A 288,358-nucleotide genomic window follows, 5' to 3' on the forward strand; every position below is an offset into this window, starting at 1 on the left:
GCTCGGATAATGAGTCAAGAATGTATTCCCTGTCACAGGCGCAGCAGATGTCAGGGGCAGAAGGGCTCAGGGATGCCAGAAACAATATACAGTTTCTTCCTAGTCCCCTGACAGGCCAATATGCTGCACAAGGTCTAATTTATGTAGACAAAATGCAGGCGGGGCTGCGGCAACTGGAAAACTGCCCCAGAAAACCCCAGCTACAATGCAGCTTGCAAGCGGGGTCTGTGGGCTGGGGCAGCCAGCAGCAGACTGGTAATGAACATCAGCGGCAGACTCAATAGGGCTGCCTCCAAAGGCCTGGACACACTGAGAGGCCCAGGACCTCTTTGACTTCATTAAACTGTTCTTTATATCATTATGGGAAGAAATCAAACAGGGCAGAGGGCTTCTGTTTCCTTTAATGGCTTGATTAGGTTATTCACTGCTGGGCTCAGCCATTATCATACTGGGGCTGCTGAAAGCTGCTGAGAATTGTCAGCCTACACAGTTGCTCCAGCCAGACGGACGCCCTCTTTGCTTTGACTGGACTAATTTGATCTCAGAAGTTTGTGTATGGACAGGGACTGTCAGAACTCCCCATCATTCCACCAGCGCTCCAGGAAACAGAGCTGTTCCTTGGCCAAAACACAGATGCCCGGTCTCAGCCCAAAGGTGGACGTGCTTGTGTATAGTCAACCTGTTCACATAGATCTTGCACATATGCATGTATTTCTTTTTTGAGAAAAATCTCTCAGGCTGTTTTGGGAGTTACGACATTAAAGCAATCTATATTTCCCTTAGGAATTAAAATGGGACGACATTCCCTTGACAACTCAAGCAGTTAAATGGTAAGGACACACTGGAATCAGATAAATCAAAATCAGGCAGCGGGGACTGTCAAATCACTCAGACTGGGAAGATAAAATTCCTGTGTTTACCAGCCTGCATTTTAATCTTAACCATGTCATAAGAATCTTCCACTAAAGGAAAAAAAAAAAAAACTTCAAAGAGATGCTAAAATTCATTTTAAAAGTCTCTCTGCTTGCCTTCTACACCTCATTTCTGTGAGTACAGTGGATTATTGGGATAAGGTCTCTGGCTTCAGGTCTTAGGTTGTGGGTCCCATTAAAAGGCGGCAAGCAGCATGATTGAGCTTCAAAGCCTAGTCAAAATGTTATAGGCTTAGTTGACTTCTCTTTCTTATAGTTTTTTCCTATTTTATTAACATGCTTTTCTCCTTTGCTATTTTTTTAAATTTAAAAAGGATGTTGCCATATGTGAGCCAATGTGATGTTGTGGAAAGAATATGGACTCTAGAGATGGGCAGGTTGGTATCTGAGTGAGGCTCTGCCTGGCACTAGGGTTGAGGCTTTGGGCAAATACTTACCCTCTGAGCCTCATTTCTTTTAACTGTAAAATGTGGCTAACACAATCTACCAGGAAGCATCTGAGGTCATGCATACACAATGCAAAGTTATGTGTTAGGCTTTGTTTGAGCATTTTCTAAAAGCCAGCTGGCAAAAATATGGTAGCAATTATTATTATGTATTTTGTCCCACTGCCTGACATTGGATGATGCAGAAACTACTACAATGCCACTGATTACATAGAAACAGAAATTAAAATGTCTCAGAAATTAAATGTCCCTGTAGTCATTACCCACTTAATCGAGTTCACATACAACAATCTTGAGCATATGTGTACCAGTCTCATCCTTACCTGGACCTCTCAAAGCCCATCTCAGTGGCAAGCACATTCCCCAACTTCTGCCTCTTAGTCTACCCATTTAACCCTGTTCCTTACAAATCCTGAGTGTTTATTGGGTCTCGCATCCACACACATTTCTCCACTAAGTAGCCTCTTGAGATTTTCACAAGTGGCAGCAATGGGAAAAGAAAACAAACAACCTCCTCAAGTAGTTTGCCTCCTCAAAGGTGAAAAAATGTACTGTTTAATGATAAAAATAAGTTGCAAAGAGTAAGTGTAATAAAATCCAACTTACATTAAATAGGTGTGTTTTTAAAATTCATGTATTTAATGTTTGGAAAGATACATAAGAGATTTAGCAGAGATACCGCTGAGTGGTTACCTCCAAGGGGTTGGATTTTTTATCATAATGATGTGTTACTTTTATATTAAAAACCAATTTTTAAATAAAATAAAGAAACAGAACTGGAGAGGCCAACTTATGCAACCTACTTCCTGAACTATCCCTGACTTAAAACAGTGACCTTTCTAATGGTCTAGAATTTACTGGAGAATCATCAAGCCAAAGCAAATTTTGCAATATAAATGAGCCCTACTTTCTGAAAATTCAGTGGGCAAAAACCCAAACATCAGAAGAAACTGCAGCATAGAACCTGGCTCAGCTACAGCAATAAAGGAAGGTCAGATGGTGGGAAACAGGGTTGACAGTGGGCAAAGGCAGTCATTGGCCCACAGTGCTGAGTGCTAAGGAGAGGTCACAAAACAGAGGAGAGTGTGGGATGTTTTGCAACTATAAGAAGATTTTCATGTTACAAGTGATTCATTGGTAATCCCCTGAAATTTGTTTAGACATTTGTATGTGAAACCAAAGGGCTGGAGCAGGGCAGGAACATTAACATTTGCAACTTTTAGGGGCCGTCTGACCAAATGGTGAACAATTGGATAGGGAGGTTAGGCAGCGAATGCTCGCTTCCTCCAAAATAATAAGCCAAGAAAAGCAATCTATACACAACTTGTGGGAAACAACTTATTGTGTAAAATGAGCTACATTTGCACCAACTTGACCTTGGAGCATGCCTGTTTTGATTTGTCTGAATGGAGGTCATTCATCACAGACTACAAAATCCCACAGCTGAGGCACTAAGCAAGGTCACCTGAAAGACTCCAGGGTGAGCACATTGGAATAAATACTGAGAAGAACAGTGGAATGGAAAATTAATTTTAAATCCTAGTTACTGAACTGTTTCCAAAGGCCTGGCTGTTCCAGGGTGTGGAGAAGTGTGGTGTGGAAAATGGCCCTGCCTGATTTTATGCCCCTGTCTAGAGTAGGATGAATGCTCTGGCCTTGCTAATGTTGCTGGAATTGTATCATCATTGGAAACAGTGACTTCATTGGCTGCGAAGGGTTAAGAACTGCAGAGATGAAGGGTATTTCTGTTAGTAAGCCATTTTTTTGTAGGCATTCCCTGAAATGTTCCTATAGAGTCCTAATGAGGGAAAGAACCAGAAACAAGAGCTGGTTTCACTTCTGGCCTCACACCTATCCGGGATTTCCTGCCTCTGTTCCTCTTTAGCACTTAGGTTTTCCCACTTGCATGAGGTCGACTTTCCCTATCATCTTAGTCAATCACGCAATCTGCCTTCCAGGCCAGATCTGATGCATCCTTCTCTGACTTTCTTGTTGTAAGCTGCCTTAAATCCTTTTTGGGAGGCAGGTTCCTGGATGTGAAATATAAAGTCATGTCAGGAGCCTTTCCTTGCTATCCCTGCTGTCCCTGGGGATACTATGTCTAGGGACATGTGGTGCAGGGGAAAGTTGAATGATTGGCCTTACTCCTGCTCCAGTCAAAGATGCACAGGTCCTGTTTAGCAGGTGCCTAAGTCCTCAGCAAGGCTGCTCTCCACTGATGATACTGGTGTTCGGTAGGGGAGGTCAGGGTTGTGAACCCAAATCTGGAAGTTACTGTCATAATTACCTCCCCATACCAAAAACACATGGGGCCCTGATGACAGTTGAAGCAGGTTTTTGTTGGAGAGGCTAGTGATCACCCCAGTGCATGTATCTTCTCCTAGGAGAAGCCTCTCTAGTCAAAGTCATTCCCTCCCACATACTACTCACTATATTGCTTTCCCTGTATTTTTGTTTTTGTTTTTGTTTTTGTCTTCATTAAGCTTGTCTTAAAATTTGGGTTCCCTCAAAAGCAGAACCTGAGGCAAGGACTTGGGTGTAGAAAGTTTTTTTGGCAGGTGATCCCAGGAAGCAGAAGTGAGGGAGGAAGCGGAAAAAGAGGAAAAGCTAGTATTCACATGTATATCACAGTTCCTGCTGTAGGCAAAGGGGCTTGGCTCCATTCAGGCTCCTGAGAAGACGAGAAGAGCTCAGAACACAGTCCAGCACTGTTCACCTAAAAGATTAGGAGACTGGAGCATCTATATGCCAATTCCCAGCTATCCCTGCTAGTGGAGAGTTTCTCTGGGAAGCATATTCACTCCTCACTGCTGGCCTGCTACTGGCCAAAGGGCTTCTGGGCCAAAGGGACTGACAAGGGCACCAGAGTTGTCTCTACAACGCTAACTGTGAAATTCCTTATTTATAAGATGTTCACTTGTTTAATGTCTCTCTCACCCCCACTTGAGAGCAGAGATTCTTCCAGGAGAGGAAAATCTTCCATCTGCACGACCTCCAGGGAATCATAAGAAATATTTGTAAGAATCAGAAAATGGCACCACTCCTACCTCACCTAGGTGGTCACTGCCCTCAGGTCCAGGACTCAGCAAGTGGAGCTCAGGTTAAATGTAGTTCCCCACTGAGCCCCTCAGCTGGGTGCTCCTATGCAAGGGAAAACCCCTGCAGCCATAAGGAAAGCCTTGAACATTCCTTCTGTCTGGTTTGATGGAGTATCCCCTACACCTAGAATAAGAACTGCCACTAGTGCATGCTCAACTGATTTTGTTGGATTAAAGAGTTCAAGTCACCTTGGTCAATCCCTTTATGTGAATCATAAGCTCCATAACCTTTTGCATCCTTTGAACACCAGAAGTAGTTCTCTCTTCTGGTCTTGAGTAGCCATGTGGAAAGGAGCACTGCTTTATAATCTCAGTGTCTGCTGCCTCTCTGCTAGGGCTCAGGAGGAGGATGAGGTCTGCCCGTGAATGGCTCATGCATCCATAAGCTTCCACTTCAGGCTGCAGTTGTTTCTTGCCTAAAAAATCTGAATGTAAATACGTTTCAAATATACCCTCTCTCTCTCTCTCTCTCTCACACACACACACACTCCCATCTTTATTCTCTTTGAGTTCTATTTTAGAAATCTATGCCCCTTCCACATTTACCTAACTTTCATAATATAATTTACCATATGTTACAGCAATTTTGACTATTATTTAAAAACTTTTTTGTTTTTCTGACACAGGGTCTTACTGCATTGCCCATGCTGGAGTGCAGTGATGCAGTCATAACTCACTGTGTCTCCATTTCCTGGGCTCAAGCAATCCTCCCACCTCAGCCTTCCAAGTAAATGGGACAACAGGCATGCGCCACCACACCCAACTAGTTTTCTTTCCTTCCTTCCTTCCTTTCTTTCCTTCTTTTTTTCTTTCTTTCTTTCTTTCTTTCTCTCTTTTTCTTTCTTTCCTTCTTTCTCTTTTTTTCTTAGAGACAGGGTCTCACTATGTTGTGCAGGCTGGTCTTGAACTCCTGCCCTCAAACAATCCTACTGCCTTGGCCTCCCAAAGTGCTGGGATTACAGGCATGGACCACTGTGCCCAGCTAATTTTTTTGTTTTCTATTTTTGTAAAGATGGAGTCTTGCTATATTGACCAGGCTTATTATAACTTTTAATCCCCTCTGTAATTTACCTCTACATAGCTCCTAGGGTGATTGTGTCACTTTCCAGCTTACAGCTCTTCCTAGCTTCCTATTACCCATGGGTAGGATCAAGACTGTACTTCTCAACATAGTGCACTAGGACTTCCAAGATCCTACTTCAATCCACCCTCCCTGTATTACCTTGTACCCTCACTATATGGAATCCTATAAAATTCAATCCAACGGAATTATATATGTTGGTTTTTCCTAAGGGTCTAACATTTTCCCCTGCTTAAAATGTCCTTCTTCCTCTTCACTATGAACTTGTGCTCATTCTTTGAGGTCCAGCACAAATATTACCTCCTTTGTAAAGACTTCCTTTGCCTGGTCCTCACCTCAGCTGTGGCAGAATGAAGTTTATCCTCTCCTGTATTTCCATAAAACTTCAAAAGCAGCACCTACCACACCATGTTGTAGTTATCTAGCTATAAGACAGTCTACCCGAACAGACTCTATGTCCCATTGAGGTAGGAGGTGGCACCTGACTCAGGAGGTGGAATTCAACTCTGGAGGTGTAGCTTGGACACCAGACCTAATTGAATACTAGCTAAAACAGGGACAGGGTGAAAGCACCTCCCCATAGACATGCCCACCAATGTGCCATGTCAGTTTACCATTGCCATGGCAACGCCTGAAAGTTAATACCCTTTATCTAGAAATTTCTGCATAATCCAACCCTTAATTTGCATATAACTAAAACTGGGTATGAATATGACTACAGAACTGCCTCTGAGCTGCTATTCTGGGCTCACTGCCTATGGCTTAGCCCTGCTTTACAAGGAGCAGTACCTCTGCTGCTGCTGTGCATGGTTGCTTTAATAAAAGTTGCTGTCTAACACCACCACTCACACTTGAATTCTTTCCTGGGTGAAGCCAAGAACCCTCTTGGACTAAGTTCCAATTTGGGGGCTCACCTGCCTGCATTACCATGAAGGCCTTACTCAACCGCAGTATCCCAGCCTCTGTCATCGAGTCTAAAATAGGAAAGATTCTCAATAAATGTTGAAGAAAATGATGGATGCATGAATGAGAATAATGTACTCCAGGCACTGCGTTTTCCCCCATGATCCCCACAAGCTGGCCAAGTCCTCCATTAGGCATCATTTCCCAAACCGACAAGATAAATTCAACTAATTCTTGGATACCCCTGCCTTCTCCTTCTCTATGCCTCTGAACAAGGCTCTCATCAAGTTCTGGATTGGCTTCAGTCTAGGAAAATAAATAGGTCTCTCCATAGACACAATACAGCCAGCTAATTTATATGAGGAGGTGACTTCAGGCCCCCTGCTTCTTGGACTAAGCAGAGAGAACAAGATGAGGAGCTCCAACATGAGTTATGGCCTCATTCAGCCCAGGCTCTCTCTAGCATCAGGGCCTTCTGCTCTTTTGACAGAAGTTTATGTTCTAAGTCATTAAGGTTTTCTGCCAAAACACAACGTGTTTCTCTTTAAAGGCCCTTGTTCCCACTCAGAAGTTTCTTAATCAGAAACAGTGACCAGCTGTTAAACTCAAAATAAAGGAAATAAAATTAAATATCCCAATTGCTTTTTGCTGGTTTGGGCTTTAGTTTCATTTTATTATTTTCTTTACAAGCCTTAGGCTTATAAGGGAACTCCCCAGTGCCCACCTTCCCATTCTGTTGTGGAAGGAGAAAGGTGTGATGCCCAACATGACGTTTGAGTTATAGTTTCTCTAAGCCATTTGCAAATATTGATGAATTTGGGATGGTAAGCGCCAGTGTTTCAAACTAGCATGTCTGGACTGTGGTTAAGAGACCACTATGGACTCCTAGCTGCATAGGTGCTGGGCATTTTCAGAGCTGAAGAGACAATGGCTTAGGAGGGAAGAAGAGGATTCTGCCAGCTTATATTTTTGAATGGATTCCAGCTGCTCTTCCTATTCAAGAAAGGCCATTGTAGCAGCCTGCCTCTTTGATCCAACCATGGAAACACCTGGTATAAAGCCATTCAGGTACAGCTTAGAGAAAAGTCCAGAAAAGAGAGTGAAAAGTACAAAGAGAAGGAAATGATAAGAACTAGAAGAACTGGGTAGAGAGACTTAGAATCATTGAGTTAGAACTAGAAATCATCTGGTTCATCATATAGATTGTACAAATCAGAAGAGTGGGACCCAGAGAGACTTTGACTCACAAAGGGGGTGAAAAATTGTTCAGTGCCCTCTTCCCCTTACTGGATGAGAGAAAGCATGAAGGAACAGGCAAAGCCTAAAACTTGGCACATTTCCTGGCACAAAGTAGACAATAAACACCTGGTAAAATAACGTTAAATAAGAGTTCACAGAGGGAATAATATAACCCCATATTTTCTCTGCCCCTCAGGCAACTTCACACAAAAAAGTTTGGATGTATTAATATTTTTAACTTTATTTTGAAATAATTCCAATTTTGCAAAAGGAGTAAGAATAGTACAAAAAGTCTCCATATACCCTTTACCCAGATTCATCAATTTGTAATTGTTTGCCACATTTCTGCTCTATATCTGCCCATATGCACACACACGTATTCTTCCTGAACCATTTGTGAGTAGGTTTTTCTGTGTTTGTTTCCCCTTATTCCATCAATGTGTATTCACTAAGAACAAGGACATTCTTTCATAGTTATCAAATCCAGGAATTTTAACATTTACACAATACTTTTATCTAATCAATTTTCAACTTTCACCAATTGTCTTAATGATGTGCTTTATGGCATCTTCCCCATAGAGCAAGGGTCCCCAATCCCTGGGCCATGGCCTGTTAGAAAACAGGCTGCACAGCAGGAGGTGAGTGGCTGACCAGTGAGCGTTACCACCTGAGTTCCACCTCCTGTCAGATCAGTGGCAGCATCAGATTCTCACAGAAGCATGAACCCTGTTGTGAACTGCACATGCAAGAGATCTAGGCTGCGTACTCCTTATGAGAATCTAATGCCTGATGATCTGAGGTAGAGCAGTTTCATTCCAAAACCGTCAACTCCCTTCCATGGAAAAATTGTCTTCCACGAAACCGGTCCCTGGTGCCAAAAAGTTTGGGGACCACTGTCATAGAGGACCCAATATAGGATCACATCTTTGCACTTAATCGTCACATCTCGTTAGTTTACCTTGATCTGCACAGTTCTCAGCCTGTCTTTGTCTTTTCTGAAATTGACATTGCTGAAGAGTGCAGGCCATTTCTCTCACAGAAAGACCCTCATTTTGGATTTGCCTGATGGTTCCACAGTATTAGATTCAGATAGTGCCCTTTTGGCTGAATCACAACATGAGCGGTGCTGTGTTTTTCTCAGGGTATAGGAGACACAACTACAAAAAGCCCTAGCGTACTCCTTAATTAGCCTACTCCTAGCCTACTCCTTAACCAGACACAACTAGGAAAATTCCTAGCCTACTCCTCAATTGCTGACGTAGACTGAGTAATCACAGTATTAGCATATAATCCAAACATTCTGGAGGCAAACATTCTGGAGGCACATCTGGATGCACGCTAAGTTTGTTTGCCTCTTATCCATGATGCTAATTGTGATCAGTGGCTTCTCTGCTGTACAGTTACTATTTTCCTATTGTAATTAATAAGCAATTTGCAAGGAATGTTTTGAGGCCATGTCAATGGCCTGTTCTTCATCAACCCCCACAACAAACTAAGCAACCAGTGAACTTTTTGTCTTTTATCCATTGGGTTGTAGAGTTGTCTCACACTGAACATTCCTTTGTCCTTTTGGCGTGTTCTCTTTCTGTTTTTTTAATTTTTTTTTTTGAGATTTTCTTGCTTTTTGACAATACCAGATGTTGCAGGCTCCTTTGTGTTTCCCTGCCCTATCCATGACATCAGCCTTTCTCCAAGGATTCCTGATTCCTCTAAGTGAAAAATAGCATTTAGGAACCAATATCAAGTGACTTATTTTGCCATTGGGATATCACCGTTTTAAGGGGCAATTGACAGAATTGGTGAATATACGTTTTTAACTTATCTGCTTATATTGATATATCCAATACAAACAAACTCTTCAGTGATATTTCTTGTCTTTCTCTATTTTATATTTTTATATACTTACTTCACAGTGAGAATCCTGGCTCATGAAACAAACAAAAAGAATATTTATTTATTTCCTGAATCCTACAAGACTCAAAAGCAAAATAGTTTTAAAATGGTTGCATCCATACCATTACAAAAAATGACTAAGAAAAGTTCAAGCTATGTTTGTATCCTTTTCTTCAGAGGAAGACATATATAGTCAAGGCACTGTGTTGAAAAGTTACTTGGAATAATTTGTATTCCTCTCTTTGGTGTGATTATATAATTTCATTGAAATGTAGTTATGTCTATTTATTTCTGTTTCCAAGCAGTTTTAAGGCTTTCTCCCCATCCACATTTAATGTTTAAGTTTATAGAAAAATAATATGATTTCACAAATCAAAACTATATGGAAAGGTATATCCAAAGAAGTGTTCCTCCTCGTCCTGTCCAGCCACTCTGTTTTCCCTCTGCTTGCACTTCTGGTAGATTACCAATTCCATTAGTCTCTGGTTTATGCTTTCTGAATATCCTTTCTCCCAAACAAACAGGAAAAGTATAAGTTACTTCCAAAAAAAGTTAAAAAAAACAGATATTTTTAATTTCCTTATTTCCCTTATTATCCCAAAGTAGCATACAATCTATGCATTATTTTGAGTTTTCTTTTTTCATTTAACATATCTTGAAATTCATGTCACAATAAATCATAGACATCTTTTTTTTTTTTTTTTTTTTTTTGAGACAGAGGTTTGCTCTTGTTGCCCAGGCTGGAGTACAATGGCGCGATTTTGGCTCACTGCAACCTCTGCCTCCCAGGTTCAAGTGATTCTCCTGTCTCAGCCTCCCAAGTATCTAGGATTACAGGCATGTGTTACTACGACTGGCTAATTTTGTATTTTTAGTAGAGACAGGGCTTCTCCATGTTGGTCAGGCTGGTCTCAAACTCCCGACCTGAAGTGAGGCCTCAGCCTCCCAAAGTGCAGGGATTACAGACTCAAGCCACCACGCCCGGCCAGAAATCTTCTTAATTCTTCTTTTTCTTAGTCTTCCATCATGTGGATATACAAGTTTATTCAATCAATTTCCTGTGTTTGAGCATTTATGTAATTTCTAATATTGTGCAATTATGAATAATGCTGCCATAAATAAGCTTGTGGTGGTGTATTCTTATGTTATTGGAGCTGTATCTTCAGGACAAATTGTCAGGTCAAAGGGCAAGTGCATATGTAGTTTTGTTAGATAATTCTATAGGGTAACACTCTTTGCATTCTCAAAAGCAATCTGTGTGTATTTCCCCACAGTCTTGCCAACAGAGTCCATCAGTGTACTTCACTATACTTTTGTAAGTGAAGTTGAATATATTTTCATATGTTTAATCTGTGTGCGGGGTGGCGGTGTATATGTGTGTATATTGTGTTCTTTTTTAATTTTTAGTTTTTGGTCACATGGAATAGTTCTTTAGTGGTGATTTCTGAGATTTTGATGCACGCATCACCCAAGCAGTGTACACTGTACCCAATGTATAGTCTTTTATTCCTCACCCCACTCCCAACAGTTCCACCAAAGAATCCCCAAAGTCCATTATATCATTCTTATGACTTTGCATCCTCATAGTTTAGCTCCCACTTATAAGTGAGAACATAGGATATTTGGTTTTCTATTCCTGAGTTACTTCACTTAAAATAATGGTCTCCAACTCCATCCAAGTTGCTGCAAATGCCATTGTTTGCTTTCTTTTTATGGCTGAGTAGTAGTCCATGGTGTATATATACCACATTTTCTTCATCCACTCATTGGTTGGTGGGCATTTAGATTGATTCCCTATTTTTGCAATTGCAAATTGTGCTTCCATAAACATGTGTGCAAATGTCTTTTTCATATAACTTCTTTTCCTTAGGGTAGATACCCAGTAGTGGGATTGCTGGATGGAATGGTAGTTCTACTTTTAGTTCTTTAAGGAATCTCCATACTGTTTCCCATATTGGTTGTACTAGTTTACATTCCCACCAACAGTGTAAAAGTGTTCCCTTTTTCACCACAACTATGCCAACATCAATTGTTTTTCATTTTTAAATTATGGCCATTCTTGCAGGAGTAAGGTGATATGGCACTGTGGTTTAAATTTGCATTTCTCTGACAGTGATGTTGAGCATTTTTCATATATTTTTTGGCCATTTGTATGTCTTCTTTTGATAATTGTCTATTCATGTTGTTTGTTCACCTTTTGATGGGGTTGTTTTTTCTTGCTAATTAGTTTGAGTTCCTTGTAGAATCTGGATGTCAATCCTTTGTCGTATGCAGTTTGTGAATATTCTCTCCTACTCTGTGGGTTGTCTATTTACTCTGCTGATTATTTCTTTTGCTGCACAGAAGCTTTTTAGTTTAATTAGGTCACATTTATTTATTTGTTTGTTTATTTTTGTTGCATTTGCTTTTGGGTTCTTGGTCATGAACACTTTGCCTAAGCCAATGTCTAGAAGAGTTTTTCCAATCTTATCTTCCACAGGTTTTTGGTTTGGGGTCTTAGATTTAAGTCTTTGATTCATCTTGAGTGTTTTTTTTTTTTTAGTAAGGTAAGAGATGAGGACCTAGTTTCATTCTTCTACATGTGGCTTGCAAATTATCCCAGCACCATTTGTTGAATAGGGTGTTCTTTCTTCACTTTAGGGTTTTTGTAGATTGTCAAAGAACAGTTGGCTGTAAGTATTTGGCTTTATTTATGGGTTCTTTATTCTATCCCATTGGTCTACTTGCCTATTTTTATATCAGTACCATGCCATTTTTGTAACTATCGCCTTGTAGTATACAGCTTGAAGTCAAGTAATGTGATGCCTCCAGATTTGTCCTTTTTGCTTAGTCTTGCTTTGTGTATGTGGGTTCTTTTTTGGTTCCATATGAAATTTAGGATGGCTTTCTCTAGTTCTATGAAGAATAATAATGGTATTTTGTGTGTATTTTATTCGTATGCCTTGCTTTTTTTTCTATATAACTTTGGTCTTTTTTTCAATTTTAGAGTTCCTTGTTTATTAGTCCATTATTTGTTGTATATGTTCCAAATATTTTCTGCCAATTCACTTATTTTTGACTTTGCTCACATTGTTTTCTGCCGTGCATTGTTTTAATGTAGGCAATTTTATTAAACTTTTTTTGCATCTTGATTTTGAATTATGGTATAAAGCCTTTCCCTAAAACCAGGTAAAAGAGAAATTGACCCATTAAAAATACCTATATAATTAAACGTTTACATTTATATTTCTAAAATGGATTCATTTTATCTTTGTCTAAATGGCTATTCAGTTATCCTAACATCAATTGTAGAAAAGTTCATATTAGCTCTAATGATTTGATATGCCACCTTTATCATATTCTAAATTTCCAGATGTACTCAGATTTGTTTTTTTTTTTTACTTTCTTTTGCATTCTACTTTTCTTTTTGCTTTTTTCTTTTCCATACTAGTTCTACAATATATTAATTACAGAGATTTTATAGTATCTTTCAACATCTGGAGTCAACCTCTGAGATCTTCCTTCTATTGTTTTGCTAAATATTGTGGCATGCTTTTTTCCATAAAACTTTAGTATTAACCTCTCTAGCTCCAGAATAACAATGGCAATGTTTTAATTAGGAGAACTACTATCTTGATGATTTTGAACTATTCTATCCAAAAACAATGAATATCTTTTCGTATACTTAATTTTTTAAAGTGTGAATTCAGTACGTGTGTGTGTACATTTTTTCCTCTTTTTTAAAACTATTTCATGTTAAAATTAAACCATACTAAACAAATGTAACACTAAAAGAATGATAAGACAAATAGTCTTGTATCCAAGTCAAGAAATGGAACTTGGTCAGCCACACCAAAAACCCGTCTATGAGCTCCATTCCAATCACAGCTCCCTCCCTTATTCCAAAAGTAGCCAGTATCTTGAAATCCATGGTAATCAGCTCTTTGCCTTTCTTTATATTCAAACACTATATGTCCATTCTTTGAGGCTAAAGTTTAATCTTGCCAATGAAAACAATTTTTTATATGTCCGTTAAATCTCACTTAATCTACAGACTTCTTCTCCATCCTTTTGTTTTCTATATAGTTATCTATTGAAGAACCTGGGCCTATTAGACCTCTAGAGTTTTTAAAGTTTGAATTTTGCAAACTCAGGATGCAGTTCGTTATGTTTCTTCTGGAAATTTGTATTCCCTATAAATTGGGAATACAAATATAAATTGGACCAAAAGGATTGATCAGACTCTTGTTCGATCCTTTTGGCAAGCTTATAGTGCTGTTGTTGCATTATTTCATCAGGGAACACAGAATATTAGGCATTCACTCTTTTTTGATATTAATAATTATTGTTGCTAAATGCCTCCAGTCTCTTTCTTTTCAATATCTCCCTAATCATTTTGTGTGTCTGAAACTCACTGATATGCCACAGATATCTATATTCCTTTGGAAAATAGAAAGCCTGGATTTTTACATGCAGTTTTCACATCCTTTGTATGAATAAGAAGTCAGTTCTGCACCCTCCCCTTCATACTTACCCCCTTCTCCTCCTATCCACACATAATAACAAGGAGGTGCCTTTTACTATCTTGGTGGTAGGAAATAAGCACTGTGTATAAGAGCTCTTGGGAGGGGAAAGTGTAATATAGCCAACGTCCCCAAAGAGCACCATCCTTGCCTAATAAGCTCTAAAGGTTAAAGAACCTTACGTGTCTGGAGTAGATAAATAGTTTGTGTTCATTTACATTTATTAACATGTATTAAAAGACACAGGAATGCTTAGCCCTGAGGGAAAAGTCATCCCTAGGTGTGTTTATTGCTCCAAAGGGCATGGTAGTGCTGAAGAATTCCTTTCATATAAGCTACTCCTAACCCTTCCTTGACCCAGAGAGAAACTTATCCAGAGGTGAGTTCTCTAAGGATGCTTGGCTGGTTAATGGGGCAAGCAGGGCTGAAACCCAAGTCTCCGACTGCCTAGCTCATCCTGCTGCAGAGGAGCACAGTCTCTACTTGGATCCCTCCCTTCTTTCCCTCCTCTCTCACCAAGAGTAGAAAACCAGGCTACACTAGGTCTCATAGTCACTAGAAAATGCTTAGATCAGCATTTTAAACAGGTGCTTTGTTTACTTATTAGTTATTTTTATTAAGTGCCTACTATGTGCCAGGCAACTGCTTGGTATGGCTATCCAGTGATGAACAAAACAGATAAGGTTTTGCCCTCATGGAGTTTACTATAGTCCACAGAGGAAGATGAGCAATAAGTTAAGAGGCAGCTACATAAACACAATTACAGATGATGCTAAATGCCATATAGAAAAAAGAAAAAGACAGAGAGAGCAAGAGAGAGAGAGAGTGATATGGACAAAAAAATACAGGAGTGGGGTTCTTTAGAATATGCTACCCAATGTCACTTCCTTCTATCCTAAATAAACTTATGTTAAATATTTCTTATGTGCAAATCACTGTGCTAGCTGCTAAGAGCATACCAAGTTGAAATGACGTGCCTTTGTCCTAAGCAAAGTTTGTAGACTGGTGGAGGAAATACATAAATACAGAGATAACAAAAGAGAATAAACATAAAGCAAAGAGGGAGAGGACTGAGTTCTGGCTGAGGCTGGAGATGACTGTTCTCAAGTTACTAGATTAACGCTGCAGAGGCAGAGATGTTTAAAATTCAATTCCAGTAACATCATTGATGTTGGCACTCAGAGAGTGATATCCCAAAGAATGGAGCTTGGTCATGCTGAGCACTTTTGAATTAAAGAAACTGGAAGGCTTAAGAAGATACCTCTGAATCAAGGACTTTCTCACCTTCTCCAGCTCCTACACAACCACCTCCAAAGCACAGGAAGGGGTTCTCTCTGGAAGTTCTTTTATCTAACTGAGAAAAACTTCTTTGCAGTTATCTTGAAACCCCCTCCCTATAAATTTCATCAAACAACCAGGAAAAATTAACCACTGAAGAAAAAAAGAGACTAAAAATCATCAGCAACCATGCCCAGACTGACTTTTTATCTATTCTTCCAAAGGCAGCTCCAAGAGATTCCCTGGGAGGCTTTATCTACGTAATAAGACAACCCTTTTCACAGTGAAGTTCCACCGCTCAACTTCCCATAACTTGTCATTACTGCTCCCAGAGCTCAGAGGAACTTTGCCTCAAACTCTTGTCTGCTCTTTGGGCCCATTCAATTCTCCCAAAAGTCACTTACTATCCTCAAGAGTGCCTACATTCCCCCATATCCCTCTCCCATACATAGAACAGCATAGAAGATTCTGAGTTTCAGCCTGGCACAGTGGCTCAAGCCTGTAATCCCAGCACTTTGGGAGGCCAAGGTGGGTGGATCACTGGAGATCAGGAGTTCCAGACCAGCCTGGCCAATGTGGTGAAACCCCTCTCTACTAAAAATACAAAAATTAGCTGGGCGTGGTGGTGCACACCTGTAATCCCAGCTACTCAGGAGGCTGAGGCAGGAGAATCACTTGAACCTGGGAGGTGGAAATTGCAATGAGTCAAGATTGCACCACTGCACTCCAGCCTGGGTGACAGAGCTAGACTCTGTCTCAAAAAAAAAAAAAAAAAAAAAAAGATTCTGAGTCTCTGATCTGTGGAGTATTCACTCACTTGTGATTTTCCCCTGTGCATGTTAATAAATGTGTATGCCTTTTCTTCCATGAATCTATTTTTATCTTATTTTAGCAAATCTCTAGCAGGTAGAAGGAAGCTTTTCTTTCACCCCTATATTGATAAGCAAACAACAAAACAAAACAAAAACCATTAAGCTCTAGGATCAGCAAATGGTCCCATCAGAAATCTCATCTCAGCAGCATAATTGGTAACAGAAGATCCAAATGCTATACCTTTGTTCACTTTAGATAGAATAAGAGGCATTCATTCCATCCTCAAAGAAACAGCAGGTGGAATGGAGATATGGTGAAGAGTTTTCTGGTCTAACAAGCCAGTTCTCATGCTGCAAATAAAATCTGGTGTGTGCTAGTCTACAGTCTTTCTTTTGTTATCCATCTTTGGGTTCAGAATGATTTGGAAAACATCTTACTGCATATTCAAAAGAACTGAAGTTACCTAAAAACAGCAAGAATGGACCCTAGCAATGTGCATATCCCCCACTGTGCAGCATGAAGTTGCCAATAGAGAAAGAGAGAGAGAGGTTCCACCTACATAGGCTTACCTCCTCACTGTAAGACACACCTCGTTTGGATGCGGCCTGACAGTCCTTACCCACCTTCATCTTCTTCCCTATGGCCTCACCAAGTAGCCCGGGTTGTTCATTGGTCATGGGGAGTATGAACGCATTCTCTTGTCTTCTACTCCGTGGGCTGTTGAACCCACACCTCTGGGAAAGACGGAGCTGACCTTGCCAAAATCCACAAACCATCCAGAATTGCTTGGATCCTTTTAATTACTAGATTCGCTGCCCAGGGTATTCCTGGTAGAACTGCAGAAGCAGCATGGGTTAAAAAAAAAGTTTTTCTCCTTCCTTCCTCCCCACCTATGTCTACCTTTCTTGGCTACTAGAAAGACAGAGTAGATGAAGAATAAAAAGCAAAATGAACAATTCAGTGTTGAAGGGGGGCAGAATTTTATTTACCAAGGCCTGTGCTCAGTGTTTGCTATTTATAATTTCCTGTAATTTTCAAAACAAATGAAGTTGACATTTTATTTTTATTTCATAGATGAAGAAATGGAGGCTGAAAGGGTTCAAGTGAATGCCTAGATTTGAATGGTCTCAGGTCTTCTAAATAAATAGTATATGCTCTTTTAATGGAACCAGGCTGTCTGCAGGCAACACACTCAGGATGGTCTCCTGTAGTCATTGTTCTTTTGAAATCATAACACTAACTTAGGAGGTTCATTGAAAGCACATTGTCTTGTCCAGTTGCCGTTAGATCCATTGTGAGATTCCCTGAAGTTCTGAACTTAAGGCCAGAGCTCATCTTCACTGCCAAAAGATGTATCTGAGACTGATGAAAAAATTAGGTTTGACTCACCCCAGCCCAGGCTCCTAGGAAACCATGCCTGTGTGTATGAGGCTGAGTGAGCACTTTAGTCAAGCACATGACTAATGTGAGCTGGAATAGCATATTGTCAAGATCAACCCCATCCCAGCTTGTGTGCAAATCAGAAATGCCAGAGAATTTTTCCATAGTCTTCCATAATGTTCATTATAAAAGAGTCCCCAGATGGCAGATGGCTATTAGCTCACCATGACCTATATAAATGTCAAACGTAAAACTATTGCCCCAGCAAAAATCTCAAAATAAATAACAACAGGAGGGATGAGATTCTGTTGTCATCAGTATTTACAGTTGATGCATTTGGGCTCTTCTGTTCTCAAGCCAGCACAGAAATGCTTTCATCCTACTAGGGAATTCAATTAACAAGAGCAATACAGGAAGAGGAGTCCCACAGAAGTAACTCATACAGATGAAGAATGGCTACCCTTACAAGGCTGGGAAGCAGAGGGTGGCTTTGGGGTATTGCTTAGCCCACATTTTAAAGGTTTATCTCCAGATCTTTATCCTCTTGACCAGATTTACTAAGCGAAAAGAAAAGTCGGCTTGTTTAGTTTCACACCTGGACAACCTAAAACAGGAGCATTCTTTACCATCAAAGGGAAACCCCAGATCTCTAGAAATAGAGAATAAGTTATTTTTGTATAGGGCTTAGAGAACAACTTATACCTTATTTGAAATTCACAGGGTCTCTGCCTGACAACTGTCAGCCCTACAGAGAACTGCTTTCCACCATGATATGTGTGTGTATATGTCTGGTGTGTATACATACAATTTTTATACACACACACACACACATATACACGCACACACACATATATATACACTTAAAAAGATGTGTGTATATATCTTTTTTAACATATCAATGTTTCTAACACAACACAATTTAAATCTGGTTCTCCAGATGAACAACTGGAAAAATCTTCAGTCAATCTGTTCAGTGAACTAAAATCAGCTTACATTGTCATGTTGACTTTATGGTAAAATGATTCTGTTTGGAATTTTCTCCTACATTTCTAAAGATCTATTGATTCTAGGAGCTGAGAAGTAAAGGAGGAAAAAATTACCCCTAGAGCTTGGGCAAAGGATTCACCATGAAGCAATTGAGTAAGTGGTATGATCTGCAAGTTCAAAGAGAGGATGACCATCTAATTTACCTTCCAGACTGGGAAATTCTGAGTGGAAGGCGGTGCTATTAATAATTTCACCAAGGCAACAGGCATAAACCAGTGGTATCCAGGCCAAACATAGACATCAGGTCACCTTACTCAAAGATGATTTATAGACACCACCAAAAGAGCTTATTTATACAGTGCATGTGTCTGTGGAACAAAAGGTTTCATTATGAGAAATAACCAAAGCAGGAAGGCAGCAGTGTGTAATAGAAAGAACTTTGTAATTTGACAGCACTTTGTTTGAAAACCGGCTCTCTTTCCCAACTAGCTATGTGACCTTAAACCTCTACTTTCTCATTGGAAAAGTGAGAATAAAATACCTTGAAAAGCTATTGTCAGAATTAAATGAGATAAAACATGTGAAGTGTCAGACACATTGCCTGGGAAGAATAGGGATGTCGGAATTTTTCTTTCCCATTCTCAGGAACATGCAGATGCCCCAGCTCATATCCGTGATATGACATTACTCCTTGGTTTTAAATAAACAACTACTACAAATGCACTTGAAAATTAATTTGCAACCAAGCTTTTGCTAACAATGGACAGTTGGCTCTACTAAAAATACAAAAACTAGGAGGGCGTGGTGGCGCATGCCTGCAATCTCAGCTAGTCTGGGGAGGTTGAGGCAGGAGAATCGCTTGAACCCGGGAGGTGGAGGTTGCAGTGAGCCAAGATCATGCCATTGCACTCCAGCCTGGGCAACAACAGTGAAACACAATCTCAAAAAAATAAAAAAGAAAATAGAAAAAAAAAGCAGTATTTGATCCTAGTGTTGTTTTTGTTTTCACCTTTGAGAAGACAAGTGATTATACAAATCACACCTCAGCTATGGGGTCAAGCCAAGGTTTGCCCTGGAAGTATAGTTCTCCATTCCTAAAGAAACCTCCCAGTTTAGGAAAAGTGTCCCGTGTGTAAATCATAGACCATGAGTCTCATCATACATCTATTAATACAAGATAATTTCTGGTATGCTGAAACTGGCCGGTGTCCTATGTATACTTTTCATATGCTGTAAAATTTAAAGGTTTTGTAGCAAAAAGTCAATTTATACTATTTCATTTAACTTCAAGAAAGCTCCCCAAGTGGCCCATGGGTCCCAAATAAGAGATGGCCCATCTTTCATTCCATGTGATGCTTCTTCTGGCTCCTGTTCTCCCAACTCAGGGTACTCACTGGTGGATACTTTATTTGTAACACTCTTATAAAAGCAAAGTTGAAATTATTCCATTGGAGTCACATTCCAAAATTTCACTCTCACTATGGAAAAACTTAGAGAAAAATTTAGCCCTGAGGGTCTTATTACTGAAATTGAACTCACATTCTAAAGTACCACTAATATTCTGAAGTGGGTTTTGAAGTTAGAATGCATTTATCTACTGTTCAATAGGTGTTTGTAAAGCACTCATTACATACCAGCATCATAGTAACAAGCTGAAACGACTCAGGGTTGGCATTCAAGAAGCTCAACGCTTGGTGTATAGATACTATACACCAAGTACATATTTTAATGGAGTTAAGAACAAGTTAAATTGAAGCATAAAGAAGCATCTAGACAGACTTGGGGAAGAAGAAAAGAAGGAGAGGCATTTGAGCTGGGATTTAAAGGTGGAGTTTGCAAAGGGTTCAAGATCTAGGAAGGCGGAACAGCCCACAGAAAGGCTGGGAAGAGGGGCCTGGCCTTCGCATGTCACAAGCACAAGGGCGGCATATGATGTGCAGAGGCTAGGAAAGGCCATAGGATGGACATGTGCGGAGGACTTGGTCATGAGGGACGCTCTTCACTTTGTAAAGGTGTGCAGAGGTTTATCTCACATGCCCTCAAGTCTTCAACCTATGCTTTGGATCTGCTCCACAACTCCATCAGAAAACCCTGTCTGCTGTATGCTGAGAGTCTGTCCTCCATTTGACTCCTCCTGGTCAGGCCAACATCTCTCTCCTGCTGGTCGGGAATAACCTGTCCTAAATGATTTTGTGTGTCTGTTAAATTTTGTTTAATTTACTCTTAACTGTTCCTTCTATGTCTACCATGGCTAGAATGCAAGCTCTGTGAAGGATTTGCTTAGGTTTATCTCAACTCACTGGTTTATTCCCAGTTCCTTGAACAGTGCTTACGCAGACTTGGCACTCAGTAAACACATACAAAGCATGATTGAATGAAGTCCATCAGAGAAGAAGGGGAAGGCCAAAGAGAAAGCCTTCTGTTCCTCCTTCTATGGTCTTTGCCTGTCTTAAACATCAGGGTTCCTTATAAGTTTTCAATGCAAATCAGATTCCACTGCTTAAACAAACAAGCATAGAAGGAAACAATTATGACGGCCTCTAAGAATTCTAAGCACTGTGATGTGACCCGACTTGACGTTGAGGAGATCCTAAGGTGCAGATGAGACAGAGGCCCTAAGGCTAGAAGGAGGAAAGGCAGGTAAGGAGGGTCCTCCTAGGCTACAGGAGAGGAGCTGAGAGCCTGCATTCAAGGGGAAGCAGGAGAACTTAGGAATGGATGAGATAAGTGAGAGGGATTTTTAGAAGGAAGAATCCTTAGGTTTGGATGTGGAGCAGGTCAAGAGAAGAAGGACTCTAAGAACTCCTCTCAGTTTCTGGCTTAGACAAATTGCACAGAAGGTGACAGCATCAGGTGACACAGTGAAGATGAACGGGGCAGTCTGGAGCTTGTGTGAAGGCCTTAGGGGACACCTGGGTGACAATGCCCGTGTAGGCATTTGAATATAGATGGTCCCTGAATTACAATGGTTTGACTTACATCTTTTTTTTTTTTAACTTTATGATGGTGGGAAAGTGATATGTATTCAGTAGCCACCATACTTCAAATTTTGAATTTTAGTCTTTTCCTGGCTAGTAATATCTAGTATGATACTCTTTCAAGACGCTGGGCCAAGTCATCTAACACAAAGCCTGTCTATAATAAAGGATTGAATAGCCCATGTAACTTATTGAATACTGTGCTGAAAGTGTTTTGATCACTTTTAAGGTAAGTCCGACTAAGCTATGATGTTCATTAGGTTAGGTATATTAAATTCATTTTCAACTTATTATATTTTCAACTTATAATGATTTTATGGGGACATAGCCCAGTCATAAGTCAAGGAGCATCTGTACAAGGCCCTAGAGCTCAAGAGAGATACAGAAGTCATCGGCATTTGGGAGGTGGATGGAAGCATGACCTAGAGTGAGGTTATTCAAGGAAAGTGTGTAGAGTGGAAAAAAAAAAAAAAGAGCACAAAAAACACTCATTGAGAGGCACAAGCATCCAGCCATCAGGTGCTTAGAACATGATGATCTTTGGTTTTTATTCTGGCACCACAATATGGTGTCCAATACACTGTATCCAATGTAGTGAACTCTTCAGAGCCTCAGCATTCTCATCCACCAAATAGTGGGAAAGATAATTCCCACCATTGAGATACTTCCCATTTGAATGATACAAATCCAACTAGGAGACAGTGTAAAGGACTTAGAACATACGAAGCATTTAATAAATATGAGCTGTGGGCATTACTAACTGTTATAATTATATCAGGTAAAATAATGCAAAGTAAATTGACACTTAATAGGAAGAACAGAGTCACCAACCTAAGGAAAAAAAGCATTTCAGAAAAAGAGTGAGTGGTCAACAGTGTGAAATACTGCTGACAAAACAAGCAACATTTCAGAAATGCTACTCAAGTCTGGCAGCTGATTTTTTTGATGACTCTGCTAAAAGCAGAGCAGAGGGAGTGGTGAGTACAGAAGCCAGATGGACTTGGATAGGATGAGAACTCAAGAAAATAAGTTTTAAATCAAGCTCAACCTCTCTCTAGCTCTGTGATCTTGGAACAATTACTTAGCCTCACTGTGAGCTGTGGTTTAAATATTTGTCCCTTCCAAAACTCATGTTGAAATGGAATCCCCAATGTGGCAGTATTGAGAGGTGGATACTTTACGAGGTGATTGTGTTAGGAAGCCTCTGATGTTATGACTGTATTAATCCATTCATGGGTTAATGGATTAATGCATTAATTAGTGGGTTATCATGGCAGTGGAACTGGTGGTTTTATAAGAAGAGGAAGAGAGACCTGAACTTGCACACTCAGCCCTCTCACCATGTGATGCCCCATGCCACCTTGGGACTTTGTAGAGAGTCCTCACCAAGAAGAAGGCTCTTGCCAGATGTGCCCCTCTACCTTAGACTTCTTAGCCTCCAGAACTGTAAGAATTAAATTCCTTTTCTTTGTAAATTACCCAGTTTTACATAGTCTGTTCTAAGCAACAGAAAACAGAATAAGACATTGTGTCTCAATGCCCTCATTATAAAATGGAAATAATAAAATGCTTATGACAGTATCTGGCCAATGATAGGTGATATTCCATTGCTTCTTCTCTTTGTTCCAATAGCAAAAAGGAAAAACAAATGGAAAAGAACCAGCCATTGTATTTGATGCCGCTTCAAACACTTCAGCACAGAAGTACATTGATAGTTTAAAAAATAGCTATGCAGGAAGAGAACATCAGATGATGAGAATAAAATTTGCATAAGGTATCCAAATAATTATGTAAAAATTAAATCACTCTAGCCAGTCAATGTTTTATTTTTCTCTTTTCTTAGATCAGGTTTCCTTACCCAATAGTTACTCTCACCGTAATTAAATGTAATTACACAATGACTGGACAAACCCCCAAAATGTATTTTCTTTACATTGGCCATCAGTGAAACTGACTAACATGCTCACAGCCCTAATTCAATTTTAACTCCCTTTGACTTCAAAGGACCCTGTTTTGAGTTTGGCAGTAAATTGCTATGTTGCCCTGATGAGGAAGTATTTATAAGGTTTCTGGGCCCTGCTATTATATGACCAGTCTGCTATTTTTCTTGCTCAAATGACCTCATTTTCTTAGAGCCAAAAAAGGGCTCAGCAGCCTCCTTTTCCTTCTTAGGCATCCTACTCCTGGGAGCTGAAAGAAAAAAAAGTGAGAAGCTACATTCCCCCAAGCCCAGAGCAGAATCTCAATATATTCATTTCCTGCCCAGCCTCCCTTTGGGGAGAGGAGAGACTTTTGTTCCTCTGCTGGTGAGGACAGAGTTAACATGACCCAGAAGAGACACAATAAAGTCTTTCCCCTCTTCTTATTCTGGCATGCCTACTCTTCACTTCAATGTCTATTTGCACAATCATAAATTCTGAACTCAGGAGGATAATCCCAGCCAAAGTCTACATGTGCCGGATACCATAATGTAAACTGCATATGTTGCAAGAAGCTGTTAAATGGAACCAGTGAATGAAATCATGGCCAGCTCAATATTTGTGTCTCTGGATTTCCTCTCCTCTGTAAACCAAGGCCTCTCCACTCAATTCTAACTTTCTGACATGCCTATAAACAAAGGTATTTTTGGCTACCAGATCCCCTTGAGATATTCAGGAATAGCCTCAATTCCAGAGCTGTTCAGGCTTTGCTCAAGGGTACCAAGGGCCAGCCCTGAAGCTCCTTTCCCTCCATATAGTCAGCAGACAATGATGTGCACAGAGTACCCAAAAAAGCTTCACTTCTATTCTTCACGGGCCCATCCCCACTGCCTTCCACTGGAAAGTTGACCCAGCAGACTGGTTCAGCAGGGATGAATCCAGTCCACAAAATTAGGTTAGTAGTAGTTTGAGCTTCCATTCGGCTAGGGAGATAGAAACTTATTTGAGCCATTTTAGCTCTCCTGCCTCCCACCTCCCTGGGGTGGCACCCAAGTTTGAGGTGATTAAGGGTTTTATTTCATTTCTGTTGCTATAAAGGAATACCGGAGGCTGGGCAATTTATAAAGAAAAGAGGTTCATTTGGCTCACGGTTCTGCAGGCTGTATGAGAAGCATGGCACCAGCGTTTGCTTCTGGTGTGGGACTCAGGCTGTTTCCACTCATGGCAGAAGGGGAAGGGGAGCTGGTGTATGCAGAGATCACATGACAGGAAAGGAAACAAGAAAGAGTGGGTGGGGAGGTGCTAGGCTCTTTTTAAAACCAGCTCTTGGGGGAACTAATAGAGTGAGAACTGACATGTTATCTTGAGGATGGCACCAAGACATTCATGAGGGCTCTGCCCCCGTGACCTAAACACCTCCTATTAGGCCCCACCTCCAACATTGCAGATCACATTTCAACAGGAGGTTTGGGGAAATCAAAGATACAAACTATAGCATTAAGCAATGCCCAGGCGTGAGAGGCAGACTTCTGGCCCTTGATGTCCTCTACACAGAACAGCATCCACTGAAGCACACATCTCCCTCCCTGGTCCCTGGCTATTGGTCTATGCAAGGTTATGCTAAGGCATCTGTTCATCTTCATATGGCCCCTTCTGCTCCAGCCCCATTCTTTTAACTTTATTGAAGGTATGATGTTTGGGGTTCCTTCTGCTATTTTCAAGCCCTTCTTCTGGGTTCTAAGAATTTCTGTAAAAATTACCTTTCTGAACTTGTCTTGTTTCCTCAGGCCTCTGCCTAGGAAGCAGGGCCCAGGCACTCTGTGATCTGCTAGCTTCTATATTCTTGTTACTTCCCCCTGAGAGCCCAGAATCCAACTCTGAAGCTATTGCAAAACACCACTCTGTAGTTCAGTAAGAGTTTCACTCAAAGAAGGAAAGATTACACTCCTGGAGGCTAAAGGTAAACTTCTCATAGAGCTAGGAGTCTATGGTTCTATAATTCACTGTCCTCAAAAATCATATTTCCTCCCACTTTCTCTTTTGCAACACAGGGTCTAAAACTGATTCACTGGTATATTTTTACATATATATTTATAACATATACGCACATACAAAACATATATAACTATATATATACATATATCTCTATATATGTATATATATAGATGTGGATCTCTTCAGGCAGAAAGAACTGAGATATGTCTAATGCTCTGGGTACAGGATTTGAATTTTTATTATTTAGGGACAGGCAACCTTGAAAAGTTGCACCCATTGGACATTCCACATAAAAAGGATAAAATGGAAATACAATCATAATGATAATTTTAAATATTTCATTCAATATGAAATATAGATCTTCATGTATGAATATTTTATCTGAGAAATGAGTAATCTCAGGTCAGGCAGCCACTACACATGCACATACATTCAGGGAGAGGGAAGTAGAAAGACTTCTGGGTTCTGAATATGGGGGCTCCATAGGAACAAATACCGGAGTAAATTTCTGTAGCGTGAGAAAACTCACAAAACTCCTCTACGGCTTCTCCATGCACATTTAGCCCCGCCCTATCATCAACAGCCCAGAGCTCATATACAAGCTATATCTATATGTCCCATTAGCACAGTAGCATAAAAATTTAAAATCACCATCATCCTCTCTCCTCTCAGCACTGCCCACTCAGTTCATTCTCCTTTGGTCAAGTGATTAAGTGGTTATAAGATTAGTATCTCAGTATAACAGGGATAGGAGAATTAAAGAAAGACAAGTTCATGGCAAAAATAAAATAAAATTTTATATATAGAGAGAGAGAGAACAGAAAAATATAAAAAGAAAATTCATTTATCATCTCACAACTCAGAAATCCAGGAATATCTACTCCTAATATTATAAAGTGTGTTCTTCCAGTTGTGTGTGTGCATTTATTTATTTTCAAATATACTTAACAAGATTGGGATAAAACAGTTTGGCCTTTTATGCTTTGCATGCTTAGCATTTTGTCACACGTACGTTGCACAAGAAATGAATTTTAATGTATGCTTGGCATATTGTACCTTTATGAAAAATTTTGAACATTCAGGTTACTTTCAATGTCTGACTATTATAAATAGTACTATAATAATACTCTAATGATCATCTTTGTGCACAGATTTAATAGCCTTCATTTGAGAAATATCTAAACAAAAAAGATTAAATTCTTTTAAGTAGTTTGATATATGTTGCCAAATTACCCTCTAAAAACAATTTATCAATATTCTATCATCCAGCTCCCTTACAAACATGGGTTTTATTGTCTTTGACTTTTAAATAAATTAAAATAAATATATATATATATTTGCATATATCTAAATTTTTTTATAGATATCTTCAAGCAGAGTTAACTGACATATGGCTAATGCTCTGAGCGTAGGGTTTTCATTTCATTGTTTAGAGACAGGCAACCTTGAAATGTTTCACCCAGTGAACATTTTACAAAAAAAAAGGAAAATATAATCATAATGATAATTTTAAATATTTCATTCAGTATGAAATGTAGATCTTAATGTATTAACACTTTATCAATAGGTTTAAATTTATTTGATTATTAGTTATGTGTAGTCGGCTATACATACCTCCAAAAGTATCAGGTCTTAATCCCTGAAATATGCAAATGTTACCTTATTCGAAAAATTGATTTTTGCAGATGTGATTAAATTAAGGATCTTGAGATTAGGGGTTGTCCTGGATTATCTGAGTGGGTCTGACATGCAATCACAAATATTCTTAAAAGAGAAAGGAAGCAGAAAATTAGACACACTGAATAGAAAGCAGAGATTGAAGTGATATGAACACAAGCTACAGAATGCCTGTGGTCACTAGAAGCTGCAAAAGGGATTGTTCTCTAGATCCTGCAGGGGAAGCATGGCCTTGTTGTTGACCCAGTGAAACTTCTGAACTATAGCATGGATGAAATTGGAAATCATCATTCTCAGTAAACTATCACAAGAACAAAAAACCAAACACCGCATATTCTCACTCATAGGTGGGAATTGAACAATGAGAACACATGGACACAGGAAGGGGAACATCACACTTTGGGGACTGTTGTGGGGTGGGGGGGAGGGGGGAGGGATAGCATTGAGAGATATACCTAATGCTAGATGACGAGTTAGTGGGTGCAGCACACCAGCATGGCACATGTATACATATGTAACTTACCTGCTCATTGAGCACATGTACCATAAAACCTAAAGTATAATAATAATAATAATAAAATTAAAAAAAGAAAAAAAAAAGAAAATATGGGCTTGTTGTTTTAAGCTACCAAGTTTGTGAAATTTGTTACAGCATCTATAGCAAACTAGTACAGGTTTAACTTATCTTCACATATGTATTGACTACTGTATTTCTTCCTGTGTTTAAAATGTCTATTCATTATATTTCTTGCTAATTTTTCTATTATGAAATTTGTTTTTTCTTCTTGATTTTTCAAATGTATTGATAGCTTTGTATTTATACATTTATAGCTCTATCTTGGTGGTGCATATAATCCCCAAATACACAATAATAAATCTTTTAAGTTTGCTTACGGTTTTTGGATGAATATGGGTTTTGAGTTTTTTATGTTTTAAAATCTTTCAATGTGTTCCTCTATAATTTCTTATTTTGCTTTAATGTGATGTCAGATGGATACCTACCTACATTTTCTTATAGATCATTAGTAATTTCATATTTTATGGTTATCTTTTTCTTTCATCTAGAATTTCCTTTGGTGGGTGATATGACGCAGGTATCTAGCTGTTTTCTTTAATAGTTATCCAATTGTTACAGAACCATTTATTCAATAATCATCTTTGTTCATTGATTTAAAGTACTATCTTTATCCTTTGATTAATTACAAACTATAGTCTATTTCAGAATCTTTTTATTCTATTCTATTATCATCCATACTTAATTATAGTGGTTTTATAAAAATCCTTTAAAGTCTAGAAATACATGTCTCCATATGCATTGTTCTTTTTTTAAATGTTTCAGAAACCTTCCAGATGAACTTTACGATTCCTTCGTAAAGTTAAAGAAATCATTTTAGAATTTGTATTGGAATTGCATTAAACTTATCAACTGATTTCCAAACCTAAGTCATTGGGATGCAGTTACACATTTAAAATGTTGGCATTTTTAAACAGGAACATAGGGTGGCTGGATGCTAGTAGGGAGGTAGACTTAGACGTAGACAGGGAAAGTTGTTCTAAATACTAGATTTAATCAGGTATGTCTAGGTATGATTTTCATTTATTGCTCTTAGTAGTCTACGAACTCTCTCAAAAAATTTCTAGCATTTCTGTTGGCTTTACTCTTCCGGGCAATCCTTGCTATGAATATTTTGGATTTCCTAAGTCAGGCTTTTTCACAGTTCTCTTACTACTTCAATTTATTTTTTTCCTTTGAGTTCTGGGAGAATTTCTAGGATTTTCCTTCATTTTCACTGATTCAGTTTATCAGCAGTCTCCATTTAGTCTCTCACTGCTACCTTGTGGTTTTAAAGTCTATACTTGCATTGAAAGTCTATACTTGCATTTTTAAAGCCTATACTTGCATTTTTTTTTCACTTGGTCTTTTATGATTTCATATTGTTACCTCCCTATGACATTTTAAAAATTCACAAATGAAATACCTGCTTGAGTACTGTAGAACATATACATTAGAAATGTTCAGCAATTTCCCAATTTTTTTTTTTTTTGAGACAGAGTCTTGCTCTGTTGCCCAGGCTGGAGTGCAGTGGCACCATCTCAGCTCACTGCAACCTCTGCCTCCCTGGTTCAAAAAATTCTCCTGCCTCAGCTTCCTGAGTAGTTGGGATTACAGGTGCCTACCATCACACCTGGCTAATTTTTGTATTTTCGTATTTTGTATTTTTGTATTTTTAGCAGAGGCAGGATTTCGCCATGTTAGCCATGGGTGGTCTAAAACTCCTGACCTCAGGTGATCAGCCTGCCTCAGCATCCCAAAGTGCTGGGATTACGGGTGTGAGTCACCATGCCTGGCCCATTTGTGCATTTTTTAAATGACTTGTATATGCTTGTTAAGAGCTGAAAATAATAAAGTATTAAGAACTGACATGGTTTCTCTCATAGATTTTGTGAGTCCCTACAAGAAAAAAAAAAAAAAACCTTTTAAGTTTCAAGAAGAAAAGAGAAAGGTACAGATTTACACTGGTTTTATACTTTACCAATGCAGAAATTATTCAGCATTAGGAGAATATGGACATGCCAGGCTGGAAGGTAGTAAGTTCAGAGTGACTTGGTATTTTCACTGATGAACTTCTCTTAGGTGAGGTGAGACAGTCAGAAATTGTTAGGGACCATTCTCCATATTCTGTTGTCTATGCCAGGATTATGAATTGTCATCAGCCAATTGCTTGGTGCAGTCTCTAGAACCAGACTGGTACCACGGACAAACCGATGGGACACAGATGTCTTCTCAGGCCATCCCACAGTATGTCCAAACAAAAAGCTCCCCTGCTCAGAGCCTTGGGTGGGTTGGGGGATTGAAGAGATTTGATTGGGTCTCTTTGGTTCACTTATCTAGCAAACTTCTCTTTCATACACAGGAAAATGCATAGGTTGTTGGTCAGATAAGGTAGATTTTGACCTACATTTTATTAAAATGTTCCCCAAGTTTCTGGAACTTGCCTTGCACCCTTCACTAGTTTCCAATGCAAAATAAACCCCATTATTACCAACAGGTAATTTTTGTGGGACTCTAGAAGCAAGAAGTTACTGGCATATGTTTAAGTTCCCATCTTTCTTGAAAGTTTGGAAACACATTTTAGAAATTGGAAATCATTATACAACTTATTTCTGTCAATGTTGACATCATTCTAACTGTCATCTAGGTTTTAAATTGGTAATGTTATTTTGACTACTTTTCCCTCCCAGTCTTAAAGCAGTTCCCAAGTTTTTGAAACTCTACTTGCAGTTCCATCTTTCCTTTTGCTTCCACAGTAACTAACATAGACTACGTCCCTCCTATTGTGGAACCTCATGTTCCAAGTTATCCCCAGTTCTGCTCCTCACTCCAATCTATCCTACACACTCGTCTTAGTCCATTTTGTGCTGTTGTAATGAATACTACAGACTGAGTAGTTTATAATGAATGCCATTATATGAATGGGGATAGGAATGTGTATGACTTGTGGTTCTGAAGGCTGGGAAACCCAAGATCAAAGGGCTGCATCTGGTGAGGATCTTCTTGCAATATCATAGCAGAAGGCATCACCTGGGTGAGAAAGAGCAACAAGGGGCCAAATTCACTTTTATAACAAATCCACTCTCATGACAATGAACCCACTCCCAAGATAACAACATTAACCTATTAATGAAGGCAGAGCCTTCATAGCCTAATCACCTCTCAAAGGCCCCTCTCAACACAGTTGCATTGGGGATTAAGTTTCTAGCTCATGAACTTTGAGATACCCATTCAAATCACAGCAATGTCCCTGAAGTTACTCTTCTCAAAAGCCACCAGTGGCTTCCACTGTCAACTGAATGCAATTCAAGTGTTTTCAGGTTTCCCACTATTTGGTTTCTTCATAAATAAAAAAATCTTATTTCAATCACTCCTTGACACAAATTCTCACCTTTAAGTACGGTACCTGGGATAAGCAATGCTTGATTTCAATTCCAAGTATGGTCCATCCTCTGTAGCCTACTTAGAATTCCCCTTTGGGCCCCTGTGTCAGACTGTCAGCACCAGGAATATATAGTCACGTCCTATGTATCTTCACAAATCCTCAGCACCTAGCACAGTACCTGGGCCATAGTATTAAACAGATACTTATTGAGTCATACTGACTTCTATCTTTTATATCTTTTCTAGTCCCACATGATACCATAATCTTTGACATCTGTGATAAATACTCAAGGCTTATACATTGATCCAAGTTCTTGCTTTTTATAATTATTTTTTAAGTTTTTCTTTGGGACATAATGTAGGTCAATATTTCATAAATGTTTTATTGATGATGAAAATAAAGAATATTCTCATTTTTGTGTAGGACACAAAAATCAATATATGCACATTTACACATATAGCCATATTAATTATGTTATTCAGGACTTACATAACTAGTTTAATTTTTTTCTATTTGATCTATAATAGTTGTAGATATGTGTGCTACAGTCTTCTACTACCATTGTAATTCTGTCAATTCCTCCATTTTCTAAAATTATTTTATCTATTCCAATGAAATCTGTGTCTATCAACTTTCAAACAGATAAGCAGAATAACTACAAATTGTAGACAAGGGATTTATTGTAGCCATTAGACAGTATATAATTGTGGGAGGAACTAGGGAGGAGGGCATGTCTGATAAGGGGATTTGGAGGAACAGAGAAGTCATTAACAAGCTACTTTGAGAAACCTAGTGCATCCATCATTAGAGTGAAGACATGGAGAGGAGAAATACATGGAAGAAATCTACAGATCCACAGCCAAGTGTGTAGGTATGCACCAGCTGGAAAGAACAATTGAATATAGAGTCTAAATATTCAAAGACAAGGGGAACTCTCTGACCCCTCTAAGTCTGTTACCACAACTAACCACCATAAACTTCCGTCTCCCAAATCTCATGCAGGTACTCCTTTATTCATCACCAAATTGGAAGAGGATTCCAGGAAAGGTTAACCAACTTGATGATAATAAAATCCAGCACAGCTCAATCTTTGTCAACGTGCCATCCACACACACATTTTTAAACTATGTTTAACTTTTAAATAAAGATAATGCAAAACCATGCTCCACGTAGTATGATGCAAATAGCCCTCACACAACCTAAAGCAACCCTCTTCCCAGAAAGAGGACACCAAGGTCCCCAAAGGCCCATGTCATTTTATCTACTTGGGGCCAATATTTGTAAAATACAAGGTTAAGGATATGTAAGGAGATAAAAGGTATTAGCACATCTTATGTTAATTGATATGGAAATTGAAGAGTGAAAAACAAATAAAACTATTTATCTATGAACTATATATATCTAATGATGTATATCTCTATATAAATACATATTGATATAAATAATTATGTATATATAGATATATAGCTATACATACATCTATAGTTACATATCAAAATAGACACATAGATATATAACTGTATTTATGTACTTATATATAGATATATATCAAAATTCACCTCTAAGAAAAAAATGATCTTCTCGATTATGTTACTATTGCTAGTGTTTATAACTTCTTTCTTTCTCTATCTATTCCATATTCCCTTCCCTTCTGTTGGTCATGATTCCCTAGCTGGACTGAAATCCTTACTTCTGGGGCATCTGTACACTACCTGCCCTATTTATCTTAACTATTTGCCACCATGTTATCTGTCAGTATCAAGTGTTGGTATTTTTGAAAAATCTTATTTTAATACCTTAATCAGTATTTTAGTAAGAATTATTTTAGTAAGCGACTACACAAGGAGCCTTAAGCCAACTACCAGTTTGAGTTAGAATTTATATTAACTGATATGTAAACAGACATATACCCCCACAAAAAGCATTTATTTAATGGTCACTATCTTCCAAGAATTTAAGCTGGGTTCTGGAAACACCAAAATGTTCCCCAAGGAGCTCAGATTAAGTAGGAGGCATGTGCAGTATAAAGCTGTGATTTCAGTAGAGCAGAATCTATTATAATCTGTGGAAGCTGAAATAATAGGCTTTGCTGGAATACTGAATGGAAACATAACAAAGGAACAGGCATTTTCCTAGGTCTTGAAGAATGAGGAGAGTCCCAAAGGGACATGTTAGGAAAAAGCAATCAAGGACAAACAGCACCATATGCACAGGCAAAATCAGTAAATATCAAGTTGAAAAATCATGTCTGATGATATAAAAGCAAAGTTATACCAAGCAATAGTTAAGAGACAGAAGCAAGTATAGAAATGGAGGGGTGGGATATTAATGTTATCATCATTAAAATGGGGAGTCAAGAGAACTAGCCTTTACAGAATATGATATGAACATTTAAGTATGGTGTTTGAAGTTGCAGGTGGAGACAAAAGTGGAAACTTAGAATTCTTACTTAACTATGTTAGGAGGAAGTGGGAGAAGGCAGGGGAAGTATGAGCTATGCCAGTCTCCAGAAAGGTAGGGAGACTGCGGACTGCTATAACAATGACAAAGAAAATAAAGATGTGACATATTTAGATATTTGGCAATAACAAAAAAGAAAAAAGAAATAGTTAAAGTTAGGTTGACCAAAAATGTATTATGCAAACCATGACACTTTGGGGAGTAAAAGCAGATATTATTAAAAATTATCAGGGAAAAAAATAAACAGGCATAAATCTGTGCTGAATTGGGCAAACTGAGAAGTTTGGGTGTTGCCTTAGTCCATTTTACGCTGCTATAACAAAATACCACTGATTGGGTAATTTATAATAAACAGAAATGTTTTGACTCACAGATCTGCATGTGGGAAGTCCAAGACCAAAGTGCTGGCATCTGGTGAGGGCCTTCTTACTGCTTCATATGGCAGAAGGCGGAAGGACAAGAGAGAGCTGGAGTGAGCAAAAAGACACAAAACTCATTCCTTTACAATGGTATTAATTTGACCAATGACAGCAGAGCTGTCATGATCTAATCACCTCTCAAACATCCCTCCTCTTAATACTGTTACAATGGCAATTAAATTTCAACATGCGTTTTAGAGGGGACAAGCATTCAAACCATACCAGTCACCACATAGGAAAGGGAGCAGTTGAGCTTTTCTCTATCATTTCATTTTTCTATGTGCATACTTTTGATTGGGGAAAAAAATAACCCTCATTGCTTTGCCTTTTGTTTTCTTCTTTGAAACAGGATCTCACTCTGTTACCCAGGCTGGAGTGCAATGGAATGATCATGGCTCACTTCCATCTCTGCTTTCTGGGCTCAAGCGATCCTCCCACTTCAGCCTCCCAAGTAGCTAGGACTATAGGCAGGCACCACCACACCTGGCTAATTTTCGTGTTTTTTGCAGACATGAAGTGTTTTTGCCTTTTTACTTTTTGATATGCACAAATGATGGGGGTCTCTTGTCTGTCTACCCAATACGGTTGTTAATTCCTGGAGGGCAAAAGTCATGTTACTCATCTTTCTATACCGGTGGAGCTAAAGATAGAAACTGCCATATTTGTTGAATTAGCAAATATATTATAACTTTTCCTTCTGAGTTCCTTATTTGGCTTTCACATTCTATTGTATATCTTTTTTTAAAAAATGGTCAAAAATACCTAATGGGTATAGAGCCTAGCAATAGAAAAGAAACATTTCATACAACAATTATAAGGATTATATGAAAGGACTCTGCTTTCTAATTGTCCAAAACAGGAAGACATGTTTTTTCATTTGATCTTCACAGCAACTTTACTTTGAGAGATTGTATTATATTCATCTTGCATATGAAGGAAATGAAATTCTGGGAAGTTGAGCAACTTGTTAGGCATCACACAGATTTTTAGTGGAAGAGGTAAATCCATATCCCAAGAATTTTAATTGCCATCCTTGCTTTCAGCCCACTAACACCCACTGCCTTTCTAATAAATCATTTTTCCTCTTCACTGAAGAGTACTGGCAAGATTTGGATTATTAAAGGCAGACAACAATTTCTGCATGCTTCCTTCATATTCTCCTCCTGCACTGGGCTCCTTATTCTACACTGCCAGTTTCCTATGATTGAAATTTGAAAGCACGTAACTGTTAATCTAGGAGTGATTAAAGAGTTTCATTTCTCGGAAGAGTCAGTACTCATCATCAGTTATGATGAATGAGCCCCTAACATCCCCTGATCCCATTATATTGTGATTAATTGTGCCAGTTTAAGTCAATAATTCATTTGTTAAAAATAGGCCTGCAAAGTATCATTTGTCTCATGGGAGATATCAGAATAAAAAAAATTCATTTGATATTTCTCATTAAATTAGTGTTGGAAGTTATATTGAAGAGCCCTGTTCATCAAACACTTATTGCAGGCTTATTTGATAAGAAGTTGTATTTCTCTAAAATTATGTCTGCTAACTGTCATAACAGTCTTCATTTTCTCTGTGTTAATAAAAGAATAAAAAGTCTAAATACGTGCATGACTGGAGAAAAGGGTGGGACTTGAAAATGGGATTAGACTAATTCCTAAGTATGTGCTTTTTAGAAAATAGGCATAAATAATGTTCTTGGTTTTATGGCATTACAATGTCTTTCTAAAAAAATAAGAGAAATATTGAATAGGGTGTCTTCTTCCTGGACTCAGATACTGTTCCTGGAGATGCTGTGCTGAACTCCTATGAGACGGAGCTTCTCCACTGTCTCTTATATATAAATTATTATAAATGTCGTATTCAGTCTCCTTGGGCCATGAAGGTATTTTCAGCTGTGATTCTAAAAGAAGATAGAAGTAAAGAATAGCTCGACTGCAAATGGTAATGGTCATTATCACATGAGACACAGGATTAATATCTTAATATTTCCAAAGCAACATCACAGTCACCTTGGAGTGACTCCCAAAGTGCTCCTAAACATTTAGATATGAGAGAGGAGATAGTGATTCATGAAATGCTAGATGCCTGTGAGAAAGGGTTGTTTCCTCGCAATTTGGTGTGTTTGGAGCAAAGGAGAACTGAACTGGGGTGATTCTCTCACAACTGGTCAGGGTAATGGGGGTATGAGGCCAGGTGCTGGGCACATATTGAAAACTTAGTATTTGATGAAGGAAAAGAGCAAGAGAGAAAAAAGCTGATGGCAGAGAAGGAGGCAAGATATAGGTGGGAGAAAGGAAAAAAGAAATCAAAGGACAGAGAAAACTGTGCTGGCCATAGCAAGAGATTGAACTTCACAGCAGTGGGTTCTAATGACTAATTCTAAGACCAGCTACCTAATCACAACATGTGAAGAGTTTTAAACATTCAGAATCATAAGCCCTGCAGCCACCTTCCTCCCCAAATTCTTATTAGGCTTGATAGGACACCCAAGAGAGTATTTTTAAAAATGTTCCTAAGGTGACGCTGGTATACAGTGTCTCTGCAAAATAGAGACAAGGAGACTATTTAGATGACTGAAACAGTGCTCAGAGCTGCCTGGGTAAGAGGTGCTAGTGTCTGGTGCTAACATATGACCCAAGCCTCTTAGGATGATAGATAAAGAAATCATTATGCAAAGGATAAAATGTTGTACAAATATAAGGGATTACATATAAATAGGTCATGCAAAAGAAAAATGCAATTTTATAAAATAAATTATTGAGGGAGTGATAAACAAATCTTGGTTAATGGATATGAATATAGAGTTGGAAGAAATAAGATCTAGTGTTCTGTAGCTCAATGTGGTGACTATAGTTGACAGTAATATATTGTGTATTTCAAAATATAAGAGTAGAATTGGAATGTTCCTAACACAAATGATCAATGTTTAATGATAACACAGTGACCCTGATTTAATCATTACATATTGTATGCTTGTATTGAAATAGCCCATTACCCCATAAATACGTGCAACTCCTATATAGCCATGAAAATTAAAAATAAAAAAATTAAAAGAATAAATTGTGGAAACCCTTTCTCATGATAGAGGAGGTGCTAAGTTCCCCTTCAGCTCTCTGGATAGTTCTCTGGTTTTGCAAAAGTAATAGCAGCATCATTATGAAGCCAAATCGAACCCCCCCCAAAAAATGTTGGTGATATTTTCTGTGATGATTCAGAAGAGAACAAAGATCCTGAAAGAGAGAATAAAAGAGGAAATTAGAGACATTTTTAGAATGATGGTGAATGTAGCCCCCACTACTGGCAGTAAGCCATAGGTGACCAAAGAACCATGGCATTTTCTGAAAACTTTCCTATGGCAAGAAGGCTGAAAGCATGGTTTCAGGCTATACGTTATTTTGTGCTGTACTGTAGTACATTTTACTTTCATGGTACTTCATTTTACCTCCAGATATCACTAAGTCTGTTGCACATGACATGGTTTGGCTCTGTGTCCCCATCCAAATCTCATCTAGAATTGTAATCCCCATGTGTCAAGGGAGGGACCCGGTGGGAGGTGACTGGATCAAGGGGGTGGTTTCCTCCATGCTGTTCTCATGATAGTGAGAGAGTTCTCAAGAAACCTGATAGTTTTAAAAGTGGCAGTTTCCCCTGTGTGCTCTTTCTCTCCTGCCTTCTTATGAAGAAGGTGCCTGCTTCTCCTTCTCCTTCCACCATGATTGTAAGTTTCCTGAGGTCTCTCCAGCCATGTGGAACCCTGAGTCAATTAAACCTCTTTTATTTATAAGTTACCCAATTTCAGGTAGTATCTTTATAGCAGTGTGAAAATGGACTAATATACACACAATAGCACTGACTAATAAAGAAGGAAGGATAAGCCCTTCCAGGGAGAAGGTACTATGGGGAAGGGACCACAGCTGCAGGAATTTAAAGAGAAAGTAGGGACCACTGACTGACTTTGAAGCAGGAACTTGGTGTAAAAGGTGACAGGACAAATCAAGTCCATACTACTTCCTTTCTATTCCTAGACACTTTTGGATTCTTTAAAAATATCTGGGTAGTAGGCCGGGCATGGTGGTTCACATCTATAATTCTAGCACTTTGAGAGGCTGAAGCAGGAAGATCACTGGAGGCCAGAAATTGAAGACCAGCCTGAGCAACATAGCAAGAACCCATCTCCACATTTAAAAAAAATTACATGGGTCTGGAAGCATGTTCCTATAGTATCAGCTATTCAGAAGGCTGAAGTGGGAGTATCGCCTCAGCCAAAGAGGTTGAGGCTGCAGTGAGCTGTGATTGTGCCATTGCACTCCAGCCTGGGTGACAGAGTAAGACCCTGTCTCAAAAAAAAAAAAAAAAAAAAAAAAAAAGGAGGGGACTGGAATTCTCACAGCCAACTCCTAGTTAGGCTTCTGTTACCTTCAGTGAAGGGATTTATACAAGAAAAGCATTTCACTTCTTTTACTCTAAATTCTTTCCAAGTGTTGGCAGCAATAAGATAAAGATCTCATCTAAGGAACCCTGAGTCTGTCTTTCCTATGCTTCATCTCTTTCTGATGCATTTCAGCAGCCATCTCTTCTTTCCTTATAATTGGCTTAAAATCTCTTCTTGATTCAAAGAAGGCAAGTTAGAAAAAAAAAGTGATACATTTATCCAATATTTCCCTTTAAAGACTACCATTTATAGTTATCTGAATCACATTTCATCCGCTTTTAAATGTTTGACAGAGATGGGGAACACTGCCAGTATCTGCACTCTCCTTCTCCAATTTAGGCCCCAGGCGTAGATCCATTAATGCATGAATTAACAATGCTATTGGCACTACTCGCCATGGAGAAAGATGCTATAATTCTTAATGCACCTTAGAAATGCCATTGACCCAACTTATTGTTAATATTTCTTGAGACAAGTCTTATCTCCAGTTTTACTGTTTCCCTTGTATAGTAATCAAATCTGGGTAAAACCTAACCTCAGACATCTCTAAATAAGCAAAAGGATTTTTAAATGTTGAAGCTAGAAGAAATTTCAAAAATCATTTAGGGGAAGCTCTTTTATTTTTGAGATCAGAAGTGGAATCAGAAGCTCATAAATATGAAGCGATTTGACTAAGGTTGTATATTTCTTGATGCCATGTCTATGATCAGAATACACTAATACTACTCATTCATCAGTCAATATATGTTAAGGAAATTCCATGTGCCAAGCACTTTTTGAACACTGATTTGAGAAACAAAAATGTAAAGATATAGTCCTTTGACTCAAGCTGATTATAGATCTGAGACAAATATATAAATGATTACATTTTCTTAAATATAGTTTTCAATAGTATACATTTCAGTAATTTAATCTGCCAGGGGATTGATGGGGAGGAGGGCAGAGAGGAGAACATTGCGGCACTTAGATCTCAGTAGTCATGCCTCCTGACCCCTAAATCACATTAAAGATGGTGTGTTTTTGATAGCAACAGTAGTTGGTGGCTTACTCACACTCCAAACTTCTTTGGGGTGCTTATGTTAGCAACTTGTAAATAAATACTTCTGTTTTAAGTATAATACCACACACTAGAGGGCTATCCTAATGGTGTCTTTGGTGACTCCATGACTCACTGCAAAGGCAGAAAGGGAGTTGGAAATTATTGCATTCAAGGCCATGAAGTTGTCTGTTTGACCACAGTCCCAGAGCAAAGAGCTCAAAGAATGCATGGGTCAATGAAGTCCTGAGTTCAGGAATTTCTGTAGTTTGGTAAAGATGGAATGGGAGGATCAGAAGTTAGAGAACTATGTTTTTTTTCAGGCCGTGCAGGTCAATACTACACTGAAAACACCATAGAGTTACTAAAGAATATATAAGAATATATATATATTCTTATATATATATATCTCCTCACATCAGGGAGAGAAATTAGAAACCCAGCCATGCCCCCTACAGAGCAAGTCTGAAAATCTAGGTGCTTACCTCGCTCTCTGAATCCTAGATTCCTCTGGCACATAATTGGCACCACAATGGTTCTGCGGTGCCTGGAAGATATTTCACACCTCCTAAATCAGACTACCTGGGATCTGCCCAAGCAGGCACACTCATCCTGCACAATGGCTTCATTGTCTGGAAAGAACCTGCCGGTGTTATTGACAGAAGGCTCTGAATGCATATTGCCTCCTTCTCCACCCCCACCAAGAAACCATAGTGCAGCAAACTTCAAGTCAAAAATATATTGCCCAGGAGAGGTTACAGGACAGCGTTTTAGAATGGAAAGGCAAGCTGCATTTGTCAGGAGTGTAGCTATGCAAATGTATTAGCCCAAAGGCATGGAAAGGCCACTGAGGTACATAGTCATTCACCCACTGAGGAGACAAGTACCTTGATAGTGGCTGTCTGGTTGACTTCTGGGGGCATTCAGCCAAATATCTTAGCTCCTTGCTCCTATGCTAGAGAAGAGATGGTCCAAAGTTTCTAGATGTTTCTTGAGCTTATAAATCATATTATCCCAGAGGTCATTTCCAACAAATATCATGTGCAAAGGAATGTTCGGATTATTGCCATGTTTAGAGGAAGAAATAGGTATGGGGATGAAGTGATTCAGTTCTGTCTTCTCCTAAAAACAACCATTTCATGAATAGCAAAGTTCTGTAGAAGCAATAGTAAATGCATGTCATCAAGTGTTTATTTTCTTATATGTAAAACCAGCTATGCACTGCCCTTTTAAAATCAGGGATAGATGAGTCTATAATTATACTTTCAGAATCGTTAAAGGTTAACTTTGCACATTTCATGAGGATGCTTTTTAGGAGATCTGAAACTCTCGATTGTGACACCTGTCAGTCTATCTCTTGGACTAAGGAATGTTTCCTCATAGAATTATGTCTATTTTCAGTGTGGAAAAGTCCACACATCTGAAACTATTTGAAGGGTTTCTGCATGGCCATGGCCTTAGACTAAGATACATGGTGTGTTGCTGTCTTTCCTTTGATAGCATCTTGCCCTACACTGTCATTTTACAAACAAGAAACTGAAGCTGCGAGGTGTGGCCTGACTTCAAAGGTGACAGAGGCAGAGCTAAAACTGTAATCCAGCCCTCCAGTCCAAAGCTTTTCATCTATGACAGTGATTCATTTCGGGTCATAATTGGATCAATAGCCATTCCACATTCCACAGCATTAGCAGAAAGTTTCACAAAGAGGGAAATGAACAATACAGAACAAATGATAATACTATTCCACGAACAGCTTCATTTAGAACAAATGTATTGTAGTCTTGCAGAACTTCCATAGGATCAGCTTATGACATATGCAGGAGAGGGAGTGGGGAAGTCAGGTTATGTGTGCACACGTGTGTGTGCACATGCCAAGATGTGCTGGGGGAAGAGGGGCAGAATTGGAGGTGAGCCAAAATCATAAGAGAAGCCTTCCTCATAGATTCTGCTTTTCTTAGCTTCCCATGGAGCCTCATATGAAGAAAGAAGGCTCGTGTCTTTGCTGTGTGTTTACCTTCCAGTGGGCTATTTTACTGCTTTCCTGTTTTTCTCCTGCTCTATTTATTCAGGTTGGGTCCACGCTTGGGAGATGAGGGTGGGAGGAAATTCAGAGCTATGTGGTGGGGCCTCAGTGACTCCTGTGAGATTTCCATGGCTGGGTTAGACACCTTCCTGTTTGCCAAGTTTCCCACCAAGGCCATTGAGTAAGGAGTTAACTACAGATCCATACATGTCTCGCAATGGTCATCCTCCAGTGCCTGTTAGCTATGAGCTGAGGGGAGCATAGTCCCTTTAACAAGGATGGTACAAGAAGAAAAACATTTAAGAACCTAGCCTGGAAAGAATACTAAAATTGGTCTTTTAATATGTCTTGACCACTGTTGGGGCAAAAAACTTTTCTATTAATATATGAACCTGCATTTATGTTTTTCACTTATGGACCGGATGTCTCTAGCTCTCCATGACACTCTAGTGCCTTGGTTTTACGGCATCCATGAGAAGAACTAGGGGATCTTCTTATAAGCCATGGAATATGGAAGGGAAGTAATAAGTACCTTTCATGAATTGAGTACCTTTCATGTGGCAAGCTCTGTTCTTAATACATTATGTGCGTTACTTTGTTTTATTCTCAAGGAAATTGTATGAGATCTTAACTCCTTTGAGGCTCAGGGTCAATGTTTGATACATGTTTATTTATCTGTGTGCTCTGTGCCAATATAATGCCATCCTTCCAGCTTGAGTGACACAGCTAGAAAGTGTGCTTGAGGAGAGAGTCCAGTGTCACCATGTCCTAGAGATGAGACCTCTAACAAGTCACCTTGATCTCTATCTACATCAATTCCTCAGCAAATAATGAGGATAATAGCAACGACCAGTACCTACTTCATGAGATGGCTTTGAGAATCAAATGAAATACTTTAAATAAAATGTTCAGTGTGTCATAAAATATTATGCGAATATTAATCACTAGTAGAATGGAATTTTGGCTTCTGTTTTAATTTATGTGAAGACACAAGGAATTATGAACTATGTATAAGTTAAGCATTTGCAAGTCTACAGAATAGAATCAAAGACTAACTCAGTCCTGATCACAGTGCAAATACAATAGATTCCATGTCTGGGTAATCTAATGTTCTTTTTATGTTTAACTCTTTTAAACTGTTTCTTATCATCTTGAATAAATTTATTAAAAATATAAACGCTGACCAGGCACAATTGGCTCATGCCTGTAATCCCAGCACTTTGGGAGGCTGAGGCAGGAGGATCACTTAAAGTCAAGTATTTGAGATCAGCCTGGGTAACATAGCAAGACCCTGTCTCTACCAAAAAAAAAATCTTTTTTAATTAGCCAAGCATGGTGGCATATGCCTGTAGTCCCAGCTACTCGAGAGGCTGAGGGAGGAGGATCACTTGAGGCCAGGAGGTCAAGGCTGCAGTGAGCTATAATCATGCCACTGCACTCCAGCCTGGGTGACAGAGCAAGACCCTGTCTCTAAAAACAAAACAAAAAAACCCCGCAAAGTTGTAATCTACCTAAACACATAATTTTAAAAGTCATGTAGCACTCTATTTTTAATCATATAATGGGGAAATTCAAGGAAAGGGTTGCAATATGTCGATACTCAAGCATGACTTCCCTGGGAGGCAGCAGTACCCAAATATCTTCTCCTCTGTATGCAGCCATCAGGAATGTACCAGCCACAATTGAACATTGATGCTGATATATTTATTGTGATTTAAAATAACACAGTGGCATCTCTGTTAGTGATATATTTTCTAAAATAATGAACAACTCTTGGAGAAGTGCCATATGATGCCATCCTTCCAGCTTGAGTGACACAGCAAGAATGTGTGATTGAGCAGAGAGTCCAGTGTCACCGCGTCCTAGAGATGAGATCTCTAGCAAGTCACTTTGATATCTATTTATATCCATTCCTCAGCATCTGTGTGCTTTGTACCAATATAATGCCATCCTATTTTCTGTCAATTTACAGAATTGACGCTTTACTGAATGGTTCAGGGAGTATTCAAACAGTGCAAAAATGTTTTTGAATTTATACACAATATAGATTTAGGCTTAGATTATTCAAAATAGGTCTTTCACCCAACTGTATGTCCAGTGAAACATTTGAAAATTACATGTGAAATGGGATAACTTTTTGATGTATGGAACTGACCAGTGTATTGCAAGATGTCTGCTCCCCTTGGCCCCACCTACTAAATGCCAATTACAATGATGGGTGAAATCCCACCTCCCCTAGGAGTGGCAGCTCTTCTCCATCCTGTCCCACATTGAGAACCACTGCTTTATCAGCTTTCTTGTGCTTCAAGTTCTCACCCTTCTGTCTGAGCTCACCTTCTCTCCCCAGTATCCAGGATCTCTCTCTCCTTTTTCTTTTTTATTCTCTATCTCTTATAATTCAGCATTTCAACATAACAAAACATATCTTTCTCTCTTAACTTCTTTATGCTATCCTGGCACACTTGGTCCTCTGAATTATTTTGCTTCCAACTCAGCCTGGGTTGAATCCTGAAGGAGTCAGCAAGGCTTAGTAAAATTTCTTGGAACCAGAAACTCATGTGGAAGTCATTTAGTTTAACCCTCCTTTTCTACATGATCAAACTGAAGCTTAAATATGTGCAGTGACTTGCCTGGGGTCCCACAACAAGTAAGTGGTAGCTTCAAAACAGGAACCTGAGTGTCTTCCACTATCCTTATACCTAGCTCTCTCTTGCTCAATAAGCCAATAAACCAAGCAACAAACCCTTATTAATGTCAAATGTAAGGCACTTTGTTAGGAATGCCTTACACTTCCTGAATTTAAGTACAATTGGAAAGATAAGATAAGAAATGGCAATAAAACAATAATTCCATTTAACAAAGTATATGTCTTGTATTCCAGTTTTGCACAAGACTTTGTGCTACATGTTTCAGGAGATACAATGAACGGCAGCAGCTTCAGCCTACTCTTCCTCTAAAGCATATGGTCTGGTAATGAGATAAGACTTTACTATAATGCAAGGCAGAACCAAACACAGCCAACACTTGAGCAACATGGGTTTGAACTGTGCAAGTTCACTTATACAGAGATTTCTTTCTACTTCTGCCCTGCCCCCAGATGACAAGACCAACCCCTCCACTTCATCCTCCTCCTCAGCCTACTCAATGTGAAGACTATGAGGATTTTTTGTGTATGGTGTGAGATAGGGGTTCAATTTCATTCTTTTGTATATAGGTATCTAGTTTTCTTAACAACATTTGTTGAAGAGACTATCCTCTCCCCATTATGTATTTTTTGGCATCTTTGGATGCATGGGTTTATTTCTGGGTTGACTATTCTGTTCCAATGGTATATACATCTGTCTTTATGCCAGTATTGTACTTTTTATTATGTCTTTGTAATATAATTTGAAGTCAGGAAGTGTGATGCTTTCAGCTTTGTTCTTCTTTTTCAAGATTGATTATTTAGGGTCCTTTTGATTCCATAGGAATTTAAGACTATTTTTTCTATTTCTATAAAAAGTGGCTTTGGGATTTTAATAGAGATTGTGTTGAATATGTACATCATTTTGGGTAGTATGGACATTTTTACAATATTAATTCCTCCAATCTGGGCACATAGGATTTGTATCTTCCCATTTATTTGTATCTTTTTAAATTTCTTTCATGAATGCTTTGTAAGCTTCAGTGTATAAGTCCTTTACTTCTTTGGTTAAGTTAATTTCTAAGTATTTTGTTGTTGTTGTTGTTGTTGTTGCTAATGTAAATGGGACTGTTTTCCTGTGGAGAAAAGAGAATGCTTATACACTGCTGGTGAGAATGTAAATTAGTAAACCCATTATGGAAAATGGTATGAAGGTTCCCCAAAAACTTAAAAATAGAACTAACATGATCCAGCAATCCTAGTTCTTGGTATCTAAAGCAATCGAAATCAGGATTGTAAAGAGTTCTCTGCACTACCATGTTCATTACAGGATTATTCACAAAGCTAAGCTATGGAAATAGCCTAAATGTTTCTCAGCAGATGAATGGATAAAGAAAATGTGGTGTGTGTGTGTGTGTGTATAACAGAATACTATTAAAAAAGAAGGAAATCCTGCTATTAGCCACAACATGATGAAGCTGGAAGACATTATGCTAGGTGAAACAAACAAGACACAGAGACAGAAATCCTGCATGATCTCATTTATATGTGAAATTGAAAATAGTCAAATTTATAGAAGCAGATAGCAGGATAGTGGTTTCCAGGGCCTGGTCGAGGAAGAAATAGGGTGATACTGGCCAAAAGATACAAAGATTCAGTTATGAAATATGAATAATTTCTAGAGACCTAATGTACAGCACGGTCATGTTAATTAACAAAACTGTATTGTATACTAGTAATTTGCTGAGAGGACAGATCTTAAATCTTCTCACTACACAACACACACACACACACACACACACGCCATAAACAATTGCAACTATGCAGAGGTAATGGATATGTTTAATTAGCTTGATTGTGATAATTTAATAACGTATACTAAAACATCAAGTTGCACATCGTAAATGTATACATTTTTATATGTCGATGATGTCTTAATAAAGCTGTTTAAAAATGAGACAGCCAGGTGGACAGCTCCATGGAAGCAAGACAGAACTCCTCGGGAAGTGGAACTTGAACTCTGCCTGAGTACACAGTTGGGAAGATGATCAATTTTGATGTCGGAGTCGCTCGGACTTTAGCAAGGACAGGGAAGGCTGTGAGCCAGATGCTGAGGTCACTCAGGAAAGCAAGAAAGTGTTAGAAACAGTGCTACATGGAGTCCAACACCAGCAAAGCTCTTGGATAATAATCATAAAACAGTGGTCGAGAGAAGTACTGGAGAGAACGGAAAAGCCGATCCCACTTCCGTTCAGATAAGGGACAGGAATAAGAGAAAGATACGTTGAGAAGATTACAAGAGAAATGGTGTCTTCAGAGAAAAGGCAACGGTCACCTAATGGTAGAAGCAGAAAGAGGTACAAATAATTTTTTGACAAGATCTGTGCAGGTTTTTAAAATATAGAGTCTCAAGGAATAGGTCGTACAGGTTCAAGTCAGACAAACGTAAGACAAGAGGTTAAGACTCTCTGGATAGGGATGAAAATAAGGGCCCAGGTGCAGGGAGAGTGGTATCCGAGATTTAAGACTTTGACTTTAATGACCAGGGCTTGGGAAGAAGAGGATGGAGGAGGGACTTGTGAGCAACTAACAAAAGAGGAATGTAAATTAGGCAGAAATCAATGAATGTAGGAAGCGTTGGGTTTACATGATGACCACTCGGGGGAGCTCCAGCCCATTCCTCCCTTAGAAGCACAGGTTCCGGAGCTCGGCAGAGGAGTTCAAATTTTCAATCTCTTCACTAGTTGTGGGACAAGCCACTTAATTGTGTTGTAGGATTAGCCACTTAATCTTTCCGTCAAATGGAAGTCATGAAATGGGGATAATTACAGTTGCGAGAATTAAATGAGCTACTACATGTCACGTGTTTTTGCGTCATCAGCCCAGAAGTTGTGTAGTCACACCAGGCAACAATACCAAGACCGTGAGTGCAGCTGAGCAATGGTGCTCAGGGCTTGAGGCTTAGTATGACAGGATAAACTGTTAGCAGGTGTTGACTCTTCCTTTAGGACGATGTGCTCTTTGGGGATTGTCCTTTTCTCCAGCACTGCCACGCGACCCACATAGTAAAAACAAGGTGAAGGTGCCTCCAATTGTCTTTTAGGAAGAACCAATTGACATGGAGTCCGGGACCAGGAGCCCTGGCCTCCCTCGGACTTTGAATGAAATCTGCTCCTTCTTTGAGGTATGCATCTCCTCCCTTGTCTCTTCTCGCAGTAGAGTGGTGGGATGCTGGGATTGTGGTGAGGATCTGGGCAACAAAGCCAGGGGCGCACATCAGCCCGCTTCAGACCTAGCCTTGGGGCTTGGGAGGGCTCATGGCTCACTCGTGGTCCAAGACCTCCATGGGCGCACAGGCCTGGAGCGCAGTAGGCTATGAAGACAGTGCGATGACACCAAAGGGACCGCCCACTCTAGCGGGAGACGGGAGGAGAGAAGGAAACCCACCTCCACTCCCTGTTTCCATTCCTGGAACATGTCTCTGGGCACACAATCTCTCAGCTTTTGCAGGGCTGTCTCCACACACATTGCTTTGAGATAAGAATACGGGCTGCTGGGCACCACCACCAAGGGCTGGACAAGCATCAGGAAGTTTCCTCGAAGTACCTACTTGCAGTGGTGCCCTTGTGTGGGTCCTGGGCCTCCTCGTTATTATTTTATTGCATTTCTCTTCTTTGCACCCTGAGGGCTTTTTCTAGAATAAACATAAAACTAATTACTTTAGAAATAAAATGTGTTTTTCATTAAAACCCCATTCTGGCTCCTCCAGTCCCAACAAGGCATTTCCTGTTTGAACTAATTGGCTTTCAAGTTATCAATGATACTGTTTCTTTACAAGGAGGTAAAAGTATAGGACATCCCTGTGTCCAACTAAAAGCCCTCCTACCACCTATATGAAATGAAACTTTCCTTTGGGAAGCTTTAAGGAAAATGCAAATATAAGAGGGAAAGTTGTTCAGAACTTGAAGAGAAAGCCTCTCATCCTCCGTGTGGACCACATTCCTTCCACTTACCCTCATCCAAACTGTCACCCTCCCCACTAAGGTGTCCTCCCTCATCCTATCAGCCAAGGGAAATACACATCTAAGACTAAGAAAAACATGATCTCTTAGCCTGCCCAACTTGAAGGCACCCAGAATTTGTCCCAAGAACAAACTTCCTAGAATTCTCAACAGAGAAAACCCAAGCAGAGATCTTCCAGAGGAAGCCATTCTCCATCACACCCCTGTCCAGCAAGAAGAGAGCCATGGTTAACACAAGCACCTGCTGCACCACAGTTCTCAATCCTGGCTGCACATTACACTCACACACAAGGAACTTTGACAACTTCTGATGCAAGGGTCCCACACCAGAGACTCAGATTTAAGTGGCGTGGTGTGAAACTAAGTCACCAGTACCTTTGAAATATCTTCAGAAGCTCTGGGTGCAGTGGCTTATACCTGTAATCCCAACACTTTGAGAGGCAGAGGCAGAAGGACTGCTGGAGCCCAAAAGTTTGAGACCAGCCTGGGCAAAAATAGTGAGACCATGTTTCTGTGAATTTTTTTTTTAATTAGCTGGGCATGGTAGCATGTGCCTATAGTTCCAGCTACTCCAGAGGCTGAAGTGGGAGAATCACTTGAGCCAGGAAGGTCAAAGTTGCAGTGAGCCATAATTGCACCACTGCACTCCAGCCTGGGCAACAGAGTGGTGAGACTCTTATCTCAAAAAAAAGAAAAAATTCAGATGTGCAGCCTGATTTAAGAACTTCTGTGGTAGCATAGTGCTGTCCAATACAGTAGCTACTAGCCATATAGCCATTCATGGCTCCTTAAAGTTAAATCAGCTAAAATGAAATAAAGTTAAAAATTCAGTTCCCAAGTTGTACTGGCCACGTTCAAGGGCTCAATAACTACAGGTAACCAGTGGCTACTATGTTGAGGAATGGTGGATATAGAACATTTCCATCATCACAGAAAGTTCTACTGGATGGAGATGTTCTAGAAAATCAAAATGTCAGAGTCAAAACTCAGTTTTTCTACTAACCGAGGAAGATTGTTCTTTCCAAGTCCACTTGTCTCATCTTCTCCCTGAGCTACAGACCTCACAGCAGAATTCAGTCGTCTAGGACTCCTTGGCTCCCAAGAGCAATGCCAGTATTAAACTACACGATGACAGAGGCTTTCATTCATCACTGCAATAGGAAAGATGACATTCAGTGATTCCCTGATTTGCCCTAAATCTCACAGCAAGGAGCAGAGTCATGATTTTAAACCAGGCTTGTTTCTATCAAAACACAAGCTCGCTTATTCAGCCCAACCACTCCTCCACTGGGACTCCTGGCCACATCAGAGCTTTCTCCTCCAAGAGTAAAGGCCCTGAGATGCGCTCTGCTGACCACAGGGTTTCCATGTCAGCCACTCCTCTTACCTACCGCATTCTGACCCCTTAACTGCTACCATCTTCAATGTCAGCTACTGCAAACAAAACAAAACAAAACAAAACAAAACTGCATGGATGCATTTCAGTAAACTTGCCTTGTGGTGGCCAAGAAACAAAGGGAAGTTCCATCCTCTGCTTGGCTGGTAAGACTTGCTGGCAGGGGCACTTCCGATCAAAACACTGCCTGGACCTTAGGAGTAAGGTGACTTACAGGAATGCAAAGAAAGGAATCAGCTCGTGCAGTGGACAGGAGCTCAGGCAGCTTCTAAGACAGGAGTTTCCAAGGGAAAGGCCACAGGTTTGGGGCTCCTGTGGTGTCCTGTTGCCTGAGGCAAATTAGCTTATTTTGTATCATTTTAGTACCTGAGAGAAAACACCTGGCCTCCGTTTGACTGCCATTGGCTTGATTTAACTTAAAATTGTATGCAAGTATGAGCAGGTTTCTCTCTCCTGCTCTGTGTGTGTGTGTGTGTGTGTGTGTGTGTGTGCGCGCGCACATGCTAGCAGGAGGGAAAGGACTGAGGAAGGAGGAAATGGGAACTAAGAATATTCCTAAACACAATGAATGTTTACATTTTAATTATTTTCAATTATGTTTTCACAAGCCATCAAAAATCGTACAAGAAGATGTTTAAGGGGTAAATTTGGAGTACATTCATCCCAGTCTAGAACATAAATAACTCATATCACGATGCCACTGGCTATCAAGTGTAGACTTTCCCCAATATCTTCCACATTGTCTTATGTACCTTCTTTTTTAAAATTTATTTTTCATACAGATGGGGTATTGCTAAGTAGTCCAGACCCGTCTTGAATTCCTGGCCTCCAGCAATCCTCCCTCCTGGACCTCCCAAAGCACTTGGATTACAGACCTAAGCCACCATGTCTGGTCTTATTTACCTTCTTACGTGTATTCATAGTCACTCAGTGTCACTACTCTCCTTTTGTTTTGTCACCCTTTCCTGTCTGATGAGTTGCTGCAACTGTGAATCCCAGGCCAGTGACCTGAAGACAAAGCAAATGGCTTTGAGCCTCTGGATCCTGGACAGGCCAGGGCTTCCTCTATAAACACACAGAAATCTAACTGCACCCCAGTACATCATCTCACAGACAATGCAGAATGGTTTTCTGTTTTAATGTCAAAATTATAATTAATATTACTATCTAATAATTTCGGACTTTCTTTCCTAATAATGCTATTATCCAGTCCATGTTTTGGTAGTGGCAATTTTATTCTCATGGAATAATATGGCCACAACCATGATATAAATAGATAAAAGCACTTGGTTAATTTCCTCAGTTCTGCAAAAATCCAGGACACCAGCAAGAACAATTTTTTGATGGAGAAACACTGACTGTATCCACTTAGGCCACAAGCCAGGGTCTTTTAAAAACTATGAATCAGAACCTAAAGCCCAAGTTGGAGACTCCTCTTGTTAATGGTATGATCACTTGGCTCCTCTTGGTCATGACCCCTTTGATCATGACTGTCAGCCAATGAGGAAGCTAGATGCAGACTTTCTTTTGACTGAGGCCCTGGAGAACCCAGGAAGTAGTGATGAGGCCCACTCTGCACGGGGGTCTGCTTGCAAATCCAGCTCCCCATTTTGGGGGTGAAATGAGAAGCAACAGCTCACTCCTTTCCACTCCCTAATGGCTTTATACCTGCTTTGTCTTGATTGCTGCTGCCTCAGACTGCTCCTTAATCCCGTAAAACAAAAGACTCTACTACCTGTTGAAAGGCACGAACATGCCCAGAGTCCACTGCCATTTCCAACCCAATGGTGTGCATGGGGTGCCACTCAGATTGTGCATGCAACTGGTCAAACATGGAGATGTTTCTTGTCCCTTACCTGTAAGGATGGGGCTAGCTCGGGCCAGAACTACATGAAGAATTTGGCTGAGTTTATTTGGGCTTGATTTCTGATTACCACGCCAGTTGCCCAGGGGACAGGCAAATCACACACAGATGATCTGATCTGATTTTTAAGAAGTGGCCTGATTAGTTCACTTGTTTTAACAACCCCATCAGATCGACTAGGTGGCAATGCATTGATTTTATGGCCCTGCCTGAATCAATATGAATAAAACCATTTAGTGGCACATATAAACACAGCTGAATGTAGACAAGTAGGATGAAATCTTTCCTTTAAGCTCTTGAGGAATAGAAAATAAAACTACTTAGATAGTGTCTCTACCGAGGAGATTATGTATATAAGGCTAACGCGACCCTGGTTTCCTTGGTTTCTATTATATCCTAACTCCCTAAACAGAATTCAACTTCTTTTCCGAGTTTCATTCCACAGACATCCCTTCTTTGCATACATTAAGCTCCCAACTATGTGATTGTGATAGATAAGGACAGAGGACAAAAGGCACACGTGTAAACTGTCAAAAAGTTTATTTCCACAGGGATTATGAAATCCCTGGCCTCTGACCCAGGGCCCAAAGACAGATTGATTATTTTCTGAAATAAAATTTATCCAACAGAGTATATGCAAAACAGGGATTCTAAAAGATTCTTGGCCAACACCATTTGACTAGCAACTTACTCCTGCGCCTTATTAACAGTCACACTCCTTTCTAGTTGGACAAAAGAGTGATGTTTCAGGGCTTTTCTTTTGACTGCCCCCTGTGGAATGGCCAGGTCTCTGCTTCATGACTCCTCATGCTCCTTAGACATCACTCAAATCAAAAGTGCCAGTTGATTACAGTTCTGGAATTAGAGTGCAGCACATATTCCTAATGACTCTTCTTTCCTGTTGGCTGTGCCCTCCCTACGACTCAGTTTTCTCATCTGTAAAATGAGATGGTTGACGTGAGTCATCTCTAAGATTCCTTCCAGCACTTGCATTGTATGATTTTATTTTATTTATTTATTTATTTGAGATGGAGTCTTGCTCTGTCACCCAGACCGGGGTGCAGTGGCGCAATCTCGGCTCACTGCAGCCTCCACCTCCTGGGTTCAAGTGATTATCCTGCCTCAGCCTCCCAAGTAGCTGAGACCACAGGCACATGCCATCACGCCCGGCTAATTTTTGTAGTTTTAGTAGAGATGGGTTTTACCACGTTGGCCAGGCTGGCCTCAAACTCCTGACCGCAAGTGATCCACCCAGCTCGGCCTCCCAAACTGCTAGGATTACAGGCGTGAGCCAGCGAGCCCGGCCCCATTGTGTGATTTTAATAATACATTATGCTGGTATTTGTACAGACATTTCTATCCTGTACAGCAATTTTGTATCTATAACCTGCAATGCTCCTATTCTGTTGTCCTAGGAAAACAGACCCTTCAATTTCTTCAGAAATATTGGCGTGTCAGATCAGATCAGATCCCCAAGGGGCCCTCAGACTTAATACGGTAATATGCTAAGTTCCTAGGGCTGCCATCACGCTGACCATTGGATTTGCAGCTGATTCTGGATTCCTTAGGCACGATAATGCCTTGTTTGTTTGAGAGTTAATGCCACCTGCCAGTGTTTGATGTGGCAAGGACTGTGGCATGAGGCAATGAGCTCTAACCATCTTGTGTTGAAAGACAGAACTTTTCTTCCTTATAACTCAGCTTTTATCAAGACTTTAAAATGCAGCCAAGGCATTAAAGAGAGAGAAAAAAAACTTTGGAAGGTTTTTATACTTTTTGTTAAAAAAAAAAAAAAATTCTTTCTTTCATTTTTTTTAACCACTACCAAAATCTCCTCCAAACACACAGACCCTACAGTATCCCTATTAAATTATATAGAGCGAGTCCAGCCCTTGACTGTCAGTGGGGCCCATCAGTCCTAATTTATCGCCCCAGGAAACACAGTACAATTATGGTAATAAATAATAATAGGATTCAGTACATGACAACATGAATGATGGAGCCTCTCAGAATTCATTTACATTGCTTTGTGTTGCAATCATCATGCCTCTAATGTAATGCCAAGCAAATGAGCCCCTTTGAATATTGTGCAATCTATTGCAAGTCAACTGGCACAAAACTCACTCAATAAATCATGTTCAAACACATGCCTGTAATGACAGGTAAATCAACAATGAAGTAATTGCATTTAATGTATTGAAATACTGGACAAAAAAAAAGTGACCTCAAAGTGACTTTTTGTAAAAGGTATGATACAGTTACAACAGGGAGTGAGATCCTTCCTGAGAGGCACGCCTTGCTTAGATGCACATGCCAGAACTGATGATGATGCTGTTCCCCAAACAGTTCTTGATTTACCTCTTTTCTCTACAGTAATCATGGGATCAGGATGCCAGAGGCTTCAAGCGTTCACTACCTTGAATGTAATAGCCACAGGTAGAATGGAAGTCAGCCTCAAGTACAGCCAGCTCTTTTGTGCCTGAGCCATCACCAAGCTCTAAGTTTTGTAGCCAACTCTAAAGGCAACCTGATGAGGAAGAGAGAGAAAGGGTCAGGAGTCACAAGGGCTGCATCCTTGCCCCAGCTCTGGTATCCACTAAATCGTTGCATGACTCTGGCCAAGTCACACTACCTCCCGGTCCTTTGTCTGTGAAATAAAGTTGTTGGACTGTCGTGGCCAAAATTCATTGCAATTCTAACATTCAATGAAGCTCTGATTCTGATCAGAGGCCTTCACTTTTAAGCAGGCAGAAAAGAGTTCCCTGCGCTTCCTGGAGCTATGCTATTCCTGAGTGTTGAAGGTACTGGTTTAAACCGGCATGCATCTCTCTTCATCATTGCTGTTGGCCAGGCCAAGTGTATGTGCTTCTAATTTCTGTGAATCCTGGGCCTGCCCCTTTCTGGGCAAGCAGACAAGTCTGAAAATAGGGCCCCAGGGGCTGTGTGGATAAATAACAGACAACATTGAAATGACAACCTTCCCTTCCTTCCCCATCGCATCCACCCCAGCTCCCCTCTTCCCAGGGACAATGTCAAGAAGAGATGAAGCAGAGCCTCTGCAAAGCCAAAGGCCACTTAAGGAACTTTCCTGCTCTTGTGAAAAACTCATTCTTGGCTAAAGTGCTCCCCAGGCCTCCCCACTAACCCACCTTCCTCTCTCTGCTCAATCATCAGTCCCTGACTGTTATCAAAGTAGCTCTCACGAACCCCATAATCTTGGAGATGTGGAGACATGAAAAAGTAGGAAAAAAAGAGCACTAAATTTAGAGTGAGAAGATCTGGCTTTAAGTACTGGGTCCATAGTTTATTCGACATGTGACATTGTGCAAGTCCCTTAACCTCTCTGTGCTTCCATTGCTTCATCTGTAAAGTGATAATAATACTCACTGTGTCTCCAATGAGGCTGTTATGAGGACAGGATGATATAGATGAAAAGGCTTTTCTAGTTGTAAAGCACAATACAGAAGTCTCATTTTTGTCATAATTTGGGAGAAAAGAACACTCTGACATGAGTTTACTGTGTTCTGCACTCAAACAGTGCTTCTTATCATAAAAGCAATCATCTTGTTTATTTTTCTGGGTATTTTTATTGTCTAACTCTCCTGAGAGTCTGAAAGAACTTGGAGAGTTTGTTCATATTGTTCATATGTTACTAGCACCTAGGACAATGTTAATAAGCATGTATTGAATATATGAATGAATGAATGATAGCTTTTCTTTCCTTTAGGAAATTACAACAAAACACTGAACTTCATGGTATTTTTCAAAAATATATTTGATGCGAACCTGCCGCAACCTGTAAACACAGCCTCCTGCTTCATTTACTTTTGGTGCTGAAATGGAGCTGTTTAGAGGGAGATGGCTTTGTGAGCAATGACCCCTACTGGAAGGGTAGCAATTGGAAAGTCTTTCAAGCCCACTAAAATGCCTTCTGAGGCCAAAACTGGGCCACAGTTTCCCAGGCAACAACAGTCTAGAAAATGACAGCTCACTTCAAAGCAGGAAGGGATCTGGGAAGCTGGAAAAACCCACAAACATTTCCATATTAGAGAGATGTAGGAAGTCATGGTTAATATAACCACTGAAAACCCTTAAGTGAGAGCTAACAGGTTTCTATTCTTAGTGTCGTCCATCCATAGACCCCATCCACCCTCTTTAGGATGTCATTCTGTCACCGAACCACAAAGGCTTACTCATAGATTACCTGTGTTCCTTCGTGAAGCAGGCCCTGCTCTCCTGATAGCTCCCATATGATACACCCTGATTAGCAAGGCAGCATCAGGCAGAACAAAAGCTCCATTAACCAGGGCTGGTGGGCGGGAAGGCAAAACCAGGGGCCCTGAGAGGGGAGAGAATGAAACAGAAAAACTCTAATTTTAGAAAATTGTTACCAGTTGCAGGATGATGAGAATGTTCCCTAAAGATGGGAACATCAGGAATGGAGGGACCCGGCTTTTCTACCTGACCTGTTGGCTCTCTGATGGGAAATGCTGGCCATGTAGCTCTTGGGTTTTCTCAGCACTGCTGGATTCAGATTGCTCCTGGAAGCAAGACAGGTGTTTGACAGCAAATTACTACCAAGTAACAAGTTGTTACTTGGTAGTTACAACTCAAAGGCCACACCCTCCACCCTTGGGATTCAAAGGTCCCCTTCAGAAAACAGCCAAGGGCAAGCTGCCTCTAGGGTTAAGGAGGAGGAAGATGGCACCCTATGTCACAAGGCAGCCTCAGGCTGAAGGTACAGGTCTTCTGATAAGTCCTTTTCAACTGAACATGGTATTGAAGCCAGTGGATTGTAGTCTGACCAGTCAGTATGAATGATTAATGGGTACCCCAAAACTCCCACAATTCAAAGGACCACCCTATCTCCCCAACTCAGCTTCCCCCAAGTCCCTTTTCTTTACTCTCGTTTCTACCATCAGCTCCCTTCCATCCCTGTCATCTCATTCCTCTCAAGAACTCAGGGACAGGACATAAGCTCCTGCCTTTCGCCATTTGATTCAGCAGCTCCCAAGAGCCGATAAGCTGCAGCCCAGCCTAGGAAATGGTTCTGCTCAGGCAGCTTGATTAATGACTGAGGGTCAGCAGATGTCACCTCTTCCACTGAATCCCCAGGGTGCGTGCACAGCCCAGCTGGAAACGGGACACCAGAGGGCTCTGAGTGAACACAAGAGCCAAGGGCAAATCCACATGATGCCCAACAGGCAGGCCTTGCACTGGCTTTCTCCATCTTCCTTTTAGAGTGGATGCTTGATGCTCATTCTTTAAAAGGACCTCTCTTCTTGGAGAATACCTAAATGAAACATGCAAACTGGTGAGGAGAAATTATGATCTATGATTACTGGGATGCCCCAGGACCTCAGGCAGGTACCTGAGGAATCTTAGTACCTGAGAGGAATGCCTATAAGTTTTAATGGGAATTTTCCATAGATGAGCGTTCGATTTTGTTCTTGTTGTTGTTGTTTTCTATAAATACCCCTTTCTTACTTACAGGAAGCAATCATATATTCTGCTAAAATGGACTGAGATTATAATTTATATTTTTCAGCCACTCAAGAATTTCAGGCTGGGCACGGTGGCTCATACCTGTAGTCCCAACACTTTGGGAGGCCAAGGTGGGAGGATCTCTTGAGGTCAGGAGTTCGAGACCAGCCTGGCCAACATGATGAAACCCCATCTCTACTAAAATACAAAACTTAGCCAGCCATGGTGGCATGTGCCTGTAATTTCAGCTACTTGGGAGGCTGAGGCAAGAGAATTGCTTGGACCCAGAAGATGGAGGTTGCAGTGAGCATAGATTATGCCACTGCACTGCAGTCTGGGTGACAGAGCAAGGCTCTGTCTCAAAAAAAAAAAAAAATTTCAGTCCAGGTACCAAGAGCAGACTGCGTGTGCAGATTAGAACCAGCAACAGAGGGAACTGCAGTGGTGAAGGGAAGCTCCAACATAGACTTCGGTCCAGAATTCAAAGTGCCTTTGCTGTCTCTGAAATACAAATACTTAGGATATACCTTTTCTTTCTAATAAATGTTTTAGAAATTTTTACCTGAAACTGAATTTTAGGATTCCAGGCTATCCATTATAAATTATTCTCATACTTGTATTAGGATACTTTTTCTGGGCTGTTTATTCCTGCTGAGAACAATCTTTCCATACAAAAATCCCTTAGAACCTGACAGCTTAAGCTCAACCTCCTGAGTGGGAGACTGGGCATATCTCCTCTCCCCTCATGTTTCCTCCAGGCTCAGACAGAAAACAACCACATTTCAAACTCAGAAATAGTAAATTAGTCAAAGGGACCTTATGGATCATGGAGTCCAAATCATCATCTTCTTCATGAAACAACTAAGGCCTAGAGAGGTTAATTGTTGATGTAGGGAGGTACGAATAGATGTGCCAGGACTGAGGTTGGAAGCAGGGTTCATGTTCATTCCAAAACAAAACATTTTTCCTGGTGGTTGACAAATGAAAAGTTATAGGCAAAGATGAGTGAAAGCACACAAACTCACTAACTCAACCAGTCAGAAAATGGGCTGAGCTGAATGCCAGGAAATATTACCCTAAGTGCGTTCTACAGAAGTAGTAATTTTTGAGATGCTGCAACCAAAAGAGTTATCAAATTATAAGAGAGAAATATCACTGTAAACAAACCTGTTTAACTTAGCATAATCCAACATTTTCTAAAGTTCTTTAATCGAGATTCTCAAAGATCGCTCTTTCTCTTTCTCTCTCCTCTCTACCCACAGCTGCTTTGTACAAAATGTATTAACATACTATATAGAATTGGCGTTCTTCCACAGTGCACACTTCAAGAAATGTTGGTAAAGGGGAAGGAACTCTGCAAGGAATAAAGAGGATTATCCTCTGGTCACGGAATTTAATTATGCTACTAATCACCTGCGAACCTTCAGCCAGTCATGTAATTCCTCTGGGTCTCCGTTTCCTAATCCCTTAAATGGTGGTGGTTAGGAGTGTGATGGTGGAAAAGATAAACCCTGCAGTCCTTCCAGTTCAAAATTTCTATGATGACCTGACGTTCAGCCTTCTCAGCAAGGCTAGGAGATTGTGCCAATCAGAAAAGCCAGAGGTTTGCCCTGTACGGACATCTTAGGCAAGGCACTTGTGTTTGATATACTCTTCTGTTCCAGCTTGAGGTAAGGAAAGGAAGACTTTAAAACACAGGATTCTCCAGTAGACAACAGTCAGTTCCTCAGAGGCACTAGTTTGAGCCTGGCTGTTACCAAGGTAAAACCATTTTCTTGTAAACTTATTAAGTCTGCTAAGCATTCAAATGAACCTGTTTTTTTTTTTAATCTTTTTTCTCATGAAGAAGTCAACAAAACATCCAGCCCTTTGATTAAACCTCCTCCCCAATTTCCCAATGCTTAAATAACCCATCCATGCATCGCCCAGGGGAGATGTCACCTGGCTTCATAGGAAGCTCAGAAACAGCCTCTCCTATCAAATCACATAAATCCCTGAAACTTTCCATCTTCTTTTTACAATAATTATTAACCTTTCTTTTTTCTTTCCTTTTTCTTTCAGGATCTACTTTGTGCTGCAGGCCAACAGCCCAGCTAAGCATCTGGGTCCCCAGCAAGCGCTCTGTGCTTTTTTTTAAAACACGCACACATGTTCTGCCTCTTATTTCCTGAGCAGTCCCAACACCTGGAGTGGTCAGAGTCCAAAAAAGTCAGGTCAGGAAATTGAGTTCTTCTTGACTCCTGGCTGGGACATTCAGCCAGGGACATTATGAATGTGTTTTGTAACTAACCCTCTACAAGAGAAGACCAGGCCCCTGCCAAGGAATTCATGAGACCCTGGAGTTTGCAAAGAGGGAAGAGAAGAGAAACCTCACTGATCCATCCGACAAGGAGCTGGACAATTTGTGATTTCATCTCAAATATTCCCTTATCTCCTACCAAGCAAAAGAAAACTAAATATCACTCTCCCTCCTACAGGCACACATACATAAAAGAAGAAATTTTTTAAAAGAAAGAGGAGAAGAAAAAAAAACCTGGAAGCATTTTTGAAGGCAAAAGGCTGTTTATTGCTGCCAAAGTGCTGATTTTTTTTTTCTGCCTCTGGCAACTGTATGAGAATTGGAGACTTCAGCAGAGAAGAAATCCATTCACTTGTCATCGCATAAAACCTCTGTGTTCCACAGAGGAAATGGCAAAATTTCACCCTTAACTGGATTTGTAAATTCTTACAGGGGGCTGGGAGAGGGGGTGGAGGAGAGGTCAGGCTGTTCTACATCCTGGGGCGTTCGGTAACCTCACTCTGCCATGTGAGGGAACGGCTTGTCCACCACAGCAGCTTTACGTCAGCAGGAGAAAAGGTAGAGGCTGAAGAGTCAGAATGGGGCGGGCACCAGTCCCCAGCCCAGGCCACAAAAGAGCAATTCCAGCCTACGCCACTGCAGAGGGTTCCATCTAAACGTCTTTTAAATGACTCAAGCACTGGGGATGTTTTCTTTTCCCTGGAGTATATCTCACAGCCTTTTTAATAATGATTGTTCGAAACAATTGCTTGTTATTAAGCTTAGCACTGCCACATTCGGTTATTGTGCTAAGCCCAGTATTCATTTCCTCTTCCCCTTTCCTGCGTGTGATTTTTCTTACTATCCATCTACTACCTGTCCTGCTGGATTTACCCCCATTCACAGAGACAAAGTAAAAACAGCAGAAGAGAGCCAAAGGTCATCTAGTCCATCCAGCCATTCTTATCAGGTCAGCAACCCCATTCTGACCCTCTAGGTGTGATGTTTCCATCTCTTTTGTCAAATTCTCTTTGTTCTGCTGTTTTCCATTTTGATGTAAAAGTCAAAGTGTGGTGATGGCAATATTCCTAAGTGTCCCTGTATCAAATTTTCCTGACTTTCGAAGTGCTGAGGTCAAGATCCAGAAAACTCGAAACCAGAGGAAATCAGGTTACTAGGATGCCGGGACCGTTATGATGCTCTCAGCCTTAATTAGGTGTAAGTAACATCTTGTCAGTGTTCTGCCACATATGCTAAAGCTGCCGGGGCAATTTTACTGAGTCTGACAGCTGAAATCAGAAACCAGAGAGTCAACATGTCAATGATGCGGCTGGACATGATGGATATATTAAGAGGAGTCTGGAAAATTCTGGACTTCATTACATCGACTCCACTTCTCAAAAGTTCCTGTCAAAAGAATCTCAGCCTCATCAGAAAAGCTCCTCTGGGATCTGATTACACCCAATTACAGGGCCTCCCACAGCCACCTGGACACAGGGGTACTCCTGCCCAAACTCATTGGAGAAGTGATTGAGGGAAGATGAGAACAAGGAAATTGCTGATTTTGGTATAATTTCTACAAATAGATCTATTGAGATTTAAAAGGTGCAATAACTTGACATTTTTGGTAAGTTAAAAACTGCTTAAAAATTGGTTTGCTGGTTGTTTCTTTTTCCACCTTGGCCCCGGGCTATTTTCAAAATGAAAAGAATGGGATCAAGTCCTGAAAACTGAGGTGGAGTTGAAGGCAATAATAAAATTTTAAAGATGACAAAGAGGAAAGTGATAATCTCCTGAAAGTGCTAGAGGCACACTTGACTTTGGATGGCAAGTTTCTCAGAAGGAAAGAATGAGGGCAAGAAAAAGGAACTTCCTCTGCTAAGGGGCTGGCGCATTAGCAGGTTGGCCTGAACATGGCTCTTTCTTGTCCAGTCCTTGGGGTGCTGTCCTCTGGAAGGCGTCTGTAGCCAAGATCCCAAGTACTGGCACATCGTGAACTGCCATTGACACGTCATTTTAAGTATGGGAGAATGCTTGCTACCCCAGCCAGGGAGAGAGAAGATGTAGTAACCAGGGGCAGAGCCGGTCATGCTGATATGGCATCATGTTCCTGGAAGATTCCATATCTGTCGATCATTAAATAAGAGGGCTGAGCCCAGGCTAAAAATACAGCATCACGAGTGCCTTGCAAAGGAACTCATGAATAACTTTTTGCCTCCCCCATTCCCTTTAAAAGTAAGAATTGTCAATCAAAAGTGTGTGTTTACATTGCTGAACGACGAGGTTTTAAACCTCAGACTTGCTGCAAAGACTCATGTCTATGTAGTACCGAGAGTGGAAGGCTCACAAAGGGGGAGAGTCTCCATGGATTTCAACAGAAGGGAACGCCTAGCTTTATAATGGGCCTTTCTGTATCACCGTTTTGGCTAGGGGTCCATATGAATTTGTTGTGATATTAGGCAGAGGCTCTGTGGCCTGGCAATGTTGACACTGCTTCAGAAGTTTAAACAAATGTTGCATGAGTTTTGAAGCAATGAATAAACGTCAATGAAATGGTTTGGAAGCAACAGTGGGGAGGGGAAAGTAGTTGGACATTACCTAGTAAGGAAATCATCTTGCCTTTCTATTTTTCCCCCCGCAAGAAAAAAGCAGAAAGATTCCACACCCTTTACTCTGTTAACAAGTAATGGATCACTTTTCTTTCTTTTCCTTTTCTCAGTAGTGTGAATGCTAATTGTTTCCCCCTCTGTCTTATGTTGGTTTGGATTGAAAACCTCTTTCCCAAATCACTCTGCAGGCAATGAATCATCAGCCCTGGGGGCTAACAGCTCTTTTGTGAACCCAGCAGGTGTGTAACAGGCTTCCTCTAAGTGGCCTGTCCTGTGTCTCTCGCCTCTTAGACTCCCAAGAAAGGAGTCAGGGACACGTGAGAGCTCAGAGGGTCTCAGTCCTGATCCCGTACCAAAGAATCTTTTTCCACTAAAGAAAACACGAGGCTCTGTGGCCACGAGGACCTACATTTCGATTTCTCAGTGATTAATGCTGCAGACAAAAATTAGGCCGATTACAATCTCCAGCACTCGCCTGGTATGTGCCCCCCCCCACATCACTTGGCCAAGTGTAATAATTTCACTCAAAACAACACGATTTTTCTTATTGTTCAAGAAATATCTATTGAGTTCATAATGCATAATGTGGCCCATGATAGGTTGTGGGAAATATGAAAACTAATATAATAGCTAATATTGATGGGATATTTACTTTGTCCCCAGCAGTATTCTAATTTCCTGATATAAAATAACTCACTTGATGCATAGATCAAGAAATTAGTACTATTATGATATGATCGTCTTCATTTAATAGATGAGGAAATGGAGGCGTAAGTTAAGGAACTGGAAGAGCTAGGATTCATAACCATGCAGGGTGATTCCAGAGCCACAGTGCTCTACAACCCTGCCTGCCAACAGCAAGACATGATCCCAGCCCTCAAGGACATCACAGTCTATTGGTTGGACATTACCTAGTCATATAATTGAGTAATTGGACATCTAAATATAAGTGAATCATGCTGTGAAACACCAAGGCATAAAACCTCATCAGACATTTGCTGAAGCCTCATCTTAATCAAATCAGATCTATGTTGGTCAGTCTATGAAATGCTGTGCTCCTGCAATATGCACCACCTCCTCAGAAAAGCTGACTTTGGCTGTTCCTTCTTCAGGAATTGGCATGGTCTGGATGATGTGAACTTCCACCCTGGCCACAAAGAACAAGACCAGGAAGGATACCTGTATTCATTTCCTAGATTTGCCATAACAAAGTACCACAAAGTTGGTGGCTGAGAACAACAGAAATATGTTGTTCCACAGTTGAGGAGGCTAGAAGTCCAAAATCAAGGTGTTGGCAAGGCCTTGCTCCCTTATAAATCTGTAGAGCGAGGATCCCTTCTTCCAGCTTCTGGTAGCCCCAGATGTTCATTGGTTTATGGAAGCATAATTCAGTCTCTGCCTCTATCCTTACAGGGCATTCTCCCTGTGTATCTTCCTATTGTCTTCCCTCTATGTATGTCTGTCTCTGTATCCAAATTTTTCATGTTTGTAAAGGCACTAGCCATATTGGATTAGAGCTCACACTTACAACCTCATTTTAACTTGATTACCTCTGTTAAGACACTATTTCCAAATCTGGTCACATTCTGAGGCACAGGGGCATTAGAATTTCAACACATCTCTTTTGGGCAAACACAGTTCAACCCCTAACAATACTCTAGCCAAATGTGAACTGAGAAACTCCACAGCCTCAGAGCTGTCCTGGCCTAAGAACTCTGCCCAATAAGAGTGTGCCATATTGACTGGTAACTGATCCACCCTATTAGATTCTGCCTTGGGAGTTTTGGATTCTAGCTGGAGTTTAACAGACAAGTCCATGAGGGTGGTGATGTCACTGGAGCTACTTCTGATAGACTTTGAAGACACCCCCATCACTAAAATGTCTCCAAAGCCTGAAGAGGAGAGTCAAGTACCGGTTCTCTACCAGGCCAAGGCAGTTGCTGAGGCCCCTTCCTGGGCTTCCTTGCTTGCTTTTACTAAATATATCAATTAAACAAACTAGCCAACTGTATTTTTTGGTCTTTTTATGCAAACTAACAACACTCCTGCCTAACCAATTCTGACTTTTTTCATCCTGTCAAAACTACACTTAAAATTCATATACTATGGAAAACCATTCAAAGTTCCTCATCTATATCTTTGGTCACTAATCATTCCAACATCTCCTTATCACATATGTACACATATATTTCATATACATGTGTGCACAGTGTATATGATTAACAATACACACACGTATGTACATACATTATTGGTATACACACACATATATATGCATATGATGATATCTGCTTCCACATTCCAAACAAGATTTGTAATAATTGCATTTATGAATATATGTCTGCACAGAAATGATTATAAATTTCTTGAGATGTTCCTTTGGTATAAAAAATAATTATGATGATAATAATAATAGCGGTTGCCCAGTGTTTAATACGCCAGACATTTTGCTAAGGATTTTACATATATTATCTAATTTGGTCTTCACAAGAATCTGGAAAGGTAGGAATTATTATCCCCCTTTTACAGATGGGCAAACTGAGGCTTAGAGACTTCAAGTGATCTGTCCAGCAAGACATAGCTAGAATGTAAAATATATGGGATTTGAAACCATGTGGCCTACTGTAGAATGATGCGGTTAATCACTTTATGCTGCCTGTGACTTAACCAATGTGGCGTCATAGACACCTACAACTAAAGAGGACTCAGCAAGTCATTAGATCTTGCAGCTCCATTTTATTTATGAGAATTCTGAGCCACCAGTAAACTGTGGGGCCCAGTGGCTCAGTGGTTGGCAAAGCTGGAAATGAAATCTGATCATCAACCTCCAAAGCTGATGCTTTTGTACTTCAACTGTGGCCCTTCTGGGCTTGTATCCAGTAGAAATGTCTTCAAATTTTTTTCCCCGTGGATGACTTCCTTCCTCTGTTTCCTGTACTGACACAGGATTTCTCCTATTTTTAGAGCATGTTGATCATTTCAATTAGAACCAGAGAAGAGATGCCGTGCTAGAGTCTCTGTCTTTCCAGAAAGTTTGACCAAGATTTATTTAAAACTTGAAACAAAAATTATGATGCTTCATAAAGGGTTCAGCAGGAGCTCACCTGAAAATCTAATTAAGCAGAACACGCATGCCTCAAGCATTGGTAGTAATAAAGAGTTTCCTGGGCTTTCTCTGTATTGCTATCCCCTGCTCAAATGCAGCATTCAGCTTCAAGTGGGGGCTCAGCAGATAGTTTTGACTGACAAAAGCAATTAAAAACATAATATAAATTCCCAGCAAACCTTGTTATTATTGTGAAGGTGTCTCACATATGTAAGGCAGTTTTAACAATCCTTTTGATTAGTCATTCATGTAAGTATTTGAATAAACATTTCAAATCAAGTCAAAATAATCACAGAGGATAATAGCACTTACGGTGTTGCTTAGATAAATTGTGATCACAGTGTGTCTTTCTTTTTTCTTTTCTTTTCCTTTTTTTGGAACTGAGTAAATCCATGTAACCTCATTTGCCTACTTTTCAGTTTCAAAATGCAAAGTAACTTGATGTTTTTCCTCTTGGTAATGATGCTCTCTAGTTGGCTCTAAGAGGAAGGCTGAATGCAACTCTTTTAACATATGTGGCTTCACAAAGAGAAGACGGAATTTCTGCAACAACCATTTTCCAAGAATTTCCTTATCACTAACAGCAAACCCACGAGAAGAGGGTAAAAGGAGAGTAGAAATGTAGGTGTGTCAGTAGGGGAGTCACCAGATGCTGCCTTTGCTCTCAATCCCAGTTATGCCTGCCTTCTCTGGAATACTTTTATTGGTAATTATCATCAATGTCCTCATACTTAGCAGATGGTCTCTTACAATTAACCCATTTTGACCCCCCAGAAGTATTGGACACCACTGCTAACCCTGCCCTCTCTAAACCCCCTTCTTTGCCCTCTCCCAGTCTTTCCTCCTTCCTCCCTGCCTGCCCCTGCCTGCCTTTTCTATCTATATTCCTTCCTCCACCATGCCTTAAGCCCTGATAAACCTCAGGCCTGCCCTCATGTGTCTATTTTTCTCATTCCATTCTCACCCTAGAAGAGGGCATTAGCGCCTAGATATTCTGCAAAAAAGGCTGACAACAAGCCCAACGTTCCTCTCACCAGTCTAAGATTCTTGCTCCCACAAGCCTTCGAAGGTGTGGACTTCCCCATTCCAGGCAGGCTTTCATGCCACCATCATAATGGTCTTTCTGTGCTGAAAACCCGAGGCCATCAATCTACTTCTTAAGATGAGTCAAGTGTCTCCCTCACCTTAAGAAGAGAACTGAAAATCCTTGGCATGTTATTCAAGGACTTCCATACTCTAGCCTTTGCTCATGTCCCTAGCACCTTCTCTCGCCATCACCACACCACAGCTTTACCCACCTTCCCATGTACAGGTCTACCTGCAGCTTCTCGTCTCCATGACCTTCACGTGCTCTTCAATATATTTGATTCATGCCTCCCTTTCTAGACACACCAGCTTGCTAACTTCTACTGACCTTTCAAGGATGCAGTTCAAACAACCTCTAAGAAACCTTCTCTGACCACTCCCACCCCAGCTAAACTCAGGGGTCTCTGAGCATAGCTCTGCTTGTTCTTCTGTGCTTCCTATGAGACACCATGGCTACACATGACTAGGTACACAGTGTTAAATTAAGCTTAACCTAAAACTGCCTCCTTACATATTATCAGTTTGGCCCAAAAGTTTCTCCATACGTAGTAAACTATAACCTAACTGGATGTGTAAACAGACTATAACCTACTCTTACACCAATCACTGAGTTTCAGCCAATTGAAGGCAGCCAACTGTTCAAACCATGTTCAAATAGGGGAAACACCAAGCTGTAACCTATCTGAAACCACCTTGGCAAAATGTATGACAGTGAGAGAAATCTGACATAACTGACTTCGTCTTGCTTCTAACCTCAAAATCTGTTTATGTACATTCTTGAGCATTGGCCATGTTAACTATAGGCTAAATTTAGTTAGAGTTTAATGTTAAATCAAAGATGATAACAGTATTTTCTGAAACTAACCCCCTCCTTGTTCAGGGACCAAACCACCTTTGTAAAACTAACAAATTAGCCACAAGGTCAGAATTATTGTTCAAGAGTCATGTAGCTGGAGGTCACAAGATATGTGACCTCCCCAATTGTGCCTAGAAATAACATCACTCTTATAAAACCTAAGATTGTTGTTTAAAGTATTTTTTAGACCCTTCATTCTGATAGACCAGCTGGCACCAACAAGATTACTAACCCATACCAAGAAATTGACATAAGTGGTCTTGTCATCCCCACCCAGGGAACTAACTGCACAACAAGACAGCTTCAACCCCCTATGATTCCATCCCCAACTCAACCAGTCAACATTCTCCATCCCCCACTCCCCTGCCGACCAAATTATCCTTGAAAAACCCTATCCTCTGAATTCTTGGGGAGACAGATTTGAGAATTATCTACCGTCCTTCTACTTGGCTGACCCTCCAATTACTAAGTGCTTTCTTTGCTGCAAAATGTGCTGTTCTCGGTGCATTGGCTTTTCTTGGAAGCAGGCAAGAAGAAGCCGGTTGGTCAATTGCAAATCCAGCTGTTTTGTACCTCACTTCTGCTTTCTGTGTGCCATTTTCCTTTTTCTGTCCATAAATAATCTTCAACCACACAGCAGCACCAGAGTCTCTTGGAACCTACCATGGTTTGGGAGGCTGCCTGACTTATGAATCATTCTTTGCTCAATTAAGCTCTGTTTAGACAACTTTAATTTGTCTAAAGTTTTCCTCTTAATAACATTTTACTTATTTCTGTGCCTCCCCCTACCATGCCACCAACACACACTTGCCACAGGAAATATTCCACAGCAGATATTTATAAGTATTGGTGCATTAGTCCATTCTCATGCTGCTATGAATAAATACCCCAAACTGGGTATTTCTGAAGAAAAGAAGTTTAATTGACTCACAGTTCCATATGGCTGGGGAGTCCTCAGGAAACTTACAATCATGGTGGAAGGCACCTCTTCCCAGGGTGGTGGGAGAAAGAATGAGTGCAAGCATGGGAAATGCCAGATGCTTATAAAACCATCAGATCTTGTGAGACTCATTCACTATCACAAGAACAGCATGGGGGAAACCACCCCCATGATTTAATTACCTCCATCTGGTCTTGCCCTTGACACATGGGGATTATTACAATTCAAGGTGAGATTTGGGTGGGAATACAGAGCCACACCACATCAACTGGATAAATAAATGATGGTCATAGTCACACCATAAATTGTGAAGTAGGAATTGAAATGCAAGTAAGTCCAAATTCATGATTTTTTTAATTACAATATATGGATCCCAACAAAAATAGGGATGCCATATCCACCAAGAGAGTGACTTTGGCCGATAGTTCCATAAATAATAACAGGAGACTCCGTTTTCTACTGTTAACTTGATTGATATTTTCTGTGCATAATTATAACAATGCAATCCTATTGGTCTACCCACAAATAACAAATTCTTTCAACGTACAAACAAAATGTTTAAAATAACTTATTTTCCCTCTGTGTGCCACTGGTTAGAACCAGTATAGTATAAAACCCCTTTTGGGAGAATTTTCCCTGCATTCTTCATCCCAGTGGGTTTGTGAAGATTGAGACGTGTTGAAGTAAGTGTGACTGTGGACTCAGGCAAATGGTTCTAAGACTTCCTTCTACCTACTTCTTCATTTTATTTCCATTTCTCTGGTAAAAGATGTTGAAAGTTCAAAGAACTCTAGTGTTGGTAAGATGAGGAAGAAATAGTCCAGACTAGAACCCTGTTTTAGGCACAAGCATCTCAAATCACCCAGGCTGGGGAAGTTCTTGAGATTTCAGACTGAAAACTCCACAGCTTCCTTTGGAAGAACTTCACAGTGTTCCATCTACAAAGAAGTGCCATCCCTACTTAGGGATCAAGAGGTTTCCATAGAGGATGTGCTTTGTTCTCCAAGAAGCATCTTCAGAAGGCAGTCATGGGTAGTCCAACTGCTTTATATGCTTGCTGGGAACCATCCTGTTTTCCAGTCAACTGACTCTCAGGTTAAATGGGGAAAACGGTGATTTCTTTTTTTTTAACGGAGTCTTCTTCTGTCACCCAGGCTGGAACGCAGTGACACGATCTCAGCTCACTGCAACCTCCGCCTCCTGGGTTCAAGCGATTCTCCTCCCTCAGCCTCCTGAGTAGCTGGGATTACAGGCATGGGCCACCACGGCCAGCTAACTTTTGTATTTTTAGTAGAGATGGGGTTTCACCATATTGGGCAGGCTGGTCTCGAACTCCTGACCTCAGGTGATGCACTCCCCTTTGCCTCCCAAAAGTGCTGGGATTACAGGTGTGAGCCACTGCACCTGGCCGAAAATGGTGATTTTTAAGCTAAACTACTTTTCTTGGAAGTTGCTTCTGAATTTTTAGGGCCATAGGAAATAAAAGCACAAACACTGAATGTTATGACAAATCAGTGGAATTAAGTAAGCATTGTTGATTTCCCATGTTTAAATGCTATTCAAGAATAAGTTGGTATAATATTTATAAATTTTGAATCCTAGAATACTTCTCTTCTAGATGAATGGCTTTTATCTGCTTTTGGGTAGATGTATCATATCTTATTTAAGCCCAAGTTACATCTTTTTTAGTGAAGGACAAAACATTTTGGAGTGATCTACAAGCCATATGTTCTGGTTCTCATTTGCAGCATCAACAACTACCAAAATAATAACAGGTGTAATTGAAAGTGTTTCGGCAGCCATTTCTCTCATCGTCTTCTCTCTCCTTTTTCTCTCTCTTTTCCTCTTTCCTACTACCCAAAAGCCAGGATAATATCATATTAAAGAAAAAAGATACAGATGACTAGGAAATCCTTTATATGAACTAAGAAATAAAGATATGTTTTGAGTTTGGAATTAGAATCAAACATGAAGGAAAAATGAAAAAAAATATGTACTTGGTGCTTACAATATACCAGAACCTTTAATAAGAATTTTGTTTACATATTCTTATTTAATCTTCAAATTAACCCTGTGGAGTAGGTGATATTTTTCTACAGATAGGGAAAATGAAACTAACATGATTATTGCCTAATATTACACAGTTAGTAAAAGGGAAAAACCTAGATTTTTTAACCCAGCTCCAATGTCCAAAGTCTAAACAACTACATCTTTCTCCCTCTTGAGATAAAAATCATGTTTTAGGATAGGTGTGGTGGCTCACGCCTGTAATCCCAGCACTTTGGGAGGTTGAAGTAGACAAATTACCTGAGGTCAGGAGTTCAAGACCAGCCTGGCCAACATGGAGAAACCCCATCTCTACTAACAATATAAAAATTAGCTGGGCTTGGTGGCACATGCCTGTAATCCCAGCTACTCAGGAGGCTGAGGCAGGAGAATTGCTTGAACTCGGGACGTGGAGGTTGCAATGAGCTGAGATCGTGCCACTGCACTCCAGCTTTGGTGACAGAACAAGACTCTGTCTCAAATAATAATAATAATAATAATAATTTTAATAGCAATTATCAAAAAATAAATGTTTTCATAAATGTGGTTAATTTGGAGGAAAGCCCTAACATATAAGACTGGAGATTTATCTACGGGACAGTCAGGATTGAAGGGGACTTTCCAGAGCTATGTTTATTCAGAACTAAAGTACTAACTGAACTTTGAGTTACTCCTTTATAAATTGTGACACACCTGCCTGGAGTTCACTCCATCTATCCTTGGGCTAGGCATCTAGGAAGGTAGGAACCGAGAATAGAGGATAAATTTTTGCAGGTTAACCCTTCCTTGTTAATATCTTTTTCTAAACAGGTGGGATGGTGAATGACAGCCACTTACCAGCAACCTAATAGGATTCAGAATTGTAATGGGTGCCAGTTCATACTAGCAGTAAAATCAGCTGAAGGAAAAACTAATCATTGTGTGATATAAATAGGCTAGGCGGTTAACCCAAGCATTAGCAGGCTCCTTCCAGACAGCAGAGGGCACTGAACAGCAAAAGGAGAAGCCAGAGGAGGTAAACTGCATTCACAGGCTGCACTCGGTAGTTCTGACATTCACGACTGCTGTTCTAGTTATGTGTACTGCCCTTAAAAAGAAGGAATATGCCAGGCGTGGTGGCTCAAGCCTGTAATCCCAGCACTTTGGGAGGCCGAGGCAAGCAGATCACGAGGTCAGGAGTTTGAGACCAGCATGGGCAACTAAAAATACAAAATTAGACAGGTGTGGTGGTGGGTGCCTGTAATCCCAGCTACTCAGGAGGCTGAGGCAGGAGAATCACTTGTACCTGGAAGGTGGAGGCTGCAGTGAGCCGAGATCACGCCACTGCACTCCAGCCTGGGCAACAAGCAAGACTCCATCAAAAAAAAAAAAAAAAGGAATATCACAAAGTTTAATTCTCAATATCCCCTACACAACACAGAACACTTGAAATATGAAACAAAAAAAAGTATTAAGGTTTGACATAATTAAATACACAGCCATTTGTTCTGAGCAATACATTTTTATTCCCTGTGAGAAGAACCACTGTTTAAAAAAGAGAGAGAGAAAAATTCTGAAGACACTTTTATGGCTCAGTTATTTGCACAGCCAACCACCCTCAGTCCAATCCCGAAATTTTATCGTGGATCTGTTTACTGTGTAGGAAAAAAAAAAAGAAGATAGCACCTGTGCTAAAATTTAGAAGGTAGGAACAGTTGATAAGAAAGAAAATTGCATCATAGTTTTGTAGGCTGTTCTATTAAATTTCTCAGGCAAAAAAATTGCTCTGAGACTGGCTATGATTCAGTTCAGCTATTTCCTGATACACTTCTGGGTTTAGTTTATGTAATAACATTCCATTTCCATGGCATGTCTTTTGTTTAAGGACCTCAGAGCACTTTAAAATGCATCATGTCCTTCATCCTCCCAATATCCCTGTGAAGTGGGTTGTAGGCAGCAGGTGGTTTCATCTGTCTTTCACAGATGAGACCCTCAAGGCCTAAGCTCAAGGCCTCTGCCACTGGCCTGCACAGCCTCTCATTTCTTTCTTTCTTTTTTTTGAGACAGAGTCTTGCTCTGTCACCCAGGCTGGAGCATGGAGGGCAGTGGCAGCACAATCTCGGCTCACTGCAATTTCCACATCCCAGGTTCACGCCATTAGCCTGCCTCAGCCTCCCAAGTAGTTGGGACTACAGGCGCCCACCACCCCGCCTGGCTAATTTTTTATATTTTCAGTAGAGACGGGGTTTCACCATGTTAGCCAGGATGGTCTCGATCTCCTGACCTTGTGATCTGCCCGCCTCAGCCTCCCAAAGTGCCGGGATTACAGGCATGAGCCACTGGGCCCGGCTGCTTCTTCATTTCTTAAACCTATATCTCCTCCATATAAGTCTAAACATTAAATCTTCAGGGATCTCCTTCTTCCCAGAGGGTAACATTGTTGAAAGTCAGATACACAGGAGACTAAGTTTCCATTCATTCAGAAACATGTATTGAACACCAAATGTATTCCAGACACTGTTCTAGGAACAGGGCATAGAAAACAGGAAAAAAATATCCATGTTCTTTTGGAGCTAACATTCTCATGGGGAGGTATACAATCTATATAATCAGTCAGTTAACTATATGGTATGTCAAAAGGCGATAAGTTCTCTGGAAAAAAAAAAAATTAAAGCAAAGTCAGGGAAAATGAGGAGGAGTGACTTTTAGGAATTGCTGGTCTCACCAACCAGGTGACATTTGAGCAAAGGTTTAAAGCAATGAGCCAGGGTGCTGACTGGGTCCCAACCTTCCAGTCAGGGAAGCCCTGAGGAGGGGGCTTGCCTGGAGAGTCTGAGAAAAGGGAGGCGGTCTGTGTGGCTGGAGTGGAGCCAGGACCCAAGGCCAGAGAGGAGCCGGGGCAGAGGAACAGGTTTTGGAGGCTGCCATGACACGACAGCCACTTCTTACCCCAGGCCAGGTGACATGCAGACACAAGGGAGGGTCTGAGCAGAGAGCTGTCGCCTTCCACTTGTATGCAGAAGCCTAGAAGAATGTGAGCGCTTTATTTGTGATGTTCGTTTTTTTCAGAACAAGAGGATTTTGTTTTGATTTTCCACATAGAAAACTCTGGTAAAATATTAAATGCATCTTTTTTTTCCTTCAAATTATGCACGTGTACTAGTTTCCTGGGGCTGCCTTCACTAAGCACCATAAACTGGGCAGCTTACAACCACAGTTAAACACTGGAGGCTAAGACTCCAAAGTGCAGGTGTCGGCAAGACCATGAACCCTCCGAGCCCTTCCTTGGCTCTTCCTAGCTTATGGCGGGGTGCGGACAATCAGTGGCCTTGCGTGGCTGGCAGCTAAGTCAATCTCTGCCTCTGTCACCATGTGGCCTCTCCCTGAGTGTCTCTCTTCTCTTATAAACACACCAGTTATATTCGATTAGGAGCCCAACCTACTCCAGCACAACCTCATCTTAATGTAACTAGGGGCACACCTTGTCTTATTACGCTTCACTATCTTGCCCTTCGCAGAAATTGCATTTTTTACAAATTGAAGGTTGGTGGCAACCCCGCAACAAGGAAGTCTATTGGTGCCATTTTTCCAGCAGCATGGGCTCACTTCATGTGTTTGTGTCCCATTTTGGTAATCTCCCAATATTTCGCCCCTTATCATTACTATTATTTTATCTGTCTTGGCAGTCTGTGGTCCGTGATCTTTGATGTTACTATTGTAATTGTTTCAGGGCATCATGAACCACACCCAAATAAGACAGTGAACTTAATAAATGTTGTATGTGTTCTAAAAGTATATAAACTGCACCATGGACCATTAGTTTCTCCATTTCTCTCCCTCTCCTGGGGTTTTCTTATTGCCTGAGACACAACATATTAAAATTTTGCCAATTACTAACCCTACAATGGCTTGTAAGTGTTCAGGTGAAAGGAATAATCACACATCTCTCGCTTTAAATGAAAAGCTGGAAATGATTAAGCTTAGTGAGGAAGGCAGGTCAAAAACTGAGACAAGCTGCAAGCTAGGACTCTTGCACCAAACAGCCAAGTTATGAATGCAAAGGAAAAGTTCTTGAAGGAAATTAAAAGTGCTACTCCATTGAACACACAAATGATAAGACAGTGAAACAGCCTTGTTGCTGACATGGAGAAGGCTTTAGTGTTCTAGACAGAAGATCAAACTAGTCACAGTACTCCCTTAAGCCAAAACCTAATCCAGAGCAAGGCCCTAACTCTCTTCAATTATGTGAAGACTGAGAGAGGTTAGGAAGCTGCAGAAGAAAAGCTGGAAGCTAGCAGAGCTTGGTTCATGAGGTTTAAAGAAAAAAGCCAGCTCTGTAAAATGAAAGTGCAAAGTGAAGTAGTAAGTGCTGATGTAGAAGCTGCAGCAAGTCATTCAGAAGATCTAGTGAAGATCATTGATGAAGGTGGCTACACTAAATAACACATTTTTAATGTAGATGAAAGAGCCTTCTATTGGAAGAAAATATCTTCTAGGACATTCACAGCTAAAGAGGAGCAGTCAATGTCTGGTTTCAAGTTTCAAAGGGCAGCCTGACTCTCTTGTTAGGAGAATATGCAGCTGGGGACTTTAAGTTGAAGCCAATGCTTATTTTCCATTATGAAAACCCTAGGGCCCTTAAAAATTATGCTAAATCTACTCTGCCTGTGCTCCAGTAATGGAACGACAAAGCCTGGATGACAGCACATCTGTTTATCACATGTTTTACTGAATATTTTAAGCCAACTGTTGAGAGCTACTTCTCAAAAAAAAAATTCTTTTCAAAATTACTGCCCATTAACAATGCAGCTGGTCACCTAAGAGCTCTGGTAAAGATGTACAAAGAGATGAATGTTGTTTTCCTGCCTGCTAATGAAGAATCCATTCAACAGCTCCTAGATCAAGGAGTAATTTTGACTTTTGAGTCTTATTATTTAATAAATATATTTTGTAAGTCTATAGGTGCCCTAGGAATTGATTCCTCTGATGGGCCTGGGCAAAGTGAATTGAAAATTTTGTGGAAAGGATTCACAATTCTAGATGCCACTAAGAACACTCATGGCACGGGACAAAGGGAAGTGAAGCCAGAACTGCAGCCACTTTTTCTGCTCGTGGAAAGACCATCTTATGCTCCACCTCCCACCCCAGCTCCTGCAACACAAATGCCCAGCACACCAGGGTTTGTGAGATACAATCCATACAGTCATCTCACCTACAACAACTACAGGCTTGGGGGGAATCCGGGCACCAACAGCCAGGTCACAGCATCGTCTGCTATTATGATACCAAAACCCCCAAAGCCACCAGATAAGCCACTGATGCCCTACATGAGGTACAGGCAGAAAGGTTTCGGACCAAGTAAAGGCTTCCAACCCTGACTTAAAGTTGTGGGAGATTGGCAAGATTATTGGTGGCATGTGGTGAGAGCTCACTGGTGAAGAAAAGCAAGAATATTTAAATGAATACGAAGAAGAAAAGATAGAGTACAATGAATCTATGAAGGCCTATCATAAATCCCCCATATACCTTGCTTACATAAATGCAAAAAGTCATGCAGAAGCTGCTTTAGAGGAAGAAAGTTGACAGAGACAGTCTTGCGTGGAGAAAGGAGAACTGTACATGAACATTTAGACTCCTGAAGATCCAGATGATTATGATGATGGCTTTTCAATGAAGCATACAGCCACCACCCATTTCCAGAGAAACCACCGCCTCATCAGTGAAATCCTTAGTGAGAGTGTGGTGCCAGACGTTTGGTCAGTTGTCACAACAACTAGAATGCAGATCCTCAAATGACAGGTCCAATCCTTAATCATTCATCAGAGAAAACTAGAAGCTGAACTTCTTCAAATAGAGGAAATGACACTAGGAGAAGAGGAAGAAATACCTGGAAAGCACAGATTCATTTAATGATGAACTTAAAAGGTTGTGTGGTCTGAAAGTAGAAGTGGATATGAAGAAAATTGCAGCTGAGATTGCACAGGCAGAGGAACAGGCCCGCAAAAGGCAGGAGAAAAGGGAGAAGGAGGCGGCAGAGCAAGCTGAGCACAGAGCAGCATTGTTCCTAAGGAAAAACAAGCAGCCAGCAAAGGCGAGGAGAAGAAAGATGACAAGAACATTCCAATGGAGACGGAGGAGGCACGCCTTGAAGAAATGACAGAGAGCCAACAGAACAGTGAAGAAGGCACGTCTACTCCTGAGGACAAGGAGAGTGGGCAGGAGGGGGTAGACAGTATGGCAGAGGAAGGAACCAGTGATAGTAACATTGGCTCGGAGAGCAACAGCACAATAGTGGAAGAGCCACCAAAAGATCCCATACCAGAAGATGACAAAAAAAGAGTAAATCTTGCCTTGTTTTATGTGTTGTAAATACTTTTTTAAATGAAAAAATGTTTTTGGTTAAAAAAAAAAAAAGAACATTCATGATTAATGGGAGGAGGTCAAAATATTCTCATTAACAGGAATCTGGAAGAAGTTGATTCCAGTCCTCATGGATGACATTGAGGGTTCAAGGCTTCAACGGAAGAAGTCACTACCGATGTGGTGGAAACAGCAAGAGAACTAGAAGTGGAGCCTAATTCAGTGAGACATGATGGAATTGTTGCAATCTCATGATAAAACTTGAACAGATGATTAATTTATGGATGAGCAAAGAAAGCGGTTTCTTGAGATGAAATCTACTCCTGGTGAAGATGCTGTGAACATTACTGAAAAGACAACAAAAAATTCAGAATATTATATACACTTAGTTGATAAAACAGCAGCAGGGTTTGAGAAAATTGACTCCAATTTATAAGGAAGTTATACTGTGGGTTAAATGCTATCAAACAGCATGACAGACTACAGAGAAATCTTTCTGGAAAACAAGAGTCAATTGGTGTGGCAAGCTTCATTGTTGTCTTATTTTAAGAAACTTAAAAATTGTAAGAAATTGTCACAGCCACCCCAACCTTCAGCAATCACCACACTAAACAATTTGTGTGACTCAATTTATTGCAACATTTGCTTTATTATGGTGGTCTGGAACTGAAGCCACAATATCTCTGAGGTATGCCTGTAATTCCACCTGCAATGACCCTATTTCTAAATAAAGTAACCTCTGACGTACTGAGGATTAGAATTTTAACATATCTTTCGCAGGAGGAGGAACCAATTCAACTCATAACACTATGTCTCCCAACAATTTCGACTCTGGCCCCTGGGTTGAACACCTGCCTCCTGAGGATCAGGGTAGTCAGCAAACATCCAGAGTGTAGACTAGCTCTGGCACTAGGAATCTCGGCAAAAGATTTGGGATGGTACCCAGCACCTGCTCTCAAAAGCTCATCCCTCCATGATGCGCTGGGGAGGAGACTCTTTCCCAAGACCCAGCTGGGTATGCAATGCTACAAACGTCTCTGCTGCATTTCTTTTCTGGGTTGGTACTTTGTCTAAGAGAGAGACAGAGTGTGTGTGTGTGTGTGTGTGTGTGTGTGTTTGTAAAACAGAGAGAGAGAGAGAGAAAGGAAAGAGAGAGAATCAGTGTGCCTTTGTGTTTGTATATGTGACTGTGTGTGGATGTATGCGTGCCTGGGCCTGTGTGCCTCTGTGTATGACTCTATGGGTGTGACAGTATGCAACTGTGTGATAACACTGTGTATTTACGTCTGTGAGTATATGTGTCTGTGAGTATGTGATAGAATCTGTGACTATGGATACAGGTTTGTGCAGGCATGTGTATGTCTGTCAGTATTTATACACATTTATAGTACAGGCACAGAATCTGTTGAAACGCTCAATGCTATATTGAGCAAATTGAAGAAAGAACAGGTATGGATTGTCTGAGACTGTCAGCCCCAAAGAGAAGCTTCGTCTCTCCAGAATCCATTGGTGTTCACACTCACTTCTCATTAGGAGAGAGCAACCCCAATGGCCTTGCCCTTACCCAGAAGCTGAAAAGAGAACGGCAGGACTTCTGCAAAAGGCCAGATCTTCTAAACTCACAGCCAGCACAATCATTTGGAACAATCTGGTAGCAGGAAAAATAAGTCATAGATAAGTTAGGCAGATGCCTCCAACTTACCAAGATAATCCAGAAACTCCCTCATTAAATCTGGCTCACAGGAAAGTGAAAGAGAAGAATGACTGTCCTACATTCATCAAAGTGCACATGAAACAAAAAGATAATGTATGAGAAGGTGCTTGAAAAAGGTGGAAGTACTACACAGAAGCAGAATATTGTTTGAAGGCTGAACACCCAACCTTTAGTGAGATGGCCTGTAGAGGGGAAAAAGGGTGATCTGCTGAGGCTACTCTGGAAAAGAGGATGACATTCTGGGACCTTGCCCTATAGCACCAGCCAGAGTGTGGAGGCAAGGTGGCCTGGGTGGCCTGGGCCAGCACCCCTAGCCTTCTCACCAGTTTCCTAGAGACCTCCTCCTATCAGCTCTTAGCCATAGAGTCAGAGCCACAGCGTGCTCTACAGCTTTGCTCTAAACATTTTCAACCCATGGAGCCAATAGGGAGGTCATGGTCATGATGAATAAAGGACAAGGTTGTCAACTACAGAAGAATGGTAACAACATTTTGATAGACTACATAGCAAGCATTGGTCACAAAACGCATTTGATCCTCACATCAACTTACGAGGTAGAATGACTGTCATTCCCCTTTTACAGATGAGAAAACAGACACACAGAGCAATCGGGTAACTAACTCAGGGTCCACAGCTAGTAAGTAGCAAGGAAAGCACTTCCACAGAGATTAGTTATATTGTAAGTCTTCCTTAGTTTTCTTGAAGACTAGACCAGGTTACCATCCTTCTTTCCTGGCAGCTATTAGATAGATAATGCTAACTAAATCTTTGTTCTAAAAAAATGTTCAACTTTACATCATATCTGTGCATTTGAGTAGCGTTAGACACAAGACTAAGTCATCTCACCTCTCCAAACCACCAATATCGAAGCCGTGGAATTCAAAGACAAGCAATGCCCTTTGAGGCACCCAGGGTAGGGAATTCCATAGGCATTTTTTTCCTTATCAACAGTTTAATGATATACCATGAATCATTGAACCTTTCTGGCCTACCTTTCCCTATCTGAGATTTGGGGAGTTTTGAATAGGCTAAGCTCTAGTATTCTGCTGTACCCTAGGAAGGCGTGTCATGAAGAACAATCAAGACTCTGCCGGGAGAGACCTAGGATTTGTACAGATCTTTGTAAACCAAAAGCATTAAACAGTCATCAGGCATTATGATTGTTTTATGATTATAAAGCCTAGGCAGGAAGCACTTACAAATGTTAACAGGAGCAGCATCAAAGCCCTGGCAATGTAACTCTTATAGGAGTCTTTAGTCAAACAGAACTCTATTTTTGGAGAGAAGTAAAGGAACAGCCCAGGTTTTCCAGCTCCTAGGCCCTGACCCAGTGCATCCCAAATATTGCAGGCATCACAGAGGACCAGGCAGGGCTCTCCTTAGTATTGTTTCCCATGACAGTTTAAGATCTGATCTTCAGATTGGCTGAGAGGAGCCTTGCCCTCTCTTTCTCCTCCTTCCTGCCTCTCTCACCACCTCCCACCCCATCAGCCCCAACAGTTCAGGCTGCATTTTTCCAGTCTGGACCCATGAGCCCATGATCACAAAATTGTGGCAATACAGACAGACTTGAGGATTCCAGCATTGCCAGGGAGGGGAAAACAAGGGTCTTGTGTGCATCCTCCCCAAACTGGCATTCCTTTCAATATTAGGAACTCTGCTAAAAAAATAAATAAGTGCAAGAAGCAGCCCTGTCCAAAAGACGGAGATTGATGAGCCTGGTGCCTGCAGAGGCTCTCGTCCTCCTTTCAGGGATTCATCAAGATTCCCCGCACGGGGCCCTGGAGCACCTAGAGCTGAGCCCTGGCTTGGAGGCGCTGTAGCCCTTCCCAGACTCATTTCCCCTCTTCCCTCCTGTCCCTGCCTGTTCCTCCCTCCTAGAGCCCTTAGCTCCTCCTAGATGTTGTTTACAAGGAGCTCCCCAGCTCTCTAAATTAAGCCCCGTAAGGTCTGCCACTCTTGGAGGCCATGTGTTGAGCCCCATGAGCCGAGCTGTGGCATTTATTAGCACAAGAGGAAAAGTGCTTGTCTCATCAGAGAGCAGCTGGAGGCAGTGAGCTTTTCAAAGGCATGTAACTGACCTCTAGCGCAGCTGCAGGATGCCTGAGGATTGCAGACTCAGAGGATTCTCATCCTCTCTCTCTCTCCCTCTTCCTCTCTTTCTCCCTCTCTCTCTTTCTCCCTCTCTCCACCCTCCTGCTCCTGCCAGCCTCCACCCTCCACCCACTCCTTTCAGAGAGTCCTGACCTTGCAGGCCTGAATCCCCCACCATCCATCTCCCTACATTGTGTCTCTCCGGTGAACTCATGCTGGGAGATTAATTGCTGTTATCACCCCTAATCCATCACACTTCCCAAAGATTGTTTTGACATCTAGTTAATTTTTGGCTGATGATTTATCAAATTCTTATTACTGTGCTCTGAAGGGGCTCATTTATTGTGTTGATTCATGGTAATGATAAAAGGGAAGCATTTTGAATTTTAACTACATTTCCCTCATGCTTCTTCTACCCAGTGTAGTAAAAAAGGAAAAGGGGAGGGGGAGGGGACTGTATAGCCAGGAAACTCTTAAACAATTCAGAATGTGGAAGGAAAGGGAGAGGGGAGAAAATTCTTCCATTATGTGCGCAAAAGCCAAAAGGCTGTAAAAGGTTACACACACATACACACACACACACACACACACACACACACACACGACGTATTTTTAGCATGTGGGTCTGAACTACGTTTGGAAAGCTCATACCCCTAAGGCTCTTAAACATTGATTGCCCTGTAATATTACCTAAATGTCTACTACCACTTTATTCAAATAGAACTTAATGGTAAATGACTTCAGTCATGTATCAGTGGAGATGTAAAATGACTGTCTCTGCCAGGCCAGATGGCCATCCCACCTTTTAAAAGTGCAAAGAGACTTTCCCTCACTGCTTCGGCCACTCTCCAGACCTTCCAAATTTCTCATTTGCCACTCAGCTTTTTAAAATAAAACAGATGGTGAGGAGCCCAAGGCCAATGTTACTCTTTTTGCAAAGACTGAAGGAAGTTAATGTCTCAAGGATTGAGCTCCAAAGAGACTTGGGAGCCCCAGGGAAAAAGCACTGTCCCATAATCACAGGGGTGGCTGTAGGGGATGCAGTTAACCTAGGCAGAAGGGCCAGGGAATGCCCTGCACCACCAGGGACAGACTCTAGACCATGCGTGTCCACAAAGAATCCTGATGAAAAGGAGAGAACGTGAGAGAATAAAAGACTATCATAAGTCTTTTCATCAGGAATCTCCAACAGGAAGCTTCCAGCAAAAATATTCCATATATGAGCTTTCATATTCCATATATGACTATATGAGCTTCCATATATAGACAAGCTTTCTGGAGATAGAACGGACCCATATTTGGTTGTCCTTAGCACAAGAATTTATCAGGGAAGTGTCCATCCCATCTCTCCACACTCCTCTTGATACCAGCCCCAGGTTTCACACCCCCACCCACTGCCCTTCCACTACCCAGCCTTCCCTTTTTCTTTCCGTCTCACAAGGTGAGTGCATCACTGGAGAAAGTCAGGATTACCCCCAAATCTTTCTTGCATCAATAGGTGGTAAAGGCCTGTGCAGGGGAGTGCAGGAGTTTCACAGGTGCTATGACTTTGTGTTTAAGATCATGTGGTGGGAAGAAAGTATCAGGTACCTTCCCTGCACCTTTAGGAATAAATAGCGAAGCTTTCTCTCTTTTCCACTTTTTGAAAAATTATATAAATTATCTGTCTCTTAAACATAGTGAAATTCATATATAAAATAATCAAGTCCTAGAAATATATATAGTTATATATCCTATATACACACACACACACACACACACACACACACACACATGCACATATATATACACACACACTGGGGAGAAGCAATAATTGAAATTATTTTAGTTTTAACATAGCTATCAATTTTGTCAGATTTTAGTTTATATTTTGCCAATTTAGATATTGTTTTCTAAATATGTTCTATTTTGCCTCTGTTTACTAAAATATTGACTCATAGTTGCTTAAACTTTTCTTTTAACATTTAAAAATGTCTAGGCTACCTATAGTTCTGGCTTGTTTAAATTTATATTGCACATTTTTGCATCTTTATTTATCTTTTCTTTCTTTCTGAGACAGAGTTTTGCTCTTGTTGCCCAGGCTAGAATGCAATGGCGTGATCTCGGCTCACCACAACATCTGCCTCCCAGGTTCAAGTGATTCTCCTGCCTCAGCCTCCCAAGTAGCTGGGATTACAGGCATTCACCTCCATGCCTGGCTAATTTTATATTTTTGGTGGAGATAGGGTTTCTCCATGTTGGTCAGGCTGGTCTCGAACTCCTGACCTCAGGTGACCCACCCACCTCGGCCTCCCAAAGTGTTAGGATTACGGGCGTGAGCCACTGTGCCTGGACACATCTTTATTTATCTTGATCAGTCTTGCTAGAGATTTGCCCACTTTGTTGACCTCTTCCAGTCTGAGTGAAGGCACCATCATTCAACTAGCTACACAGGCTAAAGTACTGAGCACCATACTGGCTGCATCTCATGCCTTACATCCAATCTATCTACAAATCATTTAAGGTGTATCTGGCATCTGGTGACTCCTTAGCACCTCCCTCTTGAGCACCCTGGGCCATCCTTCCCCAGCCTATGTGCCATGCTCCTCCTGTTTCCTCCATCCCCAGCCAAGAGCACTGACCACCCATCTTCCCTCTCCCCAACCCCAGCCTCCTTTCATTATGTCTGAGGTGAAGCAGGTCCCAACTGGGCACACATTATCTCCACTTCTGCTCTTTCCCTAGGGCAGTTCATCTGACCAGTTATCTCCTCTGTGCTCCCCACTGTCATCCCCCAACTCACTCCCCCCACCACAGAACCCTCTCTCATCAACATTAAAGCAAAGTCAAGTTTAATGCAGCCTACAAAGAAAAATACCCCTTGGTTCTTTTAGCTTCCACCCTCCCTGACTCTACCCCATTCACAGCCAACATTCTCAGAAGAAGCATCTAACTCCTTGTCTCCACTGCCTCACCTCCATCTCACTCCTTAATGCACCTTGGGCATGATTGCACCCCACTACTCCATCTAACTAGCTCTTGCCCAAATCCCAATGCCTCCTTACTGCTGTAATTCTCAAGCTTGATTTTCCTGACTCTTGGCAGCATCTGACACCACTGACCCCACCCTTTTTCCTGAAATGCACCACCCCTCAACCTGTCCTCTCTCTCCAGCAGCCAAGAATGGTATCTTTTAGTGTTTTATTGCTCCCACCTCATGTTAGCTCTTGGGTATCTTCTCCCTTGGATTCTATGACTCTGCTCATGGCTTTCTCTTATCTCTCCAACTTCTAAGTCGTCTCCTCTTTCTCAGTCCATACCTTCTATGACATCCCTTAAATGTGATTTTTCCCAGTGTTCTGGGCTCAGCCCCCTTCTTTGCAAAATCTCCCTTGGGTGGTCCTGTCCTGGCTCCAATAGTCATCTATGGGTTGCTCTCTTGCAGATATAGATGTTGTGATTAAACTTATAAGTTAATATTCTTTCTATGAATTGAGGAAAATATTATTAATTCATCTTTTATATGTTTTCATAAAAGTATAACATTTTCTTCATGAGTTACTGCCTATTTTCTGTCTGATTTTTTCTGTCTGATTTTTTTTCCCATAAACTAAATGTAATTACTATTCACATATGTTCTTTTCTTTTCTTTTGAGACAGTCTCATTCTATCACCCAGGTTGAAGTGCAATGGCACAATCTCTGCTCACTGCAAGCTCCTCAACCCAGGTACGAGCGATTGTTGTGTCTCAGCCTCTTGAGTAGCTGGGACTACAGACAGGTGCCACTGCTCCCGTCTAATTTTTGTCTTTTTAGTAGAGACAAGGTTTTACCACGTTGGTCAGGCTGGTCTTAAACTCCTGACCTCAAGTGATCCTCCCACTTTGGCCTCCCAGAGTGTTGGGATTACAAGCATGAGCTACCACGCCCAGCCTATTCACATATTTTCTAATAGGTTGTTTTTAATGTAGATGGAAGCTATAAATGTTTGTATATTTATTCTGTAACTAGCCACCTTATTAAGCACTCTTCAATGATAATAGATTGGCAAATTCTTCTTATACATTTTCCAGGTTATTAAGAATATAATCTATAAGTCACAGCAACTGTTTTCTTCCCCTTTCCAATATTTAAGCCTCATATTTTCTTGTGCTATTTCTGAGACTTTCAGAATACCATTAAATGATGATGCTGGTAGCCAGTATGTTTAATTTTTCCTAGATTTTAATGGGACTGTCTCTAGTGTTTCATTATTTAAATATAATTATGGCTTTTTATTTAATATGCATATCATTCATGGTGTTAAAGTATCTTTATACTTCATGTTTAGTAAGAATTTTGTTTGTAATTAATCAGGAATGGAAATCATACAAATTCTTTTGGAGCATCTATCGAGATAATATTATAATTTTACTTGGCTATCTGTACTGGTGAATTTTACTTAAAACAGATTAATGTTAAAGCATCTTTGCATCTTTGGAACAATCCTTTCTTGGTCATGTATGATCATTCTTAATATTGTGTTAGATACAATGTGGTAATATTTTATTAAGAATTTTTGCACTTACACTCAAAAGTGAGATTGACCTATAGCTTTTATATCTAAAGTGTTAATTGTCATGTTTTAGGTGCAATATTTTGACAGCTAGTCAGTTGGGAAGATTTCCATCTTTTCGTATGCTCTGGAATGGATTAAATAGCATAGGAAGTATTGTCTCCCTAAATATTCTCCCACAAAATAGTTTTGGAAAGTAAGTACTTTATTGATTTTTCACATGCATTCATACTTATGGTTTACTTGCTAAATAGTCTATAATCATATATACTATTTGCCTTTTAATTCTGCACAAAAGTGGTTTCTCTTTTTTCTTCTAATGGCCAACTGTTTGGATTGCTTATGTATATACTTTTATTTGTATTTTTAAAATTTTATTTTTGCATCTTGATCAGTGGGGCCTGCAAAATTTCTAGTCTTTGAATTTATTGGAGATTTCTCTTTTTAGCCAGAGTAAGATTAATTTTCATGAACATAGCATGGATGTTTCAAAAGAAGATATATTTCTATTTAGAAAGTGCATGCTTCCGTATATATTAAGAGATATGATACATGTTTTATTAGATCTGATGTCATTATTTACCCAAACATTGTTGAAATTACATGCTGGATTGTAAATAACACTCCTCCTAGTCCTTGGCACAACTGTATGCTTTTTCCTGTTTTTTAAAATAGGAAGTTCATTTTCATTGTATTCTGCGAGGCAGAAATTAGACATCCATAATCACAACTCCATTTTATCCAGGAGTTCCAGAGAAATCTTTCTAAAATGCAAACATCATAATAAAACATTTTGTCTAAAACTTTTAAAATATTTCATTTCCACTTCTTAGTCCCTATTTCTTCCCCACTTGTCCTTGGGTCAAGGTGCAGACTCCTTTAAATGACCCCAGGTTCTGGATCCTGCTTGCCTCTCTCTCACCTCCTTTCTTGTCTCTCCTCATATTTTTTTAATGTTTATTTTATTTTATCTTAATTTTTTGAGACAAGATCTGGTTTTGTCACCCAAACTGGAGTGCAGTTGCATGATCAAGGCTCACTGCAACTTCAACCTCCAGGGCTCAAGCTGTTCTCCCACCTCAGCCTCCCAAGTAGCTGGGACCACAGGGGTGCACCGCCATGCCTGGATCATTTGTGCAGTTTTTTTTGTAGAGATCGGGTTTCACCATGTTGTCCAGGCTGGTCTCAACTGGTGAACTCAAGCAATCTGCCCACCTCGGCCACCCAAAGTGCTGGAACAGGCGTGAGCCACCGTGCCCGGCCGCTCCTCCTCATATAAATAACTTAATTCATTAGTCATAGAATAAATAACTCTTGTAGTTCCACATTTCTTTCTTCTTGTTTTAGGGTTTTTGTACCTGCTACTCAGAACCCAGAACATATTACCTACCTTCTATTTTGGCCTAGTTAGATCTTACTTGTCCTCTAGGACTCAGTTTAAATGTCCATTCCCATATCCGGACTGTGAGATGAAGTTTCTGGAAGCTCCCTCTGATTTCAGCTTGTCCTTTTTGCTGTCTTTAGCATACATCTCATTGTGCTGTAATTGCCTCCCTTCCTAATTAGGCTATGAGCTCCTGCGCTCAGAGATTGGGTGACTTGTTTAGTGCCTAGGGTAGTGCCTCTCATAAAATCAATGTTCTACAGAATCACCTCCAGGATCAGGCTGCTAAATTAGTTCCAGTGCCACCATTTGTGAGTCTGCTGCGCTTTTTACCAGACGCTGGGCAGAACTAAGCTTTCAGGTTGAACAGCTTGTGAAAATAATGATTACAACTGACATCTTTGAGTACTGACTACTTTTCAGGTATTGAACAGAGGTATTATTATTCAGGGACAGCTTCATGGGTGTGTGACCAGTGAAGTTTCATAAGGACACCATGTTCAGTAGGAGTCTCATTTTCAGAGCCTGGTCACCATCTTGAAATTTGTGTCCCATAGGTAAAATCTGATGGGACAATGAAGTGTATGCTGGCAGCTGTTTGGAGTGTCATCTCATGTGTGGTCCCACATCTGTCTGCACCCCACCCATACATGTCTCCAGGATGGGTTCTCACTTGCCTGCTCCCCCAACCCTGCCCAGTAAGTACTGTCATTCCCTGATCCTGGTGGCAGCCTAGGTACAGCAAGGGTTAGCATCAGGCACTTACACCCTGCATGCCAATCATAGGGTGGGGCCCTGGGCACCTGGGAGGGTCTGCATTGCCCTGAAAATGTCTCTGTTGTCCTAGGGAGCATGACATTAAGTGGCAAAGAAAAAACACCACGAGAGGTTGAGAGAGAGACAATAAAAGAAAGGAAAAAAGCTTTCCTGCCTTTTCTTCTTACACAGGAGCCCCATGGATTATGTAGCCAGCCCTGCTGTTATCATTCTTATTTCAAAGATAAGGAAGCCAGAGCCACACTGCTAGTCTTAAATGGTGACTCTGTGAAAATGAGAAAGACATCCCCTGTAGGCAGATCAATTATGAAAGCACAACTCTTTTTATCTGGCTTCACAAACAGAATGCTGGATTTCAGACCATTCTTGCCAGTTTAGCCAGATTCCTTTATGTAGGGCACAAAACACACAATCATCTGCACTGACCCTGAAGGAAATAAAGGGATAAAACCTACTCAGGCGACAGAGCTCCTAGATAGTGCATTGATATCCTAACCTATGTTTTCTGGCTTCAGAATCTGTGCTCTAAACTATAATACAAGTGTTTCCAAGTTTGCCTGGATATATATGTATGAGATATCTTTTGAAATACAAATTTCCAGTCTCTACCTAATACCATGGAAATCAGACTGTCTCATGGAAATGTCTGGGAAGCAAGTTATATTTTTTAACAAGTGCTACAGGTGATGCTTATTATTTTAGAAGCTATGGAAACATTGTTATACTACACAGATTTTACAGGATCTGAGTATTTAATTTGCAAAGGACACAACCAGAAAGTGCATAACAGATCCAGACAGGCAGAAATGTGAAAAATAAAAATCTCAGCCAGTGGCAAAGTATTATGGTCCAAGGAAGAATATGTCTTGGTTTTGTTGTTGCTCTTAAAATGTGTGCTATTGGCCAGGCACGGTGTCTCATGCCCGTAATCCCAGCACTTTAAGAGGCCAAAGTGGGTGGATCACGAAGTCAGGAGTTCGAGACCAGCCTGGCCAACACAGTGAAACAGCATCTCTACTAAAAATACAAAAAATTAGCCGGGCATGGTGGTGGGCACCTGTAATTCCAGCTACTTGGGAGGCTGAGGCAGGAGAATCACTTGAACTCAGGAGGCAGAGGTTGCAGTGAGATGAGATCATGCCATTGCACCCCAGCCCATGCAACAGTGTAAGACTTCGTCTCAAAAAATAAAATAAAATAAAATAAAATGTGGGCTATATTTACTTTATTTTTGACAAAATCCCATATCTTTAACCAATAATTTTCTTCTAAATTGAAAGGTAATTAGAAAAGGATGACAGAACTTCCCCTTCTGTTCCATAATGAAGTATTTGTATGAAATTGGTCTTATCACCATAAAATCCTATAAAACTGAACAAATATGTGAAACAACCCTCTTCAGACAAGATAGTACAGGTAGTGGGGAACTATGAACCCTGAAAGAAGGGAAATACTTGAGATGAACCATGCAATCATCCAGGCATCCTGTCCTGAGGCTTTTATGAAGCCCTAGTCCAGGGAGAGAAAACCTAAATAGAATAAGCAGAGTGAAGAGCTAAGAAGACCAAGATTGGAGTTCAGAGAGGTTGTGGAAGCTGACATTTATTAGGAAGAATACCAACAAACTGCACAAAGAGCTCCAGAAATCCACATGAGGAAACCAGGGAGTCTTTGGCTGACATTAAATTACACATGGGTAGTGTGAGCATCTACAAGGCTAGGCAAAGACAACTCTCTGGAAAATGTAACCTGAAGAACTAAAGCTCATAAAGAGTGGGGAAGTGTTTGAGTCATAATCAACCTGAATAAAAGAGTTTTCATTGAACACTCAGCATATTCAGTAAAGATGCCAGAAGGCCATGACTTAGAGGTAGAGTTACATTAGTCTTAGTATAAAGGCAATTTTAGACCTGCCTTTAAAAAAATCTTATAACAAATCCTCAAAAGCATTAGAACAATTCACAAGCAAATTAAGTGCCTGTTAGAACAAAACTCAACACTAATTAAAAGAAGAAAACAAAATTCAGGCATTCAACAATGCAAGAATTAAAATGTCCAACACTCATTCAAAATTACTAGACATACAAAGAAGAAAAAAACACTTTTTTAAATCAATTACAGAATATTACAAATCAACAGATTACTCTGTTTACTACGTTCAAGCATTTAAATAAAAATATGACTGTAATGAGGAATAAAATGGCAACTGTAAAAATTAATAAGGTGGAAATGTTATGTCAAAAATACAAAATCTGAAATTAAAAATTCACTGGAATTAATATCAGATTAGGCACAGCAGAATAAAATAAAAGTAAGTTTGAAGGCATAGCAATAATGATGATCAAAACTGAAGCATTTAGAGAAAAAATGCTGGGAAAAAACTTATTAAAACCTCAGTTGTTCTTGAAACAATATCCAGTAGTCAACATATAAGTAATGGAGTTCCAGAGAAGACAGTGGAAGGAAGCAAAATAAACTTCTTAAAGAAATAATGGTGATATTTTTTAAATATTCCATGAAAAATAGAAATTAATGGATCAAAGGTAATCTAGAGACCCCCAGGAGAATAAACACAAAGAAAACAATTCATTATTTTAAAATGTTTTGAAGCCACAAAATACTTGCAAACTGAATCCAGCAGCACATCAAAAAGCAAATCCACCATGATCAAGTAGCCTTTATCCTTTGGAGACAAGGTTGATTCAACATATGCAAATTAATAATTGTAATTCATCACATAAACGCAACTAAAGACCAAAAACACATAATCATCTCAATAGATGCAGAAAATACTTTCAATAAAATTAACATCCCCTCATGTTAAAAACTCTCAATAAACTAGGAATTGAAGGAACATACCTCAAAATAATGAGAGCAATCTATGACAAACCCACAGACAACATCATACTGAATGGGCAAAAGCTGGGAGCATTTCCCTTGTAAATCATCACAAGACAAGGATACCTTCTGTCATCACTCCTATTCAACATTGTATTGGAAGTCCTGGCCAGGACAATCAGGAAAGAGAAAGAAATAAAGGGCATCTAAATAGGAAGAAAGAAAGTCAGACTATCCCTGTTTGCAGATGACATGATTCTATATCTAGAAAACTCCATAACCTTGGCCCTAAAGCTCCTTCAGCTGATAAACAACTTCAGCAAGGTTTACAGACACAAAATCAACATACAAACATTATTAGCATTCCTATACAGCAACAACAGCCAAGCCAAGGGTCAAATCAGGAACACAATCCATTCACAATTGCCACAAACAGAATAAAATACCTAGGAATACAGCTAACAAAGGAGGTGAAAGATCTCTACAATGAGAATTACAAAACACTGCTCAAAGAATACTACCCAAAGCAATGTACAGATTCATATCAAATTACCAAAGAGATTCTTCACAGAAATGAAAAACACTAGTTTAAAATTCATATGGAACCAAAAAAGAGCCCAAATAGCCAAGGCAAAAAGAATAAAGCTAGAAGCAACACATTACCTGACTTCAAACTATACTACAGGGCTACAATAACCCAAACAGCATGGCACTGCTACCAAAGCAGACACATAGACCAACAGAACAGAATAGAAAGCCCAGAAAGAAGGCTGCACATCTACAACCATCTGATTGTCAACAAAGCTGACAAAGACAAGCAATGGGGGAAGGACTTCCTATCCAATAAATAGTGCTGGGATAACAGGCTAGCAATATGTAGAAGATTGAAACTGGACCTCTTCCTTATATCATATACAAAAGTCAACTCAAGATGGATTAAATATTTAAATGTAAAGCCCAAAACTATAAAAACCCTGGATGACAACCTGGGCAATACCAACCTAGACATAGGAACAGGCAAAGATTTCACGATGAAGATGCCAAAACAAACACAATGAAAGCAAAAATTGACAAATGGGATCTAAATAAACTTAAGAGCTTCTGCACAGCAAAAGAAACTATCAACAGAGTAAACAGACAACCTACAGAATGGGAGAAAATATTTGCAAACTGTGCATCTGACAAAGGTCTAATATCCAGAATCTACAAGGAACTTAAACAAATGTACAAGAAAAAAACAACCCAATTAAAATGTGCTCAAAGTGTAACCAGCGGAGGGCCTTGACTATGAGTCATCCAAGTTCTTGGCATTTTAAACAAAGAATTGGACAAAATACACAAACAAAGAAACAAAAGAATTAAGCAAAAAAAGTATAGATTTATTGAAACAAAAGTATACTCCACAGAATGGGAGCAGGCTTGAGCAAGTGGCTCAGGAGCCCGGATTACTGAATTTTCTGGGGTTCAAACAATCTCTAGAGGTTTCCCATTGGTTACTTGATTACACCCTATGTAAATAAAGGAGTGGCCCGTGACCAGTCTGATTGGCTCTAGGAGGGGACCAATCATTGGCTGAAGCAGAGTTACAAAGTTACATATGAGAAGACTTGGCCCACAACCAGTCTGATTGGTTGTGGGACAGGACCAATCAGAAGTACTTTCCATCTTTCGTCTGTGACGCAGTGCAAAGGGAGTAACCTCTGATACTTTTGTCACTTGGGTGTGGAGAGGTGGGGGTTTTCCTTTTGATTCAGTTCTAGGAAGTCAGTGAGAATCAGCTTTAGGTTCCCCGCATCTAGTCCCTATTCTTCTGCCTCAAAAGAACATGAACAGACGCTTTTCAAAAGAAGAGATATATGTAGCCAAAAATCATATGAAAAAAAAGCTCAACATCACTGATAACTAGATAAATGCAAATCAAAACCACAAAAGTAAAAAAATAACAGATGCTGGCGAGGTTGTGGAGAAAAGGGAATCCTTATATACTATTGGTGGGAGTGTAAATTAGTTCAACAATTGTGGAAAGCAGTGTGGTGATTCCTTAAAGAGCTAAAAATGGAAACATCATTCAATCCAGCAATCCCATTACTGGGTATATATCCAAAGAAATATAAATTGTTCTATCATAAGGACACATGCACACATATGCTCATTGCAGCACTATTCACAATAGCAAAGACATGGAATCAACCTAAATGCCAATCAATGGCAGATTGGATAAAGAAAATGTGGTACGTATACATCATGGAATATTATGCAGGCATAAAAACAATGGAGATCATGTCCTTTGCAGGAACATGGATGGAGCTCGAGGCCATTATCCTTAGCAAACTACTGCATGAATAGAAAACCAAATACCCATGTTCTCATTTATAAGTGGTAGCTAAATGATGAGAACACATGAACACAAAGAGAGAAACAACAGACACTAGGTCCTACTTGAGGGTAAATGGCAGGAGGAGGGAGAGGACACGAAAAAAAAATAACTATTGGGTACTAGCCTTAGTACCTGGTGATGCAATAATCTATACAATGAACTCCTGTAACATGAGTTTACCTATATATCAAAGCTGTACATGTACCCCTGAACCTAAAAGTTTAAAAAATGAAAAAAGTTTTTTAAAAATGCTGAGGAAGATACTTTTTAAGAGAAAAATACTTAAAATAGCCAGATAAATAAGAGACACAAAGATGAGAATACCCACTGATTTATGAAAATTAATGTAAACCAGAATACAACTAAATGTTATATAAGTGCAAACAAAAACAAAACAAACAAAAATTGTGAACCTAAAAAAATATACTTCAAACATGAAGGTTAAAATTTTCAAACAAAAACTGAGGTGATTCCTCATAAGCAGAATTCTACTACAAAATAATATTTAAAGGGAATTATTTACACTCAAGGAAAATAATCCCAAGTGGAAATTCAGATTGACATAAAATAATAAAATTTGCCAGAAATGGTAATTATGTGTGTAAATATGAAAGACATATTATTTGCATTTCAAAGGTAATTTAAAATAATAAAAATAACTATATTGTGAAATTAATAGTACATGAAGAGGTAAAATATACAACAAAAATGGAACAAAGGACAGGAAGGAGTAATATGGTGATATATCATTTTTTGGTAATAACTTTATTGAGGTGTAATTCACACAACATACAACTCACCCATTTAAAGAATACAATTCAATGTTTTTTAATATATTCACAGAGTTGTGCAACTCTCACCACAATCAATTTTAAATATTGTCTTCAATTCAATAAGAAATCCTATACCTTTTAGCTGTCACCCTTCTACTCTTCCCATATCCATACCCAGGCCTAAGCAACCACTAACCTATTTTCTATCTGTATAGAATTTCCTGTTGCAGACTTTCATATGAGTGGAATCATATGGTATGTGGTCTTTTGTGACTGGCTTTTTTCACTTAGCCTAATGTTTTCAAGATTCATTTATGATGTAGCATGTTGTATTTGTCAAGGTTCTCTAGAGGGACAGAACTAATAGGATAAACGTAGATATAAAAGGGAGTTTATTAATGAGTAATGACTCACATGATCACAAGGTGAGGCCCCACTACCGGTCATCTGCAAGCTGAGGAGCAAGGAAGCCAGTCTGAGTCCCAAAGCTGAAGAACCTGGAGTCCAGCACAGTAGAAAGTTGTAGCCTGGGAGACTAAGCCAGTCTAGTCTTTTCACATTCTTCTGCCTGCTTTTATTCTGGCCACACTGGCAGCTGACTAGATGGTGCCCACCCAGATTGAGGGTGGGTTTGCCTCCCTCAGTCCACTGACTCAAATGTTAATCTGCTTTGGCAACACCCTCACAGACACACCCAAGAACAATACTTTGCTTTCTTCATTCCAATCAAGTTGACACTCAGTATTAACCATCACACATGTATAAGTACTTAATTTATTTTTATTGCCAAATAATATTCCATTACTTGGATCTACATTTTATTTGTCCATTCATCAGTTGATGGAAATTTGACTTGATTACACTTTCTGGCTATTATGAATAATGCTGCTATGAACATTTGTGTACAAGATTTTGCGCAAACATGTTTGCCACTGTCATGCCTACATAAGAGTGTAATTAATAAGTCATATGGTAATTCTATGTTTAGCCTTTTGAGAAACTATCAGACTGATTTTCAAAGAAGTTGCACCACTTTTACTTTCCTGCTGGGAATGTATGAAGATTCCAATGACTGTATTCCCTCATAAAAATCTTGTTGTCTGTCTTTCTGATTGCAGCCATCCTAGTTGGTTTGAATTGGTATGTCATTGTGGTTTTAATTTGCATTTTCTAATGGCTTATGATGTTGACTATCTTTTAATGTGCTTATTGGCCATTTGTATATTGTCTTTGAGAAAAAGTGTATTCAGATCATTTGCTCATCTGTATATTGGGTAACTTGTCTTTTGATTACTGAGTTGTAGGGGTTTGTTTGGAATTATACTTTTTTCATGTTCTCGCATTGTACAAAAAAAATGGTATAAGATTACAGGAATACCTCAGAGATTGAAGGTTTGGTTCCAGACTACCACAATAAAGCAAATACTGCAATAAAGGAAGTCATACAATTTTTTTTGTTTCCCATGGCATGTAAAAGTTATTTTTACACTGTACAGTAGTTTATTAAATGTGCAATAGCATTATGTCTAAAAACAGCACACATACCTTAATTTTAAAAATACTTTATTGATTAAAAAATGCTAATAATCATTTGAACTTTCTGGCAGTTGTAATCTTTCTGCTAGTGGAATGAGTTGTAATCTTTTTGCTTTGATGTTGGTGGCTGCTAACTAATCTCAATGGTAGTCACTGAAGGTTGGGGTGACTATGACAATTTCTTAAAATTCTTAAATTTCTTAAAATAAGACAACAATTACGTTTGCCACACCAATTGACTCTTCTTTTCCTGAAAGATTTCTCTGTAGCATGTGATTCTGTTTGATAGTACTTTACCCACAGTACAACTTCTTTCAAAATTGGAGTCAATCATTTCAAACTCTGACACTGCTTTATCAACTAAGTCTGTGTAATATTCTAAGTTACTTGTCATTTCAACAATGTTCAAAGCATCTTCACCAGGAGTAAACACCATCTCAAGGAAACACTTTCTTTGTTCATCCATAGGAAGTAACTCCTCATCCAAGTTTTGTCATGAGATTGCAGCAATTCAGTCATGTGTGATGGAATTAGGCTGCACTTCTAGTTCTTTTGCTATTTCTACTACATTTGCAGTTACTTCCTCCATTGCAGCCTTGAACTCTTCAAAGTCATCCAAGAAGGTTGGAATCAACTTCTTCCAAACACCTGTTAATGAGGATACTTTGCCCTCCTCCCATGAATCATGAATGTTCTAAAAGGCATCTAGAATGGTGAATCTTTTCCAGAAGCTTTTCAATTTACTTTGCCCAAATCCATAAGAGGAATCACTATCTATGCAGCTATAGCCTTACAAAGTGTATTTCTTCAATAATAAGATATAGAAGTCAAAATTACTCCTTGGGCTACAGAATGGATGTTCTGTTAGCAGACATAAAAACAATAATCATCTCTTTGTACAGAGATCTTGGGTGACCAGGTGCATTATCAACGAGCAGTAATATTTTGAAAGGAACATATTTCTTTCTGTAGGTCTCAACAGTGAACTTAAAGCATTCACTAAACCATGCTGTAAACAGATATTCTCTCATCTATGTTTTGTCTTTCCACTTGTAGAACACAGGCAGAGTAGATTAGCATAATTCTTAGGAGCCCTAGGATTTTTGGAATGGTAAATGATCATTGGCTTCAACTTAAAGTCACCAGCTGCATTAGCCCTTAACAAGAGTGTCAGCCTGTCCTTTGAAGCTTTGAAGGCATTGACTTTTCCTCTCTAGCTATGAACATCATTCCTCTTCCAATATAAGGCTGCTTCATCTACAATGAAAATCTGTTGTTTAGTGAGGAAACCTTCATCAATTATCTTAGTGAGATCTTCTGGATAACTCACTATGGCTTCTACATCAGCACTTGTTGCTTCACCTTGCACTTTTATGTTATGGAGTTGACTTCTTATCTTAAATATCATGAACCAACCTCTGGTAGCTTCCAATTTTTCTTCTGAAGCTTCCTTGCCTCTCTCAGCCTTGGTAGAGTTGAAGAAAGTTAGGGCCTTTCTTTGGATTAGGTTTTGCCTTAAGGACATGTTGTGGCTGGTTTGGTCATCTATCCAGACCACTGTAACCTTCACTATAGGAGCAATAAGGCTATTTCATTGTTTTATTATTTGTATTTTCACTGAAGTCACACTTTTAATATTTTTATCTTATTAAATTTATTATACTTATTAATTAGCTAAAAATGTGTGTTGCAAACTTCAAAGAAAACAAAAAAGTAAAAAGAAATATAATTGACATACTAAGAAAGGTGATAGAATAAAATTATACAAAATGCTCAATTACAACCAGAGGAGGCAGAAAAAGAAAAAAGGAAAATCAAAGAACAAATATATAGAAAATAGTTATAAACATAGTAGACATTAATACAACTGTACCAATATTCACTTTAAATGTGAATAATCTAAACACACCAATTAAAAGACAGAGATTATTAGAGTGGATTAAGAAAACCATAAGCATCTTTATACTGTCCATAAGAAACCCATTTTAAATATAAAGACTCAGGTGAGTCAAAAATAAATGCGTGGATAAAGATATACAGTACTGTAGTGGTTGATATTACATGTCAACTTGGAGGATAATTTTTAAAAAGATTGACAAACTTTGAGTAAGCAGAGTACCTTCAAGAATGTGGGTGGGCCTCAACCAATCAGTTGAAGGCCTGAATAGACAAAAAAATTGACCTCCTCAAGCAAGAGGGAATTCTTCAACAGAATACCTTCACACTTCATACCATCAGCATTCCTGGGCCTCCAGTGTGCCAGCCTTCATACTGGAACCGTACCATTGGCTCTCCTGGGTCCCCAGCCTGCTGGCCTACACTTCAGATTTTCTACTTGCTAACCTCCATAACCATATGAGCCAATTTCTTCCAATAAATACACATACATAGTCTCCCTATTGGTTCTGTTTCTCTGGAGAACCCTGACTAATATAAATTTTGGTACTAAGAATGCTTCTAGAGAAACAGAACTTTAAGGATAAATTTACTGAATTTTGAAGGGATTTCTGAAATCTGTTCCTTAACTTTATTAGATTTAAAAACACTAATGACTATTTCTAGTAGTAAAGAAAGCACTGATAGTCCATGGCATGATCTGGCAATAGAGATATACTAAATATCATCAATAGATACTCCTAATCAAACACTTTTAAGAAGCAAGAGGACCCAAGTGACTATGTATACAATACTTTCAAACATTTTTGTCAAACTAATAAGTATAGTAAGATTGACTGGTTACTCCTAACGTTGCTGGACAAAGTAGGAAAGAAAAAGATGAGATCAGTGGTTCAAATTCCCAGCTCAAGTGACGCATAAATGACCTGATAGTTTCCATGTCTGACCTGAAAGAGGCCCTTATCTGCTGTATCCTTAGGGCTGAGATTGATGGAAGTCAATCCCAGAGTCTTATTCTATGAGTGGCTGATTTACAAAGCAAATTGAATTCCCAGCCTTGTAGGGTGTCAACTATTAAAGCACAATCTGGATATGAATAAGTGTCTTTGCCTTCCCTGTACACAGTTGCACTGCCAAAATAACCATCCATGGACTTACAGATTCCTTAACCACCATCACGGTATTTTACTCAGCATTGTTTTTGAACAAGGAATTCACTTTAGAGCAAACAAAGTATAGCAATCGGCCCATGTTCATGGAATTCCCTGGTCTTACCATGTTTCCCACTCTCCTGAAGGAGCTGGTTTGATGGAATGATAGACTATCCTTTTAAAGATTCAGTAACAGCACCAGCAGGGCTATGGCAAGATTCTCCAGAAGGCTGTAGATGCTCTAAATCAATGTCCAATATATGATGCTGTTACTCCCGTAGCCACAACTCATAGGTCTAGGTACCAAGAGATGGAAATGGAAGTAACATCATTCACCATTACCCCCAGGGACCCACTAGCAAAATTTTTGCTTTCTATCCCCATGACATTATACTCTGTAAGCCTAGAGGTCTTAATCTTAAAGGGAAGAATGCTTCTGCCAAGAGACAACAATAATCCCGTTGAACTGAAAGATAAGACTGCCACCTGGCTATTTGGGATTCATCATGACTCTGAGTCAACAAAGAATAGAGTTATTGTGGTGGGTGGAGTGATGGATTCTGACTACGAAGGGGAAACTGGACTGTTACTCTGTAAGAGAAGTAAGGAAAAGTTTATCTGAAACACAGGAGATCCCCTCCAGTGTCTCTTAGTATCACTGTGCCCTGTGTCTAAATACAATGAAAAACATCAACAACTCAATTCAAGTAGGACTGCTATGGTTCATACCCTTCAGGAATAAAGGTTTGAGTCAGTTCTTTGGGTAAAGAACCATGATCAACAGAGGTACTTGCTGAAGGCAAGCGAATACGGAATTGGTAGTAGAAGAAGGTAATTATGAATACCAGCTATGACCATGTGACCAATTTCAGAAATGATAACTGCAATTGTCATGAGTATTTTCTCCTAATTTTGTTAAGAATATGTTTGTGTATGTGTGTGTATCAAATATCTGTTTTCGTTACTCTCTTAGCCCCTTTTCATGTTATATGAAATGCATTTATAGCACTGGATTTAAATTATATGAGATCAAGGAGAATAGTATACATCATCTAAGGATGTTTCATCCTCTTCTGAAAAAATGGGTAGTATGTTTTTGGTTGTACAATGTTAGGTAGAAATATGACCTTAGCATTGTCTTCATTCAGGCATTAAGTATAGTTTATGGGTGCTATTATGGACTGAATGTGTGTTTTCCTCCAAAATGCACACGTTGAAGCCCTAACTCTCAATGTAACGGCATTTGGAGGTGCAGCCTTTGTGAGTTAATTGTCATGGATGTTGAATCCTTTCACAGTGCATTTGGATTGCTATAACAAGATACCATAAATTGGGTGGCTTATAAACAACAGAAATTTATTTCCTACAGTACTGGAGGATGGGAAGCCCAAGATCAAGGTGCGGGTAGATTTGGTGTCTGGTAAGGGTCCTCTTCCTGGTGTATCAATGGACAGCCATCTTCTCACTGTGTCCTCACATGAAGGAAAGGATGAGAGATCTCTCCAGGATCTCTTTTATAGGGGCACTAATCTGATTCATGAGGGCTTCACCCTCACAACCTAATCACCTCTCCAAAGACCCATCTCCTAGTATCATTACCTTGGGGGCTGGAAATTCATTATATAAATTTAGGAGGGATATAAATATTCAGTCCATTGCCACCCCTCAGAATGGAATTAGTTTCCTTATCTGAAGAAGAGGAAATACCAGAGCTCTTTCTTTCTCTCTCTTCTATATGAAGACATTGTGAAAATGTGGCAATCTGCAAGCCAGGAAGAAGACCTTCACCAAAACCTGAATCTACCAGCACCTTGATTTTGCACTTCCCAGTCTTTAGAATTGTAAGAAACAAATGTCTGTTGTTTAAGCCACCCAATCTATGGTATTCTGAGCTGACTAGACAGGTTCTAAGTTGATAAGAGGTGATCTTATGATGATTGATAAATTTTATATGTCAATTTGGAGAGTGTTTTCAGATAAGATTAACACTTAAATCGGTGAACTTTGAATAAAGCAGAATACTCTCCTTAATGTACATGGGCCTCATCTAATCAGTTGCAAGTCTAAATGGAATAAAAAGACCAGCCTCCTCAGGCAATAGAAACCTTCCCACAGACTTCCTTTGGACTAGAACTGCACCATTGGCTCTCCCTGGATCTTAAGACTACCAGTTCACACTGCAGATTTTGTACTAACCAGCTTTCATAATGAGCAAGAGAGCTCATTCTAATACATCTGTTTCCTTACATATGTATGTGCCATTGGTTCTGTTTCTCTGAAAAATTCTGAATAATGCTAACACATATTAAGACTAATCAAAAGAAAGTTGGAATAGCTATATTAATTTCAGACAAAGCAGACTGCATAACAAGGAAAGTTATTGGGAATAAAGGGGAATGTTTCATAATGTTACAGAAGTCAATTTTCCAAAAAGATTTAACAATCCTACATGTTATACTATCTAGCATTTAGATATACCTGTACCTAACAGCAGAGTCAAAATACGTGAGAGAAAAAGAAATAATATAATTGAAAGGAGAAATGGGGAAAATCCACTATTATAGTTGGAGACTTCAACATTCCCATTTCAGTAATTGATAGATCAAACAGACAGAAAATCAGTAAGAATATAGTTGGCCTAAACAGTACTATCAATCAACTTGATCTAATTGGCATTTATAGAATGTTCCATCCAACAAGAGCAGAATATACATTCTTCACAAGTTTACATGGAACATTCACAACCCCACTCCCTGCTACAAAAAAAAAAAAAAAAAACACCCAAATTCTGGGCCATAAAACACACCTTAACAAATTTATAGGAAGATAATACTATAAAAGTAGGCTCCTACACCAAGTGGAATTGAAGTAAAAATCAATAACAAAAAGATAATTGGAAAGTCCCCAAATATTTGGAAATTAAACAACATACTTTTAAATAACATGTATGCCAAAGAAAAAAAAACTTTGAAATTTTAAAATATTATCAGTTAAATTAAAATAAATGTGCAATTTATCAAAATTTATGTGATGCAGCAAAAGCAGTGGATAGGAGGAAATTATTAGCATTAAGTGCAGATATTAGTAAAGAAGAAATATCTAAAATTAATCATCTAAGCTTCTACCTTAGAAAACTAGAGAAAGAAAAGCAATTTAAGCCTGAAGTAAAAGGAAGAAAAGAAATAATAAAATTAGAGCAGATTAATCAAATTGAAAACAGAAAAACAAGAGAGAAAAAAAATCCTCTCCAAAATCCAAAGCTGATTCATTGAAAAAAATTAATAAAAGTGATGAACTTATAGCCAGGCTAATCAAGAACAAAGGAAACATGACATTTATTATCAATGTGAGAAATGAAAGAGGGTTAATCACTACTGACCCCAAAGACATGAGAAAAATAATAAAGGAATGCTATTAACATTTCTATGCCTACAAAGTTGATAACTTAGATAAATGGGACAAATTTCTCGAAAGACATAAACTACCAAAACTCACACGAGCATAAATAGATAGTCAGCAAAGGTCTGTATCTATTGAAGAAATTGAATCATAATTAATAAACATACAAAAAAGAAAGACTCACGTCCTGACAATTTCTCTAGTGAATTTTACCAAATATTTAAGTAAGAAATGATAGTTTTCTACAGCCCAGAAAATAGAAGCATATGAAAAAAAATTCCTGACTCAGACCAATATTCTCCATGAACATAAATGCAAAATGCTCAGCAAAACACTAGTAAATTGAGTCCAAAAAGGAATCAAAATAACTATACACCACAACGAAGTGGAATTTATTCCAGCTATGCAAGGCCAATTCTACATTTGAAAATTAATCAATATAATCCACCACATCAAAAGGCTAAGGAAGAAAAACCATATAATTATATTAACGGATGCAGATAAAAGGGATTTGGCAAAACCTAATATCTATTCATGACAAAAACTCTTAGAAACTAGAGATGGAGGGTAGCTGCCTTACCTCGTTAATAAACATCTACAAAAAAAGCACAATTAGCATACTTACTGGTGTGTTAGATCAGAAAAAAGGCAAGAATGTTACCTCTCACCACACTTCTTTTCACCATCATACTGGCATCCCATATAATGCAATAAGACAAGAAAAGAAAAAGTATACAGATTGGAAAGAAAAATAAATAAAACTGTCTGTTTATAGATGGAATGATAGTCTATGTGGATAATCCCAAAGAATTAACAAAAACAACCATCTGGGAACTAGTAAGTGAGTATAGCAAGGTGTAGGATACAAGGTTAAAACACAAAAGTCAATTGCTTGCCTATATAGCAGCATTAACCTATTGGAATTTGAAATTTAAAGGCAATACCATTTGCAATAACACCAAAAAAAAAAAAAAAATACTTAGGGCCAGGCGCGGTAGCTCACGCCTGTAATCCCAGCACTTTGGGAGGCCGAGGCGGGCAGATCACGAGGTCAGTAGATAGAGACCATCCTGGCTAACACGGTGAAACCCCGTCTCTACGAAAAATACAAAAAAAAAAAAAAAAAAAAAAAATTAGCCAGGCGTGGTGGTGGGCGCCTGTAGTCCCAGCTGCTCCGGAGGCTGAAGCAGGAGAATGGCGTGAACTGGAGAGGCGGAGCTTGACGTGCGCCAAGATCATGCCACTGCACTCCAGCCTGGGCACCAAAGCGAGACTCCTTCTCAAAAAACAAAACAAAACTTAGGTATAAATCTCACAAGATATGTACAAGGATACATAGGGGATCTATATGCAGAAAACTACAAACTGATAAAAAAATATAAGATCTGTATAAATGAAATAATATTTTATGTTTATGAATTAGAAAGCTCAAAATGGTTAAGATTTCAATTATTTCCAACTTGATCTATAAATCAGTGCAATCCCAATCAAAATTCCACCTATTTTTTTAGATATTGACAAACTGTATCTAAAGTTATATGGAAGAGCAAAACACCTAGAATTTTCAATACAATACTGAAGGACAAAATTGGTGGACATGATCTACATGACTTCAAGACATACTATAAAACTACAGTAACCAAGACAATGTGATATTAGTGTGTTAATCGACAAATAGATCAATGGTACAGAAAAGAATGTACAGAAGTAGAAATGCACAAATATAGCCAACTGATCTTAGACAAAAATTCAATAGAAAAAAAAAGATAGTCTGTTCAACAAATGATATTGGAACAATTGGGCATCCATAATTTAAAAAAAAAAACTCTGGACACAGACCCTACTCTTTCACAAATATTGATTCAAAATGAATTATAGATTTCAATGTAAAATGAAAAACTATAAAACTTTAGAGAAAAACATATGAGAAAAATCCGTGGATTCAGTGATAAATTTTTAGATACAACACTAAAAACACAATCCATAAAAGAAAAATTGTTAGGGTGGGCTTTATTAAAATTAAAAATTTATCTGTGAAAGTCACAATTAACACAACACACAAGCCACAGACTAGGGGGAAGATATTTGCGAAACACAGTAAGATAAAGTCTTTGTATCCAAAATACGTAAAAAACACTTAAAACTCAGAAATATGAAAAAAAATTAAAAATGGATAAAAGACCTGAGCAAACCACTCACCAAAGATGATAAACATATGGAAATTAAACACATGAAAAGTTGCTCAGCATCACTTGTCATCAGGGAATTCCAAATGGAAACAGCAATGTGATACCATTGTACACCTATTAGATTGGCTAAAATCCAGAAACTGAGGACAACAAATACAGATGAGACTGAAAAACAACAGAGACACACAGTCATTGCTGACAGGAATGCAAAAATGATAGTCACTTTAGAAAACAATCTGGCAATTTCTTACAAAATTAAACATACTTTTATCATAAAATCTAGCAATCATGTGTCTAGATATTTACCTAACTGATATGAAAATTTGTGTCCAAACAAAAATCTGCACATGAAGATTTGTAGCCATTTTATGCACAATTGCCACAAAAACTGTGATGCGTCACTCCTGTATAATCATGAAAAAACACCAGACAAACTCAAATTGAGAGAAGGTCTGCAAAACATCTGATCAGTAATCCTCAAAACTGTCAAGGCCATAAAAACCAAGAAAAGTCTGAGAAACTGTTACTGCCAAGAAGGGCCTAAGGATACATGACTAACAAATGCAATGTGGTACTCTGGGTGAGAAACTGGAACAGAAATTAGACATTAGGCAAAAACTAGGGAAATCTGAATAAAATATGGACTTGGTTCATTAATCGTAACAAATGCACCATACTAATGTACGATGTTAATAATAGGTAAAACAGGATGTCAGATATATAGGAAATTCATGCATTATCTAACTTTCTGTAAATCTAAAGCTGTTCAAAAATGTAGCAGTTTGAGCCGGGCACAATGGTTCATGCCTATAATCTCGGCACTTTGGGAGGCCGAGGTGGGATGATTGCTTAAGTCCAAGAGTCCAAGATAAGCCTGGGCAACATGGCAAAACATGGTCTCTACAAAAAACACAAGAATTTAGGTGGGCATGGTGGCATGAATCTGTAGTCCCAGCTACTCTGGAGGCTGAGGTAGGAAGATGATTGAACCCAGGAGATTGAGGATACAGTGAGCCATGATTGCGCCACTGCACTCCAGCCTGGGTGACAGAGTGAGACCCTGTCTCAAAAATAAAAAGAAAATAAAATTTGGAAATGTATTTTAAAAACACCCAAGTTATAAAAACTAAACATACAGTATGCAGTCACAGCAGTGCACAGAGGGAAATTTGTAGCTTTAAGTGCGTATAGTATGTTGCTAAGAGTTTAAAGTCAATGTACTTAGAAAAAGAAGAGCTAATTTTAAACTCAAATTAAGTAAAAGAGAAAAAGAAACAATGAAGACAAGAGTTCATGGAAAAATAATAGAGAAAAATCAATGAAGCCAAAGACCGTTTCTTTGAAACAGCAGAAAAATTTATAAACTTTTAACTACACTAACCAAAAAATAAAAGAAACAAATTCTTAATGTAAGAAATAAAAGATATCCTTTTAATAGATAATAAAGGAATATATGAAGAATTTTATGAAAGTATGCCGGTATAGATAGCAGTAGATGAACAAATTACTAGAAAATTTCAAATTATCAAGCTGATTCAGGAAGAAATGGAAATTTGAAGTAGTGGCATGTCCATTAAAGAAATCAACCTAATAACAAAAAACCATCAATAGATGAACAAATGACTAGAAAATTTCAAATTACCAAGCTGATTCAGGAAGAAATGAAAATTTGAAGTAGTGGCATGTCTATCAAAGAAATCAACCTAATAACAAAAAACCATCTTTAAAAAAAGACCTCCATGTCCAGATTTTTTCATTGATCAATTCTACCAAATATGTTTTAGAGAAAAAAATAACAGAAAGTTTATATGATCTCTTCCAGAAAACGAAATAGTAGGAAACACTTTCCAACTTATTTTAGCATTATCCTGATACTAAAGTCAGATAAAGAAAAATAAAAGAACACTACAGACTAAATTTTCTTATGAAAATAAACAAAAATTTTTGACAAAATATCAGTAAGCCTAATCCAGCAATACATAAGTAATTGAGGTTTTTGTCATTTAAAAGTGATGGAGAAAACCACAATTATTTTTGCACCAAACTAATAATATGACCATGTAGTTTCATCTTAGGAATGCAACATGGTTTTAATATTCGAAAATCAGTGTAATTCACCCAAAGTCAGTGTAATTTATTTAAAAAATTAAGAAGAAAATTATGAAATCATCTTGATAAATACAGATCAAGTATTTAGCAAAATTCAACACACATTCATGAAAAAAAAAGCTCTAAAGAAAGTAGAAACTGAAGGAGACTTTCTCAATCCAATAAAAGGCATCTATACAATTTATGACTAAGGTCATATTAAATGTTGATCACCCCTTGGCCAAGAGAAAATTATCAAATATGACAATTCTCCCAATTAAAAATGAAAAAATGCAAAGAGGCCAACTTTGAAAATATTGATCAGTTTGCCACCATTAAAACCAGAAAAGAAAAATTATAATAAATTCTGGTTTGGGTATCAAAATAATGTCTTAACAGAAAATAATATTGTGAGTTTCAAAATATCCACGTTTCAATTTTTCAGTATTTTAATTACTTTCATGTTCTGGAAAAAAAATTTTTTTAAATACACTAAAACAGATTCTGTTCCTTCTAACCCTTTATGGGGGTTCTTTTTCTGGCTCTAGTTCTTATTTTTTTTGTTGTTTTTTTGAGATGGAGTCTTGCTCTACTGCCCAGGCTAGAGTACAGTGGGGCGATCTCGGCTCACTGAAATCTCCACCTCTCAGGTTCAAGTGATTCTCCTGCCTCAGCCTCCTGGGTAGCTGGGATTACAGGTGCACGCCACCACGCCCAGCTAATTTTTGTATTTTTGGTAGAGACTAGGTTTCACCATGTTGGTCAGGCTGTTCTCCAACTCCTGACCTTGTGATCCACCTGCCTCGGCCCCTCAAAGTGCTGGGATTCCAGCTGTGAACCACCATACATGGCCAGTTCTTTTTTAGGTTGTTTCCTCACATGCACTGCTGATCAGTCCTCTTTTATATACTCAAAGAGATTCCTCCATAGGTGTCCAGAATTCTCTCTCTGTGTGGCTCTCTCCGCCATACTCTGCCTGGCAAACTCTGGCTACCTTGGCTCCCAGCTCTGTCTTTAACCCACTGATCCCTGTCTGGGTTCCACCTCTGCTGCATTCAGAGAGGTGGGTTCTTCAGAGAAACAGAAGCAATAGGAGATACAGATAGATAGATATGTATATAGATAGATGTGTATATATATATATTATGTATGTATAAAATATACATGAGATATATGAACATATATGAGATATAAAAGATATGTTATATATAATACTAGAAGAGATATTTTGTGTATTTATTTATTTTTGTGAAGATTTATTATTTATTATGAAGAATCAACTCATGCAGTTAAGGTGGCTGAAAGCTCCCATGCCTGAAAGCTAGGTCTGCAAGCTGGAGAGCTAGGAAAGCCTCTGGTGTAATTCTACTCTGAGTCTAAAGGCCCAAGAACCAGGGAAGCTGAGAGTGTAAATTTCAGTGCAAGGGCAAGAGGAAACTGATGCCCCAACTTAAGCAGGCAGGCAGGAAAGTGCTGAATCTTCACTTCCTCCACTTTTTGATCTATTCGGACCTTCAGTGGATTGAATAATGCCTGCTCACACTGGAGAGAGCAATCTACTTTACCAAGTTCATCAATTCACATGTTAATCTAATCCTGAACACCCTCAAAGACACACAAGGAAATAATGTTTAATCTGGGCACCCTGTGATCCAGGCAAGTTTACATGTCATGTACATGAACCACTATACCCTCCCTGCTCCACAGCCTGGAAATGTGCTCCAGGGTGTCATCAGGGTAATCATAGGACTCAACTAATTCATCACCTCCCTTCTCTGGGGATCACCGCCCTCCCTTGCTTGATGCATAACACCTTGAGACCTGTGCTTGCATACATTAATATTTTATCAATATTCTCAGTTTTTTCAGGTGAGAGAGTGAACCCAGTCCTTGTTACTCCAGCTTGGACAGAAGCAAAGCCTCCAAAGTCTGCTTTTGATATAATCACATTTAGCCATATTTTGCTTTAAAATGTGTGCATTTTAACTAAGGAATGTATTCCCATATAAGAGATTTCATTTTTCACACTCAGTCCACAAGGAATTTATTTCTATGTATGATGTGAAGTAGATTTCTAAGTTTGTGAGTAGGTTTTGCATCAAATAGAACTTGACAACACTCTAGTTTTGCCTCTATAATTGCCATGGGTCCCTGGGACACAGAGATTCTGTGTTCCTATTGGTAAAAAGGGCACAATAACATCCACCTTAGGTATAATTATTTAAATAAATGATATAGATCACTTCCTGCGTACAGTGCCAGGTATAAAGTAGATGCTCAAAAATGCTGGTTTCTTTTTTGAGCTCATCCCAACACTAGGAGTTATTTTCTGTAACTTGTCTATCGTGTGATAATCTGCTAATGTTTGGCTTCTTAATAAACCATGTGGTCCATCTGTTTTGCTTTCTGAGATATTCCTGGAACAAAGAGTGGGGCCAGCCCATAGTGGGCTCTCTGTAAATATTTGTTGAGTTGCCGAATGAGTGCCTCCTCTTCCCATCTCATAGCATTCATCTCTGCCAGCTAATGTATGCCTTGATGATTAATGATTATCAAGAACAGCTGCTGTGGTTTGAATGTGTCCCCTCCAAAATTCAGAGGTTGCCAATGTGATTGTATTAAGAGGTGGGAGGCCTTTAAGTGGTGATTAGGCCATGCAGGCTCCTCCCTCGTGAATGAGAAGAAGGCTCTTACAAAAGAAGTTTCATTCAGTGTTTGGCTCTCTTGTCCTCCTGCTTTCTGCCATATAAGGTTATACAGTATTTCTCACTTCCAGAGGATGTAGCAACAAGGCATCAACTCAGAAGCAGACAGCAGCCCTCACCAGACATGGAATCTGCTGGCACCTTGATCTTGGACTTCCCAGCCTCCAGGACTGTGAGAAATAAATTTCTGTTTTTTATAAATTGCCCATTCTCAAGTATTTTGTTATAGCAGCAAAAACAGACAAAGACAACAGCCTAAGGTATAAGGTTGATATAATTTTATGCACAATTTTTGAAGGAATAAACAAAGGCCAAAGTTATTTTTTTAAATTGTTCAAAATTTGTAACAGTGAAAATACCTTAAGCCCTAGTAACTACTACCCCACAGGAACCATCAGGATATTTGAACTAAATATCAATTGGACACATAGTCCTCCCCAGTTCTAGCACCCAGTACAGTAGGAAGCCAAATTACCTTGCCAAGGTCTTGCTGTAGGCTGAGAAGAACTAGGTGTGGGTTTTAGGGAAAGAGTCATGTGTTCATTTGGCTGGAGAGTGAGTGGGGAGCAATGGGAATGCATGGAGGAAATATGAGTGGCTAAAACATTTTCCTTCCTTCTACAGTGCACAATCTATGAATGTCTCTGAGCCCTTGCCACCACATCTAAACAAATCAACTCCAAATAAGGAGTAACTTAGAAATAATGGAGAACACGGAAATGAAGTCTAAAGAATGATAAATGTTTCTTCCTGGGTTAAATATCAGCTAGAAGCAACACTGAAATTCTGCCTATCTCTCCAACACTGGCACAGAGAAAGAAACTTACCAAAAAAAAAATAAAGAAAGAAAAAGGTTGGGGAGAGAGAAAGGAAAAACTAACATCCACAAAGCTCTGTGAGTTTGGATTGGCTGTAGCACAAATCATTAATTTTCCCTAGGAATGATCAAGAGTGTCATTAGGATGCATTAAGCATAACCTGACAGGGAATGGGGAGTACCAGGAGGAGGATGCACTCTCTCCCTCCCTCCACGATTGCATAATCAATGCAGATGACTCCAACTTGCTCCCAGAATCTTCTCCCCCAATTAGCACCAGGCTGGAGCCTCTCACATTCCATCTTTTACCTCTTCTTTTTCTTTTTTTTTGAGACAGAGTTTTGCTCTTTTCTTGATTCTTTCCTACGGGGATAGAAACCTATCCTCAGAGTGGAAGGAGCCCTATATTTTCCAGGACAGTCGTTTTGGAATCCTAAAGGCTGCTGGACTGGGGAGGCAAAAGAGGCATTGAAGAGCCTTTTTATTCATTTATTGTGTCAACAAATTATTTTGGACTTGGTTGTTAGGGTTGCCTCACACATGATTCCTGCCCTCTCTCTCTTCTTTTATTCTCTTCCCTCTAATTCCCTCCTACCCACCCACCCCTGCCTTCCTCACTGACAGATCCCCTCTCTCCCTCAGCCTTCTCCCATCTCCCCATCTTATTTTCTGTCCCTTTAGATGAGGTCACCCTGACTGGATGAAGGACACGGGGCTCAGAAGAGGTCAGACATTAGCACTGCTATAACTGCAGTGCTACCGAAACTGGGCAAACCCATCCATCACCAGCTCCACTACTCCATTAGGCCTCCCATGAAATATGCCCTGCTCTGAATCACACAGCCATACATCTCCCAGTCTAGACACCTTCCTGTTGTGTGAAGATCAATGCTGCTCGGTCATGCATCATGTGTCATGCAGTAGCCCTCACTCTAATAACCGTGTCTATTCTCTAGTCTGCAGTATAAATTATGGCACTGGGAAAGTACTATATTATTCAGCAACCTTGGTCACTAATGGATTATTGGGTTTATTGGTTGATAATGTGAGCTCCCTTTCCTCCTTCTATCTTTCTTTTTTCTTTTTCTCATTTTTGGCTGAATCTCACTCTTATTTTATTTATTTCTCTCTATTTTTATTTTATTTGGTTCAGGTTTGAGTGATGGCTGCTTTAGGCTTCTGTCAACATACTCCTGCATCAAACCCCTAAAAGGATGATGCTCTAAAATAAGCCCAATTAGGAAGACTTCTCTGTGATCCCCTATTAGATAATGGACTGAGTCCAGTGAAGGTTGTTTGGCCTTCAATTTCCCTGGGTTTTTGTTGAGGTGCTTTTTTTTTTCTTTTGAGGCAGAGTTTCACTTTTGTTGCCCAGGCTGGAGTGCAACGGTGCAATTTTGGCTCACTGTAACCTCTGCCTCCCAGGTTCAAGTGATTCTCTTGCCTCAGCCTCCCGAGTAGCTGGGATTACAGGCATGCGCCACCACACCTGGCTAATTTTGTATTTTTAGTAGAGATGGAGTTTCTCCATATTGGTCAATCTGGTCTTGAACTCCCGACATCAGGTGATCTGCCCTCCTCAGCCTCCAAAATTGTTGGGATTACAGGCGTGAGCCACTGCACCCAGCCTAAGGTGCCTTTTAATTGAAGGGCATTTTTAGGGAACCAAATGCAGTTTGGGCCCCCAGCAACCTCTAGCATCCCATGGGGCTCAGTCTCATGAAACCCCTTTCTGCATTCCTTCTCTCCACTTGTCTTTCTATCCTGTGATGACTTACATTCAGTGCTGCTGGATGCTGATAATTGTGATTGCAACACTGGCTCTCAGTTTTTCCTCTCTGTAAAATGGATGAGAGAGGGAGAGTGCACATCAACAGAAAGACGGAAAAATTAAATTATAGTAAAGAACTTGGAATGTAAAAGTTGAACTTCTGGGGCATGTTAAAGTTCTAGGAAAAGTTGGACTATCTGACATTCTGAAACCATTGAAATTTTATATTAAAAAGTCAAACTTAATTGGCCAGGCATGGTGGTGCATGCCGGTAGTCCCAGCTACTCAGGAGGCTGGGGGAGGAGAATTGCTTGAGCCCAGGAGTTGAAGGTTGCAGTGAGTTATGATTGAACCACCGGACTCCAGTCTGGGCTACAGAGCTAGACCCTGTCTCAAAAGAAAAGAAAAAAAAGACAAATTTTATGCAGAAATAAGGATTTCTTACTAGAACTGTGCAAAGATAGGCTAGGCTTCCATGAGAAAGAACTATTTGTCACCAGAATACAAGCCAAGGATGGCCATTTGGAAATGGAGCAAAACTCAAACAACTGAGGAAAACTTAGGCAAGATGGCCTTTCAAGTCTTCTCCAATCTTTAGGTTCCATATTTTTATCATACAGATGACAAACAGCACTATTGTGATATATTTTTAAGCAAAAATTATTTTAAATACTAATAAGAATCAGAGGGGATTAGATCAATCATCAAGGTTAGCAACCTCCCTTTTTGCAGCCTGCTACTTCCTATCTGGGCAACAGCAAAACCAGCACAGTCAATGCCCCTTCTGGGTACTTTCTCTCCTTATGTTTTTCTTGGTTTTGCTTATGAACATAGCAGCAGTGCAGAGTTAAGTCTCAGGTGTCCCTGAACAGAGAAGAAACAAAGGGAGCCAGATTCTAAGCTCTCCATCTGATCCTCAAAACTTGGAAAATCGACTCATTTATTTCCCAAATTCACCTGAAACCTACTTGCAAAACTGTATTAGTCAGGGTTCTCTAGAGGGACGGACCCAATAGGATAGATGTGTCTATAAAGGGGATTTTATTGAGGAGTATCAACTCACATGATCACAAGGTGAAGTCCAACAATAGGCTGTCTGCAAGCTGAGGAGCAAGGAAGCCAGTCTGAGTCCCAAAACCTCAAAAGTAGAGAAGCCCACAGTGCAGCCTTCAGTCTGAAGCCAAAGGCCCAAGAGTCCCTAGCAAACCACTGATGTAAGTCCAAGAGTCCAAAAGCTGAAGAACTTGGAGTCCGATGTTGGATGGCAGGAAGCATCCAGCACCGGAGAAAGATGAAGGATGGAAGACAGCTAGTCTAGCCCTTCCACGTTCTTCTGCCTGCTTTTATTCTAGCTGAGCTGACAGCTGATTAGATGATGCCCACCCAGATTGAGAGTGGGTCTGCCTCTCCTAGTCCACTGACTCAAATGGTAATCTCCTTTGGCAACACCCTCACAGACACACCCAGAAACAATATTTTGCATCCTTCAATCCAATCAAGTTGACAGTCAGTATTAACCATCACAAAAACCATTCTCTGACCTCATGGTTTCCTCCAGACCCCGGAGTCCTCATACATTGGGGTTGGAGGAGCCCTGCACGGGAGAGCCAGATGGAGCCCTGCTACTGCTTCTGGGCCTCAGGGTCTGAGTGTGTTTGATGTTTATATTTTGGGCCCTTTTAAATAAAATTAATAGACTTTATTTTTTAGAGCACTTCTAAGTTTATAGAAAATTTGAGCAAAAGTGCAGAGAATTCTCAGTCCCCCCACCCCGCCACCTGCCTCCTCCACAGTTTCCCTGTTATTAATGTCTAACATTAGTGTGGTACATTCATTACAATTGATGAGCCAATATTGATATATTATTATCAAGTAAAGTGAGTAGTTGCTATTAGATTTCACTCTGCATGTGCCTTCTATGGGTTTTGACAAATGTGTAATAGCATGTATCCAGTTATAGCGTCCTACGGAATAGCTTCACTGGCCTAAAAATCCTCTGTGGCCTGTCTATTCATTCCTTTCCATCCACAAAACCCTGGCAACCACTGAGCTTTTTACTGTCTTTATAGCAGACAGCATATATATATATTTTTCAGAATGTCACTTTTTTTCTCCAGAATGTCATTTTCCGGCATGTCATATCCTTGGATCCTTGCATGTCATCACACAGCATGTAGCCTTTTCAGACAGGCTTCTTTCATCTAGTAAAATGTATTTAATTTTCCATGTCTTTTCATGGCTTGATAGCTCATTTCTTTTTATCATTGAATAATATTCCATTGTCTGGATGTACCACAGTTTGTCCATTCACCTACTGAAACACCTTAGTTGCTTCCAAGTTTTGGCAACGATGAACAAAGCTACTATAAACATCATGTGCAGGTTTTTGCGTGGACATAAATTTTCAGTTCATCTGGGTAAATACCAAGAAGCATGATTCCTGGATCCTATGGTAAGAGTATGTTTAGTTTTTTAAGAAACTGCCAAACAATCTTCCGAAGTGTTTGTACCATTTTGCATTCTCACCAGCAATGAATGAGAGTTCCTGTAGCACCACATCCTTACCAGTATTTGGTGTTGTCAGTTTTTGGATTTTAGCCATTGTAATAGGCATGTAGCGGTATCTCATTTTGGTCTTAATTTGCAGTTCCCTATTATGCCTGATGCTGAACGTTTTTTCCTATGCATGCTTGCCATTGTTGTTGGTCATTTTATTATCATTTTCCAGGTTGCTACCCACTTTGTAACCAGGGCCTAAGACTTCCAATATCTCTAGAGAGCTAGTAAATGAAGCTACCCTGGGCAAAGGTGGTCATTCCGAGGGAGGGTGTTAGTAGAAGTGGGGAAAGAAGAGGAAAAGTAGGATGTGTGAGATGCCTAAAATAGCCAGGATGATTTTTAATGCTTTTTCCTTTTCCTTTTTAGTGCCATGACAATCCTGCTAGGTAGATGTTGCTATCACCATTTTATAAATAAGCAAGAGAAAGTTCGAGTTAAGTAGTTTACCTAAATTATATAATACATAAGTATGAGAGCTGGGTTTCAGACTCTTGCTAGTCTTATTCTAAAGTCCATCCCTTTTCCACTCTGATTTGTGCTTTTTCAGGAGTAAGAGGCCGGAGAAAGGAACACCCTCTCAGCCCTGCCTTCCTTCTTCCTGACTTCTCTCAGGGTCCCAGAGGTGAAAGGGCCAAAAGGAGAAGGAGGCAGATATCTGGAGCAGAGCCTGGAACACAGAGGGGATAAGAGATTCTGTGCTGGAATGGGGAGAGGGAAGGCAAGAAATCTTGTAACCAGAGCTCGTACAAGCTACAAGCAATCTTGCCACTTCTCTATTGCATCGCTGTACAATGAACCCCAAGATCTTCACCTGAAAGGCTCTTTGCTGAGATGAGGGGGTAAACCAAGAAAGAGCCTGGCTTTGCCCCAAGCTCCCTCCCAGGAAAAGTTGATGCTCAGATGGAATCTATACCAGCCTCCATGGCCCAGGATATAGACACATTCTCTCTCCTGCCGCCTCTTATCAGCCCTGAAGTCCCTGGTGAAAAAATATCCCACTACCTAAGGAAGCATCAGTGAATGCTGTCTTCCCATCTGCATACAGAGTCTGGAAGTGCCTTTGGAGGGCTTCTGGGAACAGGAAGCCAGCCTGCTGGACTGGTTCAGGAACAGACCACAGCAAGGAATGACGCTGACTCCTCATGGACCATCTCCCCGCTTGCTCTGCTGCCTCACTGAGCCTGGCACTCATCTGCTGGTTGTTTGAACATGACAGTCATGTGTCTCCCTAATTAGAAGATGTCAGAGTTCTCCAATCTGTACTTGGGATTTCCTGAGGAATCACAGAGATGCCCACCTGGAGGAAGCACCTCAGTATCTAAGGAGGGCAAAAGAGGCTCCAAGGCCCCATGTTCCAGTGATCTCCCCCATGCATTCCAGAAGTTTGGCCATATAGCCCTTTGGCCCTTCTGTGCCTCAGTTTCCCCTCCTCTAAAAGACAAGAAAGTAGTGCTCCCTAATTCCCTCCCCACCCTCCCACCAGAACCAAATGTGTCACACTGCTTGCACTTCTCTGAGGTGACAAACAATGTCAGTGGAAACCGCTTCCTATAGGGGAGCAATTTCTGTTTACATGTGTGGTGTCCACCCCCTGCAGAAGTGCTGGCTGCCCATGGCCTGGCTGCATTATCAGGAGAATGTCACCAGCCACGGCTTCTACCCTCTGCCAAGGGAACAGATTTGCTGCCTGCTTTGAGGATAAATCCTTTAGCAGAGGTAAGCCCTGGCATGGGTCCTCTGAGGGGGAAAAAAAAAGAGAGAGAGAGAGATAAAAAAGCTGCCCCTAAGTCAAGGCCTGAGCAATTAAAGTAAAAACAACTTGGCTTTGGAGTGATGGGCCAATATGACGGCTCAACATTCTCTTTAATCTCTGCCCCAGAAGGAGGCACAGGAATGGACTCATGTTCTAGTAGAAGCAGAAATAGGAAAGAACTTGTGATCAAATGTCCCTGGTCCACTGAAGCCACAAAATAAACTAAGCAGCTAGGCATGAAATGGGTTTGCTGGTGAAGGTGTAGTCAAAACCAGGACAAAACTGAGAGAGCAAGTAGACACAGATCCGTTCAGGCTAAGATCTTGGGGTTCATTGTACAGAGATGCAATAGAAAAGTGGCAAGATTGCTTGGTAGCTTGTACAAGCTCTGGCTACAAGATTTCTTGCCTTCCCACTCCCCATTCCAGCACAGAATCTCTTGTCCCTAGTGTGTTCCAAGCTCTGCCCCAGATATCTGCCCCCTTCCCCTTCTGGCTCTTTCATCTCTGGGACCCTGAAAGAGATCGGGAAGAAGGAAGGCAGGGCTGAGAGGGTGTTCCTTTCTCCGGCCTCTTACTCCTGGAAAAGCGCATGTCAGAGTGGAAAGTAGACGGACTTTAGAATAGAATAAGACAAGCAAGAGTCTGAAACCCAACTCTCGTACTTACACATTATGTAATTTAGGTAAGCTACTTAACTCGAACTTTCTATTGCTTATTTATAAAATAGTGATAGCGACATCTACCTAGCAGGATTGTCATGGCACTAAAAAGGAAAAGGAAAAAGTATTAAAAATCATCCTGGCCGTTTTAGGCATCTCACACATCTTACTTTTCCTATTTTTTCCCCACTTCTACCAACATCCTCCCTTGGGATAACCACCTTTGCTCAGGGCAGTTTCTTTTGCTAGCTCTCTGGAGATACTGGAAGTCTTGGGGCCTGGTTACACACTCATTCCACCTGTCTTCAAGCTAGCCAGAGCTGTCATTTTCCCTCAGAACCTCTCTGGATGACTAAGAGGAGAAAGGGGTGTGGCTATCAGGGGTCTGCAAACCCAGTTTGAAAATTCCTGGGCAGCTTATATCTCCAGGAGCCAGACAGCAGCCAGGATCTGGGCAATTGGCTGATAGGAGCTGCTGGCTGCCCCTCCATCTAAGACACAGCCTTGGCCCCACCTCTGATACGCCAATCAGATAGGAGCCCCGTTACAAGGCACAGTTCAACTGACTTTTATGTCCCATCAAGTTCAAGTTCATTTGTCTTCCCCCTTTACCACCCTATCTCCCAACCTCACCCTCAGGTGTATCAATAAAACACACACACACACACACACACACATACACACACTGACCTTAGAAGAAGACGGGTGAAGTTTTAGGAAACCAAGGGCTTGGCCAGAGAATGGGAGTTTATAAATATGTTTTATATGACTTGAGAATGAGCTAGCCTCACTTAATTAGGGGCATACCAAATTTCCTCAGCAGGGAGCTAGACCTGGGAAGAATGTGCAGGAACACTGGGAGACTGAAATGAGGGCATAAAGTCCTACTGGAAGGTGCATGATTTTTAGTATGTTTCCAAAAGAAGGAAGCAAATTCATCTACAAAATGAGTCACTTACCTTCAACCTGACAGGCTGTACTATCACCTTGATGGTGTGGTCCATCCAGCTCCACTTTAGCCCACAACGTGGCATCCATGATACGTAAGAGATATTGACTACAATGTTGGAAATGGAAGAAAAATCACTCACCTCTGCTCCCTTGGCCTCCTTCTAGAGCATGTTTTCCAGACTCTGCACACATTTTCAGTTTATGTCTACATCAGAAAGCCTGGGGAAAATTATTCTCTGTGCACACCAGGTTCAAAACACTGATTCCAAATGTTCCTGGCTTAGTTCTGGGTCAGAACATTTTATGGTCAATTGGGCTTCTTTCTCCTTACAAATTCCCATACCTAAAAGTGTCCCAGTGGTATTTCTGCCATGTAGACTCAGTCTCAAGTAAAATGAATCGGGTCCCTGGATAGATGAAAATAGCACTGGGTTAAGTTACTCCAATACCCTCAAAAGTAAATAAATAAATATAATTAAATAATATTTGGGAGATCCTAAGACTAGAATTTTTTTTACAAAACTGTTCCATACATAAGCAGAATATGCATGTAAAGAAAATGTGGGAGAGGAATCTGTTCCAGAAATCTATGCATGATAGTACAGGCAGGTATTGAAGGAAAAAAATCTATTCTGGCAACCTTAGGTTACAAAATGAACCAGGAATCTAAACTTGAAATGCAATCACCTCTGAGCGGTATATGTTCTACAAGCAAATACTTACTTTTGTCATCCGTTCCTGTCTCCCAAATTGTCATCCATTCCTGTCCCTCAAATTGAGACATACTTGTATTCTGGAAAGCATGGAATCCCAGAAGCTTTGAAACAAGGCTGACTTGGACTCTAATCCCCAATCTGATAGGTATTACTTGTGCTGCCTTAGGCAAAAATCTTGAAGATTTCCAGTTTCCACAATTGGGCAACAAGGATACTAACATCTAAGATTAGGCTATAATTGCTTAATACATGGAAACTGTTATGATGATAATAACAATAATAACGTTGTAACACCATCATCATCATTAATAGCACCATTGTTAATTATAAGACAGTTATTCAAATAAAATAAAGGTCACAATTGAGGTTTTAAGAAACTGAAGGAGAAGATAGAATCTGTTCCACAATTTTACACTTTCCTCAGGTCACTCTGATCTCTTGGAAATAAATTTCATGATTGGAGAAAAGAGCACCTCATAATGAATGTTAATAAACAGGACTGCAGTTTCAAAATCCACATAAATTAGACCAAAAAATGCAAAAAGACATGGAAGTACAGAGGATCTCCCTTAGTCAATGCTGCCAAAAATGCTATTATGTATTCACCCAACTGGAGTTCCTTCTAACAAACTGCCACTGAGCATATGGCTACCTTGGGCATTTTTTCATTATCCCAGAGTGTGTCTGCAGTCCCATGTCGGTAAACTCCATCTGTATCTCTGTCAATGGAAGAAATTTCCATCAGGAAATATCAGCAGGCATCAGGGAAAGACCTTTCCAATTTACTGAGATCGAAGGAAGTAACTGCAGGGTTCCCCTCTCTCGCCTCCCTTTTTCTCCAACTCCAGCCAAAAAACGTCTTGTTTTCTTTCCCAAAGATTATCCCATCACCCACCCCTGCCTACTCAGGGGGAGTCTCTGGATGGTCCTTGGGCACATGGTGCTGCACATGATGTACTAGTTGTATTCTGGGTCACCCAGCCCCTTCAACTCACCACTTAATAGGAATAAAGAGAAGAGCAGGCAAAAATGGACCTCCCACTTCTCTCAGATGCTGCACCAAGAGAATGCAAAAAGAAACAGCTCTGGGTGCTTTGTTGCTGTTGCTCTAGTTATTTTAATACCTTCATGCTGCACAGCACCCATCAGGGACCAAGTTGCAGGCAGGTTTTAACGTCAAAGGCAGTGATGAATGTAATGTACCCTTCTGGGCAGGGCAGGAGCCCTTTGCTGGGCAGTGGGTTGGGTTGGGGGAAAGGAGGGTGCAGGGGTGAGGCAGGTAAGTGAGGGAAGCATGCACCAGTGATTAAATGTGGGAGCAAGAGCATTAAAAAATGTCAGTCCCAGGCTCCCTTCTGTGTATCTCACAGCCTGACCATTACATCTCAGTTGCATATTGAATGTGACCCTTACATTCACAATGCTTCCCCTGATATTTTTCACTGTAGACTTAGACAACCATTGTGTCAATGTACTAGTTTAAAAGTTTAGTATTGACTATGCTGCTCTTAGAAAATAGACTCAGGGTCAGAACAGCCCTGTTTCTCTGTTCTCGTCCCTCTCTATACCCCAAATAAGGGCAGATCAATGGCAGAGATGAAATAGATTGCATATTGACATTCCTGGGGATAATTTCTCCATATACAAATATGTCAATTTATCTCATGTATTTATTTTTTAATTTACTTACATGTAGATTTATATGAAGGATATACTTAAGCCTCCAATTACCCATGTCAACATTATAGCTCTCCATCGCCCTGAGGGAATGCACTGGGAAAAACCCTCACTATTTTGAAAATCCCATTAATAACACAGGCCCCATTTGGGTGGTATTTGTAATGAGAGTCTCATTGATAAAACAACCTCCAACCAATTATCTTTGGACTTTACAGAACTTTGGACTTCCTAGAACCTATGAAGTTCATAAAAACTAACTGTAGTTCTTCCTGAGTCCAAAACAATGGAAAGAAATACTTGGAGTAGGATTTTACAAGTTTATCTACTTAAAACAAAACAAAACAAAAAAATGGAGCCGTGGGAAAATGTTAGCCAATTGCAGCATGCATTTGTGTATTCACATCCATAAATATCCACCAGCAGAGGACGTCACAGGTCTAGGCCTCTGCCATGAATGTCGAAGTTCCTACCACACATCTCAGGCCCATACACTGGAGAGAAGGGGAGGGGGAAACCAAGCCAAGCCCAGTAACGGAAGACACAGCACACTCTCATCCTAGCCTTCATAGACCCCTTTCTTACAGTACATCAGAAGTCACTAGTAAAACTAAAATTCTTTCTCAACAAGATATGCTATATTCTCACCTTCAGTTGGATATTCAGAGCGAAAACTAGAATAACAATTCACCATTGCCCTGGCCCAAAGCACATCCGATCTTTTTCCCCCAACTCCCATATCATTTTGGCAAAGTATCAAAAAACTGCTACCAAAGCCGAATCTATTTATATAGCTAGCTATCCATCTACATATCTTCATTGCCTACGAAATAGTAAATATAAATGCTTTTCCATTTTTATTTGTTCTAATCCTACCCTCTTTTTTTTTTTTTTGAGACAGAGTCTCGCTCTGTCACCCAGGCTGGAGTCTCACTCTGTCGCCCAGGCTGCAGTGCAGTGGCGCAATGTTGGCTCACTGCAAGCTCTGCCTCCCGGGTTCACGCCATTCTCCTGCCTCAGCCTCCTGAGTAGCTGGGACTACAGACGCCCGCCACCACGCCCATTTTGTATTCTACTAAAAATACGGGGTTTCACTGTGTTAGCCAGGATGGTCTCGATCTCCTGACCTGGTGATCCACCCGCCTCGGCCTCCCAAAGTGCTGGAATTACAGGCATGAGCCACTGCACCCTGCCAATCCTACCCTCTTTTTAAGGTCCAGCTCTCTCATTTTGGAAATAACTTCTTCCTCTGAACAAGCGCAGTGCTCACTGTTTATATCTCTAATTATTCTTATCTCTTTCCATCTTATGATACATTCACTTATATTCATGTCTCATTTCTCAAAGGGAAAATATTCCATTTCTTGAGGATAAAATCCATAGCTGTTCCTTCTCTGTACTTCCACAACACCTACTTTTCTTTAACATTTAGAAGGCACCCAATAAATGTTGTTTGTATCAATGAATAAATAACTTTTAATTATGCTAAATAAATGCAAGGTATAATTTATAATATAGAAAAACGCATGTTCTATCCGTGCAGTGGATGTAAATGACAATGTGACTCTAAAAAAGAGAAAAACTTGGCCTGGGCATGCATGGAAAAACAAATATAAGGGGCTCAACAGGAACAAACTGCAAAATTCCAAGCTCTCTTCTATCTGCAGCTGTCCCTTCTCTTGAAATTACTTCTGGCCACAGTGATATAGGACTCGCACTGCTCGTTGGGATACACAATCCATCTTCAGGAGCCCATAGTCACAGGAAGAAGAGAAGAGGAAAAAATTCCTAAGCACATTTCACCCATTGGTTTTGATCCTCAGCCAAGGCCGTCCACCTGCAAAAATTCCCCAACTATCACATTTCTACTGCTCTGGCTGATAACGAAGATAATTGTTTCATCCACTTTGTCAAAGCTGAAATGAAAAGAGGGCAAAGCAAAATGATGCCATCATAAATCACCAAGGCTGAGACAGCAAAAGAGGGACAAGATAGCAACTTCATTAAGGGTTATGTATTGTGCCATTAAGTTGGCAGGGGGGTCACCTTTTGTGTCACACCCGGCCTCTGTGATGCATTGCCAGCTCTTCTTTCCAATAAAATAAAACGGAGATGTAAAACTGATTAGGGCCATGTTTGCTTCAGCCTGTGGCAAAGGGAATGGTACAGGGAATAATTGATATAAGATTGCAACTGATGCATAATGACAGCAATTTCTCTTCCTGGTCATTTCATTGCTGACCTTGCCCATTAAAATAAGCCCAGCTGCCTTGGAGAAAGAGACACTTCATTTCCCATCACCCTATGGCCCCATGGCATCTCCCATTTCCCCCGATCACCAGCCTTCACCAAAACAACATAGCTAGAAATGCTGCAAGCTGGAGATTTGGAGAAGCAGCTGGTTCACATAGATATGCATTGCAGACCCTTCATGCCACTGTTAGCATCTGTCTGGATTCCTTGACTCCCCAAATGGTGGCTTCAGACAGTTCTATGCTTCACTAGTTTTTAAATCCTGCCATGCTGAACATCAGGTTATTGGCCCGTTTGGTCTGAGCCTCAGACTCACGACATGAGGACCTGTCTGTGTATTCTGTCATTGCTGAGGTATGGAAGCTACTGTAAGCATAGAAAGGACCGACTTTATCCTCACAATAACAAATCGTGTCTTCTAATGCTTTATGAACTCAAGAATTTAGACAGTCTCCATCCAAAGCGTACCCATTGTTCAATCTACAAATATTCATTAGAGGTCTATTAGGTACCAAGCACTGTGCTAAACATTGACAATAGATAGTTATGTCCCTGCCTTCATGGGGCTCACAGATGAGTGGCATTTTCCACTGGAATAATATGGATGGCTCATGTGTGTTGAATGTTTATTATGTGCAAAGCACTATTCTATGCAATTTACATACACTAACTCATGTAATCTTCATAGTACCAATAAAGTATTATTAACCCCATTTTACAGATGAGAAAACAGAGAAGGCAGAGGCTAAGTACCGTGCCCTGGAAAATGGGGAGTAAGGAGAAGAACCAGTATTTCTTTTCTTTTTTTTTTTTTCTTGAGATGGAGTCTTGCTCTGTCACCAAGGCTGGAATGCAGTGGTACAATCTCGGCTCACTGCAACCTCTGCTTCCTGGGTTCAAGCCATTCTCCGACCTCAGCCTCCCAAGTAGCTGGAATTACAGGTGCCCACAACCACACCCGGCTAATTTTTGTATTTTTTTGTAGAGACAGGGTTTCACCATGTTGGCCAAGCTGGTCTCAAAATCCTGACCTTAGGTGATCTGCCTGCCTCGATATCCCAAAATGCTGGGGATACAGGTATGAGCCACTGTGTTGGGCCAAGAACCATTATTTCAGATGCCATGAGCTGAAGCCAGGAACTAAACCTGAAGAAAAATATTTTATTGATTTTTTTTGTTTTTCTCTTAATTTATTCCCCAGCCTGGTCAAATCACTCATATATTTTATCCAGCCTTCAAGAAGAAAGAGTATGTATTCATCAAATGGAATTCATGCTAGAATCCTGTGCTTTCCTATGGGTCAGGACTGCCAACAACAACAACAACAACAACAAAAGTCATGTATATTCCATTTAATAAACATTTAATTTCATATAATATAAAATCATACACTGTTTTCTTTCTCTTTACTTCACTTGATGTCTGAGATTGGTGTTTCCATGGTATATCCAGATAAATGAGCAAAGCTTAAGGGTTCATCTCACAAATGTCTAATTTCAGTGTTGAAATTAGACCCCATGATGTTGGGGGTCAAGATCATGGCAAACAGCAGTGAAAAAAATCTGGCCAACAAGGCATCCAGAAACAACTCCTGTCACCCATATTCTCAACCTAGCTGAAGGGACGTGGACTATATGACTCCACAATTCTCTTGCCTTTCTCGGGAATCCCAGCAGTTAAACATGCAGATAAATATTAAATATGACCTAGTCGTCACAGTGACTTCTGTGGCAGGGAAGGGAGATCTATTTCTTCAGCCTCTCTTACCAGAAGCTTGCAACCTTGATCTGTTTGTCCGCCTGTCTGTCCAGCTGTCTGTCTCTGTCCCACCACTTTCCAGGCTGTGATTGGGTCCAGGGATTACAGCAGCTCTGGGTGGGAAGCTTGTAAATGACAAGTAACAGATGCTCTGCCAAAAAAGCGATCATACCAGAAATGGACTAAGTTAAACCAGACTACATCCACCCACCACATCTCACCATGACCCCACACCTCAGGAAGGAGGAACGCCTTAGAAGGCTTTGTATAAATGAAGACAGGGCTGTGCACACTTCCCACTCGATGACTCACGCGCCATGGAATTAGAGGCCCCAACCGTGCACCCATAAACAGCAAATGGAAAACAAACACACCGAACATGCCCACAAGTGTCGTTTCCTTCCTCCTCTCCGCCTCACCTACGCACTCCCACCATCCAGGCCCCAGGCCTCTGTGCTGCAAAGTCCAACTGGGGGGACTCTGTGAATGCTGGGATGATAAATGCAAGCTGCCCTGGTTGCAAGAAGGAGACCCCCAGGATGAGGGATGCCACTGGATCTGAGATTGCCCTGGGACTCAGGATTTTTCCCACACAGGGAGATCATCAGAGAGAAACCTCCTCTTTGCGTCAAATACAATCACAGACAACTTTTTCATTGATATGACACATAGACATGGTATGCTTGCAGCCATAATGACATATAATCCCTAAAACATTTTTATGAGGTGAGTGGTATTAGCCTCACTTTACAGGAAATGAATGAAACCTAGGCTCAGAGATAGGCTGGAGGCCACACAGCACTGAGGGATGATCTGCCTCCAGAAGAAAAGAATTTCCACTACTCCATGGGAGAAAAGGCAAGTTTGTCAGAGTGCAGACTCACATCACATCAGCCTCTCTGATCCACTCAGGACTGCTTCCCAGTCAATGGTCAAGGAAGTAGGCAGGAGCCTCCACCTCCTACATCTACCCCACACCTGTCTTAAATATTCTCAGAAAGCCAAGAATTCACCTCCCTTCCCTCCACCCAGGCAGGCAGGGCCCACATTGAGCTGGATTGCGAAGGTAGCCAGGGAAACAGAGCCCATGGCTAGAAGTTATCAAGGGCCTGCGGCCTGCACGGCTCCTTAAAAGAAACAGGATGGGTGGAAGATGTTTATTATTCAGATCCTCATTAACAAAATTGTACTTACCTTGAATCTGCTCCTGCAGAAAACAGACTGGGATGGAGTCCATTGCCTCACCTTTCTCCAAGCAATGATGCTCAAATGGAGGTGGCAGGCCTCCTCTCTGTCTCATTCCCCATCTCTCTATTCCAATCCCGCTCTTACTATGTGAACAAAAGATGGCCTCATCTAAAAAGAAAGAAAAGAACAAGCTTAGGGAAGAAAATATCTAAAATAAAAAGATTCGTCCCAGCAAAAATACCTGGAAGTCTCATGGCTAGCAATGCTTTAAAGAAAAACAAACTTTTCTTATTAAGTTAACCAATGAAAGCTTTAAGTCTTAGCAATGTACTGGCCAGGAGGGAATGTGAAGATGAAGAAGATACTTTGCTTGTCCTTAAAGAGTCCTACTGGGTGTTTCTCAGTGCCTTCCAGGGACAGTTGCTGCACACCCATCACACACTGACACACACCCTCTGCCTTGACTGTTAGAACTGGAGCCAGAAACACAAATATGTGGATTCTGGAACTGGAGCCAGAAAAAAATGTGGAATACAGAATTCTCACAAGGTCCCTCTCGGTGTTATTCTCTAAGCCAACATGGCACCAAATTCCTGAAAACTGCTCCAGAGTACCTTCTCCTACACCCTTACTTAATTTGCCAAAACCCTGCGGCACATCAGAATCTACCATGGGGTTTTGCAGAGGCTGAGTAGTGGGCTGAACCCCTCATTGCAGTCTGACCAGATAGTACAGCCCCTTCTCCATCTATCAGTCAGACTCAGAAAGCCATAATGTTGAATTTGGAGAAAGGGTTTTCCCCTGGTAAAATAGAAACCACTTTTGAAAACCACTGAAGAGGTTATCTGAGCTATTTTCCAGCTCTGATATTTAGTGACATAGGATTGTTTTCTGTGATTAAAAGTCCACTTCTGTAGGGTCAGTGCTCACCAACAGATTTTTCCCAAAACTCTCCTTACATCCTTCAGGAGATTGTCATCATTGAAGGAAAATAGCAGAGCCAAGCCCCTCAGTTGCCCAGACCCATGTAACTGACAATGGCTGACTCATTCAACAAATATTTACTGAGAACTGCAGCATGACAGCAGTGTGCCAGCTGTTATCTTCGTGAGAATCGAGAATCGGCTCCATGGAAACTCCCCACAGCCCGGGGCTTAACAGCACTTTAGGTCAGACTGACCTGGTCTCCAGCCTGGGCTCATTGTCTGTGCAACCATAGAAGGTTGCTCACGTATTCTGAGCCTCAGTCTCCTTGTCGGTAAGAATAATGTTGTGAAGATCCATGACAGTCTTACTGAGTAGAGTAGTGAGTGTGAAAACACATAGCACATACTAAATGCTCAAAAAAATGTCATGATAACTACTGTCATAAAGTTCAGTTGCTTACTATCTCTCTCCCCTGAACTATGTCAACCCTCTATAAACTGGTATCTCTGACTTCTGTTATCACCCTTCCCCTTCATCTTCTGATTGGACCAGAGGGATGGCTCTTCATTCTTATTCACGCTTGAAGGCCAAATTCAAATGTCATCCCCTCTGCTAAGGCATTCTTAATTCTCAGACACAAAATTAAACTTTGAGATTCCCAGTGCATACTTCTGTTTTTTCCATTATAGCATTTGATACATTGTATACATTCATTTATGCAGCAAATATTTATTGAGTGTCTGCCAGGTGCCAAGCCTTGCTCTAATCCCCAGGGAATACATCAGAGACACCCAGACAATTGCTTTTTTGTGTCTCAGTCTCTGATCTCCCGGTCCCCACAGGGTGAGAAAGAAGGAAGCGGCGTTCCTCGGCTTACCTACATGTCTCAACCAATGTGTTCAACACGAGTTTTCTCAAATGGGCAAGCGAATCTGATAGCTATACCTGTGGTCACTGGATCTGCAAGAGCGGATGTACAAAAGCTGCCTTCCTACTGTGGTTTGAGAATCCACAGGTGGCTGGAAAAACCTTGAGTTGCCTCTCACAACCCATGGATTGCATCATCCCAGCCTTCAGCTCCACACCCAGCATCTGCGGCTAGGAACTAAGGCAGGAGAGAAAATCAGGGAAGAGAAAAGAAGGCATGGTAGAGGTTAACACAAGTTTTAAACTTTAAAATTTAATGAACGGCTAGGGGCCTATGGAGACCTATAGGAATCCTAAGTTAACATCAGATGCACACACCTGGGGCCTTGTGTTTGGACCAGCCACTTGGATCATGCCCGTGGACAAACCCCTGGGAGAGACTGCAGCTCCAGACTCTTCCAAGAAGATATTAGCAAGGATTTATATTTCTGCTCCAGCCCCCTCTCACCTTCTAGCATTTGGAAAAGACGTCATAGGAGCCAGCCTGGCCACAGGGGAACAGCAGCAAAAGTGGGGGACAAACAGAACAAAGAGAGGTCAGCTGATGTGCAACAGCCCTCTCCCCAGAGGATTCCTCCTCTCACACTCCAATGCCATTTAAGGCAGAGCCACGGAACAAAAGAATAATAGGGAATGAACTAAGTGGCTAAAATATTCCAATCCCCAAATCCCATTATCAGCTTGTTGCATTGCTGGGACACCTGTGGTTAAAGGCAGAGAAGCTGATGCAGCATCTACGGGAACCATGAGGCCAGCACAGGTCATGAGTCAAAACCTTGAAGTGTGTGTTTGTGCGTGTGTGTGTGTGTGTGTGTTCTCATGTAGAGACACACAGTCAGGGAAGATGTTTCAGGTCTACTGTTTCCATTGTTCTTCTTCAGCTAAATAACAACTGATAGTAAGTTGGGGATTGGCAAGAAAAAGGAAAAGGAATGAATAACATATTGCCATGGGTGGCTTGAAGCAAAGCAAATCCAAGACCCCCCAAAGCAGCTCAGCTGCTCTCAGAGTTTTCTTAGAAAGGCAACCACCAAGAGTGGCATTCCAGCACCCTTCTGCTTAAGGGTGATAATGGGCACAGAGAGGTCTGTCACCATTGCTTCCAAGGTGCAAGCGCTGCTCAGAAAAGATTCTTACCAAATCCTTCATATTTCATATAACATCTATAATCTGATGTTACTTTTCACCTAGCTTTGTGCCTGATAGAGAGCAAGTACTTGGCACGGACTCATTGAATATGTGAATGAATGAATGAATGAGTGAGTGAGTGAATGAGATCAGGGGAAAGCTGTTTCCATCAGAAAACATTAAGGCTGAGTATGGAGGGGAGAAAGGGAGGTCAAAAGGATAAGAGGAGCTGGAGCCACTGAGTTCTTAGTCAAATAAATGGCATGGTATGGGTATGGCCCTTCTGTCATTTGCAAGTCACGAGGGGAGCTACAGATATATAAGACATCAGCCTGTCCTCAGGGAGCATATGATCCACAGCCGAGGGCCAACGTGTGCACAGATGATGGTGAACAAAAACAATGGTCACAAAAATCAGCACAGGGAAAGTGCCAGCAACAGAAGCCCCAGTAAGAAACAGCGCAGGACAAAATGTAGGTGTCAACAGCAAGGGTCCTCTAAATTGCAAGGGTACTTTTATTTTGGACTCTGGCGGCAGGGCACAGAGGCTCCAGGAAGTGCAGCACCCAAATATCCTTTCAGGTGGCAGGAGGACAGCTGGAACCCCTGGCTCCACAAGGTAACTTTCCGTCCCCTATTTGCTTGCCAGTCCTGGGGACTCAAAGAGTCAGGCACTAATCGCGGAGGGATTTTTGTAATGTCTTTATATAGATGAGTTAATGTAAAGGCTTTCCAACATAAGCATGTTTTTCTGTTCCTTCTCTCTGACCTTGGCATTTTCTTTCTCCATTCCAGGCTCAGCGCTGTCCTGTGGCCAGGTTTGCCTCTCATTTGTCAATGTTATTATTGAATTTTCAAATGCCAGTAGTACACATAAATCAATGGCTTTCTTCTCCCTACTGGCATATCCCTGCCACATGTGGTCATTCATTTTTTTAATAAGTCCTCCTCTCTTTTCACCCATTTATAAAAATGCATCTTGTTCCCCCACCACCGTCCATCACTCGGTGAGCCCAGCTATTTGTTGCCCCTGAGTGCTTATTCATCAACGTTTTCAAAAGCAAAATCACTCTTCGCCTCCTGCTCTTATTGTGCCATCAATCTTGACTGGAGGATCAATAAACTTCGCTTCTGCAATTTCCCCCCCACCCCTTCGGAGCTGACTCTCTCCAAAGTGCAGTCTTTTTATTTACATTTTTAACTGATCATCGGCAGAGGGGGGACGGCGGTGTCAGGGAAGCGAAGGGCTTTCATTTGCTCCCGAGGCAGCAATAACCATCCATGCATCGGTCATTTAACATGGTAACCCAGTGAAATTGATACTCGACTCTTCCCTGCCCAGGGTACACCTGCGTAAATCATAACTGGAGGAAACAAAAGCCCTGCCTGAGCAGTGTGTCTTGCTGGCAGGCAGGCAGAGAACGAGGCTGAGTGACTCACCCTCTCCAAGTCTGGTTGGAGGAGAGGCACATGGTTTCCAGGAATTTCTTTGCATTGTTTTATATGTATTAAGGGAAAATTAAAATAAAAGGATCTGAAGTGTTGAGAAAGGAAAAGAAGGCTGAATTTAAAATGGGCAGACATATAAGGCCAGGCTGGCAAAGGGGCCTTGAATTGACTGGCTCATTAAATCTCCTCGAGGCTTGTAGACACATCGAGTTCACAGGGCTCTTGCCTGCTGTTAATGCTTGCAGAGAGATGGGCAATGTCCAAATTGCAAAACTCCATGAGGCAAGTGAGTCTCCTATGAAGTTAGAGGGATTTTTGTTTTACCCGCCCTAAGAGCATTTCCTTAAGTCTGAACTAAAACACAAGTAAGATAATATGGATTTGACACCCCAGCATCCACTGAGGATGAAAGCATGTTGTCTTTCTTGGTTTGGTTTTTCCATTACTATTTAAATTTTGAACTGCTTTAGGGCTTCCAGGTAGTGAGGCTGGCTAACCTAGTCAGGAAGCTTGCCAGCTGATCACTAAGTACTGTAAAGTGTTAATGGTACCCTCTCTCCCACCACTAGTGTTCTCAGCTTAATGAAGAATGATACAGATGAAGGGAAGCTGGGGAAAAGAACTCACCCCTTTTGCATACCTACCCTGCTCCAGGTGCTCCGCATCTGCCACCGTGCAGATTGTTACAGCAACTCACCAGGTAAGTTCTGTGTCCATGATTCAAGGCTGGGTAAATTGCCATACAGAGATTAAGCTATGGGCCCAAGCTATAAAGTTTGAATACAGCTCTCTGATTCCAAAGTCTTTTCATTACCGAAGACTATCTCAAGTCCTCAGGAGTCATCTGACTCACACCAGGGAAGTCCCCAAAGGTGTTCTATGGGGAGTGCCTATAACTGATCTAAGAGGACAGCCTCCTTTTCCACCCCCAGAGCCATCAAATTCCTGTCATAGGTTTTGGTGACAAAGGAAATTCACGGTTCAAGAGTTAAAGCAGTCTCAGGAGTCTGGCATCCAAGACCCAGTAGGGCTGGAGGAAAGCAATGCATTGCATGATGGATGATCTATTCCAAAGTGGAGGTGGGGTGGCCACTGCTCTTGAGGAAGTCCCTTCCCTTTTCTGAGCCTCAGTTTTCTCACCTCTAAAATTAAGGATTTGGACTCCATGATGCCTAAGGTCTCTCGTAGATGTGAAATTGCTATAATCCCTTCAGTGTTTCCATTAGCATTTTCGGCAAAGATGCGTAGCTTGGAATACACAGAGCTGACCTGAGTATGGCATCTTTAGATATGAAGCCCTCACTGTCTTCTACTCTGTGGGGCCCAAGAGTGCCAAGATCAGAGAGAGTTTGCAGTGGCACTTTACAAATACATGCTGACTTCCCTCTTCCCTCTTTAATCTCTTCAGTTATAATATGGGAGCAATCAGATTTGATGAAGACACTGCTTTGGGGGCTTTAGATATTTGGATTCATATTTTTGAATTTCAAGGAGAAGTAAAGTTTTGAAATAAAAATACAAGATGGGCCAGGCACGGTGGCTCACGCCTGCAATCCCAGCACTTTGGGAGGCCAAGGCGAGCAAATCACAAGGTCGGGAATTTGAGACCAGGCTGGCCAACAATGGTGAAACCCTATCTCTACCGAAAATACAAAAAAATTAGCTGGGCGTGGTGGCAGACGCCTATAATCCCAGCTACTGGGGAGGCTGAGGCAGGAGAATTGCTTGAACTCAGGAGGCAGAGGTTGCAGTGAGCCAAGATGCACCACTGCACTCCAGCCCGGGCGACAGTGCAAGACACCATCTGAAAAAATACATATATACACATATATATATCATCTATATGTCATATAGATGATATATATATCATATACGATAAATAAATTATATATAAGATAAATAAAATCTTTGGGGCCTAACATAGTGTTGTCTACTTTTTAATCGGCTACATGAGGGCAATAATAACTGATGACCTACTGTCACCATTTTATCACAATGAAGGAACATTTTAACACCCCAACGTTAAAAAAGGAGGCAATCACTAGAGACAGGTACCAGTCCACAGACTATCATTTAACAACTGGGCTAATCCCACTTACTTATCAAACTAAAAATAGTATGTTGTCCCAAGGAGCAAGACTGTGTAGTGAGGACCATGCTGATAATCTCATCTCTGAGTTGCATGCTTAGTGCACAGCTCACTAATTAATACACACACATTACCTTGTTTTTATTATTAAGCACATAAATCTCTGTCCCTTCAAGGAGACTATATGTACCTTAAATACTGGGGCCATGTCTTCCCTTGGGTTTTTCATCATCAAGTAAAATTAATCTTGTTATTGGGTTGGACCTCTCTGAGATTGGAGGATGAGCTCATTTATGTGGCTAAACTGAGCAGATGGTAAGAGTGGGCTGAGGTGAAATGGAAAGGTTCCTGGAGGTCATGTTAGTTGAAGCTATGAGATATACAAGCAGCCAGGTCCAGAGCTCTGGGCACAGCCCCTGGGCAGCTTGTCCAGCCACTTCCTAGTCCCTCTGGAGCCCACAGCTATCACTAGTCTAGACAGGGCTGCTGGGGGAACCACGAAACCGAGAGATAATAGAGATTCTGGCCAGGGAAATCTAGAAACACCACTGCCTGTGCCTTGCTTACCTTGTGAGAGTGATATAAGGAGAAACAGGACCCTCAATCAATTACCGTCGGCTCCAAAATGGCTGACTTTAGCGAACACAGCAGAAGATGCTGGCTCATCAGCTCTGTGTTCTAAGTTAATCCCAGGAAAGCACTAGAAAATACACTACTTTGCCTGAACAGCAGCCAAGCTGTCAATCTCAGGGCTGCTTCAGTCCTGGGCACCAGGCTTATGTAACTTCAACTGTTTTGCTAATAGGCCAGAAATAAACAATGAGTGACTGGTCATTTTTAAAAGCCAGCTCCCCTGCAAGGGAAAGAGAGAGGAAGCCAAGGGGCTGAGGGAGGAAGTGCCTGCCAAGGTAATAAATACAAACCAAAATCTCCAACATTTTGTGGTTTGACACTTAATTGATTAACTAATTTGAGGCAACAAGATTTAGTGTTCCTGCAGATTAGTGTCGAAGGGGTAATTACAGCAAAAGCTCCCATCTCCAAAGACCGTGGCTGCTGCAGCTCCTCACCGGCCAACGCTGCATTAAAGCCCACATATTATGACCCAGAGATACAAAAGGTTTTTTGGAACACGTCCCTTTTCAGCTCTGTGTGCTGGGATTGCTCTGGAAAGGTCATTTGGTGCCTTATCAGCATAGACAAAATCCCCTGCCTATAATGTATGTGTTTATTCTCAAATTAAATATATTAATGTATTATTTGTTCTTAAAATGTCATGGAATAGATAGTGAGCTTAGCCCTCCTGGCAGACCTTTGAAGCTTAAAGAGTAATGTAATAATAGTACATTAATCCATAGGCCGTTCAGTCATCTCCCTGTGGAGGCCCCGGCCTCTGGTACATGCTCCAAAATGCTGGATTTTCTGCACATGTTCTCAAAAGTCTATTTCTTTAACAACAGCTGGCATGATAGAGCAGGTTTTACCGAAGCTAAGAAAAAGCAGGTACCTCTATTATTTAGGTGGAATAATCCTACCATGAACTTGAAAACAGGCAGTGACCTATGTGCTCCAGGGTAAAAAAAAAAAAAAAAAAAAAAAAATTAGGGAAATTGGAAAGGGAGCCTAGAAGCAATAGAACTTTCTTTCTTTGCCAATCTCCTTTGGCCAAGTTTTCATAGGAAGCATGACTGAATGTGCTGTGTGATCCCAGCTTAGGGGCCTGGAGATCAGATTGGCCCAAGAGGTAGTAAATGCAACTGCAGTCAACACAAGCACACACAGTGCCTAGGTAGGGCCTTGGCTTGGTGCTGCCAGTCCCTCGATGTTGGGAGACACAGACATGAAGGAAAGTGGAGGCAGAAGATTTTAAATCCCAACTTCCTTGCATCTGCTCCAGCAAAAATAAACAGGTCTGCTTAGGTGTTATTGAAGTAATTCTACTTCCGTCCTTGGACCACTCCATTCTTCTTAGTTCTGGCTTTTGTAGCCCCAATTCGATTGGACCTTGAACTTGATTCTAGTTGCATCTCCACTTCCTGCCTCATCTCAACCTGATATCTGTTGATGTGTCCACTTCCAGCTCTGACCTTGGGATCCAAGCCTATGTTTCATGAGTGTTCCAGGTTGAATACTGGGCTACGCCTTCACCCCTCTGGGTTTACTGTTGGGCTTCTCCATACCAAGTAGCTAAACGTCTTAGGTAGGGTCCTCTGGAAGCTGATTCTAAGAGGTGCGTGATTAATCAGAAAGCTATCTACCCCTAAGGAGGCAAGGGAGGCAGGATTGAACAGAGGGGAAGCTGATCTGAAATTAAGGCTTCAAACCAGTCCTGGAGTTTTGGATCTTGGAAGGCCCTTAAGAATTGTCCTAAACTAGGGAAAAGAGCCAGGTCTTTCTATCCCTGCACTTGTCAATCATTGGCCATCCCTCCGGGGATGGTGCAACTTGGGTGAAGCAGTTCCCCGGGCAGGGCAATTCCCAGCAACTATCCATCTGTCAGCAGCCGATGTTCCCAAGAGCCAATGTTCCCAGGAGCCAATGTTCCCAGCAGCTGGCGGACAGAGACATTGGCCCAGAAGAGGGGCTCTGCCCAGGGGAAACGTCACGGTGTGCACTACTTGTAGCGCTGTCTCCTGTTGGATGCCTCCGGACTACTCTTCAGTCTTTTCCTGAGAAATTAACCAGCGTTCTATTCTAACCAACAGTTCTGTCCCTCTGCTGCCCTCTGGTGGCTACTGATACAACTACCCCAACCAGTAAAGCCCCTTTGACCCCATGTGCCAAAGTGTGGGTCCATATTGCGCAATGTGCAGTGAGAATTGGTGACCACCAAGCTCTCCTTACAAGTCAGTGGGCACCAGCAGGATGCCGAGATGTCACTGACACTGAAGAGAGCCTTCTCTCCACGTTTTTCTTTCACTCTGTCAGCAAATGGAATTATATGCCCCTAGACCTTCATTTCTTTAAGTCTTGAAGGCTTTGGGGTCTTTAGGAGGTTCCTGATTAAGACAGATTATTCTTGGGATGGTGGCAACATTATTTCTTATTAAATAGTTTCCTGGTAGGATTCTTTGAGAGCACAACTTTCAGGGAATAGAATGTGAGATATGGTAATAGAGAGGAATCAGTTACAGATGTTCACTACTTGTGCATAGCCAGAGCTGCCCAATGTTGATCAGATGGCATTCCCTGCTTTGCAAACTATGGGGAATATCTGTTTTTCAGGAGGCAAAATTAGGTATGATGTAAAGGGAGAAAGGATTGGAGTTACCGGATCTGTCTTCAATTCCCAGTTCTGCCACTTACTGTGTATGTAGTATTGCAATTAACACTACACAATCACTTATCCAGGGATCAGTTTCTGCATCTGCAAAATGTGATAATACCTACTCAACAAGTTGTTTGCAGGAGATTAAATTTGGTGCACATGTCAAATCACATTGCAAAGTGCTGTGTTATTCGATAACTAGCAGAGCAATCAGAGACCACTTTTAAGACATTTTATGGTGAACCCCAAAATGTCCTTATTCAAAACACAAGGACCAAAGTGACTACTATTTTTTTTTTTTTTTGATGGAGTCTGGCTCTGTTGTCCAGGCTAGAGTGCAGTGGCGTGATCTCGGCTCACTGCAACCTCCACCTCCCAGGTTCAATCGATTCTCCTGCCTCAGCCTCCTGAGTAGCTGGGACTACAGGCGCGTGCCACCATGCCCAGCTAGTTTTTTGTATTTTTAGTAGAGATGGGGTTTCACTATGTTAGCCAGAATGATCTTGATCTCCTGTCCTCGTGATCCGCCTGCCTCGGCCTTCCAAAGTGCTGGGATTACAGGCATAAGCCACCGTACCTGGCCCTGAGTACTGTTAATACAAACCTCAACCTGACATACCAAGTCTTCTGTGGATTCAGGTAAGTCCATTCAGAGAGGGAAAGGATTTCCCATAACAATCACTAAAAAACATGAATAACAGGCAGCTGTGAAGATAATTTAGGTGGAACGATGCAAATGTTACTATGAACCTTGCTATACCTTTGTATATTCTCAAAGTTACTTACTGATGTGGAGGCAGGAGGAAATTTTTGGGGAATGGTGCACTCTTCCACCAGGCTTCAGGTAAAGCTGGGATGTGTGTCAGTTGGAATGGGGGCTGTGTGCTCACCCTAGAAAGGTCCACTGTCCTCGGCAAGTGTTTCCCAACTGGTGGGCAAACTGCAGTTTTGTTTTGTTTTTTTTTTTAGTGTAGAAGATATCTCCATGACAGAACTGAATCATCAGACTGTTGAGATGTATTGAGAGAATGTTTTCAATCAATAATGGACTTCAAACAGGTGAAGTTAGGGATGAAGTTACGTCCTTGGACTGGGTGTCTGGAAGTAAAATCATCACTGAGAGTTCACAAGGATGCACCAGAGCCCACCAGGTTATAGTGACATCACACCTCTCTAACAGAGTATGGGATAGCAAGAGAAGGCTGTGTCCTCCCATACATAATCTTTATAAGAAATGTTGTAAATTAATTTTTAAAACTAACCCTCAAGTGTATATATAAGTACATATATCCACACATACCTATGTACAATATACAACCCCACATATGTCACATATATGCCCGATACTCAAATGACAACAAATATTAAGAATGCAAACAAGAATCAGAAAGAAGTAGGAAAATATGCCTGAAAATCTAAAATACATTATCACGAAATCGAGCTTCCAATGTGCTTATCTGATGCCTCACTCCAAATAGATGTCATTTTAAAAGTTAGAAGGAAAAGAAAATTTAAAACTGTCAGAAAAGTAACTGAAACTGAAAGATACTGAAAGAATAATGAAAACTGAAAGAAACTGAAAAATAATGCGTGTGTATAAGTGTGCATGCACATGTGTATAAAACAGTCATGGGAACTCAAAAGAAGCCATTTACAGTCAGGCCAAACACCTACAAGAGGTCCTGAAAACATCCTAATGTCACCATGTGGTAAAACAACTGTCCCATTAATGATGTTGAGGCAGTAGGAAGCACTTGACATATGTTTGGTGAGGGTGAAAGTGAATAATTTAGTTAGAAATTATAATCATTGATAATGCTTTTTTTTAAGTTTGTATACAGAAGAGAGTAAAACTTCAGATGTCATAAAAATCTACAAGTGTAGAGTATGTCATTTTCCCAAAGCTGGTGTGTGTGTGGGGGTGTGTGTGTGTGTGTGTGTGTGTGTCAGAGACAGAGAGAGATAAACCTCCAAGAGCACTACTTTTACCAAAGAGATGAAGAAATATCTTATGACTAGAACTGAAATGCACATTTTTGTAGATAAGTGAAAGCAAGAGTAAATGCTGGTGCTACATCCAGGGTCCATTCTGTTACCATCAGCATTCTTAGAAAATTCCCAAATATAAGCAGTCACATGGAAATGACACTATTTGTCAAGAGACAGGAAGCCATTTTCACTGAATCTACAGACATCCGTGGGTCAGATTCTTCCCCAAACCATCTTCTGGATCTCAGTTTGTTTATATTTATTTATTTATTTATTCAGCCAATAGGAAGATATGGGAGCAAATGTCAAATATTTAAATATTTTGAGACTGATCATGGTGACAGCCACAATTTTCATAGATTATTTCCTTTCTGAAGCAGCCAGCACAAGGACCCCAGGAAACAGCAGAGCTTTTGTCTCCATAGCAGTGACCAGACCTGCTTGTCTCAAAAGGGTATGGAAGGTATTAGTCCACATTCCCTCACTTCTCCGCATCCACAGCCATTGGGGGGACTGAACTGAACTCCAGAGGAGCTGGGCCAACTAGAAAGTGGGGCCTATTAAAACATAGAGAATAGGGCAGCGTTAGAGGGAAACTATAATCATCTTTTTCCCTTTTGCAGATTTTGCTGAACCTAGGCCTTGTATAATAATAGAGACTCCAGAATAATCTAAACCAAGGGCCATCCCCCAAGTCACTTTGCCAGCCAGGCTTGAAGAAGATTTCAGCCCTGTAGCTGGCAGCAGGCACATCTACGTGATGGCCGAGGGATAGGAGAGGAGTCTTTTCCCACATAACCCTTGTTCGTGGAACCATAAAGGTCACAGAAAAAAATACCAGGCTGAGATCCTTTCCTTCTGTTTCTGTAATGGTATTAGCAACGACTCTTTCTTACTCAATCGCACTCCCAAAGGATTTTCAATAAACTTTTTATGTGCCATAACTGTTACATTAAATAAAGCTGAAAGTATTGAGTAAACCGACTGTAAATCACTTTAGATGCCTTGGAATTACATTAAGTGTGAGAATTATAGATGTTTTGCTGCTTGCAGAAACAGAGAAACGACAGAGCCAGGGATTTTTATGCTGCCAGCCTTTGGAAGATTTTTTAAATTATTTCTTTATGCTCCACGACGGCCATCTCTTGTAAATGACTTGTTCAGGGGCAAATGAGGGGCAGGGAGGGGAAGGAAGAGCAGTTGGGTTGGGGCTAGAAGGGAAAAGACGCCTGGCAAAGTGGAACACAGGAATAGCCTGGGATTTCTCTCCCTTTCAGACTCTGCTACTACGGGCTTGAACTTTTCGTTTTAAAAAACGTTTTCAGATTTGTACATTTTTAATGAAATGATGATGGATGTGGGCCAAACAGTGTTTTGCGGGGTGCGTGTGCATGTCCATGAACATGTGCTTTTCCCTGGCTTCCAAAGCCTAGTCCATTCCATTCTCTCCAGCTGTTATTTTTGTGAAGTTAAATCCCTTGCTTTTATGGTATTCCTGTTCAACCATCTTCCCAAGGCCTTACAGGGTCAGGTCTGTGTTTTAAAGGGAATTGTCAGACTGCTGGAAATGGAGGAAGTTTGGAAGGAATGTTGATAAAAACGGAAATCTCTCAGACTGATGCTCCACAGTCCCTCCTTTGATGTCCAAGCAGGTTTGATTTTGTTTGGGGAAACAATTTAAGGCTGCTTTCCAACTGTCTGCATGGTTTTTCTCATCGTCCAGTCCCAGCAACAAAATGATAATCCAGGGCTGGTGACATCAAGGACTAGTGTCACAGGAATCAGAGTGATGTCGGGAACTTACAGCCGGCTTCCCTTCAAGAAGAGCAGAGGCTAAAAGGAATCGACGTCATGCCAGACATGGGCGTGGCTGATGAATAATTCACAGAATTTCATAGAAAGGTCAGAGGCAGGGTCGTGGGGGGAGAAGAAGTCTGAATTTATGTGCCCCAATCTAACAGTGGGAAGCATCACAAGCCAGAGGATACCAGAACACGAAGCTAACCTGTGACCTATTAATTTATCTTATGTCAACTGCTAAAGACCATATTACTATGTTGTAATCTGTTATTTTTTTAAAAAATCAAAAAGTAAAAAGCTTTGCTTCAGCCAGTCCATGGATATGTAAGTATTGGGGAATAGTATGTCACTCACGTGAACTGGGCTCATAATTGGGGCTGGGGAGACCAGATAACCTCACTGCAAATAGCAGAAAACAGTTAAAGAGGCAGTAAAACACAGTGAGGATTTGATAGTATAAGTCATAATGCTGCAGGAACTTGGAGAGGGATATCGATCAGAGGGAGCAGAAGTATTCATGGAATAGGAGCTATCCAAGCCTGTGCTTATTGGATAGACTGTTCTACAGCTTATGGAGAAGTTTCAGAGGAAAGAAAGCAGCAGTGAGAAGTGAATGGCTGCAGCGTGTTGAAGGATACAGAGGGGAAGGAGAAGGGAGCCACTGAAGCCAGCAAGGTGGGGTGGGGTGCAGGGATGCCTTGAACGCCAGGCAGATCCTGTAGGCCCAAGGAAATAGGGTTTTCTCTAACAAGAAAAAGCAAAGAAATCAATGTTTATATGAATTTCTACCAACATTCTGGCCACTGGCCATGGCACCAGTTATACCAGCCTTGGCCAAGAATTGCATCTAAGCCAACAAGAGGCTAAGGTTGAAATGGAAAGGGCTCTTGCTGGAAAAGCCTGTGAGAGGGACCAGACCACAACACTGGGGAGGCAACAGAGAAAGAGGAGTAGGAGAGAAGGTGACACTGCCTGTTCCCCAGCACTTACCTCCACTGGGAGGCCATGCAGTGACATCAAGTTAGACCATGGAGTGTCGCTTGCCCCAAAGCACTGGCCTGGGAACCCCAAGATCTAGGGTTTAGCCTTGACGCTGACACTGATTGCTTATATGACACGGAGCAAATTACTGTGCTGATCTAGGGGCCTCCACTAGAGGCTGGACGATCTGGGAAGTCATTTTCAACTTGAACTGTTTCAATTGCTGCAGCCACTTTGCCTTGCTCTGTTCCTAAATAACAGGCCAGAGAGAAGAGAGCAGAGCCCTCTTCTCTGGTGGTGGGACCAAAGGCCACGATGAGATCTGCTATCCAAATCCATCCATATCGAGTCAGAGAAAGTGCTTCTTCATTGAGATTTCTCCACTGCCTACTAACTGAACCTTTGTTTAAGCTGCCCCGGAGCCTTTGTATCCACTTTGAAAATGATGAAGCAATTAATGAATGGAAGAGCCTGCAGTTACGAGGGCTGGTTATCTCCTGGGGGGCCCCCTTATCCACTATGACCAGTTAACTCATCACCAATGGCAGTGCAGGTAGGTTCACAGATCTCAGTCACCCTGTAATTCAGCTTGAGGAGCCAGAAAGCCCACGTCCCAGGTTCTCCCTGACTGTCCCCAGAGGCCACTCTCAAAATAACATCCATGTGCACTGCAAGGTTCACGGCGACATCAAGACTATAAGAAAGTGTAAATACATGTGTTAAATTTTTAGTAAACCAACAGATGAATGAATGAATAAGAGCAAATTCAGGATGGATCCTTAAACAGAGTGGATTCTGAATAAGACAGCCAACACTATTCCATATCCAGCACCTCTGCTTGCTATACAGATATGGAGACAAAATATGTGAAAACTCAACAAATATTTACTGGGGTCTACTCTGAGCCAGAAACTGTCTGGGCTGGAGGATAAAACAGTGAATAAAAAAGGGCAGAGTACAGGCTCCATGGCGTCTCATCCCAGAGGGGTGACAGCAACTGAATCAGTTTAACACACAAATGCAACCATTTCAGAGAGTGAGGAAGACAAGCCCTAATTTGGGGGATGGGAGTGGCAACAGGAAGGCAGGACAATGTAGGACAAGCAGCCAGGGAACTCCTCATGAAGGAGGTCACATCTGAGTTGAGGTCTTAATGGGGATCAGATACTCTACCTCCCAATTCCATCAATATTTAGGTCCAAATCTTCTTTTCCAGAAAGTCACTCCAAACACTTGCTTTCCAGTCTGGGCAACAAAGTGAAACTGATTCTACAAAATGTTTTAAAAATTAGCCAGGCATAGTGGCACATGCCTATAGTACCAGCTACTCCAGAGACTGAGGTGGGAGGATCACTTGAGCCCAGGACTTCAGGGCTGCCGTCAACTATGATTGCACCACTGCATTCCAGCCTAGGCAACAGAGAAAGACCCTGTCTTTTAAAAAAAAAATGCTCAGTGCAGTTATTTCTGTATATGGATGATGAATGATGCATTTAACATTAGAATCTTAACTCAAATAAATGATATGCAATAATTACGAGAAACAAAAACAAAATACTATTTCCAGGAGAAGCACATCTCTGGGCTTCCACACATGCCCACGTGAGCAGGTCACATTCCAAACTCTTCAGCACTCCTGGAGAAACAGGACCAAAAGCCCTGTCCCCTGCAGAAGTCCTGTGCAAACCGCCACGCCTCCTGGAGTCACATTCTGATGAGGAAATCATTAGCAGAAAACACTCCCAACGGGAACCCCTTCTGTTTTGCTGATCTTGTAAATCGTCTGAATTCATCGTGTCTCAGGCATGTCTTACAATACACAAGATAATGCCCAGATTTTGTAGTGCAAAAGTATATTAACCTTTGTGGACTCTAGCAGGGTTCCGACAAAGAATGTCTGGTAAAAACTGCAGGGCTCATGGTAATTGCTTGCCATGCAGGTAAACGATCCAGAGCTGTGTGAAGATAAGGAGAAACTGCTGAAGGCAAGTCACCTGGGTTTTATTATGCTCGCCCTAAAAAATAATTAGCATCGCCTATGAAATCATACTGTGAGGAGTTTGTAGGGCTTTTTTTTTCCAAGAAGGAAATTATAACCTACCTAGCTTTTCTTTGTACAAGGAGATTTAGGGGCTATGTGTGTGTGCGTTTCCCTGACAAGCAAAGATAAATGGAAAAGTTGATGTTAAAAAAAAAAACCATGTCAGAAGCAACGAGGAGTGCTCAGTGTAAACACAGCTGTTACCCCCACTCTGTCCAAGCCAGGACAAAGCCACACCCAGGAAGCTGACCCCCAAATCCTCTATGCTGCTGTGTGAAGGTGGCATCTTTGAGAAATGTTACTTCTATTTAGTTAATGAAATGTACGTTTATGCCCTAGTATATGCATATTCCATCCCCTTTTGACCGGGAAAAAAAAAACTAATGAAAAATGTTTTCTAACTCTTCAGCGCCCACTTCCAAAATAAAGTGGGCCAGATGCTGAGACCTCACATTGCTTGGTGGCCTTGGCTTGCCCAAGGGAACTGGAAATTGTACCCAATCTTGCATAAGACAGGAAGTTCTACCCGAAGCCTGAGCAAACCTCAAGACCAGAGGAGGCCACCAGAGCTTCTGCAGGAGGCCCAAGGGTCCCACAGGAGTCCTCAGCACTGCACACCTCAGTCCCCCTGAACTGTCCAAGGCCACCAAGCAACCCGAGGCCTCAGCATCTGGCCAGGTTCATTTTGGGAGTGGGCATTGGAGAGTTAGAAAATATTTTTGATTAGTTTTTTTCCCAGTCAAAAGGGGATGAAATATGCATATTCTAGAGCATAAACACACCTTGTATTAACTAAATGGAAGTAAAACACCACCTTCACAGAAACACGTTCATTTTCAGCACATACACTAGATTGTCCTAGCAGTTCAGCAAGTTTTGAATCATGAGTTCGATGAGTAAAAGTCATGTTCAGATTGTTTATTCCCTGAAACTCCTGGACACTCAAATCTCCAGAGGAGAGGGTGGCTGCTTAGCACAGAAAGTGTCTGAACCTCATTGCTTTTTGCAAAGAAGGAAAGGAGCTGAGCTTTGGTTCCAGCACAGTACGAGTGTGAGGCAGGAAAGGCCTGTCTCCTCCCTTGGGGTGGCCACAAGTTGCCTCTCTGTGGGAAGAGCTCACCCTCCAAACCAGGAGAATGGAGCGGTGTCTCACCTGCCAGGGCAGAGTTGGTCCACCTTAGGTAGTCCCTGTATTAGTCCGTTTTCATGCTGCTGATAAAGACATACCTGAGACTGGGCAATTTACAAAGAAAGAGGTTTATTTGACTTAGAGTTCCACATGGCTGGGGAGGCCTCACAATCATGGTGGAAGGCAAGGAGGAACAAGTCACATCTTATGTGGATGGCAGCAGGCAAAGAGAGAGCTTGGGCAGAGAAACTCCATTTTTAAGACCATCAGATCTCATGAGACTCATTCATTATCATGAGAACAGTGCAGGAAAGCCCTGCCCCCATAATTCAATCACCTCCCACTGGGTTCCTCCCGTGACACGTGGGAATCAAGGGAGTTACGGGATGAGATTTGGGTGGGGACACAGCCAAACCATATCAATCCCTAATACCTCTTGGCCTCAGATCCTCATGCGCTAAGCAAAAGATCTTTCCCTCTTTCTCTTCTTATAAGCCCACCAGTACAATCAGAACGGGGCCCCACCCTTCTGACCTCATTGAACCGCTATTACTTCCTGAAAGCCCCATCTCCGGATACAGCCCCTCAAGGGGTTAGTGTTTCAATGTCTGAATTTGTGGAGAGGGACACTATTCAGTCCATTGCAAACATAAATGTTATCATTTCTATTTCCCAGAGAAGGCAAAGTTCAGAATAGCTCACTGACGAGATCAGCCAGCAAGAGGATGGCAGAGGAGGGCCTGAGAACCAGGGTTCCTGGCTCCAAACCCAGTGCTCGGCAGTCTACACCCTAGTGCTTTGTTTGAGCTCAACAACCGCAGGATCCTGAGCAGCCTGGGATGATCACCCTCTGCCCAGACTATTTTTTGGGTCAGCACAAAGCAGCCCCAGGTCTTCTCCATTATAGCCCAGACCAGCAAGGGGAAGAGGGCAGCTCCATGTTCCTTCCAGCCTCTCTCCTGCTTGCCTCTTCCATGTTGATGACTTCAGCTCTGAAAATTCCCTTTATGGCTTCAGACATCCCTGCATTACCCTGTGAGAGGCATTTCTGCATGGCCGGGGCTGATAATTTATTTACTTTTGCTAAGTGTTCCTTTACAGGGAAGGGGAGGAGGGTGGGGTGAAAGGAAGACGGGTCGCTGTCTTTGAAAAGACAACTCATAAATGTTCAGGTACGTTCCTTTTTCTGTCGGCTAAGCAGCTTTCCCAGCCAAAAAAACAATCACACTGCTAGCATCTCCTAGGTCTTGAGAGAGCAGACGTTATTTTGTCTCTCCTTGGTGACGGCTCTGAGCAGCTAATGCTCTTGCATTTTAAGCTTGAATAGATTTTTGTCTCAGGCAGCTATACTTTGTTGCTCCTCCTGTAAAGGTCTTTGTGGCCCTGGAAAATAAAAGAAACATCCTTCAAGGAAGGTGAAGCCTTCCTCTGCCTCAAGGCACCTCCCTGGATGTGGCAGAGACTATTGTTTGACTATCTAGAAGCCCTAATCTTTTCCTTTGCCCTCTCACAGCTCCCCTTGTAGATAGGGGTGGCCCATGTCCCAGCTCTGACCAATGAGATGGAAGGGGATATCTGATGGTGAATTCTAGGAAAGGCAGGGTTTCCCTAATAGAGACTTTTGATATGGTTGAGATGCTTGACACCACAGCAGCCATTTTGCAGCCATGAGGCAACAAACACAAATACAAACAGCCAATATTTTCAAGAGGGCAGAGTAGAAAGATGGAAAGAGGCTAGATTTTTAATGACAAATTTAAGCTATTGAATTAACTGTGAGGTAGCTGCCTTTAGAATTTTTTGCTATGTAAACAATTTAGGTTTTTATATCATAAAATCACTATTTAATAGGATTCATGTTACTTGAGGCCAAAAGCACTCCAAACAGATACACTAGATCACAGGATTTGTACTGTTGCCAAAGAAAGTTCACCTCAACTTTTTAAAAAATACACTTAGGATTGATTCTTTTCATGATGAATCCAGTACTGGCAAGTACCAGAAAGCAAAGCAGACCCCTGGTCACCCTTGCTAGACAAACCAGCAGAGCTCCTCCTCTCTGGAACATCTTGTGACATCAGCTATAAAACTCTTGCATGGAATTATATTATACCTTGGGATGACACCATACACTTACCTTGATGAATATTTTGAGGAAACTCTCTATGGCCTTCATCACCACATCCATTGTAGGGTTGTTGCTGAGGACATTGTATTACAATGTCTACCGTGTGAGGATCCTGGAGTATATTTTTCTGGTTTTAGTAATAAGTCACTCATTACCAGGCTGAAGAATATGTTTCACTGGGCCTTGAGTCATCAGAAAATTGTCCCCACTCTCCTGTTGGGATATAGCTGATACCCTGGACGAGGAAATTTCACCTAAATTTTTTTTTTTTTTTTGAGAGCCACCCTTTGCTGACTGAGTGTGCACGAATTCCCTTCTTTCATAGCTGGACTGTGGACCTTCAACTGCTTTTATCCCAGACGTCACTGTCAGGGAGGGGCGATGGTGGTGATTGGAATCAAAGTGGCACCATGCCAACAAGGACTTATAGCAATTGCCCAAGTCCCTGTTTTGGGGAACAGACAGGGGCCTGCCTGTCAGTGATAGGACACATGGAGATTCTCATTGTTCTCAGGTGATGTCTGGGTGATGAGAAGCTGATCAAATTCTGGACGGATGGACATCAGAACACCTTTACTCTGAGCCTGGGTCTAGTAACTCCTCTTATGTGATCTGACAGCAGAGAAATAATTTACAGGTGGCTGATTTGAATAGCAGTAATGCTTCATGTGTTATCAGTACAATTTCTTTGTTGTTTGCATTGGGTTCACCATGGAGACAAGGAAGAAGCAGAGAGTCTCTGGGCTCTGGAACTTCAAGAATCCAACCATGTGACAGATAAGGAACCTGAAGCCCAAAACACAGGCGTATGTAGCGAGCCTGCAGTTGGCACAGAGCACTGGCCAGAGCCAGTGTTGCTGACTCTCAGTCCAGTGCTCTTCCACCATGAGGTCTCATCAGAAACAAATTCATGAAGTAAATCCTGTGTCTACTCACTTCTAGATAATGCCAGAGGCTTTAGGCAGTGAAGGGCACATTCCCCCTATGGAATGAAAGGTCTTCCTCTTCTGAGACTTCCATACTCCCTGATGTCCTCATTTTCAGCAATCCTGACTCTTGTTAAGATGGTCTCAAAATCCCTTCGTTAATCTTAACAACACTTCTCTGTTGCCCCTGTCTTGTTCCATTGTTTTCTTGGTGCATTATGTAAAGGTCATGGAGATTGATAAAAGTCACAAGATACCATATCTGAAGGATGACATTCCTGGGTAGGGGTGGGAAGGTTAACATGATAGCAGAAGAGAGAGGTTTTGCAAATATGACAAGGACCCTGTGTTTTCAGAACAAATAAATGTTACTGGAAGTAGCTTATTCAGAGACAATTTTTTCATGTGATCAGTAATTCTCATGGTAATTATCATAATAAGAACAATATGTTTCCCTATGTCTCCTTTATTAATATGAATAAAAGGAACTCAGGAAGTGATCCAAATAAGGCCTCAGACTCTTTGTTAGAGACCTGGCCCATGTGGCTCCTGTCCTGCAATTCAAAGTCTCTTTCTCTTGAATCCTGTCTCAAAGAATGGTACCAACATTCTCCCATTTACAAAAGCCTAAAGCCAGGGAGTCATTATTTGTCTCCAATTTCCTTCATTTCTTCAACCAAGCCATTCTACCTCCTAAATCGTTCTTAAGTACTTCCCTTCCTCTTCTTCCCAATGTTGCCAGTCTGTTTCGGATGTACTAACTCCCCTCCTGAGCTATTGCAGTTGTTTTCTACTGGCCTCCTTGCTTCTGGGGGTATCCTTCTTTCCTTCTCACATAATGTCTCTGCTTGAAAAGCTGTTGGTGTCTTCCCATCGACTGTGAAACCAGGGTTTCCCAGACTTCTCCACTGAGGCACCTTGAAAACAGAAGAGCGTGCAGGGTCCTGTAGACAGAGTGGCACCCCATGTTGACAGGGATGACACAAGTTGCAAACTGCTGTTTTAAAATGGCACTTAAGGTTGGGCGAAGTGGCTCATGCCTATAATCCCAACACTTTGGGAGGCTGAGGTGGGCGGATCACTTGAGGTTAGGAGTTCAAAACCAGTCTGACCAACATGGTGAAACCTCGTTTCTAATAAAAAGTAATAATAATAATAAAATAAAATGGTACTTAAAATCCGTCTTTCTTTCCAGATGGCATGTGTTTGGATCTGGTAGAAGGCATGAACATGAACTTCTACCAGAAGGCATGAACATGAACATGAGCTTCTGGTAGAAGGCATGAACATAACTATATTACATATTGTTATGAGGGAGGTTTTAGGAGTGACATCATGGAAAGTGTAACAAATAAACATTGTTGGGTGAATAAGTGAAATAAAGTGAATAAGTGAAATAAAATAAACATTGTTGGGTAAATAAGTGAAATAAAGATATAGCCACAGTGTATTTTCCCAACTAAAGATACACAAAAAAGAAAGAAGTTGAAATTAGCACAATGGACTCAATGTAAGAGAAGACCCTCTGTGCAAGGCCAGGCAACATTGGCACAGGCTGCCTTGTCAACATGGACTGATTGAGAAATGTATTATTGGTCATGTAGTTTTATGCTGCAGACTCTAAGCTGAGTCAGAAACACATTTCCACATGGTAGAGTAGGATTTAAATACTCCTTAACTTTCTCTGCCAGATTTCAGAATACAAACACTTTGCCAATAAGCATAGCAGGGGGCCATCCCCAAACACCACAGATGATACCTGCAGATCCACACCTTTATTTTTCTCTGCTAACTCTCCTTTCCCTCATCCTTTTACAGACCACAACTTGCAGCTCACAACACAACAGGAAGCTTAAAGATGCTTTGCTTGCTAAAGTGGAAGGCTGAAAGGAGCAGGACTAGAAGAGTGCTAGAGGGATGAATGTGGGTGGGGTTTGTTTTATGTACTTACAAAAGAAGAGCTGCAGGTAGCATATAAATCTCCAGTTCAATTAGAGAAACTTGTAGAGAAGAAAAAGAACTTCCTCAAGAAACTGACCACCACCCTGGAGTGATTAAGAATTGACCATTCAACAACCCTGGATTATAGCAAATAAATTTTCAGGTTAGATTGTTAAAAAAAAATAGTGAACCCTTATACAGCATTTGTTATGTGTCATGAGTTTTTCTGAGTTTTTCATATAATAGCACAGTTAATCTGTATCAAATCTTTGAGTTAGGTACTATATATGATGTCTATTTTATAAATGCAGTAACGGTAACCCAGAGTTTGTTTGTTTTAATGGCATGGCCAAGATTACATAGTAAGTGACAGAGTTAAGGTTTAAACCCAAAACATATGGCTCCAGAATCCCTCCTCTAGTAGGGATTCCCTCCTAGAGGCGGGATTCTGGAGGCAAATGTGCCTCCAGAACTAGTAGGCTTAAACCCAAAACATATGGCTCCAGAATCCCTCCTTTTAACTAGTAGGCAAATGCACCTCTGAAAATGAGGAGCCTAGACAGAGGTCAAGTACCCTCCATCCACCATGTCTGCTGGTAAGCAATGAACCCAAATGGATTCTACTGTCCTTAAGCTAATGATTCAAGTAAAAATAAAGAACTAAATAATCAGCCAATGCAAAGACAGTGGAACATGAGTGAAAAGAAGCAGTATTTGGAATATGAAAACGGAGAACATACTGTTAGCAAAACAACAGAGGTTCGACCTAGGTCCTGCTGCCCGTAGCACAGAATAGCAATCACTGAGATGACTATTTCCAGGGAAGAAGTTTTTAATCAGGTGCTGCAGCTGAGGAGAATGAGAGATCACTCTCAAATCCATTTCTTTGACCAACTAAAACTGGAATTTGTGTATCAGGGAAGAAATGTAACTATGTACGGGAAAACAGAAATTAGGAAGGGTTAAGGAAGAGGAGTTGGTAAACAAGAATCATGATGAGTAAGGGATCCGTCATGCCATTGACTGTAAATATGATCTGGTGAGTTTCAGTCCCTGGATACCACCTGGGAGGCCTGAGGATGAGTTTCCTGAGGAATGAACTCAGATAAGGCAAAAGTAAGTTTCAAGCTTTAAGAACATGAGGGTCATTTTCTATGTTTATCCAAAAGAACAGTAAACATCAGTTCTATGGGACAGTTGGGCCAGTTTCAATATGACTAAAAATGATTTTTCACAAGACTAAATAAATTTGAAACTTGGAAGACATTAGCATGATAATCTGAGAGCTATGTAAAACAGAAAAGGAAAAATAAAGATACGGGTGCAAAACAGAAAAGATAAAGATAGAAAAATAAAATGATGAAAATAGAGGGAAAAATGTAAAGAAGTAAAACATATTTCAGATGCACAATAGAGCCAGTGATGAGCAGAATGAGCATTGCAGAAAATGGAATCAATGAAACTGAGAAGAAACTAAAGACATACATCCTCAATACAGAGAGAAAAGAGAAAGAGGAGAGAGAAACTGACAACTAAGGAAGAAAGAGAACAGAGATCCAGCCTGAATTGATCTGGGGGAAAAGAAGACAACCTGAATAACAGGAATAGAGACAACAACCAAAGTAAAGTGGATCTTTAAATCAGCATCTTCATAGGAGAAAAGCTCACTGACTTCTAAAGAGAAGAGTCCCATAGATACGTTGAATTTCAAGAAGAAAAAATCCAATAGGAATCCAGGAGGGACAATGGGTTGACTTCAGACTTTTCCTTCCAGTTATGAAGTAAAAAGTAAAGGAGTTGTGTTTGCACAATTTAGAGGAAAGCAGTCTGTAGATCAAGAATTCTATATTCAATTAAGCTGTTACAAAATGGGAAAAGAGATGCCCCTGCTCAGAGAATATGTATCAGTTATAAAGTTTGAGAAATCTAACTTGAAAACTAAACTGAGAGATGACTCAAAACAAAGCACTTCTGAATAGAAAACTCATAGACTGAGAGACTTAGAGATAAATCTTAAAGTCAATTATATAGTATAAAAATAACTTGCAAATTTGGATTCAAATGTTAACTGAAAATGCAACAACTATTATTGATGTAGATTTATATACTGATAATCAGTTTACAAATATGGGAAAGTGGAAAGAGGATGAGGGACATAAAGCACTAAATTTCTTTTTATACTAGAAAGAGTCCAAAGATATTTTTAACTTTGATAATTAGAGAGCTACAAGCTTAAGTGTTAATGGATTAATTAAAAACAATCAATATCAGAGATTGTGTTAAGAAAATAACAGTGTACAGAATGTGAAAAAATAATGTACACGCAAAAGTTTGTGTGACCACAGAATTCACAGTGAGCCACATAAAGAGAAAGTAGGCTATTTTACAGAATTATTTGCCCAGAGAATTTTGCAAACAGTGAAGTGTGGAATCTTCTATCTATAGCAATCTATTTCAAAGGCTGTCCTATGAAAACTCCCCAAATTAACTTCTTAAGAATTAGATTACAGGGGCATGCTGTTTCCCATTCAACTGGATAATTTGACTCCCTTGAGGAAAGTTCTACTTCTCACTGTACAAGTTTGCCCCACCCACAAGAAGTCAAGGTCTTCTCTGTGCTCTCTGGGCACCACAGGAATGACCCTTTTCTGCTGTTCCCCTGCTTTCTGCTGGGTGAGTTTCCCACCAAAATACAAGCAGCTACGCCGGTGAGAATGCTACCCCCTTGTGAAGCAGATCACAACTAAGGAATCTTATTATTGAATAAATCCCCACCTTTCCCCTCTCCCCAATCTAATTTTAGTCTCTAAAAACAATTTAAAGAAATTTACGAAAAAGTGGAGGTAAACACCACCATCTGACTTCTCTCAAGCACACCTCTCACTCTGCTATTCTGGAACCAAGATCCATAGCAAACCTGTTGGGTATCAGAAAGTGATTTTACCTTCCACTGAGACAGGCTTCCGAATTACTAAGAAAAAAACAAAAAACAAAAAACAAAAACAAAAGCAAAAAAACCCTAAAACAAGGTTTACATAACAAAAGAGAACAAACAGAGAAACTAGAAAAGCTGCACAAAGCAAAAAGCATAAAACTACATAATAGAGGTCAGGCACAGTGGCTCACACCTGTAATCCCAGCACTTTGGGAGGCCGAGGCAGGCAGATCACTTGAGGTCAGGAGTTCGAGACCAGCTTGTCAGAAGCCTGTCTCTACTAAAAATACAAAATCAGCTGGGTGAGATGATGTGCATCTGTAATCCCAGCTACTTGGGACGCTGAGGCAGAAGAATCACTTGAACCCGGGAGGAGGAGGTTGTAGTGAGCGAAGATCGTGTCATTGCACTCCAGCCTGGGCAACAGAGTGAAACCCTGTGTCAAAAAAATAAAAAATAATAATAATAGAATAAGAAAAAATATCATCTAAAAATGAAAAGCAAAACAACACAAACCCAAAGAACACAAAACTAGATAATACAATGAGGAAAATCTGTGATTATAAAAATGTAAAGAACAGTTATCTGTTTTAAAGGAAAAGACTCTCAAATTTGTTTGAGTGACAAAACCTACATACTTTTGCATCACTCATTGAGTTCTTTGAGATCGCAAAGAAAATGCTTTTAACAAAGCAGTTCTCTTCAGTGATAGAGGGTCTATTTCAAAGACTTACAGGAATGTGATGTTGCCTCATCTGCTACAGAATTACTCCGGATGCTAATGATTCCAGATTTCAGGAAAAAACAGGCCAGTAACCGTGTATCATCTGGGACAGAAATCTGAGATCTAGAGATCTAATTTACAATATAATGAATTAATAAACAGTCAGGAAATTTTGTTTGCAAATGAAAAAGCAAACTACGCAAATTAAAACAACAACATCAACAAAATCTGTTAGAAATATCAGCAGAAATGAATGGAAATCCAATACTGATGTGAGCTGTTAAGACATTAACATGTATACATCATCCTATGATGAATAAGGAAGATAAGATATAAATAAGCACAAAAAGAATTTTAATAGTAAAATTTCTAAGTATCATACCAATTTTATTGACAAAATGATTCTGAAGTTCATCTGAACAAAAAGAAACAATTTAAAATTTCTGCAAAATTCTGCCAGTCATGGTGGCTGACATCTGTAATCCTAGCACTTTTGGAGACCAAGGCAGGTGGATCACTCGAGCTCAGGAGTTGCCCAGCCTGGGCAACATAGCAAGACTACGTCTCTACAAAAAATATAAAAATTAGCTGGACACTGTGGTGCGCACCTGTGGTGCTGAAACAGGAAAAGTTCCCTTGTCCTCCCCGCAGGGCATGCGATGTGGGTGTGGCTCACTTCTTCAGTGCCCAATGCTGAAACCTCTAGGGGAGCATACAGACAGGCAGGCTGTGGGGCTCCAACCCCATGGCAGTGTCTAGGGGTGAATGTTTACAGCTGAAGCCCCAGTGGGCGTGTGTTTACAGGGTACTCTTTCAGTTTAGCCGTCCATAGGTGGCTTGTGTTAGCTCGGTTAGACCTTTGCCTTATAGCAAGGACAGAAGGTTTTCTGTATCCCTGGGTTCTTGCCTTGGTGCACCGGAGGAATCGGATCACACGTGGGCTTGGAGAATGAGTGCAAGGTTTTATTGAGTGGAGATAGCTCTCAGCAGATGGGGGAACTAGAAGTGAGATGGTTTTCCCCTGGAGTCCGGAGGCTCAGCGGCCCGGGCTCTCCTCCGACTGCCCCAGCCAAACTCCATGTCGTTCCGCTGTGTTAATGGCCGGTCGGTGTGCTTGTTGGTGTGTTCTTCCACCGGCGTGCTCCTCTCGATGTCTTCTCAATGGCCAGGTGCTGTGTCTTCTTCCACTGATCTACTTCTCACGACGTCCGGCCGCTTGTATGTCTGCCTGCTGGAATCTCGGGGGTTTTTATAGGCAAAGGATGGGGGCGTGGCAGGCCAGGGTGGTTTTGGGAAATGCAACATTTGGGTACGAAAACCTAGGCCTGCCCTCACCTAGGTACGTGGGCACAGGCCTGGTGATGGAGCCCTAGCCAGGTACCCATCCTTCTCCTCTCAGCACTTCCCTGCCTCGCTTCCGTATCAGTGCCAGCTACTCAGGAGACTGAGGCAGGAGGATGGCTTGAGCCTGGGAAGCAGAGGTTGCAGTGAGCTGAGATCACGCCATTGCACTCCAGCCGGGGTGATGAGAGTGAAACCCTATCTCAAAAAACAAAAACATTCTACAAAATTCTGAAAGAGCAATGAGAAGAAACAAATATTAAAATAAATCCTAAAGCTGCAATCATTGAAAGTGTGTGGAACTGGTGGATGAATCAAAGAAAGATTAATGAAATACAAGAAACTGCACTGAAAATACCATATATGTAATACTTTTTAAATTTATTTACTATCAAATATATCCATTTTGTGTGACAATAAAATTTATTTGATATTTAATAAAAATATGTAAGTAGATATATTAATGAGATAAGCACACTAGTAGTATATTTTAATATTTAATGAATTTAATATAATTTAATAAAATATAATAAAGGAAGCAATCACCAATGCAACAAATGATAATGAAGAAAAATACCTAAGGCAGTGGAGGAAAATATCAATTTAAATTCCCACTTCACATTAAATGCCCGACACATAATAATGGCACAATAAATATTTGTTAAAAGAAGAAATGAATAAATGAGTGAATAATATATTAAGTTCTAGATGGATTAAATACTTGGTAAACCATAAAGCACTAGAAGAAATTACAAACATATATTGTATCAACCTCTAACTGGGAAAAGCCTTCCTAAACGTAGAAATGATGGATGAGAAAACAAAAGAAACATTCACTAACACTGATTCTATGGTAATTTAAATTTCTCTCTATCAAAAACCACCAAACTAGGAAAATAATTGCCACACAAATATGGCAAACAATGGATCAACATCTTTTATTTCTAAGAGGCTCTTGCAAATCCAAAAGACAGAGACAAATACTCCAGTGGAACTCAAGCAAGAACTTGAGATGATTCTCAGAAGTAGAAAGACAAATGAACAATAAATGTATGAAGATAAGTTCAACTTCATTTGTTATTTAAGACATGAAAAATTAAACAAAAACACAAGAATAATTCAATCTTTAAATATTCTGTCAAGAACCCTCATCTCCAAAAAATGTACATATACATAAAATTTGGCACACCATTGTAAGGTCTTAGACCTGTACATGTCATGCCAACATCCAAGGGAATCTAGATTCAGAATTTCTATAACTTCATGCTAACCAATGGATAACGGAGGTGCAGAAAGATGGACATTTTATATACTGCTGGTAGAAATATATATTTATACATTTTTGAAAAGCTTTTGATAATATGTATTAAAGGCCTCAAAAAATCTGTAATTTATTCTTGATATACTTTTTAAGAAAGTCTCTTAAAATCTGTTAAGAGCACAGTGATATATATGCAAAGATGTTCATTATAGCATTATTTATATTAACAAAAAGTGTTAGTTACTTAAATTTCCAAAATAAGGAAGAGTTTAAATAAATTATGTTACATACTTAAGACAGGTTATTCCACCATAATAGTGTTTTTCAAGAATATTTGACATGGGGAAATACAAAGGATGTATTATGTTGATGCAAAAGTAATTGCAGTTTTTGCCATTGCAAGTAATGGCAAAAACTGGAATTACTTTTGTACCAAACTGATAATATGTAAAAGGAAAATGACATATATTTTGCATAAGAATAACTGCATTAAATACACACACGGGAAAAACTACGAGGAAATATACCAACATGTTAATTATTTTGGTATGAAGAAAAATGTGTTTTCCTTATTCTTTTCTTTTCTTTTTTTTTTAACAGAATTTCTCTCTTTTGCCCAGGCTGGAGTGAAGTGGCGTGATCTCGGCTTGCCCCAACCTCTGTCCCCCAGGTTCAAGAATTTTCCTGCCTCAGCCTCCCAAGTAGCTGGGATTATAGGCGCGTGCCACCATGCCCGGATAATTTTTGTATTTTTAGTAGAGACAGCGTTTCACCATGTTGGCCAGGCTGGTCTCTAACTCCTAACCTCAGGTGATCTACCCCCCTCGGCCTCCCAAAGTGCTAGGATTACAGGCGTGAGCCACCGCACCCAGCCATTCCTTATTCTTTTCTAAAATGAAAATACATTTTACATTTGACACACACAAAAATTAATACGAAAAATAGAAAGGACTATGGAAACATGGTTTCAGTAAGAAAAGTCAGAACCATACTTTGAAATAAAGAGCCATGGCTTCAGCAGACATCAGTGAAAGTGAACCAGCCCTCCAAGTCCTTCCTGGAGAGAATGTTTCGCAAAGGATGTTCAGCGCTCTGTGCTCCTGAGAGACAATGCCACATCAGGTGCTCGGGAGTGTCCGTCTACTTACATCCAGGGGCAAGAATGTCTGCCTATTTACTCTGAGATAATCTAATATATACTTCTTCTGTTTCTTTGTTTTTTCTTTGGCGAATTGCATATTTGTGGGGAAAAGACATTCCTGTCTAGGTTTTCTTGGATTCAGATCTGAGACAGTAAACACAAAGCCTTCAGTATATCAAGAAGGATTTTTGAGGTCTCTGCCAAAGACAGTACTAGTCACTTGGGGAAAAAAGACACATATTTGCCCTCAGGGGGTTAAAATATTGTGGGAAGCCAAACCAAGCTAGAATCCTTGGTGACATAAAATATGGTGATTAAACACTCAGGCTTTGGAATAACATGTTCAGTGCTTGGAGTCTCTGTTTTATCAATGTCTGCTTTGTGATTTGGGGCAATTTGCTTAAGTTCTCTGAACCTTAGTCTCCTCAGAGGTAATATAAGGTATAACAGTGCTTACTTCATAGGGATGTAGGTACAGCTGAGATAATGTGCATTGAGATAATGTCCAAGTGTTCATTTTGTCTTCTTGATCCTATCTGATCACCATAATTTCAAACTAGTGTGTCCAGTTAGGTACCTGAAACACATCACCCATTTGGTGTCGAGTTCTTGTAATTGATTTACGTTTTGTGTAGGGTAATTAATGTTTACTGAGCATCTGCTTTTTACCATGCACTGTGTTAGAACTTTAGAGCTGTTGTATGGATAAAACTTGTCATTGCCAATAGACCATGTGTACTACCGGTATACTCATAGCAATTATAGTTGTTGATGTCATGAGCAACTCAAAAATTTCAGTGGCTTAACAATACATCTGTATTTCTCATTCACATTACAATCCAAGAGTTTAAGAATTCAGTAGAAATTATTCTATGTGGTGATTTGGGGATTCCCCTGTGTATGAGGCCGTTCTTGCATTGCTATAAAGAAATACCTGAGGCTGGGTAATTTATAAAGAAAATAGGTTTAATTGATCACGATTCTGCAGGCTTTACAGGAAGCATGGTGCTGGCATCTGCTTGGCTTCTGGTGAAGCCCCAGGGAGCTTTCAATCATGGCAGAAAGTGAAAGGGGAAACCGGCACCTCACATGGCCAGATCAGAAGCAAGAGAGAGAATGGAGGGCATGGGCCACATTCTTAAACAACCAGATTTCATGAGAACTCACTAATGCAAGGACAACACCAAACCATGAGGGATCCTCCCCATGACCCAGTCACCTGCCACCAGGTCCCACTTCCAACACTGGGGATTACAATTCAACATGAGATTTCACAGGGACATATATTCAAACTATATCACCATGCCACCCATTTTGTGGTTCCATCATCTTATAGGGCCTTCCTAAGTCCTTGGCTGAGACCTCTCTGCATTCAGCCAACCAACAGGTAAAGGAAAAAAAAAAAAAAAAAAAAAAAAAAGGGAGGACAAGGAGTGCCTCACCTCCAGGCCTGAAGGAAGTGATGTACCTCATTTTCATGGACATTCTGGAAAGAATGGGAGAAAGACAATTTAGCCTCCCTGCATCTCTGCAAAAGAGCTTCATGTTCCACAAGACATTATAACTGAATCAGGCTGAAAATAATAATTGGATGTAGTTTCACTCTGTCACCCAGGCTGAGGTGCAGTGGCGTGATCTCAGCTCACTGCAACCTTTGCCTCCCAGGTTCAAACGATTCTCCTGCCTCAGCCTCCTGAGTAGCTGGGACTATAGGCATGCACCACCACGCATGGCTAATTTTTGCATTTTTTAGTAGAGATGGGGTTTCACCATATTGGACAGGCTGGTCTCAAACTCCTGACCTCATAATCCGCCCACCTTGGCCTCCCAAAGTGCTGGGATTACAGGTGTGAGCCACAGCGCCTGGCCTAGAATTCTTCATATGCTTTACTTTAACTGGGGGCTCATGAACAAATTTTAATTCAGTTACTAAAAATAAATATTCACCCTTTTTGCATGTCTGAATCCCAGTGTGAAAATTTTAACCCTCCATGCTGCACTATATCTCTAGAGCCTCAAAATGAACCTGTGAGGTATGTGTTACTAGACACATGAGGACATTGGGTATCAAAAGTTTGGGAGAAAATTATACCGGTAACATTGGGCATGACCAGTACCAAACCCAAGAGAGTCTATCAACTGTCCATGTTTTTTCCGACTATTCCAAACTATTCTCAATTATTAAAAGCAATTAAAAAAATTAGGCTATTAATCAATGTTTCTCATTTGGTTTGCAAAAGCATCACCTTTATCATTTGAGTATATTAATTAGACTTTAGGAAGAAAGTTCCGCAGTCTTTTTACCCAGATCCTCAAGCCTGATCCCTGACTCTCAGGCCCAAGACCCTGTAAAGCATCCACTGGTATCATCAATTTACCCATGGGCTGGGAGAGAGGGAAAGGCTCACATTGCTGACAATCTGAAGAATGAACTTCTAGGAAGATGAGGCCTCTGACCTAGGATTTCAAGAGAAGAGGAGCAGATGACAGATTAGACGAAGAAGCAGCTGGTATAGCTTTGGAGAGTGCTCACAACATAAAATATACACCCATAAGCCACAAAATTGTAAGGCTGTCAAGATGTTAATTAGCTATGTTTATTTTAGTGAATATTATGTCCAAAAAAAGTTTATTGTTCAATCAGGACTGGGAAATGCTGGTTGAAACAAAATAAAACAGATTTCCAATACTGTAGCTTTTTAATAAATTGTGTACCCTGATAATATTCAAGAGGTAAATAACACAGTATTTTTCAAAACTATTTGGCTACTGAACCATTTTATCTACAGATCATCTCTTGGGGCTCATAGACCACCTATGTCCCCATGGTCTCCAGGCCATGCTGTGATCCCAGCTTTTGCAGATGAGAGAGAGAAAAACTCAGAGATGTTTGCCCTGGTTGTGCCAGCAACCCAGACATGATGAAGCTCTCAGCTATAACCCTTAGAAAACACAAGCCAAGAAAACCTAGGTAAATACTTCAACATTTTCACATGAATCATAATACAGTATGGTTTTCACACTGATTAGGTCTGTACAAATTCAGAACTTGAAATGCTTTGTGTAATGTATACTCAGCATTTCTTCCAAGCAACTTGCTGCTACTTCAGTGGGAAAACTAGTCACAATGATTCAGCTAATTAGTCACTAAGCTAATTACTCTGTGCATTTTTTAAAACCTGCTTATTTTTCTCTCTTTTGTTAGAGAGAAAAAAATAGTGTACAGTTAGTTACGAAGCATTGTTGCATCTGTTTTAATCAGGAGGTAAACTGACTTGAAAGTCTTATGATATAATGTTGTAATTTCTAAGCTATAAATTTTTACTATCAAGTCAAAAACAGTCATTTTGAACCTACATAGTTTGTTAGCTCTTGAGTTACAACTTCTATCCTATGGCAACTTATACCCTGTATGAATGCCAAATTTTTATATCCTAGAGTTGAATCTTACACATATAATTCGTCTTATGGATTCTATTCTATCTATTGTCTCATTTACAAAACACACTACCACCCCCCCTCAATAGGGTCTAAAGTTAAAAACACACGTGCAACAGTTTCCTCTAAAGAAGGAAGGCCAGCAATGAACGGGAGAAATGCAATTGCTTTCTTGGTTTTCCTCACACAAGACGTGAGAGGTATGCAGAGATGGTTTTTTAATATTCATCAAAGGCCTTGGAACCACGATCCCCATTCCACAATGTCTAGAAGATTTACGGAACTGGAAGTTCTCTGCTTAAGTTTCCTGGAAGCCTCTGTTCTATGTGATCAGGAGAGAAGGAAATGTAAATTCTGTATATTCCTTTGATTATTAAGTGATGTGGGTGCAGTCTGGCAAATTGCATGCTAGTAGCATTTGCCTCTTTTTTTAAGACTGAGGCTAGAAAATCTTAAATTGAACTTCCAGGCCATGAGGTGGCAAAAGAACATTTGCAAATGATTTGTAAATAACACTCTGATGAAGAAAAGATTCTAAAGAGATTCAGTTCAATCTAACAAGTGTGTCTTTGTGCTCAAGTCTTTCTCAGGAGCTGTACTAGGGGCTGCAGGGGCTGCAAGAAGTGAAGGCGAGGGTGAGACATTGGCTTTGTAGTTGCAGCACTTAGAATCTAGTGGAGGGAACAGGACTTAGCATGAGGAACAATTGGAGCTTAGCGCAAATGCTCAGGAGCGTGGAGTAGACCAATGCTCAGTGAAGGAGGAGGGGGTCCATGCACACTGGGTCTGGGGAGGTTGATGGTGGGCAGATCTCGGCAGAAAGGAGAGGTGAGGGCATCTCCCAGTGAGCACAGACTCACAGACAAGAAAGGGCTTGATGTAACCCTCCCCTACGACTGATTGCTTCTGGAACTCTATCAGTAATGCCCATTGTAGGCACAAATCTCACAAAACACCATGTCAGCGCTCACTCATGCAGCTCACACTTTATCTGCAAAGATTGACATGAAGGACTGTATTCTCCAGGCTCCTAAGAAAAGACACCTGCGGGCCCCCTGTAGAACACAGGGGAATGAGACGTCAGGCAGCCCAGTGGTCTCCACTTGTACTCATCTCTATAGTGTTGTTTTACCTGTATCACAGCCCCTTAGGGAGGGTGTTCCAGGAACAGGAAAATTAGCAAAGACTTTCTCCTATCCCAGGCACCTCCCTCCCATCTGATGACATACAGAAGATCTCCCATTCCTTGAAGGGCCAACCAGACTCTGCTTACCACGTTTGAGAATTAATCTCGTGACTGAGTGAATAAACCAAGGAACAAACGAAGAGACACAAAACAGCTCTTTTCTCTGCTGACAGCGTAGGACTTGGCAGTCCTTTTGTTAGAGAGGGAAGCTTCGTCCCACGTGATTTCACTAAGCCTTCGCCCCAAGATTCTTCCTCTCCTGCCTCCTGCACACAAAACCCCTTTTTCCTAAGGGAGCCAAACCAAAGAACCCCACATATTCTGAAGCCCCAGATGTGGTTTCACAGCCACACCAAACAAAGAGCCTTTGGAAGGGGTGGCCCTGAGAAACCAGACCAGGCTCTTCTCAAAGCATATTTGCCTCCTTTGGTCTCCAAAGATTGATTTCCGCTTTGAAAGGAGTCATTTTAAAAACCTCTGGATGGTCAAGAGGGATTCTGACCTCCACTGGGTATGGGGACAACAGTGGGTGGGGTGGCCACAGAAAGGACATAATATAGCTCCCCAGGGAGTGCTCACCCCCATCTCCATCCCCTTTCTGCCTCTCGCTTCTCTTCCCTCCTGTCTGCTCTCCCTCCCTCTTCTTTCTTCTTCTCTCTCCCCCTCCCCCCACTTGCCTATCCTCCCCAGCCTCTCTCTCTCTCTCTCTCTCTCTTTCTCTCAACCCTGCCATGCAGCAGCAGGGGTCACTGTGCACCAGCGGGAGGAGCCCAGCTCACAGCTCCATGCAGGACCAGCATCAGGATGAACTCCTGGCCCTGGCGCTGCCTGCAGACAGGAGGCCAAGGCCAGGCCATCATACTGGTGCTGTCTGTCTCCCTTTGCCTCCAGAGGTAATTACCTTTGCAGAAAAGGGACTGCAAAAATAATCCTGTAGACATCATGCGAGGACAGGTAAGACAGAGCGCTCTGCAACCTAAGCACGCATCTGATCATAGAGGTAAACGAACCAGAGATAAATAAAACTCATCCTCAACAACTCACAAAGTGCCCTCTGACCCCTGCTGTGGCATCTTAACCCACACCGTGTCCTGAACATCCTTTCTCGAATGTTTGCTCTTGGCCCAATCAGCTCCTTCTAAGGCAAGGATTCCCTTTGATGAGGGTTCCAGCCCCCAAGGTCATGCACCACAAGGCTAGGAGGGTCCTCAGAGACCAGCATCTGCCCAGTAGTTTTAGCCCTGGATTCATGAGGGCCCCCAAGCCCTGGGTCTCAGAAGCTTCTGAGGTGGGAGAGATAGAACCCTGGGAGTGGGCCAGGTCTCTGACAGAGATTGATTCATGTGAATTTGGGTTTCCTAAGATTTCATTTTTTAAGCCTCTTTCTATTCATGCAAAACAAAACAAGCAAAAATTGAAAAACACTGCCCTAGCTCAACAATTTCCCTTGTAGATAGAAGTTTCAGGGAGTTCAGTGCCCTTCCCATTATCACACAGCCTGTGTTGGCCACCTGGTCCGTCAAGGTGGAGGGGAGCGGGGCAGGTGGAGTGAACTCAGGAGAGGAAAATCAAACAGAATGGCAGCCCAGGAGTCCCCAGAGGGGCAGAGAGGCAGGTTAGAGGCTGACATGTGGGTGCTTCTGGGCTCCCTTGAAGCAGACCACCCTCGTCCCCCAACCTGGCCCACACTCTCTCCACACCTCCGTCAGTCCTCCTGCCCACATCATGAGTGCCTGCCTTTTTATTTGCCATCCACTGGGTGTCCTGCAAGCAATGACTGTGGACACAGTGCAGAGATGTTCGTGGTGGGTTCTAAGTGATACAGGCTTCTGCCTGAGCAGGATCTCAGCTGCTGGAAGCCCCAATAAGACTAATGGGCAAGGTAAATTATTTTCTCTTCTGCTGAAGCACAATTTTTTATCCATTTCCTCCTTTTGACATGTACAGTAGGATAAAAAGAGAGGGGGAGGAAGGCAAGGGGGGAGAAGGGAATGGAAAACACTTAGACTTTTAATGGAGGCTCATTTTGGTAAAGTAACCCAGTGTCCCCATGGACCTAGAGAATTAAATGCTGTCACTCAGGTCTGAAAGCAGAGTCATCCAGTTTGCAGACACCTGTCATAATTAAACTAATGGCTCTGAAAATGTGCCTTGATATCAAATCTATCTTCCACTGAGGAGCAGAGCTGATTAAAACCACCATTTGACAGTTAATGATGAACCTCTCGCTGACTGGGCTCTGTGACTGGAACCGGCCAGTTGGGGCTGTCCTCTGCCCCTGCTTCTATCAGAGACCCACCCCTTCCTTCTCCCTCCACCCAAAGGCAGCACAATCCCCAGGCCCTTCCTTCCTTCTCTTCTAGAAACTAGGGTTCCTCTCTACACTCTCACCTCACACCACCCCTTCTCCGTTAGTGGGAAAACAGGGATTCTCAGTGAAGAGGTTGTCTTTTCAGTGAACACTAAGTTATTGCGTGGCGTTCAGGATGCATTGCTGTGCAAATTGTCTGTAGCAGTAGCAGAGGCCCTGCCCTGACTTCTGGTACCTTCTCTAGAAAACTGAACTTCCAACCTTATCTATGGGAGAAGCTAAACTCTGCCCTGTCATAGAGTCAGAGACTCAGAAGTTACAAGGTTGCAGGGTTGATTATCTTTCCCTCTAATCAGGTTTTGGGGCTTATGGTCAGACAAAGTCGTTTACAAATAGAACTGTCCTTTGAGAAAGTGACATATTCCAAACAGATTATTTGGAAATGTAACAATGCTGCCTATTTATACACAGCTACTCTCTCTCACCAATGAGAGACCTTTGATACCAGATTCCTCAGAGGGAGACGTTAGGAGAAAAGAGACCCAGGCCCTTCTGTCCTCTGGTCTTCAGTTTCTCTTACGAAAATGAGAACCTATGAAATTTCCTCAAAGGGCTTTTCTGCAGACCACAGTCCAGAATTTTGTCCCAAAAGGAGGCTGTAGCACTTCTTAACGAAGAGTTGTTCATATTTCAGATTATTTATTATCACCAGGGACACTGAGTTTATAACCTTCCTCCTCTCAACACAAGGTGGAGATTCTCAAGAACAACTGGTTGACCTCAGTATTTCCTCTCTTGTGGTACTCCAGAGCTTAATGGCCAAATAGAAATCCACAATATATCTTCCTGCTTTATCCTGACATGACATTCAAGATCCTTTCAGAAGCGATTCATGCTCTGTGCCCTATCCTTGGCTCTTCCACACTCCCATTAAAACCCACATTTGCCTTCCCTGCAAAGGGCTTCCCTGTCTGGGGCCCTGCAAGTGCTTGCCATACCTCTGGGTCCACCAAGATCCAGAGGGTGGCTGGAGACATTACAAGGAAGAAGAGAGCTCCATCCTCTCCAGGATGCTCTGTTCAAAACTGGAGCAACCCTCAAGCAGCAACTCCTAATTAATTCATCAGCAAACGATGATCTAAGTAATTACACTGAGTTGTGAGTCCCCCCAATTATCTTCACATTGTACATACGTCTCTGTTGATGGCTTGCTTAATTGTTTGATTGACTGATTTATAGTGTTTTATTTTTTTCAGAACACTATTTTTTTTTTTTTTTTGTAGACGGAGTCTCACTGTGTCACCCAGGCTGGAGTGCAGTGGCATGATCTCAGCTCGCTGCCACCTCCACCTCCCGTGTTCAAGTGATTCTTCTACCTCAGCCTCCTGAGTAGCTGGGACTATAGGCGTGAGCCACCACGCCTGGCTAATTTTTGTATTTTTAGTAGAGACAGGGTTTCACCATGTCACCCAGGCTGGTCTCGAGCTCCTGACCTTGTGATTCATCTGCCTCAGCCTCCCAAAGTGTTGGGATAACAGGCATGAGCCACAGCGCCCAGCCCAGAGCACTCTTAAACATTTCCTTGGATTCTTACACCAACCCTGTGAGATAAATATTTCCCTATTTTATAAATGAAGAAGTGACTAGGTAAAGTGGCATCTTCAAACCCACAGGACCAGTGAGTGGAAGATCAGGGACTGGAACTCACGTTGTCTGACTCCCTATGGAGGGCTACTCTCAGGTCCCTGAGGCCCCAAATGAACTTGGGCTGGGTACCAAGTTTTTTATTAGGAATTTATAGTATTAAAAAATTGTATGACCGGTTACTGATCTCCAAAAGATAGAGCAGACTTCTCACAATCTTTCCACCACAGATCCATATTCCGGAGATTTTTTTTTCCAACTTCTTTCTATGTGAATTTCCTTGTTGGACTTTTTAAAATTCCCATTTTCCTCCATCATCTACAGGCAGAGTTTGGAGGTATTGTTAAGAGTTTTATTTTGTCTTCCTTACCTGCCGCTTCATCACTATTTTCTGTTTCTATAAAAATTCATGATTGATTGAGGTAGATGCCTGTTAAATTGATCATTCAAAGTATGTGTGTGTGTGTGTGTGTGAGAGAGAGAGAGAGAGAGAGAAAGAGAGAGCTGTAAAAGCCAGGCAAAGAACATGAAATCTACAAAGTGGAAGATACAGAGGGAGAGCAGAAATTCAGAAAGAAAGAAAATGAGGCTAAAGAGAGAAAATCAGGGAGAGAGGAGAGACTGGATGACAGAAGGAAAGACAAAGACTGGTAAGAAGAAAGCTCTGTGTTCCTCTGGCTTCCCCCAGACACCCTGAGGTCAGATGCCTTCCTTGCACAGCATCCACACACGCACACGTATGCGCATGCACACACACACACCCCCGAGGCTGTCACATTTTAGAACACCATTAGGAAAGTGACACCCAGCTGAAGGAGTCCCCTGTCCAGTCACCCAGGCTGACACTCCTGTCTGACCCCTCCCCTCCAAAGGCCGATCCTCCAGTGTTGAGTGACAGAGGTTCCCTCTCTCTGATCGAAGTGGAGCCTCTAATTGTGCTGAGCAGCGATGCCAGGGATGCCCGAGCAGCCTCATGTCTCTTGCTATCATTAGCTTTCTTACCAGGCTCTGAAGCCTTCCGCTGCCACAACAGTAATTACCAAGAGATTAGGCAGGCATTAAGCACTCCTTAATTTGACACATTGCAATGATCTCCATTCAGCCTTTCTGCTCGAATAACTCTCAACAAATATTTCAGAGGCTACCAAAATAAACAGAAGCACTGTGTTTGCACAGCTGAGGCCTCCTTCCTCCTTCTCTAAATGCCATCAATTCCAGGTAGGAGGCGAGGTGGGGGGCAGTGAGAGGATGGGTGGGTAGGGTGCAAGGGGAGGGTGGTGGAAGAGGGTGGCACCACCTGCTGGGCCCTAATATAGCCTGAAAAACCCAACTCCATACAGCGGGAAGCGATCAGTAAAGCACTAACATATGGCCTGCTACGACTGATGGCGATTTAATAGGGCCCATTTTTTAAGTAAGTCGTTATACAAGAATCTAATAAAAAGACATCAGTATTTATATAAAAACCACCACTTTAGGAAAAAATAATAATTACAGTGAAGGGAGTTATGTTGTTGTTGTTGCTGGAATTTTTTTAGTGGGTTATTAGCTCGGACATTATTCATTAGGTAATGCAATGGGAAAACCACTGTTAATATGGCAATAAATCCCAATGGGATCTTCTCATGGAAGATAGGATCATTTGGCAATTACAATGCACTGGAAGTTCGATATTCCCTTTCATGCATTCGTTTCTTTTTCCTACTCCCTACCCAAACATTTATGCACACACCCCTTCCTCAACTAACCTAAATTGGGAGTCACTGGAAGGGCAGAGGAGGCTGGTTCAGCATCCAAGAGTCTCCACGTCCCTCTGAGGCAAGATGCAGGACAGAGAAAATGATATCCATGAAAAGTAGAGAGGAACTTGCAAAGAAAAGAGTAAACCTCAGTATTGCCAGAAATCCGGTTATGGATATAAAGTTTATGAGAGGGATGTGGGCTGATTAACAGTGTGATTAGATGAGAAAAGAAGTTCAAGAGCCACTAATAAAATAATCAAGATTCTTTCATCGTAGATAGATGAGAAAGGCGAGAGTCAGAAACTGGGATCAAAGTGATTTTAATTGGGCATTTCCCACCCCGAGAGACATGTCTGCCACCCACATAGCCCTCAACAACAGCAGCCTTGCTCTTGGTAAGGTCAGGGATCTCTGGTCAGCAACTGGGTCCAAGAGGCCATCGTGGACATATGGAGTTCTTGTCTTCCATGCCAGGAGTTTGGCTGCTAACAAAGGAGAATTGTGACTCTGGGTGGTCTGGGTTCTTTTTTCCCTCTTGGACGGACATCAGCATTAAACTTCTTTATAGATGACAAGGAAAAGTCATAAGGTAGATAGGACAAGAGACTCTCATTTATATGGGGCACCTGAATCTTATGTATGCCCCTTCCCCAGGGCTCTTCAACCAGGGACGATGGTTACTCAATACTCAAATACTGCTTAAATATAGAGAGTAATACCCTAGATAATGAGACAGCCAAGTGAAAAGGGCTCCCTGGCAGAACCTCTGACTGGCCTGTGCACTGGGAGGAATATGCACTGGGGTGGAGTCTGTGGAAGTTTAAACCATTTGCAGAGGAGAGGAGCCTGTCCTCTCCTGCTCTGGGGTGGTACCTGGGATTCTATCTGTGAGGCAAGAAGCCAGCTAACAGGACTCTAGCTTTGCTGAGAGTCCCTGTTTCCCTTTTTTTCCTGTTCAACCAATAAACCCTATCCTTCTCACCCATCAAAGTGTCTGCAAGCCTAATCTTTCGTGCTCGTGTGACAAGGACCCCATTTTTAGCTGAACTAAGAAGAAAGTTCTACAACAATAAGGAATCAGCAAACTATGGCTCATGGGCCAAATTCAGCTCATAGCCTGTTTTCAAATTAAGTTCTAACAACACAGCCACACTCACTAGTTTACATATTGTCTGGAGAACACAGCCACACTCACTAGTTTACATATTGTCTACAGAATACAGCCACACTCACTAGTTTACATATTGTCTAGAGAACACAGCCACACTCACTAGTTTACATATTGTCTGTGACTGCTTTCTTACAATAATACAATAGAGTTTAGTAGTCACAGTAGAGATCGTATGGCTCCAAAGCCTAAGATATTTGCTAACTGGCCCTTTACAGAAAAAGTTTGCTGACAGATGGATGAATGAGTAAGTGAATGAATAAATGAAAAGATGAACAATCTAGAATGAGATTCTACATTGAATGGGTTTATGATTGTGGGAATGATTTTACTCAGTAGTGCCAGTGGCCTCTAAAAGTTTCTAAAGGGATATATCATATCATAGGGACCTGCTCTCAGTTCTGTCCATTTTAGTACTTTTTCGATGACTTTGACCAAGACATAGATGGAAAGCTTATTGGATTTTTAAATGATGGAAAGACTAATATGGATAATAAGTGTATTGGATGAGAGATCCAATATTCAAAATAACCTAGGCAGGCTGGAACAAGGGACTAAGCCCAATCAAGTGAAATATAAGGGGATAAATGTAAAGTCTTATGGTTGGGTCCAAATTGTCAACCTCTCAAATGCAGAACTGGGTGAGAGTGGGGAGAGAAAAACATGCCTCAACAGCAGCATTCATGAAATGACTTTTGGGATTTGACAGACATGTCAACTCCATGGCGGATAAGGCTATCCCCAAAATAAACTTTATTCTCACGCTAAGATGTTTTTATACAGAACAGGTAAGATAAATGTTACTTGCGTACTCACTGGTAATATCTCCTCTGAGTACTCAGGCCATACCAAAAGTCTTTATTCCTATAGCAATAACAATAATATATTAAGTTAGCGAAAGTTGTGGAGTGTTTACTTTAAGCATGATGGCATGTTTAATTTGTATTATCTCTTTAAATTTTACATATTTTAGCTTCAAAATTTGAAGTGGGGGCTGTTATGTCCCCATTTTATAGTGGAGGAAAATTGTAGAAGCAAGGTCTCATAACTAGTATGTATGAGGCCAGGAATTAAACCTACACTATGCAGCGCCAGGTCCCTAATGCTCAGGTGCTCCTAACTACTAGGGTGCCCAGATGCTTCATATTCCCCTACTCTGAGGTTGCCTTTCTGGGTAGTCGTCGGAAAACAGAAGTGCCTCCCAACGTGAGTTACCAAAGTGGTAAAGAAAAATTAAAAACCTTTTGTATGCAAAAGAAGGTTGAAAGAGGTGAGACACTTGGGCTGGAGGAGGCTTGGGTTGTCCTTCAGCTGAGTGCAAATGCAGTACTGAGCTAACTGCAGCCCCTCTCCCTAAGCCAGATCACACCGACCTGTGCCTTCCAGCTCCTCACACTCATCCACACACAGCCATTGCTAGTGTGACTGGTCAGTGCAGCAGGCTAGGATAGCTGCTTTCTAAAAACCCCATCTAATTCTCTGTAGGTTATAGCATAAGTGTTTATTTCTCCCATAGGTCACTGGAGAGGTGGTGGAGGCCCTTCCACTCAAAGCCCTTCAGAGGCCTAGCATCCTTCTATCTGGAAGCTCCACTTTTCTCTTCAGAACCAGCATTTCTAGGGCCTTGGATCTTTCTGCATTCAATATAGAAAAAGAAAGATTGACTTACACGGGGAAGGTTTTCAGAGGGTAGGCCTGGAAATGGGTTCATCACTTCCCCTCATGTCCTATTGGCATGTTCATAACCAGTATGGAACCTGTTACCAAATTGGTAAGAAAAATTATAAACAAACAACAACAACAAAAAACAGTGGACCAGCTGTGTCTCCCCAAGGAAGAGGAGAATATGGGTGCTGCTGAGTGCTAGACTTTCTTCCTACAATTAGAGCTCTGGGATATTGACTGGTCACAATCAATGGGCCATCAACCAGCGCCAATACTATCCCTCAATTCCTAATGGTGGATACATATTGTGTGCAAGACACTCTCTTGAGATCCCCAGAGGTAAAATGACCGGTGAGCTACTGTCTTCCTTTTCAGGGAAGTAGCAAAGATATGCAAAAACATTTAACTACAATATTCAGCAGGGTGAATTAAATGTTCTAGGAGGATGAATTAAATGCTAATATTCAACAAGGTGAATTAAATGCTCTGGCATTGGAGCACAAAAGGCAGAGTTTATTCTGATGAGAGAAATCAGAAAAGGTTTCAGGGCAGAGTCTTCGCTAATGACTAGGAATTTAACAGGCAAAAATGCAAAGAGAAGAGCTTGTCCAGGAGAGAAAATAGCAGGGAAAAAAATGCACAAAGGCATGGAAGTGCTTGGTGTGTTCAGGGCCGAGCAACTGGTTTAATGTGACTTCATCACAGGGTGTGTGAGTCATGTGGCGGATCACAGGCTGAACCATGCTGAATCATGAATGCCATGGTGAACTTTGGCTCTACTATTAATGCATTGGAGAATGAAGGAGAGGGGACATAATCCAATTCTGACATTATATGAAGGGCAATGAAGGTCAGCTGAAAGTTTGAAAGGCAGCAAGATTCATTAGCTAGGTGTTGGAAACATTCTGGTGGATGGTGGTGGTGGTTTAGCCTAAGGCATTGACCAATGAACATCAGTTTTTGCCCTTGTCTAGCCTGCTTAACAGTTTTCCAAAATGCAATCCAAACATTTGCAATCAGTGGCACCCTTCACTTACCATTGATTTGGAAGGCAATATGTCAATATAGCCACATTCACAACCAGCATTTAAGCCCCAGTTAGCTAATTTTGACCATGGTGATGCCATAACGCATTCATAGTCAGCATCTCCTAGGCCCTCACCTAGGAATAATTTAACCTCAAAATCTGCTTCTCTGCCACTTGCATTCATTACCTCTGGTCCCACTCATTGCTTCTCTATTGTTCCAGTGGGGCTCATAAAAACCACTTCCATTCCATGGCCAAGGATAGAGGTGTCAGCAGCTCCTTTCAAAATCACTTGGGTTGTGAGGATTCTCCATGGTCCTCTTCTGTCTTGAGACTACAACTATCAGGGCTTTTCTACCCTTCTCAGACCTGAAAGGCACAAGTGTTCAAAAAAGAGTCACCATGAATTTCCAGCCAAGCAGCTGGACTCCAGCCCTCATTCTATATAGTGGATCTGGTGTAGTGGTGCAGCCTGACACATGGGTCTCACTTTAGTCTCCCTGCAGACCTCCCAAACTACATTCTTATTCTGTCCCTGACTCAAGAGTCTTTCCTAGATTCCCAGGGCTTGGTAGAAGTCTTAAGTGACCTGGGCATGGCCTTACTCTGCCTTTGCTTTAGAAGATTGGCCTACAGGAAGGGGTACAGATGTTGTGTATCCCCATGAGCTACCCCAATCCCTCCTGCATGCTCTGCCTCCCTGTACTCTTCACAAACAGGATGGGTGAGCAGGTTGCACCAACCTCCTATAGCCAAGGAATTAGAAGCGAGAGAGAATGGAAAGAGTGTGGGAATAGTTTGAATGGGCCTGATGGGAAGTGTCAGTGCTGCATGGGAAGATGGAAGGGCTGGCATTCCAAAGATTTCTCTGTTGAGAGAGTTAAAAAACTGTGATCCAGGGGCAAGTCAAGGGAAAAATAGCCAGGCATGGAGACAACTGTAACCCCAGCACTTTGGGAGGCCAAGGCAGGAGGATCACTTGAGGCCAGGAGTTCAAGACCAGCCTTGCAACATAGTGAGACCTCATTTCTACAAAAAAATGTTTAAAAGTCAGTGAGATGCAGTGGTTTGTGCCTGTAGTCCTAGCTACTTGGAAGGCTGAGATGGGAGGATTGCTTGAGTACAGGAATTGGAGGGTACAGTGAGCTATGACTGTGCCACTGCACTCCAGCCTGGGTGACAGAGTGAAAATCTGTCAAAGAAAGAAAGAAAAGAAAAGAAGAGCAAAGAAGAGAAGAGCAGAGAAAGGAAAAGAGAAGGGAAAGGGAGGGGACGGGAGGGGAGGAGAGGGGAGTGGAAGGGAGGGGAGGAGTACTTTTGAGAACAGAGAGGTCACAATACAAAAGAGGTATTTGGCTCTTTGGAAATGAATTCTATTGTTCAGGGAAATGATAAGGGAAGGAAGATCAGACCAGATCCACTATGCAGCAGGACACAGACAAGGCTAGAGAAAGAAAAAGGAATTCAGGCATGCCCAGGTCCCAGCTCTGTGTTTTTGAGAAAATTACTTAAATTCTCAAATATTTAGTTTTCCCATCTGTAAAATGGGGAAAGACGTGGAGATAAAGAGGATATCTTCTTTGAGGAGCTGTTAGCAGGATAAGGGATGAAGAATGCTAAATGCCAGGCCAGCATCTTTAGTATATGTATGCAGCTACAGAGAATCAATCTTGGAACAAGGAGAAGCTATAGGAAGGCAGATTTCAGCCCCATAGAAGGGAGGCCTTTCCAACTACTGCAGCTCCTGAAAAATAAAATGGGATATTTCTTCAGATAGTGAGTTCCACGTCACTGAAGGCAACCAAAGAAATGCTGGGTAGGCACATTCAGAGGATGTTGCCATAAGAATTTCTGCACTGAATAAAACATTGGGGCAGATGAATCCCGAAATCCCTCCCTTCCTGGAGATTCTGTGAATCTTGACTTAGCACTTGCTCAGTAAGAGTGTAGCAGCCCAAACCCACTCAGACAGAAAAACTGCCATTATTGGTGCCTGGGAGCTGAGATCTGAGTAACAAGGACCAAAATGACAAGGGCCAAGGTCTCCCATTGTTCAGTTCTGTGTCCACTCCTTGCTCACATTCAATTCCGTCTCTGACGGTTCTTTTTTACGGGGGATGAGAGGGAGGGCAGATCGCTCAGGGTTTATTTTGCCAGGCTCCGTAAGTGGAAAAGTCTTGATATAAGCAAGCCCCATGGGCTGCCAGAAAAGCCTCTGCCCTTAAATAGTAATGAGATCTATCGGTCTCCTTAACAAATGCATCTTCCCTGAGTGCTAAGTAAACCGTCTCCATTTACAGTGTCAATATCAACGTGGGGCCTTCCCTGCCTCTCAAGCAGCCTGAACAGATTGCAATTGGTTGCCATTCCTGATTCCTGTGCTCAGTAAGAGCTGTCAATGGGCATGTCAATAAGATACCGGGACTATTGATCAGCATAGGCATTTAGGGGTCACTGGTCGATGAGAACTCTTGCCAAGAGATGTAGAAAATGATAGCTTTCAGATAAAGGCAGCAAAGCGAGGCTCCCGAAGGAGAAATAATATAGCTTAATTTCCCTTGTCCTGCTGCTTGTCAATTTCCCTTGGTTTTCTTGAGGGGGGAGGAGCCAGCAAGGAGACACAGGGAGGGAGGGAGAGAAAGCGAGTGAGCAACTCAAGTGTTTGACTGAAAACATTGAGAGAACGAAAAATCAACATCCACGAAAAACCACACAGTGTCCCTTAGGCCACTGTCTGCATCTAAAGAACAAAGAGAAAGACCAAAAGAGACAATGTTTCTGAAAGAAGTGGGCTCAGACGGTGAGGGTGAGGATAATGAGTCTTCTCCAGAAATTTCTATAGAATTCCCCAAATCAGCTGGATAACTCTTTGCCGGCTTCAAGCGTTCAGCCAAAGGGATCCAGTTCTTCACCCACAAGTCGTTTGGTGTCTCAGGCTGATCTTCATTTCGAGTGGAGGGGGAAGGTAGGTCCTCTTTGAAAGAATGCAACTTATAATTGTTAATCACAAAACAAAATCCGTGTTATGGGCTGAATTCACACAGAAGCCCCCATAACCTCAGAATGTGACTGATTTTGAAAATAGGACCTTTACAGTCCCACCAACAGTGTAAAAGTGTTCCTATTTCTCCACATCCTCTCCAGCACCTGTTGTTTCCTGACTTTTTAATTATCGTCATTCTAACCGGTGTGAGATGGTATCTCATTGTGGTTTTGAGTTCAACCATTGTGGAAGTCAGTGTGGCGATTCCTCAGGGATCTAGAACTAGAAATACCATTTGACCCAGCCATCCCATTACTGGGTATATACCCAAAGGATTATAAATCATGCTGCTATAAAGACACATGCACACGTATGTTTATTGCAGCACTATTCACAATAGCAAAGACTTGGAACCAACCCAAATGTCCAACAATGATAGACTGGATTAAGAAAATGTGGCACATATACACCATGGAATACCATGCAGCCATAAAAAATGATGAGTTCATGTCCTTTGTAGGGACATGGATAAAGCTGGAAACCACCATTCTCAGCAAACTATCCCAAGGACAAAAAACCAAACACCGCATGTTCTCACTCATAGGTGGGAACTGAACAATGAGAACACATGGACACAGGAAGAGGAACATCACACACCAGGGCCTGTTGTGGGGTGGGGGGAGGGGGGAAGGATAGCATTAGGAAATATACCTAATGTTAAATGACGAGTTAATGGGTGCAGCACAACAGCATGGCACATGTATACATATGTAACAAACCTGCACGTTGTGCACGTGTACCCTAAAACTTAAAGTATAATTAAAAACAAAAAAGAAGAAAATAGGACCTTTAAAATGAAAGTTAAAATGAGGCCAGTAGCATGGGCCGTGATCCACTCTGACCAGAGTCCTTTAAGAGGAAATTTGGATATGCAAGGAGACACCAGGGATGTGTGTGCAGAGAACACACCATGTGGGGACTGGTGTGGTTTGGCTGCATCCCCACCCAAATTTCATCTTGAATTGTAGCTCCCATAATTCCCACGTGTTGTGGGAGGGAACCATCATGGGAGTGGTTTCCCCCATACTATTCTCATGGTAGTGAATAAGTCTCACAAGATCTGATGGTTTTATAAAGGGAAACCCCTTTCCCTTGGTTCTCGTTCTCTGTTGCCACCACCATGTAAGAAGTGCCTTTCACCTTCCACCATGATTGTGAGGCCTCCCCAGCCACGTGGATCTGTGAGTCCATTAAACCTCTTTTTCTTTATAATTACCCAGTCTCGGGTATATTGTTATCAGCACCGGGAAAACAGACTAATACAGGGACACAGCAAGAAGATGACCATAGGCAAGCCAAGGAGAAGGGGTTCAGAAGAAATCAAATCCACTGACACCTTGACCTTGGACTTCTAGCCTCCAGAACTTTGGGAAAATAAATTTCTCTTGGTGAAACCACCTGTCTGTGATATTATTTTGTGGCAGCCCTAGCAAACTATCTCAATGTGTTAAAGCAATATTCTATGTGAGGCTAGGGAGAGATGGCAGAGAGATTAATTATTATGTTTGTCTATTCTGTGACCCAGAGTTTTTAGTATTTTCACATTATTAAAGCATTGTTCATTCTATCAGTTTCAACCGTGAACTGACTTAATTCAAATTAAATTGCTGCATTTACAGATAATTGATTTTCATGGAAATGTCCAGTGTTCATCAGCACAAAACTTTCCAACCGTTCTTTGGTTTACCTAGTTCTAGGCATGATAGATAATTCTAGATAGATAATCTAGAATACCGAATATTCTTCTTTCATGTAATGAAATAGTCAACAAAATGACAAAAATCAGTTTAGTGGCTACTTATCCATGATCAAAGTCCTTACAAAGCCTTTCAACTTTTTAAATGGGAGATACCCGCACACAAAGAATAACTAACATGCCACACTTTGGCTTCCATCTTTGTCCATCCTTTCCTTCCTGAATGGAGCTCTTTTGTGACCTCATATACTACTTCTGGGAGAATTGTTTCAGCCCCTTAATTCAAAGCCACATCTCACTGCCTCTGAGACACTGAAATTTATCTCAAATCCTGACAGTCAGACCTTGTACTTTAATTACACACTGAAAGTTGCTTAAAGCGATAATTCAGCATCTATGTCTGAAACTTTAAGAGATGTTACAGGAACAACAAGATGGAGATGCATTTCAATGAGGTTGAGCAGCATCACGTCTCATTCCCTCATGGCTCTGTGTGTCAAAGGTCATTCATTCATCATTTCAAAAGATATTTATTGCCAGGTGAGAGATGGTGGTGGCTTAAAAGTAAGGTAGAGGAAGAGCCAGTTGAATACATGCTTGATTCTGACTAATGACACTAAAATAACAGCCAACAAAAGGCAAAACAATTCAGCAGATCCACTGAGAGCTGGTGAAGAGGTCGCAGCTGACAAGAAATAGCAATGAAATTTTGGAAGCAGTTAGTAAACAGGTAAATGACAATAGAAATAGCAGACAAGAAAAAGCTAAACTACATTGGCAGCAAGGGGAGAGCCTCAAGAACCAGCCATTTCACAGCATAGTCCCAGAAGGCTCAGGAATTGGAGGTACCAAATGCCTCTGCAGCAAGAGTGCAGGGCAGGGCTAGCCATATAAGGGCTGGTTAAAAGTCTTTAAAAGAAGGAGTCAGGCTCACAGACGCCCTCTTCTACCCGTGTAGCCAGGTGGCCCTCTTTGCTCCAGCAGGAGTCTAAACGATTACTCCATAGCAATGGTTTTCAAAGTGGTGACCTGAGACCAGCAGGATTAGCATTACCTGGGAATTGGCTAGAAAGGTATATTTTCAGGCCTCACTCCAGACCTGCTGAATCGGACACTCTGAAATGGGGATCACCAATCTGTGTTTCAATAAGCCCTCTCTAGATGATTCTGATGCAAGCTAAAGTCTGGGAACTACTGCCCTAAGTAGTGATTGAGCCAGACAGGGTCTGACACCGAGGACAATAGCAGTTGCTGAAAACATGATGAACCAATTATTAAAGAGAGGGGAAATTGATACACAGAACATTAAGCCCTCCAGTGCATCTTCTCAGCTCCCAAAATGTTCACAGCTGTCGTGATTTCTATGGTTATGGTTTGTTCTAATTTGTCTTGAGGTGTCTCTCTCTTAAGAGTGGCCATAAGCCAAGATAGCCACTCTGCAGGAGAGAGCTGACAGAGGGGAAAGTTAGGTTTATGTGTGTATCAGGTAAGACACAAAAAGGAGGTAAAACTAAAATACATGAAACAGAAGAAATGTATTATTCACAGGTCAGAGAGACTTGGTGCCGAAGGCAGGCCAATGTGAAGTCAGGAGACAGCAGGGAGATCACCCACTGAGCAAGTCAGTGAGCCTGTGGGGCCGCCTTCATCAAAGCCCGTAGGTATTACCCTTCGGGCTTCCCTAAGGAGGCTGTGAATTGGCTAGTTTATGGAAAACACTCCAGAGGGGAGAAACTTATTTACATGATCTGGTGTTGACCATTAGGTTTTATTGTGATCACCAGATGAGGGGTGTGTTGGGTTTGGGATCAATGAGATGAAGAACAAGAGGGTTATATCACAAACAACCCCACAGGGAGGGGAAGCTTTAACGAGGCCAAAGGTGGCAGGGTAGAAATGGGTTTCAGATAACGTATGTCAGCCTAGAAATGGGTGCAGAGGCAGCAACTACATTAAACACATATACGACAGCAGCTAAGCTGACATACCTGAGGCAGGATACTTAAGGATTCTCCCCTGGGACACTGATGGGCCTAAGAGAAAATATCTGTGGTTAGTGACATTAAGGGAGGGGAGGGGATCCCCAAATGAAATGGCTGGGTCCTAGCCCAATCAGCCTACAAGCAAAGCCCCAAACCAAGAGGCCTCCTTCTGGGAAACAAAGCTTCCAAGCAACTCCGCCTTCATTACAAACTGACATGCAATGATTACTAGACCTGTGGGGAACTCCTCACACATGAAAGAACAAGACCAAAACAAAAACAAGCAAGCAAAACAGAAACAGTAAACTTGTTATAAATGAAGGCAATGCAGACAAGAGGAGAAAATTTTAAAAGAAAATTTAAACTCCAGTTAATCATTTCAAAAGGTTAAGAGAGGATATTGCATTCATGAAACAGGATCAGGGAACTCTTCAAAAATGAGGATGTTGAAATCAGTCCTCAGATCTTGACAACACAGCAAACCAGCTCAGGCTGTTGGCTCCTCCCTTCAATATCAACCTGAGAAATGAAAAACCCAATGGTTCTCATTACTTCACATGCATGGGAATTACTCGGAAGGCTTGTTAGGCAAAGTTTGCTGGGTCTCACCCTCCATCAGCAGGAGACTATCAGGAAAGGGCAAAAGTGTTGTTGGGGTGAGGAGTGAGGAAAATAGGGGTTGATCAAGAAACTATTTTGGGTATTTACTCTCCACCCAGGAATTCCTTGTTCTGAGAATTTAAAGAAAAACCCTGGTCAGAGAAAGTACCTAATAAGAGTGGGGGCAATTTTGAGTGACCAGCAATAATTCTGTAGGGCTTAACTGTCTTTACCACCTGGGGTTCATCATCTACCATCTCTTTAAGCCCAGTGAGTAAAACACAGTCTACATGACATCAGTTCTTCCCCAAAGGGAAATATCCCCAAAGGAACTTGAGCCTACATGCCAGAATAATCACTCGAGGAGTACAACCACTCAAAATAAAGGCAACTAAATAAAAAATGTCTACCATCTGAAGCCAAATGATTAGAGTAGGCAGATCAATAATTTTAAATAGGCTTACCAAATATACTTAAAAATATAAGGGAAGATATAAGCATTGTGAAACAAGACCAAGAAATCATAAAGAAAGAACCAAGTGAAAATATTATAGATGATAATGAAAATAAAGAATCAAATATATGCAGCAATTTACATTGCATATATTTGCAAAAAAAAAAAAAAGAAAAGAAAGAAAGAAAAAGAATTAAGGAGTTGTAAGATGTAACAGAAGAGCTTTTCCTGAAAGAAGCAGGAGATAGAAAACAATTTTTTAAAGTTAAGAAACTTGTCTAAAAGAAGGAATAAAGGAATGAAAAAAATAAGAACGAAGGGATAACACAGGAAGAAAATTAAATAAATAAATAAATAAATAAATAAATTTATTTTTGAATTCTCTCTTTTTTTTCTTTTTGAGACGGAGTTTCACTCTGTCACCCAGGCTGGAGTGCAACGGCACAATCTCAGCTCATTGCAACCTCCACGTCCTGGGTACAAGCGATTCTCCTGCCTCAGCCTCCCAAGTAGCTGGGACTACGGATGTGTGCCACCACATCCTGCTGATTTTGTATTTTTAGTAGAGACAGGATTTCACCATGTTGGCCAGGCTGGTCTCAAACTCCTGACCTCAAGATCTGCTTGCCTTGGCCTCCAAAGTGCTTGGGATTATAGGCATGAGCCACTGCACCCAGCTAGAAAATAAATTTTTGAAGCAATAATAAAGATGTGAACCAAATTTAGTATTCTCAAAATGTCAAGTGTTACCAACAATGCGAAGCAATAGAAACTCAAAGCAATAGGAACTGCTGGTGAGATACAACTTGGTTCAACCTGGGGGAAATACTTTGGCATTAAACTGCCAGACTAAAGTTAAATACACACATAATCTACATCACAGCAATTCCACCACTAGGCATTTACCTTACAAAAATTCTCAAACACATGCACCAAAAGATATGTAAGAGAATACTTATCCTTCATAGGAAAAATCCAGGAACCAAATATCTATAGACAGTGCAATGAATAAATAAATTGTGATATAATCATACACTCACATATACAGCAATGAAAATAAATGAATTATAGATTTAATTATTGACATGGATAGACCTCAAACACATAGTGCTCTAAATACATGGATATTTTAAAGAAAAGACTATTCCATTCATATCAAGGTCAAAATCAAGCAAAACTAAATAATGTATTGTTGAGGAATACCTATTAGGTGGTAAAAAACTAAAACTAAGAAACAAAATTCAAGACAATGCTCATTTGCAGGAGTAGAGCAAGTGGGATGTGACAGGTAAATGCACCCAGGGTGCTTCTGAGTAGTTGGTGACATTCTATTTTGCAATCCTGGCAGTGGGTCTCTGGGTGATTTTTTAAAATATTGTATTCAAACTGTGCGTACATGTTTTTCATAAACTCATACCTATGTATACTATAATTTATAATAAAAAATTAAAAATAATAAAGATACATTTTGTAAAATTAAAGAAAGATGAAAGACATTGAATTGAAAGCAGAAGTGGTGGAAGTGTTCAGCAGAGCAAGTGGGAAATATGAAATAAGATGTGATAAATTCTAATATAATAGGCACTGCTGTAAGTGTAAATGGGTTAAACTCACCAGTCTAAATACTAAGTTTTAGATTGGGTTTTAAAAGAGATCTAGCAACATAATGTCTACAAGAAATATACTTAGAACTAAAAGAATGGAAAGGTTAAAAATGTAAACTTCGAAAAAAAATACTCCAAAAATACAAGCCCTCCCAAAAAAGTGGGTTAACACTGTTAATACTAGAAAAAGTTGAATTTAATATTGAAACAGAAAATCCTAAGGGTGAAAGTAAGATATCATATGCTAACCATTTTGAACATAAACACCCCTAACAATACAGTCTCAAAATATTGACCTAAGCAACAACTGACATAAATTAGAGAGAGAAAAATGTAAATCAAAAATACTAATTGAAGATTTCAACAGGCCCTTCCCAGAAACAAATAGATCAAGGAGACAAAATAAATGAATGGAAACATAAAAGATCTGAACAACAAAACAGTGTTTCAGCACTTGTAGAACTCTGCAAGTGCACCCAGAACATTTGTAAATCTAAATCGTATATGGGGTCATAAAGGAAACCTAATCAATTTTATAAAATCATTCGTATATCAACTAATCTTTTAAACCATCATGCAGTAAAATTTGATATCAATGACCAAGCAATCTTTCTTAAAACTTTCAAATGCTTGGAAATGAAGTAGTATATTACTAAATAATTATTGAGTTAAAAATTGATATAATAAAAGAACTATTTAGAGCTAAATAACAAGAAAATTATGTCAAATTTATGATACAAAACTAATAGTTTTGGGAAGGAAATTTATAAATTTGAATACATTTATTAAGAAACAAGGAGGATCAAAAACAAATAAGCCAAGGTTAAAAACTAATTAGAAATAAGGAGTGGATTAAATCCGAAGAAAAACAAGAAAGAAAGTAATAAAAGTAAGTGTATTAGTCATGGTCTAGTCAGGAGAAACAGAAAACCGAGTAGTTCGAACAACAGATGTTTACTAAAAGTAATTATTAGCTTTTTGCAAGGAATTACCTATTATGGTGAGGATAAGGAGACCTCTAAAGAATGCTCCAGGTCTGAGGGAGAGTACCTGAGGAAGCAACAGAAATGGAAGGGGCTTCTCCACAAGGCTGGGATTCAGACCTCCTCAGAGTGGGGAGATAGCAGTCCACTAGACACCAGCATTCTCTGGGTTTCCCTAGACCAGAGCTTGTCCCAATCTGGCAGGCCAGGGGTGTCAGGCACAGAACCATGGGTCCAGACTGTAAAGCAGGAAATTCCTCATGAGGGGGCAAGAAAACTGAGGCTGGCTGGCAGGAAACTGGCCACTGAGATAACAACAAAACATGCAAAGATGCTGCCCATGAGCGTGCTGCTAAACCAACCTATAGTTTGCATATGAGTTGCTGAGGCATCTAAAATACTTGGTACCCATCAACCGTAGGTTGAATAAGGAAAATGGGGCACATATACACGATGGAATACTATGCAGCCATAAAAGAGAATGAAATCATGTCCTTTGAGGCTACATGGATGTAGCTGGAGAATACTATCCTAAGTGAATTAACCCAGTAACAACAGCAACAACAACAACAAAAAAAACAGATGCAAATGTTCTCACTTACAAGTGAGCGCTAAACCCTGGGTACACACAGACATAAAGATGGAAACAACAGACACTGGGGACTCCAAAAGGAGGGAAACAGAGTGGATGGCAAGGGCTGAAAAACTTCCTCTTGGGTACTATGTTCACTATCTGGGTGACAGGATCAGCAGAGGCTCAAACCTCAGCATCACACAATATACCCTTGAAAGAAACATGTACATGTACTCTCTGAATCTAAAACTAAAATCAATATTTTAAGAAGAATTTTAAAGAAATACTAAATGAATTTTAAAAATAAAATACTTTCTACTTTCTTGCCCAAGATCTAGTCAGCATACTGCCATCAATGAACAACGTGATGTTTTGTGGAATGCCAAGATAATCAAGAACTCTGCAGACTATCTGTGGCAAAGAGCAGGAGAACTGACACAGCTCTGAGGCCACGCTGTGAAGATATACTATTGGCACTGCTGGGTAAAAGCAAACTGTGACTGGTGGTCCCTTCAAATTGGTATGGAGGAAAAAAAGCATGAGCCACATCAATCACTACATACCAAATGCCAGCAGTTTTGATGATTTGCTCCAGTAAAGACACAACAGAGCCAACAGCTGCATTTGGGCCACCTGAACCAGTTTATGACAGTCCACATTCTCCAAAACCCATCCAACTGCTGCATGGGCCAAACAGGTGAATTAAATAGGAATGCAATAGGTACCACCACTCCTGTTTCTTTCAGTGCCTGGATGATGGTATAAATCTCTGAAATTTCCCCTAAAGATGCAATATTGCCTCTGATTTATTACCTTGATATGGAGGAGAAGTTCCAAGGGTTTTTCATTTAGCCCTTCCAACTATGATGGCCCTCATCCAATGGGTCCAACAGCCAACATGAGGATACTTCCCGTTTCTGAGTACAATCAGTCCTCACCATCCGTGGGTTCTGCATCCATGCATTCAACCAACCACAGATCAAAAATATTCAGAAAAAAAATTGTGCTGAACATAAACAGACTTTTCCTCTTGTCATTATTCCCTAGACATACAGTATAGCAACTATTTACATAGATTTTGCATAGTATTAGGCATTATAAATAATCTAGAGATGGTTTAAAGTATATGGGAGGATTTGCATAGGTTATTTGTGAATGCTACATCAGTTTATATCAGGGACTTTAGCTTCCATGGATTTTGGTATCCCCAAGGGGTCCTGGAAAAAGTCCTTCATAGATACTGAACAATGACTATATATATATATAGTCATATACATATTACAGTTATACGTTTAACACCTGGGGAAATAACCCACCAGTTGGGTCTGTAGATGAACTAGGCCCACTGTGAGTCAAGCTTTAGCTAAAGCTCCATCTATTACCTGATTACCATGGCCCCACTTTGACTGGTGGGTTACAGTCACATTTTGGGTGCCCAAGAATTAGTTTCCATTTATAGCCAGTGTCTAATAACCTCTAAAAGTTCGTGTAATGCCTTTTACCCAATGCATAGTCACTCTAGCCAATGGCCCTAGGTCCTTTTGGATTAGGCTTGGAAGAAGATTTACAGCACCTACCTGTGAAAATGCAGCAGGGTCCTTCTCAAGTGTGCCCTTCACTCAAGAGGCCCTGGGTCTGTGCATTGACTTAGGTCTGGAAACGGGTGATTTGAGTCAAGTTTTTGGCCAAAATTTTCTGCTATATAGATTAAAAAATATTTTATGTGGCTGCCCATCGATTTCATTCTGCAGAACATCTCGATCAATTAGCTATCACCCAAGATCTCAGATGTGAAATTCAGCCCTTGTTAAAGAGATTGTGAATACAACCCACCAGACTGTGGGGAAGTTTGCTGGGTTGCCCTGAGCCAGAAGTGGGTCCAGAGTTATTGGGCAAATTGGAGGTCAGGGATGTGCAGGAGAGAAGTGGCAAGCAGGAAAACTCACACCAGAATGCCAGTGGCCATGCACGGTAGGCAAGACTCTTCTCACTGGAATGTTCCCAATAGTGTCCTGGAAGCCACCCGTGGGGGCTGCTGCTGAACTCATCACATGGAAGGAAGGAAAAAAGAGTATCTATACAACTCACAGGTAAAGTGCCTACAGAAGTGCCACCAAAACTTGCTGGGGGTGAGCATCACTGGGTGTCCTGTACAACAGCTGAGTGACACAGAAGCCAGCGGGAAGAAACTTACCCTGGAACCAGGAGAGAAGCCCCTTCCTCCTGCAGTGTCTCTTTGGCACTCTCCACTGACAAAGCTTTCCATTGTGTCAGCCGGCAAGGAGGAAATGCTCCAGTATCACAAGCAGGCCATCCAAGGGGGCTTTGTACAAGTGTTCAAGTTTGAACTTGAACTGCCAGATAAGGAAAGTAAGTAATAAAGAAAGAGAGAAAATTAACAAACCAAAAGATGATTGTTTGAAAAGATTAAGCGAGATAGAAATCTTAGACAAGATTAATTAAGACAGAGAGAGAGAAGACATGAAAGGGAATATTCAGAGAACAACAAAGAGATCTTATACATTTAAAATATAATTGTAGAAATTTAAAAAATTAACCAAAGTGTTGGAACAAAACTTGAGAAAACTTCCCTGAAAGTAGAACCAAAAAGCAACAATATAGAAAATGACTGGAGGGGTTTAAGTTATTTCTAGCCCTGTGTGGGTTCCAGAAATTGTTCTCCCTGCTCTATCGGGGCTGTTCTCCCTGCATTGAATTGTTTTATTCCTCACATGTGTAGGCCAGTAGTAAGCCAGACATCCCCTTGACATCATTCTGTGAATTCTGTTTGTTCCTATACTCTGCTGGATTCCCAGTTTACTAGATGCCATTTCTTCTGTTTCCTTGTTTTTGGTCAGTTGAATCTTCTTATGGCCTTCTGTGGAACTGGAGTTTTTATTTGTTCATTTGGGAGTTGTTGTTTATTTGTTTTTTAGAATGTGAATGTCTCAGAGTTGATAGTTGTGTTGGGTATTTAATTTCATAATTGTTAAGACATTTTGCTATTGCTATTTCCTACTTTCTGACTTCCAAATCTTTGTGTATAACCTCTCTAGCTTGGGAGCTTCTCTTCATTCCAAGTGTTCTAACATTTTACCATATTAGATATAATTGAGCACTTGGTAGATCCTTACACTCTGGAATGGCACATGCTTCCTTCCTGGGAACTTCTGTTGTATTATTTCTTTGATGATGTCTCTCTCTTCATTTTCTATTTTCTCTTCCTGAACTTCTTACAGAAGGTGGCAGTCCTGGTGAGATGTCAAAAGTGAGAAAGTATAGGAAGGAGTGGAAAGTGCATTTCCAATGGGGAAATAGCATAATTAAAGGCTCAGAGGCCAGAACAGTGAGAGATTGGATTTAGTTTCAGCTGAAGCTCCATGGAATACAGGAGTAAAAATTAAGGTAAAGAAGTAGCTTAAAAATGGGAGGTTGAGACAGGAGAATCCCTTAAACCTAGGAAGTGGAGATTGCAGTGAGCCAAGATCATGCCATTGCACTCCAGTGAGACTCTGTCTCCAAAAAAAAAAAAAAAAGTAACATTACAGAGGGACTTAAATGACAAATCAAATAACTGAAACTTTAATCTGAGGACAATGAGGAATTGTTAAATACTTTCAATAGGAGAGGGTAGCAGATGCTGTTGGTGCCTCACAGGAAGCCCCTTTACCAGGCCAGTGTACCCTTCCCTGAGGTGATGTAGATAATGACTGCCAATGGCTTACACCGGACTCTCCTGCAGAGGACTTCCTGTGCTTCTGGAAGGGAAAGCTTGTGAACAGTGATGGACTGAAAGAAGTAATAAACAGGCTGTCTTCCTGCCTCTGGATGGAACAACCTCTTTGGTGCAATTAATGCGCCAGAGCTCCCTATGCAATTAGGCTGAGGCTAGATTCTTCCTGCAGCCACATCTGTGCCTACCTTCTTCCCCTATGATCGCCTGCTTCCCTCATTCCCTGAGAGGCTTCTCCTGAGAGCACTTCCTCAGTAAATCACTTGTACAAGAATCGCTGTCTCAACTTCTGCCTCTGGGAAACCCAACCTGAGGCAGAGACATGGCACAATGAAAGCCACATAAAGAAATGACCCTAATAGTGGTATTGATAACTGATTAAAGCAAGGAGACTTTGGGGTAAGGGAAGACAGAGGAGATGAGAGGTAAGAAGCAGAAAAAATGAAGGGGAGAAGGCTGATAAGGTATCATCTCTGGATAGACTCCCCAGTTTTGATATAACATGGCAGATGACGGAAAAGGAGGATGAAATAGGATGACACAGTGTCAAGTCTGAGTGACTAGGAAGATGGCATGCATACAGACAGACATCAGGTAACCAGAGAATAATCACATTAGTAGAAAGCATTCCTATGTAGAACTTTCACACAAGACCTAATATTTGCATAATACTTTGCAATTTACAGAGCTCTGAAATACATCCTTTCCTTTTTTTTTTTTTTTGAGACAGAGTCTTGCTCCATCCCCCAGCTGGAGTGCAATGGTGCTATCTCGGCTCACTGCAATCTCCACCTCCTGGGTTCAAGCAATTCTCCTGCCTCAGCCTCCCAAGTAGCTGGGATTACAGGCACCTGCCATCATACCCGGCTAATTCTTGTAGTTTTGTGGAGATGGGGTTTCACCATGTTGACCAGACTGGTCTTGAACTCCTGACCTCAGGTGATCCACCCACTTGAGCCTCCCAAAGTGCTGGGATTACAGGCATGAGCCACCATGCCCAGCCATCATCTCCTTTTTAAAAAATGTCTATGTGAGGTGGTATGGTAGGTGTTCCCAATTCTTTCCTCCTTCCTTTTTTCTTGTGACCTCGAAGTGCTTTCCATTAGAGTAGAGGGAGAATTCATCCTCATGCCCATTGACTTTGGGTTTAGCCATGTGACTTATTTTGTTCAATGCAATGTAAACGAATATGACATGAGCAGAGGCACCTCTATGTGCATTTCTGATTTGTTTTGGCTCTCCTGCTTTCTCCATCCACCTTCAGAGGAACATGCTCCATGTAGCTGCTGATCCAAGGAGAGTGAGAAGACGTGTAGAACAGACTTAAATCCAACTCACAGCCTGGAACTACATGTGGCTGATCGTATCTAAGCCCAGTAGAACCAGAAGTATATGTAAACGATAAATAAATGCCTCTAAGTGTAAGCTACTGTTAGGGGAATGTTTATCATGCAGCACCATTGCAACGATGATACACTTAGGTAAACAGGTATTTTTAAGCTGAAGCAACTGAGATACAGAGAGCTTAAAAATTTTCCCAAGTTCACAGCTCAAAGAAGAGAGTTGAGTATGTTCTTCTCTACCTACTCAACAGAAAGACTCGGTAAAAGTTGACACATTTCACAGCTTAGAAGCCCAAATTATTCAAAGGAATAATTTTTAAATGCTTAAAAAAAAAAGTACTGAGTCTGCTAATAATCTAAGAAATGCATGTTTTCATATATGCTGCCTATTAAGTCTGTTCATATCATATCAGCAAACATCATGTCGTCTTGGAGAGGTTCCTAGTTTTTCCTGTGAAATGTTTTTCAACGCCTGAGTGAATCAAAATCAATGTAAATGAGGTTTATTAAGTCAACCCCACATGGTGCTGTATTGTCAGCATTTGTAGGGCTGTGACAGGTTAGTTATTGCAGTTTGAAAGAAATGTCACCAACACAGCAGTCTGCAGAATTAACTTAAAATATATATGTATTAAATTTCTCAGGATTTTCCACCCTTTCAAGAATCGTCTCCTTAGAAGGTGAAAGGGCATGAAGAGAAGTTGAGGTTTGCTCATTCTTTTCTGTCAAGAGTCACTTTCTTGCTACATGACACCTGAGGCCAAGGGTCAGGGACTGCAGGTAACCACGCAGGATTCTGAGAGCTGCTGTTAATGGACTGTGGAGAGAAAGTAAAATGAGGGTGATTGGAGTTGACAAGGAGTGACAGGGGCCAGTGGCAGCAGCACCAAGTTCTCTCTGCACCCTGGATGAGCATCAGACTGTTTTGGGGGCAAAGTTGAACAAGAAGCAAGAGGAAAAGAAAGACAAGTGAGGCTCAGGGTGCTGAGCTGCGGAACAATGAATGTGATTAACTTCAAGGACGGGAGTCCAGAAGTAACGATGTCATTCCTTCACTAACATGTCTTGTGCTCGCCTAGGGTGGTCCTCGGGAACAGGCTGGATGGGCAGTCAGGCTGTTAGGTGACTTGATTGGAGAAGAGTCAGGAGGGCTCTCCCTCTCAAAATCGTCATGTCCAATCAATGCATTTGAGTTCTGGGGGACTATTCTTTCAGGTCCAGGAGGCTTCTCATTTATAAGAGGTTACCTCTTAAATGAAATAACTCCTTGAGAAGGGTTAATATGTTGAGCCTTTATTCATGAGCATTAGTGGGAAAAAACATATCTTTTCAATAGACCCTGAGGCCCTCATAGCAGGGATGACACTTGGCACCCAGCACTTGAGTGGAGCCAGCCAGCGGAAGAAAAAGGTGCTGAAAGAAAATGTGAGGCTGGCTGGAAACAGATGTTTCTGACTTCGCAGTTTTCTCAACTAACATTGTTTAAACTTTGTGCCCCTGCCAGATAATCAGCCCCAACTTGGATCAATGTAGGGTCTTTCTCCGTCCCCAGTTTGTGGCTTCACATGGAAGAGCTATCTTCCCTCTTCCATCCTTCTTTATTCATATAAACTATGAGAACCACAGGGTTTGGGGATCCTCTTGTTAATTTCTGCTTTTACATTAGAGAAAACGAATATTGGGAAAGTGAATTTCTAACCACACCCTATGAGGCAGGACTTGGACAAGTCTTCTTTTTCAAAATCCTATGTTATCTCTACCACTATGAATTCTCCATATAGGCCCCTACATCCAAAGTCTGTTTATCTTGACCTCTGTGACAGTCAGAAAAGCATTTATTAAATGATATTGACAGGTGGCATGTGTCTATGTGCTTTTCTGTGCAAAATGAGCCTAGATCATTAATTAATTAATTAAATAATTCAGCAAACATTTGTTGGCTACCTTTGTCCCTGACTCCTGGGACCTCACAGACTAAGAAGCCCAAATTGGGCAAAATCCTTGGAGACTTAAATGTGAATAACATCACAGAAATAAAAGGAACAAGCATTCATTCTGAGGATTCATTTTATTAGGTAGGGATGGGCAGTCAGTCTGTTAGGTCTGTTAGGTGGTTTGATTTGTTAAGAGTCAAATTTTTTTTGCAAATTTTATAGAATTTTATATGTAAGTATACATGTCATATGAAAGTTTCATCTCATAATTTTAAAGATACATAATTACACACACACGTATATGTTTATAATGTTTCAATCTAGTTTATCAATTATCATGAATACTTTTGGTCCCCAAACCTGCGTTTGTTTCCTCTTCTAAGTCTTGATGCAGAATATAACAGCCCGTGGAGGGTGGGGGGCAAGAAATGATGAGTAGTAGGGAGACCCAGTTTCAGTTATCTTTGATGATGTTGAGGGGCATTCAGCACCATGAACACATTGTTCAAACATAAATGAGAAAATAAACTATATAAGCGATCTTCATGAGGTATTTCCACACAAAGTGTATTTCATATCTGTATAGATTAAACTACTAACAAGCTACATCCAAGGAACTTCACTACTACAAGTCTTCGGAGGTATCATCAATATCCGGCTTCCAATTTCCAGTCTTTAAGATATTTCTACATTGTGCTCCTAGATTTCCAGGTGCCAACATGAAGGGAACATGGAGAACCTCAGGGTTCCAGCAGAGTCAGGGAGGAATCATCCCCCTCCTCAACAGGCAGGTGAAACCCAAACAACCCATTGAGCTTTGCTAAATCCTCTCGGAGACAGCCAACCCAGCACTGTATAAAGAAAACAAGTAAAGTAATTCAGAACTCTGGAAGTCCAGGAATCTATAAAGCTGTCAATTGTTGAAGTTTGCTGGAGTGGAAAGAATATGAACAGCCCCTGCTGAGAATAAGAAGACATGCTCCTGCGAGGACCAAATTCTGGATGAGACCCATCCATATTCAGTGACTTGGAATTACTGGGTTCAAGGACAGAGCTGAACTTTAGCGTCTCCCTGTAAGAATGGGTTTCCAAGTGAAAATGCCCAGCAAGCAAGACGTCCTTCAGGACCAAACTCAAGAGAGACCCTAAGACTAGACGTGTGATTGGAAGTGTTACAGGTGACCCTGAGAATCCAGAGGGAGATTCATTCTCTGGGAAAGAAGGTTAATGACAGAAAATGATGGAGCTATGGGCTGAGGAGCAACACACATAAACATCGACTAGAGGAGGAGCCAGCAGGGGTGTCCAAGAGTAGCGGATGATCCAGGATAGTTTCTTATCACGAAGCTAAGGAAACCACAGATGGTGAAGAAAAACCTCACTTAACCCATTCATTTCAAGTTCTTCCACACCAAACATGTTTAGCAGCTCTCCTAAAGGCATAGATGATGCATTTGCATTTTATTCCTTTCTCAACAAAGACAGCCATGTTGTGGAAAGAGTCAGGAGCCTGAATCAGAAGCCTCAGGGCTGGCTCCTACTGTGACTGTGTCAGAGTCTAGTTGCAAAACCTTAAGAAGGCTCCCTAACATCTAGATGGCGACGTTTCCTACTCTCAAATCACAGGTTGCTGTAGGTTTGACGAGGTAATGGATATAAAAGCATATGTAAAGTACTGTAGAAATAATATAGCTTTTTAAAGCTGTAATTCTTAGAGAACTGACAAATATAGGAGTAAACAATAAAAAAAAAGCTCGTGCCCAAAGTGGTTCTGACTACAATACGCCTCTGATGCAAAATGCCTAGAGCTTATTCACCACTCACTACCAAAACACATTTTTGCTTGTATTTATTGTAAATCCTCTGCTTGTTTAGCTTATTTAATCCATATTTTAACACTTGAAAGGCACAATATCAAGGATAAAATGGGATGACATGGGCGGAAAGACCATCAGAAGAGTAGGAATTTGGGCATTGTAACTTGACCTGCTTTTATCTCCCTCTTTCCCACTCTATATTGGTTTTGAAAACTAGCTGCCCTGTTACCACCCAGAGGTGGAGACTGGGTTTGGAGCTCTTCAACAAGTCCCATTCCCAGAGCATTGTCATTATTTTACCTGTCTATCAGCTCCCTGGAAAAGTCCCATTCACAATGCATTTTTATTTGCCCTGACTCAGAACTCACTCTGCAGAAAAGCACTTTCCCCAAAGTGTTTGTGAGGGGAAAAAAAGAAGCGATTGTTCAGCATTTGCAGCTGCTTTAGGGTGCAATACAAGTTGGGGAAAACAAGAGCCTGGCCCAAAATTTAAAAGGAATATTTAGGAAATGAGATGTCCACAGTATTCTTTAAAAAGTGCTGACATATTCTTGGGGATCTACAATGCCAAGTGCTGGGTTTTGCATATGCCCAGAAAAGATATAAGAAGTCTCCAATCTCCCCTCTGAAAGGATAGGAAGGAGGAAGTTAAGGTTAAGGTAAAGTTGTAAGTTCCCTGAGTATTTAGGGCATGTCCCAAACACAAAGAGATATTCAGCAGGGATAAGGGACATATTGGTTCAAAGTACCTAAGGAAATCTGTGGCCAATCATTAGTTGACCACTAAGATATGCTAACAGAAATTTTAGTGGCCTTATACCATACAGAATATATACTTCACATAATTAGTCTAGAAAAGTCATTTAACAAACAGCAGCAACAACAAAAACAAAATCAGTTAGAAAAACAAACACTGATGGGATGAGATCTGATTTCCAGAATTGGCACATTATATTATGTAAAATTTCTAGTTTATGAGGAAAGAAAATTATAAGACATGCAAAGAAACAAAAAACCCATCGATAGTTAAAAAAAAAAAAAGCAGTCAATAGAAACTATCCCTGATGGGGGAGCAGCAGTCGACAATGACTCTAAATCAGCTAATATACATATGTTCAAAAGAATAAATGAAATCATCTAGGGAAGTAAAGTTTGACAATACTGTCATACCAGATGGGAAATATCAATAAAGAAATTTAGATGATCAAAAACAAAGAACCAAATAGAAGTTCCATGGTTGAAAAGTACAAGTAAAATTCAAAATTCACTAGAGAAGCTCAACAGTAACTTTAAACTCACAGAAGAAAGATGCTGCAAACTTGAAGAGAGATAAAATAAAATTATTCAGTCTGCTAAGAAAAAAGAATAAAACAAAAACAAAATGAAAAACCATAAACAGGACCTCAGAGACATGTAGGATACTGCAGAGCACATGGGTATGTGCATAGCAGGAGCACAGAAGCAGAGGAGGGAAAGAGTCAAACAAACAAACAAAAAACAGTTAGAAGAAATAACGCCTAAAAGCTTACAAAATGTGATGAAAACCAATCTACACATTGAGAAGCTCAATAAAGTCTGAACTGGATAAGCTGGAAGAGATTCACACATAGGCATACAATAGTCAAACTGTTCCAAGATAGAGACAAAGAGAGGATCTTCAAAGCACCAAGAGAAAAATGACACTTCATATACAAGGAATCCTCGATTATATTAACAGTTTGTTCTCACTGTGGATGTTGAAGTCGAAAGGCCAAAGCCAGTGAGGACATATTGAAAGTGCTGAAAGAAAGAGCCATTAACCAAGAATTCTATATCCAGCAAAACTACTATTCAAAATAAATTGAAAAATTAAGAGATCCTCATATAAAACGTGAGAAAATTGGTCAGCTGCAGATATACCCTACAAGAAATATTAAAGGGATTCCCTCAAGCTAAAATGAAGGACACTTGAGATGGAAACTCAAGTCCAAATGAAAACATAAAGAGCACCAGTAAATGTAACTTCATAGGTAAATATAAAAATAAAGTGTAAATGTATTTTTATAACACTCTACCATGGCATAACACAACAATTACAAAAGTACATTGATTGGCTAATGATGGTAATTTGTGTTACAATAATAGCACAAAGGAAGAGGGCAACAATGAAGCTATATTGAAGCAAACCTTCCCTATACTGTTGAAATTAAGTTTGTATTAACTCCAAGTATATGTATTGTATTGCATTAACCCCTGATACCAAAACCAGGCAAAGATGTCATGAGAAAAGAAAATTACAGGCCAGTATTCCTTATGAAAATAAATAGAAAAAATTCTCATCAAACACAGTAATATATAATAAAGACTGTACACCATAGTCAAGTGCCATTTATTTCAGGAATACAAGGTTGGTTTTGCATCTGAAAATCAATCAATGTAAAACACCATATTAATAGAATAAAGAACAAAAACCACATTATCACATCAATAAATAGAAAAAGTATTTGACAAAATCCAATATCCTTTTATGATAAAAAGGACTCAACAAACTAGGAATAAAAGTATTCTTTATGTGAAAAAGGGCATCTACCAAAAACCATCAGCTAACATCATATTAATGACAAAAAACTGAATACTTTCTCCCTAAGAACAGAAATGAGATGACTGTGTCAGCTCTTGCTATTTCTATTCAACATTGTTCTGGAGGCTCTAGCCAGGGTAATTAGCAAGGAAATGAAATAAATGCCATTCAGATTGAAAAGAAAGAAATAGAATTATTTTTATTTGCATATCACATAATCTTGTGTATAGAAAGTTCTTTGGAATTCACTAAAAACTATCAGAACTGATAAATGACTTCAGCAACATTGCAGAATACAAGATCGATGTACAAAAATTATTTTATTTCTATATACTCACAAGGAACAATCACAAAATGAAATTAAGCATGCCTGTAGTCCCAGCTACTCAGGAGGCTGAGGTGGGAGGATCACTTGAGCAGGGGAAATCAAGGCTGCTATAAACTATTATAATTCCACTGTACTCCAGCCTGGGTGACAGAGCAAAACCCTGTCTCACACACACACACAAAAAAAACACAAAGGAAAGAAAGAGAAAGAGGAAAGACAGAAAGAAAGAAAGAAAGAGAGAGAGAGAAGGAAGGAAGGAAGGAAGGAAGGAAGGAAAGAAAGAAAGGGGAAGGAAGGAAGGAAGGAAAAATTACATCTGCCAATAGTTTAGACATTCAAAAATAAAATTCCTAGAAATGAATTTAAGAAAAGAACTTCTAGACATATGTTGAAACTACAAAAAATTTGAAATAAATTAAAGAAGCTCCAAGTTAATGGAAAGAGATCCTATTTTTATGGGTAGGAAAAAGACTATTGTTAACATGGCATTATTCTGCATATTGAGCTGTAGGTTCAGTGCAATCCCTATGAAAATCTCAGCCTTTTTTGTGGAAATTGACAAGCTGATCCTTATATTTATATAAAATTTCAATGGACACAAAATAGCCAAAACCATCTTGAAAAAAAAATTAACTCAAAATGGATTATGGATCTAAATGTAAGACTTGAAACTGTAAAACTCTTGAAAGAAAATATAGGAATAAATCTTGATGATCTTGAATCAGGCAATAGTTTCTTGGATATAACAGCAAAACACAAGCAACAAGAGAAAAAGTAGATAAGTTGGATTTCATAAAAATTAAAGATTTTTTTGTTCTATGAATTGAAACAATCAAGGAAGTAACAAAAAAAAATCTACACAATGAGAGAAAATATTTGCAAATCATATATCTGATAAGGGAATTGTATGCAGAATATATAAAGAACTGTCACAACTTCATATTAAATAAATAACACAATTTCAAATGAGCAAGTGATTTGAATAAACATTTCTCAAAGATATGAAAATAGTCAATAAACACATAAAAAGATGTTCAATGTTATTAGTTTAGAGAGATGCACATCAAAAGCACAATGATATACCACTTCACACTCACTAGAATCACTATAATCAAAAGACAGATAATAACAAGTGTTGGTGATGTAGAGAAATCAGAACCTTCATACATTGCTAGTGGGAATATAAAATGATGCAACACTTTGGAAAACAGTTTGGCACTTCCTGAATGTGTTAAACATAATTACTATATGACTCAGCAAATCTACTTCTACATATATACCCAAGAGAAATGAGAACATATGTCTGCACAAAGATTCTACATAAATGTTATAAGCAGCATTATTCCTCAATGTTTCTCAACTGATTAATGGATAAACAAAGAGTGGTATATAGATACAACAGAATAATGTATTCAACAATAAAAAGAAATGAATAATCCATTCTACAGCATAGATGAATCTCAGAAATATTATGCTAAGTGAAAGAAGCCAATCACAAAAGACCACATACTCTCTGGTTCCATTTATAGAAAATGTCCAGAAATGGCACATCCATAGAGAAGAGACAGATTAGTGGCTGTCTAGGGCTGATGGAGTAAGAATGGAATAGGGAGCAATTGCTTATGGGTTGTAGATTTCTTTTGCAGGGTGATGAAATGTTCTAAATTTGATTGCTGTCATCATTTTAAAACTCTGTGAATATACTAGATACCACTGTGTACACTTTAAATGGGTGAATTTTATGAAATGTGAAGTACATATCAAAAAGCTGTTATAAGAGAAATGCCCACCAAAACAATACATTAAAAGGGTCCATAAATTGATAAGGGGAAAAGGAAACTTGGGTGCCTAGGCTTTCAGAAAATCTGATTCCCAATGCGGTTTATTAGGGTGTGATTTTTTTTCTATGAAAAAGAGTTTTTCTACTTTACAAAAACATTCACAGTAAAGTAATGTTCTCTACCTTTGCATACCTATGTGCAGGTGAACACCAGTTAGGCCACCGTCCTCCAACCCAAGCCCTTAATTCACAGATGACTGCTTCTGCCTCTTCTGAAAGTCCTCCCACTGTACTACAAGAGCTCCATGTTGAATGGTCCAACTTCCCTATCCAGAACTTTTCCAACACTCAGATTGGGATCTAGAGAGGCTCCTGGGGTTGGCAGAGGAATGAGGGCACAGGGGGATGTGATCTGGGTGTTCCTGAAGATAAACATAACACGAGGCCCTGGGGAAGGTGAACAGGGTGTGAGGGGTGGCTGCAAAGCAACCAGTGGGAAAGTAGGACTGGCACAGGAGCACAGTGATGAAGGCACAGCCTGAGGGGAAGAGTCAGAAGAGAAAGAATGTGGGCCCCATTGGTGACTCGTTGCTGGTAATTCCAAATTGCCTCATACTTTAATTTCATTAAGGAAGATGTCTTTTTCAAGCATCATTTTCCAGAATGGATGATCTGTTTGTAAAGTAGATAATCAATTCGCAGTGTAGCTGGTTTTTAATCTATTAGTTAGGGTTGCTTTAAAAGAAATCTTATCTTTAGCCAAGACAGCTCAGTATTTCCCCCATTTCGGAGGGGGAAAGCGATGCGCTGAGTGTTGTGTTTTCTCAGTTGCTGTAGGACAGGCAGGTGGTGCTCAGGGTGGGCACCTGTCTGCAGGAGAAACTCTGGTTATTGTAACTGAGCTGTTTGTGTGCCCAGTGGAAGCTGACATCTCAGGAAACCAGGCTGGGAACTGGCCTGTCTCCCTTAAGACACCAGCAGTAAGAATAACAGAGAAAGTGAAGGGGCATGACTCAGAAAGCCCTGAAACAGAAATGAACCTATGGGGTTGTCATTTTGCAGATGAGGAACTCAGCCCAGAGAGGATAAGTGACTTGTCCAAGGTCACTCAGCCAGGTGGTGACAGATTTGAAATGAACAGCCTGGCTTCTATCTTCCTGAAGATGCGCGGCCCCCAGGGAGGCCAGGTTGTCAACTAACAGGCACATAAGCATGCCTGCACCTGCTCTGGCATGCCTCACACTCAAATCAGAAAACCTGCTGCTTCGACCCTGATGAGGAAATTAAATTAGCTACTAATTGGTTAATTGGCGACAGGCTCTGTAAGGTGGTAAGGGACAAATTAAGTTGGAGCAAGAAGCCTGCGTTTGTTAGGTCTGATCATCTTCATTATCGCCTGCAAGGCCATCAGCCACGCTGTGCCCATCTTCCCTAGGGAAATCTCTTAGAAGGATCCTGTGATCTTTTGGCTGTCAGAGGAGTTATTCCTTTCTCTTCCTTTTTCTCTCTCACATTCGCCACCTTCTCCTTACTTCCCATCATTTCACAAGCTGTGCTTCTCAGAAATCTAGTGTCAGTAATGTACTGATAAATGTTTAAAGACTGGCTCTTTGGGGTGAAGAACCAGGATTTGTCTGCTTTCCTTGGGACACCAGCAGTAAAAATTACAAAGAAAGTGATGCATTTAGCAATTTATTTGGTGTAAATACTTCCACTATGGGCCAATTTCAAGATACCAACATGACATCTACTGGCTTGCAAAATTCCTGAAAATTTTGACTCACACAAGCTGGCACCAGCTGTCTCCAACCCACCACTGAGAGTGTGCACAGAGGTGAACAGGGCCACAGGAAGGACCTCATGGTCAAATGAACAAGTAGGAAATTCTGCATGTTATGTAGACTCTGAGAAGTCCTGCAGAAAAGAAACATATTTAATCTAACTTAGTGCTTTCCTAACATATTTTCATAAAATATGTTTCATAAAACACATATTAAAACCTCCTGGAATACTAAGGTTTCACTGACTTGAAAATATTATCGTAATATCATTATAGTGCAATTTCTGGGCATGGGAAACATGCTAAGTGCATCAGATGAGACATGTAAGATACAGACCTTTTCCTCAAAGTAACCAAATCAAGGTGGCAAATCTCAAGCACAGTCATGTGTTGCAGAAGAACAGGGCTATGTTCTGGGAAATGCTTCATTAGGTGATATCATCATTGTGGGAACATCACAGAGTGGGCTTACACAAACCTGGATGGTCTAGCCTACTACACGCCTAGGCTATGTGAAATAGCCTAGTGCTCCTAGCCTGCAAACCTGTACAGCACTGTACAGGTTGTCATTGTACTGAGTGCTGTAGGAAATGGTAACCCCATGGTAAGTATTTGTGTATCTAAGCATATCTAAACATTTAAAAAGCACAGTAAAAATACAGTATCATAATCTTATGGGATCACCATAGTATATGCGGCTGGTTGCTGTGTCAAACATCATTATGCATCACATTACCGTATTAAGTGACTGGTACAAACCACGAGTGCCACGAGATTTCAGAAAGTAAACACCACTGTAGGCTGAGACCCATACAAGGGTGTGGCTCGGCCAGGATAAAGGGTTTCCCAGGCAGAAAGGACTGCTTTGGCAAAGATGAAGAGGTGCAAATTCTTCTGTATGTTCAGAGCTAATTAGGAGACCAGTGTGACGCATTGAGGGGCCCAGTGAAGAGAAGTGGGGATGAGGCTGGAAAGATGGGTGGAGACACGATTGGGAAAGGGGCTGAGATGTCTGTAGGAGGACTGTGGGTATAGGGTCATGGCATGGCAAGGTGGTAACACAGAAGGTTTATATTTTTGGACAACACGATTTCTTGAGGCTTTCCAGTCATTCAGTTTCTTCTTATTTACCAGGTGGATAGAGGCGGTCTTTCTTGACTTGAAGATTGAAGAATGCCAGAGAAGTCTACTTAGCTCTGCCTATGGGGTCAGGTGGTTCTATCTTCTGACTCTGCATTGGCTGACAAGGATGTGAGTGTCAAGATAGGGCGTTTTCCTCCTCCCAGCCCTGTGTGCTGGGCATTTGCTTGAATGCACACAGGGTCACATGTGTCCCTCAAGAGTTTCCATTCCTCCACCCATGTGAACATGTATTGGGATGGAAAGGTTAATACTGAATGAGCATTTATTGAACCCTTACTTTATCTCAGGTGCTGCCAAGTACTGGAAGATTTATTTAAGTTTCAAAAAGATCGCAACTGGCCCAGGAAATAGGAGGCTAAGCAAGATGGCACAGGAAAGATTTCTGTTTATGGCTCCCAAAGTGTCAATCCAGTGCTTGGATCCCAACCACGCACCTACTGCACTGTCTTCTTAGCTTCCGATGAGATATATAAAGTACGCACTTTCTAGTGTATCTTTTGATCTCTAACTTCATCGTTGTCCCCAAACAGATTCCAGATGAAGCTGCAAGGGAATAAACTTGGACTTGGTGCCTCTGGCCTGCTGCTCTGTACCCCTTTTCGTCCCTCAGTGGACAATGTGAACACATAGTACTCACACTTTACCTGTGCTCCAGGAAAAATCTGCTCTCAAGAAAATATTTGAAACTTGTTTACTCTAAGATGCACGTAAGAGGAAGTATTATAGCTTAAAGTAGCACCTTTCCAGGGTTATTTATATCTTTTTACCTTGAAAAAAAACCTCAAAGCCAAAGGATTCCAACTCTAATTTGAGAATTTCAGGCATCTCAGATGATATAAGCAGTAGTACCTCCAGGGCACGAGTGACACATCAGTCCCCCTGCACACCACAGAGATGGCTGCCTGCCCCATCTATATGAAAAGTTGGCCTTGATCTCTGTTCTCCAGGGCCTGCCATCATCCTAACAAGCTCCAGACTCCAATCTCCCTGTGATTCCTGAGAAAAGTTTAGGAGGTAAGAGCATTTGAGTAGACTGAGGATACAGAGAGCTGCAGCCAGACCATGATCAGAGAGGAAGCAAGTTTGCTGAGTTTGTCAATAGTCCTGAGTTCTAATCTGAGCTCCATCAGTTTCCACTTGCCTGACCTCAGGAAAGATAACCTTATCTGTAAGCTCAGTTTTCAATCTTTAAAACAGAACTTATCATACCCTCCTCGTAGAACAGTGCCAACATAGTGTGACGATGGGTAATTCCTCATGATGGTGATGATACTCATGCCCCAAGCTTTGCTGGGAAACTAAACATCCCAGGGCTGGATTCTCTAAACCCTGGAATCTTCCCTGCAGATGATCTTAATTGCAGGCTATTAGTCTTCCCAGCAACATACTCAGGCTGCCAGCCCAAATGCTGTAACTTCACAAGACACTAAAATGTAGGTGAGGGCAATGCTCCTCTCAGGAGAATGCTATACTGGTGGTTGATCAGCATTGACAGCAGGTGTGAGGAGACATTTTTGCTGGCCATCCAATATCTCTGGTCCTCTGGGAATTGAAATTACTTTCCAAATGTCACCACATCTGTCTGAATCTGACAGGTCTTCAAACCAGGGCCCTGTCTCAGAGTTTGAAGACCTGGACATATTCCTGAAGGGGCTTTTGATCTTCATTTCTTTTCATGTGGGAGGGTCCTTTGTCAAACAAAGTCCAGACTCATGAAACCTGCAGACAAAAAACCTAGTGACAGGTAGTCTGGCAGGTGAAGACAGTAACACTTCCTCTGCAGGCACCCAGCTAGTTGGATAAGACACATGACATTCCTGAAAATGAACAGTTGGAAAAATACTTATACTGCTCTTCCAGCCCACTACAGCATCATCCCCACTTATTTTGAAACTTGACTTCTAGTAACTTCCAAGATGTGCAAGCAAAGAAAGCCCTGGATACCTGAAATAACTATTGCATGATCCTACACCAAATTCATGGACTGCATTGCGTGGAAGAAGAACCAAGAAACTCATTCAAGGCCTCCTCACCTTGCTTAACCTAAAAGTCTAACAGTCTCACATATTTGATTTCCTAGTCACAGCAAATTGGATGTTGCATGTATAAGACCTACAGGAGGAGGAAGAGGAAAGCTTTAGATAAAGCTCAATAACAGCAACGAGAATTGACAGCTGACAGCCCGATAGCAGAGGAAATAAACAAAATTAAGTGACGAGAGGCATTGTGGGTGCTGGGTGGTCATAAAAATTAGTCAAGGTCATGTAGAAAGAGTTAAATTCTGGTGTGTATCTAAGAAGGTGAGGAGGTGTAGAATGCATTTTAGAAAGTCTTCCATTCAGAATGGATAAAATCAATGAAATTTTGGCTTTGGAAAGAACATGCTTGGGATTTCAGGGAAATTCACTTAAGTGGAACACGGTACTCCGCTGACAGTGGAAGATAAATGAGTCAGCTCTGTACCTGCAAAGGCGGCCACGATGGGCTGGAGAAGTAATATAGACCCCTGTAACCTTTTCAGCAGCTCATAATGTTCTGAAATTTCCCCATATCCTCCCAACAGCAGGCTGGCCTGTGCCCTGCTGGAGGAGTTGCTGTGTGTGCATTCAACAGTAAGGCAGGAGCCTCTCCTTTAATGCCTACCTGGCACAGAGACGTGCCAGGCCCCGTGGGAACAGATGTCATGAGATACCTTGCCGGGCATGTGGCTTCTACTTCTCCTCTGCTGTTCCTTTAGCCTTTCACCTCCTTCAGCACAGTGCCCCCAAAGCTGGAGTGTCCATGTTGCTGACCGCTATTGACCATCAGCAGACCCTCAGCATTCACTCATGAGGCAGCAGTTCTCCAAATTCTCAGAGGTTTAACCCAAACACACCCTACTCACACCACTCCCCTTACAGAGCCACAGCCCCCCATCCAAGCTCCAGCGGTGGCCAGGAGCTATTTTAAGGACACTGACCTAGGCTGGTCTCTTTATGATAGTGGTTGTTCTCAATGTTAGCTTACATATCAGATCCACCTGGAGAGTGCTTCCCAACCCACCATCGCTACTCAAGAATCAGCTCCAGTTGATTTGGGGTGGCCCTAGCATTCGTCTTTTTGAAAAGCTCCCCCATGATTCAAACGTGCAGCCAGGGTTGAGAACCAACAGCCTACACTGGAGCCAGATAGGAACAGATGTGATCTGGGCCCTCCAAGAAAGGCCTCCATGCCCTGATGTGTCTGCCATGTGGGACCGCAACTGAGGTGGAGGCTGGCTCTGTTGAGCTACATAAAGGCCTTTAAAATTCATACACTGGCCGGGCACAGTGGCTCACGCCTGTGATGCTAGCACTTTGGAGGCCCAGATGGGCAGATTGCTTGAGCCCAGGAGTTCGAGACCAGTCTGGGCAACATGGTGAAAACCGATCTCTACAAAAAAAAAAAAAAAAAAAATAGATGCTGAGAAGAAGAGGGTAAAGAGGGGAAGAAAAGTGGGCTTGGTGTGTGGGAAGGGGAGTTGAGGCTCTAGAAAGAAGGAACCGTAGTGCAAGGGAAACCTGTAGATAAATGATCCATCAGAAAAGAATTGGCCTGGCACAGTGGCTCACGCCTATAACCCAGTACTATGGGAGGCCCAGGAGGAGGATTGTTTGAGGCCAGGAGTTCAAGACCAGCCTGGCCAACATAACAAGACCCTGTCTCTACTAAAAAAAAAAAAAAAAAAAAGACAGAGAGAGAGAGAGACTATTTGGAGGTGGGGTTTGGGGAGAAGAAGGTTCAACAAGAGTTACTAAGAGCAGCTGCCTTTGCAAAACCAGGCAAGCATGAGCGGAAAGACATAGCGTCATGGACACCGCCAGGCTGGCAGGCTCAGAAGCTGAACTTGTCGTGCCTTCCCTGCAAGGGAAGGAAGCAGTATGAACCACCAAGTAAGACTTTGCCATCTATGTTACCTGGATCAGGTTGACCTGGCCAGGTCAAGTGGTGTGAGTGAGATGGGCTGAGACTCCCAGGGGCTCCCTCTGGTTACTGGATAGGTGACTAGTGTCATGTAGGCCTGGCCTTGTGTGAATCATTTGCCTTTTACTTAACAGTGACTTTGTAGGTATAAGGGTACTTTTCAAAAGCTCATATAGCAGAAAGCTCTGCTCTCATCCTAGATGCAACTGACGGCCTCCATGCTCAGACCTACCTGCCCCAGCACCCTGGTATCCAAGTCCAGGGTGTCTCGTAGCCCCACCCAGTCTTCTTGACTTATTTTCACTCCTATCTCCTATCAACAAATGGCTTACACGTCATTCTACAAGATAAAATTAATTTAAAATAAGAAAACTGAAGCAAAAAGAAAATATGAGCAGTGAGTGAGATTAGTACCAAACATAGACACTTCTTGGAATTCAATACACCATCAGGGACAGGGCACCAATTTGGTTCAGTGTTTTCTAATCACCAAATGCAAATAAAGAAATGGGATCATGTACACAATTCAGTGTCCACAACATTAAATCTAAACAGTCATTCAAGATAAACATAACCGTTCCTGGAACTGAAACCAGGTAGACATCCTCCCCTAGATTCTCGCAGAAGGGACTCTGTGATGTAGTGACTTTAACATCCTCAAAGCAGCCTTTTTATAAACATGGCAAGGAGTTTCACAGGTCTGGTTTTAAAAACATCTCTCAGTGTAGACTGATGTCATAATATCGAATTGTTGGCCAATTATTAAAAAAAAAATTCTACAAGCACAAATGTTCTAAGTACCAAAGTCTGGCTTAATTAAAAAGTAGATTTTGGAGAAAGTAGAATGGCTGGACTGGATGATCTTAGTTTTCCATGTTAGAAAACTGAAGCTCAAAACATTGTCCAGATGGTTCATATGTCCGTGTCTCCCAATAAAGAAAAGAGTAAGAAAGCAGATGAAGGGGTTTTGTCTGTACTTTGGTTTTTTCACCAAGCCTGTGTTCTCATCTAGACGATATGGTAGGAGGCAGTTTATCGGGATTAGAAGGCTTTGTTGATGATTGCTACAAGGTCACAAGAAGCCTAAAAGTTTATACCTAGCCAACGCCTCCCTGGTACCTTAACCTCAGCCTACCCTTTAGTTAGGTGGTGCACCCCATCCCCTCTCCAACCCCATCCCTGAACTGCTGTTGCATGATTGCACTTCACCATGGAGTCAGGTAGACAGCCCCTGCCCCGTGGCTCTGGGGTGGGCCTCCCCCTGCGTGGCACATTCTACCTCCACACGTGCCTGAAAGTGGCCTCCAGCATTGACCTCAACTGCCTCCCACTCCCTGACCCTTGTTCCCCCTGTGGGTCCAGGAACTCAGAATGTGTCATGGGCTCAGGTGCGGGAGGAGAGTGGCAGTAGGGAATCTGTCGGGGGAAGAGGAAGAAAGAGAAGAAAAACAGCCCCCTCTGAAAGCTTTCCAATCATTCCAGCAGCCACCATCTCTAATTCTTTTCTTAAAGTATAAAATCATTCTTTCACTGATCTCACTCGTGGCCAGAGCTTAGTACAGGCCCATCCGTCACGGGGCTGATTTGGTTCAGCAGGTGTTGGCTGGGCCATCGCTCATTTCAGGCTAATCTGCTAGCGGCTGTCAGGGGTTATGGAGTATTTATTGAGTTTGTGTCAGGTCCGGATGACCAATAGCCAACAGCCGGTGGATATGCACTGACATTGATGATATTGCTGAATTAAACGAGGTGATGTATACTCAACTTGCCTAGAGCCAGAAATGGACCTTGGGATCATTTTATAACCTGATGCAGATGATCCCGGGGCTTTCCTTTTCAAAGAAAACATTACACACATGGTGTTTCTAGTCAAAGAAAAAATACACGGTCCCCAATGAAGGGAGCCATGTCTGTATGGAAATGAACAAAAGCATTTCCTGGGGAGACCTGAAGGAACAAATAAGACCCTGACATTTGGCAAACACCCCTCCATGCCCTGCCAAGGCCTGTGGGGTTCACAATATTTAGATTTTAGACTTCACCAGAAAAAGACATTAATTGGTGACCCAGGCTCAGGACCATGAACATAAATCTGATCAGAGTCTGCATTTGGTGGCCACAAGATGTCACAGACTAGAGCACTTGAGTTGAAGTCAAGCACTGCATTTAAACCCACCTCTGCCATTTCCTAGCTGTGGCTTTGAGCAAGAACTTACACTTCTCAGAGTCTTAGGTTTTTTATGCAAATAGGATAGTGATACTAACCAAAGAGCCAACATGAGGTCGTGTGGGACGCTGTGTGTGCTGATACATGCAGATGGTTTCTTACATTTGTTCTCTCTTTCCTTTTCTTCTCCTAGAACCACGCCTCCCTCCCCCACCTCACCCATCTCCAAAGCAAGACATTACATTCTCTACCCTTGCTGCCTATGCCAACGGTGATGGGGGTGTTGCCACAAAAGCCCATGGCGGCACCACACTAGCATGAGCAGAATTTGGCATAAAGTGTCTGGCTTAGACCTCCTCCAAGAGGATCTCATGAGTTAGCAATTCCATGGTCAGTCCTGTGGCCTGGCCCCAACATCGAGTCTCTAACGCCCTCACAGGAAGCGAGTAGGGGCAGTTGCTCCTTGCTGAGAATCCGAGCAAGAGGTTATGTGATCGATGCTTGGTGTCTGCCACTGTGAGATATTGAACAGTTCACTTGCACTGTCTGGGCCTCAGCATCTTGTCCTGGTAAATGCCCCCAGGAGAGTGGCTGATCTCCAAGCTCCCATTAGTCTTACTTTCCAGGATGTGTGACTAATTTGGGAGAAGCTCCTCTCCAAGGCCACCACTTCTTCCTTTAGGAGAGGCTCTGGGCTCTGGCAATGAGGTGGTCCCTGCCTCTCAAAAGATATATCAACAGGGAGAGGCTTTCCAAAGTGCCAAGGTGTGGAGGAAATCAGGATTCAACATGTTCTCGCTGCTCATGACTAGCAATAGCTGCCATTTATTGAACACCTACTCTGGGTGCCAGGCACCAAGAGAATGGTTTTCTCCATTTTACAAACAGAGAAACTGAGGCTTCAAGAGATGAAGTGAGGCAATAAGGCCACACATCTGGAAAGAGACACAGCCAGGATTTGACTCTCAATTCCTCGTCTCTGCGGGTGGCAGGCTGCCCACTGAGCTACCCTGCCCAAGAGACACAGGTGACCCGCATCACACTGAAGTATCAGCCGGTCTCAGATTTAGCATTAGAGCAATGTCTCCCTTCATCCCCAGGCATTTTGGAAAACTGCTAAGAAGCATAATGGAGTGTTTTACACTTCCCCTCCCACTCCAACACTCCTCCCCTCCAGTCTGCCCCTCGCCACAGAAAAGGAGAGAATTAAACACAGGCAGTGAGGGAAGAAAGAAAGGACAGGACCCTGCATAATCGTCCCCCAAATAATCGATGACTGCATCCTCAAGTACATATTAATCTATCACATATTAATAGAAATGACTGATGCACAGTGTGTGTGTATATATATATCTACAAATCTACACACACACACACATGCACTCAAACACACACACGCACGCACATGCATGCATACCCCTTAGATTGCTAGGTGCTCTTGGCAAGTGGGTGACTAGCTCTCTGATGCTTCCCTGTGATGGAAATTGAATTTAGGTTACAGAACATCATCTGGCCCAATTGCCACTGAATTATTCCACACAAAATATCAAAGTTAATTTTTGGGCCTGTCAGCCCAGTTGATGAGTTGGGCGGCTGTCAGCCCGGCTGCGCCTGCCTTTAGTGCCAGAGAAGAGTCTGAAAGTCACGCAATCCAAAACAGCGACCTTGGCGGGGGACAGGGGTTAGATTACCAGGATGATTAAACGCCAAGGCGAAGGTTCCGTAGTCAGGATTTGAATACCTGTTTACATGTAGGATAACAGATAGCCGCCCACTGACGGCAAGGTTGTAACTAACTCCCGGGAGGGCCGCCGCCACCATAAAACATGAAGGCCCCGTTCGGGAAGTCTGTGCCCTGGCAGCCAGGCCTGGGAGTGATTTAGGGCCCCGGATCCATTCTGAGACTATCTAATCTATTGTCTTTTATTACATGCACTACTCAGTCTCTCTCTCTCCTTCTTGCAACTTTTTTTCCTCCAAGAAGCATCAGCAATCTCTTCTCCCTCAAAAGAATGCTACTGGAAAGTGCTAGCTTAATTCAAAGATAGTGAGGGTTCTTTATGCCATAGTCCCATTTTAAAAAATCCTAACTGTTCCCACTGTATAAATATGTATATTCCCTCCCAACCCCGCAGGTCAACCAGGCCTTCTCCCCTACCTGTCCATCCGAATGAGCAAACCCATCCTTGCTTCCACCTTTACCTCCACCTGAAAATTCCTCTTCACCAAAAGCCAGCAGGGCCACTTCTTTGCTTCTCCTCTGACTAATTGTCTTGGGCCATCTGATGTTGAAATAATCCATAATTGCTTAATCTATCCGTGTCTGTGTGGCAAGAAACGGAAAAGCACTTTAGAAAGATCAATCATCTAAAATCATTGAGCAGCATATTGGAAGCAGGGTCGTCGCCTGCTCCCAGCTGAGAAAATGATGGTGGTAAGAGATAAAGGCTCGGAGAAGAGGCTGTCTCTGTCTCCATAGCTTTTTGATTCCGAGATAGATTACCAGGAGCACTAACTGCTCTCCGTTTGTGCTAAACAAAGATAATAGCATTGGAAGTCACAGCCACATAAATGATATGACAATCAAATAAGTGACCCCCTGCGCCCTCATCTCCTGCCAGCACTAGCACACTAATAGATGAGGCAGCACCGTGGGAGGAAAAATCTTTGCCTTTGGGACCTTGATCACCAGGGACCAAGTGGAATAGAGAAATCTGAGTTCCTAAACAGCAGAAAAAAAATGCAAAAGGCTCTGTATACTCTCTATACATAAGAGAAATTCAGGCTGGAGAAAGCTTGGTGGAATAAGGTCAAATCTCTTATATGAATCAAATTAGTGGTCGTTCAACTAGTATTACAGCACATTAGCCTGTGGGGACTAGGGAAACGCAACTACGTATTTTCAAGACTATGCATCTCCACCGGGTCCTACCTCCTTTGCATGCACTGTGCCCTCCTTGCATGCGTAGTTGATGTACTGTTCTTTTTTGCTACTGTGGTGGCGGCGGCTAAAACAGTAGCTGCTGCCCAGAGCCCTGGCCTTACAGAAAACTCACCCCTAATTGTCGGGTACTTCCCTTCCCCTGCAGAAGAAAAGCTGCCAGAAAGAGCCACATTGTCAAGGTAAGAAAGAAAAACCAGCACGCTAAGTCTCCTCTCACACATTCCTGCTGCTGGCCTGACCGCAACTTTCAGAAAGGCGGTTTCAGGCTCAGTGAATGGAGACAGATTCCCAGAGGCTAAGAAACACATCAGAGGTCACCAGAATCAGACAGTGTAGATGTGCAGCAAAGTTGAAAGAGCAGAGGCTTAGATATCGGAAGAACCCAGTCCACACCCTACCTGTACCCCTTCTCAGCTGCATGAGTAATTTATTATTTATGTATTTATGTATTTATTTATTTTGAGACAGGTTCTTGGTCACCCAGGCTAGAGTGCAGTGGCACAATCTCAACTCACTGCAACCTCCGCCTCCTGGGTTCAAGCGATTCTCCTACCTTAGCCTCCCAAGTAGTTGGAATCACACGCACGCGCCACATGCCCAGCTTTTTTTTTGTATTTTTAGTAGAGACGAGGTTTTGCCTTGTTGGCCAGGCTGGTCTCAAACTCCTGACCTAAGGTGATTCCCCTGCCTTGGTCTCCCAAAGTGCCAGGATTACAGGCATGAGCCGTGACGCCCAGCCTGCACGAGTAATTTAACTTCTCTGAACCTCAATCTTTGAGATGCTTCCCAATGACATTGTGAATTTCAGATCTTGAATTTTAAATAGATGACAAATTATAGGCACTTCTGTAAGTAGTTATTGTAATTAAATTATTTTATCCCTGAAAAGAACCATATGTGGCAAATATGATTATTCTCCCCAACCTACAGATGAGAACACTGAGGTATGGAGAACCTTAGTAACTTGTCCAAGGACACACGAGTCTGCTTTTCTGTGCTACAATTACCATAATCATTCATGATAAGGGCTAGCCTCCTTCTCTCATCCATTAAGACTGACTTGATTGGGAAGGGAATGAGCAATCAAGGCTGATCCTCAAGATTCCCTGGTGAAGGGAAACCTCACATTTGCTGTCTTTGTCAGGGGCTGCTCCAGCCACATGAGGTATGAAAGTAGATTCCAGAGGAGTCCCAGCTGCTCCCAGGCTCTGAGCCATGGTGCAGTGGGTGCAATCAGAGCCCAACTGTTTTCTACTTAGCACTTTGCCCCACCTCTCCCTCTTTCTGTGGTAGCACAACTCCAGCTTCCCCATCTCCCAGGCCCACAATCCCAAATAGGTGGAAGATGTTTGCCAGGCAAAGTCCATTGTCTAAGGAAGGATATTTGACTTCCCTCAGGACTGGCAGTGGGCTAAGAGTGGCAGTGACTGAAATTATTTATGACACACTCTCCCTCCATGGCCCTTGCCCCCATCCTGGGGTGAAGAGGAATTAGATGTAGTGAAGGGGCACAAACACAGCCAAAGAACTTGCTGACTTGCCACAAAGGGTTTGTAGACAGCCCGCAAGGTGGGGAGAAAGGAATGACATGGAATGGCAGAACATGCTGGAATTCCACTTTGGGACTAAAAGGTAGCAAAGTCAGAGCAGCAGAGCAGTGGGCTCTGCTCTGTCCCCAGTGCTTCAGCACTAGGTAGAATCTAAGCTGAGAACTGAAGTCATAGGTTCATGGTGGAAACATCCCTTTCCCCTGCACCTTCCTCTCCCTCCATAACACACACACTGCCCACATTATACACCTGCTGGAATCAAAACCAGCAAGCCGGCCAGACACGGTGGCTCACTCCTGTAATCCCAGCACTTTGGGAGGCGAAGGCAGGAGGATCACCTAAGGTCAGGAGTTCGAGACCAGCCTGTCTAACATGGCGAAACCCTGTCTCTACCAAAAAATGAAAGAAAAACAAATTAGCTGGGCATGGTGGTGCATGCCCGTAATCCCAGCTACTAGGGAGGCTGAGGCAAGAGAATCGCTTCAACCCAGGAGGCGGAGGTTGCAGTGAGCCGAGATTGCGCCCCTACACTCCAGCCTGGTGACAGAGGAAGACACCATCTCAAAATAATAATAATAATAATAATAATAATAATAATAAAAACCCTGCAAGCCTATCAAGCAGTCAGACTCAGTGTGCATTTACTGGAGGGGTGGCGAGCTCATTGCCTGGCAGCTTTCTGAAATAGCCCCTCTCTCCTAGACCAGTCAACAATGGCGATTTAGAACCTGGGTGCACAGTGGGTGCACCGTGCCTGTCGCCTAACAGGCACTTCATAAGTATTTTATGAGGGATGTGAATGAATGAGGTATCTAAGACAGACACCACTTCTTGGTAGCAAGAAAGCAGTAAGGGAAACAAAGCGTGGCAGAGGTGACTGAGCCTACAGGGGCCAGGGATAAAAGGATGGCAAGATGGACACTAGAAAGAGGAAGTCAGGAAGTAGAGTGATTATGAATGAGCATTGTCAGCACATCAGGATGAGGGTCCAGGTGAGGGTGGCAGGTGATGGAAGCAGGTGAGACGCCCCTTGGGGGCATAGAACAGTGGATGGGAGCTGAAGAACCAAGCACTTCAAGGCCCAGGGGGATGTGTCCTGGAAAAGATATAAAGATGTACAGGAGGGAAGCCCAAGGGATGAGGAAATGGGTTGGGGAGGAATGAGTTTTCAAAGCCCACGGAAATACAATAGGTTGGGGAAAGACACCGTGGCAGCAGCTCCCAATTTGACTTGGCTCTGGCCAAAGGATAGAGAGGCAGCAACCACAAAACGTCACCCCAGAGTCCTATTAACTCTTGACGAGGTATAACATCTTCTCAAATTCTTTGAATGTGAGAAAAGACAAACAGAAAAATGGAGACCAACGTATCTTGCTTTCAAAGGAATGTGAATTCCATGTTTTCTCATGACATTTTTTATTAAGCAGATAATGAAAAGTTTGCATTTAAATGAAAGTTGTTTTCTAGAATGATGCAAAGTTGCACAGCAGGGGGAACCTCTCACTTCCCTTTGCTCTGGAAATTCTGTCTCACTTGATGGGATCTTGGGTTAGTGACTAATAAAGTTCATTCTCTGAAGAGGTTCTTGCCTTTCAAGCCTATCAATATTCTTATTTGCTTAGGCTGACCACAGCACTGTGAAATTCCAAATAGGAAGAGATCTGCAGCAGCAACAGAAATAACAAAATATCTAGGAGACACCAACAAAAACTGTACATGATCTTACAAAGAAAAACTTTATAAGCTTTATTAAGGAAGAAAAAGGATTATTGGAAACATGAGAAAAGGGAAGAGGCATCCCATTTTTCATGGATAGAGTGATTTAATATTATAAGGATAACAGTTTTAACCAAATTAATCTAAATTCAAAGCAACCTCAAATAATATTTCAGCAGAACTGTTGTCAAAGAAATAGCCTTATTTTTAAACTCTGTAGAAAAATAAGAGTTCATAGATAGCTAAGTCAGTTTTGATAACAAAAGGAACATTTAAAATATGTGTTACAATAGAAACAATAGGCCAATAGAATCCTGGGAATCAATAAAGGGTTCAAAAATATGTTTATGTGCACACAGAAACACAGTATATCAGAGAATGTTACCACAAACCAGTGGGAAAAAATGGATTTTTAAATAGATGTTATTGGGAAATTACTACACTCTATACATGGAAAGAAGCTGTTAGATACAATAAAATATCTATATGAAGTAAAGATCTAAATAGGAAAGATGGAACTACAAATATAATTTTTAAATAAAAGAGAACATTGTTTACGATGTGGGGTGAGTCTTATTTTAAAATAAGGCTCCAAACACACAAATCATAATGTAAAAATATTTTCTGAATTCAAGTGCAATATTTCTATTCCATGAAAAATGTTATAGACAAAATAAGAAATAGGGAGGGGAGAGGATAAATGTTCGATGTTAAAAGCTAGGAAACAAGTTATTCACCAGAATATACCAGCAATTTTCACAAATCAACAAGAATATAGGAACCCAATATGCAAATGGAAAAGGGTTTAAGTAGGCAATTCACAGGGGGGAACTCTCGATGGCTGGCATATACAGAGATAGTCAGATAACTGTGTCAGATTACAATCAGATGACTGTAAACTAAAATAACAATGAGAGACCACTTTTTGACCACCCAAATGTCCAAAATTTAAAAATTGGGTAATCGATGTTGGAAAGATAAGGAGACACACAAACCCTCATGCATTTTTGGTGGACATGTAACACTGGCATCTATTATGGAGAACAATATGGCAGTATTTAGCAAAAGTAAAAATGCATGTACCCTAAAATCCGGCAGTTCTTCAGCATTTTAATCATATAAGTAAAAGGCAGCAGGAAATTTCGGACAACTTAAAGAGTTCACCATTCGGGAATTGGACGAAAGTGATGAATGTATACCTACTATGGAATACTGTGCATCAGTTAAGAGCAATGGACTTTAGGTACACAGTAATACAAACAAATCTTTTAATGCAAAGTGTTGACTCTCACTTCTGGATGGAATAGAGCAGCTAGGGACAGGGCACACTCCTGCAGAGAACAACTGGATCAACCAAAATGATCAACACAGATAATGACAAGTCCTGGCAAGGAGCCTAAACCCTCATACATTTCTGGTGGTATCACTTTGAAAACATTTTGGTGATGTTTACCAACAATTCCACTCCCAGGTATGTACTCAACATGTGTGTCCACCACAAGAATCTGTAACATTGTTCATAGCAACGATCCTTGTAATCCCCCTAAACTAGAAACAACTCACCTACTTATCAAGAATAGAATGAATAAATACATTTTGGTATATTCATACAATTGAATACTACACTGCAATGAGAATAAATGAACAGTTTGAATTAATCTCACAAATATAATGTTCAGTGAGATATGTCAAATAGCAAAGATAGCAAAAGCAAAATTTTATTTCTGTGAAATTCAAAAGCAGGCAAAATTAATCTATAATGTTAAAACCTAGAATCATGGTTTCTGTTGGCAGGCGAAAGGCTCCAATTAGAAGAGGAGGGAGGAGTGGTCTGGGGTTCAGATCATACTCTGGTTCTTTATCTAGTTTCTGGTGAACTTTCTTAACTTTGTGAAAATTCACTGACCTGTGCCCTTTGAATTTGGGCAATTTTCTTTATGTGTATTATATTACAATAACAATTTACATAATAAAAAACAGAGTGCTGAGTGGCACACTAAGAAACAGAATTAACTCAACTCTATAAACCTAAAGCTATTTAAAGAAACACAAATGAAAGACCAAGGAATAAGAGAGGAAGGAAGGAAGAGAGGAAAGAAGACAGGAAGGGAGGAAGGGGAGAAGGGAGGAAAGAAGGAAGGAGAGAAGGAAGGAAGGAAGGAGGTGGGGGGGAGAAAGGAGAGGAGAGGAGAGGAGGAAAGGGAGGGAGAGAGGAAGGGAAGGAGAAAGGAGAGAGGGAGGAAGAAAGGAAAGAAAGAAGGGAGGGAGGGTGAGAGAAAGGAGGGAGGAAGGAAGAAAGGGAGGGAGGGAAGGAGGGAAGGAGAGAAAAGGAAAGGAAGAGAAAGAAGAAAGGAAAGGAAGAGAAAGAAGAAAGAAGAAAAGGGGGAACAGAAAAAGACTCCAGCACATTTGACTTCCAATGGCTATTTTAGTCTGCAGAGTCTATCCAAGAGTTATTTGACTACATCTTTTAAAAAGCTGGGGATGGGAGGAAGGTCAGAAGGGGAGTGTTGCTTGGTTTTTCTACAATTGATACAGCAATGTGGGCCTTGTGGACTCATTGCTGGATGCAGGCATGTCATTTTTCATCACAAACTTCATATCCCTTTCTTAGTGCATAGTGGGAAACAGTCTCATTTAGCATGAAACGACCTGCCCCAGGCTAAAGAGTCATTGATTCCCAGAAAATACACTTCGTTTTGGGTGTTCTGTTTTTTGGTCATGGTTCTGTTTTATTCCTTTTGACCTGGATGACTTAATTGAAATCAAAAAGCCTCCCAGACAGGCCGAAGCTGCATTTTGAGCAGGTTTTTTGGAGTGTGGGCTTTTAAGACTGGGGTCCGTATTAATATCCATCAGCTTTGGCTCTTCCACTTTGAAATCATTATCTATTTCCAGTCAATGCCCAACCCCTTCAGACCACTTCAGTAAAGTCACAAATATGAAGATAAACGTGCCCTGAAAGTCTCACACATGAAGATGGAAAACTCAAGGTTTGGAAACCATAAATATGAACTGCAGTATATCTAAACCGGATCGTAATTCTTCTTGTTTTCTTTTTATAAGAAAGTCTTAAAAGTGCCAAATTTATCAAATCATGTTTTGCTTCAGATATTTCCAACTATTTTCCTAGAAAGTAATTGCTCACCTGATAAATTTTCTGTCTCTTCTTTAAAACCCTTTTAGCCACCTTCTCGTCTCCACTCCCTGGCCAAAATGAGTTGTACTTCTGTACCATGTTGTCTGCACACATCTATCATCTATCATTCTGCACACATCCCACTATATTAAAACAATGTGTGGTTGGATGACTGTCTCACCCACTGGACTATGAACTTTCTGAGGGCAAGACTCCATCATATTCATTTTTGTAACATCTAGCACCCAACAAAATAACTAGTATTTGATAAGGACTCATGAATATTTGCAACATCTTCACTTGCTGAACTGATTGTGGAAGTGACTATCATTCATGTGGCTTAATTCAGATTTTAAGAATGGAGTTCAGGCTGGAGGTTAAAATAGTATGAAGGTTCTTTATGCTAAGGTTATGAAAGCAGATACCACATTCCCACTACAGGAACTGTTCTGTAAACCCAGAACAGATCTCTCTCTCTTTCTCTCTCTCTGTCCCCCCACCTCTCTCCCCACTCCAAAGTCTCATCTCTCTTCTCCTCTTGATCTCCAAATACTTCTACAATTCTTTTTTACTTATTTAATTTCCAAAACTTTTTGGAGAAAAAAAGTTTTGCCATTGCCAAGAATTTTACTCTCATTATCCCCTGTCACTCAGCAAATTGCTTTACACAGCCTTGGTTTATATATCAAATTTGCCTCCTTTTAGAATGCCTTCCTTATTGTATCCAATTTCATGGCAACAGAGCTAGATGGTGCAATAAAGTGCTATTAGTTGATCTAATGACTTGAGCAGTTCAAGATTTGCATAAAAGTACTTTTATGTGTTACAGTACGATATTGTTAGCAGAAGACTTGGGCTGCAGAAGTCCTGATTCTGATACTCACCAGCTCCATGATCTTGAGCAATTGCTGAGGCTTTCTGAGTCTCAATTTACTGATTTGTAAACTTGGAATTATTTCACAGAGTAAAAACGAGGTACAGCATTATATCTAGTAATAACTATGCTTCTGATAACAGCCATCATTCATTCACATGACTTTGCATGCCTAGCCTAGACAAAGGAATTTGTATGACGATAATACCATAACATTATAGTATAGAAGTACACTCCATAAACTCTATGGTGTAACTAACAAGTGTAAAAACATGTTCCCTTGTGGTTGGATCCAACAACACAATTACACCAGTCAGGGATTCTGGTGGTCAATGGGAGGGAGTTCTCTCTTCCACCCCATTCAGTTGGAGGAGAAACAGATGCACCATTGACCACCTGTCCTTCTGGTGAAAAACTTCATCGTGCTCTTGAGTGATTGTTTAGTCAAAATGATTTAACCACATGCTTCTCTGGAAGTAGCCCCCATATTTGCAAGTCAGAATGGCACATAAGCTTCCCTGTGAGACACAAGGATTTTCCAGCTCCTCTCTCACTGGACTGTGCAGACACGCATCCTACCAAAAATACAGCTTTCAGATGCCAGTCTCATCAGGCGTGGGCGTGTTTGCTTGGAGCAGATGCTGAACACCATGTGGCAGAGAGAGGAAAGACTGGGCTAATCATGCTCCTGACATGATGTTTGCAGAGATCTAAATTCACTTCTCAGTCCTCTGCAATTGGCCTGGGCATTCTTATGGCTGCTTTGCTTTTAGCCCCGGCTAGAGGCATGGGTGACTTCCAGTCAACCAGCCCGGGGAGAAGATTTAAGTCACTTGACAGCAGCCTGACCTACAGCTAGAACATGCACCACTATTAGGCCCACTCTTTAATTTAATTGGTGACTATACCAAATAGATATCTCAGAATCACCAGCCACCCAATGATAACAATGTTACAGTGTTTATGAGCTCCTACTATGAAACAGTTACCAAGAGAGGCACTAGGCGATACTGACAAAGTCAGCCGTGTTCTCTCCCTTCCAAAAACATGTCTAAAAATACAGGGGCCGGGCATGGTGGCCCACACCTCTAATCCCAGAACTCTGGGAGGTCAAGGCAGATGGATTGCTTGAGGTCAGGAGTTCGAGACCAGCCTGGCCAACACAGTGAAACCCCATCTCTACTAAAAATACAAAAATTAACCAGGAGTTGTGGTGTGTGCCTGTAATCTCAGCTACTCTGAAGGCTGAGGCAAGAGAATTGCTTGAACCAAGGAGTTGGAGGTTGCAATGAGCCAAGATCATGCCACTGCACCATCATTCTTTGAGTGCCTTCTGTAATCATCACTCTACTGGGTACTTTGCATTCATGATCTTATTAATTCTCCAAACAATTCTTTAAAGCTGAACATTATTAGCCACATTTTGGAGGTTAAAAAAAAATCTAGGTTCAGATAGACAAAGAAATCTGTCCAAGTTAACACAATTAGTAAGTGGCAGAACTAGGATTCAACCCAGAGCTGTCCTGCTCAAAAGCACGTTGGGTTAGAGGGAAATCACATACATTATTTGAGAAAGGGCATGATGGTGGGGGGCTGTGGATGTGCCTATAAAACCAAGAACTCACCCGTCACTTAAGCAAAAGGAACCCAGTTTTCACTTGAGGATTCACAAGGAAAAAAATACAAACGGGCAGATTGTTAATCCTGGATGAAAAAGAAATTGAATAACTCACAACCTTGATGATTCCTGAACTCACTGGGATGAGTAAGGAGAGAGTTCTTCCTCTCCCCAGGGCTGACAGTGACAAGAGGGGTGAGGATTTTCTTTTAAATTCAACGTTTTCTGAGTCATCTTTCTATTCCCCACTGCACCTTGCAGCAGGCTTTGCAAATGTTAGGTGCTCAATACATATTTGTGGAAGAGAGCAGCAGGAAAAACAGAAAACAGCGTAGGCTCCAAGGGTTCATCACCCTTTCTCCGGGAAGCCTTCATCTGCAGCTCCAGTCCTCAACTTTTCTTCTAATCTGCTCATAACTTTATTTCAGCAACATCCAGTTGTTTATTAGCACACACCAACTTATGTCTATTCCAGTATTTAACAAACAGTAATTCACTGTCTATAGAGGATACTGTTACGTGATATCCTTTTATGCAGCTCTCCGCCTGTGTCTGCCCAATTAAAATGTAAAGCGATAATGGAAGGGAAATCTATTTTATTCTGCTCTATATTCTTCCTGTGCCTTTAGGGCAATCCTCCATTTATAAAAAGGGCTTAGTAAACGTTGGCTTACAAACCAGCTTCCTTCTATGGGGCGCTCTGTGAATCCTCCTAAAGACCAAGTGTTCTGTTATCCACTGCTTGATTTGGACATCAGAAATGAATCAACCCCACCTGACCCAGGCCCAGATGATGCTCACCTGGCAGAATATGGAAGCTCCCCTTTAAAGCGCTCTTGAGCCTGGCAAGGTAACCACAGGAACATGCTTCCTAATCATTACCCAAATGCCTCAATAAAGCCTCCTCAGGAGGGGCCCAAATTGGAGCTCTAGCCTGTTTCCTTTAAGTGAGAGTGAAGTCTGGCTTTGAATGCAACAAGAGTTCCTTGAAGCTTGAAGTGTTCAATTTTACTCTGCCATGCCCCCAGTATAATCCATTCAAAGGGCACTGTCCTTCAGGCCTTTCAGCTGGGCTGACAGCTGCCTGCTGATTAATTGACAGGTTAAAAAGATTGATTCCACATGTCAGAGCTGTAACCCTGCCAGAACAATACAGCTGTCACTTGGGCTGTAAAACAGACGCTTACATTAGCAGTCCTGACAGAGCTGCGCATGGACACATGCACCTGCCTTTATGGAGAGCCTAAACACACAGCCACGCTGAGATTAATCATCTTGAAAGCAAACCTGGAAGACCAAATAAATGTTTCCATGATGGAAATAGTGGTAGCAATGCTGCCTTGTCATGTTCTTGATCTGCAGATGGTGCCCAGTGGGCTCGCCAAGAATGTGGGAGGCAAGGTGGGGCTTCAACAGTTGTCTGTTGTCACCACCGGCACCTCTAAGCCCCAGTCCTTTCAACATGCACTTGCATGCAGTTCCCTGTAGCCATAGACAGAGCCCCACCACTTGCCTAGAATTCCATCTCTCAGCACAGGGCTCAGTCTGTCCAGGCCAGTAATACACAAACCCCAACCCTAACCCTAACCCTAACCTCAGGCCACCATCATGCCAACATGTTTGTGGAATGATTATTAAAAACTTGCTTTCATGAATGCATGCCCCTAACACACCAAAAGACTGAAACGTGCACCTGTCAAAAACAGGGAGAGACCCCAACAGCCTGGAGACAATGATCTTCCAACCAGGAAACATATGGGAATACAGAGGACATCTGAACATGCAAAGGTTTTTCCAAAGCCTTTGCACACATTTGAATTGCCTGTGAGAAATTTCAAAAGAGAAATACCCCAACATCTTTCTTCTCTATTTTAAATCTGAATAGCTTGAAATTGTCACTAGATAATTCAAGTAGCTGGGCTAGACAGTCCCCAGGGAGAATTCCTCAGGACAATGCTGGGTCAGCATGTCTCTGGAGTTAAACATGAAACCAGATATCACATTCCTCTCAGAGCCTGGTGCCACCCATCTCTACCCATCTCCCTCCAAACCTGTGCCGACCATCACAAGGATGCCCAGTGTGGATAAGGGAGCTGCTCTCCAGGTGACCATCCTGCCCTAGGGCAGCAGTAACAGCCCACGGTCAGACTGACATCCCCACCTGGGTCTGGTCAGAGCCCCCGATCTAGGGTATTATAATTTACAAATTTCACATACTCTAAATACCCTATAATTTTCCACTCTGAAAATGGTGTTTCTAGAATAAAGGGAAGATTCCTGTTAAAGGTTTCAATGAAAATTCTCTGAGTCCCAGAGAGTAGTGGTCCCAGACTTAGCTGCATACCACAATCTTCTAAGAAATCTTTGAAAAATTCAGATACTAGACCTCATGCTAGGGCGAGTGAATCAGAATTTCCAGGTATAGGTTCTAAAAATCTTTATTTTTAATAGGCTTCCTAGTTGATTCACAGCAGACATGCATTTGTTAACTACAGCTCACAAGTCCACTCAAACTAAAGACAAGGTCTCACCTGGCAACCTCTCTTCTACGAGAGGACAAGGCTCTGTCAAAGGGACTCTGGGAACATTTTTGTTGCCAAAAGTCCCAGGGAACTTTCATGCTATGAAACACAGGGTAGAAAATTATCAGTATCATGGAAGTACTGCAAGGTAGATAATAGAGAATACCTATATACTATCTATTAGTAATTTAAAATAGAATGCTTTCACAGCTCTTGGACAATTTTCTAAAATATGAAAATTCAGTTTTGATAAATAGTTTTCTAAATTAGATCATGTACATTGCAAAGGTAATATATGTTCATCACAACACATAAAAACATATGAAAGTTATGTTTAAAATATTAATATTCCCTCTCCTCATTCCCTAATCCAATTCATTCGGGTGAGCAATATTAATACCCTGGTGTGTGTTCTTCTGTATCTCTCTGCCTGCTCATATATGCACATACAAACACATACAGACCTATACAAGATATGGTGGTTAATTTTTTGTGTCAATTTGACTGGGCTAAGGGATGCCCAGATAGCTGGTAAAATATTATTTCTGGGTGTGTTTGTGAGGATGTTTCTAGAAGAGATCACCATTTGACCCAGTAGACTCAGTCAAGATCTGCCCTCGCCAAGGTAGCGGGGGCATCATCGAGTCCTTTGAGGGTCTGGATAGAACCAGAAGGCAGGGGAAGGGTGAATTCACTTGCTCTTCCTAAGGTGGAACGTCCATTTTTCCTGCCCTTGGACATCCAGGCTGTGGGTTTTGGGACCTTCAGACTCATGGACTTTCACCGGCAGTCCCCCAGGCGCTCTGGCCTTCTGACTCAGACTGAAATACACCAGCAGCTTTGCTGGTGCCTCCACCTGCAAATGGCTTTGGGTGGAACCTCTCAGCTTTCATATTCACAGGAGCCAATTCCTGTACTGATTCTCTTCTTCTATATTGAAATATATCATGTTTGTTCTGTTTTCTCTGAGGAACACTAACTCATAAGCATGGTTTGGGGTCTCTTTCTTTTTATTTTTTTTATATGGTCATAGTATACATATTACCCTGCCACTTCTTTCAGGAGAATGCATTTTAAAATACACCAAAAAGTCATAAAAAGCTCTTGTCATTGTTTCCTTCCATCCTCCAGAAACATCTCCCTACTGTTTCTTGTTCCAGCATGTTCACAGCTACTTTCCAGTGGGCTCTGCAGATGTCCTTCCATGTGGCATCCACTTTTCCCACCCCAAAGTCACAAAATTGGAGAAGCTGTAGATAGGTCATAAGCCAGGAACACAGTTACCGCTTCCCCTTTGAGTGAAGGCAAGCAGAAGATGATAAAAAGGGAGAAAACCTACCCATTTAGTCTTCAAAAATAACCAGTCAATAACTATATTGAAATAGAAAGGTAGGTTGATAATCAACAGAAAAAAAATGCCTGTCTTTAAAAAAAAAAATTTTATTGAGATATGATTGACTTATGACAACACATCACATATATTTAAAGTATACAATTTGATCAGTTTTGACATATGCACACAATCACAAAACCATCATCACAATCAAGATAGTGAATATGTCCATCACCCAAAAACGTTTCCTCAACCCCCTCTGTAATTTTAAAGTCCAGATCCCCAGGAAACAGCTGATATGATTTCTGCCACCCTGGATTTGTTTGCATTTTCTATAATTTTAAATAAATGGAATCATACAGTGTGTGTTCTTTTTCGATCTTTTACATTTTACTCGGCATAATTGTTTTGAGATTCATTCTGCTGTAGCATATATCACCAATTCATTCTGTTTTATTGCTGAGTAGTATTCTATTATATAAATATAACACAGTTTGTTTATCTATTCATCTGTTTATAGACACTTGGGTTGTTTTCAGTTTTCAGCTCTTACAAATAAAGCCGCTATGAACTTTATTATATACAAGTGTTTGTGTGATGTTATGAACCAAAGAAACCTAGCAACTCTTTTCCAAAGTGGTTGTATCATTATACATTCTCACCAGCAGTGTGTATATTTAATATTATTAGTCACCAAAGACATGCAAATTAAAACCACAATGGATAGCACCACTTATTGTTAGAATCACTAAAATTTAGAAGACTGACCATACCACCATGAAGTTGCCTGTCTTAATAAGTATATGGTATCAATATGAGCTAGTGAACTTTCTGCAAGTCACAAAAGAAATTATTTTCGTGACTTTGTAGCCCCATCTGATGTGTAGCCACATCCTGGAGAGTTAGTATGAGCAGGGCAATGTGCCATGGGCTGGAATAAGAGAAGTACAATCTTCTGTTTACAGAACACACACAAAGCAGATGCTACTCAGTTCTGCTATTGATCTTTCTAAGTGATACATGAATGATGCAGATGATACCATCAGGATGACTTGTCTATCACTGGCATCTCTACAAAAGGAAATGGGGATGCCACATTCATCTCCAATTAACACCAACTGAGTGCTAATGACAGTACTGGTGCCACAGGACAATTAAACTGACACATGTAAATCCACCCCCACTTGAATCTCTGGTTTAAAGGGAAACAAAATGTGGATAACTCAGCTGCATAGGAGAAATGGTCCCCGTGGAGAAGAGGTCAGAAAACAGCCCTGGCTCTCCGCCATCATTTTTCCAGCACTGGCTGCCCTTGAGCTCAGGTGCAGTCAGGTGGATTCTCTTGTGATTTCTTCCCTTGGATTCTCCCATGTGGTATCTGCTTTTCCCACCCCAAAGTCACAGAATTAGATAGATTATGTCATCTGGTCTCTGAATCTCCTTGTCAACAAAGATTGTCCAGGCACTGCTCAGAGGTCTTCAGGGATGGGGCATTTGCTACCCATCCCTGGTTATGTCACCTGGTCTCTGAATCTCCTCGTCAATAAAGATTATCCAGGCACTGCTCAGAGGTCTTCAGGGATGGGGTGTTTGCTACCCAGGCAGTGCAGTCTATCTGGTCTTAACTTTTGAGTGTGATGTGTAATAACATCTTCATATATTATCTCATGCGGCTTACAGTCCCAGAAAGTTCTGTTACCTTGCCACCCTTGCCTCTGGTAGACAGCAGCCAAGGCTTTTTTAAATTCCCTTAGCCTCAGAGAAGGAACAGCAGAATCAAAGAGTCAAATTTATGGCTGAAGTTTCAAAAGCCGAGGTCTAAACAATGAGGCAAAGATTGAAAAGACTCTGAGATTAGTCTAAGCCAGGTTCCCCCCCCACCAAAAAAAAAAAAAAAAAAAAAACACGTAAATAAATGATTCTATCTTCTTAAACTGAGAGGAAGGAAACCATGGGTCCAAGAGAAAAGGAAGGAAACGTAGGTGCTGGGAAGTCCCTAAGAAGAGACTGTCACCTGGGCCAACTCTGGCCGGGATGACAGACTTTCCAGATAAGAGCAAAGGCAGAAAGACACCTTCCCCTCCCCCACTCCAATACCCTCCAACTCTGTGATAGAGCCAAAGGGCCCAGCAAGACCCCCCCAAAGTCCTCCCAACTTCTGTCAACACAGAACCCTGTGCTGGAAGCAAGAGGGAAGGGAGGAGGGGAAGGCACAGGCAGATGGGCCTGGACAACCTCATAGAGAACCTTGTGTGTTCTCCACACAGCCACAAGTGGCATGAATATGGCACAGACAGCCAGCAAATGGGACAAGCTGGGAACAAAGAAGACCTTGCAGAGAGCTTCTTGGACTGAAGACCAAAGGCCAGATGAGAGTGAGGACACCCCAATGGATGCCAACACAGAAAGATGATGGCAATCCAGACAGACGCCCCCACCCCATCCAGCCTCTGCTCTGTGTTAAAATCCCTGCAACTTATACACTACCTGGGGGAAGGTGAATGTGTTAGGCTTCAAATTGAGATTTGGTGTTTTTAGCCCAAGCACTGTGATATCATCATAGAATTAAGTTCTTCTCAGTGTGGAGATTCCTTAAAGAACTAAAAGTAGAGGTATCATTTGATTCAGCAATCCTACTACTGGGTATCTACCCAGAGGAAAAGAAATCATTATATGAAAAAGATATTTGCACACACATGTTTGTAGCAGCACAATTCACAATTGCAAAAATGTGGAACCAACCCAAATGCCCATCAATCAACCAGTGGATAAAGAAACAGTGGTATACATATACAATGGAATATTACTCAGCCATAAAAAAGGAATGAACTAATAGCATTTGCAGTGACCTAGATGAGATTGGAGACTATTGTTCTAAGTGAAGTAACTCAGGAATGGAAAACCAAACATCATATGTTTACACTCATAAGTGGGAGCTAACCTATGAGGGTGCAAAGGCATAAGAATGACACAGTGGACTTTGGGGACTCGGGGAAAAGGGTGGGAAGGGGATGAGGGATCAAAGACTACAAATAGGGCACAGTGTATACTGCTCAGGTGATGGGTGCATCAAAATCTCACAAATCCCCACTAAAGAACTTACTCATGTAACCAAATATCACCTGTACCCCAATAACCTATGGAAATAAAAAATTTTTTAAAAGTGACACTTGTGACTATTAACAATTCATATATATATATATAAAATCATAATTTCTCACTTAAAAATTAAGTTTTGCTATAGAAAATTTTAAAAATTGTATTTCTTCAAAAAAATTAGCCAGGCTTGGTGGTGGGCATCTGTAGTCCCAGCTACTTGGGAGGCTGAGGCAGGAGAATGGCGTGAAACTGGGAGGCGGAGCTAGCAGTGAGCAGAGATCGTGCCACTGCACTCCAGCCTGGGCAACAGAGTGGAACTCCATCTCAAAAAAAAAAAATTGTATTTCTTGTCCATCTGTGTTTGTGGATTGACGTTTGTGTCTGCTATGACTATTAGGAAATATTGTCCTTTTAGGATAACATAGGTCTCCTCCTACTCCATTGATTGCTCCTAATTCTCTCCCTACCATCTGAAGACAAAGAGAACAAACCTTGTACATCAGCACTAACAAATGGTGATGCATGGATAGATGTGAGTTCATACACTGTTTGCTATCTGGCCTCCGTGAGCACAAAGATGAAAGGAACAGTTTCCGAAATGTTACAGCAATTGGACATTGGTAACCAAGCATGTGACCAGTGGACATGCCTTGTGTAACACAATATAGACACAATCAGATGTCAAACTTACGTGATAAGCGATTGTGATGTGAGCTCCATGCTAGTTATAAACAATAAAACTGTGTATCGAAATATGAGAAGTTTTTTTTTTAACTGTTCCTTTGTCATGAATAATTGAAAATTGAGATGCACTATTTTACCTAAAATTGCTGGAAATCCTCAAAGAAAGCAACTGACAGCCTCCCAGCCACCTCACTCTTTTCTCCTACAAACTGAAGAACCAAGGTTCCTTTCATGATCCTGCTTGTCATAGTTTCAGCCCCCTAAGAGCCTGGTCATTTAGTTCTAGCTGTTATCCAGGAAATTGGGATGGGGGCAGTGGAGAGGTGGGACGAGAGTCAGAAGACTCCTGTTTCTCCTCAGTTTTTTTCAGTTTCCCAGCTCTAGAGTTACTCTTTGGAGAGATTCTAACCCTGGTTGGGTGGCCCCAGAGAAATGTGATTTGGGTCTGAACAGGCTCTTCTACAAGTCTCTTCAAAGCTTTTATGGTGAGATTCAATACAGATATACAGATCAATTATCTTAAAAGCAGCAAGGAGCCCCATCAAATATTTCTAGCTTTAAACAGGTTTATTTCCATCTGCACTTATCTCTGCTATTTAAACTCCATTGCTTGCAGTTAATCTTATGTAATGCAGCATAAGAGGGCTTATTTACTTTCTAATGACATCAATTGGCCATAAATATTAGATATCCAAGGTTCGTTGAGGCTGTGGGGACAGTTTTCCATTCTTCCTTGACATTTGACTATTTGCAGAGCTTTCTCTTCTGTTTGTTCTTGTGTGACTCACTTATCGGCTGTCATAGGCCCATGTTCGATTTATTTAAATTGAATGAATAAGTACATTAGGCGAGGCTGTCAGGAGGAGAGAGAATGGGAACTTATTGGGATGAGTGATAAGTCAACACACTGCAATAGAGATTCTCAGCAAAACTGCACAAATCAAAATGCTAAATGGAGGCAAGGAGACAGCCCAGGGCCTCCAAAGGCAGGTGTGTGAAAAGACCAGGCCCCTTTCCTCTGGGACAGAAGATCCCCAGGTCTGGGATTACTATGGACCTCATTAGAGCAGTGGTAAAATGCTTCCAGCAGAGAGGGTGTTCAATCTCCAGATGATTTTGAACCTCTAAAAAAATTAAACTACCTAATATCTGAATAGTTTAGAAACATTCCATTTCACATCATCTATTAAATCCTCATAACTCTCCCTGCTCTTTTTCCTCATTTTATAGTACAGGATCCCGAGGCTCAAAGATCCTACAGCTCACCTGAGGCCACAGAACCCTGGAAGCTGCAGCCCCCTGACCCCACTCCCTCAACTCTCTCCTCTCCTCTGCCACCTGGAAAGCAGAGTCCCACGGCCGGGCATTCTGCTGGTGCATCTCTAAATACAGGGTAGTGCATCTCTTCCCAATGAGATTTCTCTCTCGCATAGATTTATCAACCAGCTACCTTGATGAATTCACAGACAGGATGGTGGCCCTTTAACATGGAACTCCTAGATGGATGCTGATATGGTTTGGCTGTGTCCCCACCCAAATCTCATCTTGGACTGTAGCTCCCATAATTCCCATGCGTTGTGGGAGAGACCCAGTGGGAGATAATAGAATCATGAGGTGGTTTCCCGCATACTGTTCTCCCAGTTGTAAATAAATCTCACAAGATCTGATGGTTTTATAAGGGCTTTCCTATTTCACTTTCATTCTCTCTCGCCTGCCACCATGTAAGATATGCCTTTTGCCTTTTGCGATGAGTGTGAGGCGTCCCCAGCCACATAGAACACTGAGCCCATTAAACCTCTTTTTCCTTATAAATTAACCAGTTTGGGGTATGTCATTGTCATCAGTGTTAAACTGCACTAAAACAGATGCCTATGGTTGGAGTTTTGTTCTCACTGCCCCTGCCCCCTGCCCATTTTTTAATACAGAATTCTTTGTTCTTTGGAGACCTCAATATCTAAGGCAGATTTATCCCTCAGTAAACTCTCAGCCTCAGCAAACACTTTTTGGGGATGTTAGAATGTCTTCATATTTAGAAAGCTCACAGCCTAGTAGGAGAGACCTACATGAATCCAATGATTATACTCATGAATGGATACTTACAAACCACTCCTATTCTGTGGAATCACATGGTAAAGGGGAGGAGTGGAAAAGGGACAGTACAAGGGCATATTTCCCCCTTTAGCTGAGATGCAATTAACTATATGAAGAATGGGAGAGTGCTTAATATATGAAGACAGGGAGAACAATCCCAGATGGAGCAAAAGGCTTGTGCAAGCACCCTGAGGAGTGACATGAACACAGCCCAGAGAACAAGCACAATGGCACAAGATGAGGCTGGCCAGCTAAGCAGGGACTGGGCTGCAAAAAGCCTTCTAAGCTGTTCAATCTTCTGGCCTTTATCCTCAGATCAACAGGAAAGCACTCAAGTTTAAAGCCGTGGTGGTGCCAATGTGATCAGATTTGCATCTTGAATAAAAGAAAATCACTCTGGCTGCAGTGTGGACAAGGAACAAATGAAAGACAAAGTGGATTTGCAAAAATCAGTTAGGAAGATGTGTAGCTGCTGAGCTGAGAGTGCTGGTAGCTCAGGCTCGGTGGTGGTGGAGATGGAGAGCAGCAGGCAGATTCAGGAGCTCTTTAGTAGGTGGGACAGATACGACTTGGTGATGCATTAGGTTCGTGGGGTGAGGGAAAGGGATATCTCAATAGGAGCTGACAAGATATTGGTAATCAATGAGGTCCTTCCTGAAATAGGCACTAGGAAGCTCTCAAGACCTGTGGTAAAGTCTTCAAACAATATAATCCTACTACTCCAAATGATCCCATGAGGGCTGGGATCTCTCTCTCTCTTTTTTACATCAATGTATTTAAGTATCCAAAAGAATGCCTGGCTCGTAGTAGGTGCTCAATAAATACTTGCAGAATCTCAGCTACTTCCATTCTTCTCTGCTCTGTACAGATCTTTGCAGCTGAAGAAACGTCCTCTTGTGGAGCTACAATCTATTAATAGAAACACCTGAAAAAATGTCTATCTCAAAATGTTTGTGAATGCCTCCAGTTGCCTGGGGTAAACTCTTCCTTGTCTAGGGTGGATGGGGTTCATAGCTTCCTACTGGATACCTCTCAGGGGAGCCACTTGGCCAACAGTAATCTTCCTTCTCTGGTGAATACTACATACCCCAAGCTATTGCTTATCGACGGTTGGGGGCAGGGGGGTAGACAACAGACTCAGGCTGGTGCAGTACAATTCTCTCTTCCAAGACTTTGAAATTTGGAAGACAGACATAAAAACTAAAAATGGTTGGAATCTAGTCCCTTTAATTATACCAATTTGTACACAAGTCCTTTGAAGTCATCTTGCAAGTTTCCAAAACTGGTTGTTCAAGTCTTTCCGTTATATCACATTAATTTCCAAACGTTCCATTTTTGGCTTAAACTAGCAAAATTTGGGGGGTTTTTTCTCCCCAAAATCATGATAGGAAAATTTAAAAAACAAAAAATGTTAGGTAAATAGTGTCCAGAAGACTTACCTAGAAGCTCCTCCTTTATTTTTGTGTTTGTTTGTTTCTTGTTATCAACTATTCCCTTGACTTTAGTTGTCTTGCTGAGGTTTTGCTGTGTAACTATTTATTCCCCAATAAATGGGCATTATAGAGAGACTGTCTGCTGTGGCTAGAGATCTCGTGAACAGTTTCTGGAGGGTTTTTGTGGGTGGACTTTGAGAACCTCTGAGCTAGGGCTATGGTTTACCTGGTTCATGTTAAGGGAATGAACCTGTATTGTCCAAATCATGAGAACACTCTGTCTTAGCAACAGAGCAGTAACTTGAGCCCAAACAAAATGCTTTGCTCAACTTATGTTTCCTACCTTTTGCCACATCCATCAGCATTTAAGTCCCATCAGCTGATTGACACAGTTTCATTTCCTTCTTAAGAGATCACAGTCACACAAGAGGCTTGGTACCAGATGTAGACAGGGAGGCTTAAATTAGATCTCAGAGCCAGAGTTGACAGCCATCATTGTGCATGAGGATTATTTTAGGAGGAGACACAAGCCAAATATTTATCAGCTAATAATGGCTGGGGCCAGTCTCCTCCTAGCCTCAGGAGGAGAGAGAGCAGTGCTGTCACTCTGAAGATGAAGACTGATAGCTGCACTTCTGGGCTCTGACTCCAGGGCAGACAAAAGCCAGTGCCTCCCAGCTAGTGACCAAGCAGCCACCACAGGGTAGAAGTGCTGGCAACCTGAGGCCCCGATAAACATGATCTGTGGGGCTGTGCAAGAATCAAAGGCACAACACCTAGTACCCTGTATTCATAGGGGAGAAGAGTGGGAGAGGGGAGCACAAAAAGAGAAACAATCTGGGAAAAATTAGCTTAGAGAGGATGGAATACGGAAGACTGCAGGGTCTCAAAACACCATTTGCAGATGGATTGGGCATCGAACATTCTTTGCAGACTGGGGTAAATATACAGAATAGAGCACCGGGGAGGGCTGGCCAGGGAAGGGGCTGACCCCTCTGACCATGTGCTTCCCTGTCTCTTCCCCACTAAGGTGGGCATTGTAGGACATAGAAAGCCATGTCCCATGTCCTAATGGGAGAGTGGAACAAGACCTAGAGGGCATGCAGGACGGATGTGGTAAGTTTCATGTGCGTGCGTGTCAATCCTAAGTGACAAGGGATCTTATCTTCTCTGCTCCTTCCTATCACCCCTTTGTCTCACCAGATGCTCAAACTTCCCTTCTCTAAACTGTGAGTCCCAGTTTTCACCTTCAGAGGCTGGTGACATTAGCTGCTGGGAAGTCCACCAAAGCCAGGAATTCCTCCACCCCTTCCTCACAGGGGGATTTGGAGACAGGAAGCAAAGGAATCCATGTGTCTTGGGCAGCCCTTCCCACACCACCTGGAAATGCTGGCACCTCCCCAAAGGGCTGCCTTTCCAAGAGCCAAGGAAATCCCAAAAGCTGTGGCTTCAGGCCACAAACAAGGCAGGAGATCTGGCTCTCCTCCCTCTGTCACTGGCTGAAATGCCCACCCATGGCCTTGGGACTGCCTAAGCCAGGCTCGGAAGTGACCCTGAGCATCCCCCAGAGCACTCCTTCACCCACCTGCTTCCCTGCAGAGCAACCCCACTGACAAGGGACTCTTTCCTTCTCGCCCCCTGGAAGAAGCCAGGCCGTGCAAGGACGGGCACCCCAGCAAGGGGGGGCTCAGGATCTGAGCCAGTCAAGTGCAGACAATCTCAGGAGACAGATGGCCAGGCGGATGGGCCGGCAGATAGAGGCTCCTGCTCCTTGTCAAGATGACACTCAAAAGTACATCCCCGTCATCGCGGGTTGTCAGTGGTGTGTCAGCGCGAGATGCCGTGTGTGTTTTTGGGCACTCTGTGAGTTTGGAAGGCTGAGCTGGTTCCCACTTCCATAGCAACGACAAAATTCCAGCCCCAGACGCAAGTCTCTGAGTTAGTGTCAGACATGGGTGGGGGGGCAGCAGGCAGAGAGGGGTGTCACTCCCAGCAGAGAGCAGCGCCGGAGTGGCGAGCATGGGCAGGAGGCAGTTTTCTGGAAGTCTGTGGGGAGACTGTGTGTGGGCACAGAGTAACAGAAGGCAGGAGCTAATGGCTGAGCTAACGGGAAATGCAATCTGTCGGCTTGAGTAAGCTGGGGAGTCGGGGTTTCCTAAGCCCTGGTACCTTCCAAGACCCCTGAAGGGACCTCTGGGTGTTTAGAAGAAAGTCCAGGTGGGTTCAAACTTTGTGAAGTCTGGAGTAACTGATGTGATGTTCTCATGGAATGGAATATGGAAGGGGAAAAACATAATCTCCAAAGCTAGTAATAAGACACACACAAATTACCAGATAGATTTGTCCCTCCTTGACTGAGGGAGCTAAATTTCTCCTGACTCTCTGAAAATAAGTTCATTCACTCGAGAATGGCTGAGATGTTGTATATCTAGAGAAAGAAGATTGGGGTAACGGCCCTTTCCCAATTTCTTCTTCTTCTGTCCCTCTTTCTCTGGTCAATCACGAAATCTCTGAATCTTGGCATTGAATGGATTAGAGAGCCTCTTTCTAGGCTCAGTTCTGTCGACCACTAGCTATGCAATCCAAGTTAAGCTACTTTCTCTCCCCAGGCATCTGTTTCCTCCTCTGTAAAGCGAAGAAGCCCTGGGCTGGGAGGATGACTTGCTACACGAACTTGAACATGGGAGTGGTAGCAAGGGATCTGCTCCAGTCACTGAAAGATCAAGCTGTCCATAGTCCTTGGGGTAGGCTGAATAATGGCCCACATCCTGAGATGTTCATGTTCTAATCTCCACAACCTCACATGGCAAAAAGGACTTTGCAGGTGTGATTAAATTAAAGGTCTTGAGATGGGGAGATAAGCCTGCTTTATCCAGGAGATCCCAGTATAATCACAAGAGTCCTTGTAAGTAAAAGAAGGAAGCATGAGAAGCAGAGGCACAAAAGTTATGATGATCAAAGCAGAGGTTGGAGTAACAGCATTACCAAGCAAAAAATATTGAGAAGCCAATACGAGCTGGAAAAAGCAAGGAAGCTACTTCCCTGGAGCCTCCATAGGGATCCCAGTCTTGCAAACACATTGATTTTAGCCCAGTGAGATGCATTTTGGACTTCTACCCTTGAGAACTGTAAGATGATAAATCCGTGTTGTTTTAAGCCATTATGTTTGTGGTTATAGCAGCAATAAGAAACTAACACATTCCTCTGCAACACAGCCTGGCCTGAAAACCTTCCTCTCCTGGCCTTGTTTAAATACTGTGGGTGAAGGAATGTGCTAAGTCGGGTGGAGATCTTTGCATTTCTCCAGAGCTTCTAGCAATGCATTGGGCACATAGGATCATTAAGTTGGTATTTGTCGGTTTGGTTTGATTTGGCAATAAGAGACGAAAATGGTTTGGTGGTCTGGCATTGCCAAAGCTCTTGAGCAAGCATAAGAGTGAATCCAAGCATGAGAAGCCACTTGGTAGTGAGCTCCCACTTGTTTAAAGTGTTCATCGTAGAATAGGATGACAGGCTATTCTCCACCTTGTTGTTCATGTGTCATAAGTATCCAGGAAGCCCCCAAGGCCACCTCGGCTGCATTGACTGCAGCTCTGGGAGCCCTTCCCAGAGCCCTTCCTTGTTAAATAGAAAGGGTGACTCTCCTTGCAGTAGCTCATGGAGACAAGTTAAACAGCAGAGAAGTTGAAAAATCAGAGAACATTACTCAATCAACATTCTTCCAGCAGACATTTCCTGAACCCTGTGCTAGATTCTGGGGATAGCAAAATGAATAAAACAGTCCTGTCACTCAAGGATATCACAGGCTATTAGAGTGCACAATCATAAAATCAAGTAATTAGGAGGCAAGATTTTATATACAAAGAGCTTGTGGGGGTGAGAGAAGTGACATTTGGGCTGGGCTTGAGGAAGGATTCCTCTATCTAGAGAATCAGAGCAAATAAATTTCCGGACAAAAAGAAAAAACTAAGTAAATCATTTGTAGTATAAAAGTATGCTAGAGCATTCGGAAAACTAGGAATAAAAGGAATTTCCTCAACATAATAAAGGGCATTTATGAAATAAAAATACAGCTACCATCATACTTAGTAGTTAAAGACTGAAATCTTTCCCCCAAAATCAAGAACAAAACAAAGATGCTGGCTTTCACTGCTGCTGTTTAAAATTGTACTAAAAGCTCTAGCCAAAATAATTAGATAAGAAAAGAAATAAATGGCATCCAAATTGGAAAGGAATAATTAAAACAACTTCTATTCACAGATGACATAAACCTAGATGGAGAAAATTCCAAGACTCCACAAGAAAGCCAGTAGGGCTAATAAAATAAAGTCAGAAAAGTTGCAGATTACAAGGGCAGCACACAAAAATGAGTCGCATTACCATACACTAACAATGAATAATCTAAAAGGGAAATACAGACAGTAATTCCATTTATAATGGCATCTAAAAGAATCAAATATGCAGGAATAAATTTGGCTAAGGGAGTAAAAGATTTCTACACTGAAAACTACAAAACATTACTGAAAGAAAGAAGTCCTAAAAAATGGAAATAGATCCTATGTTCATGGAATGGAAATCTAATATTGTTAAGATGTCATTACTACTCAAAGTGATCTATGGATTCAATATAATACCTAGTAAAATCTCAACAGCTTTTTTTGGCAGAAATGGAAAAGTCAGTCCTCAAATTCATATGACATTGTAAGAGACCCTGAATGCACAAAATAATCCTGAAAAAGAAGAATCAATTTGGAAGATTCACACTTCCCAATTACAAAACTCACTATAAAGCTACAATAATCAAAACAGTGTGGTAGTGGCATGAAGATAGACATATAAACCAATGAAGTAGAATTAAGAGTTCAGAGATAGACCTGTACATCTATGGCCAATTGAATTTTGACAAGGTTTCCAGGTCCATTTGATGGGGAAAGAATAGTCTCCTCAACAGATGGTGCTAGGACAGTTGGATTTCCACAGGCAGAGGAGAATGCAACTGTACACTGCATTCTCATATCATATGCAAAAATCTCATAAGATATGCGAAAATTAACTTAAAATGGATAAACAACCTAAATTTAGGAGTTAAAACTATACAAGGTTTAGAAGAAATCGTAGGGGCACATCTTCATGATCTCAGTTTTGGTAATGGAGTCTTAGATATGACACCAAAAGCATGAACAACTAAAGAAAAAATAGATAAATTGAATTTCCTCAGTTAAAAACTTTTGTACATCAAAGGATACTACCAAGAAAGTGAAAAGGCAACCTAAAAATGGGAGAAACTATGCTCAAATTTTTATATTTAATAAGGATTTAATAGTCAGAATATATAAAGAACACTTACAATTCAACAACAAGAAGAAAGACTATCCAATTAAAAAATGGGCAAAGGACTTGAATAGACATTTCTTCAAAGAAGATATAAAAATGGCCAGTAAGCACATCAAAAGTTGTTCAACATCATTAGTCATTAGGAAAATCAAAATCAAAATCAATGGCCTAGATACCATCACACATTTACTAGAATGGCTACAATTTTTAAAAAGTGAAATATAACAAGTGTTGATGAGGTATTGGAGAAATTGGACCCCTTATACATTGTTGTTGGGGATGTAAAATGATGCATCTGCTATCCAAAACAGGTTGGTGGTTCCTCAAAGTTAATCACAGAATTACCATATGACCCAGCAATTTGACTTCTAGCTATATACCCAAAAGAATGAAAAACAGGCATTCAAACAGATATTTGTACACCAGTGTTCATTGCAGCATGATTCACAAGCCAAAAGGTAGAAACAACCCAAGAGTCTACCAACAGATGATTGTATAAACAAAAAATGGTATATCCACATAGTGGAATATTATTTAGCCATAAAAATAATGAAGTTCTGGTACATGCTACAACATGGACAAATTATGAAAACATTATTCCAAGTGAAATAAGCCAGAAACAAAAAGACAAATATTGTATGATTGTACTTAGATGAAATATCTCGAACAGGCAAATTCATAGAGAGAAAAAGGAGAGATCACCACAGCCTGAAGATATTATTGCTGCATAGGTACAGAGTTTCTGTTTGGGCTGATGAAGAAGTTTTAGAAATAGATAGTGGTGAAGATAATGCAACATTAGGAATATAATTAATACCATTGGATTTAAAAATGATCAAAATGAATGGAAATTATCATGTTATGTATTTACTGTGATAAAAAAAAAACTAAGAAAAAATATATTGGATTTGGGGGCCGAAGGCAGAAGTAAAAGAAGTGTATGACCTGGAAGAGCCAAGTGTATGCTTGGTGGGGATATGGAAAGAGATGGATGGTCCAGCCAGGCTGAGGTCAAATTGCGAATCAGTCTAAGAGCCCTGCTAGAGAATCTGGACTACTGGAGGGTGCAATGCATTTAACTGTTGTTGTGTTGTTGCTTTTATTTTAGCTTGGAGAACTGGTTGACTTGTAGAGGAGTAACAGGCCTAGAGATCACCACACAGCCATTACAAAAGCACAAATAAGAAACCTCAAGAGCCTAATGTATGGCAGTGGTGACAGGGCAGAGGGAGAGGAGGGCTGTGCGAGGGTAGCAGAGGCTGAATCCTTATGGTTTATGGCCAAGAGAAGGATGAGGAAGGGCAAGGAGTTGAGGATGACTCTACATGATTCCAGTCCACTGCCTTGCTCTTACTTCAACATGCCTGTGGCTTAGAGAGATTGGGTGGCTGGAACAACCACAAATGGCTACTGAGACGCAGAACTAAGGATCAAATCCAGGTTTCCTGACTCTCAGCGTCTTTTGCTCTTACAGAGTCTTGTAATTAAAGTTTTAATTTTATTTTAAACCCCTGCATACAATTCAATCAGTTTGGAGCTGGGGAGTTCCTTTGGTTTTCTGCCTGACCTTATTTTTCTGTTTCTGACTTCTCCAAGCCACTGCATTCCATGGGGCCACTTGCTTGGGGAAGGGGATTGTTCCCAGCTCAGCTGCAGCTCTAAAATATCTCCTTTTCCCTTGACCCTTTGTTCTCTTGCTTGTGGACTTCCTATTTCCCCTATCCAGAAGAGAAGAGTGAGCTTAGCCAGGTCCAGGAAAAGTATGTAGATGATTGTAAATTAATTTCCATGGTTTCATCATTATTAATCTTGTCTGGGTACATGATTAGAGGCCAATGACATACTAATTAGTCACTGTAATTAGCAAATGTCAGAGGGTCTGGGGGCTCCATGGGTTAGACACAAGGGGTTGCCCTTGATAGTGGGGTCATTCAAGGCCAGCCTGCCTCCTGTCACATCCATCTTTTTTTGGCTCATTATCCCACCCAAGACATATTGTATATGTCTTATAGGTTTACCTCCTTCTCAATGTAAAGAATTTCCTTATGTTTATTATTTGTAAATGAAAACATCAAATAATTTGATAGGTGATGAGTTAAACAGTGGAAAAGAAAATAATAAGAGGGCAGAGCTTGTAGGGAGTCCAGAAGGCTGGAAAATTGAATCCATATCTCAGCCATGCCCAGGCTGGTGTGCAACCTCAGGCAATTCACATCACATGCCCATCAAAGCAAGGCCTGTTTGCTGGATCTGGAAGTGGGAGAGTGGGCTTCTCTCCAGCGGTTGCTACTTGCTGCCATCTGAGCCATCATTGTCTCACAGACCCGGCAAGATTACCCAGTACAGCCCCATCTAAAGCAATTGTATACTTTCCAGTGAAGCTAATTCATTAAATATACAAGTCATTGTGACTTCATTTTTATTCCCCTGCAAGAATTTTTCTTGCAAATAAATATCCAACACAGAAAAACAAAATTGCCAAACTATGCTCCCTGTTTTGTGTGTTTAGGAAAGAAATCCACCGATCATTATAGTTAGATTCTCCTTGAAAGTAGTGCATGAGAGGTGGAAATAGGTGAACTCCAGGCCTGCCACGACCATCAACTCCAGGGAACCCCTCCTTCATGTAGTTGCTTCTTCTGCAAAGAGGCCATGCTAAGCCCGCTGATTATAACTTTCCTGCAACACCAAATCCAGCACTGCAAAAGAATCTAGAAAAATCTAGCAGCCTGACAGCCTTGCATTATGTCTGAAAATACCTTAATGGACTCTCTTGAACTATGACTGTCTCCTCAGCATTTTTTTGCCATGTTCATGCAAGCATACCGAGACCCACTTCCAATGGTGGCCAGGAAAGAGAACATTCCCCTTCCCTCTTTAAAGAGTTCTCCCAACCCATTTGCTCTTGAGTACCTCCCTCATACACGGCCATGCTATTTCAAGAACACTGTTCCAGAGGGAAGAATACCCAGTGATTATCAGTCACATGCCCGTAGCCACTAGCCAGTGGATGATGCCTTCCTCATTGGGATAAAGCCAATGCTTTACTCAGATATCTTTTTCTCATCAGTGCATCGTGTGATGAAAATATCAGGAATATCCATGCTTGGGTCTTCGTGTATTATCACTGGTCCCATTACCCTAGCTGTCATCTCATATTGCTGACAGTAGTTGCTTTTTAAGTGATACCTCCCTTTTCTTCTCTATAATGAATCTACCAGATCATGATAGTCTGGCTTGTTTGATGACAGTGGATAGATTCCTGCAGCACAAACCATTGGCCTACAGCGTACTTACAGGGCCAGTGGTGACGAGTTTGCCACTCCAGGCAGGATTCTCACCTTCGCTCCATTCTACTTTCACCCCTTTGCCAGTCAAATCCTCTCACCAGCCCCCAGGTCCTTGAATAAATAAGGCTTTTTTTGTTTTTGTTTTTGTTTTTCGAGATGGAGTTTTGCCCTTGTCGCCCAGGCTGGAGTGTAGTGGCCCAGTCTTGGCTTACTGCAACCTCTGCCTCCTGGGTTCAAGCAATTCTCCTGCCTCAGCCTTCTGAGTAGCCGGGATTACAAGCACACACCACCACATGTGGCTAATTTTTGTATTTTTAGTAGAGACAGGATTTCACAATGTTGTTCAGGCTAGTCTCAAACTCCTGACCTCAGGTGATCCATCCACCTTGGTCTCCCAAAGTGAGGGGATTACAGGCATGAGCCACCACACCCGGCCTAAATAAGGCCTTTTCTGGCATAATCTTTAGGTTCAAACTTCAATTTCAGGCTAAAACTAACAGGTCGCATTCTAAGCCTCAGGTTGGTGCCAATTTACCAGACCCAGAAATCTTCCTCCACATGCCTTTCCCTAGGATTAGAAACCAGTTCAACCCTTCATTCTACCACTCTCACACCTTTGGTTATATCTTCTCATTGCTCCAGTCAGCAATGTAATAAATTTCCTTCTTGTCTATCATGACATCTTTGCCTTGAATTATAATATGTCAGATAGTAAGATTGCTAGCCAGCTTTCTTTTTGTTTATATTTACCTGGAATATCTTTTTCTACCTATCCTTTTTTTTCACCCCTCTTGTAGCATTGCAGTGTGTCTCTTGTAGACAGCATATTGTTGATCTTTTAAATTCCAGTCTGAGAATGTGTTTTTTTTAATTGTGGTAAAATGCATAACATTCTTTATATCTAATATTTTCCCTTGGTTCCTTTTTATGATTCTGCTTGGTAGCACATTTTGCTAATATTTTCCTTTATCTATTGGATCTTTATTTTGCTTGTGTTAAATTCCTGGCCAATCTGTTACTAGTAATTCTGCTTTAGTTGATAGGCCCAATTCAGCTTGCTGTCTTTCCTTTTCATTGGTTGTGTTCTCAGCTGTTTTATTGTTGTAGCCTGCAAGCTCATTTTCTTATGGGGATTTCAGCTCCTTACTTTTCCTAGTAATGTATACTTGTGAAGTGCCAAAGGCCAGGCTGTATTGTGTGTTCCACTCAGCCCACGCTTACTGACATCTCTTCTCCCCATTTGGGCTTTGGCGCAATCCTGAAAGAATCACAGATTAATTGGGACAGGTGATGAGGACTTAGGCAATATGCAATGTAGGCAAGAGCAGATATTAAGACATTCCCCACTCTCCTCTATTCCCCATCCCAGGCTTCAACCACTGCCTCCACATACAACACACACAAACACACACATGCATGCATGGATACACACACGTGCACACACATAAATGCATGTGCACACACACACAAACACCTGCACACATTGCACACATGTTCACACACACATACACACCAGTTCCCCACAGCCTCCCATATCCTTGGGAACTTTCCCTAGTTCTTGTATGGTCATTATTCCTCCAATTCACATGTCACTGTAAAATGTTAGTTTACCATCTTCATAGGAATATCCAGTGGTTTCTTGAGCCTGAAGGCTACTTAGCATTGACTGGGAGACAATCACATTTTTGAGAACTTTATATCCCCGAATGGAAGTCTTTAGAGATTGTCCATGTGAATGTGCAGCTTGGATGCTAGTTGTATTGGTGTCAATACACAAAACACAGATGCTCATGTGGACTCTTATGTGTGAAGGTCTCAAAAGCCAGGATGTCTCCTCTTTTTTGTCATTTATAAGGTACATTCCTGGATGACCTTACATGGTCCTCACATTAACCTTCTGAGATAAGCAAGACCAGAAATATAGTCCTCCTCTTATTTGAAAGGTAACTGAAGCCAAAAGAAATAGAGATATTGAGTGAAGGTTATATAATCACAGCCGGTTTGTGGTCTCTGCACTGATTTACAGCCACTGCAGATGATAATTAAAGAGGCCACTTCTAGCTTAGGAAGTTAATTTACCGGTGCCAGCCATGTGGGAGGGGGCCTCATAAGAGCTGCACAGGTGCTCCCCACTTGCCTCAGAGCATAAGTCTAGATCAAAAAAGAATTATCCAACATCGCCACAAAAGTCTGGGTTTTGCAAATGTCTTACTGATTATCATCTTATTAAACAGTTCTCCAGTTAGCAGGAGATTGATGATCTACAGACTGGTGGTTTGGATGATGGAGAAAGGAGGTGTGTCAGGACTGTTGAGAGTGAAAGACCCTCTTTTCCTCTTTTCAGTAAATGACAGCACCATTTTCCCAGTTGCTCAGGCCGAAACTTTTGGATCATCCTTGAGTCTTCTCTTTTTGCCATACCCTAGTGTAATGGACACAATCCATCAGAAAACTCTGTCAGTTCTACCTTCAGCAAATATCCAGCATCTGACTCCCCCTGATGCCCCAACCAACCTGGCCCAAGCACTTCCCCTGGATTTTGTAATTGGCTCTATTCCTGTATTATCATCTATTATCAACACAGCAATCAGAGAGATCATTTTAAAACAGAAGTCAGATTGTGTCATTAGCCAGATAAAAACTTTCCAGTGGCTTCTGATCTCATGCAGAACAAGAAGCCAAATTGTTAATCAGAGGCTATAAAGCTCTACCTGCCCTCACCCCCTGTCACTAAGTTCTCTAATCTGTCTGCCACCTTCTCCCTCATGTGCTCCACTGCAGCCACTGACCCCAGTGCTAAACCTCAAACGTGCCTGCAGCCACCTACAGTTCTCACCTGTTGTTCAGCCTGCTGGACACATTCTTCCCCAGACATCTGAGTGGCTTTCTCCTTCCCTTCCTCTAGGTAAGTGCCTACCCAGATATCACCTTATTAGACAGGCCTTCAGTGACCACCCTAAAAAATTAGCAGTACCCCTCCACTCCCTATCTTCCTTACTCTGATTTATTTTCTGCCATAGCTGTATCATAGATCATCTGATATATTTACTATTTATGCTTATTATCTGTCTTCCCATACTAAAATCTAAGCTCTAAGAAGGCAAAGGGTTTTTGAAATTTTTGTTCCCTGCTATATCCCAGTCTCTGGAAGTGTGTCTATCACATATTAGTCACCCAATAAATAGTTGTTGAATGAATGGAGGCATAAATAAATGAAATTCTGACAGGGTGCAATCTAGAAACAGGTTTTGTAGCTACCTGGAATGTCATTGCCTTGCGTGCTACACTGAATCATAGCCTAACATTGATCCTGTACAGAAGGACGACAGGGAAGGGGAAAGAAGCCCAAACTAGCACAGGAGAATCACAAAGGGCACAGCCTCTACGCATTTGCAAACAGATGTAATCCCTCTCCTAATTCCTTTATACCTTTTCTCAAGTTTGACTCAAAATGCCCTCATTTTTATTCCATTCCTTGGTTTTATCCTCTTCGTCACTATCTGAGCAATTCAGATCTAGTGCACACTCTAACCCAACCAGGAGATCTTACGAATTTTTAGACCCTAGAAGTTTCTGAATCCATGGACAACTTTCCACCACAGAAAGCCTGACAGTCAGCAAGTTAACAGCACAGTCTCCTTTTCAATTGTTTATTAAGCAGACTCTATGTTCACCCTCCCAGGGAAAGGATATGCCAAGTGCCAGAAATATCAGCCATTTGCCACGCTGTCCAGAAAAGCAGGCAATGGCTGATAGCTTTCCTAGGAAAAAGATAATAGAAAATCAGTATCAGTTTCTCATAGACTGCAATGGGTATGTTAGGAGGAAAAAAAATGGGATGAACAAATGAATGACAGCATCAAATGCAAATAGCTTCATCCACATGAAAGGATGGTGGGTCTCCACTTCCACAAGCATGGACTGTGCCCACCAGAATCACAGGAAGCAACTTCACTTCAGTGTAACCCAGCAGTGGTTTTGAAGTGAGCTTGTACCACTCAACAGTAAGAAATTCTGCCAGTATGTTCTTGCCTTCAAGTCCCATATAGTTTCATGGCATCTTGTGGCTGTTAAAAAAGTGACCCAACTTCTACAGTTGTTGGACAGCTATCTCTGCCTAAGATGCTTTTCACATTTTCAAAGAACCAGAACCTTTCCTCCAACTAAGTTTTTTTCTAAAAGCACAGGCAACAGTTGAGGGGAAAGGGAATCTAAAGAAGAGCGTGTAGATTTCTATCTATTTTTCTAAGGAAGAAATCAACATGGTAAATAAAGTGGAATAAGTATATTCTAAGTATCCATCATATTATAACACGTTACAAATCATGAGCAGTTTTTAAATGCGTTATTTCATTGATATACATATAAGCTAAGTAAGGTAGGAAGATATATTCATGTTATAGATAAGGCAGTTGAGGCTAAGAAAGAATAACTAATTTGACTGCATTCACATAACTGGCTTAGAATGCAAATCAAGACTCCAGTGTACTCTTGAGATGTTAAGTACATTGTCCTTCTCACCATGTGTAGCTGTGCCTCCATTCAACACCACTTTAAGACAATATATTTTCTGTTTAAACACATTATAAGATGGTCTTTAACAATGCAATATAGATGGGACATTAGCTGAAAGCTTGCAGAATTTAGATGCAAATTGCATATTAGTGTCAAATCAGCTTGCCACAGGGACTTCTCACCAGGCGAGTCTGGTGACAGGGCCTGTTCTCTCCTTCCCTTTGCAGAGTCAGTCTCTCCATTCTTCAGGAAGGGCCTTGGCGGGTACAGAGAGAGGCCTGAGTGCCAGGCAGCACCGTTGCAAAACCAAGAGGATCAAAAAACCCAGTGAAACCTACAGGACAACTTTGGGGGCTGGGACAAATTGGTCACACTGCAGTGCCTGTGTCAGGCTGGCCTGTGATGAAGTCCACCCTTGTCAGTTGTTCACTACCTGGCCTTAACAAGCTGTCTGACTCTTCTGAGCCTCAGTTTGCTGAGTTGCAAATGGGAGTATAATTTTGCCTATCTCAAAAGTGTATTGTGATGCTTAAGTGATAGCACTAGGCATCGGTTCTAGAACATAGATGGTGCTGGAGATGTAATAATGTCCTTTCTTACTTCTTATGACCAACAAAAACAAGGAGATGGAAACTGACAGAAGCTTGGATTCTTATTTTCCAACTTGTTCATTGCAGCATCCAATTCTTATCCCTGTAGCCCAGTGGCTGGCTTATAATATGAGTTCTGTCTGTGTCTATTGAACCAAACTGGTAGAAAGAGTGTCTTATCTATATAGCCATCTCCCTGCCATCATCCCAACAATCAACAAGTACCAAGGGGGAGGAAACTTCAGTTGGTCTCTACTTTACAGCCTGCAATAAAAATGAATCAGGCCTGGCGTGGTGGCTCACACCTGTAACCCCAGCACTTTGAGAGGCCGAGACAGGTGGATCACCTGAGGTCAGGAGTTTGAGACCAGCCTGGCCAACATGGTAAAACCCAGTGTCTACTAAAAACACAAAAATTAGCTGGGCATGTTGGTGGGCACCTGTAATCCCAATTACTCTGGTGGTTGAGACAGAAGAATCGCTTGAACCTGGGAGATGGTGGTTGCAGTGAGCTGAAATCATGCCATTGCACTCCAGCCTGGGCGACAAGAGTGAAACTCCATCTCAAAAAAACAACAACAAAAAAGAAGAATCAACAGGCAGGCCTCCTGTCTCTATCCCATTTACAGCATGGCGTAGTAGAAACAGCAGTAAGCTGGGATCACAGCTGGGTTCTCTGTAGCTATGCCCCTTGGACACATAAAGCCTCAGTGTTCTCATCTGTGAAAAAGGAGTCATAATCTCTGCCTCCCAGGAGACGGTGTGTATGGAACCAGGGCAAGGTAGAAGACATGAAACGCAACAGGTGGGTGAGGCACTAAGACAACTAATGAGGCTGGGTTTGTTTACAGGGTCCCACTGGGGGCTGCTGTGTGCTGTCCTCCCCTCGCTGGCTCCAACTCCTGCAGACCCTTGGGCGGCAGTTTCCCCAAACATGGAGCTTTGGCAAGGGGCTCTGAAGCCTGCCAGGAGAGAATGAGGGGAGCCCACAGGGGGAGAGATGCACCTTTCTAATGAGCCGCTAAACAGAGTAGATTTATAAGTCAATAAACATGGGCCGATTGAGAGTGCAGGCTCCCAACTGCCCCCGTGGGAGGGGACCTCGCTTGGCTCCACATATGGCACCCTCCGAGGGAGGTGGGAGTGTGGGGGCGGGGAGCCAGCCCAGCACATGCAGGCGGCCCTGAGTTGCATCTCTGTCCTCCACTCCACCGTGCTTATTCTCCACAGTGAGCGCCTAGCTCCTGCTGGATCAGAGCCTCTACAGGGTGGAAGGGGAAACTGAGGCAGGTAACTCAGACCAAAATAATGCTGCAGCAGAGCAGGGATTTGAGTTCCTGACCACAAAACCCACCACAGAAGCACAACTATCCCCAGTGTCCTCACCTGAAATGGAAGCAGCAGATGAGAGCCCCGGCCACACCAGCAAAGGCTGAGCATTTGCCGAACTCAGAGCCGGCTTCAGGGTGCGGAGAGCAGCCAGCAGGGCTCTGGGCTGTTGCTCAGAGCTGGGCAGCAGGCAGCAAACACCCCCTTGCCAGGAGATGTGCCCTCTGACAAAGACCCGTTCTTCAGAGACCCTGCAGGCTGCAGCTATGCTGTCACTAAAAAGCAAATTTATAACCCAAGTGTTGATAATTTAAGCAAGAATTGGGAGGAGCTAAAATCTCTATCAGTAAAAATAATTTTTTCTCTCACCAAAAACTGAACCAGCACCACCTCCACTCCCCTCCTCCACCACATCCTGTTTCTTTAAATGGAGAACACCCATGGTGCAATTAAAATGACTTTTTGGAAAAATTGGATTTCTAAGCAATCTGCAGTTGGAAACAGGTGTTCCTGTTGTGGGGTAAAAGGTGCCCGCATCTTCTCCTGCCTCCCTCCGTTCAGGGCTCGGGCCTGATGTGAGCCTGGCTGCTGCTGTACTACACGAGAGACGGTTGCCATCTCCAGACACTGACTTCAGGGGCACACTCAGCATCCTGACACTGCAGAGCAGGGCAGTCAGCGGCACCAGAGCCAAGCTGGGGCATGCAGTGCACCTGCCTGTCAGCCGGCTGGGGTGCCGAGGCGACGCATCAGAATTGCAGGATGCGACACATCTGCCTGCGTGTCAGCCGCAGGGGAAGATGCAGGCAGCTGATAAACAGGCCATTTGTTCCTTTTTAGGGGAGGAAGGGGATGTAGATTAATGTAGTGTAATAGCAGCAAAAAGCACAAGCCAGCAAGAAAGCCTTTCTTCAAAACCTTCTTAGCCTTCAACGCATCAATTCAGCATAATGTCAAATCCAATGGAAAAAAAATAAATCCAACGGGGAGGGAGAACAGTATATGCTGGAGATCTAAAAATCCACCCTGTCCCTGAAAGCTGATATTGCTGTTGGCACCTTTACTGCAGTCCAGCCTCCTACAGTATGAGACCTTACATGGTTACCCCTCATCAGGCTGGTGTATTCAAGTGGTTCTGTTAACCCACACGGATGAGACCAGGAAGGAGCTGGTCACGTGGCCATCACAGCTTCATGGCTTTCCTGCCTGTCCTCCCCACCCCCTGCCCAGCCTGCAGGGATGTTTGGCGTTTCGCTCAGTGGGGGACATCACAGAGTTGCTGAGTGGTGGTGGAGAGAAGCCCTGGTTCTTCAGCTCGAGGCCCTCTTTAAATAGTAGTGAGGGGCAGGCTGGTTAACCTTGCTCTCCCCTGGAGGAAGCCAGCCTCGGTGTCTTTGTCTTCTTTGTCACCTACATTCTATATAAGAAGAGCGTCCCAGTCTCGTTTGCAAGCTGTGTGCAGAAAAGACACAAAATGGTGCCAGTTTTGCAAAAGGGCAGAGTAGCTAGCTGCGGACAGGGTGGCGCAATTGCACAGGTCCCAGGAAATCTCAACACCAGATGCCCTGCAGACCTGAAAATCTTCTCCCTCATCCAATGACCAATTGCTTGAAATTCCACTATGCAAGGCTCATTCTTTTGTTTTGTGATCCAGTTGGGCTGCAAATGCCTCCAGTCATCTGAGATGTTTAACTGTCAGAGAGAATAAGCACAGGTAATCTTTACTTGAGATTTTTCTTGAGATTAAAATAAATGGGAAGGGGCTCCCCTAAGAAATGGATTAAAAGTAAAGGGGTAGGGGCTCCCATAAGGATTGGATAACCAGCAAGTGCTACAGGCAGAGAAAACCTCCCCCTTGTCTTGTCAAGAAGAACAGAGATCTCTGTTGTTTGCCTTAGAGAAGAAAAACTGGCCCTTGAGGTGGCTTGAGGGATCTGGGGAGGACAAGGGTCAGGAAAGGAGAAGGTGACAATGAAGTTGCCAAAAAAAAAAAGCACTCAGCACAGCAGCAGGCCTGGAAAACCCCTCACCCTGGTGTCCTTCGTAGGATATATGGACTCCTGGGGCCACCTAGTTGGGGTTAGCCCCGACAAAGCTCTCAGCCACCCTGGGCACTTGCTGACGTGTGACCTGAGCTATATCCTCTCTTTCCTTTACTCTGTCTCCATATAGAATAATATGCGATTAATTGATTTTCTGTCACTCTTTTAGTACAGAAAATTAATTTCAGAGCAAACTTGTTTTCTCAGGGTATGAATCCTCTACACGCAGAGTAATTCAGCTCCTCCATTATTCATGAGAGAAAATAGTGATGGAGTGTGCACAGAGGCCGCCCCAAGGCCACAAAGTGATAGTCTGTGTTACTGATACAACAATATTCCACCGGTGCCTCTAAATAATTCACATCTACAACTCAATTTGGGCCTGCGTGCTGCTCAGGATGTGGCTGGGGGAAGCATTGCTGGGAGATTTGGGAGATTCTCAATGACAAGGAAGAGGGGAAGCAGGCAGGGACTCCCGATGCCATCCTGAGGTTGGCAAAGGAGTGACCTCCTGGGGCCTGAAGCTACAGCCTGTTGCTGCTGTCCCAGGTCCCTCTTCATGGCAAAGCTCACACCTGTTCTGTGCGACAGCTAAGAGCTTCTCAAAGAAGACACACAAATGGCCAACAGGTACATGAAGAAATGCTCATCATCACTAATCATCAGGGGAATGCACATGCGAACCACACTAAGAGATTATCCCACCCCAGTCAGGGTGGCTTTTATCAAAAAGACAAAACATATAATAACAAATGCTGGCAAGAAATCAGAGAAAAGGAAACCCTTATACGCTGCTGGTGGCAATGTAAATTAACACAGCCTCTATGGAAACAGTATAGAGGTTCCTCAAAGAACTAAAAATAGAACTAAAAATAGATCCAGCCATCCCTCTATTGGGTATTTATCCGAAAGAAAGGAAATCAATATGTCAAAGGGACACCAGCAGCCCCATATTTATTGCAGAACTGTTCACAATAGCCAAGATATGGAAGCAAACTAAGTACCCATCAATAGATGAATGGATATGGAAAATGTGGTATATATCACAATGGAATACTATCCACCCATAAAAAAGAATGAAACCCTGTCATTTGCAGCCACGTGGATGGCACTAGAGGTCATTGTGTTAAGTGAAATAAACCAGGCACAAAAAGACAAATATCTCATGTTCTCACTCATATGTGAGAGCTAAAAAATTGGTCTCATGGAGGTAGAGAGTAAAACGATAGTTACCAGAGGCTGAGAAGGGGGTGGGAGGGGGTGAAGAAAGGTTGATGAATGAGTACAAGCATACAGTTAGGTAGAAGCAGTAAATTCTAATGTTCAATAGCAGAGTAGGATGACTGCAGTTAACAACAATGTATTGTATATTTCAGAATAGCTAGAAGAGATTTGAAATAATACCAACACAAAAAAAAGGATAAGTGTTTGAGATTGTAAATATCTCAAATACCCTGACTTGGTCATTACAAATCCTATGCATGTATCAAAATACCATATGCACCCCATATATAAGTATAATTATTATGTATCAACAAAAATAAATAAATAAATAAGAAACACATCATGAGACTGCTGAAAGAGAAATGTGAGCAAAAATGTGGAGTAGCTAGCTGCCAAAGAAGCTAGGCAGGACCCACAGGCATTCAGATTCAGCTCATCTCTTACTTCCAATTTTAAGGATTCTACCTATTTTGTTTTGTTTATTTGAAACCTAGCTGTTCATCAAGTTTACTTGCAGCATTTGTAAAAAATGCAGATTCCTGGACCCAACCCAGACCTACTGAATCAGGAGCTCCTGCAAGTCTGTCTTTTGAACAAGTTCCCAGGGGATTCTTCTTATGTGGCTGCTCTCATAGGAACTGCTGGACTAGATGATACCCAAGGGCCCTTCGAGTTCAGACATCCCTTGATGATTTTAGCCAAGAAAATGAATGAACCCAAGCCTGGGAAAGGAAGGGCTGCCTCATGGGACTGTTAGTAACCAATGGAACAAGTAGGTCACCCTATCAGCTAGGGAGGAACGGAGGGAAAGAAACAAGGCCCAACATATAACAGAGCTCATCAACCCTGCTGTCTCCTCTCTCAAGACTGAAGCCCGTGAAAAGATGTGGGTCCCTGATTGCTTCCAAAAAAGTCAGTGGCCCACATGCCATATCCAGGCCATCTTGAAGTGGACATATGTGGTAGGAAGGATTGTAAGATGATCCCAGATTTCCACCTACTCCTGTACATGCCCTGTGTCATCCCTCCCCTTGGGTTTGGGCAGGGATGGAGAATATGATGGCTGTCTCTCCCAAGATTAGATTACTAATGAGTTCACTCTGACATAACCAAAGGTGGGATTCGAACCTGAGGGTGCTTCCAGTTGCCAACAGTGGCCCCTAGCCAACAGCCAGACAGAAAACAGGGACATCAATCCTACAACCACAAAGAGATGAATTCTGCCAACACCTGAATATGCTTGGAAGAAGACTCTGAGCCTCAGATGGGATCACAGCCCTGCTGACACCTTGATTTAGCCTAGAAAGACCCTGAGCAATGGACCCAGGTAATCGTGCCTGGTCTCCTGATGCATGGAAACCATGCATCAGGCGATCTGTTAGGCAGCAAGAGAAAATCAATTTCACATGCAATAAAATAAAAACAATGGCACGCACATGCCCTTCACGATTTGCAAAGTGATCACCAGACCCACACCTTACCCACCTGGGCCTGCTGAGGCCTGCACCTTCACACAGTGCCCAGGAGTATCCACTGGATGAACCTTCTCACACTGATGCTCAGGCAAGGCTGGGAGGCTGGGTGGGGCCATTTTGTTTTTCTAAATTTCTGCTTCACATATGGGGAAACTGAAGCTCAAATACATTTCTCTGGGGTCGTTTAAAGAGTCCACAGAAGAACCTGGACTCAACTTCAGGCCTTCTGATTCCAAAGCCAGGGATCTATCCTCTACACCGCCATCCCCGGCATGATCCTCTCCAAGAAAAGAGAATTGTTTTAAACTCAAGTCCCAGGGGGGCTGAAGGGCTATGACTCTTTTTTAAAAGGGTAACTCAGAGTGGCTGAAAGAAGGTGACTCTCGTGAGGTTGCCAGTGCCCTTCCCCCTCTGGCAGGGCATCCTCCCCGTCCACCCTTCAGTTGCACGGTGGGCAGGGGTCTGGCAGGGAGAGGCCAGTGCTATTGCAGGCACCAAGGCTGCAGCTGACGCACTGCCCATGCCCCACTCCAGGAGCCGTCAGCCGAACCTCCGAGTGCAGCTCAGCATTCCTGCCCTTCTCTGACCCAGGGAGACAGAGAACCCAGCCAAACCACTCATCAGCAAGCCCACTGTCATGTGTCATTAATGATGTCAGATCAAATCCAAGCAACAATTGGAAAAACAGATTGCAACATTGTGCCCTTTATTGCTGGTATTTCTGTGGAACATTAGCAATAAAAAGACTCCAGAGAGGAGCTGTAAAGGAGAAAGCGAAAAGGAGCAAAAGAGAAAGCAAGAAAGGTACTTTTTCCCTTGCTGCAAGCTTCACGACACAGCCACTTTGTAACATGCACCATATGCAGCAGCCACTCTGCACAAGGCCCAATAACCTCCTTCCAAATGGTAATAAATCCCCTCGGACCCCAACACACTTGTAATTTACAACTTGGCTAAAATGAACATTATTTCAAGCTAAGCCTATTGTCAGAGGTGCAGGAGAATGTGGCAGCTTTCCTGCTGACAGAGGAGTTTCTTTTTAAATGTCATGCATTCACTTTCATTACTTCCAAATAATTGCTGGAAAAGATTGGCCGCTGGACGGGGCTGCCCACTTTACATCACCATGAGTCAATTTCATTATCATCAAAGGAGCCCCTGGGAGCTGGTTTCAGCCTGGGGAGGGCTCAGCTCTCAGTTGCTTGTTCCCTGTTGGTCTCTTGGCTGTGCAGATAAAGGTGCCTCCATCATTCTCCTGGGACAGCTTCAGGTAAGATGGAATGTTGTCTATAGATAGCATAACCTATCATCACTGCCATCGTCAAATATCATTCTGCTGCATCCATTGGATCATAATGCCATTGCCTGCCCAGTCCTGTATGTGGTGCTTGTTATCTGGCGCTAACTGGAGGAAATGTATTCCTGTCCCTCATGGAAGTTGGATCTTTGGTCAAGAGGATGAAAGCACAAGAAGATATTAGACAGCATGCTTTTCTACATGCATACTGTACATTTTGGGGAAAGCCTGCTTTCAAATCTAACACAGTTTTTTCTGTCAAAGCTCTGATTTTGAACATCTATTGCTGCATAATAAACTACCCCCAAAACGTGGTGACTTAATTATTTCCTATGAGTCTGTGGGTTCAATGGTTTCAGCTGTGTGGGTGTTCTCACTGTGATGTCAGCTGGAGTTGCAATCATCTGGGGACTGGACTTAGCTGCAAAGTTCCAGTCAGCTCACTCACATGTCTGGTGCCTTTGTATGAAAGGCAGGAAGACCAGATTCAGCTGAGCAGGTGGGAAGCTGGGTTTTTCTCTCTCTCCATCAGGTAGACTCAAGGCCTTTTGCCCACCACATGACCTTTCCACGTGGTCTCTTCATGCGGCTTCTTCTGCACGGCAGTTGCGCTTCCTATACCGTGGCTGAGAACCCATAAAAGCACAAAAGTAAAAGCTACCAGGACTAACACAGGATCACTTTTGCCACATTCTACTGGTCAAAGAGAGTCATAAGGCCAGCTCAGATTACATATGGAGGTGAGTACACAGGGTGCAAACACCGAGAGATGTGGTTCATTGGGGCCACCTTTGAAGATTAGCTTGAATCAGGAAGATGGAAAAGAAAGAGCAGAAAGCCACACATCCTTTGCGAAACATCTTCAGATAACTGCCATCAGCTCTAATCTCCCTTAAGGAGTGAGCATGAAGCAGTTTTATTTCTTCCAGTCACTGCCTCAAACTGTGATAGGTTTAATCCCTCTCTCCTATTACTTAGTGACATCCCAGGCAGAATCCACAACTTTCTAGTCATGTTCACTGATTACAGTAGTCTGATTCAGTGTATTAGATGACACTGGAGAATTATTTTCTTTAGGCTTGATTATGTCTTTGCGATTATAAGAAAAAATACTCAATTTTGAGAGAACATACTGTGATGTTCAGGGGTAAAGTGTCATGGCATTGCAATTTACTTTGAGATAGATAGATAGATAGATAGATAGATAGATAGATAGATAGATAGATAATAACCATTAACAATCCATGAAATGGGTAAGTAATTAAATGGATGTTAATTGTTCCAATTTTTTGACATTTCTGCATATTTTTTAATTTACCTAATAAAATGTTGAAGAAGAAATTCAGTCCACTTTATAACTTCCATTTAATACCCAATTTAAAGGAATCCTTCTCTCCCATCATTGGCACAGCTTGGGGCTTTAGGGACTTGCAAGAGGATGGGAGGCGGTCTGTTCACACATTGTGTTGGAGAAGGAAATATCTCTTTGCCTAACTGTGTACAATTATAATTCTACCCATATTGGCTTTTATGGCTTCTCTAGTGCACACCAATCACTATTACTATTCTTTGTGTGGTACATGTTGGGATTTTTGGAGGATCCTGCAGGTCCCGCACAGTTTTCTGACAGGTAAGACCTACCTCTAGCTCTTCCTCCTCCACACTGGCCTCCTCAGCCCCTGCCACCTGTAGTCCATCTCCTTGAAATCTCTTGCTCCTGGATCCCTTTCTCAAGGAATAGATCTGATCTCTCAGGTGGGATGCAGACAAGATGGTGAAAGTTAGCTCTCTCCCTCTGTGCCTCCTTGATCTAGGAAGGACTCGAAAAGCCAGTGGTGGGGGCCAGGCTGCTGCACAGCTGTCCCTTCCTCAAGCCTCAACACCCCCATTTCCCTTTCCCTTGCTCTGAGGCAGGTCTGTGAGTTCCCTTTGTAGGACATCCAAGCAAGGAATAACATATTAATCTTCCAGTTTCACAAGAGCACCCACCTCTCGTGGTTTGGTAAGGAGGAGAGGATGGAAACTCCCCTTTCCTCCCTCATTCACTATGAACACTGCACCCCTACAAAGCAGACAATTCTGATGACTGCCCCCTTCTCAGCTCCCAGTTCTCACCATATGTAGACTGAGATTCAGTCATGGCGCAGGGGCCTGATTATTGCAAGAAGGTCAATGTTGCCTCTTTCGGAAGCTCTGGAAGAAGATGCTGACCCAGTTGTTACTGGATCTCTTTACAATATGGTGTTTAATGCCTCCTATCTTTAGCTGTAGAACTTCATCACTAATTCTAGGGAAACAAGAAAAAATCTACTCCACATCCCTTACAGAGGCATAAATATGTTTATTGTACCTGGTGCAGAAAACCTGGGTTACAACCCAACTCAACTACTAACTCACTGTGTGACTTCGGACAGTTATTTAGTCTCTGCAGTCCTTAGAGTTGGTAAGGACATGCCGTCTGGTCAGGTAGGTTTTCAGATGAGTATTACAGACTCTGAGGGCTCCCAAGAGATACTTTAGGGACTCTGCAGATATTGGCATGAATCCGAGCAAACAGCCAAGAGCTAGACTGGCCAGGGAGTCAGTTCATCACTGTAATCTGTTTTTGACATCAGGGTTCCATGTAAGATTTGCATTTAGAAAAAAAAAGAGTTCCACTCTAAAAATGTTTGAAAGCCATTCATCTGTCCAACTGCTTCATTTTACTGCCACAGAAAATGTCAGCCTCTGAGGAATGGCTGATGTGGTATGTGCTACCATACCAGTTCAAAAAGCCACCAGTTCTCTCTGATAGAACCAGGCAAGAAAACAGTTCTGATTGAGAGCAGAAAGAAGAATCCTTTGAAGTATTCTGTCCAGGAGAGGAATTTGACCACCATCATCACCATCATCAAGCAAGAGAATCTCTCCCTGTTGTGGTTTTCTCTGTGTGTGTGTGCGCGTGCACATGTGTGCACCTCCCCCTCAGTCTGCCTGTTGTTGTGTACCAGGATTAAATTTAAAACTGCACAAGACATCTGAGGCCGGATAATCAATCACTTCATCATTGCCACTGCAGATAAAGAGAGCGGCGAGACAGGAGGAAGGATGGAGGAGCACATAAGGGAGAGCGATAAACTCCCTGCCTCCGAATCAGCCTCAGAGCAACGAGCCATACTCCTTTGGTGCTCATGGGCCTCTGTGTGCAGGAATTGGAGAGTGAAGAAGAAGGCTAAAACAGAAACTAAGCTTCCTCCAAGAAAAGCCCAGGGCTGTCCCAAACATCTGGTGTGCTGGGAAAGACTGGAAGCTGAAAGGGGTCTAGAAGATGTTGGATTGGAAGAGGACTTCATTCTGCATGCAAAGGATGCTCAAGAAGTCACTGCATGTCTCTGTTCACTGCGCTAACCAGCAAGCTCTATGTGCATGATTCTGGGCTGTTTCCTTGTAGCTGGAGCAGCAGTGGGCATAGCAGGGTCTCAGGAGTCGGGAGGACCCCCACCGTCACCCTGGCTGGACCAGACCGTGGCTCACTCGTCCTAGAGGGATGTCAAGCCCAGCTTCTGGCAGGGGAGACTGCAGTCTGTCAACTCTGAGTGGCATCCGTGGAGTACCACATTCCAGCATCCCATGTCCTCTGCATAAATGCAATTTCCCCAAATGTCAGGAGAAAAGCATTACAGATAACACATTGTGTGTGTCTTTGACCCAGTAAGTGCTGAAATCACAGATCTCATTATTCTGACATGATAGAATTTTCTCTTTCTCTCTCCCAGCACAGGTTGACTGCTGTTGTTTTTCATACTGCAGACCTAATTGCCAAAGGTGCAAAGCCACCACAGAAAAACAGGCCTCACCTATTTCCTACCCCCAAAACAAAATGCCAGGTCTCCTTGTATGAGAAGAAAATGATCTTAAAGTCAGCTCATAACAGGACATTAAGTTGTGGATAATTTGGACCAGAGCTTTCCTGGATGCCTGAAAAATAGACAGTATTTGACATTGAAAGCAGAATTGCCCTGGATGACTCCACCAGCACATCTGACTTCCAGTGCAGGAGCTGTCTGAGATTTAGGGTAGGGGCAAGAGCAATGAATGAATTTGAGAGCTAGGTCTGTTCTATCTATCTGTGCAGTCATTCTCAGTTGTTAATTCCCCTCAGTTAGTCTTCTCATCTATAAAAATAAAGGATTAAAGCTGTGTCATAGGATGGATATGAGAAATAAAGACATGGTGATGCATATATGGTGTCTGGCAAAGAATCGGTGCTAAAAACATTTATTACAGTTAAATCTGGAATTCCACATTAGGGATGTAGTCAATAAATCATCCATTCAATCAACAAACAAACAAGTGTTTACTGAGTGCCCTGATCTTGAAGACAGAAGACATGGGCTCACTAAGTATTTGTTGAATGAGTGAATTGCTTCTCATTTATCATGAGGGGACTGTGGACAAGTCCAATTCTTTCTCTGACTGTTTCACAGCCTACAAAATGCAAGGTATGTAGGAATCACCTTGAAGCAGCCTTCTGGTTTTGAGACTCCATTGCTCGAGAGGGCCTGTATGAAAGCACAAAGAGGTACAGTACAAGACAGAGTGGCAGTTCTCCCAAGCCTTATGATGTAGTTAACAGGGTGTGTCAGATACATTTCCATGAAGGTAGCAAATAAATTGAGAGCTAGGTCTATTCTGACTATCTGTGCAGTCAGAGGTGGTATGTGAGGGGTACAGCTAAGGGGCAAGTGCTACAGGTGTTCAGAAGAGAAAGAGGGCTGGTGTTTGGAGGAAGTGAGGCCAAGCCTATACCTTGGAGGTATGATGGGATTGTATTGGCAGCAAGAAGGCCAAAGGCATTCCAGGGCAAGGTGTGCTGACCTTCACAGCTCAAGCGGGAATGGTTACATTGAAATCTCAGTGAAGTTCAACTCAAGTTAGAAGTTAAATCATATGATACAAGTGCCAGTTATTAAAAGGCAGAACTGCATAACAAGCATCCCCAACCTGTTGCAGGCTTCCTACCGGGCCTTCTTTTAGTCCTCCATCTTGCCAGGCCAGCACCCAAAATGCCAGTGAGAACTTGTCCCTCCTCACTTCCCCAACTGGCTTCTCCATCACCTCTTCATGGAGTCTTTCTGAAAAGTCCGTGCCCCATGTTTGTCTCTTCTCTTGTCCACCTTCTTCTACAGGCTTAAAGGGAGACCCAGGAAGCAATGACACTGGGTAGGTTCTCTTTGGTCTTACTCCCTTCTTGGATTGTTGAACTACAAATGCCACATTTTCTCCTTCAAGCTTGGTCCTGCCTTCTTCTTTCTACCATGGAAACAGGCAACAATACATAAATTGAGTTTTTCTGGTTATAAAAAAAATACACTTTTACATTCATTGTAAATTTTGGAAAGTATAGGCAAGTATAAAGAAAGTAATAAACACCAGTGTCAAGCATAGATGATAGATAGACAGATGATAGGTAAATGATAGATAGATGGATAGATAGATGATAGAATGATAGATAATTCTATCTATCATTCTAAATTTCTAAAATTTCTTTGTCATTCTTTATCATTCTAAAATTTCTTTATCATTCTAAATTATAAAGATCATTCTAAATGATTCTTTATCATTCTAAATGATTTCTTTATCATTCTAAATGATAAAATTCTTTATCATTCTTTATCATTCTAAAATTTCTTTGTCAAAGCGTATATAGGGTTTAAGGCTATTACATTCCTCTTTATCACTACAAATGCTCTACAGTTCATTGATCAGCTAAAGACATATTGCTAAACACTACAATGACTCTCCATGAGGATGTGCCTTGTCCCCCCAACTGGCCATGAGCATCCCCCCAAGGCACCTTGCACAGTGGTCAGCAGATAGACAGTGAGTGAGCAAATTGGGACCACTAGACTTAGGTGAATCTTTTTCCCACCAGAGGAGTCCAATATCACACAGGATTCACTTTGATATCCATCCCAGGGAGTTTAGTTGCCAAAGTTCCAAAAAGACCTCATTATTACTTGGCCTTGCCTACAAGGTAATCCTGCACCATAATTTTCAGGTCCTGATGAATCCATCTTCACCTAAAGAAGAGTTTCCTGACTGTCTGAGTTACGCCAAAATAAAATAGGCTTCCCTAAAAGTTAGTGAGTGAGTACCATGGGATAGGGATGCTGCTCCAGGGATTCAGCCTGAGATGAGGTTTGAGCAACATTCAGTCCTGAGATCCAGGGATTCCTCGTGATGGTTGATTCTCGTAACCCCAAAGTACAGGAGCCTACACTGAGGTCTTTCTCAATAAATGCTGTTGAATAGGTGACAGACAGACTCAGACCAACCCAACAACTGACAGAAATGGGTTGAAGGCAAAATCAATGGGGTTCACAAACCTAAGGTGCCTGTTAAATCTTCCTGCTCAGTATCAGTTACGTGATGGTTGCGTAAATCTTTTAAAACAGCTCTCATATTTCATTTCATCTGTGGCTGTACTGCAGGAATGAGTGAGTGCTATCTATGCCTCCCACATGCCAAATTCCACCCAGGGAGGCTTCAGGACACAGAAGGGCTAGAGAGTAGTGCATGGAAGTCAGGGACCAGGTTCTTCCACAGCTGAAGGCATCCGCCATGTCCAACCAGAATGCAGTTTGAGAAACGCCACATAATTGCACTAATTCAGACGCACTGCAGCCAAATGATGGGCCACTGTGGATTCATTTCTTTTTTAATCTTTAACTGATGTAAGAGAAATTCAGTATAACTGTAAGTATGTACCAATAACCAGAGCCAAGGTAATGGCTTGCTTGTCTGGGAGGTACCGAGGGAGCCTGCTCTGGGGCAGCAGTGTATTGTAAGCAATGTGCCGCTGTTCGGTAAGTGGGTGCTTGGGAAGTGTGTTGACGCTTCGTCTAATAAATAGCTTGTTCGATTTTTTTTAGTCTTTCTATTTATTGAAACTCAGGTCTATTTATTGAAACTCAGGTCTATTTGCACCACTTTGAATCTACATGTGTTGAGTGAAGAATTCCTTTGAAGAATTCGTTTCTGAATTGTCATGGCTCTGAGTTGAGGTCAGAGTTAACGAGGTTTATCTAAGCCTGTAAGGTCTTCCCAGGTCCTAGGTGTGACATGGAGGACAAGGACCCTACGCTCTGTCTCCCCAGCACTGCAAAGCCTTGCCAAAAGAAACAGAGAAGGTTGTAATTAATGTGGCGCTATTATCCTTAGCAAGCTAGGAGAGGATCAAAGGAGCAGGAACACTGCAGCCCTCCTGATTTCATCAGCAGTTGGTAAGGGAATGGAAGGGAAAGAGCTTTGCGTGTGTTAATTAATAACAACCTCTGCAACTCTCCCCGGGGAAACGTGGGGACCAAAGCACATCTCAAGCTTGGGGGCATTCCAGGCGATTCTTGGGGCTCTTCTCTTTTAGCACCTTGTTGCACTTGTCTTCTACTGTGTAGAAATAAATGATGTGCTCTGGACAGCAATTTTGCTGCAATTTCCTCAACCTCCAAGCCCCTGAGGACTCCTGATCTTCCTGCCAAATACCTCAGTCCTCCTCATCATCTTCAGAGCCACACTGGGGCATTTATTGAGTGAGATTCTTTTTCTTATTTTTCCCACCTTTCATTCCACCCCACCCTCCACACAGGCACCCACAACATGTTCATTAATGAATGCATTTAATCAAGTTTATGAAGTCGTTTTATTATCAATAACTCTAATCACTCTTAATTGCTGCATCATTAGTTCGGCCACGCTCAGATGTAGCAGCTAGGCAGAGCAGTAAATGACAGCCCCAGAAAAATGACTTGCTGCATGAAAGCCTGGGAGGAAGAAACTGACAGAAGAGGCAAGGGAAGGAGAGAAGAGAGGGGAAGCGTTCAAGCTGTGCACGAGGCCTGCTGCTGGACAGAGCCAGGCAGGGAGATGCCATTAGGAGGTTCGGCCAGGTGTAAAGATGCTGGTGAGCCAGTTTTGCATATTTTGAAACTTGGGGGAGCTCCGCATCAGCAGCGAGAGTGAACGTTCTGTTTGACAAAAGTTGATGTTATGTTAATACCTAGCACCTGCCACCCTCGGGGATCTCCAAGCCCTCTGCAAGCACCATCGTGTTCAAAGCCAAATGTGTGGTGGATATGAGGTGAAGGATGCACCTTGTCATTGGGAAAGCAGCAAGCGGTGGCCCGCTGCAGGTCTTTGTTGAGACATTAACTCCCCTGCCTTGTGCATGTTCTTGAAGGCTCTGCACAGCCAAGGAGACCCACTGAGATGCCTCGGGTTGGAAAAAGAGGTGGCCAACTGCAATTTCCTTCTGTTGAATTAACAGAAGGAATTCTGTTAACTCTGATCTCTCTCCCTAGGAGGCCAGAGATCTCAGAGCCTGCCCAAATGCAACCTTAACTCATGGATTGTCTTAAAAGAGTCTCTCACTCTTCATAGGCCTCAGTTTCCCGTTTGGTAAGCAGATCTAAAAATATCTGTGGCAGCCAACTTCAAATGGATGCTTAGAGTCTATGAGGCTGCATGTGCAGAAACGGCTGTAACATTCGGTGTATTCCAGACTGAGAGAGCTAGAGAAATGTCAGCCTAGCTGCGGTGGGAGCCTCTACTGTATGTGGCCACTTCCTCCTTATAGTTGCGCCGCTAATGTTTACTTTGGCCTCCCCATGTCTGAGTACCTCTGTAATTCGTTTTCATGTGCAGAAAGTCTTAACCCCGGAGGCATAAAGCTCTCCTGATCTCCAGTCTCTGGAAGTTTCTTCTGTGCCACACCCTCCTCAAAAATGCAAAACCCATCTTTATACCTTCACCATTTACACAGTTATTTTCTCTCTATTTATGCACTCACTTCAGCATTCATTGAAAAACATATTTGTTAGTACCTACAAAGTGCCAGACACTAGGATTATAATATTATACATGGATCCCCTCTTCAAGGAGCTTACAACTTAGTAATGAACCTCAGGAACATAGTTATTGTAATATTAACTATGTCCCAACTCTACTCACCACCTGGGTGTTAAACATCCCACAGAGAGATGCTCACTGTACTAGACAAACAAGCCAGTACCCCACCTCTCCCCCAACCCTCCTTGCTACTTTACCTCCCTCTAGAAGCCAATCAACTAGCTAGATAACACTTGGAGCTCAGGATGCCCTAATGGAGGCTCTGGAACAAGTTAGAACCCAGTAGAAACTTACGTGTTCTATTTCAGAAACCAGAGAAAGCATGCAGAACTTTCACCAGAGAGTCAAAGACCACCAAAGGGAAGGTCTGGGTAGGGCCGAATGACATACACTCAGGATCAGCTACATAATTTGCAGGACCCAGTGCAAAATGAAAACATGAATTTCATTAAACAATGACTGGGACTGTCAAGATAGTGACAACAGGATGTGAAACCAAGCACAGGACTCTGAAGTGTGGGTCCCTGTGCAATTGATCAGACTGCACACCCACAAGGCCAGGCCTGCACACACCTCATATGCATGAACTTATACTCCCAAAAGCATCTCAGAATGCATTTCAAAGTCAGAAATCCTGTGCAGCTCACCCACTGTCTTGAAAGGGCCTAGAACATTGGCATGGTAGGTTCTAAATAAATATAAAGCCCTTATATTATCATCATTGTCTTGCTTACCTAGTCAAGTCTCTAAACAAAAAAGATGGCAAATTATGTCTTTGGTGTCTAATAAATGCTTCTTCATACCAAAACACACAATCTTTTTGGTGTCCTCATAATCTGAGCGTCCCACCAAAATCCCTGTGTGGGAAAACCCTCCCTATGTCATTCCTAGGTACCTGCAGGGAAAGATCTGGTTCATATGAGAATGTTCTAGAAGCTTCATCCTTAACAGGAAGGGTCTGGAGCTCTTCAGCCACAGGCTCGCCAAGCTATTTCTTTTACCGTAAACCATTCCATGCCTGTTCCATCTACCTGACTGGACCTTTTTCCTGTATGCTGTTTTGCACGCTGGCTGCTTAATGCCCACCTACCTTTCCCATGGGCTGACCATAACTCTGCACCCCAATTGCTAGATGAACTCCTGCTCCAGGCCTGGCAATGCACCTGAAACCATAATGCTTCAAGTAGGCATTAGCCCTGCTGCAGCCACTGGAGGTATAGCTTGCCTGACTGAAAAGGCTCCACATGCCACAAGTCTACAAAAAACTTAAATTTATTAAAGAATAAATGGGATCTTTCTTCACCCAGAATGCCATCCTCACTGCTGGCACAGAGTGACCCAGCACCCTAAACATTCATGCTCATAGCTAAACCTATTCAGGCCCCAGGTTAATTTCTAACTCATATCTTCTATATACAAGGAAGTTGTGGCCGGGCACAGTGGCTCACGCCTGTAATCCCAGAACTTTGGGAGGCCAAGGTGGGCAGATCACCTGAGGTCCAGAGTTTGAGATCAGACTGACCAACATGGAGAAACCCCATCTCTACTAAAAATACAAAATTAGCTGGGTGTGGTAGCACATGCCTGTAATCTCATCTACTCCAGAGGCTGAGGCAGGAGAATGGCTTGAACCCAGGAGGTGGAGGTTGCTCTGAGCCGAGATCGCGCCATTGCACTCCAGCCTGGGCAACAAGAGTGCAACTCCGTCTCAAAAAAAAAAAAAAGGAAGTTGTGCCCAAGTACCATGGAAGTTGTGAGTTGAGCCACTGCTGTCAGAGACTGACACTGCTATAGAAGGGCTTAGACAGGAGAAAGAAGGGGTAACTAACCAATTTAGCCTGTTCTCTCAAATAATATGATGCTATAGAGACATAAAGAGATGTTATTGTTTTCCAGTAGAGCCAAGTGGCCATTTTCTTACTTCTTTCCATGTACTAACTCATGGTTTCAGGGCATTAATGAAGTAACCACGGTAATTACAAGAGCTGCACATAGTGTCTGAGGTATATTTTGCATTCTTAAACAATTTATGGGCTAGGTTTGGTGGCTCATGCCTGGAATCCCAGCACTTGGGAGGCCAAGGCAAGAGCATTGCTTGAGGGCAGGAATTCAACACCAGCCTGGGCAATATAATGAGACCCAATCTCTACAAAAAAAAAAAAAAAATCCAGTGACCAGTGCCTGTAATGCCAGTGACTGGTGCCTGTAATCCCAGCTGCAAGACTGTGGCAGGAGACTGTGGGAGACTGAGGCAGGAGGACTGCCTGGGCCCAGGAGTGGAGCTACTCAGGAAGCTGTGGTGAGAGGATCACTTGAGCCCAGTAGTTGGAGGCTAAAGTGAGCCATGATCGTGCCACTGCACTCCAGCCCAGGCAACAGAGTAAGACTATTTCTCAAAAAATCAAAATAAATAAAATAAATAATAAACAATTTATATTACTTTACATTTGTGTGTGTAAATGGATAAATGTAAATAGATAAAGTGTGATACCAACTCTTCACATGTCTGTGTGGATCCCAATATTGCTTTGAAAAACAGTGAAAATCAAGATATAAATGATAACAACTTACATGATGAAAGTGATGAACTCTACACTATTTTCTGAGCTAAGAATAATATGTGATCACATGTGATCCATTTCAATGTTTAAACAGAACATGTAAAATTCATGCTCATTTCTAAATCTGTGTATTGCTTTAAGACTTATATTGACAATTCCAGTTGCTACCTCAGCTAAGCAAAATTTCCCCAAGATGAAATTAATGAAGGGCCACATAAGAACTAGTGACGGGGCCAAGATGGCTGACTAGAAACAGCAGTCTTGGGAGGCTCCCATCTAACAAAACCATAATAACCGTGTGAATCCTTCACTGGCAACCAAGGTATACAGGTTTTCTCATCAGAACTGACTAGGAGACTGACGTGACCCATGGAGAGAAGGAAGAACAGTATGGTGCGGTGGCCCACCTGAGAGCCACATGGAGTGGAAAAGCCTACTCCCTCCAGCCAAGAGAGGCGGTGAGTGACCATGCTACTCACCTGGGGAAACCCTGCTTTTTCCACAGAACTGTGCAACCCATGGATCAGAAGATCCCACTCATGAAACCATGCTACCAGGGCCTAGCGTCCCAACCCCAGAGTGCAGAGACACTTAACAGCCTCTCAGCTAAAATCTGCTTAAACCTACCAAACTCCTGGGGAAGGGGTGACCAGCACTAGCTGCAGCTGTCTGCTGTGTAAGCCCTTTGAGCTCCTTGTGGGAGAGGTAGCAGCCAGCATTGAGATTGGCAATTGCCTAAAATGTTAAGCTCCCTGGCAGGGGAAGGGTGGCACCCATCTCTATAGCTCCAGGCTGTGCTTTTTCCCTGCTGGAACCACAAAGGCTGGACAGCTTTTTCCCAAGACTTTTCCCCACAGCCCAACACACCAGCTGTGGCAGTCTGTGGCCAGAGGGCCTCTTCACGCCTGACCCTGACTCATTCTTCCTCACTGGGTGGGGCTTCCCTGAAGGAAGTCCAATAACTCCAGCCAGAGGCTCAGGGACAGAACCCGTATCTCCCTGGGCCTGAGTCCCTAGGGAAAGGAGTGGCTACAGTATCCGTGGACCAGCAGACTTAGTCTTTTCTCCTGGCAGTTCTGAGGAATCCGGGCAGCCCAGATGAGTGGGTTTCCCCCCAGTGAAGCACATCTCCTCCACCAAGGAACAAAGTGCTTCATTAAATGGGTCCTGTTCCTAATGCCACCCAACTAGGTGAGAACCTCCAACAGGAGTTGTCAGACACCCTATACAGGAGCAATCCTACTGGCATCAGGTTGAAGCCCCTCAAGATTAGAGGTCCCAAAAGAAGGAGCAGGCACCCACCTGTGCTGTTCTCCAGGCTCCTTCAGTGACATCTCTAGGCACAGCAGCAAATCAGATGAATAGGGCCTGAAGTGAACCCCCAGAAAACAGCAGCAGCCCTACAGAAGAAGGACCTGACTATTGAAAGAAAAACAAATAAGCAGGAAGCAACAACAACAATGGCATCAACAAAAAAGCCCCCACAAAAACCACAACCAAGGGTCAGCAGCCTCAAAGACCAAAACTAGACAAACTTATGAAGATGGGAAAGAATCAAGGAAAAAAATGCTGAAAACTCAAAAGGCCAGAGTGCCTCTTCTCCTCCAAATGGTTGCAACATCTCTCCATCAGGGGCACAGAACTGGGTGGAGGATCAGATACATGAATTGACAGAAATAGGCTTCAGAAGATGGGTAATAAAAAACTACACTGAGCTAAAGGAGCATGTTCTAACCCAAAGCAAAGAAGCTAAGAACCTTGATGAAAGGTTAGGGGAATTGCTAACTAGAATAATCAGTTTAGAGAGGAACATAAACAACTGATGGAGCTGAAAAACACAGCACGAGAACTTCATGAAGCATACACAAGTATCAATAGCTGAACTGACCAAGAAGAAGAAAGGATATCAGAGTTTGAAGACCACCTTCCTGAAATAAGGCATGCAGACAAGACTAGAGAAATAAAAATGAAAAGTAATGAACAAAGCCTCCAAGAAATATGGACTTCATAAAAAGACCAAACCTACAATTGATTGGCATACCAGAAGGAGATGGGGAGAATGGAGACAAGCTGGAAAATACACTTCAGGATATTATCCAGGAAAACTTCCCCAACCTAGCAAGATAGGCCAACATGCAAATTCAGGAAATACAGAGAACACCATTAAGATACTCCACAAGAAGATCAACTCCAAGACACATAATCATCAGATTCTCCAAGGTCGAAATGAAGGAAAAACTGTTAAGGGTAGTCAGAGAGAAAGGCCAGGTCACCTACAAAGGGAAGCCCATCAGACTAACAGAAGACCTCTCAGCAGAAACTCTACAAGCCAGGAGAGATTGGGGGGCCAATATTCAACATTCTTAAAGAAAATAATTTTAACCCAGAATTTTATATCCAGCCAAGCTAATCTTCATAAGTGAAGGAGAAATAAAATCCTTTCCAGACAAGCAAATGCTGAGGGATTACATTACCACCAGGACTGCCGTGCAAGAGCTCTTAAAAGAAGCACTAAATATGGAAAGTAAAAGCCAGTACCAGCCACTGCAAAAACACACCAAAATACAAAGACCAATGAAGAAATTGCATCAACTGGTATGCAAAATAACCAAATAGCAGTATGATGACAAGATCAAATTCACATATAACAATACTAACCATAAATGTAAATGGCTAACTGCCCCAATTAAAAGACACAGACTGGCAAATTGGATAAAGAGTCAAGGCCTATTGGTGTGCTGTATTCAAGAGACCCATCTCATATGCAAAGACACACATAGGCTCAAAACAAAGGGATGGAGGAAAACTTACCAAGCAAATGGAAAGCAAAAAAAAAAAAAAAAAAAAAAAGCAGGGGTTGAAATCCTAGTCTCTGATAAAACAGACTTTAAACCAACAAAGATCAGAAAAGACAAAGAAAGGTAATACATAATGGTAAAGGAAACAATTCAGCAAGAACTAACTATTCTAAATACCTATGCACCCAATACAGGAGCACCCAGATTCATAAAACAAGTTCTTAGAGACCTATGAAGAGACGTAGGCTCCCACACAATAATAGTGGGAGACTTTAACACCTCACTGTCAGTATTAGACAGATCTATGAGACAGAAAATTAACAAGGACTTGAACTCAGCTCTGGATCAAGTGGAGCTAGTAGACATCTACAGAACTGCCTATCCCAAATCAACAGAATATACATTCTTCTTAGTGCCATGTAGAACTTATTCTAAAATCAACCACATAATTGGAAGAAAAACACTCCTCAGGAAATGAAAAACAACAGAAATCATAACAAGCAGTCTTTCAGACCATAGTGCAATCATATTAGAACTCAGGATTAAGAAACTCACTCAAAACCACACAATTACATGGAAACTGAACAACCTGCTCCTGAATGACTCCTGGGTAAATAATGAAATTAAGGCAGAAATCAAGAAGTTCTTTGAAACTAACAAGAGCAAAGAGACAACATACCAGAATCTCTGGGACATAGCTAAGCAGTGTTAAGAGGGAAATGTATAGCACTAAATGCCCCCATCAGAAAGCTTGAAAGATCTAAAATTGACACCCTAACATCACAATTAAAAGAACTAGAGAGGCAAAAACAAACTAATCCAAAAGCTAGCAGAAGACAAGAAATAACTAAGATCAGAGAATAATTGAAAGAGATAGAGATGTGAAAAATCCTCCAAAAAAATCAATGAATTCAGGAGCTGGTTTTTGGAAAAGTTAACAAAATAGATAGACTGCTAGCTAAACTAATAAAGAAGAAAAGAGAGAAGAATCAAACAGACACAATAAAAAAAGACAAAGGGGATATCACCAGGGACCCCACAGAAATACAAACTACCATCAGAGAATACTATAAACAGCTCTACGCAAATAAACTGGAAAATCTAGAAGAAATGGATAAATTCCTGGACATATACACCCTCCCAAAACTAAACCAGGAAGAAGTCGAATCCCTGAATAGACCAATAACAAGTTCTGAAATTCAGGCAGTAATTAATAGCCTACCAACCAAGAAAAGCCCAGGACCAGATGGATTCACAGCTGAATTCTACCAGAAATACAAAGAGGAGCTGGTACCATTCCTTCTGAAACTATTCCACACAACTGAAAAGGAGAGACTCCTCCCTAACTCATTTTATGAAGCCAGCATCATCCTGATACCAAAACTGGGAAAAGACACAACCAAATAAAGAAAACTTCAGGCCATTATCTCTGATGAACATCAATATGAAAATCCTCCATAAAATACTGGCAATATGAATCCAGCAGCACGTCAAAAAACTTATCCACCATGATCAAGTCAGCTTCATCCCTGGGATGCAAGGCTGGTTTGACCTACACAAATCAATAAATGTAATCTATCACATAAACAGAACCAAGGACAAAAACCACATGATTATCTCAATAGATGAAGAAAAGCCCTTTGATAAAATCCAACATCCATTCATGTTAAAAACTCTCAATAAACTAGATATTGATGGAACATATCTCAAAATAATAAGAGCTATTTATGACAAACCCACAGTCAATATCATACTGAATTGGCAAAAGCTGGAAACATTCTCTTTGAAAATCAATACAAGACAAGGCTCCCCTCTCTCACCACTCCTATTCAACAAAATATTGGAAGTTCTGGCCAGGGTGATCAGGCAAGAGAAAGAAATAAAGTGTATTCAAATAAGAAGAGAGGAAGTCAAATTGTCTCTGTTTGCAGACGACATGATTTTTATATTTAGAGAACCCCATCATCTCATCCCAAAAACTCCTTAAACTGATAAGCAACTTCAGCAAACTCTCAGGACACAAAATCAACGTGCAAAAATCACAAGCATACGTTTACACCAACAATAGACAAGCAGAGAGCCAAATCATGAATGAACTCCCATTCACAATCGCTACAAAGAGAATAAAATACCTAGGAATACAGCTAACAAGGGACGTGAAGGACCTCTTCAAGGAGAACTACAAACCACTGCTCAAGAAAATAAGAGAGGATGCAAACAAATTGAAAAATATTCCATGCTCATGGATAGGAAGAATCAATATCATGAAAATGGCCATAGTGCCCAAAGTAATTTATAGATTCAATACTATTCCCATCAAACTACCATTGACATTTTTTACAGAATTAGAAAAAAAACTATTTTAAATTTCATATGGAATCAAAGAAGACCCGTATAGCCAAGACAATCCCAAGCAAAAAGAACAAAGCTGGAGGCATCACACTACCTGACTTCAAACTATACTACAAGGCTATAGTAACCAAAACAGCATGGTACTGGTACCAAGGCAGACATATAGACCAATGGAGCAGAACAGAGACCTCAGAAACAATGCCACACATCTACAACCATTGGATCATTGACAAACCTGCCAAAAACAGGCAATGGGGAAAGGATCTCCTATTCAGTAAATGGTGCCGGGAAAATTGCTAGCTAATGCAGAAAACAGAAACTGGACCCCTTCCTTACACTTTATACAAAAATTAACTCAAGATGGATTAAAGACTTAAATGTAAAACTCAAAACTGTAAAAATCCTAGAAGAAAACCTAGGCAATACCATTTAGGACATAGGCATGGGCAAAGACTTCATGAAAAAAATCTCAAAAGCAATTGCAATGAAAGCCAAAATTGACAAATGGGATCTAATTAAACTAAAGAGCTTCTGCACAGCAAAAGAAACTATCATAAGAGTGAACAGGCAACCTAAAGAATGGAAGAAAATTTTTGTAATCTACCCATCTGACAAAGGTCTAATACCAGAATTTACAAGGAACTTAAACAAATTTACAAGAAAAAACCAAACAACCCCATCAAAAAGTGGGCAAAGGATATGAACAGGCACTTCTCAAAAGAAGACGTTTATGCAGCCAACAAACATATGAATAAAAGCTCAACACCACTGATCATCAGAGAAATGCAAATCAAAACCACAGTGAGATACCATCTCACACCGGTTAGAATGGAAATTATTAAAAAGTCAAGAAACAATAGATGCTGATGAGGCTGTGGAGAAATAGAAACGCTTTTATGCTCTTGGTGGGAATGCAAATTAGTTCAACCACTGTAGAAGACAGTATGGCAATTCCTCAAGGATCTAGAACCAGAAATACCATTTGTCCCAGCAACCCCATTACTGGGTATATACCCAAAGGAATATAAAACATTCTACTATAAAGACACATGCACACATATGTTTACTGCAGCACTATTTATAATAGCAAAGACTTGGAACCAACCCATCAATGATAGAATGTATAAAGAAAATGTGGTACATATACACCATGGAATACTATGCAGCCATAAAAAGGAATAAGATCATGTCCTTTACAAGGACACAGATGAAGTTGAAAAGGACATGGATGAAGCTGAAAGCCATCAGCCTCAGCAAACTAACACAGGAACAGAAAACCAAATAGTGTATGTTCTCACTCATAAGTGGGAGTTGAACATTGAGAACACATGGACACAGAGAGGGAAACAACACACACCAGGGCCTGTTGGGGGGTGGTGGGTGAGGGGAGGGAACTTAAAGAATAGGTCAGTAGGTGCAGCAAACCACCATGGCACACATATACCTATGTAACAAGCCTGCATGTTCTTGATGTGTATTCCATTTTTTTAGAAGATTTTTTTTAAAAAAAAGAACTGCAGTGACCAGAAAGTTTGTCTGTTATAGCATTGCCAATAAAACACAAATTGTGTGGAAAAATATTTATTATAACAATATAATTAGTGATTTCAATGAAATTAAGACAAGAAAAATAAATTTTATGGAATGGTTATTATGAATTAGAAATCTTTTTTCTTTGTTACTCACCCAAACACCGACCTATTAAAAGAGCACTGAGAATATGCAGAGCTTTCAACTGAAATTTTTAAAAAGTGGGATCAAGATCCTGAAGAATTTCCTCAAAGAACTGTGACAGAAGATGAAACATGGCTTTACCAGTACAATCCCAAAGACAAACCACAATCAAAGCAATGGCTACCAAAAGGTGGAAGTGGTCTGGCCAAAGCAAAAGCAGACCAAGAGCAAACAAAGGTCATGGCAACAGTTTTTTTGGATGCTCGTAAGGGGTCAAAGAACAGTAACTGCTTTTTATCAGTGTTTTGACAATGTTACCACAGCTGTAGCAGAAAACATCCAGAAAGGCTTCACCAGAAAGTCCTTCTCCGCCATGACTTCTGCTCATTCTTCTCATCAAACGAGGGCAATTTTGTGAGTTTCAACGGGAAATCATCAGGCATCCACCTTACAGTCCTGATTTGGCTCCTTCTGACTTCTTTTTTGTTTTCTACTCTTAAAAAAAAATCTGTAAAAGGCACCCAGTTTTCTTCAGTTAATAATGTGAAAAAGACTGCATTGACATGGTTACATTCCCAGGACCCTCAGTTCTTTAGGGATGGACTAAATGGCTGGTATCATCACCTACAAAAGTATCATAGACCTGATGGAGCTTATGTTGAAAAATAAACTTTATATCTTTTCATCTCTTAATCCCATTTTTCTGAAAACTTGTTGAAGTCCCCTCTCATACTTATGTCAAATAACTAACTGATACATTATCTCAAATAACATATCCATTAACACGGAATACAGGCCTTTGCAAACTCATGAGACTGTTTCTGTAGAATAAATATATAGATATGTAGTTGCTAGGTAAACGGTGTAGTGAATTCATACAATTTTCTGTTGGATACATTTTGAATCCAGGTTTAACTTTCTCACACCAGAACTGTGTCACCCTTGACATTGTCTCTAGTTCTACACCACATCCAAATGGTTCAAGCCAGTAGCCAGAAATAAGAATTTGCAGGCAACTCTCTCATCTAGCAGACTGGGCTGTCACTTCCTTTAAAGGGAATATTAAGGCATTTGCCCACAAACTTAAAATTACTCACACCCTATTTTCTTTTCTATACTGCTGGTTGCCTCTCTCTCTCTCTCTCTCTCTCTCTCTCTCACTCTTTCCTGACTCTGTGTATTACTGCCTTGTGTCATCTGGGGAAGGAGGACCGCACTCTCTACCCATTGCACCTTCCCTGTCCAGAATCTGTAAGTAAAAAATCTTTGAACACCTATTGTGGTGGTGTATTGAATTTGCATCTTCTATTTGAAGAACCAGGGGCTCCCCCAGGCTGGGTTTTTCCTGGAACACCAAGGAGAACACGAAGTTTGGCTTCTACCACCAGAGCAAGCATAAACTGGACACAGATTAGACAAAAGCCACAAGGGTGTCTGCCAGTATAAATGAGTTCCCTGTGTGCAGGACCCCTGGTCATAGGTCAGACAACTAGGCATTAGGCCATCTTCCAGGAAAAGAAGCTTCTAGGGCGCAGCTATATACACCCAAGTCTAGGTCCCTTCATTTCCAGTTGAAGGGTTACTAGATGCTCCGGTACTGGAATCCCAATTTAGCTGAGGGCTTTCAAAACAAAAGAGAATGCTCATTTTAAATGTGATATGCATGGATAAGTTACCTTTCCAGATGATTGTGACAACCAATTTACACCCTCACTGATATGGTTTGGTTCTGTGTCCCCACCAAATCTCATGTTGAATTGTAATCCCCAGTGGTGGAGGTGGGGCCTGGTAGGAAGTGATTGGATCATGGGGGCCGTTTCTAATAGCTTAGCTCCATCCCCATAGTGCTGTTCTTGTGATCTAGTTCTCAGGAGACCTAGTTGTTTAAAAGCCTGTAGAACCTCCCTGCCTCTCTCTTCCTCCTGCTCTGGCCATGTGAAGTGCTGGCTCCCCCTTCACATTCTGCCAGGATTCAAAGTTTCCTGAGGCCTCCCCAGAAGCTGAGCAGATGCCAGCATAATGCTTCCTGTACAGCCCAAGGAACCATGAGCCAATTAAACCTCTTTTCTTTATGAATTACCCACTCTCAGGTATTCCTTTATAGGAGTGTGAGAACAGACTAATACACCCACAAATAGCATAATTTCCACACATTCTCAAAACACATGCTACCATTGTTTCTAAGGAGTGAAAAGTGGGATCTCAAAGATTGAATATACATTCCTTTCTATTGCAAATATCTTCTTTTAACATTTATCAAAAATTTGTATTTTTTTGTGAATCACCAGTTAACATAATTTGGTCGCTATTTACTTTTTCTTATTGATTTGTAGGAGTACTTTATATATTATAAATCTTTGCCTAACATGCTTAATACATATTTTCCCAGTTTGTTTTTTGTCTATTTTGCCAATGATGTCTTCTGATATATAAAAGTATACAATTACTGTGTAAGCAAATCTGTTGACTTTTTAAAGGATTTTGGCCTCAATGTAATTCTTCAAAAGATCTTTAGAAAGATCTGCTCCCACCCAAGGTTTAAAGAATGTTTTTCTATATTTTATAATAGCATTTAAATCCAAATCTGTTTGTAATTAACTTTGATAAGTTAATTTGTCAATTCCTGTGCCAATAAAATATCATTTAATTATTATTGTGATCGATAGCAAAGAAAATCCTACCCTAATCTCCTCTTTCCCAAAATTTGCTAACTATTTTTATATATTCACTCTTCAAGATGAATTTTAGAATCAGTTTGTAAAGTTTAAAAATATCCTACTGGGGTTTTGAATGATATGCCATAAATTTACAGATAAATCTGGAATAAAAAAACATACTTACAAGAACGAGTGTTTCCAGGAATAATATAGTATGTTTCTGTTATTTGCTTAGATCTTTCAATACACTTTAAAATGTTTTATGATATGCAAATCTCCCATATTTTATGTTGTTAATTTCTAGCAACTAGTTTCATTTGTGAATACGACATTTTTCCTTTATTAGCCTTCATTTGCTTGTTGGTAATGTGCAAGAAATCTATTGACTTTTATCTTATATTAGTCAACGTACTGAATTCTCTTATCTAGTGGATTGTTACCTGATTAGCTTGGATTTTCTAGGTTTACAATAATAAGCTCTTTGGGCTCTTTTTAATATTTATCTCTTACTTACTTTTATTTTACTACTGCATTGGCCAGATCTCAACAGCAATACATGACAACGGTTTAGGGGAGATTCCTGATTTACTCATTTCAGCAATTTCACTGTTTGCTATGATGATTACTGACACTCTTTTTTCTTAAGAAATTTAAGAAATTTTCTTCTGTTCCTAATGTACTAAAGTTTTCTAAATTACAATTTTCAGTTCTAGACGTTGAATTTTGTAAAATGCACTTTGGGACTCCAACAAGATGACCTTTTTTTTTTTTCTAACTTAGTAATGGAATAAATCATATTACATTTTTTAATTGCATTAATAAATTTTCTAATGTTGAACAGAGATTTCATTATCATTCTTGGAATGAATCCTTGGATTGGAATCCTTGGTTATGACATATTTTTCCTTCAATACATTGCTATATTTTATTTGTTAATATTTTTCTCAGGTCTTTTATATCTATATTCAAGTGAGATTGTTCTGTATGTTTTCTTTGAGAAACTTTGTCTAGTTTCATTATCAGAATCAAAAAATGAAGTCGAAGATATTCCATATTTTTAATGCTCTGGAGAAATATATGTAATCTGGGTATTATCTTTTCAATGAAGACATGAAAAAACTTGTCCACAAAATTTTCTAGAACCGGTGTCTTTTTGGTGAACCTTTGGGAGAAGGGAGGATTTATTGTTCTATTCAAATTTTTTATCCTTGAGTCGACTATTGACATTTTTATTTTTCCGGGATAGGATACACCATTCATCTAGAATTTCAGAATTATTAAAGTCATGTTTTATATAACATTTCCCTAACATTCATTTTATGTTTTTGTCTTTTAGCTTTATTGAAGTATAATTGAAAAATAAAATTTATACATATTTAAGGTATGCAATGTGTGCAATGTGATGTTTTGATATGTGTATACATTGTGAAATGATTCCACAACCAAGCTAATTAACATGCCAATTATTTCATCATCTCACATCGTTACCTTCTTTTTGTGGTGAGAATACTTAAGAGCTACATTAAGACTAACAAGTTTAACATTTACATTTGAAAATGTTTGTGGTTACAAAATATGGTAGGCTGAATAATGTTTTTCTAAAAGATATCCATGTCCTAATTCCCAGAAACTGTGGATATTGCCTTGAATGGCAAAGGGACTTGCAGTTGTGATTAAGGATCTTGAGATTAGATCATGATGCAGTATTTGCCAGCTGGACTCTATATGTGATCACAAGGTCTTTTTTTTAGAGACAGGGTCTTGCTCTGTGGCTCAGACTAGAGTGCGGTGTCATAATCACAGATCACTGCAGCCTCTAACTCCTGGGCTCAAGTGATCCTCCCACCTCAGCCTCCCAATACAAGTCTTTATAAAAGGGAGACAAGAAGGTCAAAGGATATGTGATAACAGAAGCAAAAGGTCAAAGAAAGGATCACAAGCCAAGGAATGCAGGAATGCGAGGAAGCAGATCCATCTCAGAGCCTCCAAAAGCAGACAGCCTGCCAACACCTTGGGTTCAGCCCAGTGAAACTGACTTCAGACTTGCAACCCCTAAAATTGTAAGAGAATAAATTTGTGATGTTTTAAGCCATTAAATTTGCAGTAATCTGTTACAATAGTCATAGGAAACTAATACAAGCAATCTTTCTCATATCTGATTGTGTATTTCTTGTTCATTCTTTCTTTTTTCGGCCATCCTTGCCAAAGCATAATCTGTTTGTGTCTGTTTGTTCTGTATTTTTTAAGAATCGAATTGAGCCTTTTTTATGCTAATGTATTTGTTTCTGCTCTTAGTTTTGCTAATTCTTACCTCTTACTCTTCTTGGTTTTCTTTATTTTTATTTCTTTCACTTCTGGAATTCAGTTATTACATCACTTACTTTTCATTTCTTCTTATTAATAAAGTCATTTAAGGATATGAATCACCCTTTAAAAATAGATTTTGCCACATTCCATAACTTTTGATATGCAGAGTTTTAGACCTTTAATAATTTTAAACAATCTGTCTTTGCGGTTATGGTTTCCTCTCTGGCCAATTAGGGTTTTTTTTAAGTTCTTTTAGGTTTTAGGGTTTTTTGGCTGACACTAAGTTTCTAACATGTTCGACAAGTATTATTCTATTAGTAAATTCTAATATTAATGCATTGTGGTCAGTGAATGTGTCCAATAAACTTTCTACTTCAGGGAAGTTATTACTATAAAAGTTCCATTTTTGTGGATGTTTCACTCGCTTTTGGGAGGAATGGGCATCTCAGTTTTGTGCTTAAACCAAGTTGGTATTTGGTAATCCACTCTATAATTATCTGCTAGTAAATCACACTCTATAGTTCTGTTACCTATATTCTCCATGTCCTTATTTATATCCATGGCAAAGAATTCTGTCTGTATTCGATAGGCATGAGGGTTTTAGGTGAAAGTAAGTCATGACAGAGTTTGCATATTTAGAAAGACCACTCCAGGAGCAGGAAGATGGACTGTGAATCAGAGGAGAGGCCTGCAGGCAGCTAGATGACCCTCAGCAGCAGCAGGAGAAGAATGCCTGGATGAAACATGCATACAGGTGGACAGTAAAGGCAGGGAGGGTCCTTAGAACTCATTTAGCTCTACCTCTAATTTTATAGAAACCAAGGCCAGCCAGAAGATGGAAATAATTTATCCAAGGTCGTATGGGCAGTCAGCAACAGAGGAGGGGACTCAGATAAAAGCCCCCTGGCTACTAGCCTCAGACTCTCTGTGCTGTGCCATGCTATGATGCTGCGGTCCCCAGGAACAATCCCACAATTGTGTACACTTTCCTTTGTTCATGCTGCAAGGGCATCTAAACCTCTTCATACTCTATCTTTGCCAGTGAGGACCAAACTATTCAAGAACGTAATCATGCCCTCATACAAAAGAATCTATTGGGCCCCTACTTTGATTTAAAAAAAATGGCATTCCAAACACTGCCCTGTGCAAGACAGACAATGCTAACAGCAGCAAGTGCTACAAGAATCTTCAGACAGCATCAACATTAGCCTCCTAGGATGCCAGGAAGAAACGCATTTGCCTCATATCCATAGCAAGATCAAATGCATTTTGGCACACTCCAAGAAAGCAATTGGTTTTGAGCATTGGGGGCATTATTAAATGTTACATGGTTTTTTTAAATAGAACAATTTTTTTTTCTTTTCGTATACTCTACTAATGAATACTCTCTCTAACAGCCTTCATTCCTCTTGCATCTCCCTTTTGTCCTGACCGGCACAGTGGCAGGTCGGGGAGGCCTTTAAAATTTTTTAAGTTTGGATGTACTTCAGAAATATAACCATGCTCATTATCATGTTGGTACCACTGTCCCCATTAAATGGATAGTCTAATGACCTCTTTTGGCCTCAGTCTTCTCATCCAGAAAGTGGATAAATTTGTAGAGGAATATGATAAAAATTAAAGAGTTGATGTATGCAGAGTGCTTTCAACAAGGTTAGTAAGAACTCAGTATATGTTAACTTCTAGCAGTAGCATAGTAGCAGTCATCAGACTTCTTTAGTAGTAGTATTTGGTAATTTTCAAGAGAGACAGAACACCTTAACTATAGAGTCACTTCCTCAGAATCCATCCTGTCATGTCCTTTCATGTAAGAGGCAAGTTTATATAGCAGAGAGGGCCCTAAAATTAGACAGACTCAGGGCGAAATTTCACCTCTGTCCTAGGGTTAGCTATGATATCTTGGGCCAGTTATTTAGGGCCCACAAGCCTCTTTCTTATCATCTCTAAAATGCAGACAACAACTGTGGCCCTGTAGGGTCAACAGACAGCCTGATATAAAAAAAGGAACACCAGCACTCCCCACCACCCAATTTCTTTACTCAGAACTGCCTTCAGCTTTCACTCCTGGGTAAACCCACAAGGCCTCTTGGACCTTTGGAAATAAGAGGTCCTCTCCTGGGACTGAGGAGCACAAGGCAGTGGAGATGAGAGCCTCAGGGGGCTGGGCTGTGTGGCTCAGAACACCCAGGGGTGCTAGAGACATCACAGGCCCAAATTCAATAAACACAGACAATTTGGCATGAGGATGAAGAGAGTCAGAAAGCAAAGGGAAAGTGTGGTGGTACAATGACCAGCTCCACTCTGCACAGGAATTGGCTGAGTTTGGAAATGCTGTGTAAGGAGGGAAAGAAAGAGTGGCATCTGGGAGACAAAAATCTTGCGAAAAAAATAAAAGTGGAAAAATAAAAAATGCAATGCACCCAATTCTAACAAACCCAGGCATGAAACTTTGAAGTTTCTCAGCAAGTAGACGTGATCTTGCAACTGAAGACAGATCAGTGCAAGTGAAAACCCAGCAAAGGGTTGTGAAAACGGGAGACTTTGTATGTCAGATGATAACCATAGTTCTGGGCTTCGAAGATCCTGACACAGACGATATGATTGTTCCTGTGACTGGCTACCACACATCCCTGTGTCAACGCATAGGCGAAGAGTAGATGCTCTGGCCTTTCATTGGAGCCCCAGGACGCAGGTTAGGCTACCTAGTACTATAGAATATAAAGTGTTTAAGTGAAACATGATGATTTATACAGTAATACAACTCCTTAGCAATATCTGGAGGCACGGGGTGATGAATATCCAGGTTCCCAAGACACACTAAAGATGCCATGTAGGCTAAAGCAAAGAGGGGCTGAAATTGTCCATGCTCTTCTCTGATGGCCTGCAGGGGCTGTGCTGGGCTTCTCTGTGTCCAGGCGCAGTCATGGACCACTGGACGCAGCCTGTCTCAGGGAGTGTTGCCTTCACACTTGTCCCCATCCTCCTGGTCACAGGAAATAGGTCTAAATGTGTCTATTTCCTGCCCTCTGTCTTTAGTTGCAAGATCACATCTACTTGCTGAGCGATTTCAAAGTTTCATGCCTCAGTTTGTTAGAGTTTGGTGCATTGCATTTTTTATTTTTCCACGCTTTTTTTTTTTTTTTTTTTTTTTGAGACGGAGTCTCACTCTGTCGCCCAGGCTGGAGTACAGTGGTGCTATCTCGGCTCACTGCAAGCTCCACCTCCCAGGTTCACGCCATTCTCCTGCCTCAGCCTCCCGAGTAGCTGGGACTACAGGTGCCTGCCACCAAGCCTGGCTAATTTTTTTGTGTTTTTAGTACAGACGGGGTTTCACCATGTGAGCCAGGATGGTCTTGATCTCCTGACCTCGTGATCCGCCCACCTCGGCCTCCCAAAGTGCTGGGATTACAGGCATGAGCCACCGCGCTCAGCCTTTTCCACGCTTTTTTGCCCAAGATTTTTGTCTCTCAGTTGCCCCTCTTTCTTTCCCTCCACACACAGCATTTCCAGACTCAGCCAATCCCTGTGCAGAGTGGAGCTGGTCATTGCACTGCCGCACTTTCCAGGTGTGCCTCTAAGAGGTTCAGTCACCAATATACCCTGTAATTACTTCAACTTGCAGTTTCTCCAAATGAAATTCCCCTTTACCTCCCAAGGTCTGGTCACATTGAGAAGATGCAACAACACTAAGGCAACAACACAATGCTGGTCCTCCAGAAAGGAGCAAAAGACTTAAAAATAGCCTCTCTGAGACAACCTGCGGGGCTGCACCTAGCCCTGGCTGACCAGCACATACCTCTAGGGTAGACCAGGCATTGGCCAGCCCTGCTCCACAGAAGGCAGGAAATTGACACATTTAGACCTATTTGCAGTGACCAGGAGTATGGGGACCAGAGTGAAGGCAACACTCGGTAAGACAGGCTGGACCACTGCACCTGGGCACAGAGAAGCTTAGCCTGGGTTCTAGAACACAACAGGCATGGAGACTGGTGTTCCATCAGGGTCTCTCTACAACTGCATCCCTCTCCTCTCCCAAGATGCCAGAGAGGAGGAATGACCCAGCTAAGAACAGGGCAGAACATCAGAAAATATATCACAGGTGACTATTTCAAAGGAATTGAAAAAGGTGACATTTTCCATTATAGCCCAGTGTGCTGGCGCTAATATCCCTCTTTTCTGAACCACAAGCTCTCCACCACCACCCGCAGCCTCTTGACTGCACTTCTAATAGGTACTGCAGAGGAGCCTCGAGGAGAGGTTTTGTCTTGCTGACACATCTTATTTCCACTCTTGTTGGCATGGAGAAGCCTACTTTGTTTGTGTCTGATTCCAGCTGGGCCACAACAGAGTCTTGTCTGACGAGCAGAAATGGCTGGAAGATGGTTTCCATCTTGCTCAGCCACCCTGCAAAAGACTCATGCTAACCTTCTCTACTTCCACAGCCCATCCTCACACCCTTGCCGCACTCCCATTCCCCAGGTACCTCGGAGAGGTTCCAACGGAGTGTGCTTCGTACACACAATGGTCACTAAAATCTTGCACCTGCCTTCTGTGCTTATCGAATAAGGGAAAAAAGTAATAGTTGTGTGTCATGTTCCCTCCCACAGAAATTCTCTCTAGGCCACCGGCATTTCAGCAGGAGCTGGTGATATAGTGAAAAGCACAGATGTGTTGGAATTAAAAAGAATCTGTGTTTTAGTCACTCATTCGACAAGACATTATCCAGTGAGTACCATGTTCCAGGCACTCTTCTAGGTGCTGAAAGCATGCCAGTGAGCAGCCACTCAGAGGACGCAAGTCCCTGCTCACATGGAGGCCACATGCTACCAGGCTAAGAACTAACGGTACAAAAAAAAAAAAGTAACACTGGGAAAAGTACACCCCCTCTCTGCATTGTTGTTTCTTAATTTATCAAATGGGAATGACAAGAATAGCTGTCTTATGGGACGACCGTGCCATTTGCAAAGTGCTGCACAGAAGTGAGTTGTCATTACTAATATTTTCACAACCTAGACCCCAGGAGCAGTATTCCTAACAGAGAAGGGAGAGAACTGAAATATGATTATCCTAATTCTCTCTGGCCTGGGCAGTTCAGCTGCAGCCTCAGACTCAGAACCTCCCCAAGCTGACTTGACATCTCTATCACCTTTTCCCCTATAGTCCCTTGTGCTCTGTTCATGTTTGTTGTAGTATTTGATGCCCTGTGGACAGTACAATAGTCTATTACTCTAACAGCTGTGAGAGCACGTTCCCTCTCTATTCAACTACTGATCCCGAGTGCCAGTGATGGCATTGCTCTTTCACAGATACTTAAGAACTGTTACATTTAGCAGAATAAATTATGAATGAGTAGGAATGAATAATAAGGAGCCTCTGAGTGCTATCACTGTATTTGTTGCATACTTACTCCACCACAGCCTAAAAGAGCAAACTGTGTGGTTTGCTCCATAGATGGCATTGTCCCCATGCCTGCCCATCTCTTCGTATGAATACAGTCAAAATGGGACTGCCTGTCTCCTGAATACGTTTCCATTCTAAGTTCCCCCCTTTTTTTTTCTTTTTTTTTTGAGACAGAGTCTCGCTCTATTACCCAGGTTAGAGTGCAGTGGCATGATCTCAGCTCACTGCAACCTCCACCTCCCGGGTTCAAGCAATTCTCCTGCCTCAGCCTCCCAAGTACCTGGGATTACAGGTGCCCACCACCATGCCCGGCTAATTTTTATATTTTTAGTAGAGATGGAGTTTCACGATGTTGGCCAGGCTGGCCTCGAACCCCTGAACCTAGGCTGCTCCAAGGCATTCTTATCCTTGTAAAATGCTGAAGAGTTGTGCTGAGGCAACAAAGACGACCTGCCATAAGGGGCACACCAGATGGCTTTGATCATACCCTCCCCAAGACTGCCAGAAGCCAAGCTGCTCCTGGAAACCAAGGTCGATAGAGCCCAAGTTGAAGTCCTATGGACGGGTGCAGTGCAATGCAGGAAGGGTAAGAAGAGAGGTTTCTCCCTACTTCTCTAGGTTATCTGCCCTATGAATCCTAGAAAGTATTCTGAATTATGGCATCTTGAGCATGGACTTTGAAATCAGCCTAACCTATTTGTGATTCCAACTCCGCCATCTATGAGCTGTTACCAAGGGACTTTCTGCCCTGAGCCTCACTGTGTCTGCATTTATGAAATAGGGCTAATAATAGTTATGCTGGTGTTTATTATGAATATTAAAGAGATAATTCATGTAAAGTACAAACAGAGATGCTAATACATAGTAGATGTTCAATAAATGGCAGTAATAATATTAATTGAGGGTTTATGATATGCCACTCTGGACCCCTTCAAGAATTCACATATATCACACATTTAATCCTCTAACAACCCTATGAGAAGGTCATTTAAATGAGGATAAGTATAAATAATAAATATACAAATGATAAATATGATATAAATATAATTATACAAATAATATAGCATAAATATAATGTGATCTATAAATACATAAATTAAAAAGAGAATATTAAAGCATAAAGATGCTAAATAACCTACCCCAGGCCACTCAATGGAGAAGTCTTGAGTTTGTGTTTATCTCCCCAACCCTCCTGAGCCCGGAGCACCCTCTCCTGCCCTGCACGCTAAACAGCTGTCACTGTTGTTGACTCATTACACAAGTTCCCTGAAAATATTTAGCTCCACCTCCCCCATCTGGGGAGGTGACATGGGTCTCACAGCTACATCTTTTTCTTTCCTGGATAAAATGTAGGACATCCAAGTGCTGTCAGGAGGCTTGTGACCCATGCTCGGTAAAGGAAGCCCCAAATGACTAATGCACCTACCCCTTTTGAGAAGTTGCCACCCTCCATGGCAAAGGCTCTGAGATTTAACGAACCACACAAATGACTTCAGCTCTGGGACGGGCAATGAAGAAGGAAACTCCTGCCTTCTGGGCAATGCAGGGCACCACGGGGCAACAGCCCCTGTCACAGGGCTTCAAACAGGAGGCAAGCAGTACCACCCCAGGACTCAGGAAGTCTGGGCTTCCATTGACATTTTCTTGTAGCGGAAGGTATGGACCAGTGATCCAGACAGGAATTGTTGCCTCCTTGGGTGATACACTGGGCAGCTCAAGAAAATTTCAGCTTGACTGAAGCATAGCAAGGCAAAGAGAACCAGAAAGAGAAAACCCACTTCACTTCTTTCCCAGCAGTAGACTCCATCGACGGGCTTGACCAGCTCTTAGAAAATTCTGCACTAGATTTTTATGTTCTCCTGCATATGTTCCCACTCCCTCACTAGACTACAGCTCTTTAGGGGCAGAAACTAGGTCTATAGGTCAATTTACCCTTTGCTTCCCATAGCACCACCCTCGAGCCTACACAGTGACCATTTGGAGTTGCCCAGTATATAGAATGGGAAACACCACATTAAGGGGAGTTGAATCTCCAAAGTGAATGAAAACAAAGGGTCAAGGAGGGAATCTGCACTTCCTGGAAAGGTGTCACATCCAAACCAGGGTGTGTGGGACAGACACAGGGTTCTTCCTCTCTGCCCAGTCTTATGTCCCAGAGTCCCAAGAAATATGACATTCAACATCCAATGTCTGATGTCTCTAAGCCCTCAGTGTAGGCAGCATCTCTCTGTGCTCTGCTCCACCCAGAAGGAAATCCCACCTAAGACTCCCCGCTAGAGCCTGGGCCTGGCCCTGAAGCGACCACTGAATACTGACATGCCTCACTATGCCAGAGAAAGCATGAGCCCGCCTTGGCGGCTGAGTGCAGCTGTGGCTGTTGCTTAAAAGCCTTCCCTTGTGCAATAACCTCTCATTATATTTTAATGTTGTTGTAACTTTATGGCTTAATCAGTATTTGCAATTTGTTAGTAGCCTGGGCGGCCATAAAATTGTTTTCCAGGTACTGAAACATCCCATCAAGGTTTGTAAAGCAGTGGTTCTTAGTTTATCACACCCATAAAATGCCCTGGCAATTTGACAGATATAATAACTTTTTTTATCAAGTGTCTAATTTGAGAGGAAATTAAGCCATATGTTACATGCAGCTCGCACTGGGCTTGGAGCTCTTCAGCCTCCCAGTCTCCCAGGGATGCCCTTCTCCTCACCCTATCTGTCCTCTTCAGCCAAGGGCTGGCTGTCCTTCTTGCCCCTTGTACAGGGCCTGCTGCCACCTCTGCAGAGCTGGGGGCCAATGGTCATGGGTCTGCCATGTGGCCTGTGCAGGCGTCCTTGATGAGACAGTGCTTTTGCACTGAGGATCCAGCAATGACTGGGAAATTGGTCCTCAGAAAGAGAGCTAAAGCCCTGTTAACCCCATCCCTGTGTCTCCCAGCAAGTTGATGCACCCTGGGCCTAATCCCATCATGGGTCTACATGTGAAAGGAACCACGTTGGCTCTCTGCCCTTCACTTACCAAGCTCATCCCCATTCTCCAAAGATATTTAACCTCTCATGCTTTTCTTCATATTCTGTCCAAGTCCAAGAGAGAGCAATTATATCAGAAAGGTACAAAGAAAAATAAATGATTCTCCTTGCCAGTTACATGGGTTTTCTCCTCCCTGCCATTTTCCAGTGTTCATTTCTCTTCGGATAATGTTGAACCAAAGAGCAGTTTTGGTCACACATTATGTTGCATGTGTATATACCCCACACAGGGGTACGCCCCCCAGGCCCAAATTATAACTAACTCACCAATGCCTAGCATCAACTTTTCATGTGGCCCAGAAACTTGAGTCAAGCTGATTTTCCCTCCAGCCCTGTTCTGCACAGTCAATAGTGCCACTGGTGGTGAACAGTTCTGGCTTTCCAACATTTAACTGCAAAAGCTATCTCCCACCATGACACCCAGCCTCAGACAGTCATATTAAAAAATGGGGCCTGGGGCCAAGCACCGTGGCCCACACCTATAATCCAAGCACTTTGGGAGGCCAAGGAGGGCAGATCACTAGAGGCCAGGAGTTCAAGAACAGCCTGGCCACCATGGTGAAATCCCATCTCTAATAAGAATACCAAAAGTATCCTGGTGTGATGGTGCATGCCTGTAATTCCAGCTACTTGGGAGGCTGAGGCACAAGAACCACTTGAGCCCAGGAGGTAGGCAGAGGTTGCAGTGAGCCAAGATTGTGCCACTGCTCTCCAACCTGAGTGACAGAGTAAGACTCTCTCTCAAAGAAAAGAAAAGAAAAGAAAATGGGATCTGGACCACCTTACATTGTTCATTATCATTTGGTTGGCATTTACTGAGCAAGCACTATGTGGCCAGTAGCATTCTAAGCTCTGAGGGATCTAAAGACAGTAAAGACAGAGTCTTTGCCCCTCTTAAAAAACTGGCAAGAAAGGCAAAGATCAGAACTGCAATAGAGCTATAAAAACACAGAAAAGACCCACAGCTTGACCTTGGATGGGGGATGTGACTCCAGAGAGAGCTTCTCAGCGGTGATGGCCCTTGACACAGGTGTGTGTGTGAATGTATATATGTATATATGTATGTATATGTATATGTGTGTATATATATGTATGTGTGTATATATATGTGTGTGTATATATATATATGTGTATATATACACATATATATGTATGAATTAAGACTAGCCTGGTACACAAGGATGCAGAGGAAGGACTTTTGATGCAGAAGGATCTGCAGATTTGCAAATATAAAATTTCAGACAAAGTAGACTATGGAAAACATGAGAAAGAGCCAGAAAGCAACATGACAATACAGAGGCTGTGCATGGGCTGTGGGCTCTAGGCTGTGGCCAAAAGACACCTGCAAACATAGGGAAGGGCCAGGTTCATAGCTCTCTGCTATGCCAGGCTGAGGAGACTGAGACTGATTCAAAAATTGTTGGGAAACATCAGAGGATCTTAGGCTTGGCAGTCACATGATCACAATAGAATTTTAGATCGTAATGGCATCAAAGTAATGAAGACCTAAACAGAGCTGGGGAGTCAGGCTGCAGAAGATCATTGTCATTTGGGGGCAGCATACCACACAATTCTGTCCTCCACATCCCCCTTTCCATCTTCCTATTAGCACCCTGATCTCCCTTTCAGTGGAAACTCCTTATTTTGTGTGGTCCTGAAGGGAGACAGCTGCTGCTTTCTATCATAGAAGGGGCAAGATTCTCTGCCTCACCTGCCAGAGTAGCCAGGAGTGGATGACAGGCACAGTCAATCCAACACTCCCTTCTAGAAATGTTGACTTTTGAGAGGGTAACGAAACAGCACACTTTTCACAGGCTGTGGCAGATTGTATTTTCCAAAAATGACCACAGCAATATTTCCAATTCCACATGCTGTTCCACAGTCTTGCTACTCTCCAACAAGAGATGGAGTTTATTTCTCCTCTGGAATTGAAGCAATGGAAGTAACACTGCAAGACTTCAGAGACTACATCATGAAAAGTGAGATGGCTTCCATCTGGCTCATTCTCTCCAGAGGCTTGCCCTGGGAACCTAGCCACCATGTTGCAGGGAAGCCCAGACCACACAGAGCAGCCATGTGTAGGTAGGTGTCCTGGCCAACAATCCCAGCTAAGATTCCAGCTGACAGCCAGCATTGACCATCAGACTTGTGAAGGAGAGAGCCTTTGGGAGACTTCAGGCCCCACCCTTCCAGCCACCCCAGCTAACTCCACGTAGAGCAAAGACAAGTTGCTCCCTCTAAGCCATGCCCAAATTGCCTATTCATGAGCAAAATAAACATTGTCATTTTAAGTAATTGAGTGTGGGGTGCTTTGTTCCACAGAAACAGATCACTGGAATGGGGACCTTGACTCAGGATCCAACTGTGTAATATTTAGAGGTCTCTTAACTCCTAGCTATCTTCTAGTCCTGACTTTCTGGCTTTCCCCTACTATTTTAAGCACGAAATATGTTTGGTGACAGCAATACTGAGTTTCTGTTGCTTGCAACCACTATCCCCAGCCAAGGAAGGGCACATGGCCATGGTCCAGGGGAGGAATGCTGAGGGCCTGAGCATAGACATGGTGGGGAAGGTTTGGAGCCGATAAACATACAGGGCACAGAATCCACCAGGACTTGAGGAAGATGCGGGAAACGACAGAGGCAAGAAGGCTTCTCAGGTTTCTAACTGGACCACTGGGCAGATGTTCATGCCATTCAATGAGAAAGGTATTCCAAGGAGAGAAAGGAGCTTTCAGGGAACAAACACATGTAAACTCATTACAAGCTCAGTTATCAACCTGAAGATTTTGAGATACCAGTGGGAGGCACACGTGGATCTGGAATACAGAAGGGTGCCACTGTAGCTTTCCAGCTTCCCTGCATCTCTTAGGATGGACAACGCTAGAAACCAGGAAGAGTCTACTAGGGATGCAGAAATCTGAGGGAAGCTGAATGCTATCCCTGTTCATGCTAAATCTTTAACTTTCACAAGTGCGCTCCATCAGGGGTGGAGGCACATAGGGGTGTGTGCATGTGTCTGAAAAAGCATACAGGTGAATACTCACGCTTTCTCAATCTGAGACTGAAAGGGGAGCTAGATCTTTCATTTATTTCCCACTCCCCCACAGCATCTTATGAACCTACTCTAAAGGTTAAGAACCGACTTAATATAAGCACAAGAATAACTGTGCATTTATGTAAAGCCTTCCTCAAAGGAGCTCTCAGCTCTCTGCAGATAATGGACTTATTTATCCTTAGAGCACCTCTGTGAGGCAGTTACAGGACAGGGGTGACCAGGCTCATGTCATAAATAATGTCAGGAACAGCACGAAGCCCAGCCAGCCTATAACTCTGAGGCCCTGGGCAAGATGGGGTGGGCCCAAGGTCACCCAGCAAGTTGGGAACAGGATGAGCCTCCGTGCTGTGATGGCGTGACTCACATTCTCTCTGAATGTCCCCTGGGCCTGCTCAGCCCTGTCACCTGTGTGGTGACTCTGTGGTGGTAAGGAGTTAAGAGATAAATCTACCAGGCAGACTGGTTAGGACAGGTCAGCACCTCCTTTTCCAGCCAAGCAGTTCCTCACATGCCAACAGGCACAAACCCAGAGACAGAATCCACGCAAGTCATTGGGAAACTGACACAAGTCATTGGGAAACTGGCCTGACCAACTCAGCTGTAGAAAAATACTCCCATCACAAGGAATTGCAAATCAATAGAGAGGAAAACATCTCCAGCCTCACACACAGAGACAAGTTCCTGCCCTGTGAAAGCTGCAGCAACGCTGATCATAAAAAGCCCCCTCTTGGCCAGAATGGGTTGACTCCAGAGGCTCCAAGAGAAAACAGAAGTTGAGTAAGAGCAATATACTGTATTTGTTTAAATTTCATGCCAGTGAATGTCTGTGACGCAGGAGACAGGTTTATGGAGAGAGAAATAAAATGTTGACAAATGGCCCTGTAATCAACTGGAACATGCAATAAATCATTAGAATGCCAATAACACTTCCAGGACAAGCTTAGAAAGGTCATTACTGTGTCACAATACATCTTCCAGCACCAAACAAAGCAAACAGAACATGTTGGGAATAGGATTATGGGGGAAGCATCTGTCAGTCCTAATTAAGAATTAACTACAGATCGTATCTTGGGAGATGTATAATTTATTTTCCCTCTTCTTCCTCCCTATGTGCTCACAAAAAGAAAAATAAATCAATAAAAAATTTAACCCATTCTGGATCAGACATGATGTCGAAGTAGGAGGCATGAAGCACCTCCAGGGAGAGCCAACACCCTGGGAGGGCGGGGAGCAGGGCAGGCAGAAGCAGACAGGCACAAAGGAGGGCAGGACAGAGAGCTGGAGAGCTCCAGTCAGCCCAGGCACTGGAAGCTTCTCTCTTTGCCCCAGCCCAGCCCAAGACACTCAGTTTTACACCCTGGGGAAAGTCGGGGTTATTTAATACTTTGACAATGAAGTCTCATGAGCTAGAAAGAGGCAACATGAAGGTTGGAAGTTAAAAAAACAAAAAGGTGCCAAGTTCTTTCTACCTGAATGTACCAGTTAAGATTGAATTTGGCTGCAAGCACAAAAAACTCAACTGACAGCGACTTACACAAAGAAGTATTTATTTTTTCTCACGTAACGGAAGTCCAGGGGTGGGAGGTGCTGGATCAGTTTTCTAAATGTCTGTTTTAGAATCTCGTAGGGATTGGCTTTTGCCCTCTTTGACTCTATAGTCACAAGATGACTGCTGCAGCTCCAGACACCGTATCCATGTTCAAGGGGAAAACAGAGGAGAAAAGACAGCTCCAGCCTTCATTATCCCTGATATCAGGAAAGCCAAAGTTTTCACAGCACCACCCCCTCTCCTACACCAGCAGCAAATTAGGCATTTATCTCATTAACCAGAATTGTCTCATATGATTCCCAAAGAGCCTGAGAGATGAAATAGACACCTTTTCACCCCCGCCCAAAGAAAGCTGGGTTTCTGTTTATGGGCGAGGAAAGAGGAATGGATTTTGCGTTATTAATTAGCAGGGTTTACCATGCTGGTAAAATGGGATATGGGGCAATGCAGGCTCCCTGCAAAGGAAGAGCCAGTTGTGTGCATGTGTGTGTTTGCAACATGCTCTCTGCAGAAATGGTCTTCATCCCACAAGGAGAAAGTGCTGGAGCTCTAAGCCCTGCTCCCACAGCACTACCCTGCCATGATTGCTCCAACTGTGCATGTCCACCGCAGACCCAGCACATTCTTAATTTTGTTGTACTCTTTTCTAAAATGGACAGAGTCCACTTTGCTGAACCTTAAAGGAACTCGGGGTATTCCGAGGAGGTCAATTCAACCATCTGAGTAGCACCAAAGGATAGAGGAGAAAATATCCACTCCTTCCCCAGAGACCTTGCTCCCAGTGGTGTTCCATCAGTGGAAGCTGCTCAGAAGGTTCCAAGAGGTCTTTTGTTGTCTACCTGGATTTTGCTTTTCTCCAAGCAGCTTCTTATGCTTTCCTCTGTGGCTGTGTGTGTGTGTGTGTGTGTGTGTGTGTGTGTGTGTGTGTGTATACAGGTGTAAGTGTCTTTCTTTCTAATTGTCCCGGCCGCTTCCCCACTTCTCCCATGAGCTGGGCCCCATCCTATGATCAAGGCAACTTCCCCAGACTTGCTCAGCGAGGTTTGCACACACCACCTCCCTCTTTATGTTCTGATGACTGTTACCGTCATTAATAGCGTGGCTGTTGTCTTTGCTCTCGCTCCTTCTTCCTGCCTTCCCTTCTCGGGTCTCTTTTTCTGCTTGAGTTTGCATTTCCCCTTTTATTTTATTTTACTTTTTTCTGCTGACAGAGACAAGAGCTCGTCCTAGTTCACCATTTCAGGATTTGTTGCAAAATTCAAGGTACAGGTTTATGGCTGCTGGTGTCCTGGTTATAGTACGGTTCTTATGGGTCCTAATAAACTCAGCTGCTCTAGGGGACTCTTAAATTCCAGTATGCAAGATAGAGAAAAGGCATTATTTAGTTCCTGGTACATTCAGGGATCCTCATCCTTGAAGGCTGAGGATAATGTTTCTTTCTTGGGGGAGCAAAAGCCCATAACTCTTGAATGCTGCCCAGGAACTAGAGGGTAAAAGAAGAGTTCTTTTCTCCTTCCCGGTTGCTAGATGGATGGCAAATAAGAGACAGGGTTGGAGCTAGAAAGATGATCACAAACCAAGGACTGAAATGCAGTAGTATTTTCTTTTTCTTTTTTTTTCCAATCTCAAAAAGCCTATCCTTAGATGCTGAGCATGCAATTGGGTTGAGACAAACTGGGCTGGTTGAAAATCCCACACAGTTCCATTCTGCACAAGCATAGGCTGTGGCCCTCCATGGGGCAGCCCCTGAGATATGCCTAGAACAGCCATAATCACATGCTTTTGTACTATTTTTTAATATTTTTATTTTGTATTATTTTTTAATATCTCAGGGGCGGCCCCTGAGGTATGCCTAGAACAGTCATAATCACATTCTTTTGTATTCGTTTTTAATATTTTTAGATTCAAAGTCTCTCTGGGTCACCCACGTTGGAGTGCAGTGGCGCAATCATAGCTCACTGCAGCCTTGAACTCCTGGCCTCAAGTGATCCTCTCACCTCAGCTTCCCAAGCAGCTTGAACTATAGGCACATATGAACACACCTGGCTAATTTTCTTATCTTTTGTAGAGACAGGGTCTTCCTGTGTTGCCCAAGCTGGTCTCGAACTCTTGGGCTCAAGGGATCCTCCTGCTTCAACCTCCTGAGTAGCTGCGATTACAGGTGTGAGCCATCATGCCCTCATAATCACATTCTGAAACAGCACTTCACAAAATGCTTCTGCTTATTTCTTTCTTAAGATCCTCTAACAAATCTGGCTGTGACTCCTTTATCGAACATGAGGAAACCACGGCTGATGGTGCGTAGTTATTTGCTAAAGGTCACATAGCTGGTTAAGTGTCAGCTGAGACTCAAACCCAAATTGCTGTCACATAATCCAGGGCTGATTCCATGTTCCCAAGCTGCCCCTCTTGAAGTATCTATGCCCACCTCTAGAAATTGCTAGTGAGAGACTGCTTTGTAGAATGAAGTGAATACTGACCTATGGAGTCACTGTGTCCAGACAGAGCAAGTGCTCTTGGGAAAGTCACACCACCTCTCTTGGTTTCAGCTTCCTGATTTGGAAAATGAAGGATCAGCTGGGCGTGGTGGCTTACGCCTGTAATCCCAGCACTTTGGGAGGCCGAGGCAGGCGGATCATGAGGTCAAGAGATCGAGACCATCCTGGCTAACATGGTGAAAAACCCCGTTTCTACTGAAAATACAAAAAATTAGCCAGGCATGGTGGCACGTGCCTGTAGTCCCAGCAACTCAGGAGGCTGAGGCAAGAGAATTGCTTGAACCCAGGAGACGGAGGTTGCAGTGAACTGAGATCACACCACTGCACTCCAGCCTGGGCAACAGAGTGAGACTCTGTCTTAAAAGAAAAAATAAAAGAAAACGAAGGATCACAGTCACAATGCAAGATCCTAGAATACCTCAGGGCCTACTGTGTGAGAGGGGACTGTCCTGTCCCTCTTTTATGTCTTAGATATTAAAGTTCTATGTAAATTTGATGATGTGCACAAGATTCTACTTAATTTAAAAGTTTTTAATGTCTAAGGGCACTTGAACTAGACATTCTCTGAGATCCCATGCCTTGTCCATGCCATCATCAGCACCAATGAAATGTCTATAGTTGTGCTCTTGCAGAGGTCTTGGCCTGGTGCTTGGCAGGAAGCTGGTGCTCAAAGATTGCAGCCATGAACCATTGCCCACTCATAATGAACCCCCACGGAAGGGTTCTCTCCTGGACCTGGTGAGGGGTTTCTGAGAGCAGGGTTAGGCATGCTGCTGGTTGATAGGGCTTGTAGTCTAAGAGATGACCTTTGGTTTTTTTCTTGAGGATTTGACATTTGAGGCCATACCCTCATACCATAAGATTTGTCTTCAGTTACAGTTTCAAACTTTCTGTTTCCCCTGTCTCCAACACGGATGAAGAAAACTGGAGTGAGTTAGCCTACAGAATGATTTTTTATTAATAAAGTGGTGCAATTTGGAGTGGTATTTCAGGTCACCTTAAGCTCTCCGGTACAACCTGGATTTTGCATTAAGTGGAAACTATTAGTATTCGGAAATGCTTTAGCATGAGAGTGGCTGTGTGACCGTGACCTCTGTGTTTATGTAAACGTGTTTTCATTACCACCGTGCCTGAGGTGGAAAGGGGGAGCTGGAAGAAGAGAAAGCCACTGCTTGTTAACGCTGTCCTTGTGAATGTTCTTTGATTAGCAGCAGCTCGGGTCTAAGGGGGTCGAACACTGCATGCTGGCTGTGAATCACTCCCTTCGCAGCGTGTGTGCCTGGCTAGAGGACACCAGGGCAGCGGATCCTGGCCCAGGAACATGCTGTGCAGCCTCGTTTGCCCTCCACTTGGAGCTTACAGCCAATCATCCTGGATTCTTTTGTCCCACCCCCTAGGAACTAGCTCAGAGGTCAGCCAACTACTGCCTAAAACTGGCCCACTACCTATTTTTGTACAGCCCTCATGCTAAGAATGATTTTTGCATTTTTTAATGTTGCAAAAAAAATCAAAAGTATTTCGTGACGTGAAAATGCCACGCGATTCTAATTTCACTGTCCATTAATAAAGTTTTATTAGAACACAGCCACACTCATTCATTCACTTACGGTCTGTGGCTGCTTTCCTGCTGCAATGGCAAGGTTGAGTAATTCTGAGAGAGACCATATGACCTCCAAAGCCTAAAAGAGTTGCCATGTAGGCTTTTGTAGATACAGTGTGCCAACCCCTAACCAAGTCCAACATTTGTTCCTCTTTCAACTCCTTTGGCAATCACTCATCAACACCTCAAGACTTCCTCCATAACATTTAGAGAATCCACTCTCACTGCTCACTACTAGTTAAGAACCCAGCATCTCCAAACAGGACACTGGCAACAACTTCCAGATGAGTCTCCCAACTTCCAGACTTGGCTACCTGGGACATCTCATTGGTGCCTCCAGAGTGCGGTAGAATAGCCTGGCTAAAAGCACAGACTCTGGAGCCAGACCACCTGGCTTCATACCCCAACTCTCCTCACTTATTATATGTATGGCCCCAGACTAGTCATTTCAGCTCTAAGCCTCAGTTTCCTCATCTGTAAAATGGGAGATAATAGTACCTATCTTATAAGTTATTGTAAGGATTATTTGCCATATTCATCCACTCTTGCACTGCTGTAAAGAAATACCTGTCACTGGGTAATTTATAAAGAAATGAAGTTTAATTGACTCACAGTTCTGCAGGCTGTACAGGAAGCATGGCTGGGGAGGCCTCAGGAAACTTACAATTATGGCAGCAGGCAAAGGGGAAGCAGGCACAACTTACAAGCCCAGAGCAGGAGGAAGAGAGAGATGAGGGAGGTGCTACACATTTTTAAACAACCAGATTTCGTGATAACTCACATACTATCACAGGAACAGCCCCAAAGGAGAAATCTGCCCCTGTGATCCAGTAACCTCTCACCAGGCCCCACCTCCAACACTGGGGATTAAAGTTTGACATGAGATTTATTTAGGTGGAGACACAGACCCAAACCATATCCTTTGCAAAGCTCTAAAACAGTGCCTGGAACAATACCAATGTTTTTTGTTTGTTTGTTTTGTTTTGTGAGACGGAGTCTTGCCCTGTCCCCCAGGCTGGAGTGCAATGGCACAATCTCGGCTCACTGCAACCTCCACCTCCTGGGTTCAAGAGATTCTTCTGCCTCAGCCTCTCGAGTAGCTGGGATTACAGGAGTGTGCCACCACACCCGGCTAATTTTTTGTATCTTTAGTAGAAACAGGGTTTCACCATGTTGGCCAAGCTGGTCTCGAACTCCTGACCTCGTGATCCATCCTCCTCAACCTCGCAAAGTGCTGAGATTACAGGCATGAGCCACTGTGCCGGGCAATACCAGTATTTTCTATGATCATCCATGGAAAATTCAAGTTTCACCATGTCATTCCTCCACCCAGAAGACATCAGTGGCTTTTCATCATTGGTCAAATGGTGTCCAAACTCCTGAGCACAGTGTACACAGGTCCTCTGTGTTCTGATCCCCATCAACTTGTGTCCAGCCATAGCTCTCTGTACTCTGGGCCTCACAGGTTCCGCTGTAACAAATCGTAGTTGCTCACCATTTCCCCCATACCTTTTGCTGTTTCTTGTCCCCAGCATTGCCTTCAGAGACTCCGCTTCTATTTCACCTCCTCCAAGAGGTCTTCTCTGACTCCCCACATCATACCTTGTGCAAGGCTCCAACCCCACTTCCTTTGTCAAATCCAGTCTGTTGTTGACTTGCTCTGCCACCCTTAGCTGGTGAGCTACTTGAGAATGTAGGGAGATCTCAGGGGTTAACTTGGGAGAGAGGAGAGACTATTTTCAGAGGACATATCAGGAAAGGCTTCTTGATGTAAAGCCCTTTTAAGATGAGCCTTGGAGGCTGGGTAGGACAAGAGCTGGCTTTAGTCATTGCCTGACTATGCCTGACTCATTTAGGTCTTTCCTAAATGTTTCTTGACTGAATTAAGTGCTTGGTGAATGACTTTAATCCATTCATCCCTCCAGAAAACTGTAACATTATATGAGTTCAAGTTTCAGCTTGAAAGATAATTTCATGCCCTGCACCTTTGAATTAATGATTTCAGACTGAAATATGGTTCCAGGCACCCAAGAAAACAGGGAGAGAGGTTTGAGGGGACTCCCCATGCCTACAGGATACCGAGACACAGTGACCTGCTTCACCCCCCTGCTCCAAAACCCTCAGGGCTCCTCCTGCCTATATGACAAAGGCTAAGCTCCCAGAAACCACTGCATACCTTGTCTCCCCTCACTTCCCTCCCTGCACCCTGCAACACATTGCACAGAATCACGACGGCCTCTGCTGAGTAAGTTCAGACAGACTCTATCACGGACAATGCTTTGCCAGGCAAGCTGTTACCATTATTAGAGGGAGAGCTGAATCGGATAATTTATGTGGAAACACTCTGCCTTCAAATGGGAGTCATACTTTTTCCCTTTTTCAAAAAGGGCATTCCCCTTGGTCCTCCCCCTCTCATCCTTCAGGGTTAGCACAAATGCCAGCCCTTGCAGAGTGCTCCTCCTCCCACTTGTCCTCCCCTCAGAGGAGGCTC

The 288,358-nt window shown here is 41.7% G+C and overlaps 1 pseudogene; it reads left to right on the forward strand.

Annotated features, from left to right (window-relative positions):
- The first annotated feature begins 74,832 nt into the window (after positions 1 to 74,832).
- On the forward strand, positions 74,833 to 79,586 carry LOC129042056 (SWI/SNF-related matrix-associated actin-dependent regulator of chromatin subfamily E member 1-like; annotated as a pseudogene).
- The last annotated feature ends 208,772 nt before the right edge of the window (positions 79,587 to 288,358 follow it).

Source organism: Pongo pygmaeus, chromosome 7 (genome assembly GCF_028885625.2).
Source record: "Pongo pygmaeus isolate AG05252 chromosome 7, NHGRI_mPonPyg2-v2.0_pri, whole genome shotgun sequence".
In the NCBI taxonomy this organism is placed as follows: domain Eukaryota; kingdom Metazoa; phylum Chordata; class Mammalia; order Primates; family Hominidae; genus Pongo; species Pongo pygmaeus.